The following is a 252,021-nucleotide window of genomic DNA, read 5'->3' as shown; positions in this document are numbered from 1 at the left end:
TATTCACTAGGCTGCCTACTTCAGAAGCGGAGCAGCTAATGCAAGACGAAACTTGCAGGAATCACCTTAGCTCCGGTCCCATATTAATGGCATCTTTGCCAACAGAGCAAGCTCACCAGACGTTCAAATGCAGCTCTTCTTAATCTGTCTCCCCCCCCCCACCTTTCAGCATTTCATTCAAGGAAAGATCAGGGCTTGGAAGAATAACATGTTATTTTGCATTTCTGCTTAAATCTCACAGCTTCAGGAGGTAACATCCCCATCAAGCTGTCAGTCTTCCCCTGCAGAGTACAGCCAGCCATAGCAGAACATTTTGTTCAGCTGGGGAAAAAGCAAATCAGATGAAGGTTCAGAGGCTGGGGGGGGGGATGCCTACAGACCTGCCCTTTCCTGTGGGTGATGATGGTGAAAGACTAAAAAAAGCTATTTAGGAAAATAATAATAATAAAATACCTTGTGGACTGACAGCATTAGTAAATGAAGATTCCATGGTGATTTGAAGCTTACAGCTTCTATCTTAACTTGAACAGCTTGAAGAGCGAACAGGATGGAACCATTCCAAAGCCAAAAGAAACATGGATGCCAACAGGTACCAAACAGTCTAAACCCATTTTTAAATTCCCTTTCCCTTGGCTAGACTAGTGTGTGTGATGCATGGTTAGCTTGAAAACTATTGAGCCCTCGGAAGGGTCAAGAGGTCAAGAGAGACTGGAAGTTGACTGTTGATACCCAGGGATATCGCTGCTTCTTTATAAGATGGCCCCTAGACTGTTAATAGCTGGGGGTCACAAAGCTTAACTGTGCTTGCATAAACAGAAATCTAACAGTTGTTCGCTTGAGTTGCAAGGAAACAGTGTGAGAGTTAATGAATGGAGCTGTGCCAAAACCTTTTAAAGTTCATTCACCCTTAAAAAAAAATCCAAATGAATTTCTTGGGGATGGACTAAGGCTCCTAGTTTTAACAAATGGATTGGGCTTCCTGAAAGCCTGTCTCCCTTGGCGTTGTTGCAACTTCTTTGGAAGTAGACTTGCTTGGAACTGTCCTATGTGAGGCTTTGTGAAGAGGCAAAGAATTCCACAAGGATTCTTTGCAAATTAAAACCAACAACAATATGGACACTGGGAATGCAAGTTTGCTTAAAGTATCCAAGCCAGAATGATCCAACTGAAAGTAGTATCAGTTACGGATGCTGGTTAGGAAAGCTAATGTGAGAATGGATGAAAGCTGAAGATTGTGGTAGGGCTGTGCTGCAATGGCACTAAAGCATCACTCGTTATTCGCTAAATGAAAACACTATCAATAAATAAATCATAAATCAATCTATGCTTATCATAACCGTTGTGTAAGCTTTTTGCTGACCACTTTGGTTTTACAGAACTAGAAGTGGCAGGTGGGGGGGAATCATGTGGAGGAAACAAAGGATAGCTATGAAGTAGTTTAATCTTTGCATACCTATCTTCATCTGTAAAGACCCAATATCGGAAAACAGAGCCTTCCCTGTGAAATGCAGCTGATTCTTGTCTGCTCTTTTGCCATATTGTCATCCTCTCTCCTTCCTTTGACGAGCTTAAAGTATATGATGCATCATATCATATGTAACCATGATCAGACAAATACTTGGTTAAAACTCTGGGAGGGGCCGTTTCAGGTAGGAAATAAATAGTAGCTGCCGCCTGTCATCAACAGCGTGTTTATAGTGCTTATATTTTTTTTTTGTTTCCACTAAATGAAATCAGTTGATTCCTCAAAAGATGTTAGAAGGCAAATACACCTTTTAAATTAAAGGTCAGAGTTTTTGACAAATAACAGTTTAAATAAATCTCTCCAGTTCACACTCCGTCTGCATACAATCCACTTTTTTTTTCTGCTTCCATTAAAAAAAAAAAATCTTTCCCTAACACCCTGGCAGGGAGCTCTGCCATGATAACCTATAAAGGATGTGGTCCAAGATTATTTGAATTACACTTTTAGATGCTATTAATAGGTTGCCAATGTAGCTCCAGTCCAGTCGAGATCTATTTTTGTTTTGCTTTGGGTTTATATCCATATAAAATAGCCCCAACTGTATTTTGTCACTGCAGTGGGTAGAATACTGTCAGCATTATTGGCTTTTTCTATGAAATTGTTCTCTGCAAGTTTTATTTATTTGGAGAAACTAAGTAAAGATGTATAGAGCTTGATATTATTCCAGCCATATATGTGTACAAACACATATGCGTACACTAACATTTATGTCTAGGTGCTATGGATACGTTTTCCTAAAACAAAGTAAATAGATCCATGCATTTTTATCACCTGGTTGATAAAATCACAATTTAGTGCCTTTCTCAGAATAGACCTTTAACATAAAAAAAGTCAAAAGATTTCTGAGAGTTATATTTGTCCCATCAGAGTATTCCAGTTGGACGTCTTTGATCACAGGAGAAATTCTTTATATCTGTGATCAAGTCTAGGATGTGCAGCCATGCGTAACACAGATTTAACATTTGAAGGGGGAAATAATATACAGTCTTGGTCAACCAAGATGTTATCATGACGAGAGACAAAGTCAACAAGGGAAAGAAAATCCATAAAAAAGGGGATACTTTCAACGGAGTTGAGGAGATTGAAAACTGTTGCTGACACTGTAGATACATGAATGCTTTGTTTTACAACATACCAGCACTGAAGTAGGAAACAAAACTCAGGCTGACCTTTAAGGAATGACAGCTACCTACAAAACGGTGATTGTGAGACTCGGATCTTACCTTTCTTTTTTGTTATTGAACTCACTGATTTACATCAAATAGATGGCCTGGCTCTAATAGTGTTCTAGTCTTGCTATTTAATATCTCAGATTTTTAAGCACAGAGAGAGCATGAATGAATGAATAGAATGCGAAGAAATATAACTTGTGTTCCTCGTATGCTAATTATGTTTTTGCTTTGATCTTGAATAATTCAGGAAGACTTCTCTTCTCTTCTTTTCTCTTCTCTTCTCTTCTCTTCTCTTCTCTTCTCTTCTCTTCTCTTCTCTTCTCTTCTCTTCTCTTCTCTTCTCTTCCCTTCTATTCTATTCTATTCTATTCTATTCTATTCCAGCAGTAAAAGCTGAGTGATAACAGTTTGTGTTTAGGGAGAATCCAATTTAATAGTGACCCCAGAGCTTTCTAATCCTGTATAAGAGAAATATACATACTTGTAACTTCTTTAAATACTTTGCTTTGAATACAGTGTTTAAAATAATGCATACATTTGCTTTACATACAGTAGAATTTTAGACACACATTTGCATGCTTTATTATTGTCTATCAGTAATTTATGTTGCATTTTACTACTGAGAGTTTCTGTTATGTTGGCAGTCTACTTTCTTGATTTGATTTTTATTTGATTTCTTATGTTGTAATGTAAGCATTCTAGACCTATTAGAAATTGAATAAACTTACTGGTAAACTATATAAGGGAGTCACTGAACCTTTGAGCTGTTAAATTATCAGAATTTTATATGGTAATGAATTCTATGTACCAATAGAAACAGCAGAGCAAATTTTGAGAATGAGCCTTGATATGAAGGTGTTTGGAAGATGGAATAACATCTGTTAAACTATGGATATCTAAAAGTTCATTTCTACAGTTCTTCTCCCGCTGCTTTACCATGAATTTTTGGTTACTATTTTGTAGATTGATTTATTGTAGGCATTTGAATTTTATCAGAGAAAAACTCTGACTCAAATTGTGTTGGAGTTTGTTGCTTGTGTTCAGGAATCCAATAATTAAATTTCTAGTGCTTAAATTTAATTCTTGTGAAGTGACTGGTGTTCAAATTGAACTGGGCTGATCGGATTCTGTTTCTTTGTCTTTGCCATTGATGAGTGAGTATTTCTATGTTATATCAGCAGTAAGAATATTAAAGAGTTACTCCCACCAAAAGATAATACATATGCCTACCTAGAAGCCGATTATAAAGGGAAAGTGTTTTGTTTTTGTTTTTTAGCCATTTTGCAACTTCTGTCATATGAAGAGCAAATGCACGCAGGACATTGATATTGTCGGGCAGCATTAAATACAGTAAAGGTTTAGAAGCCACATACGACATACTTGTTTTACAAAACACATTCTGTTCAAAGGTTTTCTTTCTCAGGAACCAATGTTCATTGTTCTTTACATTTCCATGCTGAACATTTGAGATTTAGGATGTGACTGGAAGGTCAGCAGAACCGTAGAATCAGACCTCAAGAGTTGTGATGAAGAGATAGATAGATAGATAGATAGATAGATAGATAGATAGATAGATAGATAGATAGATAGGTGTATGTGTATGTGTATGTGTATGTGTATGTGTATGTTCTTGGCGTACGAAAACAAATATATATGTGTGTGTGTGTGTGTGAGAGAGAGAGAGAAAAAGAGAGAGAGAGAGAGAGAGAGAGAGAGAGAGAGAGAGAGAGAGAGAGAGAGAGAGAGAGAGAATGAGATCAGCCTGGCAACTAAAGAGGATCAGAGGGAGAAACCAGTTAAAGGTCTTCCATCTATGATGAAAATCTTTTCAGAGATCACAGTCAGATCCAGAAACTTGGTGGGGGAGGACATTTTTTTCCTCAACGAACTCTGAATAGATTTTTTTGGAATCCCATATATAATAGATTTTGCAGAGATATGTATCTTTGAGCACAAACACAGTCTTTGTTTCTTGAAGCAACAATGCAAAAACTTAATATATTTATACACTAGCCTGCTTGCCTCGCCTGTGATATTAGTCTCAGGGTTTTTTGTTGTTGTTGTTGTTGTTTTTTAAAGCTGTTTCCAATCTGTGTGTTTAACACAGTCAGATGGGAGAGTTGTCTGTCTCAGCTGTAGAATGCATTTTTTTTAAAGCAACTGTTTTAAGGCTGTCAGGTCTTCAAACCTGGACATTTGTTTCTTCTTTGACATTTGATCTATGGCAAAATCTGAAACAACCCTAAAGGAAGCTGAGACTATTTACCAGCGCAATGCAGTGATAAACTGATGAACAAACTTTATTATGGATAACCTGCAATGTGTCTTGGCCCTGAAGAGAGCTGAATTGTCAACCACCATCCATTTGGACTTTTCAGCAAATAAAAATCCCAGTTTCACTCATGTTAGTTTTGCAGAATGTGACGGGTATCTGTTCAATGGAAAAGAGGCACAGCGTGGTGACTGGGGAAGATTCTTATTTTTTTTCAGTGAGCTTACCATGCCCACTTCCTAGCTTTCTCCATTTAAAAGGACACACTTGTTTGGAACGGTAGGCTTCTGATAACGTCAAACGTAGATGAGAGGGAACAGAGATTGCTAGAGACCTTGTTGCATTACTTTATGGGGAATGAAGATGGTCTGTGTATGGCCATCAAATAGGACTGCAATGATTGGATAAGGAATGAAAAGAAGGGAAGGGGAAAACAAAGAGTTTAGCTGGATTCAGTCCATTCCAGACATGATTCAAGTGAAGCTTTTCTTCGTCTTGATGTAGTCTATATATAATGCCTATATTTTCTTACTAGCATTAGCAACTCTAGTTAGAAATTGTAGGAGTTGTGGTCCAACAGATTTGGAAATGCTAATATGGGGAAAGCTGATGGAGTGTACTTACCGGTACTATATGCATCCATTTGGAACATAAAATATCAGTGCGACAAATTTATATTTTGTTGCAACCATGGAGTTGTTATAACCATGGGACCTACTTTAAATGTACAGTTATCCATTTATATATGAACATGCTCCCACCACTGTTTGATTGGTGACAGAATGTATGAGCTGACTGCATTTAAAAGCATTATGACCTGATATAATGTAAGGTTCACCCACATTAGATGTATAGTTGCAAATTCATACAGTTTGTCACTTGATATTACAGTCATGCAATTGGCTGAGGTTTACTGATGGCGGGGTGTCAATTTTTTGCTCGTGAACAAATCTGAAAGTGGGCCCTTTGACTGTGTGGGACAAAAGAACCCAGCTTGCCTTACATTTCTGGTTGAACTGGCATAATTTGCTGAAAACCAAATTAAAATAATTTAATTTAATTTAATTTAATTTAATTAGTTGCCTCACAACTCCAGAGTGACTCTGGTCAGCTCATAATATAGCAAACAGAATAAAACACAATTATTTGGAACAAATACACCTGTTCAAAAGCTAAAAAGATACTCTGTGTGTGTGTGTGTGTGTGCGCACACACAGACACAAACACACACACACAGTTGCTTTCAGCAGCTCACATAAGGTTTGCATGCCAGAAACAGCTTGCAGAACAACAGAAACAGTTGTTTTAGGTGGCACTTTCCACAAGAGGCACTGTTTCACTTGCTCCAAATGTCATATTCACCTATTTTAAAAGCCGTGGATATCTGAGTAAAACAGAGATGACATGGGGGAAGCTTTTTCAAACCTTTCACTGCAGATAGACCCATCAGTGATAGTTGTTGTCTATATCTTTTAAATGGCAAACATCGTTTAATAGGATAAAAGATAAAAGTAAAGGTTCCCCCGCACATGCGTGCTAGTCATTTCCGACTCTAGGGGCCGGTGCTCATCTCCGTTTCAAAGCCGTAGAGCCAGTGCTTGTCCGAGGATGTCTCCGTGGTCATGTGGCCGGCATGACTAGACGCCAAAGGCGCACGGAACCTTCCCACCGTAGTGGTCCCTATTTTTCTACTTGCATTTTTACGTGCTTTCGAACTGCTAGGTTGGCAGAAGCTGGGACGAGTAACAGGCGCTCACTCTGCTACGCGGCACTCGGGATTCGACCCGCCAAACTGCCGACCTTCTGATCGACAAGCTCAGCGTCCTAACCCACTGCATAAAATTGATTGCTACCAGGCTCCTTCTGTTTTTAATACATACTTTTGTGATTCAGGTTGGAATAGCAATAGCACTTAGACTTATATACCACTTCACTGTGCTTTACAGCCCTCTCTAAGCAGTTTACAGAGTCTGCATTTTGCCCCCCCCCACCCCCCACAATCTGGGTTCTCATTTACCGACCTCGGAAGGATGGAAGACTGAGTCAACCTTGAGCCAGTCAGGATTGAACTGTCAGTTAGCAGAGTTAGCCTGCAATACTGCATTGTAATCACTGCGCCACCACAGCTTTTAAATGAATATTTTTGCCAGTTACACATAAAAATGTGTAGTTCATTTTTTCACCAGTAATATATATAAATAAAAAATCTCCTCCTCTTAAAAAACAACAACAATTAGACAAGGAGAGAAGCAACCTAGAACTAAGGAGAAACTTCCTGACAGTTAGAACAATTAACCAGTGGAACGACCTGCCTCCAGAGGTGGTGAATGCTCCAACACTGGAGGTTTTTAAGAAGAGACTGGACAGCCATTTGCCTGAAATGGTATAGGGTTTCCTGCCTGAGCAGGGGGTTGGACTAGATGACCTCCAAGGTCCCTTCCAACTTCTTCTTCTTCTTCTTCTTCTTCTTCTTCTTCTTCTTCTTCTTCTTCTTCTTCTTCTTCTTCTTCTTCTTCTTCTTCTTCATTATTATTATTATTATTATTATTATTATTATTATTATTATTATTATTATTATTATTATTATGTGTGGTTGATGGAGTACATACAAACTGTCATATTTTTTTTTGCTTTTATTTTGGAAAGTGCACCATTACAACTTCAGTGAGAAAAATTCCAGACTGGAATGCTGGAGGTTCAAAAGCCAGCAAAGTAGCCAGGAGCACATAACATCCATAGTCTTTAGTATAACCAGAGGCAGTCCTTGACTTATAATACGATTGGAACTCAGAATTTCCATCATAAGTCCACATGGAGGCATCCATGTGGCTGGCACATTTTTATGACTTTTTTGTTGTTGTTTGCATTGATTGAACCTCCGGCATTTCTACTCTGACAATGTCGGCAGCTAGCCGATGAAAGCTAAGTTGTTTTTTTATGTTATCCCGGTGTTCTACTATTTTTCTCAACATGAATATACCTGGGATTTGCATTTTTAGTGTAATTAGAGACTATATATATGACGGATGGGATTACGTCAAAACGTTGCTCTTACACCTTCAATTCTACATGGGAAAAAACCCGAATGACCAAAGATCCACATACAAACACCCACGAAAACCTCAGAAAACACACACACACACACACACACACACACACACACACACACACACACACAAATATATATATATATATATATATATATATATATATATATATATATATATATATATATATATATATATATATATATATTTGTTTTCGTAGATTCTCACGGGTGTCTGTATGTGTAGATCTAGAGTCTCAGGTTTCTTCCCGCGTTCCTTTCATCTTCAGAAAGTTGTGGCGACGTTTCGACGAAATCCCATCCGTGGTCTTCCACGCATTGCTCCTGGAAGCAGCAGGAGGAAAACTCCGGCCTGATGATGACGGATGGGATTTCGTCGAAACGTCGCCACAACTTTCTGAAGATGAAAGGAACGCGGGAAGAAACCCGAGACTCTAGATCTATATATATATATATATATATATATATATATATATATATATATATATATATATATACATACATTCACACCTGTTTGCATTTGCAGACTTCCTAAAACATCCTCAGTCTCCCTTCTTCCGCCATAAATTATTAATTACAGGTAGCCCTTGGTTAATAATAATTATAATTGGGATCAGAATTTCTGTTGCTAAGCAACATGGTTTTAAAGCTCACCAACACGTGATACTCTGCTTATTGGCAATATGTCTGATATTTCCATTGTCATTTAAGCAAATCCTGCCCTGTCCTTAAGCGGGACATCACATAGTCACCGTTTATGGCCTTCTGCTGTCTTCCCCATTGATTTTGCTTGTCAGTAGTGAAGCCAGCAGTGAGGATTGCAAACGGAGGTCACATGACCTCAGGGATGCTGTAATGTCTACAGCTAGGATTGGTTGAAAGATGATCAGTGCTGTTGTAAGTTCAAACAGTTGCTGAATGAGTGGCTGTTAAGTATGGATTTCATCTTAGTTTGGGATTAATTGGTCAAACAGCACGAGGGGAAAAACAAACCCTATTAGTGAGTTTATCAATGTCTCTCTATAAAAGCCAATGTCCCAATGGTGGGATATTTATGTAAGTGCAGTTTCTCCAAAATTATAGTTACAGATGGGGACATGTGAGCACCAAAAGGTTGAAAAAATAGTATAAGTCCTCCTCTATGGAAAACACTTTTCTCAAAGTTGAACTTTTGAAGGGCATGTAAAACAACAAACAAAAACATAGCTAAAAATAAGAGTATTACTGCTTCCGGTAGCATATTTTTGATAAATTCTTTTTTTGTCTGTCCTTTGTGACCTTAAGCACTTGAGATTATCCATTTTCTTTGGTAATGGCTTCCTTCTTCACAGTAAGTAGGACAGAGATGGAAAAATAACACTTGGTGGAATGAATAGTTTACATAAATATTGTGCCTTTATTCTTTGCATGCACATAAACATCCTTTCCACACATTCTTCTCTTAAGTAGTGGATGGCTTCATACATATTATATTCTTCAAAGGACACTTGAAAGTAAAAGAACTGAGAAATAAAATAGGAGCTGGGAGGGTTTCCCCCCCCCACACACACAATGCTGGCAAAGAAAAAACTAAAACAAGCAGCAACTTGTAACCTATCAAGCTGAACGCAGACCACCCAGCCATGCACCCGTGCTTTACTAGAGCTTGACAGCCCCTGAATTTGAAGTCCCAAGCGTGCGTCAAAGCCCGGAATATATCAAGCCACTTGAGGCCATAAATGCCTGTCTGCGCTGAGTTCTGGTGCATCACAGATTTCCTCTGAACTAGTGAGCTGCCCACTGTCCCTCCTCCCAGCCTTACGTTATCCTGATCAGCATGACTAAAAAGTCCGTGCTTTGATAAAAAAAAAATGCTGAACATCTTTGAGAAAAATGAAATCACTTTGATATTCACTGAACTTGGCGAAGGCAGCGTCTGTTGCTGGCAGACTGCAGGGTTAGAAAAAGTGGAGATGGGTGTCCAGTTTGAGGGGTCCTTGGTGCTCTCTAAGCTTGGTTGCTTTCTTGCAGACATTTCATTGTCCAACTGTGTAAATTTCTAGGGAGATTCTCAGTCATCCAGGTCATAGTTATCCCAAAGATGCTTTTTCACAAGGCAACTGGACTTTTTTGTTTTTCTTTGAAGGCCTTTTGCTCCTTATCCAAGAAGCCCCTTCAGCTCTGACTGGATGGTGGGGAATGGAAAAGAGCATAAAGCTTCTTGGATGAGAAGCAAAACATCTTCAAAGTCCAGTTGCCTCATGAAAAAGCATCTTTGGGATACCCAACTAGGTAACATCGGTTGTAACAGCACTGATAATACTACCTGGTTCGGCTAACGAAACATCTGCAAGAAAACAACCAAGCTTCGAGAGAACCAACTCTGAGCTACAAATATTCTCCTCTATCAGTGCCCTATCAATTTGTTTCCAACAGTCTGGATGAGTTGGGAAGTGGCTGAAGTCTGCTCAGAATGTCATTGTTGTCTTTGTAGATTACCAGTAATTTAATTTTATAAACACACGTATGCTTATTTATATTTTATTTAGAAAAAGCGTTAGGCCTTTTACCTGTTTAACAATTCTGGAAAAGCTTGCAAAGATTTAGCAACATTATTAAAAAGGAAAAAAAAAACAACAACATACGCATCGTATAATAAATACTCAACATTAAAAATAATACAGCATTAAAAATCCTGCACTAATAAGTAAGACTTTAGTTTCTTCTTAAATTGTAACAAAGAAGATAATTAACTTGAAACCAAATGACAATTTGTTCCATAAAATGTCCCTGCCTCGGAGAAAGAAGGCATAATAACTAAAGGCGTCAAACTTGTTATTGGGAAGACTTGCAACAGATCATGCCGCTGATAGTCTAAGTCAGGGGTCTTCAAACTTGGCAACTTTAAGACTTGTGGACTTCAGTTCCCAGGATTCCTCAGCTTAGAGTTGCCAAGTTTGAAGACCCCTGGTGTAGAGGAATTATAGGAGAGTGCATATTCCTGTAAATAACTTGGATGAAAGCCATCTGGAGATTTATATATCACTATGGGCAGCTTGCATTGGACTTGGACAATAACTGGCACTTAGGGAACTAGTTTCTGCATTATGCAAGACATGGTTTACCACTCACACATTCTGGGCTATCTTCAAGGGCTGACTCACAAAGGGTACATCACAACAATCCAAGCTAAACATTATCAGTTCATGAATCACTAACCCACTTTTCTCCCCTTTCCTAGCAACTGATGTTAGGTAACTGTCCAGCATCAGTATTGTGTCTAGGAGAACTTGTGGGCTGTAATCTTGATCCTTCGGGGAGAGTACAATTCCATCCAGCACTGGGGTCTCTAGCAGGACCCCCTCCCTTTATAAACACTATCAGCTCTGTCTTATCCACCTGGTTTTTCCACTTATGAATTGTATGCATATTTGTCCTCCTCATAAGTGGCAAAAAAAAGCGCTAAGGAAGGAAAACTTCACAAATTTAGTTAATCTTTACTGCATTCCCTCCCCAATATATGGCAAGTTGGAAGTTTGGGATTGCAGTTTAAGTCTCACAAGTTGTATTCTTTTTTTTCCTTTTTTCATTATTTAGGGAAAAAAACTTTTTTCAGATCAAAGGTTTTGTTGTGTTTGTATGTTAATTGAGTAGGGAAACAGAGGGAGGGAGAAAGAGAGAACACAAAACAGAATTCTTTTAGTGTGGTTCATCCGTATTACACCCTTAAAAGATAGTTATGTTTAAGTGTACCAAAGTTATTTTTTTAAAAAACAACTTTTATTTAGAAACATGCCAATAATCTCTTACTTAGGGTTCCTTTCTCTGATTTGCACCAAGAACAATATTGCCCTTATTTTTGCAGTCCCCAAACAATTAACAATTGGGGAAAAATGTTTTTGGGGAGAAGGGTCATCTGATCATGATACGTTTGGTTGTGGGTATCTTTGCTCTTACTGTAAATGATTACTCCATTGTGTTTGGTCTTCCAGCCATGGACAAAAATCAGGGATCAGTTCAAAAGCAGAGAGCAGGAAAAAGAAGGAACAGTTTAAAAGCATATAGTCGGGATTCCTGTGCGGTGAGGTTTTCAGATGTGTGAGTTTTTTAACTGAACAAATAACTTGGTCAGGTGAAATTAATTAATGCATCATCTATCTATTCATCTAGCATTATTCTTACCTATAACAATTATGTTTCAACTTGAAAAGACAATCAAGTCTTGTGGACTGGGATGGTTTTTTGCTTTAATTGTCAACAATCCAGAATTTTTCAATTGTTGCTGGTATTCTAGCACATAAATGTATACAATCTAAACGGTAATGGTGGTGGTAAAAGAGACAACTTTTTTTCCCCCTCAAATCTCATCCAGCTGTATAATCCTGACACAACTGGAGGAGAAGAGATTGAGGAACATAGCTTTTTAGATGCTTTCAATGAACCAAGATAACAGGTAACAGGGGGCATAGTTTGAATAAAGTCTAGAAGTGAGTAGTGTAATTACCGAGAGAAAGCAACTCCGGTTGTTCCATTAAGGAAACTAGTGAAAACATTTAAAGTTTTGCGTTTGTGTACACATCAAATTAGCAGGCTTAATGCTGGATTGCTGCAATGAACAAGAACTATTCATTTCATCGCTCCTTAGTGTGTGTTTCTAATCTCTTCTGCTACGGTATATACTGCCTGCACTGTTAAAAAAGAAGACTGGTCCAAATTCTTGAAAAGGGAGGGAGGGAGGGAGGGAGGGAGGGGGCAACAAGAAAAGGAGGGAGGGAGAAAGGAAAGGAAAGAAAGGAGAGGAGAGGATGGGAAGGGAAGGGAAGCTGTGGCTCAAATTTTCTCTTAAGGATTAGAAAAGCAAAGAATAAAAGGGTGTTTGTAAGGCTTTGCAAAGTGCCTGTGTATGATAATTCATAGCAAAAGAGAGATGTTGTGACTTTATTTCAGGAGCAATGCACAGTGTCTTGCCATTAGCAGGGAACACTGAGTGTTCCCTGTTTGCTGTTTAGACGCTAACTTCTGAAGATCCTCCGTCTCTCACACAGGAGACGATCTGCATGTTTCCTCAACCCTGAAAGGTGTAGTTTGCTGCTTTCAGATCAAGTGGCAAAACACACGCGCGCACACACACACACACACACAAAACAAACCTACCAACTCTTCTTTAACCCTTCTTTAACCCGTCAGTCGCTGTTGACTGACTTGAAGATACCGGCTTAAAAAAAATAAATCTCTGATTGAATTGTTGCAATGTGCCCAAACTATCTTCCTCATTATCCTCATCCTCATTAGTGGGTAAATTCCATGGAGGAAAATTCTTTTAAACAGAGGGCTTTTTTTTGTCCAAAAGCCCTTTAAACCAATGAAGAAGGCGGCCCATTGGTTTTCTTTTCTTTCCCTTTACATCAGAATAGGGAAAGTTTGATTTATGGACACATTTGCAATTTGGAGAGTGTTTCCACAAAATAGATGGGGGATGGATAGGAACTGAATATTCATATAAAGGTTGCCCTAATCTACAGGACCAGCCAGAGAAAGCTCAATTTGCCAGAGGATAAACTCGTAATATTATTCCCAAACACCCCCATCTCCCTTGATGATATTTTCTCTGCCTGTTTACCTTATCTCCCAAGAAAATGCTGGCCTATAGCCACTCCCTGTATATGCAGATATGTAAGAATGCCTATGGGTTCAAATAGTACCACAGGCATTGTTGCACATAAAAAATAATAATAATAAAGTTACGATTTTCCTTGTGGGTGAGCCAGTTTTTTTTAAAAAAAATAAAATAATCTTTTGGGAGCAGAGGGCGGGAAGACTGTTGAATGAAAGAACATTTGGGTCTCAATTTATGCATCCAGTTTGATTTCCCTGAAATAACTGGTGTCTTTGCCAGTATCAGAAGATATCCAAAGTGTTCCAGACAAAGAAAAGGCAAAGCCATATGAAACGGAAGATAAGCAGAATTGTGAGGAATGATTAGCATAGGGAGTCAGTATTTTTGTACTGTCTTATGTGTGTGAGAGAGGACGACAGTGAAAATAACAGGGTCCTCCCAGGATAATCAATTACAATTAGGACTATGCCCAATTTTACCTAAGGAGTTGTCCAAACCTCATGTTAGAAAAATCAAAGGAGGGAAAAACAAGAGAATGGCCATAGATTGTTGTCTTTCCTCTTCATTCTACCACTTGGAGTTTCCAGACACGATTTATATTAATACAACAGCAAGATTTTCTCTAATAATTCACCAAAGAGAATTAAATGAACTACAGAATCACAAAATTGTAGAATTGGAAGCAGCCACAAGACTCTTCTAGTTCAACCATCGGCAACATATAGAAAAATGAATTTATACCTCTCTCCACGAAAGGTGACAGATATGGTAGATGATGCCGCTATGGAAGAGTATCTCATTGTCTTCCCATGTTTTGACAAGGAAATAAAGGGTAATGAACTATTATAATAACAGACAATCAAATGATCATGGAGAGTTATAACCCTGGTTTTAATGGCAACACTTTTAGAAATATCAGACTGCCTATCCTGTAGGAACTTTGAATAACAGAATAACAGAGTTGGAGGGGACCTTGGAGGTCTTCTAGTCCAACCCCCTGTTGAAGTAGGATCTATACCATTCCAGACAAGTGGCTGTCCAATCTTTTCTTAAAGGCTTCTAGTGATGGGGTAGGGACGCGGTGGCTCAGTGGGTTAGGACGCTGAACTTGTCGATTGGAAGGTTGGCAGTTTGGCGGGTCGAATCCCGAGTGCCGCGTAACAGAGTGAGCGCCTGTTACTCGTCCCAGCTTCTGCCCACCTAGCAGTTCGAAAGCACGTAAAAATGCAAGTAGAAAAGTAGGGACCACTCCGGTGGGAAGGTAACAGCGTTCCGTGCGCCTTTGGCGTCTAGTCATGCCGGCCACATGACCACGGAGACGTCCTCGGACAAGCGCTGGCTCTTCGGCTTTGAAACGGAGATGAGCACCGGCCCCTAGAGTCGGAAACGACTAGCACGCATGTGCGGGGGAACCTTTACCTTTACCTTTACCTCTAGTGATGGAGCACCCACAACTTCTGAAGGCAAACCATTCCACTGGTTAATTCTTCTCACTGTTAGAAAATGTCTCCTTTGTTCTAGGCTGCTTCTCTCTCTTCCATTTGAATCATAATCCCTACACTCCTTCAGAACAAATAGCTCAAGCGACCCAGTTCAGTGGATGTTTAATCTCTTGATTTCCTACCTCAACATTTGATAGCTGGCACCTGAATGTATAAACTCACTACACTTCTTTATCTATTTAAATTTATCTATTTAAATTTATATACCGCCCTATTCCCATAGGACTCAGGGCGGTTTACAGGGAAAATTAAAAGTTAAAATACATCACATACAATTAAAATCGATTAAAACTAAGATTAAATTAATCCCTGAACTTAACTAAAACCCCATTAATTAAATAATTAAAACCCCTCAGTACTGAGGTTTAAATGGTGTGAAGTATGACTCCTTATATATTTAATCTATCTAGATCTGTTTAATACCTGTTAATCATTGCCTGTTCTAGAAGATACCTCATAAAGTACTTTACAACAAATAAACTTGCTTCTGAAGCACTGACAACACCATCATTATTCATTAAAGCTAAAGGTAAAGGTTCCCCCGCACATGCGTGCTCGTTGTTTCCGACTCTAGGGGCCGGTGCTCATCTCCGTTTCAAAGCCGAAGAGCCAGAGCTTGTCCGAGGACGTCTCCGTGGTCATGTGGCCGGCATGACTAGATGCCAAAGGCGCACGGAACGCTGTTACCTTCCCACTGTAGTGGTCCCTATTTATCTACTTGCATTTTTATGTGCTTTCAAACTGCTAGGTTGGCAGAACATTATTCATTAGTCAACTAATATTCAAGATCTCAAGGTTAAGGACCCAGCTATTTAAAGGAATCTCTAATATTGCTTATAAACAATTTAATATGAAGATTAGTTAACTATAATAATTTATGGCTATTTATATTATCTATTTATATTGTATTCTAGCCCAAACACACATACAGGTATATGTAATTCTGTGTCAGTTCACAGCTATTATAAAAACATGAATGCAAATTTGCATGCATTTTCAAGCTTACATGCAGAAACAATACACTGTTTCAATATACATTTTTTTCTAATAGTCACAATATTTTTTGTGGGGGAGGGAATCAGCAATTTTCCCCACTGTGGCCATTTTGGACTCAGATTTCTTAAGGCATGCATTCAACATGCATTTTACATTGGAGAATTGCATTACTCAGTTTGGGAACTCAAACCCCAGTTTGGATATTAATTCCAGAAAGTAAAACAGATGGATTCATATTATAATGAAGAGTATGTAAATTTCTTTCCATTCCTAGATTGTTGCTATTATTTTAAGAATGGTTTTTAAGAGAATGTTGCTTTCTAAAATGTGAAGATACGGTATGCAAATGCTCCCTTCGCCCTTTGTTTCAGGCTTCACATTGATTTTAATTTGGGCACTTTATATTTTAGTTTGCACAGTTAATACAAATTAAAATTCTTAAGGAGAATTCACTCTAGCTGCAAGGAATACTGATTATACCTAGGAAGTATAATCTTGGCATGAATTTTTTCTTCAGTGATATCTGGTGGGTCACATCTCACCATCCATGCTGTAGAGGACATTTTAATTCTTTGTAATGTTAAAGCATGTGGAAGCATGTGTTAACCGATGTTAAGGCATGTGGAAGGCTCAGAATATCAGGATAGGCATAAGGTATTTAGAAATATAGGTAGTCCTTATGACCACAATTGAGCCCAAAATTTCTGTTGCTAAGTGAGAGAGCTGTTAAGTGATCGGTGTTTTACAGCCTTTCTTGTTAAGGAAATCACTGGAGTTGTGAAGTTAGTAATAACATTCTTAAATGATTCTGGCTTTCCCATTGAGTTTGTTTCATCAGAAGGTCACAAAAAGTATGCACATGAGCCTGGGACAGTGCAACCATCATAAATATGAATCAGTTGCTAAGTTTCTGAACTTTGATCCTATGATCTTGGGGACGCTGCAAAGGTTGTAACTCTGAAAAATGGTCATAAGTCCCTTTTTTAAACACTGTTGTAACTTTGAACAGTCACTAAGTGAACTGTCATAAGTTGAGGACTACCTGTATATCATGGAAAAAGGGTAACGATAAATTAAAACTGTGTTATTGCCAACAAAAGTACATGGATCTAGCTTTCTAACTCCCGGAAATCAATCTAAATTCAAGAGAGATTGTGAGTGTGGGTGTTTTGTGTTTGTATATATGTGTGTGTGTGTGTGTGTGTGTGTGTAGGTGTGTGTTTGTATGTGTCTGTGCACCCACATGTGCACACGTGCCTTCAAGTCAAATTTTGACTCCAGGCAAAGGCCTGAATTAGTTTCTGAAGTTATCTTGGTAAGGTTTTTTGCATGTGGCTTTCCAGTGCCCCCTTCCTAAAATTGGTTTCTTAACCCTTTATACCAGAGGTCCCCAACCTTTTGGGCACCAGGAACCGGTTCTGTGGAGAAAAGTTTTTCCATGGAAAAAATGGAGGGTGCGTGGTTTTGTGTTCTGCCTGCATCCCACAGATAGAGCTTTGCTTGTTTGTGCGGACCAGTTGCTGACATGCCAAGGCCTGGTATCAGTCCACGGACCAGGGATTGGGTACTCCTGCTTGATACAGTCTCAACTCTTTGTTCAGCAAAGGTAAATAGAAAATCAGGGACTGAATTTGAGTAAGAATAAAGGAATCTGCCTTGAATGATAGTTCCTTCTCTTGACCTACCTTGAGTGATGGCAAGCTGAAGGCTGATCACTCCTTACCGATAGTCTCCTCAAACGTAGTTTCTGCTCTAGCTCCATACAAAAAGAGCTATCAAAGAAAGTTCTTAATTGTTTACCCTCGGCAATGTAATTTATTTCAATAAAATCAATACCGCAGCATTAGAAATGTAACAACAAATGTCTGGGAATCGATCGAACGCACCTTAATGAATTGTTGAGGTCAGAGGGCTTATCTATAACTTGTAATCACAATGATCAACAAGGCAGCAATGAATGTGAAATGGAATTAGCAACGGGTTACTCCTAAAGGAAGTGTTATTTGTAAGCAGGTTCCAACTCCCAAGATGTAAAAACCCTGGGGATTACAATGGAAATCAATGTGCAAATATGTGATGAATGCTTATTTGATAAAAAGGCAGTTTGAAGTTTGAGACAGCCTTAAAAATGATTTTGTAGCTATTTATTAAAAGGGGTTGTTCATTACGCATCTTAAAAATTACTTTATTTTTCTTTAATATTTTTTTTGTGGTTCTTCCCTTTATGGAGTGAGTTTCTGAAACAATCCAAAGGAAGTTAATAATGGAATTTTTAAATGCATCACTTTTCTTATTACAACGGCCCATAAGTACAAAACTGCATTGTTTGTATATTACACCATAAAGATCAATGCACTTAAGTGCATTTTATATGATCATATGCACTGTCTTAACCTGGAAAATCAATTAGATGATATATATATACAAGGACACTTAGCCATATTTCATCCTTGTGCTTATACCCTAAGCATGTTATGGAGATTTAAATCTCATTGATTGAAAGAGAACAACTACTTAAAAGAACCGAATACAGAAATAGCTTTTTAGTTCCCACCTAAAAGGTTTGGTCTTATAGCACAAACCTATATATGATTACCTGAAAGCCCTTTGATTTTATGGGATTATTTCTAAATAAGAAATGTTCTGCTCTATCACTTACGTATTCATAACCTGAGACTTATGTATGAGCATGGAAGAGATAAGATGCTGTCAATGAATATATCTCTGAATGTTGACATCTGACTGGAAAATCTTTATTCTGGAATTTTGGAGATGATCCTACTGAGATCAGAGTAGGACATCATCTAAGGTGGAGGTCTTGGCAGAGGTAGGATAGATAGTGACTTCCCATAGTTCTTCCCACTAATTATATTAGGCAGTGCTTTTTTTGTATAAGAAAAAGGTGCCGGAACTCACACATGTCATACAACCCGCCTTGCCTATCCTACAAGGTTCCATCAAAAAAAGGTGCCGGAACTCCGTTCTGAGCGTTCTATGAGAAAAAAAGCCCTGATTAGGTCTTCAAATTGGATACTCCTTTTCCATAAATGCCTTTTGTTCTCATGTGAACTTACCAAAGAGGCTTTTATAACAGAACTTTACTGTATAACCATTTGGGTGGTATGTTTCTTTACCTCTGTCAACTGTCAGCCTAGCCATCTTTGCTTCAGATAGGATAGGATAGGATAGGATAGGATAGGATCCTTGGAGGTCTTCTAGTCCAGCCCCCTGCTGAAGCAGGAGAACCTATACTATTTGTCCAGTCTCTTCTTAAAAACTTCCAGTGTTGGAGCATTCACCACTTCTAAAGGCAGGTTGTTCCACTGGTTAATTGTTCAGGAAATTTCTCCTTAGTTCTAGGTTGCTTCTCTCCTTGATTAGTTTCCATCCATTGCTTCTTGTCCTGCCTTTGGGTGCTTTGGAGAATAGCTTGACTCCCTCCTCTTTGTGACAGCCCCTGAGATATTGGAACACTGCTATCATGTCCCCTCTTGTCCTTCTCTTCATTAGACTAGACATACCCAATTCCAGCAACTGTTCCTTATATGTTTTAGCCTCCAGTCCCCTAATTATCCTTGTTGCTCTTCTCTGTAGTCTTTCTAGAGTCTCAACATCTTTTTTTGATCATGGTGAGTAAAACTGGATGCAGTATTCCAAGTGTGGCCTTACCAAGGCATTGTAAAGTGGTATTAACACTTCACGTGATCTCTCTGTTAATGCAGCCTAGCACCGTGTTGCCTTTTTTGGCAGCTGCAGCACAAGGCTCACTCATATTTAAGTGATTCTCCACTAGGATGCCGAGATCCCTCTCACAGTTGCTACTATTGAGCCAGCTACAACCTATGCCATACCTGTGCATTTGTTTTTTTTTTCTTTCCTAAATGTAGAACTTTACTTTTTTCACCATTGAATTTCATTTTGTTAGATAGCACCTGATGTTCAAGTCTGTCAAGATCCTTCTGTATCTTAAGCATATTTTCGAATAGGCTTTAAGCTTGCTGCCAGCTGCCAGCTGCCATGGAAATGGGGTGGGGCACAATGGATATGAACGCAATGGGTGCCATGAGAAGTGATGGGGAGGCCTGGATTAGAAAGGCCAGCTTGGGTTGTTTACCATTTTCAAGGCCAACACATCCTGGCAAAGGCATACATGAAGGCGGACTGGTGCACCTGAACCAGAGACATTCCCCAAACATCTTCCTGGTTGACAATTGGACCCTGGTTGTCTGGCTACTGGGGGGGGGGGTGAGCTCTGGGGTTATGTTTAATTTGTCTTTTTGTGCACACTTGCTTCAGACCTTGTCTGGCTTTTGATGCAATCAGTTCTGAATCAATGGAGTCAAGGATTTTCTTTCCTTGAGATTGTTTGGAGGCAGTCCTGACATTGGTTGCTTGGCATATGCTGAATTAATTTCAGGTTCCTAATAATTTCTAATAACAGGCCCGTTTTCACATGCTAGGGACCCTTGCTTTTGCTACCAGAAAAAAGCAAAAAAAAACAAAACACAAAAACTGTTACTTCTGTCTACAGGGACTGCATTTCAGAAGCTCCTTACTATTGTTATCTGAAGAAAAATCACTCCCACTTGCATGTGGCTGTTTGCTGTGTGCCTGAAATGTAGGAAAAAATGGACTTTATAAAATAAATGAAGCAAGAACATTTCAGCCAAATGGGTTCCTTGGCATCAAAACAAGCTAGCATCCAGACACTGTCATGTGGTGATGATAACCCTCTACTGATACATTTTATGGTTCACGCTTGCCTAAAATAACTCAAGAATCAAGTTAGATTTAATGTAAAATCCATTTAAATCATGGCTGTTGTTTCTTTTCTCTGTTGTGGTTGATGCTGCTTTTTGTGAGTCTGGCAATACTACAGAGCTATTCCAGGACTGGATTCAATTGTGGCTAATGAATCTTGATGCATTAGTGATGGCTCAATGGAAACTTAATTGAACATTTCTGATTTGAGAGAGAAATAAGCCTACAACTCCTGTCAAGTGCAGTTTGTGTGTATATGGATGCATGTGTGCCTTTAAAAGCACCTGAATAAGCATCATGTTTGCAAAAATAGCACTTCTGGTCAGCTAATTCCCTTTATCTCTCTTCATCCTGCTAACAACAACAACAAAAAAAAAAACAACAACACACAAAACCTCAGAATACTACACTTGCGCTCCTGAACATGGCAGCTCTATTTAAGTCACAACATTTTCAGTTTTCTAGTAAGTTTTGTGCTGACGTTTGTCAGGTCCCCCGAAATACCCAGAGTTGTCGTGCAGTGTTAAAAATAAAGTTTCTGTGTCAGCTTTTCATCATTCTTAATTTGACTAAGCGGGGGGGGGGGTTGGAGTTAGAAGAGAACAAAGGAGAACATTTCGATTATAATTCCATGGTGGAATGTGTAGAGCCATTCTCTTACCTCACTTATAAAGTGATTGATAGTGTTGAAAGTGTTCTCTCTCTTCTTAGCAAATTCATCTTTCATGTGTCTTTACACTTCAATTAAACCCCAAGTAAAAATGTCACCAAGAAAATTGTAATGGTAATTTCCACACTGGAAGAAGGGCAGCTCAGAGGATGAGAGAGCGATGTAAAGGGATTTTTAACAGACGGAAAGACAGTGATAAACCTTCTCACTTCATGCAGTCTCCTCCTCAGAGATAGGATGTTCCCCAAATCAGCTGGTACTGCAAAACAGTTTTGTTGTGCATGTTATCCTTAGATTTTTTTTTATGGATACTGAGGATTACAGGATAGATTGGATAAATTGGATGGATGGATGCTCCAGTTTGAACATTTTCCTTCTTAAAATTATTATTGTCATCAATACCATCACTATTAGTATCTTTTACAAGGACCAGTAAATTTTGTAGCTAGTTGCATTAAACAACAACAAGAAAAATTTAAATAACGATCATAATCAACATCATTGCTGCAATCCAAAACTTATGTTCAACACTACTGAACAAATTGTATATGTGGATTGTGCAAATGCCAGCAGAGGGGTATGTGAATTGATTAAAAAATTTAAAAGGGTTAAAAAAAATTGGTAGCACATATTGATCAGTTAAAGAATGGGAAGGAAGGGAAGGTTTTCTATCCAAAGAAATGATAGAATGGCTTCCATTTCGCTTCAAAGATACAAATACCTATTTCCTGAAATACCTGGAAATGAATTGTTTCAACTGGATTGTTAAAACAAAATGTGCAATCTTAGAATCTACAGATTTGGGGGGAGGAGGAAACAACATCCCCAAATCACACATTCCCAATTATTTTACTGTTTTGCTAATTTCAATTATTTCTCTCTGATTTTTTTTTAGGCGCCTTTGAAGATAGTAAATTCCAATGGAGGGTGTTTCTACCATCTAAGCAGTCTCTACTTCTGTTTATATTGATCTAAAAACATGACGGAACTCTAAGTAAATCTTCCTTGCTGCATGATGAATCGGATGACTATAATCTGGAAGGCAGCAGAATAATTGTGTTGTCTTCAGGGTTGATTTGCTTAGTGTGTGGAACAATGCCAGAAGGACTAGCAGAAATGCTTATGGATACATGGGCTCCCTTAGTAATATTATGGATTACTGCATTTCCATCTATATACATGGCTCCAATGAATCATTCTCAAGCACTACCCAGTAGATCCAGTAGAGGACTAAGTGAACTCAGTGAAGAACAAAGAGTGTTGAACCGTTGGAAGAGAGGCTGGGTATGGAATCAAATGTTTGTGTTAGAAGAATTTTCTGGACCTGAACCAATATTAGTTGGACGGGTAAGTCAATATACATATATTTATTTATTTATTTATTTTATTACATTTATATACCGCCCTTTCCCGAAGGACTCAGGGCGGTTTACAGGGTGATTAAAAACAAAAATACAAAAGTTAAAAACAATTAAAAAAATATATCCGTCCCTGAACAAATAAAACCCCAGGTAAAATTAAAATTAAAATTAAAATTCTCAGCCTGGGCCAGAGAGCTCGCAGAGCCAGGTCTTCAGGTCCCGGCGGAATGAACGGAGGTCGGGGGCAGTCCTACGTTCCACGGGCAGCTGGTTCCAGAGGGCAGGCGTGCCCACTGAGAAGGCCCTACCCCTGGGTGTCGTCCGCCGGCAATCTCTTACCGGCGGCACCCTGAGAAGACCCTCCCTGTGGGAGCGCACTGGACGAAGGGAGCTTGATGCTGGCAGCAGGTGTTCCCTCAGATAACCCAGACCCAAGCCATTTATAGGTCATCACCAGCACTTTGAATCTCACCCGGAGGGCAACCGGGAGCCAATGCAGCTTGTGGAGTAGAGGTGTTACATGGGAGTATCGGGGGACCCCCATCACACACACACACACACACACACACACACACACACACATATAATCCTCTAATGGGACTGATAACACTTATTCATTTCTTTGAATTCTTCCCTCAAACTAGCCTCGCAATTCTATGTCCTGTGAATGTTTTGACATGCTGCAAGTCAACTGGAAAAAGGAACTGACCCCCTAATTAGCTTTCTGCCTTTAGAAAGAGCTACAAAGGACAAGGCTGTAGTTAGCTCTGATTCTGTAAAAGGATGATTATTGATTTTATGTGGTTAGCATATCACAGTCAAGGAAAATGATGTGAGCATTTGGGGGTTGGGTTCGGTTGATATGGATTGTTTGGCAGACAAGACAGGCAGAACCTTCTCTCAGATTGACCAATAAGAGACCACTGAGGGGTCTACTCAATGTATCTTGGTACGTCTTCACATTTTTGGTTTGCTTTGAGTAATACGTAGTGGAGCACATATAAAATTAAACCTTTGTTAGGCCTATAAGATTAAATGTCTTGCTTCAGGTGACTCTGTGTGTGTGTGTGTGTGTGTGTGTTTAGGACAGATAACAAGGTGGATGAAAGCAGGAGTGGTTTTCTCCAGGTTGCATGAACACATTTTCAAGCTGGGTGTATGAGGAGGGGGAGAGATGCCTCTCTTTGATTTAACTTCAAATCCGATAGTGAAGGATCAAATCTCAGTTAAACAACAACAACAACAACAACAAAACATTTGGGACCAAAATCAAGGTAACCTACTGAAACAAACACAGAAGAGGATTAATTAAAAGGCAGGTTTGATTACCTGCCAGGGTTTGAGCTAAAGATGTGAAGAAGAGGTCAAAGATGAAGAAGCAAACAGACTGGCAAGGTGAAAAGAAAATGAGTAAGAAAAGCATTTTTTTTTGGGGGGGCAGTCTTAAATAGCAACAAAATGTGTCTCTCATCTTCCTCTCTTTGTGTATCTCTCTTTCTCACACACACTCTTTCTTTTCAAGCAAATAAGTGTGTTTCAGAGCAACAGCTATTTAATACATGCCTTCTGCCTGTAAAATAAAGATATTGTATTTTCATTGTTAATGATACCTATTACGCTCCTATGGAATCGAAAGGAGACACCCCCTCCCCCCAAAAGCAAACCACCCTAATAGAAATTAATTAAGGGCTAAGCAGAAGACTTCATTTTATTGTCAATCACAATGTGGAATAACTACAAACCGCTTCTATTATCAAGCATACTAGAAATCATAGCATAAGTTGCCCAAGCAGCACAAATAGTATGCCAGACTTTCAGCATCTTCATACATCAAACTTCCCTCATCTAAATAGCAGCTCAAATATTTATTGATTTCCATGGGTTATTTATTTACTGTATTTAAATAAATACATTTTATTTACTATAGCCCCCACCTCTTAAAAAAAACCTCTTAAGTGGTTTACATTAAATAAGTTTTGCCATTTGATTTTCTAGCAAAATGCAGAATGAGAAAAGTAAAAGCAGTCCCTAAAAAGCATGAGATTATCTGAACCACTCATCCCACATAATGTTTAATTCTTACTAGTTCAACATTATCCTCTTTCTAATTCCTGTTTCATTCTAATTATTACAATGTAGTTACAAGGGCAAGGGACACAGTGGCTCAGTGGGTTAGGACGCTGAGCTTGTCGATCAGAAGGTCGGCAGTTTGGCAGGTCGAATCCTGAGTGCTGCGTAACAGAGTGAGTGCCTGTTACTTGTCCCAGCTTCTGCCAACCTAGTAGTTCGAAAGCATGTAAAAATGCAAGTAGAAAAATAGGGACCACTCCGGTGGGAAGGTAACAGCGTTTTGTAAAGCACTGTGTACCACAGGAGGTCAATCCAAAAGAAGTAGAAAAAGTTATTGAGGAGATGAATCTGATGGTGAAGTACATGGCAATAATTGAAGAACAGGCCTTTTGATGAATATATTCTTTATTTACCTAAGAGCAAACTTGCTCCTAAATCTTTGCAATTTTGCTGTTTAGATTTAGGACTAAAGTCTAAAAGAAAATCTGAAATTAAATAGGATAAAAGAGTTAAGAATGGAACCTACAAAGTATTCCCAACTGGTTCCAGTCATTAGGCAATCAAACAAGAATTTACCCATGGATTGCATGCCACAAAAACTGTAAAGTTTCCAGCCCACCTTTCATCTTTCGTCCATTTACACTGCATTCTTCATAAGGTTAAACTGAAAGAGTAAGATGAAAAATAGTCATCATGAGCAAGGCGTGGTTTACTGTGCTACCTGCATCTCGCGGATGGGGGCAACCGGTCTGCGATAACAAGCAAAGCTTGTTTTTGTGGATCGGTTGCTGGCATGCTGTGGCCTGGTACTGGTCCACGGACTGGGGGTTAGGAACCACAGAGATAGACCATTCAAGAAGCCAATTGAGGTTTATTTATTAAATGCTTGTTTTGTAGCCTACCAAACATTCTTTCCATAAAAAGGCACGAGTTCACAGAACTTACACTCTAAAGCTTGGATTTTGTTTTGTTTTGTTCCATTCAGTTTTGTGTCTGATTCTCAGAGATTGCCTGGACAAGTCCCTGCCATTTTTTTGGCAATAAGGTTTGCCTCCTTCCTAGGACTGAGAGAGAATGACTGGACCAAAGTCAACCAGATGGCTTTGTGCTTAAGGCTGGATTAGAACTCAAGGTCTCCCAGTTTCCATCCTGATGCCTTAACCACTGCATCAAAATGGCTCTTGAAACCATATCCAAAAACCTTGCATAGCAAAGCTTAATTGATGTATTTCAAATATTATTCTAAGACCAAGAATGTACATCATATTGTGACTAAATATAATGGCTGGTTCCTATACATTGCTAAACCAAAGATTAGATTCTTACAATATTCTGAATTTCAGGCTCTCCGTTCCCCTACTAGCCTACACAAATATGCTACAAGCTTCCTTTTATGATGATGTTGATATTCTGAGATAATCCTGAATGTGGTGCTGAGAAATTTACCATGTAGACCAAATTTTGCTGAGAGACAAAGAAACAGATGGAATACCATTTCAATGAACTATGCAATTAAAATAAAATGAGTTTAATCCAGAACATTTTATATTAGTGTTGAAAGCAATTCAGAATCTTAGCTCAACAGTAGAGTCCAACTGTCCTTCAGCCGACCTTCTAGAGTGGTGTGTAAAAGTTAAGATAAAATTATTTGCCTGGTTTTATCTCACCTTTTTAATCTACCATTGAAAATACACAATGATGGGAATTGAAGGAGATATGTGTTAATGACATCATATAAAACTTCTCATAGCTTGCAATTTCATAGATTGGAAAATAAGAGCATGTTGAGTAATCTTGAATCCTGATCTTGTTTAGAATTATGTGTTTGTTGCAGGCCCAAGCTGCTTCTTAATTGTGCATGTTAACAAAGTGGGACCTACAATTAGGCCAGGTGAGACAGCAGAATTTGGATAGCATGAGAAGACAGACAATTGTGAACCATTTTACTGCTGTATTGTGACTACTGGAGATAGAATGCTTTAGGGCTTTACTGTGTACACGTATATGAAAAAGTTTTATGGCTCTGGGTATTAGGTTTCCCGATTTGGCTAGGTGGGATGATCATTTACGTCTCTGCTTCAGGCAGCAAAATATCTTGAGCTAACCCTGTGAATTCATTTATCCCAAAATCATGCATTTCTATCTTAAGTTGATGCAGAGTCTGGCAGTCACACACTTAGCAAAATCAAGACAAAGAAGACACACAATCCAATTTATTTGGAAATAATTATTTCCTTATTCAAATCCCTAAAGTGCAATAAGACTACAGCCTTCATTACGTCTTTTACGTTCATTCAAATATTAGCCAAATCTTATAAGCCGATGATGGATCCTCTATATCTATTCTAGATATAGAATTTATTGAAGCACACACACTTAACTGCTTTTTATAGGTACATGTTCTCAACTGGATTTAAACTAGGGAAGATGAATGTTATTTTCAATCAAACACACTGAAAAACAAAACAAAATGAATTGGGAGTTAAAACAGATCGCGGCCCCTGTCTCGATTCGTTCTACATACCGCTGAGCTATTCGAAGGATGTGCTGTCTTACAGACCATATGTGTGCCAATTTTTCTGCTACAACTGAGGCAAGAGATGCACTGAAAAAAGTCTCTGGGCGCTTTCTTTCACCACTAGATTAAATGACATAGCACTCTGCATTACAGCATCATTAAAGCAGTCTGCCTTCCTTTAATCTCCATCATTATTCAGTTGCACTAGTAAATACATGGGGGAAGAAAGAGGCAAGATAATGTCAACAGGCATGCCCGTTTTCTAGAAGTATTTTTTTTTTAAAAAAGCACTTGCTCTTCCGTGTTGCTGTTTTTCTTTTATTTTACGGAGACCACTTTATAGTTTCTGAAGTCTGTAGAACAGATGGAACAGTGCAAAACCTGATTCCAAGGAAGAAGATGTTGGATCTGTTCCTGAATTCACAATTTTGGTACTCATTGTCTGCATATTCTTCCTTCATTGATCGTGCAAAATTTGCTCTGTCTATGCATCTATGTATGCGTGTGCACACAAACAGCTAGCACATTTAGAAAGAAACGGTGTCAGATGTGCAAAAACGATGAGGCATTTAACTGAGACCAAGTTCAGATATGCAAGTACCACGCCTGTCTATTTTGCAAAGTGCTGTACAGCTGTTTGCAAGGAAAGAGGAGATCAGGCTGCCTCATGATGAATTTGCCTCAACTTTCACATGCTCAAAGTATTATGACTGGTTCAGAGCATGTCAATAAACTCTTCATTTCCCAGGAAATGGAATGAAAATTCTATCCAAATTGAATGTTGATACAAATGGAGTTTTTCATGGCCCTTGTTTATGGAACTCTAGTTGACCCATTCTAATTATTAATTGGTCTTCAGCCAAAGGACTTTATCTATCTAGATGTATAAACCACTGGGTATTTAGCTGGAAAATCTGTACAGAATTCTAGGAGTTTTGGCCACACAACTAAAAAAAATCCAAAAAAGTAGCAAAATTGTTCCATGTTTCATGATAATGCACATGAAGAAGTGCAGCTTGAAGACTATAAACTGGTTTGTAAAGGTCCATCCACATACATGTTGGTGAATGATCTGTGTGTCACATATAGCATTAGGAATAGTAATTTACAGTGGACTCTTTGCCTGTTCACTTACTGAATTAAATAGTGAAGTAAGTTCATAATGAACTGTAAACTAAGATGGTTTGAATAAGGATGAGGTTCTTTGTGTAATTCTTGAACTGATTCAGTTTTAATATTTTCTACTTTTATATTATGGCTGTAGCTTAAATCAGCACCAAAGAAACCTAGGCTCCCAATTTGTGTGTTCTAAGCTTCCAGCAGAATTGTGCCAGTTGTAATGATTATGTAATCAATAAGCCAAAATAGCAAGAAAAGAATAGATTTATTTACAGTTGTTCTGACTTTTTTCAGCCCTGAAAAACCTTCAGTCTGTTTTATAAATAGGATCATTTATCCTTATGATTGAATTTTTTCTACCTCTTTGAAATCTCAAAGTACTACAGTGAAAGTTTTTAACTTTTATTTATTAATTTCCCACATTCTCATTTTCTTGTTATTCTAAAGATAGATACTATTCTTTGAATAGCTTATATCAGCTTAACAGATCAACCTTCATTGTATTGCACCCATAAGCAGATAATAGGAAAAAAAATATCCCTGTGGTTCTTTATGAAAATACCTTTTGTCAGATTAACAGTAAGTACCACTGCCCTGTTCATGTTTGAGTCCAGGCACAAGGGACTGTGTGAAATAGTAAGTAAAATGAAAGAAGTAAAATAAAATACCACTGAAATCTTGTGAAATTTAGAATTGTTAAGTCAGAGCTTGCAAAGAGTTGGCAAGTACAGTGAGATTTTTGGTTTGTTTGGGGCAATAGCCATTATGCAATCTCATTAGTAGGAGCATGGTGGCTCGAATGATTGAAATGCTGGGCAGGAGATTAGCAGGCCCATTTTCGAGACCCAAGACATGCTGTCGGCAGGGTTGAGTTCCTGTCCTTCAGTCTACTTACTAATAGGGACATGAAAGTAAAGGTAAAGGTAAAGGTTCCCCCGCACATGCGTGCTAGTCGTTTCCGACTCTAGGGGCCGGTGCTCATCTCCGTTTCAAAGCCAAAGAGCCAGCGCTTGTCCGAGGACGTCTCTGTGGTCATGTGGCCGGTATGACTAGATGTCAAAGGCGCACGGAACGCTGTTACCTTCCCACCGGAGTGGTCCCTATTTTTCTACTTGCATTTTTACGTGCTTTCGAACTGCTAGGTTGGCAGAAGCTGGGATGAGTAACAGTGCTCACTCTGTTACGCGGCACTCGGGATTCGACCCGCCAAACTGCCGACCTTCTGATCGACAAGCTCAGCGTCCTAACCCACTGAGCCACCGCGTCCCTTTTAGGGACATGAAAGGAGCCCACAATTGGATATCCCCAAAGTAACGGTGATGTCACTGGATAATCCTTTCCACCCTGAAGTGCCTTGGTGCTTCTGACAAAAAAGAAAAATCTCATTATTGTTCACTTTAAGGAAGAATTCTTCCTCTGTATTACTCTCTGTTTTTCTCCCACCACCATCCTATTCAAAAAATATACCTGTGTAAAGTGCAATATGGAGATTCAACTTAACACTGTTTCCATCGATTCTCCCAATCAAATCAGCTTTCCAAGCCAGATTGACGTGATGTTTTTTGATCTTTATTAGATCATTTTAGCTGGGGCTGTCTGAATGATTTAATATTTTTAGCTTTTTTTTTCTAGGTTTGTCCACTGGAGTTAGGTAGTCAATAGATGTAAATAAATGATAAAAGAGTTTAAAAAACCAAAACAAAACCCTGAATTGATCTGAATTGCATTGGACTGATTTTCTGAATTGCAGATAATCCTGGAGATATAACCACAATCGGGACTGGAACTTCTATTGCCAAGCAGTGTAGTTATTAAGGAGATTTGTTTAATGACTGTGGTAAAAGGAGGTTATAAAATTGAATATGCGTCACCTAATGACTTAATCATTTGAAGTTCCACTTCAAATTAGGTTCGTAAGTTAAGAGCTACCTATACTATACAGGAACATAACATTACAACAACAACAACATACTCATACACATATAAACTAATCTCAGTTGTAGCAGTTACAGTATTCCCAGGTTTTGCTGTTTTGTGCTGTAATGTAACAGTGGGAGAGAAAAAAAGCATCATGCTAAAGTAGTCAAAGGTGGATTGAGATTCAGCAATAAATAAATGCTTATTCTCATCCTAGTCAATCAGCAGAGCATTTAAATGGATTACAGAAGTTAGTACTTTCATACTTGCAAGATTCTATTAATGTAGCCTTACAATAAAGTAGTTTTAGGTCATCTAATTGTATGACTGTTTTATTTGGGAAAGCTGACACATGATTGCATAGCTGCTGAGACAGTTAGATCTTTGAGGGCCAGTTGTAAATACCACTCATTCAGCACCTTTGTAACTTTGAACAATCATTAAATTAGTGGCTGTTAATCAAGGACTACTTAGTCACTCCCCAGGCAAAATGGGTCTCATATACAGTAAGTCATATAAATAAGTAAACAAACATACCTGTAATGACTAGGTCAATATTCCTGATATACTCTGCCTTCTTTCCCTGACATTATCTTGAAGACACGCACTCATAGAACATAAATTAAACCATTTCCATCCAATGTGACTGGCCCACCCCTATGGTGGCAGAAGGAGCATTGTGCAGACCCCATCAGTCAAGGAATGATGGGATCCAGAAGACCCATTTCTGCTGTGGGGTCCAGAAGAAGACCCATTTCTGTTGTGGCTCCTGCCCCTTGTAGCCCCCTAGGTGAGATCTGCACATACCCTCCACACCTTCCATAAGGGCTTGAAAATCTGGCTCAGCCAGTTGACCTGGAGCCCCAATGGGGATGCCTCATGCTGGAGGTGGATGACAGATTAAGATAACACCCTGCCTCCCCCTGTGCACATCCTGTCTCCTTCCTCCCCATCTTTTAAATTATCATTATTATTATTATTATATTATATGTTGTTATTATTATTATTATTATTATTATTATTACTATTATTATTATTATTATATTATATGTTATTATTATTATTATTATTATTATTATTATTATTATTATTATTATTATTATTAACAGCAACAACAACAACAACAATAATAATAGCTTCAATATTTTGTTGGCTTGTAATGTTTCTATAGGCACCCAGAGTCACCTCTAGGTGTGATGGGTGGCAAACAAGTCAAATAAGTACCCAAATAAAAAGATAGATAGATAGACAGACAGACAGACAGACAGACAGACAGACAGACAGACAGATTGCAGGAGAAGAAAGATTTTCTGTTTGTGAAATCTATACGGTACATACTTCCCAAGACACTATGGTTCAGTGTGCACGAACATTAATAAGCAGTGTTTTCCCTCTCCATTTACTGAGATATCATCTTGCTGACGGTCTTCAGCAAGAAACACATTGGTTGCTCTGTTTGTTGTAAACTCTTTGTAGAGCACAGTTGCCGTTTTATCGAGGTGCTCATTTGCTTGGGACTGCAAGCAATCGCCTATCCCTAACACTAAAAACACCAACAATGGCCAGCCTTGAGATGATGAACCATGATCCAAGTTCTGCTCTTTTCTACATATGTGGCAACAAGGCAGACATGTACATGGGGGGAAAGACTTGCATTGTGATGCGGTAGTACACATCCCTTACTCTCCTTTCTCGTTACCATCCTGTGACTCAGATGAGTCTGACTGCATGGCAATGTTAGGTAGAGTTAGCCAATTTTGGTCACCTTGTCACAAAAAAGATGTTGAGAGTTTGGAAAAAAATCAGAGAAGAGCAACTAAGATGATCAAAGGCCTGGAGACAAAAACATACGAAGAACAGCTGCTGGACGTGGGTCTAGCTAGTCTAAAGAAAAGAAGAAATAGGTGAGACATGGTAGCAGTGTTCCAGTATCTGAGGGGCTGCCACAAGGCAGAGCGGGCCAGGTTGTTCACCAAAGCACCAGAGGAAAGGACGAGAAACAATGGTTGTAAACAAAGAGAGAAGCAACCTGGAATTAAAGAATAACTTCCTGACAGGGAGGAACAGCTTACCCTCAGAAATTGTGGTTGCTCCATCACTGGAGATTTTTAAGAAAAGGCTAGATAGTCAGTCACCTGTCTGAGATGGTATATGTTCTCCTGCTTGAGCAAGGGGCTGGACTAGAAGACCTCCAAGGTCCCTTCTATTCCTATTGTACTCTACTCTACTCTACTCTACTCTACTCTACTCTACTCTACTCTACTCTACTCTACTCTACTCTATTTCTATTCTATTCTATTCTATTCTATTCTATTCTATTCTATTCTATTCTATTCTATTCTATTCTATTCTATTCTATTCTAATTCTATTCAATTCTAATTCTATTCTATTCTATTCTATTCTATTCTATTCTATTCTATTCTATTCTATTCTATTCTATTCTATTAATATTCTATTCTATTCTATTCTATTCTATTCTATTCTATTCTATTCTATTCTATTCTATTCTATTCGTTTCATTTCGTTTCGTTTCGTTTCGTTTCGTTTCTAACCTGGCCCCATATTCTATTCTATTCTATTCTATTCTATTCTATTCTATTCTATTCTATTCTATTCTATTCTATTCTATTCTATTCTATTCTATTCTATTCTATTCTATTCTATTCTATTCTATTCTATTCTATTCTATTCTATTCTATTCTATTCTATTCTACATAGAGCCAAAAGCTAAAGCTAAAAATAAGCAGGGACAATCATTTACTCCGCTTCAGGTACTTTAAATTCCTATTTCTGACACCTCTTCGCTCTCTCTCTCTTGTTCCCTCCCTCCACCACAGACATGGATGGATTGTGCCTGCCAGGAGTCTAAACTGTCTTCTTGCAGATAGTTTTTGAAAGTAGGCCAAGGCCTGCATGGATTTTTTTTTTTAGGACTGCAACGCCCCCCCCCCGCCCCAACCCCTCAAATGTGTAGCTGGCAGAGCACCTAAAGCCGCTCTGTGGCTCTTTTCTTGTTTGTTTTTACTTTGCCAAATATTTCACATTTATTTACGCGTGTAAATTTGCTTTCTTGGTGGTGCATATCGGAGCTTTTAATTCCCTGATCCGCCGAGGCAAACAGTGTGCTTGAACTTGCGAGGATTGTGCAATGAAGAGAGCCAATAGCGCAAATAGGTATCCACCTTTCTCTTCAAGAGAATGTCGTGATCAGGTTGTTGTTGTCGTTGTTGTTGTTTTAGCCCAAATGCCTCCAAACGAGTAAACCTGATGCTAAAAAGGAAGCAGGTGGCTAGAATGTCTAAAAAAAAATATCTTTAAATGTGAGATAGGAGAAAACTATTCTGGAAAGTGGATTTGGAATGCTTACCTCATGAAGGTTTGGATCTGACTTCTTGTATAATCAACCACAATTATGCCCCTTCACTTCCCAGAATCTCCAGGGTGATTTTTTTGTTTTGTTTTGTTTTTCTGTCTGCAACACTGAAAAGCAGCCTGAAGCCTTGGAGAATTGGTCTTTTTAATGCAAATCACTTGGCTTTTGTTCTTTGACACCTACATTTCCAAGATGGCAGGATTTTTCAATGCAATTTCTCCTTAGGTAAACTCTCCTTTTAATAATAATAAACCTTTATTGTCAAAGTACAACATGTGTACATTGAGATTAGCTGAGCCTCCCCCTGTGCTCTCCCCCCCCCAACACACAGTGACAACAAACCCTCCATCCCACCACACCATGTGAACCAACTACACCACACACCGGCCTCCCAAGTCAATTCTGCATAAGTTCACAGAGATTATATCCCATTCAAAAGCCTAACAGCCCACGGATAAAAGCTATTTTTCAGCCTGTTGGTATGGCTGGCTATACTCCTATATCTCCTACCGGATGGTAGGAGAGTAAAGCGATACCGTCCAGGGTGTGAGTCATCCCTGAGAATCTTCCTCACTCTTCCAAGGCAACGAGCCCTGGCGAGGTCATCCAGTGGTGTCAGGGAACAGCCCACAATGTCTTGTGCTGTGCTCACTACCCTCTGTAATACTTTCCTATCCGCGGCTGTCAGACCAGCATACCAAACCACAATACCATACGAGAGGACGCTCTCTATAGTAGACCGGTAAAAGAGGGTCATTAGCCGTTGTTCTACCCTGTTCTTCCGCAAGACCCTGAGAAAGTGAAGCCTCTGTTGGGCCTTTCTAGCCACCTGGGTTGTGTTAACTTTCCAGGTCAGATCTTCACAGAGGTAGACTCCCAGAAATTTAAAGGAGGAAACTCTCTCTACACAGTGTAACTTTTATTGTTTACATACAACTTTCTGCAAAAAAAACCCCTTTTAGACCCCCTTTGTAGTGGATTTTTGTCAGAGGAAAGACAAGCATGAGTTGATTGTTTAATACTGCCGTTTACCTCATTGTGAAGCCTACAGAGAGTGATGTTTTCTCATTTTTTTTCAGACATTGGGGTGATTTTTAAAAAAGTAAACCCTTCCATAAATGGAATGCCCATTTAGTTTTTTTTTTAAAGAAACACTTCCATAAATCTAATGCTTATTTAGTTAAGAATCGCCTTCATAACTGTGAACCCAAAAGGCCTTGAAGCTTACTTCCGAACTGCATGCTGTGGGATTTCATGCCAAGCATGCTGCCTTCTGTATGCTTTGGATTTAACCCAACTGAATTTATCAATCTTTATTTACTGCAAAGACTTGTTCAGGATCCCAGTACCTATTACAAAACAGTGGTACAAGTAGTCCTCAACGTACGACCACAACTGAGCCCAAAATTTCTGTTGTTAAGTGAGACATTTGTTAAATGAGTTTTGCCCCATTTTATGACCTTTCTTGCCACAGTTATTCAGCGAATCCCTGCAGTTGATAAGTTACTAACCCAGTTGTTAAATGAGTCTGGCTTCCCCATTGACTTTGCTTATCGCAAAAAGTGATCACAGGACTACGGGACACTGCAGTGGTCATAAATATGAACCAGTTGCCCAACATCTGAATTTTGATCCCATGACCTTGGGGATGCTGCAAAGGTTGTGACTCTGAAAAATGGTCGTAAGTCACTTTTTTCAGTGCCTTTGTAACTTTGAACGGCCTCACTGTTTTATAAGTTGAGGACCACCTGTGTTGCCATTTTAAATGGAAGATGCCTTTTCAGGGATCTTTACAATCCATGTTTCAGGTTGTTTTCCATACATAAGATATATGAAAGCAAAAACTAAGATTACACTCTCTCTCTCTCTCTCTCTCTCTCTCTCTCTCTGTGTGTGTGTGTGTGTGTGTGTGTGTGTGTCTGTCTGTCTGTCTGTCTGTCTGTCTGTCTGTCTGTCTGCCTCACTTAGAAAGTTTATGGGGCCAGAAACAGCAACCTAATTCCTCTGTCGAATGCTATGTCTGGTGACATACTCAGCTGCTTTTTCCTGCAGATCTGATCGGGTAGAGAGAGAGAGAGCTCTTGTCTCTCTTCTTCTCTCTGTGCTTTGATGTAGAACTGGTCTATATTTGGAGTCTCCTCAGCATGCATTTACAACTCAGCAGCAGATGTGAGAAGTCATCAGCAGTGCATCAAATGTCACCGCTCTCTCCAGTGGTGACAAAAGCAGAATTCGGAGAGACTCCAGTGAAATAAAGAAAAGATGTTAGATGACTGCACATGGTAAATTACATTTATAGGCACGCCACTGCAGTTTCTCATTTGTTAATATTACAGAAGGCATAATTGGGTGGAGCAGTCAATGGCACAAGAACCAACCTGCAGTCCGGTTTTTTGTTTTTTTTGTTTTGTTTTTGGCAGAAACCATGGAGATTTAATGTATGCTTTACAGTTGTATATAGGGACGCTCAGTGGGTTAGGACACTGAGCTTGTCGATCAGAAGGTCGGCAGTTTGGCGGGTCAAATCCTGAGTGACGCGTAACAGAGTGAGCGCCTGTTACTCGTCCCAGCTTCTGCCAACCTAGCAGTTCGAAAGCACGTAAAAATGCAAGTAGAAAAATTGGGACCACTACGGTGGGAAGGTAACAGCGTTCCATGCGCCTTTGGCGTCTAGTCATGCTGGCCACATGACCACAGAGACGTCCTCGGACAAGCGCTGGCTCTTCGGCTTTGAAACTGAGATGAGCACTGGCCCCTAGAGTCGGAAACGACTAGGACGCACGTGCCTTTTTACAGTTGTAATTGCTGGATTTTGGGGTGAGAGACGAAGGCAGACTGATGTAAATACAATGAAGGTTTGAAAGTGACAAAAAACATCTCTTTATCCTTTTTTTTTTAAAAAAAATCATACTGAATAATTCAGGAAAAACCACCAAACTTGGTGACAGGCTGATTCCCTTTGGATGGCATGCTTCTCCAGCACCTATTGTTTTTCCAGCTTCAACAATCTTCCTTCACTTTTGGAAAGTGTTTTCTGATTCTTCTTTCACTTGAATGAAAACGGGAGAAGCCCTTAAAATATAAAAATGCTAATGTCTGTTTTATGTTGAGGGCATATCTTCATGACTTCATTTGCACATCTGTGCAGTTTTCTGGGAAAAGGCATAGAGCGTGTTTGCCGTTGTCTTCTTCTGGGAAGTTTTTTTGGACCTCCCCACCACTCGACTCTGTGAGGCAAGCCAAGCCATTAGTACACTCTGAAAGCTCAACTTTATTGAAAGTCTACTTTATTGATGTAGGCTAAAGTAACAGAATCTGGAAAGCTGGACTGAGTTCTTCTATACCAGGGGTAGGCAAACTTGGCTCTTTTATGACTCGTGGACTTCAACTCCCAGAATTCCTGAGCCAGCTACAAGTCATAAAAGAGCCAAGGTCGCCTACCCCTGTTCTATACCATGGTGAATTAGGGCAGAAGCAATCCTAGCTTGCTTTCCAACACTTTTTGTTTCCAAGGTTTAATGAATGCTTTTATTTTATTTTTTGTAACTGTTTCTTCTAGTTTCTCCAAGGTCATCTCTGGAGCTCTCTCTTCTAACCTACAGCCCTGGGCTCCTATCCAAGTATTAACTTGGTTTGACCTTTGTTAACTTCCAAGTCAAGACAATATTAGCAGATGTTGCTGTGTGCTGAGGGGCTCTAAAATATAGATTTGTAGACATACAATTGCTTTACGTAACAAATGGTTCCTGAAGATAGGACTCCAGTTCTAGTTCCAAATACAAAAAAAACAAAAAAAAAACACAAAATAAGTTTGTTAGGTGAATGTCACTCTCAGAGGGATGTACATCACCAACTAAATAACATGAAAGGCACTGGGTGACCTCTACTTGATGGATTTTTGACTTCGCTTAACCTGGAAAGGTTGTTTGTACTGTGTTTGTTCACTCATTGCCTTGTCATGGAGAGCTTTCATGTAACTCATTGCTAGGCCAGCCTATATATTCCACACTCTTCACTCCACAGCATCTATTATGAAAGATTAGGAATAACCCAGAAGGACATAGTGGAGTCCAAACTGTCTAATTAACAAGTCAATCACTCATTTATTACATGTAAGTGAGAAAGACTGCAAGAAGGGGTCAAATAAATTGATGGTGGAGGAAAAGGTATTTCTCTCTCTCTCTCTCTCCCCTGTGTGTGTGTGTGTGTTTTTCTGTGTGTCTCTGTGTGTGTGTGTTTCTCTTTGTGTATGACTGAATGAAAGATTCAAACGGCTCTGTGGAATTATCCCATTTACTTGTAGTATTGTAGTGCTAGCTAGAACATAAGAAGCATCTTTGCCCACTAATAGATCCCAAATATAATTTGGGAATGAAAGGAAAAGAAAAAGGAAAGGAAAGGGGAGGGGAGGGGAGGGGAGGGAAGGGGAAAGGGAGGTCAGGACAGGTGAGGTGAGGTGAGGTGAGGTGAGCAGAGAGGAGGCCTCTTGGATTTCCCTTCCCATTTTCTCCTTGTAAAGAGAAAAGAAGGATTTCTTGTCTTTCTTTTTAATCCCCATTTCTTCCCTCCCCTCTTCTTACAGGATGACCTGAAGCAGATGAGCAGTTGCTACATTATACCCACTTTCTGACTTACTCTCCATCTGTTCATTTCTTTCTGCCTTTCTATGGCAGGCATTCAATAGCAAAGACTGACACTCTTCCATCCTAGTCTGCTGCCATTTCTAATCTCAGACATTTGCTTCCTTGTCATCATCATTATTTTTAACATTGTCCTTCCTTCACAGGAAACAATAATAAATTTATAGAGGGGGAAAAAAATCTCCTTTTTTTCTTTTTTCTCTTTTTTCATTTCCCCCTCGCTGACCTAAAACCCTCCAGCAACATATTGGTGTAGGAAATCAAGATGACAAGGGTAAATGCCTGAAGCTTTGCTATACTACAACATACCCGTTTTTGGAAATATCTGCAAAGAAAAGGTGTTAAGCAACCATTGCAGCTCTCTTGAGTGTCACTGGGGTAGAAGGGCTCTGCCAGCTGGTCTTATATGAGTGCCCAATAGCACAGATTGTATAGCATCAAATTTAAGCCATTGAGGTTTACAAGTATAGGGTCTGAGAATTGAATTCATGCTTTTCTTATAGAATTTCTAGAAAAATTGAATCATGATTGCTTAAGAAGTTTTTACAGTACACGCTCTACCTGTTCCTTACTACACATTTAAGTTCCCAAAATCATATACAGTTGTCTTTCATCAAAATGACTATCTAATGCGGTATAATGGAATAATAATTTGGGGAAAAATAATAGCACTAGCACTTAGACTTATATATTGCCCCATAGTGCTTTACAGCATTCTCTAAGTTGTTTACAGAGTCAGCATGTTGCCCCCATTTTACGAAGGAAGGAAGGAAGGAAGGAAGGAAGGAAGGAAGGAAGGAAGGAAGGAAGGAAGGAAGGAAGGAAGGAAGGCTAAATCAACGTTGAGCTCGTTAAGGTTGAACTCCTGGCATTAGGCACAATCAATACTGCATTCTAACCACTGTGGCACCATTGCTCCATTAATAAGCCAAGGCTACGATAAACTGTTAATGGGAGTAGTACATATTGAAAAACAGGACATTTTCAATATTTCTCAGACATTGAATAATCAGAATAATTAAAAGAATCCCTACTTTAATTAACATTTCAATGTTTTCTGCAACTTTAGAGGACAAAATCAAAGGCATTTGTTTTCCAACCAAACTGACTGAGTACAATTTTTAAACAGCCCAGCAATGATCTGAAATAGAACTGCCAATATATTATTTCCCACTTCCGTAAGAATGTGTTATATCTATTAAGTTGGCTTTTTTCTAACTCACAGTTGACTCAAGCATTTAAATGTATTAGATTCCAGAACTCTCTTTTGAGTAGCAAATATAGCATAACTCTCCAAGGGTTTCTCAGTCTTCCAGGCAAGACCTTGGGATTTCCAAGGAAATTCCTTCAATTAAATGGCTGAAATTGCGCAACACGTTGAAATAAAATGAACTGGGTCATATGATCAATTATGCTGTTGAACAATCCAGCTGTTACTACAGCATTTTGTGTAAACAGACTGTCCCATTAACCCACAACTTGACTTGTCTCTTTCAGCAAAGCATTTTATATGAACACAGCTACTCTGTTGACTTAAGGTTTAGGGTATGGTGCATTGCATGAACGCCTGTGTGCAACCTGCTAGCTTACTGTTTGTTTAAATTTGATTAAAACAATTCTTAAACCCGGTGGTTTAATTAGGTGAGACTGAAAACCTAGTGAAGATCAAAGATCTAGCTGACAACATAGTGGTTAGGAAGGCCCCTTACAGTGTCCCCTTTCACAGATCTCCCATGAAGTTCAATTCATTGGTATTTACTCCCAATAAGTGTCCTTCATTCTAATTGGCAGCCTGATCCTAGTACCAGCTTTATTTGGTGGTGGGTATTTGGAATACTGAGTCCATTTCTGGTCAGCAGGATGCAAAAAAAGATGCTGAGACTATGGAAAGAGTGTGCAGAGAAAAGCAAAAAAAGATGCTAAGGGGTCTGGAGGCTAAACCATATGGTGAACGATTGAGGGAACTGGGTATGTCTAATCCAGGACTAGGGGTGATATGATAGCACTCTTCCAATATATGAAGGGCTGTTACAGAGAAGAAGAAATTGACTTATTCTTCAAAGCAAGAAGTAACAGATGAAGGATTAAAGAGAGATCCGACTTAGTTCTAAGGATAAATTTCCTGAAGGTGAGAACAATTAATCAATTGTGGATTGCCTCCAAAAGCTGTGGATACTCCATCACTAAAATTTTTCAAGAAGAGACTGGACAGCCATTTGTCCAGAATGGTATAGGGCAGGGGTTGTGAAGTCCACGAGTCATAAAAGAGCTGAGGTTGCCGACCCCTGGTATAGGGTCTCCTGCTTGAACAGGGGGTTGTACTAGAAGACCTCCAAGGTGCCTTCCAACCCTATTATTCTACTTTCTACATCCTATATATATTTGGTGCTCCTGAACCATAGAGCACGGATATAAGTGAGATTAGAGGTTTGCTTCCATTTTACCCCTCTCCAAGAAATGAATGCATTCTCTTTTTTGCTTGGGGCAGGGGTAGACAACCTTGGCTCTTTTATGACTCATGGACTTCAACTCCCAAAATTCCTGAGCCAGCTGTAGGTGGCTCAGGAATTCTGGGAGTTGAAGTCCACGAGTCATAAAAGAGCCAAGGTGGTCTACCCCTGCCCTAGGGAATAAGGCATTAACAGCTTGCTCCCTTTGCATTATTGTCACCCTCTGGATGATTGAAAGAGTAGGGGCTTGCCAGAATATAAGAAGGGTGTTCCATAGGACAGAGGCTTCCAAGAAAAAAGGTGGACTTCCAAGCCCCACAAGATGGCAAAATTTAAGCAGAGTGATGCTCTATCTCAGACATGTCAAGCACAAGGCCCGGGGGCCAGATCCGGCCCACGAAATGGTTTCATGTTGCTCGCGAAGCCATCCTGGAAACAATGAGGGAACGGCCTCCACTGCCTAGGCCCTGGCCCAGAGACCCTCCTTTTGCCAGAGACCCTCAGATCTATCCCACCCCTGCCCAGGCCCCCATAGGCACCCTTGACGCGAATGATGTAGAGCTGGCCATGCCCACCCAGTAGGCCATATGCACTCTAGCCACGCCCACCCAGTAGGCCATGCCCACCCTGCCCATACCCACCCGGCTCCCTGAGGGCAACCGCAATGCTGATGCCGCCCTCAATGAAATTGAGTTTGACACCCCTGACCTATCTGGTCTGGTGGAATGGGCAGCTATCCTTAGGCAGAGGCAGTCCTCCATGTGTCCCGGGAAGTTTGTGGCTATATGATTCTTCCCTTCTCCTTCTGCCATATTTTTTCATTGTAGGACAGACCCGCTGTCTTGCCTGACTGCCGCATAACGTATTATTTAGCTTCATGCTTTCTTTGATTCTTAAAAACTGAGGGGGGTGGAAAAAAAGCTCCTACAGAAGCGAGGCACTTTTGAATTTCCAAAGGATATTTTCCACAAGACTGCTTTTATCCCTCTCTTTCTTCTCTCTCGCTCACTTTGTCTTTTAACGCTTCTAAGGGTTTTTCTTTCTTTCTTTTCCTTTTTTTTTTCTTTTCACACCTTCTTAGCTCTGGAAATGTATCTCTCAAGTGTCACAGACTTTGCTGCCCAAAGACCTGGCGTTTCCCCCAGGTGGCAGATTAGGAAATGTGCGACGATGTAGGAATCTTGTAATTTGTTTAGTATGACTTCCACACACCCCACTCCAATTTTATCTCCTTCTATCCCTTGTATTCTGTGGGCTGATATTTTCTCTTGTACATCACACAGAGTGACTATGAATTGGGCGGCCTATCAGTTTGATTTATAAATAAATAAATAAATCCCCTGCCCACCAGAGTTAAGAATGACTTTCGGTTTGAAACTTGATAATTAAAAAGAGGCAGCCTCAATTAAATTCCTCATTAGACCATAGTTATTTTCAGTGAGGGCATCATGAACGATGGAAGGGCTGGGGGGGGGAAATAATAGGACAATCATAGCTCTTTAAAATGCAGACAATGTAAAATTCATTCATCAAGGCAATTGCTACAGGAGAAAATAGCTGGGCATAGAATTTCAGACCTTAATCCCATTATTTATTTTGGGAACATTGAGTTGGAGCCAAATTGCACGCGAGTTAAAATTACTTTTTTTCCCTCTGCTCATTGGACCTCATGTCTCTTCCCTGTGTCATGAAACTAGTGACAGTCCTATAATATAATGTAAAGACATTTATTTGCAATCCATCACATCCCAAGCAAAACATTTGAATATAAGCAGAAATACAATTTTGACAACTGCAGGCTAAGGATTCTTTCCAGTCTGTTCCCTTGGGAACAAAGCCTGTTAAATTTATCAGATTTAACTCTGTCTGTCAAATAAGCTGTTTTATTACAATCCTATAGATGTTTATGAAAAAATAAGATCCATGTTGTTCAGTAGACCACCTAGGTCAACATTGGCAGAATTGGAAAAGATGGCTAATATCTCACAATGTTAGAATTCATGATTGGCTATTGACTCCTGAATATGATTCCAAACTAATAAAATAAATGATTTGGTTACACAGTGTAGAGTCCACAGTGTGGAATTTGTGAGACTGTCACAATTTTAGTTTTAAAGGTGATAGGACAGATTCATGGAATATTAGGATGCTGATGGCTAATATTCTTGAAGGCATATTGTTAGCATCCACCATGGAGAAGAGTCAGAATTGGCAAGATGGCAGGCAGAGCATCACCCTACAAGCTCCACCCTTTTTGGATGTGTACAAAATTGCAAGCACAAGAAATCAGGAACCAGGGCTGTTCAAATGAGTACAACTTTATTCCATACTAGCTCTCTACAAGAATCTGAATTACTAATACTCAGGGCAAATTGGTGATAGATAAAAGTCAATGGAATTCCAGGAAGGCTGGACTTAGGTCTCTTGTGGGCGAAGGGACCTCAAACTGATGATATGCTTGACCCCTCCCTTGGGCTCAGTCTGGTCATTTATTACATCATTGTTCTATTATCAGCTGCCACTGTGTTGATTGTGACAATCTCCCCATCCATAAACTCTTCTGTCACTTCCCAAACCATAAATGATGTGCCTGAAAGAACAACAGTTAAACAACAACAGCAGAAGAGCAGTTAGCTTTCTAGGTCTTGGTTATGATCTTTAAGTCCCTACATGGCATGGGTCCGCGATACCTCGAGGACCACCTGCTGCCGGCGTCAACTCCCCTCCGCCCTGTGCGTGCCCACAGAGAGGGCCTCCTCAGGGTGCCTCCGGTCAAGGAATGTCGACTGGTGGCCCCCAGGGGGAGGGCCTTCTCTGTGGGTGCTCCGGCATTATGGAACCAACTGCCGGTTGAGCTCCGGACGGCATCGGACCTCCGATCCTTCCGCCGCGGGTTGAAGACCCATTTATCTGAATTAGCGGGTCTGGCCTGATGGGGGAATATGGGTTTTTAAATTGGTTTTTTAGTACTTTATCATTCTTGTATTTTAATTGGGCATTGGTTTAATTTTCTTTTAATTTTTGTACTGTTATTTATATATGCCCTGTGAACCGCCCTGAGTCCCTTAGGGAGAAGGGCGGTATAGAAATCTCAATAAATTAAATTAAATTAATGTAACCGGTTGGCCACCATCTACCCAACTGTTAGACAGCTTATCATGTAAATGGGAAGAAAAAAAAACAACCCTTCCTGTGTTTGTTTAATGCTTCTCATCGTTGAATTTTAGGAAATAAAATGGCTTTCAAAACATGTTTCAATGTCAATAAACATCATCTCTCCATGCAGCCATTCTGTTTTCCCATGCTTCAAAAGGAATTCACCCTTGCAATGAGGAAAAAAAGTAGAAGTGGTTCTAATACGCCATGGTTTGATAGTTAGATTGTCCTGATTAAACCAGGGTGTGCTGGGTTTGCACATCATCCTACACCACGAAGCTAACCTAGCAAACGGCAATGCTTGGTTTCATTCAGCAGGCTAAAGCCGAACCTGCTATGCTTACCACATTGTTGGAATTCAAATAGGTTCCAGTCATGGATAACTATGAAAGGCTTTAATTCCATACACAATCGCTGAAGGGGGGGAAAAATCCCTTCGTGATTGCTCTCAGGTGCTTCATTTTAACAATTTCCCCCATTTTCTTTCTTTTCTTTTTCCCCCCTCTGTAGTACAGTGGCATCTTCTCAAGTGCACAGCATTGCCAGAGAGACATAATGACTTCAGTCTGCAAACACACTCGCTTTCTAGTTAATGGTCCAGAAGAGGCTGTACTGTTTAATCTTCAGATATGAAACAGTCAGTGATGCTCAGCTGCGGAAATCAAACCTTGGCTGACTGCAAAAGAGTGAAAACTCTATTTCATAAAAAAAAAAAATGAGTTAAAATGAGCTCAGCATTCCTCCTCCCTGTTTGAAGGAGGGGAAAAAATGCTGATTTTAAAAGCATTGCTTTAAAAGTCTTCAAAAGAAAGCAAATTGTGTGATTGTACCGGTAAAACTAAGGCAATGCAATTCCTTTGAAAATGCCCAGTGTTGGTCTATTAATAATTATTTTTTCAAATCAAATTAGCTTAGGTTATTGTTATTATTTATACACATTAGTATTGTTACACTAATTTGGAATCAAGTAACTATAAGTTACATAACATCAGACAGTTATGGACAAACCACCAAACAATTTTGTACTTTCTGTTCATAGGGAGTCATCCCAAAGTATTTTCTGTTGAAACAGAACAATGCATAGGCATCCACAGGGTTTGTGGCTGACAAAACATTGATTGTGATGTTGGAATTGAAATGTCTCACCCCATTTACATACTTGCATAAAATATGAAATGCAGAAATAAAAGGGTGAATCTTGCATCATGACATCTATGAGGAGATTCCTTAAACAACATTTGTAGAACTCGGTTTTGGATGAATTAAACCTAATGTTAAGCCAGTATCTAATTGTTGCATTATCCAAATCAGTGTCTGAAGGTAAGAAAAGGAATTATTGTTTATTGTCTAAATTTTGTTTTGTTTTTGTTTTCCTTTGCTCAAAATAAATCACAGGAGCACAAAAACAAAGCAGGATGCTGAATTTTAATTCAAGCAATTATCAAGTAACATCAAGTACTGCTTTAAAAAAAGATGTGGAAGCTCTCAGCAACTCATGATTTCAAACTGTAGTTTCTTGCCTTAAAATTACTGTAGATTGCACATTATTCTGAGTCAACAATCAATCTCACTCCATTATGGCAGATTATGAATGTATTAAGCCATTCTCTCTTCTGACTACCAGCAGCTGACCAGTTTTAGGCAGAATACAATTCAGCTTGAAGACCTTTTGATCAGTTTGATTCCTCTGAACTGAATCTTCAGAACAAATAGTTAAATCCACCAATGCATTAAATTGGGTGTCTTTAAGATGATTGAACACTGAGTGGACATTTTCAGTGGATCTTCTCTGCATATATGCTTTTATCAATTAGTTATTTCAGATTGTTGTTAGTTGTGAAGTCATGTCCGACCCATCACGACCCCAGGGACAACGTTCCTCCAGGCCTTCCTGTCCTCTACCATCTTCTGGAGTCCATTTAAGCTCACACCTACTGCTTCAGTGACTCCATCCAGCCACCTCACTCTCTGTCATCCCCTTCTTCTCTTGCCCTCAACCTTTCCCAGCTTTAGGCTCTTCTCCAGTGAGTCCTTCCTTCTCATTAGGTGGCCAAAGTATTTGAGTTTCAACTTCAGGATCTGGCCTTCTAAAGAGCAGTCAAGGTTGATCTCCTCTAAGACTGACCGGTTTGATCGCCTTGCAGTCCAAGGGACTTGCAGGAGTCTTCTCCAGCACCATAGATCAAAGGCTTCAATTCTTTGGCGCTCCGCCTTTTTTATGGTCCAACTTTCACAGCCATACATTGCAACTGGGAAGACCATAGCCTTGACTATATGCACTTTTGTTGGCAGGCTGATATCTCTGCTTTTTAGTGTGCTGTCTAGATTTGCCATGGCTTTCCTCCCGAGGAGCAAGTGTCTTTTAATTTCTTGGCTAGAGTCCCCATCTGCAGTGATCTTGGAGCCCAGGAAAATAAAATCTGTCACTACCTCCATTTCTTCCCCATCTATTTGCCAGGAATTGAGAGGGTCGGATGCCATGATCTTGGTTTTCTTAATGTTTAGTTTCAACTCAACTTTTGCACTCTCCTTCTTCACTCGCAACAAGAGGCTGTGTCGTTCCTCTTCACTTTCTGCATTAGAGTGGTATCATCTGCATATCTTAATTTGTTGATATTTCTCCCGGCAATCTTAATTCCAACTTTTATTTCAGATTAATAGATTCAATTGTACAAATCATCTTAATTATAAGAATTGACTCAAATGTTGAACTGAATGACAATTCATAGAAAATGCATGTGCTTCGCATACCTCTAAAGATCATTGTTCATCTGTTTAATTGCCTTTCCTTGTATCACATTAAAAACTGCAACGAGGTAATGAGTTTTAGAATATCCTGAAGTTACCACCAAGAGTTTTAATGGTGGCTGAAAGCATATCTATCTATCTATCTATCTATCTATCTATCTATCTATCTATCTATCTATCTATCTATCTATTCTTCCATAAATCAATGGTTCTTTCTTATCAATATTTGGTAAGTGAATGTTCACTTACCATAAACCTTGAGTATTTTATTTTTAACAGTTGCAGCCAGTTAATGCTAAATCCATTTTCAAAGCCATCTATGCTAGCAGGGATCACAACATTCTGTTGCACTGTAATGAAGTCCATTAGCTAATTATACATTATGTGAAGAAGCTATTTGTTCACTCTGAAACTACGACTGCTGAGTTAGTGCTGTTAATCCTGAATGTAATATTGAGAGAGAAAGGAAGTAGGTTTGGGATAATATATTTTATTATATTTTCCTTCATGCCAATTAGTGGCATCTGATGATCTCATGGAAGGACAGTTCACATACCTCTCTGTAAGGATAATGTGAAATGTTTTTGGATAACATTATATTAATAAATAAAAATAAGAATCTATGAATAATTTCAGAAGTATAGTACTGAAGTACAGTTTAGTTGTTTAGTAATGAACCATGCTGGGCACTTTAAATAAAGCTTGTTGGGAGGGGGAGGATATTAAAAAGTTAATTATTCTGATTTGAGTAAAATAGGTTACTAGAAAGGATCACTAGTCTTGCATAAAGTCAGATAGTTTGGGATAAAGCAAAAGTTTTCACTTTATAATCCAGTTTCAGTGGAAAAACATTAAATCAACATGCCAGCTAGATTGTTAGATGTTAATCCACAATTTGTTTAACACAGTTTGTTGGGTAAAGTTTGCTGAGCTAACAAAACATGTCAAGATGTAAACCTTGTTGGGAGCCTGCAAAGTATTACACTCTCAAACCAAGCATGGTTGAGGGTGAATGAATTCAACGAGTGCATAATGGTGTTGTTTCGGGATGGGTAATGAATTCCGAGGATAGGAGAGAAAAAAAAGGATACATTGGATTTACCAATGAGTAGTAAATGAATGTGTCAAAGAACAGCAGGATGGAAGAAAGCTGCATTTTTAACCCAACAAACATGTCTGAGAATGGCAGCAAAAAAAGAAACAGAAAAACCCCAAACGTTCTGCTACCATCTAATAATTGTCTAAATATTTTCAGCCCAGATATTATATAACCCAAACACACACTTATTAACATTGACCAAATCAGTCAATTGCAAAAGGCAGCTTTAGTTGGAACAGCTTACATTCTGTGAAGATACTTTTAACACCTTCAAACAATGACATCATGGGAAAATATAAAGATCTGGCTGACTATGTGGGGAGCCATAATAAACCTGTGTCAACTGCACAAAGACTAGTTTCAGAACAGGAAGGAAGGCTAGCCTAAAAATGATGGAAAGAGGGAAGTCTGTACATTTATTCAGCTTCATTGGCTGACTAATCCAAAGGCATCTTAGAGACAATATCATTTCTGTCTTCCATCAGCACGGCCACCCTGCTGAAGTTCAACAGCCTTGCAGATTCATTTCATTTGGTGTCAACTTGTCAGAGAGGCAGGGAAGGCGGTGAGATCCTCTGAAATGCACACTCACCAGCTAATCTGGCTTTTGCAAGTGTGGAATGGGAGTGAAGGACTCAGGCAGTGCAGACATAAGGAGAACAAATACTTGTTTGCAAGCCCAAATCTGCTACATGTCACAAAGAATGTAAATCAGAACAAGGCACTTGTGGGAAGGCAGGAGGGGAAAAAAATTGCCCAGGATTTCCACACATTTGCTGAAGTCACATCTCACTGCAGAGCATTGCTTACTTCCAAAGACTCTTCTCACTTTTGTTTCTTTTTTTTTCACAATGGGGATTCACTTACCTGCTATAGAGTTACACATCCAAGAAAGAGCAATTAACAGAAGTATCTAACATCCCTTATTGCTTCTTTCTGGATAATGGCTGGTCTTGAAACCAGAAGTTTAAAAAGATCAATGGGAGGGGGGGAAACCTGTTGAAAATGGAAACTTAACAAGGCCTTTTAGAAAATCTTACCTGATTCCCCCAGATTAGAAGAGGGCATGCACCCCACCTTCAGCAGATAGTCCAGGCTTCTCTCCTATTCAAAGTATTGGAAGGAAGTGGAGGAGAAATCAGAAAGAAATCTTGCCACTTGAATATAAAATGTTCCTACTTGCAAAACAATGCCCTGGGTTTCATTATCACCAAGGTAACTGCCAGGTTAAAAATAAAATAAAACAGAGTTCGGCTCTCCACCAAGATCTTCCATCATCTTCTTCGTCGCCGTCCCTCATTAATTCTGAACCTTCCTCAGCTCACTGTGTTGAATGTTTAGAAGAATTAAATGTGACTTCCAAGAAAAAGGGGCAACCTGCTCTCCAGATTAACCATGAGAACTACCAAGGAGTGTCAGAGACAGTTGCACTTCTCCCAGTGCGTTAGAAGTTTTTGTTCTCCATTCTAGTTAGCACATCCATTTGAGAATCAGTTGCACCTCCAGTCTGGAGACTTCAATATATTTTCCAGATTGCCTCTATCTATGACCCCTGCCCCCCCCCAAACTCCCCTCCCCCTTTAAAACTCCGTTTCCTATCTAATGAAACACGGAGATCAGTCCTGGGTTGAAAAGAAAAGAAAAATTAATAATAAAACCAACAAATGGTACTTTATTTAAACAGACATTTCATAGCAGGGGACTGTGCTGTGGTTGTCATCTCCATTTTTATTTAGGGAACTGTCTCTTTTTATTAGTTTCAGAGAGAAATAAGCTGTGCACACAGTGTTCTCTTTTTCAAAAGAATTAAAACTCCCAGAAACTGTGAGATATTTTTCCCCTCCACTTAAAATAAAATAGGATATTTCTGAATATTTTTCTCCTAATATTTCTTTTTTTTTGTATGTATGTTGTTCTCCTAATTGATGCAGTTTATAGGCAATTTTCTCCAATATTTTGTCTCCATAACTATCTAATGTCCCCATTTTGTGGATGCTTCCTTCTAATGTATTCATTTTGTAAATTTCTTTTTCCCTCATCCTTGATGTCAAGTCATTAAAACACCATTGCCGTTATCAACAACAGTGAATATATATTGTCAACACAATTGTGATTATACTTCTTCCCATATACTGAATGGTGTTAGCTGTAATAACAATGTTAATGGGTTTATACAGATATTTGGAGTTTTTGAAATGCACCTGTTAAACTTCCAAATGTGAAATGATTAAATAGTGATTTCTAAACAGTTGCATCCATCTTTACATAGATCTACTTGTTTGTTTGTTTGTTTGTCAGTTAGTTGAGGAGAAGACACGAGTTCATGAAGAATTTAAGAAAGAACTTCTTAGACTTACAAGTAGTCCTCAACTCTGAGCCAACATTGAACCCAAAATTTCCTTTGCCTAAGCAACACATTTGTTAAGTGAATTTTGCCCCATTCTATCACTTTTCTCGCCACAGTTGTTAAGTAAATCAGGGCAGTTGTCAAGTTAGTGACACGGTTGTTAAATGAATCTGGCTTCCCCATTCTCTTTGCTTGTCAGAAGGTCACAAAAGGGGAATCCCATGACCTTATGACCACAGTCATAAATTCAAGTCAGTTGCCAAGTAAGAGCCTTGGTGGAGCAGTGGGCTAATGCCTCCTTAAGTAACACCAGCTGCCTGCAATTAGTGCAGGTTCGAGTCCCACCAGGCTCAAGGTTGACTCAGCCTTCCATCCTTCCAAGGTAGGTAAAATGAGGACCCAGATTGTTGGGGGCAATTAAGCTGACTTTGTAATAATGCCGCTTGGGGTTTGTGTGAAAGCCCTAATAAGCAGGCATATACATAGAATGAAGGCTACTGCTAAGCTTGTAAGCCGCCCTGAGTCTTCGGAGAAGGGCGGGATATAAATGGAATTAAAATAAAATAAATAAATAAATCTGAACGTTGATCACATGACCATGAGGATGCTGCAAAGGGTCATAAGTGTGAAAAATGGTCATAAGTCACTTTTTCCAGTGATGTTGTCACTTTGGACAGCCACCAAATGAACTGTTGTAAATTGAGGACTACCTGCATTTACTATATGTCACCTTTTATGCTGTAACGTAACTGTAATGCAGCCATGTGGAAAGTTAGGCACAATTCCTCTTTGTCTTCTTAGGACCTGAGTTGCGCAAAAGATGTAAGAAAAAAAAAAGAGGATGGTGGCTAGTCAGGAACCAGGTCTCATCACTTGGAGATGAAGCCCAAAGTGCTTGTTTTAAAAGGAAAGCAAAGTGTCTCCTTATGATGGCTTCTTGTCCTGCGTTATTTTATTAGCACCTGAAGGGCTAAATTGGCATAGTCTTGATCAGGGCTTTTCAACCAGTGGTACGGGTACCACCTGTGGTACATTGGCACCTGGCAGGTGGTACGTGACCATCCTAGAAAAGTGGTAGCGGGGGAGGGGAATGAGCTGAACCGGTGGCAGCACCACATAAGCCTGAGCGAGAGACGGCTGGAGCTGCAGGGCTGTTAGGGCTCAGCACTTCTTTGGAGCACCAGAAAAAGCACCAATCAGCTGGAATGTTGCAGCATCTCCAGGTTCTTGTGATTTACATTCAGATGCTTGGCAACTGATTCATATTTATGATGGTCACAGTGTCCCAGGGTCATGTGAAATGACCAAAACCTGCTGCAACCACCCAGCAGTTGGGGGGGGAGGGATAAAAACCAAACACCCACCACCCCACCCCCACTGCCAATCCTCAACAGAAATGCTCACAACAATGAAAACCTCAGACAGGAGGAAGAGTGCTGCCGGGCAGGCAGGCAGGTGTCTTGCTCGGCTGTGGCTTGTCGGGGCACTTTTTTCAGTGCCATTGTAACTTCGAACAGTCCCTAAGTGAACTGTTACTTCATCACTTTTTTCTTTCTTTTTTTTTTGGTCATCAAGTTTTTGACACCTTGCTAGGCGGCTGGTGGTACTCGGATGTTGCCATATCCTAAAAGTGGTACAATGGGTGAAAAGGTTGAAAAGCCCTGGTCTTGATTGTAAACCTTTCACCCCTGGTTTCTCAGGAAAGGGGTGGGGGGAAATGAGGATCTCCCCATCTAAATGCCGTTTTGCCTTTTTAAAATTCTGCACCAAAGGCAGAGAAATGGAACGGAGAATTTATCCAGGGAAAGGAGAAACTCCTCAATCACTTCTTAAAAGCAGGACTTTACCCTTAGTAGTGACAACACCAACACTAGTGGAAAATGAAAAGCACATCAAGATGTTACTTGCTGATGTGTTCTCTTGGGTTTTAATGGAAGTATAGCAAGTCAGAGGAAGCAGCCTGTACAACTTTGTCTGGTTGTCAGCTCTTCAAGTTGGGTTTCTAACACAGCTAAAGGACACATTGTGTTGTTTCTGTAGTCATTTCCTGATTAAATGCTGCCTAATAGTTTTGGAACTTCTCTTGAACTTCCAAAACTCACCTAAAAACTGGAAGATTCCTACCTTAAAGCCTGCTTTTAATGCTTTTAATCCATTTCGTCAAGGGGATTTACATTTCCACAAACAGTTAGCTGGATTTGTGTAACCGCAGCCACCGTCTCAGATATTTTCCTGCTTAGGAACTTGATTCTTCAATACATTGTTTCAGTAAAAGTCTGGGAGGGACTTTTACTGAAACAGGGTAAAGGTAAAGGTAAAGGTTCCCCCGCACATGCGTGCTAGTCGTTTCCAACTCTAGGGTCAGTGCTCATCTCCGTTTCAAAGCCGAAGAGCCAGCGGTTGTCCGAGGACATCTCTGTGGTCATGTGGCCGGCATGACTAGGCGCCAAAGGCGCACGGAACGCTGTTACCTTCCCACTGTAGTGGTCCCTATTTTTTCTACTTGCATTTTTACGTGCTTTCGAACTGCTAGATTGGCAGAAGCTGGGACGAGTAACAGGCGCTCACTCTGCTACGCAGCACTCGGGACTCGACCCGCCAAACTGCTGACCTCATTAAAATGTCTTCAGGCAGTGCCATCAGTTTGTAGACTCACATAGTAGTTTGGAGGGGAAAAGGTAAAAGGTAAAGGAGTCCCTGCAGATTTTATTCCATGGTGCTCATCTCTGGTTTCAAGGCCATGCCCAAAGAGATTTCCATGGTCATGTGGCCAGCATGACATCACAGAATGCTGTTACCTTCCTCCTGAAGTGGTGCCTATTTATCTACTCGCATTTGCATGCTTTCAAACTGCCATGTTGGCAGGAGCTGCGATGAGGACGGGAGCTCTGCCCCTGGGGGGGAAATATTTACTTTAATTAATAGGAACAAGGTGTTTTTAACTGCTTGCATCAGTTAAAAAGCACTTTGCAGTGTTTCAGTTTCACAGCATTTTCAAGAATGATTTTGTGCTAAAAATAGGGAATGTGATACTACAGGTGTTATCCCAGAGACTTTTGTGTATATGTAATATTTATGTATGTATATGTGTGTATTCATGTATATGTTTGTTTATGTACACATATGTGTGTATGTGTGCATGTGAGCAGTTACGTGGACATCTTTCACCATTATTATTATTATTATTATTATTATTATTATTATTATTATTATTATTATTATTATTATTATTATTATTATTATTATTATTATTATTGTGTTATATTTATATCCTTTCTTTCTTCCTGGAGTTTACTCTTAAGAGCCCTGCTGTCACAGTAATTAGAAGGTAGTATTACAGGCTAATTCTGCCAACTGCCAGCAGTTCGATCCAAGGTTGACTCACCCTTTCATACTACCAAGGATGGTAAAATGAGGACCCAGATTATTGGGGACAATATGCTGACTCTCTAAGCTGCTTAGAGATGGCTATAAAGCACTATGAAGCAGCATATAAGTCTAAATGCTATTGCTTTCTCTATAATGTAGATGGGCTTCCTATCTTTTTATCCTTCTGGCACGGTAACCTGTGAGATATGTTGGACTGAGGTAACTGGGCCAAAGAAGTGTAATGAGGTCTTCAAGTCGAGACTTGAAGTTGGAACTCCTCGGACTCAGTTCCAACACATTATTATACAGTCCATTACTTTGATATTCCTGCACACTCAATTTTAAGAAAGACCCAGAGGATTAAAATGTGGTTAAGGAACAAGCAGAGGAGTCTATCTGCAAACGCACACACTGACACACACATAGCCACAGAGACCGTGTAAGAGAGAATTACTGAGGGAGACTCTGAGTTCCTGACAGCTTGATGTTTTCCACTTGACTATTTTTGTCAGATGGCATATGTATAATTTATTCTTCTACACAGGCTACTTTGTCTTGAAAATGGCATTTCAAGCTCTCTAATTTTGATATTCCCTTATTTGATTTCAGCTGCAGATAGCAATTTCTATGGGTTTAGGGAATTGGCTCTCTCCTTTTGATATGATGACTTGGAGCTGTGTTGACACAGAAATATGCTGCTGGCATTTAGCCAGGTAAAAAGAAAAATCACCCCACCACATTCTGCATTTCTACAGTCTTTCATATGCAGCCGTATGCATAGTTCCTTGCAATTAATTCCAACTAAATGGAGATGTAATAAGTGGAAATATGAGATGGATTGAGTGCTCTTCATAATTATTCAGGGGGAACCAGGGGCAGGGGAGTGGAATATAGTGGTATCACCTACTTTGGCCAGATAGAGAATTCAAGTGTGTATGTCTCTCTTTCTCTTTCTCTTTCTCTTTCTCTTTCTCTTTCTCTTTCTCTTTCTCTTTCTCTTTCTCTTTCTCTTTCTCTCTCTCTCTCTCTCTCTCTCTCTCTCTCTCTCTCTCTCTCTGTGTGTGTGTGTGTGTGTCTGTCTGTCTGTCTGTCTGTCTGTCTGTGTGTACATCAAGTCAGTGCCTCTGCCTGTCTCAATGGTTATAAGTGTGAAAAACGGTCACTTTTATCAGCGCCATTGTAACTTTGGCCAGTGACTAAATGAACCATTGTAAGTTGAGAACTACCTGTATTTTAGCCTTTGTGGCTACCTGGATCTGGAACATTATGTAGTTTGTGTTGACTAAGAATTTCTGCATTCTGCTGCTGCCCTGAAATAGTAAAACTATTTAATTGATAATATTTAATCCTTTTTATAAAAAACCTCCTCTAACAAACAATTCCTATTATTAAGAAATATTAGCTAACCTCATTCCCGTCTCACTTTTTCTGTCTTAATATAAAGACTTATTAAAATGTATGGATTTCTTCAATGGGACACAGACAATTTCAACTAACAAATTTATTCATTCAAAAAATTAATGGCTGTAGAAATTCAGGCATGGGATGCTACTATATAAATCTCATAGGTGCTTTTTCAAGAAGGAGCTGGACTTCTTTTTTTTCCCTTGAAGACATTTTGCTTCTCATCAAAAAACTTCTTTGTGAATGGAATGGAGAATGGGAAAAATATATACTCCTTGCAGTTATCTGGTTATTAGTACTCTCTCTGAGAGTCATTGAGGCCACTTGGAGGTTTCTCTGTGCCCTCAGGATTACTTGAATAGTGCAAATGGGTGTGCGACCTTCTTGGAACTGCTGAAAGGACTGTGTGGTAAACCATGACCTGGATGACTGAGAATCTCCATAAAGGTAAAGGTTCCCCCGCACATGCGTGCTAGTCGTTTCCAACTCTAGGGGCCAGTGCTCATCTCCATTTCAAAGCCGAAGAGCCAGCGTTTGTCCGAGGATGTCTCCGTGGTCATGTGGCCGGCATGACTAGACGCCAAAGGCGCACGGAACGCTGTTACCTTCCCACTGGAGTAGTCCCTATTTTTCTACTTGCATTTTTACGTGCTTTCGAACTGCTAGGTTGGCAGAAGCTGGGACGAGTAACAGACGCTCACTCTGTTACGCGGCACTCGGGATTCGACCCGCCAAACTGCCAACCTTCTGATTGACAAGCTCAGCGTCCTAACCCACTGAGCCACCGCGTCCCTCAAGAGAATCTCCATAGACTATTACCTAAATGTATATTCCTTGAATCTTGCTGGGAATGAAGTGCCTGAATTCAAGTCCTGGATCTGAATTCTATACCTTTACTTGTGAGTAATTCTAACTGTGTGCAAAGTAAATGTGCGACTGCTTGGATTCAAGTTGCTAACCTAATCTGCTTTGTTTCAAAGAATGCACAACTGTGGCAGAGGCTTTGGTGCCTTTGTGGCTTATTATTCATCTGTGTTCATTATGTGGAACTTGTGTAGCATAAAAATGTGAAACACTTGACTGCAAAAAAATTGGATAGAAGGGAATCAGAAATTTATAGCTGTTCTGTACTTAGCCAGGGATAAATACATTCTTTTCCCTCTTTTTTCCCCTATGACTGTGGCTAGTGGTAGTACTGGAGAAATTTCTCTAATGATAAGAGTGTATTTCATACGGGCAAAATCCCTCCTGCTGTTTAGAACTGGAAATCTGAATGAAAACCATAGGAGTCTGGGCTGTTTCTGATAGAAAACAGTTTTTAACAGCATGAATTTATGAAAATACTTGCTTCAAATGAGAGTTTATTATTCTTAGTGCTAGAAATGATGCCTCATTTATTAAATTAAACCACACAGACAGATCTTCCTTTGATTATACAAGAATGAAGGCTAGAGTTTTATCTTGGGGACTCTTTGCTTTAATTTAAAGAATTTGTTTGCACGGCTGACAATAGACCAGTATGAACAATAGGGCAGAATAAAATATTTATTTTAATAGTTAGTGGCCAGGTGTCCTATATAACAGATGTATGTTTGGTTGTTGAATGTAAAAACCTGAACATAAATTGCCTGGCCTGTTAAGTGGCCAAGAGTGGTTGTGAGATTGTATAAACATATATCGAAGACGCCTAGTAATTTTAGTTCTATATTTATTTATGTTCTACATTTTAAAATTTCCATCAGCAGTAAACCTTTTCCTTGTATACTTTTTAACGATAGGATAGAAACTTCTTGGAATACAATATGTCAGGGGTCTTCAAACCTGGCCCTTGTATGACTTGTGGACTTCAACTCCCAGAATTTGGAACTCCCTGAATTGAAGCCCACAAGTCATAAAAGGACCAAGTTTGAAGACCCCTGACATATGTAATATGTACTTGAATAGCATACGAAGGTATTTCCTTGACATGTGGTGGTGTAGTGGTTAGAATGCAGTACTGCAGGCTACTTCTGCTGACTGCCAGCTGCCTGCAGTTTGGCGGTTCGATTCTCACCTGTTCAAGGTTGACTCAGCTTTCCATCCTTCCAAGGTCGGTAAAATGAGGACCCAGATTGTCAGGGGCAAGATGCTGTCTCACACAATAATAGAAATATGGATCTCCCTTACAAGATGCTTCTCTTTTCTAGCACATCCTGGTCTCACCATGTAACCTCACTCCGTTTTCCCAGGTGTTGAGAATTTACGAACCTTTCGTACATTAGGAAACTGAATAAGGATTTTACAAAGCTAAAAAAACAACACATCGTAATAAAACTACTCTGCCAGAATAAATAAATTTACAAAGAAAGGAGGATGACAGAGAAAGGGAGGAGAAGGAACGGGGGAAGATAATGATCCTGGAAAACAATCAAAAGTTGAAATAGACAAGAAATAGTCTATACTCAGGGAGTAGCAATGCAGCTATCATGGTAGTGTGCCTAGAAGGTGAATTCCATAATTTGGGTGCTATCCCAGAAAATATATTCCTATCAATAACGTGAGGGAACACAAAATCAGCAAAGACTCTCCAGTTGGCAGGCAGGCACGAAGATTTCCAGTAAACTAACGTATTCTGAGAAATCCTGCTTTATTTATTAATTTCCCCATTCATAGCATTAGCTTTTCCTTGCATACTTTTGGCTAGTAAGACATGCTTACGAATCCATGCAGTGCTTGTGTTCTTGGAAGGAATTATCCAAAATACTTTAATGCATGACTGATTACTCATCCACTCAAATGCGTCCACTTTCCCACCTTAGCAGCCAAGGCAGAGCACTTGCTGTGCTCTGATGTGCACAATGAGGTTGTCACTTGCACTCTTGCAACACACGTTGTGACATGATGTCCTTCTTGCCTACGTGTCATTAGGGCACAGCATCACAGTTTGTAACCCGGTCTCCTGTTGTACAAAAAAGCGCTTTTTTGTACAATACTTTTCAGCAATAAACTATGCCTCCTGCTAACCAGAGGATGGGAGAAAAGGATGCGGCATTGAAGAGTGAGGTGCGAGGGTGTGGCTGGAGCTCCTGTTGAATGTGGGGATGAATGTGTAGAATTGGCTGCCGTTGAGCTTTATAAAATTGATCAAGAATCACAGCAGTGGACACCAGTTTCATCTTTAGAAACGTCTCTAAGCTCTGCTGTAATAGATGTTTGCTACTTCAAAACACAGCTCTCGGCTTCATTGAGTAGTCAAAGCAAAGCACAACTTCGCTTTTCAAGACACTTTTTCCCCCTTCTGTTCAGTCAATCCAATTCTCAGAGAAAAGTGCCTGCAGTTTCCTTGGCGAGAGTTTTCAGAAGCGGTTTCAGAAGCCTCCTTCCTGAGGCTGACGAAGATTACCTAGCTAGCTTTGTATCTAAGGTGGGACTAGTTTCCTGGTTTCTAGGCTGCTGCCTTACCTACTAGGCCAAACTGACTCTCTTTCAAAGCATAATACTGGTTTATTTCATGCTAAGTATTAGAAACACACACACACAAACATACTGTATATATACTGCATATATACTGTCTCTTGTGTGTGTATTGAACTAGATAAGAAATAAAATCAGTATCTATCTATCTATCTATCTATCTATCTATCTATCTATCTATCTATCTATCTATCTATCTAGATGAGACAACCCCTTCATGGATTACTGCCTTGTCGTGGCGAAGGGGCTTGCATAATTCAATGAAGCTATGAGCTATGCCGTGCAGGGCCACCCAAGACGGACAGGTCATAGCAGAGAGTTCTGACAAAACGTGATCCACTGGAGAAGGAAATGGCAACCCACTCCAGTATCTTTGCCATGAAAACCCTATGGACAGTACCAAAAGGCAAAACGATATGATGCTGGAAGATGAGCCCCTCAGGTCGGAAGGCGTCCAATATGCTACTGGGGAAGAGCAGAGGGCTAGTATTAGTAGCGCCAGAAAGAATGATGGAGTCACTGAAGCAGTAGGCATGAGCTTAAATGGACTCCAGAAGATGGTAGAGGGCAGGAAGGCCTGGAGGAACGTTGTCCATAGGGTCGCGATGGGTCGGACACGACTTCGCAGCTAACAACAACAAAAAGATGAGACAAAGTGGAAATGCACCATTCTCATTTATTTTTATGTATCACCTGAGACAAAGTGCTGTTTTCATGAAGGTCCCTTTTAGGGGTGCAAGAGCTTGTAGGCAAAAAATTATCTTCTGAGTTTCCATGATATGTCCCCTATAGAATAAGTATAGAATAAGACTGAAGGCTTATATACTTGTCAGCACAGTTTTAAGGTAAAAGGTAAAGGTTCCCCCGCACATGCATGCTAGTTGTTTCCGACTCTAGGAGCCGGTGCTCATCTCCGTTTCAAAGCCGAAGAGCCAGCACTTGTCCGAGGACGTCTCCGTGGTCATGTGGCCGGCATGACTGGACGCCAAAGGTGCACGGAACGCTGTTACCTTCCCACCGGAGTGGTCCCTATTTTTCGACTTGCAGTTTTACGTGCTTTCGAACTGCTAGGTTGGCAGAAGCTGGGACGAGTAACAGGCGCTCACTCTGTTACGCGGCACTCGGGATTCGACCCGCCAAACTGCCGACCTTCTGATCGACAAGCTCAGTGTCCTAACCCACTGAGCCACCGCGTCCCTTACACAGTTTTAGACTACATCAAAAACAAGTTATTATTTCTTTTGTTTAGATGATTGCCCCAATGTTCTTTTAGTTACAAATAATGCAAAATAGAGGCAATTTTTCCCCCATGTATCAAGTCTTGTCTGTTGCAGGCAATTTGGAGGGGAGTCATCTTTTCAAATTTATTGTGGTGTAAACAAGAAAATTGACATTCTACTCATGGATTTTGAGAAAATAGCCATATTATTGAATGCTTTAAAGACCTTAAATGAATGAGATAAGCAGCTCTTGTTGGCATTCATCTAGCATTTATTCTACATCTTTAAAATCCAATCTCAGATGGTGCTTCAGCATCGCATAGATCAAGTTATCTGCCTGCTAATATATCTCGCCCCTGAAAAATAGGCATTGTGCTTCAGTGATAAGGGCTAACACATCTATAACTCAGAGGCTGACTGGACTGTGAGAATAAGTAATCACATCAAGATAAGTTAAGGTTGGGCGGGAAAATCTGCATTTAATAAGCACGTGGAGAATTCTGCTTAAATTATATGAAAGTTAGATGTTTGTATTTATTAATCAGTATCTTTACAGCAATCAGATGCATACACTATCAACACAAAGTGTGTGCATAAAGTAACACAGATAATGTACTAAAATAATAGAAACAACCATATTAAATGACGAAGGAATAGCAATTAAGGGGAAAAAACTGGAAATTGCCCTTAAACTGCCTGTTAAGAGAGATCTATTTTATTGCAGCTGAAGGGCAGCTGCTTAAAATAACATAGGGAGAAAATATGCAGATCTCAATGCAGTATAAAATAAATAAATGCCCTCAAATAAAAACTAAAAGAAGGAACGGGGAAGTTTGGGAGCTGAGTACCGTTTAACATTTGAAGAACACAGTAAAATATACATTTTATAGTATGTAAATTGCAGTTAAAGGCTATACTACAACTTTTAGCCACTTTTCTGAAGACTCAGCTGAGCACTTAGATGACAAACGCACTGTTCTCTCTTGGTGCCAATTCAAATATTTTGCAATTAAATGGATTAAGAGTTCCACTGTAAGGAAGATACAACTAACTGTTTGAGTTTCAGCATCAGAAAGATACACACTCAACCTTGGAAGGAACATTGTTATATTTCCCGGGTATGTTCATCAAGGGGAAGATGTCTTGCACTGCCAGTGAATGCTCTTCGAGGTGATAGATTGGAAATAAATGCTGATATATTTGTAAGCCTTTACCTCAATCAACAGAGTTGTTAATTTTCCATGTGTAAGGCAGATTAAAACATCGCCTTGTGAATATCACAAGCTTGGTTTTTGAATAGTTGATTTCTAGCATTTAGATCATGCAGAATGATGCCACTACATAAACACCTCGTCTTAGCCCACTTGTGAAGCAGCGAATAACAGTGTCATCAGCATATAGTAGTATGGAAATTAGACTAAGGATTAAGGATGGAAAGTGGGATACAAGTACAGTGAGAGCTCTTATAATCTCATTGAAAAGATAATGAGTATAAACTGGTTCAGTTCTCTGCCATTGGCATAGTAGACTTGCATCTAATGCTTTGAGTAAATTATCATTAAATTAAGAAGACAACAATCCATAGAAGAAGCTGTCAATTTTTGCCCTTACTTGATCTGGGAAACTAGTTGAAATCCATTCTCAAATCTATGGAAACAGTATGGACAGATTTCCTAGGAAGTGCTAGAATATTTTGCTGGCAGATGGTGCAAAATAATCCATTGATCAACTATCAAAAAGCATCCCCCAATAATTTTGGGGGAAATTATCAGATCAGAAAATTTTGGAAAGGGATTTTTGCATATAATTTACTGATTACAGCCAAGCATAATTAATAATAGTTATCCAGGTGATCTATTGGATTTCTTAAGGAGTTACTCTGGTTTTAGGGATTGAGAAAGAGGTGTCATCTTGGATAAAGAAGGAAGAAAAACAGACCCACAATTTCCTGGAGCTTTGCTATTTTTTAACTGATGATTTAAGGATATTTTTTTCCAGACTCCGAAATGAAAGGCCAGTCAGTGAAGAACTAAGAAGTATGAACTTGATTTGTATGTAAAATAAAGTTAACCAATATGCATTGCAAATTTTAGACTGCATTAAATTATCCTATCCAAGACAATGTCTCATGGCTTAAGAAATAGAGGAACAATGCACTGACTAGAACAAAGAGTCATGTCTTGCGTGGGCACAGCAAATCATTCTGCTACACTCAACCAACTGGCTCATCATATTCTTATTTTACAGGAGGGACTCACATTTCTGTTCTAGAGAGAAAAAATGTTGCCTGGGAATAAGGATTGTTGTTGATTTTAGCAACTTTTGGATCTACTGATCACTAAAGTTTTGCCATAGATACATATCTTGTCAAACCAGAATTTGGAAAGTATAGTGTGAACATTTGAGGTTAGTCCAGGAGAAAAATTTAAACAGGACTGGCATGTTTTGATATATATTTATTGCTATCTGTATCTTCTTTGTGTTGTGGATGTATCATTTTGCTGCATGGCTTTAGATATGCTTAAGATGTGAACATGTGCATTCTGAAAATTTGATGTGAAGTTTCTTACATGCAACATCTTCTCAATAACTTCATAATAACTTGCCATTGTCCAAAGCATGATGAAATATCTATTAAAAGGTGACTATCAGAGTGAGAGTTGATACAAAAATCTAGAGAGCAGAGAGCCAATTCTTCAACAATTAGCATAAAATTCATTGTAGTAATGCTTTCATAAAACAAATCTTTTCTTTTTGGTGTCCTGGAGAGACACTAGTATTGGTAGACCATCTTAAAAGTCAGCTGTACCAGTCTCCACTCCTTGTATAAACACCCTTATCTTTTGAGCAATGTGAACTGAACGAGGAGTCTCTCTTCATTTGCTCAGGAAATATTGGAAAAAAGTGTGTTGTCACCTGGGGCTATCCTTGTGACCTAAGAACAACAGAAGTGTAATTTTGTTATTTAAGCTTCCATGAGTGTGATTAATCAATGAGTTAAAGCTCCCTGCTAGCTGATATATAAAGGACAGTAAAGGAGTGTATATACTGTATAACTAATCCTATATCTTTGCTGGTCAAGCTATTGTTTGATTTGGGGTGGTGTGATAATATAAGATTCTTTATTCTTAATACTTGGGTTTCATTAGACTAGGTTTCTGTTGACCATGAAGTAGTATTTATATCAAGTATGCGGGAGAGAAAATAAAAATAAAAGCTTTGTTTGTTCATGCTACTATGTGTCAGAGAAAATTGACAATATTCTCTGTGCTTTGCTACTATTTTCCAATAAATTCCCAACTGCACATTTTTAGACAGTTTCAAAGCTGATACTATAGATCAACCTGAATTCAACATTGATGTAGCATTTGCCTTGTCGGTTAGGGCAACTTTTGGGTGTGACTGTATCAAATATTATTCTCTTGGCTTTACAGCATATTCTTTTCTAATCAGAATGCTACTATTCTCTTACAGATGCAGCTTTTTGTAACCACACTGCTCATCAGGACTATTGAGAAAACTAAATAAGAGTGACCACTTCTAGAAATATGTGATTCACATCCCATTCACTCTCTCTTTGTCTTCACTCTCTCTCTCTCTCTCTCTCTCTCTCTCTCTCTCTCTCTCTCTCTCTCTCTCTCTCTCTCTCTCTCTCTCTCTCTCTCTCTCTCTCTCTGGCATGTTGCAATCTTGCTGTTTTCCGTACAGATAGCTAATTTGATGATTATTTTCCAAAGACAATTATTCCTAGATAGTTTCTGTCCATATTAAGCAAGGTGTAAAGAGGTTCAAGCGATAACTTGGGTGCAAGTGAAGGAAAGATAAGGATAAGCTTGTCATAAGTTTGAAATCCTGTTATACGATACTATTTGAACTGAAGAGTTTTATTTCCATTGCTGTTATATCTATTTAATCTCATGCAGAAGAGGTTTTTTCCCCCCCTCAACTCATGAAGGCACATTTCTATCTAATATCCCAGAGGATAAAGAATTCTTAGTAGCCAACTGTGACCAATTTGCTAGGCAACTTGTAGCTAGAATCGTTCATATTGTTTCCCACTTGATTTCTGCTGGTCTCAGAGGATTATTTTAGGGGTTTCCTTATCTGGTTTTGATGAATATTGTTGTTGTTGTTGTTTTTTTTCCTGTTGAGATTATCAAGGACACAAGTGTGACTTTGGTAATTTGAGACCACTGCATGTTTGTTAAATTCTTGTCTGAGGTGCTTTGTAGAATCATCTCTATTGACCACTTAATTGATCACTGGTTTAAAAAGGGGTCAATACTTTACTGGAGAGAGAGAGATATCTTTCAAGGAGGCAGTTATCTTTCCAATAGCTTGTTTGTGTGGGCATGCATGCGCAAGTACACATGTGCCTATATTAAGCAAACTGCTTTAAATCAAGAGACCAAGCATGTGAGGAGAAGCAATTTGGAAGGACTCTTAGATAATATCAGTTTCTTAAAGCCATAGCAGCTTAGAACAAGACAGGATTTCAGCCTCCTCCTTAGTTCCCTGCAGCATATATTTTGGACCTATTGTTCTATAGCGGGAAAGTGCAGATCAGGGAATGGCGTGGCTATTCTGTCTTTGCGAAATCAGTTGATTGATTTGTTGATTGGCTGTCTGAATTCACACAACTTTGGGCAAGTCACGTAAGTAAAAGTAAAAACATAATCCTACACCAACAATTAATCAAATAAGAGGGAAGTATTTAATGAAATTATATGAATGAAATAAGAAACCTCCCCCTCCCAAAATTTTAAAAATAGTAAGATAAGCCTCAGATGCACAAAAGAAAACAAAAGCTGCCCAAAGGACGTATTCCAGTAGAGAGAAGTTCCCTGAAGACGGGCTTTAGCATGAGTCCGAAAGCTCGGAAGACTAAATTTCTGGTCCCGGTGACCGACCCAGATTTGATCTTGCAACATTATCCTGGGACACATACATTCATGGCGGGATTTATACATCAAAGCCAGTTCTTTGAATTGTACTCAGAGACATAATGGCCACCAGAACAAAGCAGCATAATATATACTGGCTAATAATATATATACTAAATATGTCTGGCTGACATATTTAGTACCACCCAGAATTTTCGAGTGGTATTCAAAATCAACCTCAGATACAATATGCTGCAATATGACAGTCTCCAAGTGATGAAGGTATATGATTACCACCAAGGCTTCTTGCTTCAAAAACCACACAACAGGCAAGCATAATAACTTATCTGTACTAATTTCAATATCTGCCTCTTCATTTTGCACACCTTTCTCCTATTTTCAGGATTCTGTTATGCCATCCCTTGTCAACTTACATTTACATTTTTAAAGCTGATACTTAAAAAAAGTCCATTATCCTTAATTTGGGCAGAAATTTTAGTATTTTGATTTATTTTATTTGTCCTATTTACATGATACCTATCATATTAAGACACTCTGGGAAGCAAACAAGCAAAATCCAGTGGTTAAGGCACCAGGCTAGAAAGCAGGAGACTATGAGTTCAAATCCTGTCTTCAGCCATGAAAGCCGGCTGGTTGGCTTTGGGGCAGTCACTTTCTTCTCAGCCCAACTCACCTAAGAGGGTTGTTTCTGAGGAGAAAATAAGAGGAAGAAGGTGTGTTGGATATGTTCACCACCTTCAGTTATTGTAAAACTAATAAAGGTAGAAAATAAATCAAAGTTGCCATTAAAAGAAAACAAAGCAAGGTCCAGTGCAATCCACATCGTCACCAATCATAGACAACCTTACTACTGGCTTCCACAATTGAAGAGCTGGTCCTACTTGGCCTTCTAGAAAAAAAAAAAAACATCTAACAAGAATAAATAATATGCACACCCCATAGGAATAAACATGACATACTGTGACTAATATTGGTTTCCAATTTAGCAATTATGATTAATAAGGGAACCCTATGGTATAGCAATTAATGTACTGGATTAGGGCTTGGGAGTTTGGATTCAAATCCAACATCATTTGTGAAGTTCATTAGGTTTTGTGGGCCAGCCATTCTGTCTATGCCCAGCCTCGCTCATAAAGTTGTTATGGTTACAAGGGAGGAAAAAAGAAAGAAAGAAGAAAAGTTCTGGGAAGCAAAGCAGGATAAGCATAAATCTAGGAAGCAAATAAATAGAAAGCTGATCATTGTTAATAATTATGGTTATTAATCTTCATGAAGCATTTCAGATCAATGGCTCAGTTTGGGCTAGATGCAGTCTCTTAATCTTGGGTGTTCACAATGGCCTGTTGGTTGTCTGTTTGCCCAAGGTGTAATAAATGTTTATTCTGTAGAGGAAACTTAAAATAAAGTTAAAACAGCTAAAATATCTGTAGCGTAGGAACTTTTGTTTAGTGATAAAGCACAGTTGCTATGGCTGTGATAAGATTTTGTCCCTTAGCACATGGGAAAAAATGGGTTTGCCAGATTCCTCCCTCTTAAAGTTCTATAATTTCTTTCTGTCCATTCTGTTGTTCTCTAATGGCACGAAAGAAGAAGCAATATTGCAGCCTCTGGGGTTCGCAAATGGCTCACTTTGGACATTTGTCCACATGTTGGGACCTTCTCTTTTCCTGTCCTTAATTTTATGTAACTGCTAGTTTAGAATGTCATCCTTGTATGGATATAGATAGGAAGGGGTATCCTCTGTGGCACTTGTCCCCTCCTCCTGGTTTACCCTCAGTCCATCATCTGGCTCTACAACCTGGCTTAAGAACCATTCTGCAGTTGTCAAATTTGGTCAGATATGCCTTGTGTTTGCACTGGCGGCAAAAAAGGCTTTCAGCAAATAAAAATTTCTCAGGGCATGCTTAAAGATAAAGTTATCTCAGTCAAGCATAACTTCCCAATTCTTGATGGACATGTTTTGAGAACGTTGTCTTCGTTGTTTATAAAACCAGCTGTCATAAGCTGTAATCGGTAAATGGGGCATCTGGATGTTAAATAGCTCGTGGTTGCATGTTTTTTAGCTCAAAACCTGATGTGCCCTGCCAGTCTTGTAAGAGACTTACAATGCCTTGAGCGATGCCCTTCATGGCATGTTTTTGAATCCTACAATGTTCTGTTCTTTTTTTCCTTAATGTTTTAATGCTTTACTAGAATATCTAGCGTGAGTTAATAACAATGAGGTAATCTAAGTATGAACTTCCTACCCATGCTCATTTTTTCCCCCATAAAATGTGAAAAAAGGATTGCATAAGTATTGGTTTCTTTGGATATTATACTTGAGTAGCTTAGAAGTGCCAATGAAAATTTCACCAAATATTTGAGGTCTCTGCTTGGCACTTTCAAAACTGATTTCTCTCTTGAGAGTTCATAAAAGGTGAGAGATGAAATAAAAAAGGAAATTACTCTTTCCAATTTCCCTTTCAATTCCCTGGGAATCCAAACTAGGTAGAAGACTCAAATTACAGTATATAGAGTGTAAGAAATGGTAAGAATGTTCTTGTATTCCATGGGAGTGCTTTTCTGTGTCTGAAGCCAAGATGAGCAACCAAGCTCAAAGTGAAGTGAATCAGTTTTAGGAAATCCAGATAAGACCTCCTGGGACAAAGTGGAGGTAACTGGAATACAAGGATGTGAACAGGAAGAAAGATTTGCACCCATTTAAGTCTTACAGCCAATTCTCATCCATAATCTTTGGATCTATATCTATATTTTTTAAAAAAAATCCTAAATATCCTATATGGATCTGTGCCCTCCTTTCTGTGTCAATCATTATTTTATTTTATTTATTTTATTTTTCCTAATTTTAATGTATGTGAATCTTTCTTTCTGGTCTATGTGTGCCATGGAACCATTTTGTGAATGTTTATAAGGTTATCATATTAAGGACTAATGAATAGAGGAGCATTGTCATAAAACTTCAAGACACTGGCAGCCACCATTGTCTTTAGCCTGGCTTATTACCACTTGAAAAACTGGTAAAAAATGGATTATTGCTGCTTTCGGGTTTTTGATTTGTTTATCTAAGGGGCAGTAATAAGATGCTTGGCTGTATAGTTTATGCTGTTAAGATTATATCATAAATTGAATATGAGCTAGTAGACCTTTGAAGTATTGATCATAACTGATCTTTAACATTGTTTTTGTATAGAATTTATTCCTTTAGATTAGATTTGCTTGGGTATCCTTAATGTTCTCCTTTATACTTTCCTATGTATACTAAATATTGAACACAGTACAACTGCATTTGCTGCTATCCATCCTGCACTCCATTAGATCTTGTTCTCCAACAGACTTGATAATACAAAACATCAAAAATACAGTTCCACATAATGAAGCACGAGTGGACATATAGTATAGTGCAGTGATGGTGAACCTTTTAGAGACCGAGTGCCCAAATTGCAACCCAAAACCCACGTATGTATCGTCGGGTGCTGGGAGGACATGGCCCATTGGGTGGGTGTGGCTGCGGTGGTAATGGCAGACTGGGTGGGACTAAAAAGTTCAATCAATCAATTCCAACTTTGCGAGATCTCTTTTTTTCCCTGCGAGAATTGATTGATTGATTGAACTTTTTTTTTTTTGCACACGGCGGCAACGGCCTAAAGTGAAAAGGTTTTATAAAACCCAGCTGAATGCCTAGGACTGGGGCGATGGCGCATGTGTCCACAGAGAGGGCTCTGTGTGCCACCTGTGGCACCTGTGCCATAGGTTCGCCAACATGGGTATAGTGCAGAGGTGTCAAACTTGCCACGTCACATGACGTGTCATAACATATCACGACATTTGTCCTACATCCCTGTTTGTCCTACATAGTCACAGGGGCAATCCATGCAAGGGATCTAGTAGATTGCATTGGAAGTGTCTCCCACCTCCAAGTGATCCTTATAGTGCATGATTTGTCCTGCATGGTAGATTCTGGGCAGTGTGTGATGCCCACTTGCAGATCTTGGAAGCTGCATTCTACTGCTTCTGAAATGTTTTTGATGTATGGCAGGGTGTATGCCATAGGTCTTTTACCTTCTTTTTTTCTTGTCTCTCCTTTGTTTTTTTGTGCAGGCATCTTGTAATAAATGCTATGGGTACCCATTATGCTAAGGGACGCGGTGGCTCAGTGGGTTAGGACGCCGAGCTTGTCGATCAGAAGGTCGGCAGTTTGGCGGGTCGAATCCCGAGTGCCCGCGTAGCAGAGTGAGCGCCTGTTACTCGTCCCAGCTTCTGCCAACCTAGCAGTTCGAAAGCACGTAAAAATGCAAGTAGAAAAATAGGGACCACTACGGTGGGAAGGTAACAGCGTTCCGTGCGCCTTTGGCGTCTAGTCATGCCGGCCACACGACCACGGAGACGTCCTCGGACAAGCGCTGGCTCTTCGGCTTTGAAACGGAGATGAGCACCGGCCCCTAGAGTCGGAAACGACTAGCATGCATGTGCAGGGGAACCTTTACCTTTACCTTTACCCATTATGCTTGAGTTGTTCATGTAGATACCATTTCTCCAGTTGTTTAGCTTGCTGGGTACTACAATCGGTTTTCACTCTGCCATATAGTGTTCTGACACAGCTTTTTTGTGTGACGGTGGATGGTTACTGTTGAAACTAAGAATGCGTGGAGTGTTGGTGGCCTTATGACAAACTGGGTTTTTAGGCTTCCATCTTCCTGCCTCTTGATGAGCACATCTAAACATGGTGATTGTCTAGCTGTTTCTTCCTCCATTGTGAATTGTATATCTGGGAAGACGGAGTTCAGTAGCATATGAAAGTCTTTCAGTGCATTTCTTTGGCTGATGACAAACATGTGGTCCAAATTTAGGTGTGGAGTTTTGAAATGCATAGTGTTCTAGTTCACACAGGACAGTTTCTGCAATGACTCCTGATATTGGGGATCCTGTGGTTGTCCCTTTTATTTGCTCATACGTTTCTCTTTTGAATGTGAAGAAGGTATATTGGAAGCATTGAACTAGCTTCATGATCTGAATTCTGGTTAGGTTGTTCTCATCTGTCCTGTATTCTAATTTTTTATCTATTATTTCATATGCTAGTCTGGGGGTGGGATGGATGTAAATAGGGATACTACATCTAAGGAGACCACGATCTAATCAGGAGCCACATTTAAGCCTTGTAATTTTGTCAGAAATTTTGTGGATGATGTGATTGTATTGTTCACAGCTTTGAGCATGTGCCATTCAAACCTTGTCGTGGCGAAGGGGCTTGCGTAATTCAATGAAGCTATGAGCTATGCCATGCAGGGCCACCCAAGACGGAAAGGTCATAGCAGAGAGTTCTGACAAAACGTGATCCACTGGAGAAGGAAATGGCAAACCACTCCAGTATCTTTGCCATGAAAACCCTATGGACAGTACCAAAAGGCAAAACGATATGACGCTGGAAGATGAGCCCCTCAAGTCGGAAGGCGTCCAATATGCTACTGGGGAACAGCAGAGGGCTAGTACTAGTAGCGCCAGAAAGAATGAAGCGACTGGGCCAAAGCCGAAAGGACGCTCAGCTGTGGATATGTCTGGTGGCGAAAGGAAAGTCCGATGCTGTAAAGATTTTTTCTCCATAGGAACCTGGAATGTAAGATCCATGAATCAAGGAAAGCTGGACGTGGTCAAACAAGAGATGACAAGACTAAACATCGACATCTTAGGTATCAGCGAACTAAACTGGACAGGAATGGGTGAATTTAATTCAGATGACCATCAGGTATACTACTGCGGGCAAGAATCCCTCAGAAGAAATGGAGTAGCCTTCATAGTCAATAAAAAAATAGGAAAAGCAATTCTGGGATACAATCCTCAAAATGACAGAATGATCTCAGTTCGAATCCAAGGCAAACCATTCAATATCACAGTAGTCCAAGTCTATGCCCCAACCACCGGTGCTGAAGAGGATGAAATTGACCGGTTCTATGAAGCCCTACAGCACCTTATAGAACTAACACCAAAAAATGATGTCCTTATCGTCATGGGGGATTGGAATGCTAAAGTAGGAAGCCAAAAGATAACCGGAATAACAGGCAAGTTTGGCCTTGGAGCACAAAATGAAGCAGGGCACAGGCTGATAGAATTTTGTCAAGAGAATACGATGGTCATAGCAAACACTCTTTTCCAACAACCCAAGAGACGGCTTTACACTTGGACATCACCAGACGGTCAACACAGAAATCAGATTGACTATATGCTCTGCAGCCAAAGATGGAGAAGCTCTATACAGTCAGTAAAAACAAGACCAGGAGCTGACTGTGGCTCAGACCATGAGCTTCTTGTTGCAAAGTTTAGGCTTAAATTAAAGAAAGTAGGGAAAAGTGCTAGGCCAGTCAGGTATGAATTAAATCATATCCCTGTTCAATATAGAGTAGAGGTGACAAATAGATTTAAGGAATTAGATCTGATAGACAGAGTGCCTGAAGAACTATGGACAGAGGTTCGCAACATTGTACAACAGGTAGCAACCAAAACCATCCCAAAGAAAAAGAAATGCAAGAAAGCAAAATGGCTGTCTGAGGAAGCTTTGCAAATAGCTGAGGAAAGGAGGGAAGCGAAAGGCAAGGGAGAAAAAGAAAGATATGCCCAATTAAATGCAGAATTCCAAAGAATAGCTAGAAGAGATAAGAATGCCTTCTTAAATGAACAATGCAAAGAAATAGAAGAAAACAATAGAATAGGGAGGACCAGAGATCTTTTCAAGAAAATTGGAGAGATGAAAGGAACGTTTCATGCAAAAATGGGCATGATAAAGGACCAAAATGGCAGGGACCTAACAGAGGCAGAAGAGATTAAGAAGAGGTGGCAAAATTACACAGAAGAACTATACAGGAATGAGCTTAACATCCCTGACAATCACAATGAGGTGGTCACTGACCTCGAGCCAGACATCCTAGAATGTGAAGTGGGCCTTAGAAAAGCTGAGCAACAACAAAGCTAGTGGAGGTGACAGTATTCCAGCTGAGCTATTCAAAATCTTAAAAGACGATGCAGTAAAAGTGTTACACTCAATTTGCCAGCAAATTTGGAAAACTCAACAGTGGCCACAGGATTGGAAAAGATCAGTTTACATTCCAATTCCAAAGAAAGGCAGTGCCAAAGAATGTTCAAACTATCGCACCATTGCACTCATTTCTCATGCTAGTAAAGTTATGCTTAAAATTCTACAAGCTAGACTCCAGCAGTATGTGGATCGAGAACTACCAGAAGTACAGGCCGGATTTCGAAGAGGCAGAGGAACTAGGGATCAAATTGCTAACATACGCTGGATCATGGAGAAAGCTAGAGAGTTCCAGAAAAACATCTACTTCTGCTTCATTGACTATGCTAAAGCCTTTGATTGTGTGGATCATAACAAACTGTGGCAAGTCCTTAAAGAGATGGGCATACCAGACCAACTTATTTGTCTCTTGAGAAACCTATATGCGGGCCAAGAAGCAACAGTGAGAACTGGACACGGAACCACTGATTGGTTCAAAATTGGGAAAGGAGTCTGGCAAGGCTGTATACTGTCGCCTTGCCTATTTAATTTATATGCAGAGCACATCATGAGAAAGGCAGGGCTAGATGAATCAAAAGTTGGAATTAAGATTGCCGGAAGAAACATCAACAACCTAAGATATGCAGATGACACCACTCTAATGGCAGAAAGTGAAGAGGAACTAAAGAGCCTCTTGTTGCGAGTGAAGAAGGAGAGTGCAAAACTTGGGTTGAAACTAAACATTAAGAAAACCAAGATCATGGCATCTGGCCCTCTCAATTCCTGGCAAATAGATGGGGAAGAAATGGAGGTAGTGACAGATTTTATTTTCTTGGGCTCCAAGATCACTGCAGATGGGGACTGTAGCCAAGAAATTAAAAGACGCTTGCTCCTGGGGAGGAAAGCCATGGCAAATCTAGACAGCACACTAAAAAGCAGAGACATCACCCTGTCAACAAAAGTGTGTATAGTCAAGGCTATGGTCTTCCCAGTTGCAATGTATGGCAGTGAAAGCTGGACCATAAGAAAGGCTGAACGACAAAGAATTGAAGCCTTTGAACTATGGTGCTGGAGAAGACTCCTGCGAGTCCCTTGGACTGCAAGGCGATCAAACCGGTCAGTCCTAGAGGAGATCAATCCTGACTGCTCTTTAGAAGGCCAGATCCTGAAGCTAAAACTCAAATACTTTGGCCACCTAATGAGGAGGAAGGACTCACTGGAGAAGAGCCTAATGCTGGGAAAGATTGAGGGCAATAGAAGAAGGGGACGACAGAGAATGAGGTGGCTGGATGGAGTCACTGAAGCAGTAGGCGTGAGCTTGAATGGACTCCGGAGGATGGTGGAGGACAGGAAGGCCTGGAGGAACGTTGTCCATAGGGTCACGATGGGTCAGACACGACTTCGCAACTAACAACAACAACAACATTCAAACCATTGTTAGAACAAAATACTCAACTTCTCTAGACCAAACTTTAAAATCTGATAGTCTTTAAAAGCTTTACAGCTCAAATTTGGCAGTTTGACATGGCATGATTTGGTGCAAATCTTTATTGTATGCTAGAATACTTTATGGAGTTGATTGCTCTCTCATCATAAAATATGGGACCTCCTTAAACACATGGTAGTTTATTTAAGGAATCTTTTTTTTCTTTTGTTAGTGTTTTAACACATATTTAACCTTGTGCTTCTCAGCCTTAAACCTAGGAGACTGTAGGTTGTTGATAGAACCAACATATCTGCCCTGAGAAATTTCATTCATTGGTGATGCTCAACAATTGAAACCCAGCACTTCTTCCTTTACCAAAATTGCAAAATTGCTGTCCTAGGTATTGAATCCTACCACTGATATCTGAATTCATAACTATGCTTCTGTGCTTGGCCCCCAAGTTAAGCTAGGATTTCTGGATTTATCCTCTTTCATTTGGTCTATTTGATTTTTTCAGGAATAAAGCAGGATACTGATTGTTGTAACTCAAAACCTGAACATTTCTATTTGTGTATTTTTATTTTGCAAAATGGGATTGCAGAACTACAGAGTGCAAAACTGACTAAAAACCAAAGACAAAGCAGATCAAACTACCCCCTCCAACACTCCACAAAATAAAATTAACCAAGCCAAACCAAAAAGGGAAAAAAATGCAGATTATAATTAATCCCATGTTGGCCTGACATGCTTACATATTACATGAGCTTATAGAAATCGTAAACCACATCATGCAATTTGAAGACCTTCTAGATCTAGAATGTAACCGTATTTGTTCCAGTTTTACCCTCATTATTTCAGCATTAACACAGAAGGGGGAAATAAATTCAGTTTAGGAGGAGTGTAAGTTTCTTTTTTAATTGAGGAGGCTTCATCATATTGTCCAACAGTGTGCAGAGATTTTCAAAATAAAAGTTGAACGGTTGACTCATGAGGCCCACTGCAGTTAGTCATTTGGCCTTTTTGAAAGAAATGAGAGAACCACAGGAATCAACATTTTCAGAGATGGATTAGGAGACAGAAATATGGTTACAAATGGACAGCTTGTTCTCCGGTTGTATTCATGTAACATAAAGGATCCTTCTGAAAGGTTGCTCATGCTAATTTCTCCTAGGGTATAATTAGGTCAGTCCTAGCAACACAGAGCAAGAGGGAGCTGTGTAACTCCAATTCAATCCTCTGTTCAGTGCACACATTCAGATTGTAGGTTTACAAACTCCAGTACTTATTTGTATTAACATGATGAGCCAAGACAATATGTAACATCTGGTTGGGCTGTTACTGAATTGTTGAATATCATTGATTGGGTTCAAACAATGCACTAATCTATAGTTTGCAAAGTATGAAATTTAAACTCACACCATACATTATTTCAACAAGCAAACTAAAGCATGAGTGAACTAGGAGTTTAAATTCCTTTTTTAATGGGGCAAATTATGTGTGTATACTATATTTTCAATTTGTTTTCTTCTGATGGACAATTTGCCTTGGACCAAGCTTACATCCCATTTGTTTATTAATTCATATCAAAATACCTTAACTATTTGGATAGTCCTGTTAATATGTCAGTTACAGTTGCAACCAGAATACATGGTGACCCTAACAAAATAATACATAGTGAGTAAAGCAAAAACTGGTACAGCTATTATGTTATTTAATGTGTGTTTAAATCAGCAGTCTCAAATAAAAGCTCTTAGAAACGAATCCTAAATTCAGCTATAGCCATCAGAGATTTCCTATAGCTATTGCAGAGAAACTTTGATAGATTCATTCAGCAATAAATTTGGGAGAGAGGACAAATTTAACAATCCTAGCAATGTTCTGCTTTTGATTCCTGGATTCCTCTATTTCTTATTTTTTCTAGATCAGGGGTGTCAAACTGCCAGCCCATGGGCTGGATGCATCATAGCAAAACCGCGCCCACCCCATTGCTGGGAGTGGCAAAAAATTGTGATACGTCATGACACGTCATGTGATGTTGCGAGTTTGACACCCCTGGTCTAGATGCTAGGTAGTCCTAGCTTACAATCTCAATACTGTGGTGAGAGATGTCAACACCTTTAGAATATGTTAATACGCACCACTGCTTCAAATAATGCAACATCCTCTTCAGGCTGTGCTCCTATCCCTATCTTTATTATTCTTATTTGTCCTTTATGATTTCTGTATCCACTCAATAGAGAAAAGGCAATAGGTGAGAAGGAGAGCCTTATTATACTACCACTGGTGACTTTTGGCACCTAAAGAATGATAAATGCATTCATCAGTGACATATCCTTTAAAAGATCATTTACCAACATAAGCATTCAAGAGAAACAGGAATTCATTTATGATCAAGGGAGGAAATTTTTCCTCCCATTGAAGTTCCAGTTCAGTATGATCTATTGTTCCTTGAGCAAGCGACTGGTTCTTTGAAAACTTAACACTTTGTGGAAGGAACCTGGATGGATATTCTGAAATATTCTGGAGAAGCAAGCATTCAGAGACGTACTACAAAGCTATGATTTGTTTATTGATAACTAGAATAAGCTACTTTCCTACAACTTGTAGAATTGGTTGCTCAGCTTAGATTTACTGTATATACCAGGGGTAGGCAACCTCGGCTCTTTTATGACTCATGGACTTCAACTCCCAGAATTCCTGAGTCATCCTTCCGAGGTCAGTAAAATGAGGACCCAGATTGTTGGGGGCATTATTCTGACTCTGTAAACTGCTTAGAGAGGGCTGTAAAGCACTGTGTATATAAGTCTAAGTGCTATTGCTATACTAAATAATTAATTTTACAGTGTGGCTGGATCGAAACATTTCAATATGTCAAAACAAACATACAGTAGATCACATGATAGCATAGTGTAATGTGTGATTCATGTAACAAATACATGAATCATAGTCCCAGCCTGGAATGGCACCTAAATTGTGATAATATAACACAAGTAGCCAGTTCAAACCTTTACAACCTAGGTTTATTAGTATTCAAATAGGCTTGGTAATTTGCAAAGATCAACAGAGAATGAGAGAGGAGAGAAAGAAACAATGGATCAGTTTCTTCCTAACCTTGACTGATCTTGAAAAGTTGAGCATGATGAATATCATTTAGTCTTTGATTGGGTAATTCTGGAGTGAGATTTTTAAAAGAAATGTTTCAGAAAAAGGTAATGACAAACCACTTTTACATTATTGCCAGAAAAAAAATGAGACGGACATGTTGATGAAGCAATTAGAGTTGAGTTTGGGAGAGGGAGCTGATGAAGAATCTCCACTTGCTAGGTTTTTTGGGTGATGCCTTGGGAGATTATGGCCTTAAGGATGCCCAATTTAGGGTAGTCCAATGGCTTGTAGACATAGATTTGCAATATTTAAGAGCCAGAGCTAACAAAACCTGCTCCCCTTTGATCTTCAGCCAATCTAATAATTATGGACTGAGGATGGCTTCATACTTCTACACTCTAACTATCCCCAAGTATAGGAAAGTCTTCTCTCTAGCCCGTTTCAATGTCTTGCCCTCAGCACTACTCGACGGGCCATTTAAGAGGCTCCTGATTAGCGAGCAATTATGCCCCTGTGATAGGGCTGAGGTTGAAACTGTGGAGCATGTCTTTTTATACTGCCCTATGTATAACGCAGGCAGAACTAAATTACTGTCTCTCCTTAAAATAGACCATACTGGTCCCAATGCTAGTAATTTGGTCTTATATTGTTTAGGGGATGGCTCCTCATATATTACTTCTCAGGTCTCTAAAAAAAATTTAAGAGCTGTAACTATTAGAGGAGAATGTTGTAATTCCCCTCAGCCAAGGCTTCTGCTGTCCAATTGTCTATGATGTTACTTTTTCCATGTTTTTCTTTTGTTGTATTTGTACTTTGGTCTTTGACCGCAAACAAATAAAATGAATTGAGTTTGAGTTGAAAGTTTTACAGGGGAATGTTGTAAAGCTACTTGATCTGATATCACACCTTCTTCTATATTCATCTGGAAACATTTATCCAATTCTCAAATGTTTGGTGTTTGGTGTTCTTTTGTGTCCACATTTGGTTTTGTAAGATTGTTCATAATTTGTTTCCTATTGGATGAGTGTGGTCTGTATTTGTTTATTTCTAGAGAAGTTACTGGAGCTTTAAAAATAATACTTATTTTAATAGTATTGAGCATTTGTATTATTGACTGTCATAACACCTTTTCTCGCTCAGAAAGATTCATAAAAGTCCTTTTGTTCTCCCACCGACCCCTTTAAAAAAAAATCTTTACCATGGTGTATACCTACTGTATATTCTTCTGTGATTGAACTTCTGTGTCTCAGATTATTCAGTATGTCATCATTAAATCCGTCTGTGGTAATATAACACAATCTGAATGGAATAAAACTGCAGTTAATCCCTGCCATCTCCCTTGGAAGATATCAAATAGGAAAGAGAAGGTGGGAATTAGTTGAAACCATTTTGAAATGGTAACTGAGTCAAAGATTTTATTTAATCATCATATTTGCAACATTTTTAATAAACCTCCTACAACTGTATGGATGCCTGCAGTGCAGCAAACTATCATGGTTCTGTTTTTATTTATTTTTATTTTTATTTTAATTCCATTTATATCCCGCCCTTCTCCGAAGACTCAGGATGGCTTACAAGCTTAGCAGTAGCCTTCATTCTATGTATATGCCTGCTTATTAGGGCTTTCACACACACCCCAAGCGGCATTATTACAAAGTCAGCTTAATTGCCCCCAACAATCTGGGTCCTCATTTTACCTACCTCGGAAGGATGGAAGGCTGAGTCGACCTTGAGCCTGGTAGGACTCGAACCTGCACTAATTGCAGGCAGCTGGTGTTACTTAAGGAGGCATTAGCCCACTGCTCCACCAAGGCTGTTTGCAATACACCCAAGACATTCACAGTTTTGTAAATGGTATATCAAGCCAAAAATGAGTCATGAGCATAATGAGCAAGTAAGTGATTGCTTGTAGAGTAGCTATGAGCCTACTCAAGATGATAGCTTTGGTATACTGTATATAGAATAGAATAGAGATGGAAGGGACCTTGGAGGTCTTCTAGTCCAGCCCCCTGCTCAAGCAGGAGAACCTATACTGTCTCAGACAGGTGAATGTCTAGTCTCTTCTTAAAATCTCCAGTGACGGAGTGCCCATGATTTCTAGGGGTAAGCTGTTCCTCTGTCAAGAAGTTTCTCCTTAATTCCAGATTGCTTCTCTCCTTGATCAGCTTCCAACTATTGTTTCTCGTTTTTCCCTCTGGTGCTCTGGTGAACAACCTGTCCCCCTCTGCCTTGTGGCAGTCCCTCAGATACTGGAACACTGCTATCATGTCTCCCCTATTTCTTCTTTTCTTTAGACTAGCCAAACCCAAGTCCCATTCTTCGTGTGTTTTAGTCTCCAGGCCTTTGATCATCTTTGTTGCTCTTCTCTGAATTTTTTCCAAACTTTCAACATCTTTTTGGTGATATGGTGACCAAAATTGCAGTATTCAAGGTGTGGTCTTACTAGGGTTTTATAAAGCAGTACTAATACATTGTGTGATCTTGATTCTATGTCTCTGTTTAGATAGATAGATAGATAGATAGATAGATAGATAGATAGATAGATAGATAGATAGATAGATGATAGATAGATAGATAGATAGATAGATAGATAGATAGATAGATAGAAAGATAGATAGATAGATAGATAGTTCTAGATTTACAACCACATTTGAGCCCAACATTTCTGTTGCTAAGTAAGACATTTAAGTGAGTTTTGGCCCATTTTACAAACTTCCTTGCTACAGTTGTTGTGAATCACTGCACTTGTTAAATTAGTAGCTTGGTTGTTAAGTGAATCTGGATTTCCCTTGACTTTGCTTGTCAAAAGGTTGCAAAATATGAGTCAGGTGCCAAGCATCTTAATTTTGATCACATGACCATGGGGATGCTGTAATGGTCATATGTGTGAAAAATGATCATAAAGTCACTTTTTTCAGTTATTGTAACTTCAGACAGTCATTATGTGAACTATTGTAAGTGAAGGATTCTCTGTACTCTTATGGATATATCCAGTGGTGGGATTCAGCCAGTTTGCACCATTTTGGCAGAACCAGTAGCTAATTTTTTGTTGCCCAGGCCCAGAATGGATTTCTGGAAGCGGCATCCACAAAGAGAACCGGTTGTTCACATATTTGAATCCCCCCACTGGATATATCTATGTGCCTTATGAAGGTTGATCATCTGAAATAGGCAACTGGAGAATGCAACATCAGTCTTCAAAGGGTAACGTGCAGATTTATGGAAAAACTTTTAAGAAATGCATTTAATTCATAACCCACCCTATATAATAATCTTAAGTTCTTTTGTTGGAGACATGGACTAGGACCCGAAGATAATGCTATAGATACAAATAATAGATACATTTAAAAAAACAAAACACAGTGTATATCTCCACCGTAGCAGAAGTGGAAACTCATCCTATGTTCTTTGTCTATTGTTCATTGTGGGCCCACATAATTATGAACCTAATTATCTTTAACTTTGACATGAGAAAAGAATTTTGAATCCTAACAATGACTTTACATCCTCATACATATTTTATGATACTTAAGAAATTACATCCTAGGAGATAAAATTAGTGCATTTAATTACTTTAAAAATGGGAAAAGTGACATAGATTTTGAAACATTCTTAAAGGGGTTTTTATAATTTTTATTATAATTTATTTTTTTTTAAAAAAAAATCACATGAGAGTTTCAAATAGCTGGCTTGATAATGCATTTAATTTCTTTGCCACCTGTATTATTGATTTTAACAGGAGAAAATAATTAGTGTCTTAGTGAATTACTAACATTAAGGAAGAAATGAATTAATAGATTAGCTTGTCTTTATCTCTCCAGCAGCAAGCGATTTAAAAAAAAAAAAAAAGCTGGGTTTTCTTTTTGCTGTTATCTAATATCTCACGTTTCAGATGGCTATTTGTGAGTAAACAAGATAAACATGCTTAAATTTAATAAACTTCTCTAGAATTATCATGAAATACATTGAAGAATTTAGCAATACCTTAAACCAGCGGTCAACAGTGTGAAGCTCCTGTATCTGTATAGCCTACATAGCTTTCCAATGAAGAAAGAAAAGCTATTTCATCCAGACTGACTAGCTAGATTTTTAATATCTCCATATATTTATAATGTTGTCAGTATTTTGGAATCATTAAATAGAAGCGGATTTTGTTTATTACTGATGAAAAGAGGTAGCTTTATTTAGTATTTCTGTTTGTGTGTGTATCCTTGTGAGAATGAGAGGAGAGTCAGTGGTGGGAAAACATGGCATAACGGTCCTCATATGTAATAATACATAAGCTGCTGTGTGCTGCTAGAAATCAAAAGACCAATTTGCAGAGATGAGTAAATCCTCAAGCTGTGGAAAGTACTTGAAAAGTGATTAATCATGATTTCAATGAAAATATATAATATCCAGAGAACAGAGAGTAAGTTATTATTCAAGCAGCCTACTAAAAAAGAATCCTATCTTAGCTGATTTTCAGTTTGGCAGTTCATCAGAAATAATACTTCTATCTTTCCTTGTTATTCTAAATACCATCACTAGATTAAATAATCCTTTGCCGGGATTGCAAATTAAGCAAAACGAATAAGATCAAATCTGAATGTCTTCAGATATAATCCTAGTTGCCCCCCCCCCACCAAAAAAGCAAAAGCAACAAAAACTGAAACTCAAAAATTTGTCATGTAAATGTCTGAGTAACAAAGTTAATAAGGAATACTACTTTCTTATAGTTTTATAGATCCATTAGAGGTGCTTAGAAATTTTGCTTATTTCCAGGGACTAACAGAAGACATTTATAGAACAATTGGTTGAACTAAACAGAGTGATTTACACTTTTGTAGAAACCTATGTACGATTACCTTCAGCACGCAGGCAAATTTTGTCAATTGTGCATTTTAAGACTGTTCAAGAGATCTGAGATGAAAATACCAAACCAGGATCACAGTCTGGTTTGGAAGCATCACTGCTTCAGACAGGAAGGCAGTGCAGAGAGTGGTGAGGATGGCCAAAAAGATCATTGGCAGTTCCCACCCTTAACAACCAGGACATAGCACAGAAGCGTTGCTTGAGCAGGCTCCGTAAGATTGTCTGGGACACTACACATCCTCTTCACGACCCGTTTTCCTTGTTACCTTCTTGGAGGAGGCTTAGAGGTATCCATAGCAGAACATCCAGATTCAGCCATAGTTTCATTCCATACAGTATAAACCTTGTGAACTCTCAAGCTTCCTTTATACAGTCAAGATGGACAGTGTTTCATATTTATTTTTTATGTATATGTAGGGGTGTGGGTCCATACATATGTTGTATATAGTATGTTTAGGTGTGTGTCATGTATGTTTTCACTTTGAGAGCGGGTAACTAAATTTCATTTTTGATGTGTGCTATTGTTCCCACAGTAAAAAAAAAAAACTAACAATAAAGGTTATCTTATCTATCTTATCTTATGTGCAGTGGGGAGGGGAGAAAGATGGGTAGCTGAATGAGTGCAACAAACAAATTGCTTATTTATAATTTCAGCTACACACAGACTTGGATCCAGGAAGCAGCAAGATCAAGTACATCTTGTCAGGTGATGGTGCTGGGACTATCTTCGTGATCAATGACAAGACAGGAGACATCCACGCCATGAAAAGACTTGACCGGGAAGAAAAAGCAGAGTACACGTTGACTGCTCAAGCAGTCGATAGGGATACAAACAAACCTCTGGAGCCTCCTTCGGAATTCATTATTAAGGTCCAAGATATCAATGACAACCCACCAGAATTTGTAGATGGCCCATATCATGCGACTGTTCCAGAAATGTCTCTTGTAGGTATGTATGACAGAAAGAGATTTCCACATTTCTTCAGAAAGCATTTTATTCCTCCTCGCTTTTGCATTTCCAGATTTGTATCTGAGCAAGCTTTTTCCCCAAACAATTATTTTAGTCCCTCTGAAAGATGAATTGTTTGGTGAACAATTAGGTTGTTTTGAGTTACAGTTCAGGTGTTGTAAGAGTAATGTTGCTGAAGCTGTTTATCAATATTTGTTCCAGCACATCTTTGTGATACCATTAGCATTAGGTTAATATTTATCTATCTGGAGAACTTCTTTTTTTCCTAGTTCATGTGCAGCACTTAGGATCTATGGTTACGCGCTAACGTCTCCTATATTTCTTTTGAAATATAATTAGCTCTCTGTGGTTGTATGAAAAATGTATTTGAGAGCAAAAAGTCCATTGTTGGATTTTATTCAATTGGCTGTTTGAACTAAAATAAATTAAAGCAAAATAAGCACTGAAAACTCAGGGGAAATGTCTTGGGACTACTTTGGAGGACAAAAAACAACTTGCAATGAAGCTTTGCATACTGGAATTTGTTGTTCAGTGAGAAGTCTTGTACAAAGTTATGGTTAGTAGCACAGGCTATTTGTTGAGATTCAGGGTCAGCCTGTGGGTTCGGCAGTTGGGTCGGACGATTCAGAGGAGGAGGGGGGTGTTGAAGAGCTTCCTGAGGGGGTTGGAGAGCTTGCTGATGAGAGCCCTCAGCCAGGCCCCTCCCACCCAGTCACAACGCAGACCCAGCTGTGTGAGCCTGACAGCATGGATGAAGATGACCCACAGCTGGCCCTGTTCAAGGATGCCCGACGCAGGAGGCAGTCAATCAGGAGTAAACAGAGGAAGGCAATGGGGCACCTCGGAAGGAGGCAGAGAGAAGCCACACCCTGAACTGTATAAAAGGGGAATGCGTGGGAGGGCTGGTTTGCTGAAGGCAACCGCTTGAATAGCTCCTGTTTCATGGTTCGTCTCTTGTTTGCTTTTATATCCATAAATTTGGCAGGCTTAGTTCCAGCCTCTTGCCTTCTTGTAAAAGGGGCTGTCCCTGCCTTTTCTGCAGGGCCGGTAGCAGGCTGGTACAGAACACTATTGTTGGACAAAGTGACACTTGCTAACTGGAGTGGAAGGCATACTAACACAATTAGAAAGTTTGATAGATATAATGATCTACACATTTAGATGCAAATGTAGAGTTGGCTTTTTTAAAATAGAGGTAAACACAAGTCTCACTTCAAATTTACCGATAAGGACATGTTAAACTACATGGCATATCCAATATGAACTGACCCATCAGCTTTTCTATCAGTAAAAACTGCTTCACAGTGATCACTAATTAGTCTGAAAATGCATTCTATAAGCTTAAGCTTTCAGTTTAATCTACCTCCAGGAAGATAAAAGTGATGGTTTCAAATGCATCCTTGAGCTTTTGGGAGAATTAAACTACACACGTACAGTCTGTGGTATGCCATATTTTATAGATCTTTTTTTTGCATTATAATAAATGTGGACTGAACCAGCTTCAAATCCCCCACATTGTTGTGAAGGTAATGAATGACATGATCTGGGCAATCAGGCTATTTTTTTAATAGCCTATTACTTCACAGTATTATTAGAATAAAGTACAGGATATATAATTATATAACGTAACAATAACAGATTGCGACACTTCAAATGAGAAATGAAATCTCCCCACATTCCTCACCATATGCCAGGCTAACTAGGACTTGAAGAAGGTTTAGTAAGGCCCTGTTTACCATTTCTCACCTTGCTTTGCAAATTTCTCTCTTTCACTCTGTATTCGTGCCCATAGGCATTTTGAGGGATCTTGCCTTATTTGAAGGTAGCCAATAATGTGACTTTCAGCAATCTCTATAAAGCTGTCAAGGCGAGCTGCTCATAAATGTTTACTTGGAAAAATGCCTGGATGCTTTATTCTCAGTGTTGTGTCCTGTCTGGGAACTAAAAACAATAGACTGTCCTATTGCAGTTTTAAAGCAGAAGTACAGCCATCCACATTGAGTTTAAGAGGCCATTGTTGCTCAATTTTTGACAGCCAGCACAACCCACTCTAAAAAGCTATTGTCTGTACTAACTGGAGTGGGCCCAGAAGCATTTGTAAAGTTGAAATTGAGCTGGCTTGTCAATTCCATCTCTTCTGGAGGTTTTGAATGCCTTTGCTCCTTTTAACTGCTTCTGCCGAAATTGGCATAAGAGTTCTCCACGACTCAAATGTGTGCTTAATATGTTAAGCTCCTTTAATTATACCCCAGGGCAACGAAGGCCTATGGCTTAGACATTTATATGTTTTTGCCAGCATGTTGGCGAGAGAATGCAAACTCTTGGCACTAAAAAGAGAAAAGAACAAAGAAAATATGGAGTGTTGGGTGAATGTTAATAATGGCTACAATTCAAAGCAAAGCATATGAAAGATAGGTTCCTAGGCAAGATGTTCTTCATCAAATGAAAAGCTTATTGAATAAAACTATACATTTCTATCAGCAAAAGAATAAGATGTTTCTTGAAGCTTGCAGAATAAAAAAAAGACTTGGCAGGAAGTCTATGGAATACATAACCATTTTTCTATCCTTTTCTAGTTGGACTTTCAGAGACTATGATCTGGAGACTTATTGTATGGAGCTGGAATAGAATTGTTAACACCTCATCTTTTGATTGAGATGTTTGTAAAATAGTAAGATGAGCTTCCCCAGATGGGGTGAAGGCAAATGGTGACATGTACATGATTCTGCAGTGATGGAAATGATGCAACCATTGATGCAATGAAGTTGTGATGATGTCACTTTGATGTCAGAATAGCTTGTTCTGGGTAACAGTGACATAGCACAATGGTTATTTGAGACTTACTTTCTTCTCATAGCAGTCAAGCTCAGTGTAATTTTGGGGTTTTGTATGTATGTGTGTGTGTGTGTGTGTGTGTGTGTGTGCGCATGCACACGCCAATGTGATTTTTCCCCCTTATAAAAGCAATGATTCAATGGATAGATGGGAAAGCCCAAACCACTATTAGATTTGAGTCCATTAATTTTACTTGAATAAAAAATATCAGTCCATCTAACCATTTCCATGAATGGCGCTTGAAGTAATTTTTCCTACTGCCTAAAAGAAACCCATATTTATTTTGCTAACATTTTATAATGTCACAGTGAAGTCTGTATGAGTTTTCTAAACAATTTTCTTAAAAAGGGGTTTTTTTCCCCTCTGGTAAAATAATTTTTTAAAAACATTTTGTTCAGAGTGCTTGAGTATTTTCTTTTGAATTTCTTTACAATGCTTTTCAGTGTACTTGATAAAATGACATAATGGAAAAGACAATAGTTGGTGGTGTTATATATATATATATATATATATATATATATATATATATATATATATATATATATATATATATATACATATACATATACATATACATATACATATACATATATATATTCATAGTTCACTCTGACTGCCCAATGAGATAGATTTCCTTCTGATTTCTTTCTTTGGAATTTTATTGAAATGCATGCCAGAACCTAATAATGCTTTTGAAGGGGTGTGTGCAAAATGAAAAAAAGAGTAAAAAAAGACACACAGTCAACCCTCGAGCACTTATTCTGTAAGGAAGCCAACTTAAATACTATACATTTCAATGCTTTCCCCCCCCTTATTCTTAAAGGAGATTTTCTCCCATTCAATGGAAGAAATTAGCAAAAATAAAATATTATTAGGATAACAGAGCTATTTTCACTTGCATCAAACACTAGTAAAGTTATTGCAGTCCTTAAGAGCTCTTCCAAATCAAGTCACAGACCGTTCTGCCTTAGAGTCTGTGGAACTCCTCATTCATCCAGGTCATAGCTGTCGCACAAGTGCTTTTTCAAAAGGCAACTTGACTGTTTTGTGTGTGTTTTTTCCCCTTTTGAGGAAGCTTCATTCAAGAAACTTCTTCGGTTCCGGGGGAATGGTGGGTACGATAGAAGGATTACTTCTGAAAGGATGTGGGGGGGGGAGGGAGTAGAAGATTGTATTTCTTTGCAGTCATCTGGTTGTTAGCACTTGCCCTGAGAACTCTTGAGGCTGCTTGGGCATTTAGCTTTGATCTCAGGGTCATCTGAATCAAATGTGGGTAAAATCTTCTTGGAACTGCTTCAAGGGCTGCTGTTGTGATTCAGGGTCAGCCTGTGGGTTCGGCAGTTGGGTCGGACGATTCAGAGGAGGAGGAGGGGGGTGTTGGAGAGCTTGCTGATGATGGCCTTGAGGCTCCGCAGAGCCCTCAGCCAGGCTCCTCCCATCTGGTTATGACGCAGACCCAGCTGTGTGAGACTGACAATGTGGATGAAGATGACCCACAGCTGGCCCTGTTCAAGGACACCCGACGCAGGAGGCAGTCAATCAGGAGTAAACAGAGGAAGGCAATGGGGCACCTCGGAAGGAGGCAGAGAGAAGCCATGCCCTGAACTGTTTAAAAGGGGAATGTGTGGGATGGCTGGTTTGCTGAAGGCAACCGTTTGAATAGCTCCTGTTTCATGGTTCGTGTCTTGTTTTGCTCTGTTTTATGTTAATAAATTTGGCAGGCTTAGTTCCAGCCTCTTGCCGTTTGTAAAAGGGGTTGTCCCTGCCTTTTCTGCAGGGCCGGTAGTAGGCTGGTACAGAACAGCTGCATTGTAGACAGGAGATAGGTAGTGTCTTATTCTTCCCTCTCTGTTGAGAGAGAGCTGCTAAATGGCCTCCTTTATCTCTCTTTCAAACCAATGGTCCTCTCTATCCAGAATAATCCAGAAGATTCTTCTTCTTTCTCAAGGGGGAAAAAAAAACCCAGTCCAATTGCCTTTTGAAAAAGCACCTTTGGGACATTCTAGCTTAGCAGTCCAGTTCCCATAGTAGCTGTTTCTCAACGTTGTTTCTCAGCAACTGATAATTCAGAGGCAAGACACTTTTGGTAACCTAATAGCCATTATGGCTAGGAATAAAAACATTTTTAAAAAAGAAATCTTCCCAAGAAACATTTACAAAGTGTCCTTTTCCCAACCTAATGCACAGCAGAAGCTCAGAGTAGCCTCTTTCCTTTGCAAGCCCTCAATCTGAGATGTTTGTTCTTAAGTATTGTGTGCATGTCTCACTGAATTACTCCAACTGCAAATGGCTGTAAAGGCAGTTCAGTGTAAACAGTTAATTCTGCCTTTTAACCTTTGATGTAGCAGAAAATTCAAGCTCAAAAGTTGAGTCTGTTGCTACTCTAATAGCTTTCCTGTTGCTGTCACGTCCGCTGGCTTTCTTCATGCTTTTAGTCAGTGGTAAGTACTTTCAAGTAAGGGGAAGAAAAATTCAGTGCAGTTGAAGGCTGGAGGTGAAATGAGGAGAATCTTGAAAATAATTTTTTAAAATGTTTTAAGTTGAGGATTCTACATGGGAAATTAGTTGCTTAGAATTTACCAGACGTATTACAAGTTCTAGACACACAACAAATAATACCACACTCTCAAGCGACATACTAATAAAACATATCCACTGAAGAATAAGTAAATGCATGCAACAGTAATTGCCTATATTAAATCACCCCATTTCTGAAACATATCTTTTGTCCCAGGTATTCCATTTTTTTTTTACATTTCATGTCAAGGTAGATTACATGTAACTTTCTAACTCTTGCATTTTTGTGGTGGTGTTGTTTTTAATACACACATTTTCAAGTTACTGCCATAACTGAACCTATGTGATTATTCAATTTTATTTCTGTGCATATTTTGTTCTTATGTTTGAAATGAAAGTCTATCATAAAATGCAGAAAATTCAGAATTAAACATGCAGTGGTGCTCTAGATAGCTTTGAGATTTGAAAAACAGGTAACTTATTGTGTGCATCTGTTTGTGTGTTTCCTCTTTTGAAGTTCAAGATTAGCACTTCTGTTATGCAGAGATACAGATGCAGATATATATAGAATGTGTTTTTCAAGCTTCATCCCCAAACAACAACTTTGACTAATAAAGTCCAGGAGGGAGATTTTATTTTTCCTAGATTGTTCTAGGATAATTATACTTCTAATAACAGGCTTTTCAGTTTCGATAAATTCCTGACTTTAATTTAATTGTCAAAGCTTTAAGCACATGCTTAAAAAAACAAACGTAAGACTATCAATTATTATTACATTTTTAAAGAATAAAAGAAATACATCTCCCCCAATTGATTATCTGCTCATAATTAGGGACGCGGTGGCTCAGTGGGTTAGGATGCTGAGCTTGTCGATCAGAAGGTCAGCAGTTTGGCGGGTCGAATACTGAGTGCCGCGTAACAGAGTGAGCGCCTGTTACTCGTCCCAGCTCCTGCCAACCTAGCAGTTCGAAAGCACATAAAAATGCAAATAGAAAAATAGGGACCACTACGGTGGGAAGGTAACAGAGTTCCGTGCGCCTTAGGCATCTAGTCATGCCGGCCACATGACCACGGAGACGTCCTCGGACAAGCGCTGGCTCTTCGGCTTTGAAACGGAGATGAGCACCGGCCCCTAGAGTTGGAAACGACTAGCACGCATGTGCAGGGGAACCTTTACCTTCACCTCAATTATTTGCAAATATGTGTCAGTATAATAAAAAAAATAAAAGTGATTCACAGAATAGGAAAAAGGGAAGATAATTTATAATGAAGAGGGGAAAAAATACTTCTCTTTCATCCAAGTCATTTAGTGAATTTGGTGACAGATTTGGAAGAGATAAAAGAAATGCTCCAGGATAGGGGATTTAATAGCTTTAAGAGATTATGCTAAAGAAGACAAAATCATAGAAGCCAAGGTGGATTAGCCATGATAGCTAAAGGAAATCCATGGCGCAGAGCTTTGAATATCAGAAGCTGGAGAGGAAAAAAAAAACAGCAGGAGGGAATCGTTGCTTTCATTCCATTTTAGGAGGTTCTCTAAAGCAACTGGGAGCCAGTTTAGGGTAGCTGTTAAGGCACCAGGCTAGAAACTGGAGGAAAACCAACTGGATGATCTTAGACCAGTCACCCTCTCTCAGCCCTAGGAAGAAGAAATCAAGAGGAAGCCACTTCCAAGAAACCTTGCAAGAAAATGGCATGGACTAGCCCAGGTAGTCACAAACCTTCCCTCCCTCCCTCTCTCCCTCCCTCCTTCCTTCCTTCCTTCCTTCCTTCCTTCCTTCCTTCCTTCCTTCCTTCCTTCCCACATGAAGGCACACAGAAACAAACAAACAGACAAAAAAATGAAGTGCCTGCGTGGCCCAAGAAAACAGAACAGATGGATGGTTTGTTTAAAGTCTGAAAAACTGTACAGCAAAAGGGAAGGGAAGTTTTCCTACCAGTTCTTATTCAAGCCGATGAACCAGAATGGCTTTCAAATGTTCTTCCCAGAGGAAAAGAGCATTTTAAGAAATGTTCGTGGGCGGAGAGTGGTGGCCTTCCATTTACCTGGTCATGAGTTGGCAAAGAGGAGTTCAGTTCCTTCTTCTGTGGACTGCAGACTGCTATAGTTACTGAGCTTTTATTAAATCCCAAGAGTTGCACAATAGTCCTCTCCCGGGGCTTTTTTCTTATCTGAAAAAAATGGGAGGGCTTAGAATGTGGAAGGATGAGAGCAGAAAACTACTTTTATTGCCTCCAACCAGAAACACAGCTCAAAAATACTACAAAAAAGAAATTTGAAAGAATTACTTGAGCAATCTAAGAAAATACAAGAAATTCCTTCCTGCCTTTCTTCCTACCTTCCTTCCTCCCTCCCTCCCTCCCTCCCTCCTTTCTTTCCTTCCTTCCTTCCTTCCTTCCTTCCTCCCTCTCTCCCTCCCTCCCTCTCTCCTTTCCTTCCTTCCTTCCTTCCTTCCTTCCTTCCTTCCTTCCTCCCTCCCTCCCTCCCTCCCTCCCTTCCTTCCTTCCTTCCTTCCTTCCTTCCCACATGAAACATTCATGCCTTGAAATAATATTGCTGCATGATGCATGATGCCGCATGCCTGGACCTAGCAAACCTGTATCTGAACCAAAGCCCTCAAGCAACAAAGATGTTGTACAAGCCATTTCATTTTTAGATAACGACACAAAGTTATAAGCAAGATAGAAGGGTGAATGAATTAATCTCTCCAACACTCTGCAAAGAAAACCCAGGGAACTTGAGAAAAAGAAGCCTTTTATTTGTGGGATGCTGGAAAGATTAATGTTCTCACTCTTTATCTTGCATATAACACTGTACTGTTATCTACAAATGAAAAGGCTTGTACTGTGTCTTTATAGTTTGAGGGCCTCCAAAGATTCCATCACGGACTATTCAGGGTAGAAATGGGCAACAGTTCTTTCCTAAGGGGCCACAAGTACAATTTTTGGAAAGCTGTAGGGTGCAAAGGTTAGGACAGCAGTGACATATATGGATAGAGATAGGACTTCATAGCGAAGCAGCACAATGGCTCATGAGTTACGAGGTTGAGCTGATGATCGGCAGACTTATTTATTTATTTATTTTATTTATTAATGGGATTTATATCCCGCCCTATCTCCCGAGGGACTCAGGGCGGCTAACAACAACAAAACTTAAAGGTCTCTGTACAGTAAATTAAAAATAAAAAAATTGAAATAAATTAAAATAAATTAAAGAATAGAGTTAGAATTGTAAATATAATTAAAATCCCTGTCAGTCCAGGTCAGCCTGGTGGAAAAGGAGTGTTTTGAGGCCACGGCGAAAGGATTGGAGATTTTGGGCCATCCGAAGCTCAGGGAGGAGCTGATTCCATAGGGCTGGCGCTCCCACAGAGAAGGCTCTTCCCCTGGGGGTCGCAAGCTGACATTGTCTGGCCGACAGTACCCTGAGGAGGCCTTCTCTGTGTGAGCGTACTGGGCGATGGGAATTCGTTCCCGGCAGCAGACGGTCCTGCAAGTATCCCGGGCCTAAGCCATGTAGGGCTTTAAAGGTAAGAACCAGCACCTTAAATCTCACCCGGAGGGCAACCGGTAGCCAATGCAGCTCACGCAGGAGGGGTGTAATATGGGAGTATCGGGGTGCTCCCATCACTACCCGTGCAGCTGCACTCTGCACCAGTTGAAGCCTCCAGGTGGTCTTCAAGGGCAGCCCCATGTAGAGGGCATTACAGTAGTCTATATGGGAGGTAACGAGTCCGTGGGTGACTGTACATAGGGCATCTTGGTCTAGAAAGGGGCGCAACTGGTGTACCAGGTGAATCTGGGCAAGACTTGCTGCTGCCATGGGGTAGGTGAGCTCCCGTCACATGCTTCAGCTCTGCTGTCCCAGCAGTTCGAAAGCTGGTGACTGCAAGTAGATAAATTGGTACCACCTCTGTGGGTACCTCAAATGGAGCCCCCAACTGGGCAGCCCTCATGCACTTATAATGTCACCGGCAAATCCTTTCACCATAGAGGCACTTTGGTGCTTTCAACACAGAAGTATTAATGTTAGAACCTCATGCTTTTCAGGATGATATCTCTTTAAAAAAAATCATTAAATATACTTAAGGGCATTTGTGTTTCTAAATTCAATGTAGTTGGAAATAATTTCATTGATTTTTGCAATACTGTGGGGGGGCTCCAAAAATGGGTTGAAGGGGTATGTGTGATTCTTTTCTTGGGTATTCACAAGGAAGAAACAGCAATCCAGTTTTCATTGTATAAGAGAACAAATCAAATTTGCCAAGCAAAAGTGGCAAAGTTGACTTCTTCTGCACTTCATAAACCACACAGGCAGGATCTGCAAGTGAGAAACAATGGTTACTTCTATGTCTTGGAGCCAGACTAATTTGTGTTCAAGTAAGCCATGATTGTCTAGTGGACGGGTTTGTGTGACACATAATAATTAATCAATTTCACCTCCATCTACTTTATTATATGAACTCAGTCATTGCCCAATTCTCCCCAAAATGGGTTAATCATTGTTAAGTATGCAGTGCAAATGAAGTTACTGAATAGCTAAGGAAACTGCACAGACTCTTATTTAATTTCCTGTTGCCTTTGTCATGAATGAAAGCCACTGACTTTTAGCAATGAAAATCATTTAGATTCAAAGCAAATCCACCTGTAAGATATGGAATCATCTAATGTCTTTGTTACATTGTAAGTAGTAATGTCAAGGAAAGGAAAATCAAAAGTCCAGGTAGCTCAAATGAATATAAAAGTTTATTGCAAGCTTATGCTCTCTATAAAAAGCTGAACTACTAACAGTTAAAGCAAATTGGCAGTAAATAAAGAGTCCATGGGCATGAAGGGACTCAAGTCTGATGAAGCATTTGACCCCTCTTTTGGGCTCAACCTGATCAACTTCTACAAGCAAGAACTAGATCAACTATCTTTGCTGTAAATATCATTTTATTGAAGTATAATCTTTTCAAATTTATTATTTATTTATTTTTATTTATTTTAATTCCATTTATATCCCGCCCTTCTCCGAAGACTCAGAGCGGCTTACAAACTTAGCAGTAGCCTTCATTCTATGTATATGCCTGCTTATTAGGGCTTTCACACACCCCCAAGCGGCATTATTACAAAGTCAGCTTAATTGCCCCCAACAATCTGGGTCCTCATTTTACCTACATCGGAAGGATGGAAGGCTGAGTCAACCTTGAGCCTGGTGGGACTCGAACCTGCACTAATTGCAGGCAGCTGGTGTTACTTAAGGAGGCATTAGCCCACTGCTCCACCAAGGCTCTTACCAGTAGGGAAGTGCAGAACTAATGGATCCAATAATGGAATATGTCACAGAATTCAAGAATTTTGGTTTCTCCCAGACCATGTTGAATGTCCTCCAGGACCATGCCATTCTGGGTGGTTTGGTTGTTGGTTTGCAAATGCAAATCCTCCAGAAATAGCTCAATTTTGACTCCATGGTTCTGAAACAAGCCTATTGTAATCCGGAATGCCACGTTTGTGACACCTCAACTTGCTTCTAGATTGGAGAAATTGATTCTGGAAATCAGATCTGCATAATCCTGATGGGAGGAAAATGTCCTCAAGAACAGTCTGTTCCCAGATCAATCATGTTTTCCTTATTATCAATATTCAGCATTTGTTTGTAGAGGAGATGAAGAGAAATTGTCTGCTCCTCCTGTTAAACAGACCTGCCTGCCTCTGATCACCCAGTTCAGTGGAATGCAGAAACAACAATAGCAGCCCCTTTGATGGACTGAACAAATTGTTTTGTCAGGGCAGCAAAATCTTCTCTCTCTGATGTCATGGAACTGTTGGTTCAATACACCTTTCTAACCACTTTTGATTGAATGATAAAGATGCTGCTGAGTTTTCATCAGCGATGCCAAGGATCATCTGAGAGAAGCTGTTCTGGTGAAGTAAACATGAACTCGGGTTTCTTTAGGGCTGACAGCTTGGGGTTGATTTACCAGATGCTTTAGGTGGCACTGTTGTGTCATGTTGAGACGTAGCGATTTGTCTCACACCTGCGTGCACCAAAGAGAGTTTCCTGGGATTTTTCCCTGAAATACTAGGGGAGATTAGATGTTGTTCCTCACAGATTGTTTAGCTCTCAGGCCAACAGATTTTTGTACCTTTGTATCTTAGCAAGTTGTTGTAATCACAATATTAAATAATAATAATAATAATAATAATAACAATCAGAAGAAGGCAGACTAATTTTGCCCGTTCTAGAAATCAGTTTGAATACATTGCTTATTCTTCTCCTGCTTCCTTTGTACTTTCTAGAATTGCACGGATTTGTCTCTTATTTCTTTGCCTAAGAATAAGAATGAATATCCAAGGTTCTTGGGATTTGATTGACAAAATGCCAAATCCTGCCTAACCATCTGGCTGACTGTGTAACCAACCATAATAAGAAAGATTATGGCATAAGCCAGCTGTGGTGATTTGGTCTTGGTTCCATTGTCTTTGCCTGCAATCCAAGCATGTAGTGGTCCTCCTTGCATGCTGATAAGACATTAAAGTAGATCAAAAATGGTGCTTTCTTCAAGAATCAGCCTTTAGAAACCAGCGGGTTTCACAACTTGATTGCATCTATTTCCTAAAAGACAAAACGGTTTCTTTCCATTGTAAGCCTGGCAAAAGTTTCCGAATCTGCTCTGATACTCAACCAGTTTTGATCTTCGTGAAAGAGCTAGAAAGCCGAAGAACAACAGCAAACTGCAGACAGCATAATCATAGAGACAAATATACTGTATACTTGTTTAGTTTTCTATTGTTTTTGAATGGGGAAAAGATATATAGCTGTGCATTATTCTTTTATTTTATTATAAAAGTATGTGTTAACTGTACTGAGCTGAATGACCTGTATTTTATTCTGCTTCTTTTAAGTAAGGATAAGGTAGAGTCAGAATGACTAAGCCCACACAGAATTTGTCTCTAATATTTTTCTCTGTCTCTCTCTTTTGACTCTTCATGATGTTCTTTTGGAGATAGCTCCTTTTTTACCTCCCTCTCTTTCCTTCCCAGGGAGGCGGTGGCTCAGTGGGTTAGGACGCTGAGCTTGTCGATCGGAAGGTTGGCAGTTTGGCGGGTCGAATCCCGAGTGCCGCGTAACAGAGTGAGCGCCTGTTACTCGTCCCAGCTTCTGCCAACCTAGCAGTTTGAAAGCACGTAAAAATGCAAGTAGAAAAATAGGGACCACTACGGTGGGAAGGTAACAGCGTTCCGTGCGCCTTTGGCATCCAGTCATGACGGCCACATGACCACGGAGACGTCCTCGGACAAGCGCTGGCTCTTCAGCTTTGAAACGGAGATGAGCACCGGCCCCTAGAGTCGGAAACGACTAGCACATATGTGCGGGGGAACCTTTACCTTTACCTTTACCTTTCCTTCCCAAGAGGCTCCTAGGGGAAACACACACACACACACACACACACACACACACACACACACACTGAAAGTGTCTAGATAGAAGTGTGAATTGCTTACTTGGAGAACATTTTTGAAGCAAGATAAAAAGGACCACATAAAATCAGCTAGGATGTTTTTATGAGACTATAGAGCGGTGATTTCTGATCTAAAGGATAAACCATTGCATGGATTAAATATATTTTTAATGGAATAGAAGTGAATAGAATATTCCTTTGAGTTGTTTCATTTTTTTTTTGCATGTCAACAATTTAGACAGGTTTCTATAAGATTATAGTAACATTAGTCTAAGGAATTAAGTTACCATGACAACAGCTATCTATGAGATGATAAGAAAGGAGAGAGAAGCTAAGCAAATATTATTGTGGACGGAAAACCTACATGATCTAGAACAGGAAATGGGTATTAGATATTCTCTAGTTCTCTTTTATAGATAAACATTATCACTTCTTCCTATAGCCAGTTGATTTAAGGAGAAGGTATTTATTATTTTACCAGTTTTTTAAAAAAAAACCCTAGTTTTGTAAAGGGATACTACAGGTATGGTGTTTCTTAAAATATCCTTGCTGTCTCAGGGAAAAAATATTAGTTGCAAAATTTCAGTAGTTAATAGATCGTTCATTACCCAACTAGGTAAGATCAGCACTGATGGTGAGTATGGGATTTTCTCCTTGTTTATATGCAGAAGGTGGCCCTGCCATATTGATGGAGGTGTAGTTGTCTCCTTGGTAGTTCCTTGATCAGGATATTGTTTTCTGATTGATTGTTTATCTAGTGTTTCTCCCTGCTTATCTGGGAGTATTGAAGAGGGTGTGGTGTGTTCTGTTTTTCTTCTTCTTCTGTTTGTTTGTTTCCTTCTTAGCTTTTTTACTTTTTCTTTTATGTGGTTTTCCCAAAGAGGCAACTGGACTTTCTTTGTTTTTCCTTGAAGACTTTTGCTTCTTCAGTTCTTCAGAGAAAGTCTAGTTGCCTCTTGTAAAAGCACTTTTGGAACAACCATGACCTGGATGACTGACAATCTCCATAGATATTTTAATATGTTTTGATGAGAAATATATAGACCTAATATGTGTCTAAGCACAATAAGAATCTTTCTTATACCTCAAAAGGGATAACCCTTGATATCTATTAGGGTCCCAGACTCCTCCTCCTCCTCCTCCTCCTCCTCCTCCTCCTCCTCCTCCTCTTCCTCTTCTTCTTCTTCTTCTTCTTCTTCTTCTTCTTCTTCTTCTTCTTCTTCTTCTTCTTCTTCTTCTTCTTCTTCTTCTTCTTCTTCTTCTTCTTCTTCTTCTTCTTCTTCTTCTTCTTCTTCTTCTTCTTCTTCTTCTTCTTCTTTTTCCACACCAACACAAGCCTAAATTTAAACAGCAAAATCACATTTGGCAAACCAGCACACAAAAGTCTTAGGAGTTTTATCTTAGGATAAAAGATGACGGTTGACATATTCCCATGTCTGGGTTGGACAGGGGGAATTAAAGTGAGGTGGTGATGATAGGGAAATTCTTGGAGGCTCAAGAAGGTACTCAAAAGCATTATCTTCAATTTGCCTTTGTGTAAAGAGGGATGTTCAAGTAAATTTGTTCATTCTCCAATGTAGATATTTTATGAATGACATGTTTCCAAAATTCCAGGTGTGTTCTCTACTTTAAAACGGTTGATTCTCAAGAAGGCACTTATGGGCATAAATAATAATTGGAAACACTTCCCTCCCTCCCTCCCTTCCCTTTAGCTTATGCACTAATAATGTCAAAAGATTTTCAGGCAGAAGTGAAAACAATCAGTGCATATATTTTCCTGAGTCCTTCCAGACTGTGTACATTATTAAAGGTTTTTTTCCCCTTTCCATGTACACATTTCAGTTCCCATGGCAAGCAGGTCTAAATGCTATTCTATTTTCTCCTGGCATTTTGAGGAATTAGGAAAGCATACGCTTAGCTCCATCAGATGCTCAATTCTTTCTCATATTTTTTTTTCTCCTTCACCCTAACAATATCTCCCTGTCTTGTCAATAGTTTCCAGTATCATGAAAATTAGCAGTAGATCCTGGGCAATAGTGCAAGATTTTATCTTTCTTTCATTTTTTTTCATTCCAAGGTTTATTCATTCCTTAATTGAAGTAGCTAATAGCTATAGGTTTTGGCACACATTCCCAATTATGAATACTATATGTTAGCTGGATTATTTTTTTGTGGTGGTTGGTTAGATATTTTGCCTGTTCTTTAAAATCCTAAATTGTCTTTTTTTAGCACCATCAATTTGCCTTCTGTGCAATGGGTATTTTGCTGTGCTTTAGGGGGCAAATGTATTATTTTGCACTTAAGAGAAGCAGAGGATGAACAGAGAATAAAGCAGAGCAGAATAAGTTGGTGATTCTATGCAGGATGACATGGATGAGATTTCCATTAACCCTCTGTCCCTGGTGTGAAATTTAAAAAAAAAGGATTTCAGAGCAAAATCTCAGCATGACACAAACAGAATAAAATGGTGAATTAAGGTGTTAGCAACTAGATGATATCACAAGTTATTAATTAATATATGTTCTTCTTCTTTGAAGTCTCCACTTACTGTGTGATTAACACAGATTCAGCAGGCTGTTAAAAATAATGTGCTAAAAGTTCTGTATATATTTATCCCAAATGTGCTAATATTGAATAAAAGAGCATTAATTGCGTGGCTGAAAGGAAGAAAAAAAATAATTCAGATATTATTGCAGTCATTTTTTACAAATTATCTTATATTCTTACAAGCAAGATCAAGTGCAATTTAGATAATAACAGCCACTTCCTTTAAAATAGAGATGTGTCAACTGCAGAAGGTCTTACTTGAATAGGTTTGTGGTGACAACAGCAGAAGAATCCTGAGCTCAGAAAACAGCCCAAATTAAACAAATAAAGAGTACACATACATGCACACTGTCTCACAGACAGACACACATACACGTCTTAGCTTTTCATTCTTCTGGATGAAACAGGACCGACTGATTTGATTGTATTATTGTCATCATTTTCTTTTAACAGCCAACACCTCTCCCCAGTCTTGTCAACAACACCTGTCCGTGGTAGTTTTCGTACAATTAACTCAAAATTGCAGATGCCCTGTATAAATTGTGCTTGTTTTGGGGTCATCTAAACAGAGATGCTGATAACAGGCTTTGATGGAGTCCTTGACCTAGACTAGGAAAAGCAGAGTTAAGTGAAGCTGTCATAAAGCACATTTACAGGTCTGCTTGCTGTAGAATCCTGATTGCGGTGTGTATCTCCTCTCTAGGGCAGATTAGAGGACTTTGCTTTAAGTGTGAACTCAGGATAATTTGTGCTTCCATGCTATTTTTGTGTCCTTTTAATCACTTGCCTTTTCCCTTCCTTCTGATACACTATTCTTAAAAGAAAAGAAAAAAAGAAAATAAGGAATAACGTTTAATCAGTAATCCAATGATATATAACTTGGAATAAGTTGAGATATTGGGTTGTAAATAAATCTGGAAAATTAGCTAACATTTCATACTCCAGCATTTGCAATATACAGTATCTATAAAGAATAAAGGCTCTACTGAATGGCTAGATTTCATGGGTGGGCTTTATTTTATTTTTAATTAACGTTTAAAACCCACTCATGAATTCTTTTTCTTGCTCAATTACCTGAATAAAAAAGATAAGTAACTATTATAGCTTATGTTAGAATTACTTATAAGTAAATTATAACCAATTATAATAAGCAATAAGTAAAATTATAAGGTATACTCATACATAAAACTATAAGCATGTAAGTTATAAGTAATTATAATAAAAGTAAAAGTACATATATGCACACATATATAGTGCATATGCATATATGCATGTATGTATGTATATATGTATGTATGTATCCATTATAGGGCATGTTTGAGCACTATCAAATACTGTGTTGAATCTCAAAAGTCAGTATCTACCAGCTGTTTATAGATGCTAAATGATCCACATAGTGATGAAGTATGTTATAGATCAGAGGTCCCCAACCTTTTGGGCACCAGGGACCGGTTATATGAAGAGAGGTTTTTCCACGAATCAGAGGGGGGCGTGGTTTTGTGTGCTGCCTACACACATGCGGCCCGGTTGCTGGCATGCTGTGACCCCATACTGGTCCAACACACTTTCCTCCTCCTATTTTCCCCCACACGTTCCCGTGAAGTGGGTTGGAGAGTAAGAAGCCCAAAGTCATCCAAATGGCTTTCATGTCTAAGACGGGACCTGAACTCATGGTCTCCTGCTTTCTAGCCTGGTGTCTTAACTACCAGACCAAAAAAAGGCTCTCAGTTTGGTTTATGCAATATGCATGCATGCCATTCAACACTTTCTTCCTTGCAATCCTCACTCTGGGATCTTTCCAGATTTGTGGACTTTAGGCAACATGGCTGTCACTAAGAAATCTAAGATGTCTCAAGAGAAGTTCTGGTTGGGGAGAGATTACTAAACAATGACATGGCTTGGGACTTTGTGGGGAGGCAAAAGTGCTAGTGTTAGTCTACTCCAGTATGTTTTAATGCAACAGACAGATTATTGTGCTTGCAATACAAACCAATCTAAAAAAAAATCCCAGGTTCAATTGTGGAAAAAGCAATCCATTGTGTGAGATTTATTAAAGTTTTTGTTGTTGTTGTTAGCTGCGAAGTCGTGTCCGACCCATCGCGACCCTATGGACAACATTCCTCCAGGCCTTCCTGTCCTCTACCATCTTCTGGAGTCTATTTAAGCTTACACCTCCTGCTTCAGTGACTCCATCCAGCCACCTCATTCTCTGTCGTCCCCTTCTTCTCTTGCCCTCAATCTTTCCCAGCATTAGGCTCTTCTCCAGTGAGTCCTTCCTTCTCATTAGGTGGCCAAAGTATTTGAGTTTTAGCTTCAGGATCTGGCCTTCTAAAGAGCAGTCAGGATTGATCTCCTCTAGGACTGACCGGTTTGATCGCCTTTAAGTCTTAATTATAGCAACAGATTTGTGAATACAGTCTGTGAATAAAACACAAACTGTGGAGAGACATGAGGTGGACTCAGCTGATTACATGCTTAAACAAGAAAGTGACTCTTTTCCTTATATCCTAGCACATAAAGATTTGGTTCCAAACTGCGTAAGGAGTTTCAACATTATACAACAGTGTGAAAACATGCAATGAATATTCAATCTTCCAGCCTTCTAGATTTAGCACAATTGCAAGCATTTGTGCTGAACACAGACTGACTGTGTGCTTACGAGATGGGCAGGCTTATAAAAAGTAAGTGATGCTTGAATGGAACAAATAAACTGAAACCTTAACCTTTAGCTGCTGAAGAGTAATATGGGCTATGAAAAATGACACATTTACATTCAACCTAAAAAATGAGAGAGGAGAAAAATTTCAGGCATGAGATTCAGACAGGGAAATGCTGGGTAGAGTGAGACATCTTCAGCATCTGCTTAAAAATATGTAAGATAATATGATATTATAGAGCTAGAGCCTTGGTGGAGCAGTGGGCTGATGCCTCCTTAAGTAACACCAGCTGCCTGCAATTAGTGCAGGTTCGAGTCCCACCAGGCTCAAGGTTGACTCAGCCTTCCATCCTTCCGAGGTAGGTAAAATGAGGAGCCAGATTGTTGGGGGCAATTAAGCTGACTTTGTAATAATGCCGCTTGGGGTGTGTGTGAAAGCCCTAATAAGCAGGCATATACATAGAATGAAGGCTATTGCTAAGCACATTGATTTGTGCTTTAAATTGTAAGCCACCCTGAGTCTTCAGAGAAGGGCGGGATATAAATGGGATTAAAATTTAAATATATATATATATGTCTTGTTTTTCTTTGCTTTTGGTAGTAGAGACTATTTGTAAAGGTAAGGCTATTCAACTATTCAGTGGGCATACATTTTACTTGGATCCCAGATGAGCAAAGGTCTTTATACAGAGTATAAAGTATGAGTATGACTTTGTAATAATGCTGCTGGGGGGGGGGGCGAAAGCCCTAATAAGCACGCATATACATAGAATGAAGGCTACTGCTAAAGCTTGTAAGCCGCCCTGAGTCTTCGGAGAAGGGCAGGATATAAATGGAATTTAAAAAAATAAATAAATAAATAAAATAAAATATTAAAAATATAACATTGTATGGAAAGTATATCAATTAAAAATAAATATCTCAGTTATATATAAATGATGTGTGCGCAGACACACACACACACACACACACACACACACACACACACACACTTACCTTCACTAACCCACTATTGCACTCTGAAATCACTGTATATTCTCCTACTTTATGGATCCAGAAATTTCTGGCTAGCTACTTCGTGAAGCATTGAGGGGATTTAGACAAGCTTTTTATTGTTATTTGATTTCAGTTAGGCAGTTCCTGTGGCAATCAGGTTTATTGCACCAATTCTGGAACTGGAATGACTGACTTGGAAGTAAAGAACCGAATTTTATTCCAGGAAATGGTGCTGAATCCCTGTGGGGAAGCCAAGTCTTAGTGAGATGCTAAACGTGTCTGTTTAGATGTAAGCGCTGAGACTTGTGTCAAAGTTTGTTTGCCTAGGAATGCATATCAGCTTCTGTCCAGCAAACTTTCTTATTAATAGTTGTTTTTATTACATGCTAAGCAGTGTCATCACTCCTTTTCTAACAGATAGATGTAAATGATATCTTGTAAATGATATTTTGCTAACAGAGCTGGGAGAATTGACTCAGATTTGATTGGGTTAGCTTTTTCTGCAATCAAAATCAAGAGTGACCTGAAAAAGCTAAAGAAAGAGCTTTTCTTTCTTTCTTTCTTTCTTTCTTTCTTTCTTTCTTTCTTTCTTTCTTTCTTTCTTTCTTTCTTTCTTTCTTTCCTTCCTTCCTTCCTTCCTTCCTTCTTTCCTTCCTTCCTCCCTCCCTCCCTCCCTCCCTCTTTCTTTCTTTCTTTCTTTCTTTCTTTCTTTCTTTCTTTCTTTCTTTCTTTCTTTCCTTCCTTCCTTCCTTCCTTCCTTCCTACCTTCCTTCCTTCCTTCCTTCCTTCTTTCTTTCTTTCTTTCTTTCTTTTTTTAAAGAAGGGACTCTCTTAACAATGCAAAGTAAAAGAAACTGAGTGAAGTGATTGAAGAGAAAATAAATGATATTCAGAATCTGGCTGTGGCTACCTCAAGCTGTTGTACCTGGAAATGAGAGAAAGAAAATATGTCACCTTCAAACCATTGGTTTTCTATACAGCAGCTGAACCACTGCCAAGTTCTTTGAAATCTCTTCCTGCAAAAACCTTAAATGGAATATAATATATTGCATTATTCATCTAGAGTTTTGTACCCCTTTGATGCGATTATTTCCCAAATGCTTGGAAGTCCATTTAATTCTGATAAGGTAGCTTTGCATTCTACAAAGTATTAAAAAGATACTTCAGATAATGTAACTGTTCTAAAATAAAATTATATCATTTGCCCCTGATTTTTTTACACTGAAAACATAGAGCATCAGCCACTTTATGAATGGGAAAAAAAATGTGTTGCAAGCCTATGCCATATATTCATGATTCCTATGCTTATTCATAAATCTTTACTATCCCCTTCTTCTGTGGCTCAGCCTTTTTGCAATGCATACAGTCTCACCTTGCAATGCATTTAAAATGCATCATTTTAAATTGAGAATTTCTGAAGAAAAATCTCTTTTTTTGGCTGAGCTTGCGGCAAATTATTACACGTCTTTGAAAGCTATTCTATCTTGGCTGAATTCCATTCTGCCCCTTATTCCAAGAAGTGCAGATCAGTTGGCTTCTCAGTCAAATGTACAAAATTTGTTAAGTTAAATGAGGAATAATTTTTGATAGTTGAAAAACACTACAGGCCTAGGTTTCGTTAAAAGAGTCTCTGTGCCCTTTTTTTATTAATAGATTAAAAAAATGATGCTTTTGGTTATTCGTAAACTATAGTTTAATTTGGTGGTTCTCAACCTTTTCTTCACCACGTATCCATAAGACTTAACTCAAAATTTAAATCATAACATTTATTCAAGCCTTCGCAGACACCCTGTGAGAATATTGTGCCCCCCGCCAAGGGTTCACACACCATAGGTTGAAAAACAACGGTTTGCCATCCTAAGTGTACTTCACGTATCTGGATTTCAGTGGTCATGTTGGTTACAGAATTCTGGAAGTTGATATCGATACAAGGATTTGGATTTTGGTTTAATTGATGACAAGGTTGGGACTAGGGTACTCAGGAAACATAGTTCTTGTCAGACCTTTCCCAGAACAGTCCAACTAAAACAGATCGATTCAAACTGAACAGGGGAGAAATGATTAATTAATAGGACTTGATTCACTGCAGAAAAAGTCAAGGAGCAAGAAGGAGGCCAGCAGAAATCAGTGGAGTAGTTCCAACTGGCTAAATTTCTCAGTCATTTTACAATGTGATCTGGACAACGATCGAAAACCAATTGATTGACATCTTGTATCTGTAGTGTAATGATCTTCACCCTCTGAAGATGCTATCCAAGCTGCCAAGAGTTCTTGCCTGATTTTGTAGTTCCAGATTTCTGAGTTGCTAAGGAGATGGAGATTCTATTCTCTGCTTTGAAGAATCTGGCATATAGTACTGTCTTTTGAGGGGAGCTTTCTGGTATACTTATAAATGTTAACCTTACCTAGAAAGCCTTCCTTCCTTCCTTCCTTCCTTCCTTCCTTCCTTCCTTCCTTCCTTCCTTCCTTCCTTCCTCCCTCCCTCCCTCCCTCCCTCCCTCCCTCCCTACCTTGTCCTTTTCCAATTATTATTATGATCATGATTGGTCACACAGTACACCTGTTGTTTAGACTGGATTTAGTATTTTTATCCACCTTGGAAAGGACCTGCGATAGGCAGATATTGTTATTTAATGGTGTTAAAGGTATTGTTGCGGGGTGTAAGCAATTCCCAAGAACAGCTGCAATTTGTAATTGACTGATCTTGATTTTGTCAATGTCCATAGTGTTCAAATGGTTTTCCAGATGTTTTGGAACTGCACTCAAGCTGCCTATGGCTACTGGCACTACCTTTGCTTTCTTTTATTACTGTTATTCTACTGTTAATTGCACGTCTTTGTATTTTGAAATTTTCTCTAGTTCTTTCATTTCTGTTCTCCTGTCACTATCCGAACCTTTTTGTCTTTCTTGTCAACAGTTGTTAAGTCTGGGGTATTACGTGCAAGGGACTTATCTGTTTGAGTTCTAAAGTCCCAAAGCTTCTTAATTTTCTATTACTTTCTCTGTTTAATGATCCCATCAGTTTTTGCTTGCAGGCAAATGATATTGGGCACAAATAACCAGATCGACATGTGAAGGGTTGAAGTTGAGTAATTTATTGCATTATACTATAATGCAAAAATCTGGCCAGACTGCTTTGTCTTGGAAACAAACAGACAATATTCCATGGAACTTAGAGGAGGAGGGCACTTCTAAGCCTTTTGCAGCTGGGCAATGACTCAAAGCTACTTCCCTGTTTAATCCTTCCTCCTTGTCTGGCTGGTAGTTCCCCAACAAACAGTATTTCTTGCAGATTCCAATGCAACATTGTTGCTACTTTGTCATGCTATTGTTTGTAGTTAGTTGGTGTGATCTTCTTATAGCAGCTAACTATATGGTCCACTGTTTCATCAGCTTCTTTGCAGAGGTGGCATTTTCTGTCTGTTGCTGTTCTGGCTTTTTACATATTTGTTCTCAAGGCTTGGTCTTGTGCAACTAGAATTAGCTCTTTTTTTTTTCCTTTTCCTGTTCTTAGGTCTGCTTGGCCTGCTTTTTTATTTATATACTCACCAGGTGATACTTTCCTTGCCATGTTTCTTTTCCATTCCTCGTTTAGTCTTTCTTGCAGTCCAGTTTGTTGGGGATGCTCTCCTTCATTTAATGTTATAGTACATCTTCATTTCTTTGATCATAATTTAATCATTTAATTTAGTTTTTGTTGTATTTTGTTATATGGCTTGCGGTCCATCTTGAAATATTGTCAACAATCAATTTATCATGGTCATCATTGCTTTTGGTCACTTCCTTGCATCAGAATTAGAGCCTTGGTGGAGCAGTGGGCTAATGCTTCCTTAAGTAACACCAGCTGCCTGCAATTAGTGCAGGTTCGAGTCCCACCAGGCTCAAGGTTGACTCAGCCTTCCATCCTTCCGAGGTAGGTAAAATGAGGACCCAGATTGTTGGGGGCAATTAAGCTGACTTTGTAATAATGCCGCTTGGGGTGTGTGTGAAAGCCCTAATAAGCAGGCATATACATAGAATGAAGGCTACTGCTAAGCTTGTAAGCCGCCCTGAGTCTTCGGAGAAGGGCGGGATATAAATGGAATAAAAATAAAATAAATAAATAAATAAATAAATAAATAAATAAATAAATAAATAAATAAATAAATAAATAAATAAAACAGAGACTGCTTTTCTCAAAACAAAGTTACCAGTGTTCCAAAATCCTTATCTTAGATGCTGTCATTTTCAATCGTAAGATGGAACTTAGGAGAGACAAAATTTTAATCATGATATTCCAGCTGATGTATTTCCTTGGTAACTTACTAGCCTGGATGTGTTAGTCATTTTATTTTGTTCTGCTTTTTGACCAACCTTGTTTTTGGATCTGCTTAGGTTTGTACAGATCCATGTAGATTTCTCCTGCTCTAAGTCTGCCCTTGTTGATGCTTAGTCTGTCTATTTTTTTAGATCTTCAGGAGATAACTTTTTTGAACTTTATTTGTATTATATGGCTTGATGATCTGATGCAAAAGGCTCTCTCATTTTAATTCCCAAACTGTTCAGTGTGCTCCGTGGAGCTTACTGTCTGCTTTTAAAATTTTGACGCATTTTTCAGATTAGCCCTTTGATTATGGAAGAGAGCGTGGCTTTAAAATATTTTATTTATATTGTTGAATTAACATTTTAGGATACAGCACCTCAGTGTTATATGTGTGGTGGATTTAAAAAAAAACAAAAACCAAAGGATGGTACCTAAATATTAGGGCTGCAGAAAGCCTCAAAGGGACACTTCACTTTGATCAAAGCAGACTTCTAAGCTCTTTTGCAAAGTGTCACAACACGCTGCTTCTAATTGGCAGAGCAAAGTGAACACTGTGCTTTGCTTTGCCTGTCCAATCTGGTTTCTGGACTCACACACCACATGTGCAAAAGCCACTTTTTGTGAAGCAAGGGAACCCCCTTGATCAAGGCAGACTGGGCCTGTCTTGACATATCTAATGGAAGCATCAAGTTAGTGTGTGTTATTGCCTCGATGCAAAAGATCTCCTTGAAATAAAACAGGATAATTGTGTGCAGCCTAATAAATAAAATTAAATCGATCAATGCTTGCATCATTGCACAAGGATAAACATTTTACTACCGAATCTACCATCATTAAAACAAGATTAATACAATATTTACCCTGTACAGAACCATATTGGTACAATATTAAGAATGAATATATATCTTCCAGGAAATGGCCATCCTGCTTTTTTATTCTGTTAGTATAATTACTGGAAAAAATATATTCATATTTGAGCTTCTAATGGTTTGGAAGCTACCTGTGTGGATTTTTCTGTTTCTTCTTTGATGAGCTGATGATTTTTTTTTCTTTATTTTACCTAACATTAGTTAATTCCATTATCAAAGACAACACAAAAGAGAACCACAAACTAGATTCTCCCTTACCAATTTGGGAGTTCCTTACAATTCTTCCTTGGACAGAAATGATGGCTTCGAAACATTTCATGTAGCCAAATTAATTTTTTTTTCTATTAATTTGGGTTCCACCTCCCTCCCTTCTTCCCTGAAGCACTCTTCCAGATTAGAAAACATTCTTACATATCCTCACAGGCTTTGCATATTTGAGATACTCAAATTCAAATCTGGGGAATTTTGGAAACCCTCCCCAAGTCTTCTTCATTCTTTCTTGGTTTGTTTGGAAGTATGTTTCAGGTCACTGTCTTGCTGAAAGATTCAATTGTTCCATCATTTGAAATGAGAGATTTAGATAGATAGATAGATAGATAGATAGATAGATAGATAGATAGATAGATAGATAGATAAGATAGATAGATAGATAGATAGATAGATAGATAGATAGATAGATAGATAGATAGATAGATAAGATAGATAGATAGATAGATAGATAGATAGATAGATAGATAGATAGATAGATAGATAGATAGATAGATAGATAACCTTTATTGTCATTTCTTTCCCCTATGGGCATATTGGCACATATTAAAAATGAAAATTAGTTGCTTTCTCTCAAAGTGTACAAATACATAAAACTTACTATATACAACATAATGTATGGACCCACACCCCTACATATACATAAAAAATAAATATGAAACACTGTCCATCTTGACTGTATAAAGGAAGGAGGAAGGTTGAGAGTTCACAAGGTTTATACTGTATGGAATGAAACTATGGCTGAATCTGGATGTTCTGCTATGGATACCTCTGAGCCTCCTCCCAGAAGGTAACAAGGAAAACGGGTCGTGAAGAGGATGTGTAGTGTCCCAGACAATCTTACGGAGCCTGCTCAAGCAACGCTTCTGTGCTATGTCCTGGTTGTTAAGGGTGGGAACTGCCAATGATCTTTTTGGCCATCCTCACCACTCTCTGCACCGCCTTCCTGTCCAAAGCAGGGATGCTTCCAAACCAGACAAACTGTGATGCTGTATGAAAGGATGCTCTTGATTGTCCCACTACAGAAAGTGGTAAGGATGGGGGAAGGAGGATGTGCTTTTCTCATGCGACACAGAAAATGCAGGTGCTGCTGTGCCTGCTTCACCAGTGTCTCGCTGTTGAGTGACCAAGCCAGCCTACTTGTTAACTTCACACCCAGGAATTTGATGCTGGTAATCATCTCTACAGGTGATTTAGTGTCTCTGAATATGGATATTTCATTCTGTTCACTCCTTTCTATTTTGTTTTCCTGATTCCAGGTAGTCCTCACCTTACAGTCTTTTGTTTAGTGACCAGTCAAAGTTACAATGACACTGATATTTGGGAGAGACATATGAAATCAGAGCCTTGAACAAAATCCAATATTGTTTCTTTTTGTCCTTAGGTACATACGTTACTAAAGTGACAGCCACTGATGCAGATGATCCTGTTTATGGAAACAGTGCCAAGTTAGTGTACAGTATTTTGGAAGGACAACCTTATTTTTCAGTTGAGCCACACACAGGTAAGTGTTTCAGAACCAACTGACTTTCATATGTGATATGGGGGGGGGGGGAAATGCTTCCCCAATGCTGTTTTGTGTCCTGCATTTAAACATAATGTGTAGGTGGGTGGCTGCTAACATCAATCAATCTGTAGAGCATAAATAGGTGACTCATTATCTCACCCTTCCATCCAAACGGACTGGCAAAATATAAACATTAAAATGAAAGAAAGATGTTTATAAATTTTGTTGAGGCAACCAAGGTGGTGAGAGGAAAAAAGTAAACAGCCCATTGTAGTCAAATAGTCTGCATTGTGAAGAACACAAAATCATTTTGGTAGTGTTTGTGAATGCAAATTTTTTTCACAATCATATAACCTAAGTTGTGTTACTTTTATGGAGGCAGAAAAGTTTTGTTACTTTTATGGAGGGAAAAAAGTTGTGTAGACAGAAATAGGTTATTTGTTATTTTATTGATTTTTATGGCATTCTTATGTTATCACTTGTGATTATAAAAATAAACCAATTTTCTAACTTACACACAGATGTAGACAAGATGAGGTATTGAGAAAATATGTGTTTTGCACCCAAGAAGACACTACATTGTTAACCTCTGACATCTCCGGTTTGAAATGATAAATTTATTTATTTTTATTAATTGGTTTGAATTATATTCTAGTAAACAGCTTAAGGCAAGATATTCATTAAGATTTTCCTCAAGATTTTTCCCCATTTGTGGACTTTCTGCAATAGTTCAGTTTTAAAGTTTGGCTCAGTTTTGTGGCTGAATATCTGAATATGCCCAGTTTTAATCCAATGCTTTAATCAATATTCTCATTCTAAATCTTCTCAAGGGGTATCATGAAATGTGTTTTTCTCCTAGCCTTGGGGAGCCTGTCAAAGTAGACTCTGGGACTCTTGAGCTAAGGACTTCCTTTGTATTTCTCTCACATTAATATTTACAATTTGGTAACAACTGTGGAGATCTGTGGGGGTTCACACATGACTCCGGGAAGCATTGTGTAGCCTTCAGCACTTAGGATATATACTAGGCTAGATGAACCAAAATAACATGGTTCAAAGTAGGTTCATGTGCCATTTTTAGCAAACAAAGTCTTGAAAAAAGTTAGAAACTCTTCCTGAAGGTTTTAAAATCAAAGGGAGAAGAAGAACTAACAGGAAGCAGTGGGAAGGTAGGAGATTCCATAGTACTATGAAGTAAATGGGGAGGGGGGGAAATGCAGTTTCATATTTTTAGATTCTAGATTTGGCTGAGAATGAGAATAGATAAGGGATGATTCTGTAAGATGAAAGTCCCCTATCTTTGCACAGTTTTTCCCTATAGGCAACAAGAAAATTTGAAGTTTAACATTTTCATCCTGAGAGAGGATGCAAGTAATGTTGCAATCTATCTTTAGAGTTCAAAGAATTAAGTCAGAATTGTTCCCCCCCCGCCGTGCCTCTCTCTCTCTCTGGATTTGAGGATTTGAGTGGGAGGAGGTTTTAAATACACAGGGGGAGTTAAATGTGCAGAGGCTGTGATGTTTCTTATGCACAAGATGTCTATGAAGATGTTTTCTCTCTTAATCTCTCTTTGCATACATACAGGTATGCAGCTTTTTTTAATACATCCATTCAGGAATTGCATTGCAAGAAACAATATTGTGGAACTCTTTGGATTCAAATGGCCTTTCAGCTTGCCATAAAATTTTATGTCTTCTGTTCTTCTTTTAAATGGTTCAGGCATGGATAATTCTTTCTTGGCCTCTTACACGTTTGTGTGTATGTGTGTGTATGTGTGTGTTGCTATATTTTATTTATTTCTTAGTCTTTTATACTTAGGAATTCCTTCCTTCCTTCCTTCCTTCCTTCCTTCCTTCCTTCCTTCCTTCCTTCCTTCCTTCCTTCCTTCCTTCCTTCCTTCCTTCCTTCCTTCCTTCCAAATGGCCTCTTCAAATTTCAGATGAATACACAGATATTTAAAATTGGAAGAAATGAGAGAAACATGAGGCCTATTTTCTTCCCTGACGAATGACATTCTTGAATTAGAACATCTGACTAATCAAAACATAATACATGTAAGGTACTTCAGTCTTCTTTGGAAGACAATTTTGTGACATAAAATTCAGTCTCCTGCTAGTATAAGAAAATTTTTTGGTTTGTTTAGCGATTTATTATTATTCTTTTTTGCTGTTCATCCCACCACAAGACAACTGTAATATACGTTTCTTGGATATATGTGTTTCTTGAATAACAAATTGCTCATTTTTAATGCAAGATACTACATACACACACACACACACACACACACACACACACACACACACACACACATATATATATATATATATATATATGTATGTATGTATATATGTATATGTATACATATATGTATATGTATATTTATATATATCTGTGTGTGTGAGTAAGATAAGCAATTTGCTGAAAAAGTGCACCTTTTTTTGATAATGTAAGCACTTCTCAGTAATAAGTATGATAATAAATAATATGCATCGTGAGTGTTTTTAGGAGGTTTTACATGCAGTTGCTGGAAAACCAGAACTAAATGATCAAAGGGGGTAGAGTTTCCAGCAGTTTCTGTCACTCTGAATTTTAAACTTTCCAGAGGCTTCCATGCATAAAAGATATAAATGTTCTCACTGTCTCTCTGAGAAAGTAGTTTTGCAGATTTTATAACATCCATGTTCATCAGAGGTGAAATAAATACAGAGAATATCCAACGACGGTGGGCAGATCTGAGTGACAAAGTAGGTGTTTACAAACAGAAAGTCTCTCTTTAAGGCTGTGCAGTTCTCATCCATATCAGTGAAAGAGAATTTGTTATTATTATTTTCTTTTTCCAGAGAGAAGAATTTCAAAGAAAAGCATATGAGAGGAGTATATATTCTTACAGTTAACTAGTGGCTGAGAGGAATATATGACTATCTTTTCTTTTACTATAGAAAAACCTCTCTTGTGAACTCTATCCTAACTAGCTGTACTTAAGTCACAAAGAAGGGTACGATAAGGAAACAAATTCTTTTTTTCCCTTCCTGATATTGAGAAGTGCAGATGGGTGGCAGATTTACCATATTAGTGTCTTCAATTCCAAGGTCACCCAGCCGGATTTGTGCCAAGACGGGTCTAGAACTCACAGTCTCCCAGTTTCCAGTCAGGTGCCTTAATCTCTACACCATACACATACACATACTAGAAAACCATGGCCTATTGGATCCTTGTTTCCTCATTCTGTGTTTTTTGTTTTCATTCTGGAGACATGCATTTGTTTCATCCTTCATTTCTTTATCTCTTTTGCTATTTGTTCTTTTTCTCTGACCCCAGAGACATGCATTCCTCTGCTTCTTTCTCTATTTTTCTTTTCTCCTTCTGTGCCTCCATCAGGAGACCTGCAGATCTTCCCCTTTTCTCTCTCTCCATCCTTCATATTATGTGTTCTGATTGTTAGATCCTGTGATTGTACAGCCCTGACCTAATCAGATTATGGTTCTTTCCTCCTCCTTGTACTCCCCAAACATTTCCTCAAAATAATTGGAGCGATATACCCCAAAATAACAAATTGGTTGCTGTGTGACCATTTATGGAAGAAAATATGAAACTGATATGGAGACAGGCTGTGATGAGTCTGTTTTCCTCCAGAGACAATGACTAACAGAATTTCTACATAAAGCATCTCCCATTTTCTGCTAGATGTGGTTCCTCAGGTAGCTAGTTAGGGTTAGGGTTTGGGAGGAGAAGGAGGAGCAGGAGGAGGAGGATTGGGTACCTAAGAAGCAATGGAATAAATTTACTTAGAAATATTTTCTTCATTATCAAATGGGATACAGACACCAAGAAGCTGTCTCACGCCAGACTCATTATTTTGATGAAATATCTGTCTAAGCCATAGTGATGGAATGTAGCAGGCGGTCTACTTCAAAATTGGGAATCCTCCAGACTGAAACCTGAAAACATGACAACAATTGATAGCATCATATTTCTCTTGTTTAAAACAAACTAACAAAAAATAGCTTAGAAATTGGCCTATTAAAAATATGAATTAAATGCTAAGAATTTATTCATTTTGAATAAACCATCCTTTACTAAAAGTATAAGCTATTTTTTTTTAAAAAATGAATTGTATACATCTCTTTATCACACTGTGATCTTCCCCAGACAAATTTCTTTAGAGTTTCAGGCCAAATATACCTCATCATGTGCTAAATGTAAACCTTTTAACTGGATATGCCAGACACTGAATTTAGGGTTTTCTGCATGCTTAGCTGAAGCATCAGGCCTCATCCAGGAGCTTTTACTTTCATTCTGAAACTAACAATGTAAAATGAAAGCTACGTTTACCTGTGGCTCAAGTTGTTTGCACTGTAGAAGGATAGATTTCCTAGAAATGAAAGCTTTCCATTTCATTTCCTAAAGAGATTTGCCAATGAATATTAGTTCAGATCCAGAACTAATAATTCCTTAATCTCCTTGTAGCACATGGTTATAATGGTTATAATACCAGCTTTATCCACAAGCTTCTTAAAACCCATTGATGGGCTAGATCCTGAAAGTGCTAGTAGTTACTAGATTAAAAATGGTGTGTTCCTCAAATGTTGTCTGCTACTTAATTAGAGTTTATCCATGTTGGATGGTTTTGTAGCTAAGGTGTCTGTTGTCTTTCATAGCATTTCTTTACATATCTATCTATATCTATATCTATAGATATTGATAGATAGATAGATAGATAGATAGATAGATAGATAGATAGATAGATAGATAGATAGATGATAGATAGATAGATAGATGATAGATAGATAGATAGATAGATAGATAGATAGATAGATAGATAGATAGGTTTTATTAGTTTTTATAGGCTTAGGGATAAGGTGGGGTCAGGATTAGGGTTGGGATTTGGGTTAGAGTCAGGGTTGGGATTGGGGATGGGGTTTTTCCAAATAAGATTTTCAACATTTAGCAAACAGCATAATGTCTGGGTACATGTATTTAACTAACAATAATAGATATTGTTAATTATAATAAACAATATGTTAATATATATTCAAAATTACATATCACATTGCTTTCTCTCTGACTTGTTTTTTCTAGCCAATAACATTTCTAATTTGTCTCACTTGTATCTCTATTTATAATATTTTACACAGTTTGGGGAACTCCTTGAACAGGAGTTCCTGTTCTTATTTTCTACCATAGATTACACAGATTTTATTCAAGTTGTCAGTGACTCCAAACTTGAATTGTCAATTTAACAAATCAAATGGATTTGAATAGTTGAGTAAATTCAGATGGAATCATAATTTTGGTCTGGTTAAATTGCACAGCAATGTGCAAAAGCCCAACAAACTGCTGATTTGATCTGAAGACATCTACTTACATTCAGCCTATTAAACTGAGTCAGCAATTTGATATGAAATTATTCAATGTAATAGGTTTCAGATCAAAATTCCATAGAAAAATTGTGTAATGTCTACTGTCTTAGGGGTTTTTTTTTAAAAAAATAGGGTGTTAGATTAATTAATTGATAATAGTTCTTTTCATGATTTAATCAAACCTTTCTATTAGTAAATTATGTAAATGATTATTAGAGAAGCTAAAGATGCAGTTTGTTATCTTGATCAAAACTGATCAATCAGAACTGAGATAAACTCTATTGGCTTTTCATCTAATACAGCAGAACTCATATCAGGGAGATCTAAATTGGCTTGATAGTAACCATATGGCCAAGACTTTAATGTGTATTATGGAAACTTGTGAGAAACTTATGTCAGGCAAACCCAGCTCATAATTTGGATGAATAATGTGGGTGTCATGAAACCAAACAGTTCACTCTTCAGGAAACATTATGAGAACATTAATTGGAAACAGACTTTATGCTATCAGTTGAACTAAGTTTGATGTAAACGTTTTTACGGGCCTATGAACCCTCTATTGAAAAGTGATTCCATCCTCCCACATATAACCTATTAACATCTTTGCACCAGCAAGTGTGACCTGAGAGACTGAACTGAGATGTAACTGTGTTACATTTTATTTGGGTTAACCCCCAAAAAAATGTTTATAAGGTCATCTTTGTAATCTTATTCACTTCCAGCAATGCCCTTAGTAACATCTGAGCAAATCCATTTAAGTGCTGTGTAGTTGCACAGGTGGGCAATTGAGACCATATACCATGAGAGCAATCCAAACATAAAACTGGTACATAATGAGGAACCCTGTTTATTAAAGAGAGCACATTAGATTGAAGCTCTCCAATTTTCAGGAGTGGGCGTTTCCAGATAAAACTGGAGTTAACCTATAAACCTTGAAAAAGGTGAACCTACAGACTTGCAAAAAATAACAGTGTTTTCTTTAACTTTGAATTTGGATGCCCCTAACTGTATGTAAATGTTATTTATCTAACAAGCAAATAGAAAGGGGAAGAACATACACTGCCTTGGAGGTACATTTTTATCCCTAAATATGAGACTGTGAGGAGAAATAGAGTAATGCACAACTTTTCTCAGAAAAGTGTGTCCTATGGACTTTGATTAGTACAGCAGGACCCACACAAGAGAATCAAACAAGTTTGTGTCTTACAAAAGAATCCTAGCACAGTTGGAACTGGTAAAAAAAAGAGGTGGGTTTTTTTGTGTATACACGGGTTCAGGATATAAGATGTGACAAAGATAATGATGATATAGATATAGATGATATAGATATAGATATAGATATAGATATAGATATAGATATATAGATATATAGATATATTCCTTGATAAGATTAAAAATGTGAATCCCAGGCATATTAAAATTAACAAACTAAGTGAACACTGGGATGGAATAAGAAAAACTAAAACAGTTTTATTGCTAAAAGATCAAGCTTTCATTGGCTAACTGCCAACGTCATCAGGATGGAAATGCTGGGGTGGGGAGATCGCGTTTATACTGTTGGTGTCTGCACTCCGCTCATGGAGCGCATCACCGGTCTGTTTTTTGAGGCCGGCCGTATTCCTGGGAAGGTAACAGCATTCTGTGCGCCTTTGGCATCTAGTCATGCCAGCCACATGACCATGGAGATGTCCTTGGACAAGCGCTAGCTCTTCAGCTTTGAAACGGAGATGAGCACCGGCCCCTAGAGTCGGAAACATCTAGCATGCATGTGTGGGGGAACATTTACCTATATATATATAGGTAATTATTAATTACCTATAATTATTAATTATTTTCACAAGTAACTGAAGCTGAAGAACATACGCAACGTATATATATATATATATATATATATATATATATATATATATATATATAATTATTTTCAAAATGAATGAAATGTAATAATTTCCCTCTTCTTCTAAAGTTCATGTCCCTCATTTCAGAACACTGCACTTGATTTGGACTTACAAGGAGACTAAAGCTATCAAAATAAGAAAAAGGAAGCACTCTCATACAATCGCATTTGGAAATGTTCGGTTTTTGATACTCCAGGAACCAAACCTTCCTTCAGACATCAGCTATTGGCTACCTAATTTAAAATTTGGCTCCAACTATGATTTATCGACTTTTTCTTGTAGCTCATCTCCAGCCTCTCCTGCTGTTTGTTTCAAAAGTCTTGGACACATTTCATGTTCTCTCCCCACCTTTTCTTTCTCCTACTGCAGTATGCAATTTTATCATTCTGCTTTGGTGAAATATTGTAACAGCGCTGGAGTTTTCCTTCACTGGGAGAAAATAATTGCACATTAAAATGAGCGAGAGAGAGGGGAAAGAGAGAGAGATGATGGAATCTGATGTGCAATGTTAGTTGGATAACAATTGCTGCATATTGGGAAGGAGATAATTATGATAGTTACAAAATCACTGCTCAAATATTTGAAAAGTGTTAATGAGAGCAGGTGAGGGGACAGTTTGTAGCTGTGTACAAGGAAGCGTCAAAGGTACTGTCCTAGAATTAGATAAAGCAACCACTTAGGTTTTATTTAAAGGTTTAATTTGTTTAAATCAGGAGGAGGTGAGGAGGTTTCATGTTCCAAAAAAAATAGATGGCTTCTTTTTAATCAGAATGCCAACAACAAAATAATTAGGGAAACAAGAAAGGATGTATGGTAATCCTATTGTTGTTTACCAATCACATTGATGACCGACAAGGTGTGATCATCCAGTGCTGGTAAAACCACAGTTCCCAGCATCTTCATCATGGATCATGGGGATGCTGGGTATTATTTGTGAGCATCTAAATAGCCATAGATCACCCACCTTTTGAACTAGCCTGAACTGGGGGAAATTCATTGCTACCGATGCTACTAAACTTGGCATCTGAACAGCTTTACAGATTCTAAGCTTTTTGGATCATTAGAAATGGATCAAGGCATCTCTCACTATATATAACTTGGGGTTTTCTATGACTTCACAATGGAGAAAACATTGATAGAGGGGGAAAAATGAGGAAAGAAACGTGGGGAAAGGAGAAAAGCTAGATAGATTTGTATTCCTTTATTTCTATCTCACCTTAATTATTTTCACAAGTAACTGAAGCTGAAGAACATACGCAACGTATATTCCTCCTCACATTTTCCCCATAACAACAATCCGGTGAGTTGAGTTGGGCTAAGAGAAAGTGACTAGCCCAGATCACCCAGTCAACTTCCCTATTTAAGGTGGTACAAGAGCTCAACATATCCTAGTTTCTAGCCTGCTGCTTTAACCATTAGACCATTTAGACCAGGGGTGTCAAACTGCCGGCCCGCAGGCCAGATGCGTCATCCAGAAGCCACACCCACCCCATTGCCGGCAATGGCAAAACAGCCCCGATACGTCTTGCGACATCACGTGACGTCGCGAGTTTAACATGTCTGATGTAAACCATCATGGAAAATTGTTTCTTAAAGCCAAAAAAAAAAGTTGTTTGTGCCTAACTAAAAGTGAAACACTTAGCGCTTAACTCACTAGGATTCTTTCCTTATGTAACTGGATTCAGTCCAGATGTACTGAGTGATAATAAAGCATCAGCTTGATTTCTTGTTTGGCTTGTAGGAAGCCCAGTGATCAGAGTGAACCTAAAATGTTAAAGCACTAATCTAACGGTTGAAAGTTTTGGTGTAGTAATGCTATTTTAAAAGGAAGAAAAGAAAATCTAGGCCCTTTAATCCAATATATAGCAAACCTGTTTAGAAAAGTGACCGAGTGGATTTCATTCAAAATTTTAGTCTCGGCTTCAGAAGCCGGGCGGTCTCTACCATTGTCTGAAAGTTTACAAAGAGGAAAATGATCTGAGAGACTATCTTACATTCCTTTTCTGTGTTGCAACCAACACAGAAAAGAGAAGCCATCACTAGAGATATTCTCCATAACTCTTAACAAGAAATGGAAAATGTTTTCAGACATTTGCACTTTATTCATTTAAGATAAAGAAATAATTTTGGGGTTTAGCCTTTGCACGTTAGGAGGGGTGATCTTTTTTGGTGGCTCCCTTATTTTGATGGCTGCATAACCAAAGTGCTAAATCTTATAGAGAACCTACATAAACAGGGCAGAATTTCTGCTGTGAAAGTTACTTGTCCAGTACCAGAAATACAATGAGTACAATAATGAGAACATGTGAAGACATCAACACTGCTCTCACGCATTTAGATGCTTGCTCTCATGCATTTGTAGTCTGGCAGGGAGGTAAACACTTGCACAGAATCTATGGGAACTGCCAGTCCAGCTGACACAAAGAGCTCATCAAGAAGAATTGTATTTTCTTGCCTTGAAATAGAGAATCCTGTTGTCTCTGCAGCATGAAGTACCTTTTTGAGTCAAAGACAGTCTGTTTCACAAAGGATTCTTCTTCATTACAAAGCACCTTGGTAAAGTTTGTTCCCAGCTATCCATTGTATCGCCATATTATGCTCTTTTTTGTTGTTGATTAATCATTCAATTCCTTCCGAGTCTTCATGACCCAAAGAATATCATTTTGCCTTCATTTTGCAAGTTGGTAATTGTTCTTTCTGAGTTTTGCAAGCCTGCCTTCCTTCCTTCCTTCCTTCCTTCCTTCCTTCCTTCCTTCCTTCCTTCCTTCCTTCCTTCCTTCCTTCCTTCCCTCCCTCCCTCCCTCCCTCCCTTCCTCAGCTCAGTAATCAAGATTGCAATTTACTTGTATCCTCTGTGACTTTCTCTATGCACTTTGTCTTCTGTTGACCTTCTTTTCAACACCTTTTGATTTTTTGCAAGCATCACAGTCTTCTCCAGTGACACTTGCATTGTGTTGTATGTGTAATATATGTAAGCTGTAGCTTCATTATTTATGCCTACAGTGAACAGTTTGGTTTTTGATTCAACTAGTCTTGAATTATTTGTTTTCCTTGTGGTTCAAAGTGTTCTCTACAATTTTCTCCAGTGCCTCAAATCAAACATATGACTTTTTCTTTGTTTGGGCTTTCTGATGGTCCAGCTTTACATTACAGCTGGGAAAACCATGGTCTCGACAATACATGCCTTTGATATTAGTGTAATATATTTGCATTTCAATTGTTCGTCTAGATTTTCACAGTTTTTCTCCCAAGGTGTAGTCCTTTTATTTCAAGGCAATGGACACCATCCCTGGGAATTTTTGAGTCTAGGATAATAAATCATTTCACTTCTTAAACTTCTTCCATCACATTGTCTTTGTATTTTCTTTTTTAATGGATAGACCCCTGTTACCCCATTTTTATTGTTACTGCTATTATTATTATTTTGAAATCTTATGGTTAAATTGAGCACACCAAGAGAAATATGCCTGAGTACATTGGAGTTGACTGGTGCCAGATTGTTTACTCTGTAAGATACAGTGGGCTAATTTTTGGGTTTATATATTAAAAAGAAAATCTATGGGAAAATCTCTAAGATTCAAGAAGACTAAGAATCTGAGGGGTGCAAATGGAGTTCTAGGCACTTCATGGAGCATATGAAGCAATGCTTGGGCATCTCTGCTCTGAGATGTCTCTATGGGTGGTACAGTGGTTAGAATGCAGTTTTGCAGTCTGACTCTGCTCACTGACCATAGTTCGATCCCAGTTGGCTCAAGGTTGACTCAGCCTTCCATCCTTTTGAGGGTGGTAAAATGAGACCCAGATTGTTGGGGGGGGGCAAAATGCTGACTCTGTAAACTGCTTAGAGAGGGCTGTAAAGCACAGTGAAGTGGTATATAAGTCTAAGTGCTATTGCTATTACAGGCAGCACGCCCAAGCAAGTTTTAAAAAAAAGAGATGTAATTCACCATTTTAAATGGGCAAATGACTCTTTGAAGGGAGCATGGTGCATGTCAGATGAGTATCTGATCTTCCTGCACAGCTTTTGCCCCAGCTGCCACACACGGTTCACATAAAAGTTAGAACTTGCAAGCCTTTGTCTTGTAATACGATGGCTGCAAAGATTGCAGACTTGAAAATTCAAGGAAGTTGCTCTAGCAATATGCCTTAAAGATTTCTGCAAATTTAACAAATGTGATGGCATGGTTAGCACATTGGAGGGGAAAAAAAATACTGTGATAGGACTTTATAAAAGCAAGCTGGTGGCATTGAAGTTTTAAGAGAATAGCATTTGATAGACTCTTAAAACTGTTATTCAATGTTTGCGGCTTTCGCCTACCTGGCATGCATCTTAGAACAGTCTTTTCTATAGTCCATTGTCATTTTCTTTTTGCCCATTAACAGAGATATGTTGACTTGAGAAATGGATGTTGGGAGTAATGAGGACTGAGGGATTATTTCCCCATTGTTTTACTTACATAGTGGATGATGAAGAAGTATACCAGAAAAAAATGTTTCTTTTTCTTTTTTGCTTTTATTCATAGAACATAGAATAGGAACCGTGGTGATTAGAATGCACTGTTGCAAGCTAGCTCTGCCCATTGCCAGGAGTTCAATCCTGACTGGCTCAAGGTTGACTCAGCCTTCCATCCTTTTGAGGTTGGTAAAATGAGGACCCAGATTGTTGGGTGGGCTTGGCCTATTGGGTGGGTGTGGCTGCGGTGGTAAAAAACTTCAATCAATTATTCCAACTTTGCGAGATTTTTTTTCCCCACGAGAAGTTGAAATTAATTGATTGATTGGCGGCAAAAGCCTAAAGTAGAAATATTTTATAAAACCCAGCTGAAGACCTATGACTGGGGTGATGGTGCGTGCGCCCACAGAGAGGGCACTGCATGCCACCTGTGGCGCGCATCCCATAGGTTCGCCACCAGGGACTTAGGGTTAGGGTTAGGTCTCCATGAACTCATAGAGCAAAATGAACATCGCCAACCAACTCGGAATACTTGGGTATGGTTAGGAGGGCACTTACTTTTCTAGCCTGCCCTATCTATGTTTCCTGGTAAAATACATGGGGAAATCCCATTGGAGGAAAATTCCACTTAGGGTTAGGGTTAGGTCACCATGAACCCATAGAGCAAAATGGACATTGCCATTTTTTAAATTATTATTTATTTATTTTGCACACATTGGCAGAGGCGTAAAGCGAAAAGGTTTTATAAAACCCAGCTGAACGCTTATGACTGGGGCGACGGCGCTCATGCCAACAGAGAAGGCTCTGTGTGCCACCTGTGGCACACGTGCCATAGGTTCACCAACACGGCCCTATACCATTCCAGACAAATGGCTGTTCAGACTCTTCTTGAAAATCTCCTTATTATTAAAACCTTCATTAGAATTACATTGCAATCACTTATTCAGAGCAAAATTGGGATTTCGGGGTAACATTGTTGAGCAGGGGGATAGCAATAGTAAAAACAACCATTTTTCTATTCAGTATAACCTTGGGACTTGCTTTCCATTTAGCTTAGTTTAGTTTTTGTTTTTTTGGTATACATTCCTGTTCCTTAAAGATTCCTAATCTTCTGAGTGGGAAGGGAATCCATGGCTTAGAGCAGGAGGTGGTGAAAGTTTGTCACAGAGGACTGCACTTTTTATTTTACTTTTCGTTTTTGTTTCTGAACCTGTCAAGGCAGTGTCATACTGAGATCTCTAAAGGAAAACAGGCTGGGGGTAGAACATTTGTCACCCATTTCTTTACCATGAGAAAAGAACTGAGGAATATATACTGCTCAAAAAAATAAAGGGAACACAAGATAAGACATCCTACTATTAAATACAGTACATTATGTTGTTTAAGTGTTCACTTTATTATATATATATATATGTGTGTGTGTGTGTGTGTGTGTGTGTGTGTGTGTGTGTGTGTGTATGTATGTATGTATGTATGTATGTTTTAAATGCTTATTAACTATTTTGATTACCTTGCTAGGCCCCAAACATGGGACAAATCTTTATTTCCTGTTTTGGCCTAACCGAAGGCCATCCACAGGCAGTAGTCACAACAGTGACAGCTCATATTTGTATATTTTTTTTTTAGATTGCTAACAAAGAATTAAAGGGAGACTGATATGCATTTCAAACTTATTTGTTTTCATCAGTCAGCCATACCCTTCTGAGATTCGAACCTGGGCTGATTGCACATTAGGCAGTTGTTTTAACTTCTAGGCCACAAGCTCTATCTCACTTTGTTAGCTGAGAAGCAAGGGAGATATGTGTTAAATGCTTGTTAACTATTTAGATTACCTTGCTAGGCCCCAAACATGGGACAAATCTTTATTTCCTGTTTCGGCCTAACCGAAGGCCATCCACAGGCAGTTGTCACAACAGTGACAGCTCATATTTGTGTAATTTTTTTTTAACAAACAATAAGTTTGAAATACATATCAGTCTCCCTTTAATTCTTTGTTAGCAATCTAAAAAAATTACATCTCTAGGGCAGACCAAACCCTTCACCACTTTAATAGGGAAGTTTAAATAGTTGATTTTGCTAACTTCCCAGTTAGCCTTATCTCAATATTTCTTCTTAGGTTTTGAGGAAAAAACAAACAAACCCTGTTTTAAAAGTCAGCTAACAGTGTACAGTGTTCTGCTTTTGTCTCTATGCTCCAATACCCTTTTTCTTGTAACTGGCAGTAAATGATGTGAAGCATAATCCAGAATTTTCCATATAATTCCATTTGCCTCTGATGTTATCGGAGAGGTACAAATAACCGCTGAACTGAAAGCAGTTTAAAACAGAAATCATTTTCCAAATTCCAATTCTCATTCTTTTTTTTTAAAGCTGTTCTCCCCCCCCCCCAGTTTCCCTGTGGCCATCTTCTGCATCTGTCACAGTACTGACAATTGTGTTTTGCCCTTTTCTAAACAGATATTTGATGCTGAAATGGTTTCTCTGTGACAGTTTTATGATAAAGAAAAATAGGTTTGACAAAGGGGAACTTCATGCCAGCTGGGAAGCTGCTGCCTAATTATTCATTCACCTATTAGCATCTGCAGTGTAAAAGATAGCTGACAATAGTGGATTGGTGAAACTGAGCTTTTTTTAAAAAAAAAAGCCGATAACAAACAAAAGTTAATTCCATAACACAAGGTGGGAGTTTGTGTTGTACACTCAAGGGCATGCAACATTTTATACGTCTTCCCTGATGTTAAAAACCATTCATGAAAGTCAGCTCATGAAACAAACAGTTTTAAAAAGCGGAACTTCATGGGAAAAAAATTTGGATTGTTGTTTAGCCTGTGTTTTTAAAGAAGCTAATTTTATTCTCAGATCCGGAGCTTCTCTGCAGAGGGGTGCACAATTATTTATTAAACAACCTGCCTCCAGAGGTGGTGAATGCTCCAACACTGGAGGTTTTTAAGAAGAGACTGGACAGCCATTTGCCTGAAATGGTATAGGGTTTCCTGCCTGAGCAGGGGGTTTAGTTTTTTTTAGTTTTTATTAAATTTTTATACCGCCCTTCTCCCTAGGGACTCAGGGCGGTGAACAGGGCAGATAATAAAAGTACAAAACTACAAAAGTTAAAATAGAATTAAATTAATGCCCAAGATAAAACAGTAAAATATACAAATATTTAAAAACCCAAATTAACTCCCCATCAGGCCAGGCCAGCTTGTTCAAACAGGTGGGTCTTTAACCCGCGCCGGAAGGAGCGGAGATCCGGTGCCATCCGGAGCTCCACCGGCAGTTCATTCCATAAGGCCGGGGCGCCCACAGAGAAGGCCCTCCCCCTGGGGGCCACCAGCCGGCATTCTCTGACTGGAGGCACCCTGAGGAGGCCCTCTCTGTGGGAACGCACAGGGCGGAGGGGGGTTGACGCCGGCAGCAGGTGGTCCCCGAGGTATTCCGGACCCATGCCATGTAGGGACTTAAAAACCGTCACTAAGACCTTGAACCTCACCCGGAAGACAACTGGTAACCAATGTAGCTCGCGGAGCAAAGGTGTAACATGGGAGTACCGGGAAACTCCCAAGACAACTCTCGCGGCCGCATTCTGTACCAGTTGGAGCTTCCGAGTGGTCTTCAAGGGAAGCCCCATGTAGAGAGCATTACAGTAGTCAAGGCGAGAGGTCACGAGCGCATGGGTGACCGTACACAGGGCATCCCGGTCCAGATAGGGCCGCAACTGGCGCACCAGGCGAACCTGGGCGAAAGCCCCCCTAGTCACAGCTGCTACATGATCTTCCAAGGTAAGTCGTGAATCTAGGAGGACTCCCAAGTTGCGAGCCCTATCCACGGGGGGTAACAGCTCACCCCCCATAGAAAGGGATGGAACAATTTGAATGTCCCGGGATGCCGGAATGTACAGCCACTCAGTCTTGTCCGGGTTGAGTTGAAGTCTGTTCCTCCCCATCCAGACCCGAACCGCCTCCAGGCAACGGGACATCACAGCGAGGGCATCACTGGGGTGGTTTGGGGTAGAAATAAAAAGTTGGGTATCATCAGCATATTGATGATACCCAACTCCAAAACCACGAATGATCTCACCCAGCGGTTTCATGTAGATGTTGAACAGGAGAGGCGAGAGAACCGACCCCTGAGGAACTCCACAAACGAGAGACCTAGGGGCCGATCTCTGCCCCCCTGCCAACACCGACTGCGAACGTCCCAGGAGATAGGAGGAGAACCACCGAAGAACTGTGCCTCCCACTCCCAATCCCCTGAGACGCCGCAGCAGGATACCATGGTCGATGGTATCGAAAGCCGCTGAGAGGTCTAATAGGACTAGGACAGAGGAACATCCCCTATCCCGAGCCCTCCAGAGATCATTCACCAGAGCGACCAATGCCGTCTCCGTGCTGTACCCGGGCCTGAAACCCGATTGGTACGGGTCCAGATAATCCGCTTCATCCAGGACCAGAGGGAGCTGGTGCGCCACCACACTCTCAACAACCTTCGCAAGAAAGCGAAGGTTGGAGACTGGACGAAAGTTGTTCAACACAGCTGGGTCCAAGGCAGGCTTCTTGAGGAGGGGTCTCACCACCGCCTCCTTCAAGACGGTGGGGAAATTACCCTCACTCAAAGAAGCAGATATCACCGCCTGGAACCAGCCTCGTGTCCTCTCCCTAGCTGCATAAACCAGCCAGGAAGGGCACGGGTCCAATAAACATGTGGTGGAGCTCAGCCTCCCCATAATCCTGTCCACTTCATCAGGGGTCACAGAATCAAACTCCTCCCAGATAACATTGACAAGACCGCCCGTGTCCTGATCGTCAGACTCTGCCCAGCTGGAGTCCAAACCGGTCCGAATCCGAGCAATTTTGTCCGACAGATGCTGACCAAACTCCTCGGCATGACCCTGTAAGGGATCCCCCCTCACCTCCTGATTAAGAAGTGAGCGAGTCACCCTAAACAGGGCGGCCGGGCGATTATCTGCGGACGCGATGAGGGTGGAGAAGTAATTACACCTCGCCACCCTCATCGCAGTGAGATAAGACCTAATATAGGTTCTTAACCGCAATCGGTCGGATTCGGATCGGCTGGACCTCCAGCAGCTCTCTAGGCCCCGTTTCCGACGCTTCATCTCCCGGAGCTCCGCGGAGAACCATGGAGCTCGTTGGGATCTGCGCCGGGTCAGGGGCCGCAAGGGTACAACTCGGTCCAGTGCCTCAGTGGCTGCCCTTTCCCAGGCTTCCACTAAGGCATCCGCCGAGTTGTGAGCGACGGAAGCAGGTGGGGATCCCAGCACTGCCTGGAACCCATCAGGGTCCATTAAGCGCCTGGGGCGGTACCATCTAATTGGTTCCGTATCCCCACGGTTGGACTAGATGACCTCCAAGGTCCCTTCCAAATTATTATTATTATTATTATTATTATTATTATTATTATTATTATTATTATTATTATTATTATTATTATTAAATTGCCCTGTGCTTGAGATTTTGCAATACATATGCAATATAGGTAGTCCTTAACTTGCGACCACAACTGAACCCAAAACTTTTGTTGCTGGGTGTGACATTTGTTAAGTGAGTGTTGCCTCTCTTGCCACTATTGCTAAGTGAATCACTGCCGTTGTTCAGTTAGTAATAGGCTTGTTAAATGAATCTGGCTTACACCTTGACTTTGTTTGTCAGAAGTTTGCAAAAGGGGATCAAGTGACCCCGGAACATGGCAACCGTCATAAATGTGAGTCAGCTGCCAAGCGTCTGAATTACATTCACATGACCGTAGGGGATGCCGCCATTGTCATAAGCGTGAAGAACAGTCATTAAGTGACTTTTCTCAGGGCTGTTGTAACTTTGAATGGTCACTGAATGAACTGTTGTAAGTCGAGGACTGCCTGTACAGCCATGTGGACAAAAGACATCCGTTAAAAATAACGTACAGTATTGGGAAGTTTTACGTGTAAGTAGATTCACCAAAGAAAATTAGGCAAAAAGCAAGACGCACAACCTAGTGCTTGTGGTTTTTCCTTTTTTCCTTTTTTTTCTTTTTAATGAAGACAGGTAATACGTCCAACTTAACTACAACATAAAACTGATATGGAGCAGATCTTGGCTGTGTGGCATGTAACCCTACATTTCATGTCCAGGTCTCCCATTACAACATTATTTATTTTTATCTTAATTAGGCAAATAAACCACAGACAGTTTAATGGATCAACACAAAAATTATGAGTTATTTGGTCAATTTGTAATTTGCTTTCTGTACTATTTCAGTGACTCTTCCTTTGCCTGGGGAGTGATTACAACCTCGAGGTACATTTAAAAACTAGGAATAAGCTAAAATACTCTAAATGAACCATGTGTACCTATTAACATATTACCCCAAGGCACATCTTTTTTAATCCCATTTATATCCCGCCCTTCTCCGAAGACTCAGGGCGGCTTACAATTTAAAGCACAAATCAATGTGCTTAGCAACAGTTGTAATCAGTACCTCAAAAACAAACCATAGCTTCAAACTAAATTTTATTGCCTTATTATTGTTTGCTCACTGACCCCAATTGCTTATCAAAAATGAAAACATGGTGGCTTATCTAGACCACCCCCACTGCCCCTGCCCCCATTTTTCACAGTTAACTAATAGATTACAGGTAGTTCCTTTTGTAACTGTTTGAAATTACAACAGCAGTGAAAAAAAGTGAGTTGTAACCATTTTTCACTATTACAACCATTGCTACATCTCCATGGTTATCCCAAAGGTGCTTTTTTCAGGAGGAAACTGGACTTTCTTGTTTTCCTTTGAAGACATTTCACTTCTCATCCAAGATGATTCTTCAGCTCTTAACTGGAATGGTGGGGAGTGGAAGGATTTATACTCCTCGCAGACAGCTGGTCATTTGCCTTCTTTTAGAGAATGGAGCCATTTGGAGGTTTACCTGCGTCCTCAGGGTCACCTGAGTAGTGCAAATGGGGGTGGAGCCTTCTTGGCTGCAGGATGTTTTCTGCCCTGTGTCTCCATAGAATCTCCATGGACATCTCCGTGGTTATGTGATACTTGTCAACTAACTCATATTTATAACAGTTGCAGTGTCCCGGGGTCATCTGATCACCTTTTGCAACCTTATGACAAGCAAAGTCCATGGAGAAGCCAGATTCAGTTAACAACTGTCTTGTGTTCCTAACTTCACAGCTGCAGTGATCCACTTAGCCACTGTGACAAGAAATGTCATAAAATGGGATAAAACTCACTTAACGACTGTCTCACTTAGCAGCAGAAATGTTGAACTCAGTGGTGGTTGTAAGCTCGGGGACTTCCTGTACCTAGGAAGGAAATAGATGAGAGTGCTTCAGGGCTCAAAGGGCTGTTACCCTAAAGTAGAAAACTTCTATGTTCTACAGGGATCCTTTGATAGTCGTGTCAACCACAACATAAATATCGTCAAAGTGCAAAAGAAAAAAGAAAGTTATGCTGTTATTTCTACTTCTAAAAATCATTTCACGCTCCTGTTGGGTTAATCTGCGTTCCTTGTAGCTGTCCTTTCCCATGTGAATGTCTTGTTTTGCAAACTGTGCTTTTGTCACTGATATTTTTTTAAAACTGACTCGTCAACGCATTTGCTTTTTTTTTTCTTTCCAGGAAGGCAATTAGCACATTTTTAAGAATATGTAAATAGATACATACATAAACAATATCTTCGTGTATTTCCATTAAACTGCCAGATGTTCTAAGAATGGACACCACCAATCTCTTATTTAATAAGCAGGAAGAGAAATTTGAGTTTCCTCGCCGGAAATGGATAGTTTCTGCCACCAAAGCTGACAGTATTATCATTTTTATCCCTGCTGCCTGGGGGGCTCCTAATCCATTATTATAGGCTGCATGTTCAGTATGCAGAGAAAGTGTGAATAAATTCAGCTTGCTACGATTGACTTGTGTGGTTTACATTTTCTTTTATAATGTCTATATTTTCTGTAATATTATTTTAAAACATGAGATTGTGGGCAAACCTGATGGAAGGTTTGCTGATTTTCCTTCTCTAAGTTGTGTGCTCTGGAGAAATTTAAATGATGTCATAAAGTGGCAGGCACTTCTGCCCAGTTTGCTCAAGAGTAGCCTTCCAAGCCATTGTGTAAAGTCTGATTCTGATCTCACAGCCAGTTGGCCACATGAAGCCTTCCAAGTCATTTTCTGATCCATAACAATATTTTGCAGGAGTTGAGGGTGTTGCTCAGCATGGCTAGAGTGTTGAACACTGGGCAAAAAAAGAAGATGGGGCATGGCATGTGTAAGTAAAAAACAGTAACCTGGTGGCAGCAGATAGAAACCCCTCACAGAGCATTGTCTGGATGCAGCTCCCATTCTGCATCCAGATGGGGTCTCGCAACAACCAACTCACCACCACCATCTTGTGTGGCCAGCTTGCCACTCCCATTTCACTACGGACAACCCACCACAGCTTTTTCACCACAGCCAACTCACAGCAGCACGACTTGCCATGGCCAACTAGCCACAGGACAACTCACTATGGACAATTCCACATGAGACAAGTCAACTCAATAAATGTCATTCTCCACTGTTTCTTTGTCAATTCTAGTGACAAAAATGGAAATAATGTCAAAAAACCCCAGTGACAAATAACATTTATTGTGTTGAGTTAGCCCACATGGAATTGTCTGTGGTGAGTTGGTCATGGTGAATTGTCCCATGGTAAGTTGTCACAGCAAGATGACTGTGGTGAGATAGCCATGGCAAATTGGGCAGGGCGAAGTTCCCCATTCTATCTAGATAAATGGAGAAGTCAATGTTTCCAGGCTGTTTTTGGGGTCTCTATGTGGGGGCATTCTGTTTTCATTTTTTGCAGGGCAAGGCTAAGAATTAGAGTTAAGTCACCTAATTTACCCATTTAAGCCACCCAAATTCCCATGGTTTATGCTCCTCTTTCATGCTTCAAGATACCTATTTGTCCATTAAAACCTTTCCTGGCCAGGCTGAAAGTAAATAGCATTGGCCATTCTGCACTGTATGGCATTCATCCATGACTATGTAGGCCATCCCTTGGTTGTGTATTGTTAGGAATGCAATGCTCTTCTAGCCTAATGGAAATCACTAATAGAAACATTGGCTTGGTAATAAGGACAGCAACAATATTCATAGTTCCTTGATATCCAAAATATCTTTCCTTAGGTGAAGAGGGACAAAGACTGCCAGAGGCAATTATCTGACTGAATTAAACATAGATGGGATGTAAAACTGAAGCATCTTAGAAGACAAACAGTTTATCATTAAAGATCAAATGTAGGATAGCTTTTTGTGTGTATGCTCCCTATTTTTATGGAACTGTCTGCCCATGCTCAACTATAGGTGTAAATAAAAATACTCTGAAGGCATTAGTTCTCTCTTAATTTTTTTCCTTCTTTTCGTCTCCCTTCCTGGCTGGGGCTGCCTGAAGCAAAATAGCTCATCCAGCTGTGCAGGAGAGCCAAACGTGAAGAGAAGTAAAGTTAAACTACAAATTAATTGTGAATTTAGATGGTTTCAAAATGGAAATGGAATGATCTGGGTAGGGTTGCACTGTTAGTGGCTGTAATTTTTAATGCTGGTTTCTACTTCTGGAATCATAATGAGCATGCCTTGAACTCCACTTTCCAGGGAGTGGAGTGGAAGTTCTCCTTTTTGTAAACTTTCTCAATGCAGGTGGTTTTTCAGTGGATGAAATACAGCTTTGATACACCCTGCCCATAGAATGACACAATGCTGGATAGGATAGTCATTATTTCCCATTGAGCATGTGGTTTCTGGAGGGACAACCCTGGGGCAGTGCAGAAAGAAGTAGATATCTGCTTAGTCATTCAGATAAACCAAATCAACTGGCAATTAATGAGGTGAGAGATTCCCCAAGCTAGATCCCAAATTTCATCATATATATTAAATATGTTACACCAGTTAAGTCAGTGGCCTGATCCAGATGGTTTTTTTCTGGTGTTGTTATATTTTAAATATTACCTTTGAATGAAGATAGTTTCAAGAAGATCATCTCAAATATTAAATCCAGCCTTGGTCACACTGCATGAAGTTCTCACTTCCCTTTCTGATGGTCTTTCTTTCTTTCTTTCTTTCTTTCTTTCTTTCTTTCTTTCTTTCTTTCTTTCTTTCTTTCGTTCTTTCTTTCTTTCTTTCTTTTCTTTTCTTTTCTTTTCCTTTCCTTTCCTTTCCTTTCTTTTCTTTTCTTTTCTTTTCTTTTCTTTTCTTTTCTTTTCTTTTCCCAGCCATCATCAAAACTGCTCTTTCAAACATGGACCGGGAAGCCAAAGAGGAATATACCGTGGTCATCCAAGCAAAGGATATGGGTGGACACATGGGTGGACTCTCTGGAACCACCACAGTGACTATTACGCTGACTGACGTCAATGACAATCCTCCAAAGTTTGCACAAAGTAAGTTATATTTCTGATGCATCCACTTCCTAATAATCGGACAACAGGCCAAGAAAGACAATAATTGAATACACATATCATTGGAAGGAACTAAGTGTCTTGTGTGGTGTTACCTTGGCATATTGTGTGAATCTAACCACCATGATCTGTAATGATGGGCCTGTTCTTTAAAGTGGTATGTGAAACCCAACCATTGTATTCACTCCATAAGTAACCATAATGTTTAATTTATAAAGATTGCTAATTGCATAAAATAGAGCAGTAGAATAGTGGAGTGCTTGTTGAGGCATCCTTTTTATTTCAATCTTCTCCACCTCTCCTTTTGTGCTTTCAGCTACGCTAGCTGCTTTCAACCCTCATATTTAAAGCTAGGCAAAAGTTCCCTTTAAAACGTCTCCTCCCAATCTATGGGCAAAAAAATTGGGTGAGAGATTTGTCCAGTTGTTAAGCAGAAGAAAATCACACAACGGTAAAAACCTATTGAAAACTTTTTCTTCCATGCAAGAAGCTTTAAAACATTTTTTTTTTCCCTGCTGAGAGAAAGTGAGAATTGTCTGCTTGGCACTGATCACACATCCAATCTGTTGTTCATTGTTCTTCAAACTGTTTGTCTTTTGACCTTTTTTTTTTAAACTTAGTGTCCCCTTAAAATGCTTATTATAAACACAGGAACTTGTTTTATATGGTGTTGCAAGCAATCTCTGGAGGCCCATGGGTTTACTGATTCCTGTAGCTATTTAAATTTGACCTGTGTGAAGGAGAAGGGTGGATGAGTATTGATTTGAAGTCAGGTCACCCTGTTCCAACAAGTCATCCTATTGAGATGCCTACTTCAAACAGGCACTTTCTGTGTGACATACAGAGAATAAATATTGATATCCAGGTTCATATATAACAGCACTGGGAGTGAGTAATGTCACACAGCTTTAGGGTCACGGCTTGAATTAATGAGAAGTTCAAAAATTTGAGCACTACAAATCCTAAGGGAAAAAAAAATGTAAATCTATTTATAATATTGATATCCATGCCCTCCGTTTCCCCTTTCCCCTTTTCTTTATCTATTTCTTAGCTTTGTGTTATCTTCAGCGCTTTCAAAGCCCTGTTAGATTAGCTTTATGTTAGTCAATGAGCGACAAGTTTTAAAAAAATGTGTAGTGTTGTTGTTAAAAGCAAGAAATTGACCAATGCATAATTGGAGATAAGAACTGGAAAAAACAATTCCAGAGCTAGTTAATTGCTGATCTTAAATTCAAAATCCATATTTGGTGCTATCATTTCTACATAGGTATGTTTTGCTGATCTGTTCTATGGTGCTTCCTGAGAGTTATAATAAGGGTTGATTTTATTAGGCATAGTTGCATTCTGCATGGAATTTTCTTATAAGCATCTTTAAGGGTTAGCTGGTTTTCCCTTTCATTTATTATAAGTAGATACTTGTCTATGAATGGGAAACAAAACAATTGGAAAAGAGGCAGTTTTTGTATTTGCCCAACACACTTAGATAGGTTAGTGAATGCTCTAGCAGGTACAGTCACACATATTAAACATAGTGCTAATCTTAATTTTCATCTCTATCTTGATACACTTGCAGTTTTGTTTGATTAGTTTATAGTCAATATATTGTGTGCAACCAGAATATTCACTGGTCCAGTAAGCAAGTGAAATGCTGTGTGCAAGCACAACTGGCAACCTCCTAAGATTTACTCATGCCCACTGCATTTTTTTCAGTACAGTAGCTGCCTATTGTGTTACAATTATACATTGGTTGCTGTTTTATATTGCAATATTTTTGTATGACTCCCCATCTAAAAGAATTCTGGTTAGCTTATAAGAGCAATCAGTCATAGCTAAAATCAAAAAGTTGAATGTTGAATCACTTATAACATTCTTTCAATATCTCTCAGTTGTTGAATCACATTAGATAAACAAGGAAAAAAAAATGAATTGATAATAGGAATTAGAGCCAGTCTACAAACGTAGGAATCTACCTACTTGTTCAGGCAATTAATATTCATTTCTTCCCTTAAAAATGAAAAGGATAAAGATTTCATTATAAACCGCTACACATAAATGATGTGTTATATATTAGCTAAAGCTAGAGTAATTATAAAGTGCTCTTCATTCAATAGGCCAATCCTATATATAATATTAGTTGAGAAGTGAGCCTTGAATCGGTCATGTTACAGTATATTGCCCCTCAAACCTTTTAAAACAAGACTGAACCACATTAAAAGTCACCCTCAGATTGTGATAAATTGTAATCTGTTTCCCTCAGGAAGTGTTTTGCTGCCATCAGTTAACTGCAATAGCTGTAATCCATTTGCTGCTCATTGTTTTAATCTAATTGGATATTTTATGGAATAAAAATTAACTCAGAACACATTGGCTTGAAATCTTTGTGCAGTCTGAAACAGCTCTAGTTTTGTGTTTGATTTTACAGGAAATTGAATCTAGCTATATTAGCCACCAGGAAAGATTAATAGCAGCAGCAACTCTATATATTTGCCAACAGAACCTTTATGATTTTTCATGAAAATAAGAGTAATATAGTAGTTATTGTCTTGGTCTAGGGCAAGATTCAGGTTTGAATCCTCACTCAGTCATGGAATTTATTGAATAAATTTAATTCAGAGATTGGCAGGTAGCCTAATTAGTACTTAGTGATATCTACTTATATTGCCTTGAAGTCCTGGAGGAAAAATATAATAGATATATTGGAACACAAATATTCTTACACCTATTTTCTGGGAAAATAAAAATAAACAAGCAAAAAAGCACAATGTTCATAGCTATAATAGACCCACATTGAACAAGAAGGTGATCAATATTCATAAGACGTAACACTTGGCATATTCACAATAAATTTTAATGAACTCAGACAGTATTGAGAGAGTTATGCATCTTTATTGTTTTTGAGCAGAACATACATGTGTATTTATGGCTAGATTTCAAATAAATACAGCCCTCCTGAGCCTTTGAAATAAGAACAGTCAACTTTCACAACTACTGAGTTCTCTTGAAAATAATTTTAGGGGCACTTATAACAAATAATGTAAAACAAACCCCAATAATTACAGATAGCACTTGTTTTCACATGAACAGCAGATTTTGGGGCAAAACTTTTAAGAAATGCATGAATATATATATATATATATATATATATATATATATATATATATGTATGTATGTATGTATGTATGTATGTATGTATGTATGTATGTATGTATAGTATGTAAGCCATATTTCAGCTTTATGTTCTGTATTAAGCAATGTAAATAGCCATCTCGTTTCAAATTATTTTTTTCTTATATCATTAACTGTTTAATTCCCTTTCAGAATCTGCATTTTTTCCCCCAAGATAGTACACATAATGTTTCAGTGGTTTTAAAAATTAGATTATTTAAAATAGCAACACAGACTACCACCTCACCAAAAAGGCTAAATTATTACTACAGATGTATAAATAATCTAAAATCCATTTTGAATTTGTGATCGGATTTAAAAAAGTCAAGTCAATTCAGATTTTCCATCGGAATTGTCAGGTAGAATCTGTTTGATTTAGGAATTTAATTCAGTAATGATATGTACTCCCATTTAGAAAAGACTAACATATTTAGGAACAATTTTGAAGGCACCTTAATTTAGTTTGAAATGTTTTTCTCCTTTTGCTTCAAACCCACTCTCAAATCAAAGTTTTTCATGGTCCTAATTTTCACAAGATTTTGCCATTATTATGATTAACATTTTATTTAATGTTGAGGTCCCATAGATATAAACTGACTCCTGCAATAAGGAATTTAAAAGTCAGTACAAGTAGTTCTCAACTTATGATCGCATTTGAACCGAAAATTCTGTTGCTAAATGAGACATTTGTCCAGTGTGTTTTGCCCAACTTTATGACTTTTCTTTCCACAGTTAAGTGAATCACTGCAGTTGTTAAATTGGTAACTTATAGCTGTTAAATGAATCTGGCTTCCACACTGACTTTGCTCACAAAGTTCACAAAATGGGATCACATGACCCTGGGAGACTGCAACCATCATAAATATGAATCATCTACATTTTGAGCATATAACCATGGGGATGTTGTAAGTGTGAAACTTTCAGTGCCATTGTAACTTCAAGTGATCATTAAGTGAACTGTAGTAAGTTGAAGACTACCTGTACAGCATTTTTGAAGTGCATTGGTGCAGAACCAGATCTAACTTAAAGCAATTAATAATATTGTGCAGTTACATAATAAAGTAGAGTGTCGAGCTATAACCAACCACTTTGGGAAGCCTATAAAATCTAAAGCCTTAGGTGTGGATGACTCTGTGCAAAACTCACAGTTTTGGGATTGACTTGCAGCTTGGGCTGATCTGGCCATGAACTGGATCTGCTGGTCCAGTTTCTCAAAGCAAATCATCTCGAACAGGTGTACCAGAAACAGTGAGTTTTTCACATCCCTAGTGAGAGGGGGAAAAAATAGATTTTCCGTATATAAAAGTCTACTGATATATTTCCTGTGGCCCATACATCAAATAAAGAGGAATGTTTTTCATATACCTGTCACTGGTGAAAACATGCTCAATACCATGTGCTAAATTATTTTTTGGGGGAAGTCTTTGATCGGTACATGTGGATGTTATTAGACTGGTTCTGTAGATTATTTAGTGTCTTATAGGATTTATCTGGCAGGTGGAATTCTAATAGAATAACAGAATAAGAGAGTTGGAAGGGACCTCGGAGGTCTTCTAGTCCAATCCCCTGCTCAAGCAGGATATCTTATACCATTCCAGTTAATTGGCTATCCAGACCTTTCTTAAAAGCCTCCAGTGAAGAGAGCAGCCACAACTTCTGAAGGCAAGCTGTTGTTAGATGTACTCACTGTCAGGAAATTTCTCCCTAGTTCTAGATTATTTCTCTCCTTGATTAGTTTCCATCTATTGTTTCTTGTCTTGCCTTCTGATGCTTTGGAGAATAGGTTGGCCCCCACTTCTTTGTGGCAGTCCCGCAATAGTGGAACACTGCTATCATGTCACCCCTAATTCTTCTTTTCACTAGACTAGACAGACCCAATTTCTGCAACCATTCTTCATATCTTTTAGCCTCCAGACCTCTGTAAAATTGCTTCTTGAAATAACCTCAGAGAAGATAATTTTGGACTCATTTTCTATTCAGATTGTATCTATAATTATATATCAGACCATGGCATCATCTTGATTAAGAGTATAAACTGTGTCCGGTACTGGCATCTTAAATGGAATCTCTGATCCAACTGATTATATCCTTAAACTATGGAATTTTTTAAAAAGTGAAAAAAAATGAGTATGAGTTGTGGGATGTATTTTTCATTATATTAAAGAAATGCCTGATTAAACAATAGAATCCATCTGAAAAAAAATCTGTGATAACCTTTTATTATAATTGCATTTCTTGCTTATATGTTATGAATAATTTTAATAGTTGCCAGTGAGATCAACCCTGGAAACACTAAGAAAGAATATAGTACATAATTAACTGCCATTCTGTTTTTGTAGCCCATAAGTCATTATTTTAGGCAATAAGCCTAAGATATAATGGGCACAGAATCTGAATGTAAGGAACAAAGAAATCAATTCTACCTTAAGGCTACAAATGAACAATTCCAGGGTATGGTTTTATTTTCATCTATATATTTATTTTTACATGAAGGCTCTTGAATCACCACAAATGGTGATTTTCAAGGAGATGTATGAAGCAGAGTATATTATATTTGTTTCTGCTCATATTGGCAGAGAGAAAAGTTGTATGCAGCTATTTTCTCATTTTCTTCCTAGAGACGGGCAAGATATTGGTTTGAATCATAGTTTAATGTCAGCTAACCTCTTTGCCCTTCTCAAAACAAAGCTTGCAACATTAATCTGATAAGTCTGAATTTTTTCGCCAGTAATGCTATAATAGAGCAAGATATAAAATACATTTATTACATTTATTTATCACCTTCATGAGGCTGTCTGACTCTCTGTGGCAAATTTACAACAACAACGAGAAAAGAAATTAATGCACATTCATAAGAAATAAAAGTAGCACCTTTCAAAATACACAGCCTTCTCACTGGGACTCCATTTCCCCATCTAACCCTTGGGGAACACCCTGTTTAGAGTTTAGGGCTACAAGAACTAACATTTTTATTGTATTAAGTACATCTGTGCAGTATAGCCTTTTCCACACTCTTTAGGCAGGTATGCCATCATGTGGAGAAGTGAATTCTGGAAGTTTAGTGTCACATACCTGCAAAGTAATGCACTTGGGAGAAGACTGTGCTAAAGAGTGGTGAGTCATCCTCTGTGGCTCAGGTTAGCAAATCTGTTGGGCCAATGTTGAATGTTGAAATGGAATGTTGGAAACATGTCATGGTTGGTCTCATAAAATAGCTGCCACTAAGCTGCTTAGAGACGTTGTGGCTCAGTGGGTTAGGAAGCTTGTCGATCAGAAGGTCAGCAGTTTGGCAGGTCGAATCCCGAGTGCCACGTAACAGAGTGAGCACCTGTTACTCGTCCCAGCTTCTGCCAACCTAGCAGTTCGAAAGCACATAAAAATGCAAGTAGAAAAATAGGGTCCACTACGGTGGGAAGGTAACAGCGTTCTGTGCGCCTTTGGCATCTAGTCATGCCGGCCACATGACCACAGAGACGTCCTCAGACAAGCGTTGGCTCTTCGGCTTTGAAACGGAGATGAGCACCGGCCCCTAGAGTTGGAAACGACTAGCACGCATGTGCGGGGGAACCTTTACCTTTACCTCTTAAGCTGCTTAGCCATCTCCAACATGCTTGTCATGGTAGATGTGAACAATCTTAAAAGCATTCAAGTATCAATAGGAAAAGTGATAAAGTGGATGACACTCTTTTGATCCTCCAAGGATGTCCCTTACCACTCAGTCTATACTTCATTTAATTTAATTTTACCTCACTTTTCCTTATTTTTCTGGGGGGTCTGGATTATGTTCAACAAACACTGGGGTATCACCATCCTTTTAACAATGACTATCAAATAATCTTTCATTTCCAGCTTTGATTAAAGGCTGATCCATACTTTGTATTTGTATTTGTCCAGCAAGAAGGTCCATCAACCATTTCAGGAGAGAAATGTCCTCATTATCAGTTAACCTACAGCCCACTGGAAAGGAAATTTTCATTCATCTTTTCTGGGTCCATAGTAGAGTTTTTTTATTCCCTCCAAATCTGAAAATTCCCCTATATCATTATTTTCTAACCCTCTCTAGCCTGAACCAGGAAATGGATTTGCTATCTCCTAGGGTTAGGAATTCTGGTGCCAAATCATGACTTCCATTCTTCATCAGCCCCAGTCCAATGGTAAAAAATCCAAAACAACTGGAAGGCATCAGGTTGCCTACCACTGTTCTAACTGAGATAAATCAAAATCTTTCAGTAAATCTCTTTTTGATGGTTAAATTCCATCAACAGAATAAAACAATAAAACAAGACTCTTTTTTTAGGAGTTTGCCATTTCACCAACAAGCAACATTATTATTATTTTTTTAAACTAAATGTGTGTCCTCAAAACAGGGCTTCTTAGCTACATATATTTATAACTGTTCTGAGACATACTGTGGATGATAATCTGTGCAAATAGTTATGACAATTATGTTAGGACACCAGCAAATTCTTCCTGTGAAAGGAACCAAAAAAATGAGAAGGCGAGGGCCTGGTGTTTCTATTTAAGACTGTCTGACTCATTGGGTATGCATGAATTGTATCTGATTGGTTTCAGAGATAGGTAGTTCCTGAAACAGATAATTTCACCTCTTACCCAGAGCTGAAACAAGTGAATTACTAAGAAGCATGCATAATTAGGCCATCTGTAGACATGTGCAGGAGGCAGAGATTACCCATGCTTTGCCAGCTTCCAGATCATTACTAAAAGTCAGAGATGTCATTAGAATGAACAATTTCATTTTTTTTCTCTAAGTAATGAGAAACTGATAGGTGATGTAAAATACTCTGTTGGAAACCGGTTTAAGCAAATAAGAAATATTTTCCTGTGTTTTGAATTAGGAATGGGTGAAACCATTAGAATGTTCCACCAGCCTTAGTTTAATGAAAAGGGTCTTAAAGGAAACTTCTGCAATTCTCAGTTTAATGTTCTTTGAAAGTTTAGGATTCTTAATCTCCCTTTTTAAATGTTTGAATGATCTCAGACAATTTGAAACAATTATGGATATTTTACACTGGTAATGATAAACAGCATGCTACGTTATTTCATAAATCCTAAACTCCTATTAGTGATTATATTTCTGAAAGTTGCTAAAAATGGGAAGCTTTTTAGCTTATGGTAATTGAGATGGCACCTATGAATGACTGATAGCTTTATTATTATTGATTTTATTACATTTAGCATGAATGATTTATTATATTATTGTTGGTGCAAAATGCTTGATTCAATGTGGTAGCTACAAGCTGAATGAATGAATGACTGACTAAAATAAATAAAGAGGGTAAACAAAGGATACATTCTAATTAAAATAGTCAGTTGGAAGGAGCAAATTCCAGCTAATGTAATAGTTCATTGTTTTATTTTACATTTATACTCTTCCTTTGATATCTTGCCAAACATCTCCAAAGAGATACAATCTTCCAGATCTTATTCATCTTCTTGGCAATACTTGCTTTCTCTACTCGGCTCCATAATTAAACATTAATTAATTTGCAGCAATTAGTACCCCAATATATAAGTTCCCCACTGTTTTTTTCCCCTGTGATACCATGGAGGGGTGAAACTAATATGTTGTTTTGCTCTCCAGTTATACAGAAAAGGCTATGAGTTAAGATTCTTAGCAAGGGTGGAGTTTCATCTGCTCCTGTGGTCCTGTAGAAAAATCTCTTGTCTGGTACATTAGAATTAGTGAGTCACTTGCAGAGTTTGACATCAAGACTGTAATACATCCGGGCCGTTATATATCAAAATGTTTCTAGCTTCTGCAATCTCCCTCCCCTTATTTCATTAGAATGTTAAATACACTCTATCCTTGAGTCACCTGAATGTATTTCTGAAATCAATAACATAAAACAGAGAATTATTCTGGAAATGCCCAACTAAATATGCTATATTTTAATGAGGATTTGCCTTAACTTCATTTTAAAAGTATTTTTGTTTCCAATTATACCTTGGTTTTACACTATTCTTTGAAACCTGCTTTGACATTTCCTCCTCTCTTTTTTTGTTCTAACTGAACATGTTTAAAAGCATCAAACTCTATGTTTCTGTCATCCATGCCATAATGGAATTTACTTTGGTGCACCATAAGATTTAAAAATAAAAGAAATATGTGCTACATTTCTTTTGTATCCTTAGCAGCTGATCTATAAATAAGTAGAGTTTTCAAAACATCTGGAAGGTTGCATGTTTTCTTTTTTTCCTTTTCATTTTGTTGCTGAAAATAGCTGAATGTTTTGCATTCACAGTATCCGTTATAAGTGGGCTAACAAAATGAATCATTCTCAGACCTAGTTATTTGTCATCCTGTTGCAAAGTGCACTGTATATGATGTGACATATAGCCCAAGAAAGCTGTAAAAAATACAACTACATCCTAAACTGCCACATTTAAGAAATAAAGAACAGGAAGAAAATGGGTGATGTTATAAGTTCTACTGTTCTTCAGGTTGTTGGTATATGGTTGTTCTTTTCATCTCTCTTACTCTCACTTTCCCTCAGGTTTGTATCATTTCTCAGTATTGGAAGACATTGCTGTCGGCGAAGCAATAGGAAGGGTCAAAGCAAATGACCTGGACATTGGTGAGAATGCGAAGTCATCCTATGACATTATTGAAGGAGATGGAATGGATATCTTTGAGATCACCTCTGACTCTCAGACTCAGGAAGGAATTATTAGATTAAGAAAGGTAAATGGCATGGAGACTGGAGAAAATATGGGTTTCTGGATTCTGGCAATGCCCAAAACAGTCCTCAAAGCAGAGGTGCACACTTTTGGGTGGGGACTGGAGAAGGTATGGACCAGCTCAAGAAATATATTTGATTTCATAGCTACCATAATTGATACCAAAAAGACTAAGCAGCAGGATTGGATCTGTGTAATAGATTTCTTGGGAGATCACCAAGAAGTCCATGCACTGTAAATTGAGTTGAGAAGTCAAAAAATACATCCCAGAAGAGAATAATGGAAAAAATAGAACTAAATGAATGTGTCAGGTGTAGCTCCTAGGAGCTGTGTTCCACTTATGGAAGATCTACCCTTTTTGTTTTTTCCATCAATTGTTACTTGAGGGATATGGTCTCTAATAATCTTGGAGATGCACAGAGAAGCAATAATCATTAGCATCCCATATCCCAAATATGTAGATTTTAGTAATTCTCTTGAAAGCCATCACCAAATCCAGTGTTTGTAAATTCCAGTATGCTGTATCCTATGTCCTCCTCTTGCTCCCAATGTCCATCCAACAAGTTTCACTGCAAGACCATAGTCCTGATATCACACAGACTAAGGGGGTGTAATTTTATAATAATATGTTAGGTAAAGGTAAAGGTTCCCCCGCACATGCGTGCTAGTCATTTCCGACTCTAGGGGCCGGTGCTCATCTCCGTTTCAAAGCCAAAGAGCCAGCGCTTGTCCGAGGATGTCTCCGTGGTCATGTGGCCGGCATGACTAGACGCCAAAGGCGCACGGAACGCTGTTACCTTCCCACCGTAGTGGTCCCTATTTTTCTACTTGCATTTTTACGTGCTTTCGAACTGCTAGGTTGGCAGAAGCTGGGACAAGTAACAGGCGCTCACTCTGTTACGCAGCACTCGGGATTAGACCCGCCAAACTGCCGACCTTCTGATCGACAAGCTCAGCATCCTAACCCATTGAGCCACCGCGTCCCTCAATAATATGTTAAGTTCCTTTAAAAAAATGTCTGAATAACAATATACTCTTTCCTAATTCTCTCCAGCTCCTGCTGGGGACAAGAAAGGAGCCCCCAGGGCAACAGTGATGTCATTGGCAAATCCTTTCAACCCGGAAGCTCCTTGGTGCTTTTGACATGAGTGCAAAATTATCATGATTATCACTGTGATTTGTTCCTCTTTGATGCAGAGGACCAGTGGGTTGCCAGATAGTGCTCCTTTCCAATTCCACTTCTGAATTTTCATCTTTTGTCATTTCGAAGTGGGAAATACATGATGGAGGCCATAAGATAAGCCTAAGATATGTTTAATGATTTTTTTAAAAAAAAAATCTCTCAAAAGAACTCCATTTGAAAATGTGACTTAGCCTACTTGCAGCAGCATTCTGCCCAGGCAAAAATTAAACACCAGTAAATGCTGCCTTTCTCTACTTTGTATCAGAGACTACTATTTGCTTCTTATATAGATTCAGGAAGGGTGATTTATTCTAGAGATTTTAAGTTTCCACTGTGTTCAGCACTCATTAGAAGAACCCCGGTTTCAATCAAGCACATAGTTTTCACCTAGCACACAACATAATAGATGCATGTCTGTTATTGTTTTTAATTTCAAATATACTTTAAATAATAATAACATTGTGCATTTAAAGCACTAAGCTGACAAACGCTTTGAACTGGTATGATTTATTACTGCAGAATTTGCAACGGTTCAAATGATACCGTTGTGTGATTGGCAAATTGTGTATATGCTGATTTCCAGCAACCTATTCATCAGTACAAAGGCATAGTAATTTCTGAGTTGGCAGAGAGGCAGTGCTTGTCGTGTTTACCAAAAAATGGCAAAGTTACATTGGAACTAGATTCAAAAACTGTGCTGATTTTTTTTTAAAAAAAAGATATGAAAATATGAATATATACTTAAGCTTTCCGAGACTTTCTGAAAGAGTTCTGGAATTTTTATTTGTGCTCTTTATATTTGCATTGCAGATTTAAGCTTCTCTATGTTTCTTTTCTCCTTTTCTTTCTTCCTTTCTACGGGACATTGTGATGCAAATTTTTATATCTTTCTAAAGCTTGACAAATCTGTAGATTTGAAATGTTAATCATTGTGAGGCATCAAAGAGTTGGGTTGTGAATCCGTACATGTCAATGTTCTTGAAGTTACAGCAGATATTAATCTTGGGTGGTCATAAAATGGGTGATGCCTCTTTTTTTAAAAAAAAGTGTCTTGTAACTCTTATTATTATTATTTCTTATCTGCATGTTTCAAATATTTATGAGCAAAACCAATCAGAAGTGCTTCTCTCCAAGGCCTATTGAAATGATTGGCAAATTGTGAATATGAATATCCAATCACTCTTGCTCTATAGAGATGCTGTGAATTTGATGTGTTTTTTTTTCCTTTTCCTTTCCTTTTCTTTTCTTTTCGGCACTCCTGATACAAAGATCATTTTGCATATAGCATGTACAATTGACTTAATTACGTCTCAGCTGCTATATCCAGCCGTTGTTTGAGGGCTGTCTCTCTCATCTCGTAATACTATCTATAATAATTTTATTTATTTATTTATTTTATTATATTTATATACCGCCCTTTCCCGAAGGACTCAGGGTGGTTTACAGGGTGATTAAAACAAAAAATACAAAAGTTAAAAACAATTTTAAAAATAAAATTATATCCGTCCCTGAACAAATAAAACCCCAGTTAAAAATTAAAATTAAAGTTAAAATTCTCAGCCTGGGCCGGAGAGCTCGAAGAGCCAGGTCTTCAGGTCCCGGCGGAATGAACGGAGGTCGGGGGCAGTCCTAAGCTCTACGGGCAGCTGGTTCCAAAGAGCAGGCACCCCCACTGAGAAGGCCCTACCCCTGGGTGTTGTCCGCTGGCAATCTCTTACCAGTGGCACCCTGAGAAGACCCTCCCTGTGGGAGCGCACTGGGCGAAGGGAGCTTGATGCCGGCAGCAGGTGTTCCCTCAGATATAATAATAATTATTAATAATAATAATAATAATAATAATAATAATAATAATAATAATCATAATCATAATCATAATAATAATAATAATAATAACAACAACAATAATAATAATCATAATAGGCATTGACTAACCATCCATCAATTGCAAAAGGCAACTTTATTTGGAACAGCTTATATCCTACAACGATAACTTTAGCCCCTTCAAAAAACATCTTCCTATCCCAGGTCCTTGGGAAGTTGATAGGTAGATAAAAATGCCAAATCCAATCTAAACATCTGGCTGACTTTCTTACTAAGCATAATACTAAAGAGTTCTATACTCTAGTGTTTCAGGAGCAAATGTGAAGAGACAGGTTATGGGTCACTTAACTTACTAACAACAATATATCATAATTATTCAGATCTTCAGTGCACTTAGGCACTTAACAACTCTTTTCTTCAAGTTAAGTCTCCAAAACCTGTGATTCTAATAAGAAGGCCTAAACCTTTATGAAAACAAAGGATCAATACATTGCTTAACCCTCTAAAGCTGTACCCCATCAGTTTCTCAATAATTAAAATTATATTCACCTTAATTCTTTGAGCTTCAGCCACAAAATTTCCTTGCAAGCTGTGCTATCAATGACCAACTATAAAGTTTTATTAAACCAATAGTGAGATCTCCTTAAGCCAGTAGAAAAGAATATGGGATATGTTTAAATGTGGGCTTTAAATGTAATTTTGAAACTCACTTATGCCATTAAGATAAAATTCTAAGCTTAGGTTTGTTGTTGTTTTTACTTGTAGGGATTATCAGCAGAAGTCTTTCCCATTATATGTACTATTCGTTCTTGCCTCTCAAACATGAATGCTTCCATTTTTATTAATACTAAGGTGTTAAATCCCAAGCAAAGCTAAATATCTGTTGCACACCTTGAAAACTTTTCCATTCTTCCAATGCTGCTTTGTTTAACAGCACCAGAAAGTTAAGCTTCAAGAGAAATATTTTTAAAAAAATCTCTTGATGGTTATGATACACAACTATTCTTATAAATTTTGATACCGCAATGTTCATCTCCCCATATAACCAGATCTCAATTGTTCTGACTTGTTCAATCTTAATCAAAGAACAATATCTTCAGCCCGTTTTTTTCACACACTCCTTTAAACAATAGAATTCTTATGCCACATGAAACTTGCTCATTTCTCTCTCTTTGCTCCTTAACTACAGCGAACAGAATGACAATTAGCTGAATGATTAATATTCAGTCTAAGTCATTAGCAATAAAAATCTTTCCATAGCAAAAAGAAAAGGAAAGAAAGAAAGAAAGAAAGAAAGAAAGAAAGAAAGAAAGAAAGAAAGAAAATGGCAAAATGCCAAGTGAAAAACCTTTATATGTATTTTTCTTAAAAAAAACACAAAAAAGTACTTTTAAACAGAGACAGCAAATCTCCAATTTGGTGGGGTTTCATTGAAGCTTACCAAATAAATGAGACATTAATAAAGACTCATGAAGTGTGTGGCCATGATAAAAGAAAGGGAAAAGGGATTGCATTAAAAGTCAAGAAAAGGAGGGGAACCAGATGTGTCAACATTGCATTGTCTTGTTCTTGCTGTTTTGATCATCTAGGAAAAGCTTTTGTGTTTGTCATTCTTAACAGCCCTTGGATTTTGAGACCAAAAATTCATATACGCTGAAGATAGAAGCAGCTAATGCCTATATTGATCCACGTTTCATCAGCATGGGACCCTTCAAAGATACAGCAACATTAAAAATTGTAGTGGAAGATGCTGATGAACCCCCCATTTTTTCATCACCAACGTATCTACTGGAAGTGCATGAAAATGCTGCTATTAACTCCGTGATTGGTCAGGTGACCGCCCACGATCCAGATGGATCTTCAAGCTCTATAAGGTATTCCTGCTTTAAAAGAGTTCTTCCTGCTGAAGAAAGGGCTTAATGTGTATTATACCTGGATCGTCCCCAATCTCCAGTTGTGTTTGGCTTTTTCCCCCTCTGTGGAGAACTTAGGAATTAAATTTAGTCAGATCATTTCTCCATCTAGTAAAGTCAACTCAGTCCACAGTTCTCTAGATTTTCAAGTAAGAGGAATTTTGACCTAGAAATACTGTTTCCTCGGTTAGTAAACTTCTGCATACTACGCCATTTTGTTTAACTGTACCAGACAGTTAAGCGTCAAGGCTGCTGTAAAAAAAAAATCTCTCAGAATTATGGTTCATAAATTTTCTAATAAACATCCAGTGTTCCTCTTCTTATAAGACTAGATCGAAACTATTTTGATTTCTTTAATTTTATGTGTAGCATTATGGAATTCTTATCATACCCATGCTTGATTGGCATCTGATATCTTTCCAGGTCCAGAGAAAGATCATTTTACATTTCTTGGTTTTGTTTTTTTTAAAGTGACCCTAAGACTGTATTTGTGGGGGGGAGGGGAGTGGATTAACAAAAATGCACTGTTCAGCATTTTCATTTTCTTTCTGAATTTCATTCTGGATTTAAGATGACATTGATAAGAATGGTTTTATTTCATCTGATGGACAACCACTGCACAGTCTCTGAGCTTGGTCATTCTGAATGCCATGAAGGAACGAAGAAGGAAGGGAGAAACAAAAGAGAAATAATTCCTGAAAAATAAATACTTTTTTTTTGGTGGGCAATGGAGGATTTCCTTCCCATCAAACCATTAAGTTCCCTTATTTTGAGCCAAGTTAACAAATGAAGGCAATTAATAGCCAATGAATGAGTAAATATTCTTGTGAAGCCTCTATTTCTCACAGTATCCCCTCTGTTGTGTCAGACCTTTTGAGGGCTGAGGGAGTGGAAAAATATATAAAATGTATTTTGCAAGCTTCAAATGATATGGTCTTCAAAGATTTGCTCTGGAATAAAACGAAAGATGAATAATATACTTTAAAAAATAATTAGGATCCCAGAGTCAAGCTTGAAAGACCAGGTCCACATGTGAAAATTCAACTTTATTGCTACTTGTGTCTATGCAGGGATCTTCTCAATTAAGGATTAGCACTGGCCTCAAGTTAGATAAGAGTCAATGTGATTCAAGGGAGGCTTGACATAGTCCACTTGTGGCTATGTAGGGATACTAGGCTGTTCCCTCTTTTAACTCCAGTCCCAGGTTTTGTGCTCCTCCTACACCCAGCTTTTTTAGGACTACTGAGCATGCTATAAAACTTAAGAACAAACAATTTAAAAAAACCTGCTATAAAAGATTTCTGCCAGAATAAGATTGTTCCATATTTTATAGCCTCCCTGGATACTCATTGTTTGTACTTATATTCTCCTACCCACCCCCACTACCCAGCTAGTGGCCACATTTACAAATAAAATAGAAATGTGTAGTCCTACAGTTTTTATTTCCTAACTGTACTACTGTTGGAAAAATGCAGCTACTGTAATCCATTTGTTTGTTTTGCCTTAAGAGGGGCTGTTTGTTTTTTTTTCTTAGAAATAATTTAAATGATATCTGGTAGGTCTTTTATTGTATTGTTCTTTTGGTCATACTGTGAACTGCCAAGAAACTTTTGATTGCATGAAATAATAAGTCTAACAGAACAAATACACCCAAGGGTACGGTTTGATATAAAAATGATTCTGGAGGCTGGTGTATTGCTTTGCAGTATACTAGCTTGAATATTAAATATAATTAAAAATATCTCTCTCTCTCTCTCTCTCTCTCTCTCTCTCTCTCTCTCTGTGTGTGTGTGTGTGTGTGTGTGTGTGTGTGTGTGTGTGTGTGTGTGTGTGTATGTAAAATGGTTTAATGTCCATGGGCACTGTGTTGAAGATCCACCTACTCCATTTCTCTCTCTCTCCTTTTCCTCCTTATCTGAAATCTCTATGTAATGGCTATCAAGTGCACCTGATTTTTTTGGCTTAAAAAAATATATGCCACAGATCAAATTTGCTGGTCTTCAAGATGCTGCTTTAAAAAAAAAAAATTCTGCATAAACATTCAGGATGATCAGAAAATGTCGCAAGGAAAAGTTCTTAAATCCATCACCTTTAGGCACTTTTTCATTTTTAATTGCTTTGGAAATGTTTCTTTGCCTTATGAGTGCAGGCCTACACCAAATTCTTTGAAGCCGCCATCTGTGCAATAGGATTATACAAGGCTGGTGGTTAATCAGATAAGAAATTTCAAGTTATTAAGTCACAAGAGGAAAAAAATTGGAGGCAGAAATTCCCGACTGGTTATTGGAAAATATATATCTTCCTGTGCCAATAACCCTATTTATGTCATGTGAGTATTTCCTGCCCCACAAAATCCACCATGTATGATGGCATTTCACATGTTTTAATTAAATATGCAAAACTTGCATGTGTGTCTCCCCTTTCTCATCTGGATTCTGTCTGATATGCATACTGATTCAGCCTTTATAATGCTTATGATGCTTATAGCCTGCATTTCTTTAGGGTGGGTTTTTTTTCCTGTTTGCTGATCTCTGGTCTTTGAGCAAGCCAATGCTTTAAGTTCAGTTCTGTAAGGCACAAAAAAGATCAGGAGACAGGGCTGGGTCCAAAGTGAATACAAGTTTATTTCAAGCTATCTGTAAATAAGAATCTGAACTACTAACAGCCAGGGCAAAATGATGGTAGAATTCCTAGTGGAATCCAATTGGGGATGAACTTAGCTCTCTTGTGGGTGCAAAGTGACTCTAAATTGATGACAATCTTGAGACCCTCCCCCCCTTTTTCAGGCTCTTCCTGGTAATCTCCTACAAATTCATTTTATTTAATAGATTCCTTTAAAGCAGTGAGGGCTTTTCCCAGCCCAGGCTCACCTGGAACCCTGTGAAAAGTCAGAATATTTTAGGGGCAAGAGAGATTGTCCTTGTGCAAGATCCAAAACATGTGTTTCAAATAATTTTTGAAGCATGTGCATTATGCTATTATAGACTCCTATATTATTAAGTAGAGCACAATCTTGTGATTGTTTACTTTTAGTGCAGATTTGGCATTCCATACACTTCAGGACAAATGTTTTTTTTAGATATAATGTTGTTTTCTTAGCATGCCAAGTTCTCTTCTGGATAATTTAGCTGCTCTATAGCCTTCATTAATATTGTTAAATCATCACCAATGACTCTTCATGATTTTAAAAGTACTATCAAGGGATATGATGAGAGACGGATAGCACAGATAGATGAGTGAGCTAAAAAACTGACATCAGGAGAATGAATGGAAAAGATCAAGAAAGGGGAAACCTATTGTCCAAAAAATCAATATCCGTATGCAGCTTTGCTTCTAAAGAAATTTTACCTGGAGCATCCCAAAATATGTAGTTATCAATGTAACCTATTGTAAGTCACCTTACTTTCATAGCCCTTTTTAGTAGACAAATCTAGACATGGGTTATTTTTTCCCTTTTTTTCTTTTCTTAGCAGAACATGCTGAAACAAATCAGAAGTGGTTGCCAGAGATGATTGAAAGACAGATGTTTCCGGTTCAATAATTGACGTATTGCAAACTTCCTCTTATTGTTCTTTTAAATTTATAACTTGAACCATAGCTAGTTATTCTTCCATCTGTTCCTAATTCAGTAACTGTTTAATGTATAATTTAAAATAATATTTAACAAATTGATTTATTACCTTTCCCATCGTTGAAACACGTCTGTTGCCATTCCAAATAGAAATAAGAATGATGATGATCTGAATCTATCCAAAATCAACTATCACTGAGCAATTATTAGTAGATCAAAGGATTATCAGAAATAAATTATTCAGGGATGCACAACTGGAAGAGATTCAGAAAAAAAATATATGAATATGCAAGATCCAAAACAATATTAGAACAGTTGAAAGAACAACAGTTGGAAATATAGAGGAAATAGCTGGTGTGAACTACAGAAATAATAACATAGAAGAAGTCATAACAACAGAACCAGTACAGGCCAGTACTGAAGCAAACTATGAACTGATCTCCAGGCAAAAAAGAATTAAAAGAGAAAAATATGTTGTACGCAGAACTACTCACAGAAAGATAAAGACTGCCTGCATTGAAAGTAGTATCCCAAAACAACCTGGCATCTCTAATGCAGGATGTTAATAAGACAATTGCAAGGAGTAACATCTATTGAACAGACTAGTCAGCTTGCCTGCAATACAACAATAGTGGGTATTGAAATTAAAAAAAGAAATAAAATAAAATAAAGGAAAATTATATTCCGACCAAAGTGAAAGATGAGTCTGGAGACCAAAATAATAATAATAATAATAATAATAATAATAATAATAATAATAATAATAATAATAATAATAATAATAATAATAATAATAATAATAATAATGGTCAGATGCAAGTAATTTATTTTCTTTATATTTTTTTAAAATTTTTATTACATTTATATCCCGCCCTTCTCCGAAGATTCAGGGCGGCTTACAAGCTTAGCAGTAGCCTTCATTCAGCTAATAACAGCATTAGCTTGGAAAATTGAATGCTATGAGGCACAAATCATCCCATTTAAGTAAAATCAGCTATTTCAATCAGACTAGAGGCAATTGTGCCAATGTGTTTGATTCATTTCCGTGTAGTTCAGCCATCAATTTTTGGGAAACAACTGGTGTCAATAAAAAGCAGTGGAAGACAGAATTGCTGGCTGGAAATGAAAAATATGGGCTTATCAACATTAGGAGAGGCATCTACCAGGTGACTCATTACCACCCTTATTATTTCTAATTGCTTTTGCTGTGATTATACTTTCAGTGATTGTGAAGAAAATAAAAGTTAATTTGTTAAATGCTAATAAAATCTCACATTTGCTTTATATGTATAATCTGAAGCTTTTTGGAAAATCTAAAATTGAAAATCCAATCATTGACAAGCACTGTGAGAATTTTCAGCACAGATACAGCAATAGAATTTGGCCTAGAGAAATTTGCTACAGTAGCAATAAATCGGTGTGAAATCACAAACAGTAATGGAATTGAAATGCCAATAACCAAAACTACCAGGCGCCATCAGGACAAAACCTACAATTATGTGCACATTTCATAGTTGGGTAATATCAAGCATGGACAAGTCAAAAATGTGATTAGCAAAGATGTGTCTTTGAGTACATGAAGAGTGAGAAAATTGCTAAAGACAAAAGTGAATGTCAGAAATAACATCCAAGTTGTCAATATCTGGCAAAATATAAAACGGTGCTGGAATTATTAACAGGACACAAGCTGAACTGGACAGTCTGGACTGAAAAAAACCTGATGGCTATTCACTATACTGCTAAGCTTGTAAGCCGCCCTGAGTCTTCGGAGAATCTAGTCATTTCCAGCTTCCTTTTATGAAGCGAACTATATGGAAGTTTGGTGCTTGAGATTCATTGTCCAAATCGTATAATCCTGGGGACAGATAAAGCTGGGATGTTTTCATCCTTTTGTATGCTCTGAAGTATTTTTTGGAGAGAAGATCCAACTTGCTATGCAGCCCTGTTGCTTATAAAGAACCTGGGTAACCAAAGAGTAGACATATTAGAATCTCAAAGTTGGCTAAATACTTGTAGGAGATGACCCAAGGGAAACGTTACGTGTGTCATCAGTCATGAGTCTTTTAGTGATCTAAGTCCAGCCAGCCTTGAATTCCTTTCTATTCTTAACTCCCACTATTTCCCCTTGACCATTAGTAGTTCATATTCTTGTAGAGAGCTTAAACTTACAATAAATCTTTATACTCATTTGAACTGCCTGGATCTCCTGATTTCCCTGGCAGTTGACAATACTGAAATGTACCAGTAAAGGAAAATATTTGCAGCTGAGGATTGAAATGAGGAGTCCTTGGTGTTCTCTGGGCCTACATTAGCTGCACTAGCACTGATGATGTTACCTAGTTGGGCTAATGAAACATCTCCCAAGAAATCAACAAGTCTCAAGAGCACCAAGGATCTTAGCTGTAGGCATGTTGGCATGGTTTTATTCAAAATCAATTTAAACTCAAATATTTATGGTCCATTTAAAAATGTAATTTGTAACTGAGGAGACCTCTGGTGATTTTTTTTTAAAATTCCATTTATATCCCGCCCTTCTCCGAAGACTCAGGGTGGCTTACAAGCTTAGCAGTAGCCTTCATTCTATGTATAGGCCTGCTTATTAGGGCTTTCACACACACCCAAGCGGCATTATTACAAAGTCAGCTTAATTGCCCCCAACAATCTGGGTCCTCATTTTACCTACCTCGGAAGGATGGAAGGCTGAGTCAACTTTGAGCCTGGTGGGATGCGAACCTGCACTAATTGCAGGCAGCTGGTGTTACTTAAGGAGGCATTAGCCCACTGCTCCACCAAGGCTCTGCATGGTATAGTGAGGTGGGAACAATTGGAAAAGGGCGTCATCTAAGGCAGGGGTCCCCGACTCCTGATCTGTGGACCAGCACCAGTCTGTGGCATGACAGTAACCGGGCCACACAAACAAGCAAAGCCCCATCTGTGGGATGCAGGCAGCACACAAAACCATGCGCCCTCCAGTCTGCGGAAAAACCTCTCTCCACGTAACCGGTCCCGGTGCCCAAAAGGTTGGGGATCTCTGATCTAAGGAAAAGAACCAAGTACTAATCCACACATTAAAGCCATGGATCCATGTCAGTCAGTTTAATTTTTGGAAATATTATATTCTCCGTGTTGTTTTAATATTATACCTTCCTATACTTCTTTGTGGAATTCAAAGGGGGACATTCTCCACACTTCCAAACTTGTGCTTGGTTTCGTTCAAAACTTTGGTGACTAATGGTTCTTGGATCTTGTCTTTCTGCATTCTTTTTTTTTCTTTTAAGGAAAAAAAATATATTTGTGTGTGTGTATGTACACAACCCCCCTATATAGAGTCCTGAAGGGTATTTCATCTTCGGCAAAAGTAAATCATTTTCTTAATACACAGCAGGGTTTAAAATCCTAGATAAAATATTTTATGCCTTCCCGAACTGTAGCTGTTTATCTCAGTCATACCTAGCAGAATGCCCTCCTCTCTGGCTGGCATTGCTGAGATACAGTGATTTACAGTATCAACATGGTGATTCACGTCTCAGCAGGAGAAAGCTGAAAGTCTGGAAAGGTTCAGATTTGGTTGTAAAACTTTAATTTACCTCAATACAAGACACTATTTTGGTGGAAATGAATAAAAAGGCGAGTTACATTCAAATCCATATTTGCACCGAGGTGGTGCAGTGGTTAGCATGCAGTACTGCAGCTACTTCTGCTGACTGCCAGCTGCCAGCAGTTCAGCAGTTTGAGTGTCACCGGCTGAAGGTTGAGTCAGCCATCCATCATTCCAAGGTGGGTAAAAGGAGGACCCAGATTGTTGGTAGCAAACATACTGACTCTATAAACAGTGCTTTAAAGCACTGTTAAGTGGTGTATCGGTCTAAGTGATACAGCTAGTGCTATATGTCTGAACCATTAACTGAAGAAATATGTCTCACCACCCACTACCTGCAAACTCAGTTTTCACATCCAGCCACCACTACTCAATAAACTGTGACATTATTGAAGCAATTTCAAAAGTTTTTAATTACTAAATTATTATTTCCATTCCTCTCCCTCCATTTGATTAAAAAAACCTTCATACGTTGCTTAGATGTTTGACAATATCCTCATTAAAAAGAATAGTTGTTAGTTGCAAAGTCGTGTCTGACCCATCGCGACCCCATGGACAACATTCCTCCAGGCTTACCTGTCCTCTACCATCTTCTGGAGTCCATTTAGGCTCATACCTACTGCTTCAGTGACTCCATCCAGCCACCTCATTCTCTGTCGTCCCCTTCTTCTCTTGCCCTCAACCTTTCCCAGCATTTGGCTCTTCTCCAGCGAGTCCTTCCTTCTCATTAGGTGGCCAAAGTATTTGAGTTTCAACTTCAGGATCTGGCCTTCTAAAGAGCAGTCAGGGTTGATCTCCTCTAGGACTGACCGGTTTGATCGCCTTGCAGTCCATGTGAAGCAGCTTTCACAAGAGATCGATGGAACGTTAAGGTGCTTCCAAGTGAAATAGGCAGAATGCAGAGATGCAGTCATTATGAAGCTTTATTCATCGACAGGTTATATAAAAAGAGCTATATGGCATGGAAGCATCCATGCTTGTATGGTAGAGAATGCATGCAAGAGAGAAGATAGAAAGAGAAGCAGAACAAAGAAGCAGCCCCTGAGCAGAGGTATTTATGGGGGGTCTCGGCCCCTCCCTAGCCATAAAACTCTCTCGCCAATGGGGCTGCTGCAGGGGAGCAAAGAAGCCTCTTTGCTCCATCTGATGACCTATTTGGGGAACTGCCATGGGCTGGCACAAAACATGTAACAGTCCAAGGGACTCGCAGGAGTCTTCTCCAGCACCATAGTTCAAAGGCCTCAATTCTTTGGCGCTCAGCCTTTCTTATGGTCCAACTTTCACTGCCATACATTGCAACTGGGAAGACCATAGCCTTGACTATACGCACTTTCGTTGGCAGGGTGATGTCTCTGCTTTTTAGTGTGCTGTCTAGATTTGCCATGGCTTTCCTCCCCTAATTACCAAATCTGTTGTATATGATATATACTGGTCTGAAGTCAGAGGAAGGAAACATTTTCTTTCTGGCAACCTATACACTTTTTTTTGGTGGTGGGGGATTTTACTTTTTAATACATTTTGATCTCATGAAGAGCTTGTTGAAAATCAATGCAGAAAACTTCACAAATCTCCAGTTTTGTTTCTATTTAAAGAGCTTCAGGGGTTATAGCTTGAAATCTGTCCAGGGACGCATTTCTTTATGTTACTAAATAAAATTGATTAAAAATATGACTTTTTGTTCCAGCTGTAAGTTGGAGTTCATCATTTTAACGGAAGAATTGCCTTTTTAGCATTCATTTGTTCCTGTGATCTTTCTAAATACGCATTATTTAATAATTCTAAAATGTATCTGATGGGGCTTAAACTGAACTGAAAAGTGAGCACAAGAGAATCCTGTTTTGTTTTGTCTTCAGAAAGCTTGCAATTTAACTGGCATATTTACAATCAAATCTCAGTTTCATAAGTGTTTGAAAATTTCATTCATTGATCACTCCCTACAGGAAGTTCAGGACAAAGCCAATTTCCTTATATGTGGATAGGCTCAGGGTTGGTAAGACACAGGAGCTGCCTTGTTATTTCGTTGGGTCTTTCTGATTTTGTGAAATGGTTTAATCATCTAATTTTTTCCATTATCCCTGGGGATTCCTCTCGTTTTTTTCTTAGGATCCTTATTGTTTTCTCTATAAACTTTTCTGCCAGGCTCCTTGATTTCATCTTTCCAGTTCAATTATTGCATCTATATTGATGGTTTTCAGATTTATTCTTTTGTCCCCGCTCTGAATGATGTAGCATAGGAATCTCTTTTCAAAGTCTAAGCAGAATTTCTGATTGGAGGGGCCTCCACGGCCCTAAATAGAACATGAAAGCCAACAGAAGACAGACATTATTGTAGTCCATCTTGGCTGTGTCATCTCCCTTCCTCTACTTTTCTTTCCTCTTCCTTCAAGGCTTCCTTCAAGGCTTCAGCTAGAGGTTTCTTTTAAAGTGTTCCATTGAAAAATGAAAAGTGCTAATTTCCATTTCATGAATATTCAAAGGAACCATAGTTCTTAACTACCAAGATGGGTAAGCAGTTGGTTCATGCCCTGGTTATGTCTCTCTTGAATTATTAGGGAAGCTGTTGGCTAGGTTACCCAAGACTCATGCCAGCATTTGATCTCTGTACAGATTGCTGCTATTTGTACAGCAACCTGTACAAGAAGGAAGGCTGGACCTTCCATCTTTCATGTCTACCTCGCCTTATTGCCTTGCACAACCCTGCTGCAGCTGACACAATGTATTCTGCATAAGGGTCCACCCACAGCAATTTGAAAGAGCTTCTGGTGGTTCATAAATTCACAAATTTAATCCAAATACTAGACCATATGTTTTCTTTAGAATCATAGGAATGGAAGGGACCTTAGAGGTCTTGTAGTCCAACACCCCCCTTGCCCAGGACAGGAGTCCTTATTCTATGCTGGACAAAGGTTGTCTAATCTTTTCTTAAAAACCTCCAGCAATTGAATATTTCTGTACCAGAAGAGGCAGGTTGTGGTTGCAACACTTTTCATGTCTGTCTCCATTTTAATAATAATAATAATAATAATAATAATAATAATAATAATAATAATAATAATAATAATAATAATAATAATACCACTTTCTCAAATTACATTTTACAGTCAGATCACCTAAGGTTTAAAAGCACTAAAATTGTAATTAATGTTTATTAGTTTGTAGTCTAGCTATTATTATTGTTGTTGTTGGCTCTTATGGCTTTGAAGCTCCATGTTTAATACCCTCAGTTTACCATGTTTACAAGGATGAATTGCGGGTTTTATTCTGTGTGGTTGGTATTTAGTTATTGGGGCATACATTTACGATTGCTGCTGCTCCTTTTCATTTTCTTCCTTTTAGCTGTGTATGACAAAATGTATTTTGACCAAATAATAATAATAATAATAATAATAATAATAATAATAATAATAATAATAATAATAATAATAATAATAATAATAATAATAATTTTATTTATATACTGCCCTTCTCCCGAAGGACTCAGGGCGGTGAACAGGGCAAATATATAAAAAATACAAAAATACAAAAGTTAAAAGAAAATTAAACATATGCCCGACTAAAAGTAAATACAAATGTTAAAAATGACCATAAAACCCAACCCATCCCCCATCAGGCCAGGCCGGCTTGTTCAAATAAGAGTGTCTTCAGATCGCGACGGAAGGAGCGGAGGTCGGGTGCCATCCAGAGCCCAACCGGCAGCCGATTCCATAGCTCCGGGGCGCCCACAGAGAAGGCCCTGCCCCTGGGGGCCACTAATCGACATTCTCTGATCGGGGCACCCTGAGGAGGCCCTCTCTGTGGGAGCGCACAGGGCGGAGGGAAGTTGATGCCGGCAACCAAGTTGTGATGCAATGCATTTTCTTGAGAGATCCAAATCAGGTCAGAACAAAATTTGAAGATAAAAACTTGTCCAAAGATCCCTCATGTGCTCAACAGTCTGAGCCATGGCATGAGATTACTAATGCTAATGAATAGTTGCATGGTAAGGAAGAATACTGGATAGATGCAAAAAAAAAAAATTAGTGTGCTGTTTTGAGATGTCACACTTTAGAATGATACTAAATATGCTTCTGTATTTAATTTCTCCCTTAGGATTTAATGGAACCATAAAAGCTGTAGTTGCTATACTAGATCATTTTTTTTTCTTCTTGCTTTCTCTTGCCTTCTCTGCATAGCCTGTCAGAAATCCAAAGGTTTAATTTGTCCAGTTTGGTTTCTTTTGCAAGTAATGCATTAATAAAACAACTCCATGAAAATGGACCGGCGTAAAAGCTTTCTTGAAGAATTTGCAGGGAGTTCTAAATCACCATTTTGTTTAATGCACCATTTGAACCATTTACTACTGAGATTTCTAGCTTTGTCGAATTGGCTCTCTGTGTTTAGGCTGCAAAATGCACCTGTACCTTCTTCATTTGCTCTGCTATCAGATCAAAGTTGTTTTGCAAGACACCAATGAAATCAGTTCAAAAAAAATGGTCATTTTTCAGCTTTTAAAAATATTTTACCCGTGAAAAGTTATTGCTGTTTTTTTTTAAGCTATTGTCTTCAGAATTGGTTTACGGCATAAAGAGATGACACATTTACCTAATTACCACGAAACCGTTTTTTGTTGGAGTGCTTGCTGCATCTTTTAAAACACAGAGACATCTACAAAACAACCTTCCCCCTTATTGTATTGACAGAATTATCAGCAGTGGCCATGAAGTACAACAGGAGCTGTCCAATAAAAGTGGTGGATCATCTAATTAACTGTTGATTCGCAGTAGTTTTTAAAAGACTGCTATCAACTGATCTTAGTGACGGCTTCTAACCTTCAGGCTGAGAACATATAGCTAATTACTCCGTGGACTATAATTCTGCTTCCTGATCCTCTTTCTTTCTTTCTTTCTTTCTTTCTTTCTTTCTTTCTTTCTTTCTTTCTTTCTTTCTTTCTTTCTTTCATGTGTTAGTTATTTTATTGGGCCTTATGAATTATACCATTATTGAGCTCAAGTGAATCCATGGAGGCTACAAAGCTGCTATTCAGCCAAACATGGATTTGTCAGTTTATGAGAGCAGTGCTATTCAGAGCAGGCAAAAGTATTTAAGCAAATAATTTAATAAGGATCTTTATTCTCTAGGTTTTCCATCGATCGGAACACTGACCTTGAGAGACAATTCAACATTAACACCCAAGATGGGAAGATAACCTTGGGCACACCGTTGGACAGAGAAACGAGCACGTGGCATAATATAACCATTGTAGCCATGGAAGAAAGTAAGTAATTGTCCTTTTTCCTTATTTTTTTCTTTTTTTTTTCCTTTTTTCCTATTTGGTCTTTGACCGCTCTGTTGTGTGTTTCCTATTTTCTTGGAATGAATAAGCTAAAGATATCAGCAATTGTAATTTATCAGTTAGTCTCCTGAAAAGCGGGGTGGGGAGAAAGAGAAAGAGGGGGGTGGGAAATAATTGTTTATGGTGAGTAATCTGCATGCATTCTTGTTTATTGTGGTTGTTTTTAATCAGATATGCCACCAGAGTAAAATTATGCCAACCAGGAATGGAATAACATGGGAAAAGCTCCAAGTAATGTTTTTAATGAATACACTGCAGCAGCATGTGAGAGATGACATTTTATGGCATGTAGATCTCTCTCTCTCTCTCTCTCTCTCTGTCTCTCTCTCTCTGTCTCTCTCTGTCTCTCTCTCTCTGTCTCTCTCTCTCTGTCTCTCTGTCTCTCTCTCTCTCTCTCTCTCTCTCTCTCTCTCTCTCTCTCTCTCTCTCTCTCCGAAATAATACCTAGATTCTTGGACTAATGTCATTTTCCTTTCAAATCTTGGGATATAAACATTATACAAAATTTAATAGCCTCCTGAAAAAGCATTGCCAGAAATCCCCTTACTTAGCTAGTTATTTAGTTTACTTTCCTTTAAAAAAAAGCATTGGCTATCTGTTTCCTGCCTTCTCTTTTAAGGTTTTGCCAAGTAAATGGATAAATTTTAAAAATCACGAATGAGTGTTGGAAATGGAGTGCAGGCATTTCTATAGTAATTTCACCAGGTTTATGTACTTCGAGTCTAGAAATTTATATATTTGGTTCCAAAATACTGGCTTCAATATTAGCGAAGCACATGGGAAATCCCCACTCTCACTTGGTCTGATTACATTACCTAATTGGGTGATAAAACATCTAAACAATCCACTTCAGAGAGCACCAAAAACTTCACTGAATTGTTCAAAATGCATTTATTGAATTTTAAAGATGCACGTTCGGATATAAAATTAATTTAAGGGAAGGAAGGGCAGTGGGTCTGCTAAAACAATTCCGGGCCAAATATATAACAAATAATTCAGGCTGATGTTGTAGGAGATACATAATGTTTGACTGAGATGGGCAGCTATAAAAATTGACCAAATAAATAATTGAAAGAAATCTGATTGATACATTAATGGATACAGTTTACACATTAAAACTCAGTAAATATTAGTACTTCTGGCGACAGGCACTGAACAGACCTAATCCCAGCTAAATAGACTTGATGTTTGTTACACAATTCTGGGCCATTAAATAATGTAAGGTAGATTTTTGGCTTGGTTTGTTTTCATGGCAGAAAGAGGTCCTGAAACTTGTTCCCTGGTTTGCAACATGTAAATACACTTTGTGTCATAAAAGACCCATTTGTATACACTTAGATTTGTATGTAACCTTATAAGGCTGCAGTTAGGAATGTTCAGTGTGTTCTGGCAGAATTATAATATGCAAGTCCAGAAGAATCTGGTTTTGTGGGGTTTTTTTGTTTTTTTTTTTAAATGCTAAATAGTGAATCCCTGGCACAAGTCAGATCTGCTCTGGAAAAGAAAGTAGATTGTGATCTTTGAGATACAGTTAACAAGCCTATTAGGGACACGGTGGCTCAGTGGGTTAGGACGCTGAGCTTGTCGATCAGAAGGTCGGCAGTTTGGCAGGTCGAATCCCGAGTGCCGTGTAACAGAGTGAGCGCCTGTTACTCGTCCCAGCTTCTGCCAACCTAGCAGTTCGAAAGCATGTAAAAATGCAAGTAGAAAAATAGGGACCACTATGGTGGGAAGGTAACAGCGTTCTGTGCGCTTTTGGCGTCTAGTCATGCCAGCCACATGACCACGGAGACGTCCTCGTACAAGCGCTGGCTCTTCGGGTTTGAAACGGAGATGAGCACCGGCCCCTAGAGTGGGAAACGACTAGCACGCATGTGCGGGGGAACCTTTACCTTTACCTTTAACAAGCCTATTGCAAGACCAGCTCATATCCAGAACACCAGAAAACATCTCCTGTTCTGTGGCATCAGACTATAAACGAGTTATGTTAGTCTGTGATGGCAAAAAAATAAATCAGAATTCTAATAAATGCCTTTTCTGACTAACACATTTTACAGAAAGCATAAACTTGCATTGGCCACGTCTTCTTATCGGATTCACAGAGTGGTAAGATTGAAATTGGGGTAAGAAGAGGAAAGGTAGGGAAGGAAGAAAGATAGGGTTACTTATGCAGATGAAGGTTACATGTGAGACAGATTACAAATACTTTATTAATTAACAATGGATTCAAATCAATTGTGTTTGTTAAGGCCTTCTGAGATTGCCTGAAACCTTTAGATCAGGGGTGTCAAACTGCTGGCCTGCGGGCTGGATGCATCATGCCGAAACTGTGCCCACCCCGTTGCTGGCAATGGGGGGGGGAAGTTGTGATATGTTACGACACGTCATGTGACATTGCAAGTTTGACACCCCAGTTTTAGATGTTCAATAATTTCTTTCTTGGTGGTGTTGTAAAAGTGTTGTAAAAAGTATTTTAAAAGTCCCAAAATCAATTTGTGTCCTGAGAAGTTGAAGTGCTCTAATGTTTTGGTGTCCTTTTTGTGTGTCCTGATGTCAATATTGTGTCTATTAACTCTTTTATACAAAGTTTCTCCTGTTTATACTCTGTAGAATTTAGAGCAGACATGTCAAACACAAGGCCCGGGGGCCAGATCCGGCCCGCGAAGTGGTTTCATGTGGCCCGTGAAGCCATCCTGAAAACAGTGAGGAAACGGCCCCCACTGCCTTGGCCCTGGCCCAGAGACCCTCCTCCTGCCAGAGACCCTCAGATCTGTCCCACTCCTGCCCAGGCCCCCATAGGCACCCTTGATGCGAACGATGTAGAGCTGGCCATGCCCACCCAGTAGGCCATAGGCACTTTAGCCACGCCCACCCCATAGGCCACGCCCACCCCATAGGCCACGTCCACCCCATAGGCCACACCCACCCAGCCCCCTGAGGGCAACCACAATGCTGATGTGGCCGTCAATGAAATTGAGTTTGACACCCCTGATTTAGAGGATCATTACTAGAAGATAATGGCATATATCACATTGGAGGAAGAGCTTGTGAAGGTGTTTCTAACCTTGTGTATGGGTTTTATGGGTCCTGAAATAGTGATCTTAGTATAGGTGTGAGACCAGAGTAGTTATCTAGTTTGTTGCAAGAACTGACTCCCATGTTGGTTACTACAGGTTGAGCAGTGAACTATATGTCAGTATGGATCTGCTGCGCAATGCCTGAGAAAGTGCAGTGTCATCGTCCAGCATGGTCTGTAGCTTATTAATAATGAATTTGAGTGCATTTGAGACATCTGGCATGATTTTATTTTTAATATACGAGGTTGAGGAAGAGGATCTCTTAAAATTGTAATTTAGGGATGCAGATGCACAAACACACACACACACACACACACACACACATGCTATGTATGGTCTTTTTCTGGACACATATGATCTATTTTTCTATTTTATTTTTCCTGTTTTTTAAATTGCAAGTCTCCTAGTGTTGTGTGATATCTCTATGAATTAAAGGATCTTCACTAAAAATTATGAGTAATGTGAAAGAAATTAAGAATTGAAAATGTAAATGAGTATTGTCCAATGAATCAATAATACAGAACCAATGTCTCTTATGATCTCAAAAGAAGATTATTTCATAAAATCGATGGATTGATGGATAGATAGATAGATAGATAGATAGATAGATAGATAGATAGATAGATACAGATGAGACAGAAAGCAGATAGATAATAGATAAATTGATATCTGTTGGATACAGATTCCTTAATGGATATTTTAAATAGCAAAATATAGATTGTGGACTTCCTTTTATTGCAGAACTAAAAAGTCTAAAGATATATTAGTGCATACATTTTGACTGTGCCCCTTAGTAGCCTCTTACTATGGTGAGTTCAGGTTCTTGGAAGAGAGTTAAATATCAAAATTTTGTTTAAAAATTTGGGACATGCCCATTTATCAAGAACTTTGGATTCACCATGCTGGGATTGTTGCCAAAAAGTGGTTCTGTAAAAGTTACATGTACACCAGGTAAGAAAGGTTAAGTAGATGAAATGTATCAGCTTCCAAACCTTGAATTGGCTTTTTATTAAGATCAGGAAAGATTATACAATATGGTCAAGGTTTAATTTATTTAAAATTGAGTCATAGCATCTTTTATATATATGCAGTTGTCATTCAATTCTTATATTTGCTTTAGGATTTATAAGAGATACAGCTTGCTCTGACTTTTTTTGTAATTTGTTTTGTTTTGATTCACATCTTTTGCTTTGTTTTCTTTTTATGGTTGTATAAGAGCAATTAAAACTAATTAAAAACTCACACTATTATATATATTACTAGTACATCCCGCAAACACTTCATATTCTCTCCTTTTCACAAAGGAGATTCATCTGATTTTTGGCACAAGAAATCATAGTCTTCTAGAAACTGAGAATTCAAACCCACAGGGAGAAGAACATTTAGAAACGCTTCTGGCAAATGAGGTCATAGAAGGATCTTAACAGAACAGGCAAAACATGAAAGTTTATTTTCAGTTGGAAAAATGGTGACCTTTGCAGAACAGAAGAAAAAATGAACTGCGTAGACCTTTTCAACATTAGGGAAATAGCAGTTTGAAGAGATGCCATCACCTTCCTGATTTTTTTTCTGCAGGGAACAAGATTTTGTTCTACTGAGCTGTGAATGGATCACAATTCTACACTCCCAAATTTTACCCCCCTCCTAATATACCCAACCTCTACAATCCATATTGGTGCAAATAAAGTCAATTTATTTGAGTCCTTAGGGAGAAGGGCGGCATATAAATTTAAATAATAATAATAATAATAATAATAATAATAATAATAATAATAATAATAATAATAATAATAATCTATTTTCAGCTTACATCAGTTCACTTAGTAACAGTTCAGAGTTACAATGGCACTTATGACCATTACAGCATCCCATGGTCACCTGATTTACATTCTGATGCTTCACAACTGACCCACATTTATGATGGTTGCAGTGTCCCAGAGTCATGCAATCCCCTTTTGTGACCGTCTTGACAAGCAATGTCAATGGGAAATCCAGATTCACTTAACAACCATGTTACTAGTGATTCATTCAACAAATGTGGCAAGAGAAGTCATAAAATGGGGCAAAACTCGCTTAACAAATTTCTCACTTAGCAACATAAATTTTGGACTCAGTTGTGGTCATAAGTTGAGGACTACCTGTATTTAAGTTATTAAAACTATAAACTACCAATGTGACCAGGCAGCTTTATCTTTTCTTGGTATTTTTGGTTGTTGTTGTTTTTTTTTTTTTAAAAAAAGTATTTACTTATTGTAAATGTGATATAAAACAACAGTGGTACTAATAATTAAAGCCAATGGTTCAAAACAAAAATCACTCAGATACATAAAGCAAAAACACATTAGCAACAGTAGGGGTTGCTAACAAAAAAAAACCCACAAAGCAGGAGGGAAAAAAAATTCCTGTTTCATTAAAGTAAAATAGACATCAAGTATTTCTTTTAAAGGCCTTCGTAAATTAAAATAAATGTTCAAGTGCTATTGAAAAGATGACAACTTCATTACTGAATAAATTTTCTCTAGCAAGGAGGCTGCAAAGAAACTTTTATTGAAAGAGACACTTACTACTTAAGATGGAGGGTCTGAAATTAAAGTCAAGATTAGCTATTGAAAGTAAGCTTAGATACATTTTTGTCAGGCGCAAGAAACCAGGAGCTACTATAGAATTCAGAAAGCACTGTGAGTTTATTCCATGCAACCTATACACAAGAATCTGATCTACTAATGGTCAAGGCAAATTGGTGCCAGATAAGAGTCAATGGATTTAAAGGGGGACTGGACTTTGGTCTCTTTCAGGGGTGTAGGGACGCTAGACTGATGATGCATTTGACTCCGGCCTAAGGCTCAGCCTGGTCATCTCCTTTGTCTTCTCCCATTTTTTACTTTGCTTATTAAAATCCAAACCTATTTTCAAACATATAAAAGGTTCAGGAAAACTACAAACAGACAACTTCCTTTTTGAATTGTCTGCCTATTCACTAGCATTAGCCCACTCTAAAACAACTCACTTTCTCCTGAGGCTCCTTAGCTTTAATAACTTCTGTAAAAGGGGAGAAAAATGTAGGATGGTCCATTCCATACCTGTAACTCAATAGAGTGGAATGAATTAGAATTAGAATTAGAATTAGAATTAGAATAGAATAGAATAGAATAGAATAGAATAGAATAGAATAGAATAGAATAGAATAGAATAGAATAGAATAGAATAGAATAGAATAGAAAATATGGAATGGAATGGAATGGAATAGAATAGAATAGAATAGAATAGAATAGAATAGAATAGAATAGAATAGAATAGAATAGAATAGAATAGAATAGAAAATATGGAATGGAATGGAATGGAATAGAATAGAATAGAATGGAATAGAATAGAATAGAATAGAATAGAATAGAATAGAATAGAATAGAATAGAATAGAATAGAATAGAATAGAATAGAATAGAATAGAAAATATGGAATGGAATGGAATGGAATGGAATGGAATGGAATAGAATAGAATAGAATAGAATAGAATAGAATAGAATAGAATAGAATAGAATAGAATAGAATAGAATAGAATAGAATAGAATAGAATAGAAAATATGGAATGGAATGGAATGGAATAGAATAGAATAGAATAGAATAGAATAGAATAGAGTAGAGTAGAATAGAATAGAATAGAATAGAATGGAATAGAATAGAATAGAATAGAATAGAATAGAATAGAATAGAATAGAAAATATGGAATGGAATGGAATGGAATAGAATAGAATAGAATAGAATAGAATAGAATAGAGTAGAGTAGAGTAGAATAGAATAGAATGGAATGGAATAGAATAGAATAGAATAGAATAGAATAGAATAGAATGGAATAGAATAGAATAGAATAGAATAGAAAATATGGAATGGAATGGAATGGAATAGAATAGAATAGAATAGAATAGAATAGAATAGAGTAGAGTAGAATAGAATAGAATAGAATAGAATGGAATAGAATAGAATAGAATAGAATAGAAAATATGGAATGGAATGGAATGGAATAGAATAGAATAGAATAGAATAGAATAGAATAGAATAGAATGGAATAGAATAGAATAGAATAGAATAGAATAGAATAGAATAGAAAATATGGAATGGAATGGAATGGAATAGAATAGAATAGAATAGAATAGAATAGAATAGAATAGAATAGAGTAGAGTAGAATAGAATAGAATAGAATGGAATAGAATAGAATAGAATAGAATAGAATAGAATAGAATAGAATAGAATAGAATAGAATGGAATAGAATAGAATAGAATAGAATAGAATAGAATAGAATAGAAAATATGGAATGGAATGGAATGGAATAGAATAGAATAGAATAGAATAGAATAGAATAGAATAGAATAGAATAGAATAGAATAGAATAGAATAGAATAGAATAGAATAGAATAGAATAGAATAGAATAGAATAGAATAGAATAGAATAGAATAGAATGGAATAGAATAGAATAGAATAGAATAGAATAGAATAGAATAGAAAATATGGAATGGAATGGAATGGAATAGAATAGAATAGAATAGAATAGAATAGAATAGAATAGAATAGAATAGAATAGAATAGAATAGAATAGAATAGAATAGAATAGAATAGAATAGAATAGAATAGAATAGGAGCTGGAAGGGACCTTGGAGGTCTTCTAGACCAACCAGCTCAAGCAGAAGACCTTATATTATTTCATAAAATTGCTTTCCATTCTAAAGAGAGATAAAGCTTTCAAACATAGTGGTTTTAATTGCCATATGAAGAAGAAGGAATAGATCCATCCTGAATGAGAGTAAGTGATCCAGGTTTGCCCAATGGAGTCGATGACTTAGGATGGATATGAAAGCAAATCTTCTCAGTGCAGATTTCCTAAAGCTTTCACATTAGAAAATGGTCAACAGAATATGGAATATTTTGCTATTTACACTAGACATGCACAAAGACAGGAGAGATAGAATCCCTAAAAGCATGAAAGGATTGAATATGTGATATTCAATTGGTTTCAGATTTAGGATTTGTGAATAACTGCATTCTAATATGTAGCTTTTAACCAAGCAATTTGCCAATAAAATATAAAGTCAGTTGAACCCTTGTACAATATGTTACACTATGGATTACAATTTTCCCTTTTTCCTTCTCTTCTCTTTATTTGACCATTATGTGATAAGAAACAAAACAAAAATCATACTGATAACCGGACTTTTAACTTCACTTCCAAGATAAATATTTAATAGAAAAATGCAGCTAATCAGTTTCATCAAAATGGAATCTTGGAAATGATTAATGCCATTATTGATTTATTTTATTCTCTCTCCCTTTTAATGCTGCTTTATGCTTGGTGATAGAAAGTCCTTTGTGAGTCAGGAGCAATATTAAATTAACACATAGAGTAAATCAGAATCAGAACAGACCAAGCCAGCTCTTCAAATCTAGGAATGTACAGTCCAATCTGGTTTCCTGGGATTGGTCTTTAGAAATGTTTCCTCTAACTGTAAATGTGTGACTCAGAAGTAACAAACATCATGTAGAAATTTGAACATAAAGGATTTGTAGTTGTTTCATACTTTATCCAGATAACAAGTGCTTTGCAAAACGGATTGGCTATTTTTGTGCTCTAACATGTAATATAGAACTTGAGTGAAAGTCAACTTTATCCTAGAAGCCAATTTTACTGCAGGAAGTTTCAAAGCCAAATCAATATGTTTATAACACCAGAGATGGTGAGTGTCCAACTTGTGAAAATATGACGGTGCTTCCCGCAATTTATTTTCCTTCTATTTTGTGAGAAAGATGCAAAAGAAAAAGGTTGGCCCATTATTTATACAGTTACGCAACAGGATTAAGGCTGTACAAGGAAGGGACCGACCTTTAGGCTTCATTTTGATGTTACATCAGTGTGGTCAGAGGCTTTCATCCAAATGATAAAAAGTGTCCTATATGTATGACATCACAGTAGCACCAATAGGCCCAAGCTTAAAGCAAGATGCTGCTTTTGTCATTTTCTCCAGATACCTCCACCCTCAGTCTAAATTTAAAGGCCTGATGAAAAAAGAAAAAATCAAATATCACATAAGATCTAGCAATCCTTTCTCTGCAGCTTGGGGGAAGAAAGATACAGACATCCAAAGGGAAAGAAGAAAGAATAGGTGAGAATACTTTCAAGCCTGCCAACTGTGTGGCTTCCAGGGGATTATACTTCAGGCTTTTAAGGCTTTTGACAGAAAAATAGATTGTGCAACAGGCTCCTCTGGAAATTGATCTCATCCAGTTCAGTGGCATTTTCTTGCCATGATCTCCCTGGACCATCTCCAAGAAGAAGACTTGTCAGAAGACGAACACGGGGATTCTGTGAATTGAATTATGCCTGAAGCATGAAATTCTGTCTCATAGGATGTAGTCTAGAAAGAAGTCAGTCCCTTTCATGTCTTAGAGCCTGCACTTCTCAATCCTGAAGGAATCTCCTAACTTGTGATCCCAAAAGAATGTCACTGCAACTTGGTTAAAGGGCAGAAAACCAGGAGAGGGAAATGCCAGATTGCAGGGCCAGGTTCATAAGGAATCGTGGCCTTTTTCAGAATCAGAATTGTAACTGGGATAGGTCTATCTACTTTGAGTTTAAAAAGCCATTCTAGAGTGAACAGGCTATGAGAAACCTCTTTTATAGATTCTGTCTTTATTCATATGCCCAAAACTCAGTTTTGACTTTGTTCGACCACATTTCTTCATCTCAGCCTCAAGTTCAATGTCACTTTTTGACTGAACCCTTGGAATTATTACATTATTTTCACCATTACAAACATGGACTGGACTTGTTCCAAAGGTGCTTTTCAAAAGGCAACTGGACTTACTTGGCTTTTTTCCTTGAAAAAAAAAATGCTTTTCATCCAAGGAGCTTCTTCAGGAGAACTTCTGCAGTTCTCCTGGATGAGAAGCAAAACATTTTCAAGGGAGAAAAAAACAAAAACCCTAAGAAAGTCCAGTTGCATTTTGAAAAGCCCCTTTAGGACAACCATGACCTGGATGATTGAGAATCTCCATAGACATGGACTGGACTTCAGTTTACTGTCACCTCACCATTATAAGGACTTAGATACTCTTTCATTGACTTGTTAGATTATGCTTTGCTGCTTGCTTGCTTTTCCAACAGAATACTTACTTGTGAGCATCAGTGAACAGGCTTTTGTTGTAAATTTACTCTCAGACTGTATTATGAACATACAAAACTCCAAACAAGTCCAAACATAGGTTTCAGATCCACTGATTTTAATGAACTCTATTACACTTCTCTCTCTGGATTGAAATGCAGTAATTGCTGTGGAAAATCCTAACAAAACAACCAAAACTTGGCAGTTATTAGCAGTTTGAATTTCTCCTGTTTTTCCTCAGGCTTGACAAATAAAACATATTAGTGGGTTTTATGATTCTGCTTTAAGTGCACAATTAATATTGTTATTGATGGCTGTTTTAAGGTTATAACAAACGTGGTGAGTATTTAAATTTATTTTTAACTTCCATAACATCCACTTCACTATGCTTGCTCTCTGTAATATATGGAGAAGAGTGAGATTCCATAAAACTTAAGATTGGATTATTCAAGCCTACACAGTACTATGCAGTTATCCCCATATCACAATTGAAATGCTTCCTTCCCTGCTTATAGTGCATAGATGCCATTTCAAACTTTTTAGTCGAAGGCAAAAACCTTTCTACATCCATTCTTTTCCAACTTGGCACTAATACTACTGTAGTGTCCTCACCTTCAGTCATGATTAATTAATTGATGCGAACAACAATAGATACAAATGGGGATTTAATATTGTTCAGAATCACATGAATAGATTAGAACAGTGTCAACCAGATAACTACACTGAGAAAGGCAGGCAGAATTTAAATGATGATAATTACACTCACAGAATGTATGTTTGACCTGGACCATTCATATATCTAAGTTAAAAGCTACTTAAATTGTAGAGCTGAGATACATCTTAAAGGAATTCATTATTTTACTGATACACGTAGATAAATTATCCTGGTAAAATTATGTAATTTTCTTTGAGCTCGGCTCCGTATTGCCTTCATGAGTACATCTATGTACATTTCCTAATAAAAATGCAGAAGTACGGTTTCAAGGCTGTTTTTCTTTTGGTCTTTTGTTTCCCCCATCTTGCTTGGGGACTTCATATTCATTTACAAAAATCAGGTCTAACTCTATTCAAATAAGCTCAGTCTGGTATTGTCTCAGACTTAGTCAATCACTGAAAATACGAGGGGTCACATTTTAGCAATCTACCAAACTTGGTCATTTTTTTTAACTTTCCTATTTTTTAAAATGTGTTTTTGATGTCATTTTGTGTGATGTGATCCCACGGTTTTTTATCACCTCATTGGGCCAATGCAAGGAATAGATCATTTCAGGAAGCAGATTATGAAGAGCCTTGGTGGAGCAGTGGGCTAATGCCTCCTTAAGTAACACCAGCTTCCTGTAATTAGTGCAGGTTCGAGTCCCACCAGGCTCAAGGTTGACTCCCTCCTTCCGAGGGAGGTAAAATGAGGACCCAGATTGTTGGGGGCAATTAAGCTGACTTTGTAATAATGCCGCTGGGGTGTGTGTGAAAGCCCTAACAAGCAGGCATATACATAGAATGAAGGCTACTGCTAAGCTTGTAAGCCACCCTGAGTCTTCAGAGAAGGGCGGGATATAAATGGAATTAAAATAAAAATAAATAAAAATAAATATGAAATGCATGTGGTATTAACGAAGAGATGGGTCTTAACTTCCCCTTCCCCAGGTTTTCTTCTCCCATTCCCAAGGTGGGCTATCAGGAAGGTGAAGATAGGATTTGGTGATATGGTTTGACTGATCAAATGAACCAGATTTTTTGGGAGGAGGGAAGTTATGGAAATTAGTTTGACTTTATTCAGAGACTATCATTTAACAGCATTAAGCCTTGACATCTCTCCCAAGCTATGCCTTGAGCGCCTAAATTTCACATAATCATTATCACCATCATCATCACCATCACCACCACCACCACCATCATCATCATCACTATCACCATCACCATCACCACCATCATCATCCATCTTCACCTCCATTACCACCATCAAGAACTCAACTAAATAATAAGTGAAATATATTCCCAGGTATCCATAGAAAACCCTCAAGTTTGAGTTTCTCAAGAAATAGGGCAGGAAGAATAAGTGATATCACCCGATGTTATCTACTCCGTTACACAACTGATACAAAATGCGCTATTCATTTCCATTGAGTGCTCACGACATATGATGACATGATTGACATGTGACATCATTATAGTCTCTGCCAGATGCCATTGCTAACAAGCAGGTAATTGGCATTGCCACTAACCTACAGATTTGAAACTTGGTATAAAGATTTTCACAAATCAGCTATCATAGGACTCCTTGCCTGTTAAAGAATGATGGTCATAATTGCAGTGGCTGATCATAAGTCATCCATGTATCAGAAGACATGGAAGATTGTTTTCCATATATTCTGGTTCACATGCACACTATTGTGGAGCCAGGCAAGCAGTTGGCATGCTTCAATAAACAGCATGCTCTATAGTTCCTATAACTTTTTTTTAAACAATGCATTCCTATAGGGCCTACGCAGGACTCAGGGATATTGGGGAAAAAGGGAAAGAGAGAGAGAAATATAACAATGATGATATTGTCTTACTTATGACTATTATTATTCTGAGGGCCAGAGAGACATAAAAATATAGATATACATACACATCCTGAGATAGGGAGTTTTCCAATGTTGGGCAATTAAGTGAAATGCTTTCCCCAGAAATGACTTTTTTCTACCCACTGAAAAAGAATTGGAATTCTGTGATTCATGTCAACAAGATTAGAGAATCCCTCTGAAAAGGCAGTGGGAAATTATATATATATAATTTAAGTAACACCAGCTGCCTGCAATTAGTGCAGGTTCGCATCCCACCAGGCTCAAGGTTGACTCAGCCTTCCATCCTTCCCAGGTAGGTAAAATGAGGACCCAGATTGTTGGGGGCAATTAAGCTGACTTTGTAATAATGCCGCTGGGGGGGGTGAAAGCCCTAATAAGCAGGCATATACATAGAATGAAGGCTACTGCTAAGCTTGTAAGCCGCCCTGAGTCTTCGGAGAAGGGCGGGATATAAATGGAATTAAAATAAAATACATATACAGTATATATATATATATATATATATATATATATATATATATATATATATATATATATATATATATATATATATATATTTGTGTAAATTACTAACAAAGAATTAAAGGGAAACTGAGATGCATTTCTGACTCCTTAGTCGTCCTCAGTCAGCTATACCCTTCTGAGATTCGAACCTGGGCTGATTGCATACAAGGCAGTATATATATACCACTGCCTTATATATATATATTTGGTTTTCCTGAAGCAGAAACGATAGGGATAGCATACCATAGATAGCTGCCATTTGCCCAGTACAAAAAAGTTTAGTCGGCCTAAAATGGGTCAAATTCATGAAGGAGACATAAAACATGTTACTGTTCCATAAAAAAAAAACCTTCAATTTCTCAAAAGACTTCTTTCCATGCAAAGGATGCTCTTAAAATTATACCATTATGGAGCTGAAAGAAGCCATGTAGGCCAGCCCGTGCTTATGGATTTTTTATAACCCTCTTTTAGCAACTGCCTCATTTAGTGACTATTTGCAGTTGTGACCATGATGAAAAAGTAATTTTGCAACCTATCCTTTCATTTATGATCTTCACTGGTCTGCAAATCAAAGGAAAGCTGAAGTAAGATCACAAACACAGTTGTAGTTTCACTTTTTTTAAAAAAATCCCATTTATATCCCGCCCTTCTCCGAAGACTCAGGGCGGCTTACAATCTAAAGCACAAATCAATGTGCTTAGCAATAGCCTTCATTCTATGTATATGCCTGCTTATTGGGCTTTCACCCCCCCCAAGCGGCATTATTACAAAGTCAGCAAAACAATGTTTTGCTTAATGACTAAGTTGAGATCACTAAATGAGGACTTCCTGTGCATTATTGCTAGCATGGTTTAAAATATCTCTTCACCTTGGAGCAGTTGAAGTTGTGTGTTTTTAGAACATGTTCCAATATCATTCAGTACCTGTTCCTAAGAAACCCCAAGGACATAATTGGCTTAGAAAACCAAGGAGTATACGAAATCCCATGCACCACCTGCCCCACCACATACATTGGACAGACCAACAGAAGAATAAGTGCACGCATTGAAGAGCACAAAAACTCACTCAGAAAGGGAGAACAAACTTCATCCCTGGTCCAACACTTTGAAGCCACGGGACATGAAATTGATTTTAAAAAAAACAAAACTATCACCAAAATTGAACATTTTAACAACAGAATAATCAGAGAAGCCATTGAGATAGAAAAACGCCCCCACAGCATAAACGAACGAGACGATACCTCTCGCCTACCAACCATTTGGAAACCCGCCTTGATTGACAGATGAGTCCCAACCACCAAGAATGATACCAGACCCAAACTCATGATAACACCACATGACATCACCACCACACAACCATTCAAAAAGCAAATCCGAACCCACAATGATAACAAGGCACAACCACAAAACAGAAACCTAACTACAGCTGCAACATCAGCCACTTTAAACCCCTCCAAACCACACAATAAGCAAACTGACACCCACTATAAAAACATGGCACCACCACAAACACGAAGCCAAACAAAAGCAGCACAACTCACCAGCTCAGGTCTAAGGCTGGCAGCTGAGACCAGCCCATACACTCAAAACACACCTCCACCCAATCAGAACACACCCACCATTCAAAACACACTCCCACCCAATCAGAACACACTTAAACTCCCACCCAATCAGAGCACACCTCCACCCACAGAACACACGCCCTCTGGCAGTTTAAAAAAGAGGAACAAACAGCCACATGCTTCTCCCAGAAGAAGGAAGCAGAAGCCACCAGCCTGATGATGACGGATGGGATTCCGTCGAAACGTCGCTCCTACACCCTTAGTTCTACGTGGGGAAAAACCCGAATAACCAAAGATCCACATACGAACACCTGCGAAAACCTCAGAATATATATATATATATATATATATACGTAGAACGTAGAACAGCCACATGCTTCTCCCAGAAGAAGGAAGCTAAAGCCTGATGATGACGGATGGGATTCCGTCGAAACGTTGCACCTACACCTTTAGTTCTACGCGGGGAAAAACCCGAAAAACCAAGGATCCATATATATATATATATATATATATATATATATATATATATATATATATATATATATATATATATATATATATATATATATATATATTGAAAATTTATTGAAGTAAAGGGAGGTGGGGAAAAGATTGTACCATGAAATACCTCTTTATCATTTTTAACTTACTCCATAAAATAACTTCAAGAACACCACACCCATATGAACAAAGTTTTCTTCTCTTTCAGGGAAAAAAATAGGAAATAATATAAGAAAAAAATTGTTAAAAACAATGCAGAAGAAATTTTTGATCCAGCACTCTTTATAAATCAGCTACTGGCCTGCTGAATAAATCCACTATGTATTTCTAGCTGTCGAGAAAAGAGGATGGGGAAACATTTGCCCCTATCCTTTGAATTATGGACTTCCCTAATTCATCACAACGGAAATTAGGATGCTGGAATCAAATTGTAAAATCTAATCCAATGTCTTATTTCAATGAACTCCAGCACCCAAAATCAAAACCCCTCCTGTTTTATTATTTTCTGTGATTGCAGACAGTCACTTTAGCAATAACAAGGAAAGAATCAGAATATTCAGGGGATCCCTCTATAAAAAAAGTGCAAACAGCTAATGGCAGACAATGTTAATAATTCATCGATCCAACTGTTTCCCACTGTCTCTTGGCATCAATTTCAGGAAGTAAATAGGCAACAAAGGACATATGGAGGAATTGGCTTAGCATTCTGGTCAGTCCCAAGAAATGACAATATACAGAACTTAAACAATAACAAAGTTGGAAGGGACCTTGGAGATTTTCTAGTCCAACCCCCTGCTCAAGCAGAAGACCCTATACCAGTTTAGACAAATGATGGTACAATCCATTCTTAAAAACCTCCAGCAATGGGGCACCCACAACTTCTGAAGGCAAGGCCTTCCACTGTTTAATTCTGGATTAACAATGCATTAATTCAGGGGTCTTCAAACTTGGCCCTTTTATGACTTGTGGACTTCAAGTCCCAGAATTCCTCAGCCAGCAAAGCTGGCTGAGGAATTCTGGGAGTTGAAGTCCACAAGTCATAAAAGGGCCAAGTTTGAAGACCCCTGCATTAATTGTTCCCTTTGTTAAGATTTTTTTTTTCCTTAGTTCTAGGTTGGTTCTCTCCTTGATTAGTTTCCATCCATTGTTTCTTACCTTGCCTTCTCGTGCTTTGGAGAATAGGTGGACCCCCTCTTCTTTATGGCAGCCCCTCAAATACTGGAACACTGCTATAATGTCACTCCTACTTCTTTTAACTAGATTAGACATAACCAATTTCTGCAACTATTCTTTGTATGTTTTAGCCTTCAGCCTTCTAATCATCTTTGTCACTCTTTCTGCACTCTTTCCAGAGTCTCAACATTTTTTAAAAAAATATTTTGTACTGACCAAAATTGGATTTAATATTACAAGTGTGGTCTTCCCAAGGCATTTAAAACGGTAATATTACTTCTCGTGATTTGATTCTGTCCCTTTGTTAATGGAGTCCAGGACTGCATTGGCTTTTTTGGTAGCTGCAGCATATCCATACTATTTCATTAAGTGGTTGGCTTCAAGTGACCTTTTGTTTAAAGTCTAGAAAGAAACAAATGGGAATTATCACCAGGCACCCAATATGACTCCAGGAGAAATTGGAAGAGTCCATGTGTTGATATTGGCAATTAGCTTCACTAAATGGTTATTGTAAAAAGAAAAAAAAAGTAAGAATCTCAAGGATGAAGCTGTGTAATGTATCAGAAGTATATATGAATGTCTCTTTGTGAGCAACAGGCAGAAATTGCTTTTGCTTTCAGTATTGTCTAAAGTGAAAGTTCCAATGTGTTCTGTGTCAGCACGCCAAAGTTATTCTTGATGGTTTATCAAGAATAATAATACCGTAATTGATATGCAACATTTATTTCAGTCATTTCTCCTTTCTCTCTTCATGCTCACACATGTAATAAATACACATTTAAATATGTGATAAAAAAGTGAAAACCTATCAAAACGAAAAAGCAGAAGTAATAATAATAATAATAATAATAATAATAATAATAATAATAATAATAATAATAATAATAATAATAATAATAATAATAACAACAACAATAATAATAATATAAAGTTGGAAGGGACCTTGGAGGTCATCTAGTCCAACCCCCTGCTCAGGCAGGAAACCCTATATCATTTCAGGCAAATGGCTGTCCAGTCTCTTCTTAAAAACCTCCAGTGTTGGAACATTCACAACTTCTGGAGGCAGGTTGTTCCACTGGTTAATTGTTCTAACTGTCAGGAAATTTCTTCTTAGTTCTAGGTTGCTTCTCTCCTTGAGTAGTTTCCACCCATTGTTTCTTGTCCTGCCTTCATGTGCTTTGGAGAATAGCTTGACTCCCTCTTCTTTATGGCAGCCCCTGAGATACTGGAACACTGCTATCATGTCCCCCCTCGTCCTTCTCTTCATTAAACTAGACATGCCCAATTCCAGCAACCGTTCCCTATATGTTTTAGCCTCCAGCCCCCTAATCATCTTTGTTGCTCTTCTCTGTACCCTTTCTAGAGTCTCGACATCTTTTTTACATATGTATATTTCATACATATTGCAGTGTTATGAATAGTTTGGTCATGTTTTTCTCCAATTGTTTTTCAATTTCTGCCTTTCTCTACAAGATTAGAAATGGCATACCAAAACATATTTATAAACTTTGTGTCTTAGTTCCACACCTCTTGTACCTTCTATAATTATTGTTTTTAATAAATCACACAACACTAATAGCCTCACCAGGAGATATTGGAATTATTAGAATTAGATATTGGATATAGATAGATATAGATATAGATATAGATATAGATATAGATATAGATATAGATATAGATACACACACACACACACACACACACACACACACATCTACTAAACACAACTGGTTGTGCTATAAATCCATCAGTTATTTAAGGTAATAGGCATGGGCGATGGCTATTTCTGATTAAAGCAAAGATATTTTTTTCCAAATCAAAGTAATTGTTCTTTTATTACCTTCAGACTAAATCATTAGATTAAAAAGAAATAAGTGCTTCATTGTCTTGTCACTATTTTCTAAATTTGAGGGGGGTGAGGGAGAGGAGGTAATGCCAATATGTTTGAGCTATGATTCTCATGCTTTCTGACATTTTGTAGTGTATTAAGCAACCATTATTATTATTATTATTTGAAAATAAAAATTTCAGGGAAGCAAAGCTGTATATTGTATGATCTTTTTAACTGTGAGACCATCTAAATGCCATGGATTTCAGTGGCAGAATTGGGTGTTTCTCCTCCTTTCTTCTTTTGAGATCAATAGATATAAAAATGTTCAGGTTTGGCTGGTTTTTTCCTGCAGTTCTTAAAGCCCATGCAGAAAAGCCAATAAAGGGATGCATTCAACAGATATAGTACTTCACTTTCCAATCAATTTGTCTGTGGAACACTTTACCCTTTGTTTTGGATTTAACATCTTGGATTTTTTAACATCTTGGATTTTTTTTTTACCCTTAATGCATTTTTTAAATCCAACATTTTTACATCTTTAGATCATTTCAAAATCTGCTTTGCTTTCTAATATTGTCCCAAAGTGTTTTTTTTTTCTTTTTCAAAAGGCAAATGGACTTTTTGGTGTTTTCTTTGGAAAATGTTTCGCTTCTCGTCCAAGGAGTTTCTTCATTCCCTCAGTAGAGAAAGAAGAGTTTGTCCTCCTAGATTTTGGTGATATAAATCTCCACTTCTCTTGTGCATCATAACCGTGCCCGTTTGATAGCTCGCTATCTATGCTGTATGCTAACAATCAAATCAGTTAAGGAATGTTAACTCCCCAGAGAATTGAAAAGTTCCAGTCATCTAGCATTTTTTATATATAAAAACAGGAATATCACCTACACTAAGAAGCCTCTCATTTCACATGACTGAACTACTTAAACTTTGCAACAGCTTCTTTGGTTTGATGGGTCTCCAGGAAGCTGCATAAGGATGACTGCTTTGCAGGCCTTACATGCTCTGGACTTCATATCTGGTGGGGAAATCTTCGGCCTGGACCTGACAGATTTTTTTTAATCAAGCCTCAGCTTTGATGTGATTATAAATCTTAAATTCTTTGTGAGTCAGGAAATGAAGAATGAAAATTCACCTTTGCCTGTGCATCTCCAGACCACCTATTGATCCCTCACATGGTAAACGACCTTGGCAGATATATGTCACCTCATGAAGGTGATTGAAGAAAAACTCGGAGAGTCACTAATCAGACTTGTAGATTGCTCGGCTGCCACTGTTTATAGATTTTCAGCTGCTTGTCCTTTGAAAGCTATCCAAAATCATTTACACCGGAGGCAGTATGCCCACTGAGCGCTTATTAAATGAAGTAGGTGTTAAATGTCAGAAATGCAATAACCATTCTTTTAAATTCCACCTATTCTGGTCCCAAATGATGTCTGTATTAGTGCATTTTAAATACAATTTCAGTATTCGGATAGGTTACAATTTGGCCACAAATGCAATTAGGCACTGAGTTTTTGGTGAATATGCATAGGATTGATTTCACATGTAGCTAGCTATAAACATCTATGTGGACCCCGGAATGTGTAGGAGTGAGAGACTGACTTTGCTCTTTCCCTCTGTTTGACAATTTCACTGTGACCTCTACCTCATTCATTCTGCATTTTAAGATCAATAGCATAATCTCTAGAATACTCGTTTTTCATATTTTTAGATTTTTAGTATTTTTAGATTTTTAGTTTTAGTTTTCAGCTCTGTAATTTTCAACTCTTTGCACTCATTTGCTTTTCCCATCACTGTTTGCATTACCAAAGCCCAGGGGGGGCATTAAATACGGCTGCCCTCGTGCAAAAGACATTTGTAAAAAATATACAAGTTTTTCACTCTATACAAGTGCAGTTCTGTGCATTGTTAGAACGGCTTAAGAAAGAGAGTTTGATGGATAAAAACCTGTCAGTATATCTAGCCTTGTATTGTTTTCTTGTATAAATGAGAAGAAGGATAATAGGGGTGTTAAGTTCACCGAAGCAAATAAATGTAGGAAATTCTGAATGAAGATTGCTTTTCCTAAGGCATGAACATATATTATGATTTATCTATATTTATATGTTTTTTTAAAGAAAATAATGTTGTCCCTAAAGTCAGTTTTTCATTGTTAGTAAACTCTGCCACAACCACATATTATAATGAAAAAATATCTCCTGAAACAATCAAAAATAGCAACCATGACCACTTGTGACAATACTCCAGAAGTTGTTTGCCATTGTCTGTTTATGTTTTCTTTTGTTTTACCTTAAAATGAGAACAAAAATGAACAGGCAAACAAGGATACTGCTTAAAATACCATATAGGATACATTGCCAAGCAGTCTTAAACCCACCCCATGTTCTAGTTCGTACAGTTCCACTTCAGAGGTGTCCTCAAGATTGCAACTTCTATTCAAAGGGCAAAAGCAGCATTGTGTGATTGCAGTACAAGCACTTTTATAGGGGCGTGTGTGATAGTGGATGGTGGCGTCGAACTTATGGTGAAAAGCTGCTTTCCTCAATTGCTCATATTTACCTCTCTTTGTGTGTAGTGGTGTTGACCTGAGTTGGTGATGAATGCTGGCAACTTCCTGAACAACGCCATGTGGTTTTCTTAGCAGGTTTTTCAGAAGTGCTTTGCCATTACTTTCTTCTATGGCTCAGAGAAAGTGACTGGCCCATTGCCCCCCCCCAAGCTGGCTTTGACCCTAAGGCAGGACTATATCTCATAGTCTCCCATTTCTTGCCTGGTGCTTTAACCACTACACCAAACTGGCATTCAAAACTGGGAGTGTGCAAGCTTTCCCCTTTCTTCTTCCCTCTACATTGCACAGTGTTATGTCGGACATTAAAGATAACAATGAGAGAAGCAAGAGGAAGGAGGAGAAAAGGAGTAAAAAAACAAGTGATTGGGAAAGAGGTTATGATGATAACTTTATTGTCACTTTGAATGTACACCAATCGGCATACATCAAAATGAAATTTCATTGCATACAGCTCTCAAAGGGTCACCACCTCCGATATATACTCCTTGTTCGTGGCCCGCTCAAATTTCACATTGTCCATTTTAGTCTCTAGGGAGTGAACGATGGCACACAGGACAGATGGAAATGGGGCTCCATGTGGATTAGCCCACAAATTCGCTTGTATTCCGACAACCTCGCCTTCTTTCCTTTTTCTGATGCTGACTCTTCCACCCTTTCCTTAAAGAGGCCTTGCTTCTTTTCGCCCCTAGAGCACGCTGCTGCCGCCGCCACCAACTCCTCCAAAAGCCTCTCTCTCTTCCTCTGGGCCTGCCAGCAGCCTCATCCAGTTCCTTCGCTCCATAAGCTCCAGGTCCTCTCCTCCTCTGCCTCCTCTGGAAACAGCCCTGATTTGCAGTAGAATCCATCACTGGGCCAGCAGTCAGATCTTGCTGCTGGCAGAACAAATTCAAACAGCGCCAACGACTTTTAATGGTCTCACCAACAGTTCCAAAACAACTAGAAACTCGCCAGGCCAGTAAAGATTGTCGGTCGCATGTCGTATGTTACCTTAGTTCCACCATGTTGCTCAAACACGTTAAAATCTTCCTGATCATGTGGCCTATAGCCCTTACTATCCCTCCCAAAACTATTCGCCTTCAAGAGCCAATGCAGCCGCAGCCATTCCAGGCGCCGCCATCTTATCTTGATACAGCTAGATACAATTTTGATCAGTGTTAAGTCATGGGCTCTGGTGAGCAGGAACGAAGACACAAGGCTGAGTATAGATAAACTCATTCTTTATTCTCGCTGGAACTGTACTTGAGCTTGAGCCGCACCCGGCCACAATATATATAGCCTAGCCGTATGGAAGCAGCCAATAGGATTGAACCCGTGCTTGCCGCCTGGGCTGACCAATGGCAGGACTGGAGACGGCCTGTCTGGGTTGCTGGGGAGCCGTTAGCTCTCCAGCAACGCACGTGGTGTGAAACCACAAGCCCAATACTTAACAATCAGTGTGAGCCACATGAATATAGAAGTGAAAGGCTTTAGCTTTGCAGACTTTGGGTTGGGGGAGAAGTATGATATGAAGCCAAATAAGTGGATATAATTACATTGTGTTTACTTTCAATACTTTCAGTTTAATAAAAGCAGGTTTTGCCCATGTCATCCTGCCTTGATTGTTTTAATGTGGCATAGTAGCATTTGCCTTTAAAATTCCAGAACAGAACAATAACAGAAAGTAATCCCCACTGTTCTCCAAGCAATGTAAAGGGGAGTTGTTCTGTCTCTTGCGATAAGAGTATCCCCTGCAGGCTTGTGTAAATCAGTGGAAAGGAAGTTGCTTGTCAAGGATGGGCCCAAATGAAATAGGCACAAGAGATTGCCCACTCTTAGGAGCCAGCAACACAGCACCAAATTTTCACCTCATAGTCCCACTCACTGTATCACATTTGTTCACAGGCTGTAAAATGCAAAATTCTAACAGATCTGACACAAGAAGACAGTTTAGCATTAAGGAGGCTTAGGTAGGACTAATCTATCATGGTCTTTTTCTTCTTTTACATTATTTATTGATGTTTAAAATCTATATTCCTTCCTTCAAAACCATGTTTTCATTTTCCAGGAGTAGCTCATGATGCAATAATCTGTCTGTCTGTCTGTCTGTCTGTCTGTCTGTCTGTCTGTCTGTCTATCTATCTATCTATCTATCTATCTATCTATCTATCTATCTATCTATCTATCTATCTATCTATTTATCTATCTATCTATCTGTCATCTATCTATATCTATCTATCTCTATATATCTATATCTATCTATATCTATATCTATATCTATCTATCTATATCTATATCTATCTATCTATCTATCTATCTATCTATCTATCTATCTATCTATCTATCTATGATTCTAATATAAGTGCACGATTAAATATCCTAATTAAAATTCATGATACAACCTTTGCAAGCAAGAACTAGAGTAGCTCGGAAATTTCTAAATAGTATGCATGCTTAAAATTAGCTCATGTATTGATTAAACTGTCTGAGAAAATAAAATAAATTTGGCTGACACCAAAAAGACAACCAACTCAACTCTGAATCTATATCAGGGGTGACATTAACAAATCAAAAGGCTATCAATGAAAGGACTAGCTCTAGTTAGCATCTTACAACTTCTCATCATGGGAAGATAGCCAGTATGAAATTTCATTTCATGAACAAAACTTAGATTTAAATCCTCCCATGCTATGAAACATATCAGGTAGCTGTGAACCAAACCTTCATGAGCAAAAGGAGCAAACCAATAAAAAACAATTTTTAGCTGTGTGTTATTTATTTATTTAATTTATTTTATTTTATTTTAATTCCATTTATATCCCGCCCTTCTCCGAAGACTCAGGGCGGCTTACAAGCTTAGCAGTAGCCTTCATTCTACTGTATGTATATGCCTGCTTATTAGGGCTTTCACACACAAACCCCAAGCGGCATTATTACAAAGTCAGCTTATTGCCCCCAACAATCTGGGTCCTCATTTTACCTACCTGGGAAGGATGGAAGGCTGAGTCAACCTTGAGCCTGGTGGGATGCGAACCTGCACTAATTGCAGGCAGCTGGTGTTACTTAAGGAGGCATCAGCCCACTGCTCCACCAAGGCAGTGTTAAGTAATCATCTAATCATTGTGTCCCTCTTGACAATTTCTATACTCAATAAGGTTTTCTCTAGCGGGTTTAGCAAATTATATACATTGTTTCATGAATGATTTTCCAGTTTCTAAGAATAGTAACTGTAGGTTTCATGTTTGTGGTTCAGATGAAAGACAAACATTTGGGATCAGCCACAAGAGACATAAATAATTTCTTCAGATGCTTATCTAATTAATTGCATTTCAGTATAACGTCTCTAAAATTTGAACTGCCATTGTTCTGTTAATTTAGATAAAAGGAAATCTTGAGTGCTTAAATGTGACACTTGACATTGAAAATTCAATGCTTTCTGTCTTTCTGTGTATGTGCATATTTGTGATGTTCTGAATATTCAGCTTGCATGTAACTGAATCTCACCCTGATAAGAAATTACATTGCTTTTTCCCCCGTGTTCAATGTATATCCTACATTGGTGAATGACAAAGTGATACTCACTGTTCTTCTTTATGTAAATTCTGGCAGCTAGTAAGCAGTTGACATATTGACAAAGGCTGGCTGGTTTATTCTTATGGAATTTCACAATAAAATCTTAACTTACAGCCAAATATATGGAGCAAATGTATATCATTCTGTTTTATCTTCAGCAAAATGTCACCTTCAAAATCTGATATTTCAAGGACAAGAGCCCAAAACTTATAAGCAACAGTTATAAACTAAAATAAACTGATTAGGTCTCTGTTTTGAAAATTACCTGTATGAAACAAAACAAGAGATCTATAAGCAAACACGCTTAGGAACCAGGCAATGAATTAAGAGAAGTATGATAAATTGTAGCTATAAATGTGGGTCAGACTTTTGCCCCCTCTGTGCATAATTTTCATCACTTCAAAAGCCCATATCAACCTGAGAATATTCCGACTACCTTGAATAAGTAGAAAATATTCTTTGTCCTTTTATTTTTTAACGATTCTCCTCAACTTCTATAATTTATGCTTTCCATATTTTAGAACCCTTCTGTTGGATTTTTTTAACCCTTCTCTCTCTCTCTCTCTCTCTCTCTCCCTATTCCCTTTTTTTCCTTTTCCTTTTTTGTTTTAACTAACATGAAATAATAGATGTGCAGTCAGGGTGAATAATAGAGTAAAATGAGAAAGATAAGAATTAAAATAAATCTTGGTTGTTTACAGCATCTCTTCCCCCCCCATGCAGAATGCCCTTTATCAATAAAACAATGCAAACTTTATCTGAAAGAAGGCATCTACCAGTTTAATCCACGGTCTTCATCAGCCTAAATCTCCAGCAAAAGCTGTTTTCAGTAGCAATTTATTTGCTCTCTCTCTCTTTCTCTTCTTTGTTAAATACTACCCTTTGCTTTATCTTCCTTTCTTTCCCCTTCCAATTTGGAATCAATCAGCCCAATTATAAGAACTGGAAAAGATTGATTGAGCTTTCAAAATAATAAAAAAAATGTATATATACCTTGGGCCCTGGATGTCATTAGTATGGTATGAAGTGTGCTTACCTGTCTCTTTTCTTTTTATCTTCCCCTCTGCTGTGTTTTTCTTCTTTTAGGAAATCCCAGTCAAATATCTCGAGTGCCTGTTGCTATCAAAGTTCTGGATGTAAATGACAACGCTCCTGAACTTGTATCCGGGAATGAAGCCTATTTATGCGAAAATGGAAAAACTGGAAAAGTAAATATGTCTTGGTTATCCACCCTGTGCAGTCCCCCACTCTCTCTCTCTCTCTCAAGTCTCTTGATTGCCTGTCTGTTGATTTGATTTGATGTGAAACTGGCCCTGTTCAAAGTTGTGCTCTATTTACTAACAGCAAGTCCTGGCCATTTGTCTCACTCAGTGGTATAGAGCAGGGGTCCCCAACCCCATGGCCCACTAGTTGGGTTATGAGCTGTTCAAAACCAGGCCACCCAAAGCAGCAGGCAAACATGCATGCACGAGCATCCTCCCAAGTGGCAGATACGCACGTATGCCACTTGTGCAAATGGAGCTGTGTACATGCACTTGCCCACTGCTCTTGCAGAACCATGCCCTTTCTTCCCCGCCCAGTCTGCAAAGCCAGAAAGACTGGGGAATTCTGGTATAAAGAGCCAATGTGGAATATCTATGGAGATTCTCAGTCGTCCAGGTCATGGTTGTCCCAAAGGTCCCAAAGAACTTCAGAACTGTAGAAGCTTCTTGGACAAGAAGCAAAACTTCTTCAAGGAAAAGCAAAGTCCAGTTGACTTTTGAAAAAAAAGCACCTTTGGGCCAACATGGAATAGTGTTTAAAATGTTATAATCTTGGACCTGAGAGATCCAAGATTCATCCTTCAGTCAGGAAAGCTGAACAGGGTGGCTTTAGTTCTCTATCCCACCCCACACTTGTGAAACACTTGGAGAAGTGATTGCTCTATAGGCCACTTGATACTCCTAGAGGAAAACCAGGATATAAAATTAATAAATAAACTCTATATAACAGTTTTCCCAGCTTGTAACTGCCTTGGAATTATGGAAGTTCATGTTCAGCATAAGTGTTGTGTTACATGTTGGAGAATATTGTTCTTTCAAGATGAATTGGTTGATCAGATGGCCATGCAAAGTCTCACCAAATGTCTATAATGGCCATCATTGAGGTTCGAGTGTATTGAATGTTGGAGTGTGTTGAATGATGAAGCAGATCCTTATCTTCTAGAAAGTAACATCTATAGGACAAATAGTTTTATAATGCAGTTTGTGATTATAAAATGGGTGATAGAATGGGTGATAGAAATCCACAGCTTTCTATATACCTGCTTTATTTTTGAGCAGTGACATTTTAATTTAAATAAACAGCAACTGACAGCATGTCACTTAAGTTGTTAATCCAACTAATTTTACGCCTTGTGGGGTTTGACATTAAAATCACCATTTACCAAAACAGCTTGCTTGATAATATAGTCTAAATTTCCAGGCATTTAAAACAAACAAACAACTACTCCATTGAATAATAAGAGTAGTGAAATATGGCTTACAGAGTAGTCTGAATTATATAACGAGCGGTACTTGATTTTATCCCTGTGCCTGCCTGCATTCCTTCCTTCCTTCCTTCCTTCCTTCCTTCCTTCCTTCCTTCCTTCCTTCCTTCCTTCCTTCCTTCCTTCCTTCCTTCCTTCCTTCTTCCTGCCTTCCTTCCTTCCTTCTAGTAGTAAGTGTGTGAGACAGCATCCTTCAGCCTGTGATGATTATTAAATAAGCCCTCTATTGTGTAATTATTTGTAACATGGTGGTGTAACGTGTTGATGGAAATCCCCTTATTGATATAAATATGATTGGAAAAAAATAAACCTCAGTCTCCTTAGTTCTACCATTCCTCCCTCACTTTAATTCAAAGTTGGTCATGATCAGCATAGTCCATAGTATCTGATGGTAATATACTATTTTTTGAGACGAGGGAGGCAGGGAATGAAACCTTACTACGATTTCACACTGCTCCTGACACTGAGTTAGAAACGTACAAAAAATGTTATTTCCTATTTTTAAAAAAACCTCTTACACACACGGGATTACCCCTCCCAATTATCTTGCATGTATTTAGAAAGCAAGAAACTTCCTCCAACTAGAATTTAACATTTAGCACAATTGTCTATGGGAATTCTCAATCATCCAGGTCACAGTGGTCCCAAATATATATTTTTTTTAAAGGCAACTAGACTTTTTGGGGTTTTTCCCCTGAAAGCATTTCGCTTCTCATCCAAGAACCCGCACTCGCATTCATGTCAGAAATACCAAGGTACTTCTGGGTTGAAAGGATTCGCCAGGGACATCACCATTACCCAGGGAATGCCTGATTGGGGGCTCCTTCCATGACCCTTTTAATTTTGTCCATGGAGGTGGTACCTATTCATCTACTCGCGCTTGCATGCTTTCAGACAGCTAGGCTGGTAGGAGTTGGAGCAGATGAGGAGAGCTTACCCCATCGCACAGCAGCACTTGGGCCTCAAACACAGGCTTGGAGACAATCTTGTCTTCAGAACTGAAGAAGCTTCTTGGATGAGAAGCAAAATGTTTTCAAGGAAAAAAAAACCAAGAAAGCCCAGTTGCTTTTTGAAAAATGCCTTTGGGATAATTTAGCACACTTCTTTTTTTAAAAAAAATATTCCTATTTAACATGCATTATCTAGGAGAAATCATCATTGGTTGATCTTTCATTTCACTCTGAACTTCTTTGAGCTTTCTAGTGATCCCAAAATGCGGATTTTTCAAAGAATTATCTTTAGCATGTGAAGAAATAGTGTGAGAAGAATCAGTTAGTTGCCCTATTAGGGCAAGCAGCCAGGCCCATTCCAGTCATCGCCCCCCCCCCCGATTACACTTTCTGATCAGAAACCTACAACAAATTGTGATGTTCTGTCAGTTACATGGCTAAAAGACTCTGTCCAAGGACATACTTGTTCAGTTGCCTTAGGATGGAATATTTGTGATGGTTCTAACTGAGAGTTAAAGAGTTAGCACACACTTCTCCCAGAAGAACGAAGCTGAAGTCACCAGCCTGAGGATGACGGATGAGATTTCGTTGAAACGTTGCCCTGATACCTCCAATTCTACGTGGGGGAAAAAACAGAATGACCAAAGATCTATCTATCTATCTATCTATCTATCTATCTATCTATCTATCTATCTATCTATCTATCTAACTCAGGGTTGAACTGTGGGTGCTTGGTTGGTTTCTTGCAGACTTTTCATTACCCAGCAAGGTAACATCATTAATACTAGAAGGGAGTGGGGAGAGAGCAAACTCCATTCCCTTCTAGCACAGATGATGATACCTAGTTGGGTAATGAAATGTCTGCAAGAAAACAACCTAGTTCAGCCAGCACCAAGGATCTCCACAAGTAATGGTTTTGGAAGGAAGGAAATAACTTCAATTGGTAAGGGGGTATCCACTCCAGGTCCCTCATGGCTGAGGCTCAATTATTAGGAACCTGGGCAGAGACCAACCTCTCATCTCTCAAGGCAGAGCACATCTCGGGGGAGATGAATGGGCAAGCAGATTTCTTGAGCATGGCATCAATGGTCCACTTCGAGTGGCGCCTGCACCCAAATCTCCTCAGGGAGATATAGGAGAGGTTCGGTCATCCAGCACTGGACTTGTTCACTACCCCAGCGAATTCCCAGCTCCTGGGATTCTTCTCTCGGTTCCTGTCTCCAGGGGTGGAAAGGGTAGATGCCCTCTGCAGCCCATGGCCCAGAGTGCTCCTGTATGCATTCCCTTCTCTCCCTCTGATCCAGGCAGTTATCCGGGAGATACTGCAGGAATGGGCAGAGGTGATACTCATTGCTCCCCACTGGCCATGATGGCCATGGTATGCCTTGTAGGTCTATCAATCTCTCCTCTTTAGTGGATACCCCAAGACTGAATCTCCCTCAGCCAGGGGGTTCTACAACATCCAGAGCCTCAGTGGCTCCAGTTAACCGCCTGCCAGTTGAAAGGATACTCCTAATAAAGAGACCTACTCATCAGATGTGATTACCATGATTCAGGCTTCAAGACGACCTGCAACTAATAGAATTTATGATTCTACATGGAAAAATTTCTGTAACTGGTGTGGGAGACAACAATGGGGTGACATGATAGCAGTGTTCCAATATCTCAGGGGCTGCCACAAAGAAGAGGGAGTCAAGCTATTCTCCAAAGCGCCTGAAAGCAGGACAAGAAGCAAAAGATGGAAACTAGTCAAGGAGAGAAGCAACCTAGAACTAAGGAGAAACTTCCTGACAGTTAGAACAATTAACCAGTGGAACAACCTGCCTCCAGAAGTGGTGAATGCTCCAATACTGGAAGTTTTTGAGAAGATACTGGACAGCCATTTGTCTGAAATGATATAGGATTTCCTGCCTGAGCAGGGGGTTGGACTAGATGACCTCCAAGGTTCCTTTCAACTTCTTCTTCTTCTTCTTCTTCTTCTTCTTCTTCTTCTTCTTCTTCTTCTTCTTCTTCTTCTTCTTCTTATTATTATTATTATTATTATTATTATTATTATTATTATTAATTTCAGTGTACTATTTTATGTGACATGATGAAAGGAAAGGAAAACATAGCTAAGACAAGAAGGCAGAGAATGGATAGAAAGTTACTGAACAAAGGGCAGCTATATAACTAAGATACTATACTAAAAGGTAAAGGTAAAGGTTCCCCCGCATATGCGTGCTATTCGTTTCCGACTCTAGGGGCCGGTGCTCATCTCTGTTTCAAAGCCGAAGAGCCAGCGCTTGTCCAAGGACGTCTCCGTGGTCATGTGGCCGGCATGACTAGACGCCAAAGGCGCACGGAACGCTGTTACCTTCCCACCATAGTGGTCCCTATTTTTCTACTTGCATTTTACATGCTTTCGAACTGCTAGGTTGGCAGAAGCTGGGACGAGTAACAGGCGCTCACTCTGCAACGCGGCACTCGGGATTCGACCCGCCAAACTGCCAACCTTCTGATCGACAAGCTCAGCGTCCTAACCCACTGAGCCACCACATCCCTATAAGATTCTATACTACGGCTTCCCAAAACTTTTACTTCATTATCCATTACATACATCAGAAAATACTTTTATTTAAACATCTGTGTTGTGATTGGGTTTGGGTTAAGTTTATCGATACCCAAAGAAAAAACACTTTTACCCAATTTGGGTTAATCTATTCAGGTTTGAGATGCACTGCATTAGGTTAAAAAGAAAAAGTGAATCTCATAGAAGAATGGGTGAAAAAAGCAGATGGAGGTGGATGGAAACTAAAAAGAAAACCACACAACATATTAGGATAGAACATATCTCGGTAAACCACTTAATATTTAATTATGCATGCCAATTTCAATAAATCTCAGAACGTCCATGTTGGCTTTACCAGGCAAGAATCCCTTCTAAACCTCTCTCAATGAATTAAAACCACAACACTGATAAACTCTAACCAGCAACCTAAAATGCAGTTGAAATTATCTAAATTCAGTATTTAAAAAAAATCAACTTCCATGCAAAAGAACTAAAAATATTGAACTTCCTAACCTATCTCTTCTTCACTATAATTAACCCTGCCCTCTTTTGCAGTTTTTCCTGCTGCTCTTTTGGATTGTGGGGAGAAAAAAAAAGAATTGGGTCACAATTACTATAATCTAGCAACCAGGATACTGTCCATAGGGTTTTCTATGGACGTGGTCAAACAAGAGATGACAAGACTGAACATCGACATCTTAGGTATCAGCGAACTAAAATGGACAGGAATGGGTGAATTTATTTCAGATGACCATCAGGTATACTACTGCGGGCAAGAATCCCTCAGAAGAAATGGAGTAGCCTTCATAGTCAATAAAAGAGTAGGAAAATCAATACTGGGATACAATCCTCAAAATGACAGAATGATCTCAGTTCGAATCCAAGGGAAACCATTCAATATCACAGTAGTCCAAGTCTATGCCCCAACCACCAGTGCTGAAGAGGATGAAATTGACCGGTTCTATGAAGCCCTACAGCACCTTATAGAAGTAACACCAAAAAATGATGTCCTTATCATCATGGGGGATTGGAATGCTAAAGTAGGAAGCCAAAAGATAACTGGAATAACAGGCAAGTTTGGCCTTGGAGTACAAAATGAAGCAGGGCACAGGCTGATAGAATTTTGTCAAGAGAATACGATGGTCATAGCAAACACTCTTTTCCAACAACCCAAGAGACGGCTCTACACATGGACATCACCAGATGGTCAACACAGAAATCAGATTGACTATATGCTCTGCAGCCAAAGATGGAGAAGCTCTATACAGTCGGTAAAAACAAGACCAGGAGCTGACTGTGGCTCAGACCATGAGCTTCTCCTTGCAAAGTTTAGGCTTAAACTGAAGAAAGTAGGGAAAAGCACTAGGCCACTCAGGTATGAATTAAATCATATCCCTGTTGAATATACAGTAGAGGTGACAAATAGATTTAAGGAATTAGATCTGATAGACAGAGTGCCTGAAGAACTATGGACAGAGGTTCGCGACATTGTACAACAGGTAGCAACCAAAACCATCCCAAAGAAAAAGAAATGCAAGAAAGCAAAATGGCTGTCTGAGGAAGCTTTGCAAATAGCTGAGGAAAGGAGGAAAGCGAAAGGCAAGGGAGAAAAACATAGATATGCCCAATTGAATGCAGAATTCCAGAGAATAGCTAGAAGAGATAAAAATGCCTTCTTAAATGAACAGTGCAAAGAAATAGAAGAAAACAATAGAATATGGAGGACCAGAGATCTTTTCAAGAAAATTGGAGAGATGAAGGGAACATTCCATGCAAAAATGGGCATGATAAAGGACCAAAATGGCAGGGACCTAACAGAGGCAGAAGAGATTAAGAAGAGGTGGCAAAATTACACAGAAGAACTATACAAGAATGAGCTTAACGTCCCAGATAATCACAATGAGGAGGTCACTGACCTCGAGCCAGACATCCTAGAATGTGAAGTGAAGTGGGCCTTAGAAAAGCTGAGCAACAACAAAGCTAGTGGAGGTGACAGTATTCCAGCTGAGCTATTCAAAATCTTAAAAGACAGTGCAGTAAAAGTGCTACATTCAATTTGCCAGCAAATTTGGAAAACTCAGCAGTGGCCACAGGATTGGAAAAGATCAGTTTACATTCCAATTCCAAAGAAAGGCAGTGCCAAAGAATGTTCAAACTATCGCACCATTGCACTCATTTCTCATGCTAGTAAAGTCATGCTTAAAATCCTACAAGCTAGACTTCAGCAGTATGTGGATCGAGAACTACCAGAAGTACAGGCAGGATTTCGAAGAGGCAGAGGAACTAGAGATCAAATTGCTAACATACGCTGGATCATGGAGAAAGCTAGGGAGTTCCAGAAAAACATCTACTTCTGCTTCATTGACTATGCTAAAGCCTTTGATTGTGTGGATCATAACAAACTGTGGCAAGTTCTTAAAGAGATGGGAGTACCAGACCATCTTATTTGTCTCTTGAGAAACTTATATGCGGGTCAAGAAGCAACAGTGAGAACTGGACTCGGAACCACTGATTGGTTCAAAATTGGGAAAGGAGTCCGGCAAGGCTGTATACTGTCGCCCTGCCTATTTAACTTATATGCAGAGCACATCATGAGAAAGGCAGGGCTAGATGAATCAAAAGTTGGAATTAAGATTGCTGGAAGAAATATCAACAACCTAAGATACGCAGATGATACCACTCTAATGGCAGAAAGTGAAGAAGAACTAAAGAGCCTGTTGTTGCGGGTGAAGAAGGAGAGTGCAAAACTTGGGTTGAAACTTAACATTAAGAAAACCAAGATCATGGCATCTGTCCCTCTCAATTCATGGCAAATAGATGGGGAAGAAATGGAGGTAGTGACAGATTTTGTTTTCCTGGGCTCCAAGATCACTGCAGATGGGGACTGTAGCCAAGAAATTAAAAGACGCTTGCTCCTGGGAAGGAAAGCCATGGCAAATCTAGACAGCACACTAAAAAGCAGAGACATCACCCTGTCAACAAAAGTGCGTATAGTCAAGGCTATGGTCTTCCCAGTTGCAATGTATGGCAGTGAAAGTTGGACCATAAGAAAGGCTGAGCGCCAAAGAATTGAGGCCTTTGAACTATGGTGCTGGAGAAGACTCCTGCGAGTCCCTTGGACTGCAAGGCGATCAAACCGCTCAGTCCTAGAGGAGATCAATCCTGACTGCTCTTTAGAAGGCCAGATCCTGAAGCTAAAACTCAAATACCTTGGCCACCTAATGAGAAGGAAGGACTCACTGGAGAAGAGCCTAATGCTGGGAAAGATCGAGGGCAATAGAAGAAGGGGACGACAGAGAATGAGGTGGCTGGATGGAGTCACTGAAGCAGTAGGCGTGAGCTTAAATGAACTCCAGAAGATGGTAGAAGACAGGAAGGCCTGGAGGAATGTTGTCCATAGGGTCGCGATGAGTCGGACACGACTTCGCAGCTAACAACAACAACAACAGCAACCAGGATGAGACCATTTACATTTCAGCCTCATGAATCATGAACCCAAGCTATACATATCTGAGATTCAATAGTGAAGAATAATTCAGAATCACAAGAGTGTTTCAGGAGGATGAATGTGTCTCTGAGGGCTTTTATATAAAAAATGTCAATTTGATATGCAGATATACATAACAAATTACCCTTGGAAAAAATACTTATTTAATTACAGGAGGCTTTCCTTTAATCTAAATCTGAATTCCCCAGGTTCTTTGAATTAAATCTCTGTCATCTAACATAAAGGACAAATGCACTCACCAAATACATTTACACATTTGCAGGTTAACTTACAGTTAAGTTAAATTGAGTTTGAATCACCTCAAGGGAGCTGATTACATCTAAACCTCTTAGAAAACCTGATTTGCAGTCTGTAAATATACAGAATAAACTATCTGGTGCAGTTTGTTTCCCCATGTGTTCTGTTTTGGATCCTGCTATAACACAGACTGGCAACTGCCAGTGATATGAACGAATACATTAAAAACAGTTGATATACAACGTTGCAAGATAAATTCTTTATGCTTTTATTCCAAATCTGTAAGAGTAGACTGCTAAACTTAAAATCTGCTGAAAAAGCATATTGCATTACATTGGGTGTTGTTTACACAACTTTGCTGACTTAGACACCACCACCACCCTCCGTGTTTCTTCTCATCAGTCTAATATTAATTATTTTAATTAGTCACCAGTTTGGAAAGAAAACTCCTACAGAAGAGTTATCATACCCATCGTCTGAATATGGAGAGAAATTGGATTGAGCGAAAAATATCCTTTATTCAAGAATGCTCGCTTGTATAAAATATTGTTTCTTATCTCCTGGGGCATTGTACTCTATCCCAATTAAATTCTTTTTTTTAAAGGATGTCAAATTGCATGTATTGCAGCATTCCTTTAAAGGGGAAAGAAGCTGCTTGATATAAAATGTTTTCATTTCACAATAAAGAGGAAGATGGGTTCTACACATGCTCATTCTGGTCCGTACAGGTTTATTGATTATTTATTAAATTTATACACCACCCGTCTTGCTGTTGTAGCAAGTCTTGGCAGAAAGACAACGACAGATCCTCTTAATGTCCCTTTCTGTTAGTTGCCATATCAGATTTTGACTAGAAAAATTCTTTCAACACAGCAAAAATCCTGAGGCCTCATTTTGCCTTTAATTAAGCAGCATAAGAGGGTTTGACCTCCCCAAAGTGAGTGGCAGAGGAAACAAGGAATTGAGCTGTACTCAAGCCCAAACTAAGTTTCTTTCAGTTTACATTACGTGCAGTAACTATGATTATTTCTGATTTATTCTGATGTATTCTAAGCTATTCATTTTGGAAGCAATATTAAGAGATGCTTTGAATGCTGCAAAAAGAGGACTTGTGAATTCTCCTGATCAGGCTAGCAGATCCTCAGTTCTACACTAAAGTATAGCTCAGAGGTCTTCAAACCTGGCCCTTTTATGACTCATGGACTTCAACTCCCAGAATTCCTCAGCCAGTGTGCCTGGCTGAGGAATTCTGGGAGTTGAAGTCCATGAGTCATAAAAGGGCTGAGTTTGAAGACCCCGGTATAGCTCTTCAAAAATAGGCTATGCGTTATTTGACCTTGAATCAATTGCTGGCTTCTTCACTTTGCCCAACAATTCTTCCACCCATTTTATCCCCTCTTCCCAAGTTTCCCAAGCTTAACATTGATTCTTCTCATCTATCCTCTTCTAGATTATGCCACTATATGCTGGTTAATGGTGGGAATGCCCAAATTCTGTTGGTAATCTAATTCAAATGCAGAAGAAGATTACCTACCATATTGCCACTAGACAATTACACTGTTGTTGTTGTTTAAAAAAATGCTGTAATTACCATCTTAGGACACATAGATCAGAGCAGCATATAAACCTCTATAAATTAAAGACAGAAAAAAATGTAAACCTATTCTTTGAAAATCAGAAATAGAAGCTGTGTTGCACATTTATCTACAGGGGTTGTTTTGTTTTGCTTTGGTTTTTTACGAAAATATCACTCTCAATGTGATACTGGTTAACTCCATTAAAATTTAAGATATGCTTTAGTATTTCCCTGTGTGAGGGAAAATATACTACAAAGAAAAAGGCATTGTCAGTACAGAAATTAATTCAGTGCTGGAATTTGCCTTGAAATTTCTGAAAAGAAATTGTCCTCACCTCACCCCATGAAAGAGGCTTGAGTACTTGTACTTTCTTTTCAGACTACTTGAAAATGTTTTTGTTTTTTGTTTTAATTTCTCATTCAAAGCTTAGAGCTTATTTATGTCTTGGAACTGGGAAAGATGCTACTGCAGTGTTGTTTTTTTCTGTTAGATATGTTTTCATCATTATGATACCTGTGTTTGCCCACACTTAGTGATGCAATGTTCATATGAATGTGGGTGGATGAGCATCTCAACTGCATTTTGAAAATCAAACGTTTGAAGGACATTTTGTAGGTTCATCCAGTTGTTCTTTCAAATGTTATGCAAAAGAGAGAAGATTCCCAAGGATAGAGTGGATATTCTTGCATTTATTTAAGTACAGTATTGGTCCTATTTCTTTTATATATGGATATATCTGTACAATAAAAGCAAGTGGGCTTTAATTGGCCAAGTACTGTTGGTGCACTCACTGGGAATTTTTTTTGTAATATATTTTATTGATTTTTTTTAATAAAAACATAAATCACAATAATTGGTGAACAGTGTGTTGCCTGCGTTACGTTTGTAAAACAATCGTTAACAATTGATTTCTATAATCCATAATGGTTATAGCTGATTTCCTCTTTTCCCAAAATATCCTCTTTTGCAAACATTGTGTTAATACAATTCTTATTGTTTTGATAGATAACAATTAAATATATATTTTTTCCCCAATATTCCTGAAAATAATAGTCTCATCAATATAACATTTCTTTTCTATTCAATCATTCTGGTTGCCTTATCATACACCCTGTTACAGTCCTTATTTTAATTTGTTTCTCCCACCAAATTCTAGGTATTCTCACTGGTTAAGATTTTCTCAAAAATTAATTACATTTAAAAATTTAACTATTTTTTCCATATGAACCATCTCACACTTTTACATTTCTTAAGGAATTGATAGAACAAAAAGTGAAAAAAGTAGAGCAAGAGTAAAGAAGCATAAAAAATAACATACTACTTAAAATACATATCCCTCCTAAGCTAATATATATTTATTTCCTAAATTTCTTATTCTTTTTAACCATACTTAAAATATGTTTAATCTTTAAACATTCCATTTAATACATCTAGTCATCTAGTCCTTTAACTCTTATTCAAAACATTCTTTTTTATCTATTAAATTTTTCTTAAATTCAATCACATTTCAGTATCTGAAACATTTCATTAACATTTCCACCCCCTTCCCAGCCCTACCCAACCCTCCCCCCTCCCCTTCCCCCCGTCCCCGACTTCCCAGAGCTAAATACAAGGTATAAAAGTAAAAACAATCATAAACAACCATATGCTAACAACAATGAACTATTAAATCTATCGCACTTTAGCTCTTATAGAGTGACTACAAGCAATACAAATATCACATCAATACTTATTCAAATGCTAAATGAAACTTTTTAGTCCCATATTTATTCTGGATATAATCAATCCATTTTTTCCACTCCGTAATATAGCGTTGTTGCGAATGGTCTTTCAAATACGCCGAGATCTATTCTCAATTCTATATCCATTTATCTGTTTTATCTGCTCCTTCTCTGTTGTTGTTTTGTGGGATTTTGTTGTTGTTGTAGAGTTAACTTAGAAATAGATTGATTTATATTTTCAAAGTTATTTTGGATTTCTTTGTGCTTTAAAGTCATTGTTGTTTGAATTAGTTGCAGTATACTATATATCTCCTCCTGTGAAATATTTGTGTTTTCTTAGTATGTTCTTTCTACATGTCTCTGATCCATGATGGCCATGAATTTGAGATTTTCCCTTCCTTTCTTTTCTGCGCAAATAGCTTTAGAGTCTCAATTAAATAGATAGTTGTAATCCAAATAGTTAAAAAAAGATTTTTTCCTGAAATTTATAATTGTCTCTTTGTCTACAGCCTAGATTCTTCTCTCTTTTTTGTCACAGCTGTTCTTTGTTAAAACTTTGAAGGTCACAAACACAGGTTAGCTTTTCCCAAGTTTTACCAAGTCTTATATTAAAGTCATAGCTGTCATAGTCTTCATCCACCACTAGGTGTCAGTAACTATTTGTTTTTCACTTCCATATATTTTGATCCTCCATAAAAAGATTAATTCGCCGTTTCTGTTAGTATAAGGGTGGGGCGGAAATCGCCTTCCTTCCCTTTCAGAGGTATTTTGCTTCTTGGGGATCTTTTCCAGGAAATTAAATGTAGAACACAAAAGAGAAGATCAAATTCCTCACCCAGTTTCAAGGACACTGTTCACAGCTGTGCTGGTTAGTGCTTTTGGACTTTAGTTGCAAGTAGCTTGGGCTGGTTGATGCAATATGGCCAGCCTTTCTCCTGTCGGGTTAGAAGGCTTTCCACAAGTCGAACAGAATGGCTGCCTCTGTTCTAGAATCACTGGAGCACCCTTCTTTCTTTGTCGCCTCACTGGGGCAAGTTAGACGCATTTCGGATGTCCAGGCAGGGCAAAATTAGCCGCGGGGGTGAAGAGAATCCACAACCTAGTGACTAGTTGCTACCATGCAAAACCGGAAGTCTCACTAGGCATTTTGATCAAACAACAATCCACAGCCAATGTGATTCCTTCATTAGAAGAGATAAAATTTAGGGCTTTGTAAAGGAACACCAGAGACATTTTGCTCATGTCTTCATTAAAGCAAAGCAATTTTCCAAGGCTCATACAGCCATTAGAATGTGCTATTATAAACAGAGTGATAGGCTGGGATCAGGGAAACCCAACTTCAAACCAACATTTGGCCATAGAGAATGCTGGTTGACAGCCATCCCATTTTCTCAGCCTAAACTCTCTTCACCAGAATGTTGTTAGGATAAAATTATGTGAGTTTTCCCTTCCCACCAACTTCATCCTTATAGGGAATGGCTAGAACAATTCTCAAGCCACGAAAAAGTTTCATAGTTTTACAGATCTTTGAGGCAGTTTAAAACAGCAAAAAGCAATATTGAAAAAATATCAGGGAAAAATAGATCTATCAAGAAAATACCTCTCCTATTTCTAATGTTGTGATTTCAAAGGTTAAGAAGTGAGTATATTTTTATACTGTAATTATGGTCAGTTATTAAGCAATCCCTCAATACTGGGGTAGGTGAGAGGGAACTTGTGATAATGAGAACTTGATAGCATAGTGAGAACTGGGCAATGAAAAATCATTAAGAAGTTGTAAGTTCAAAATACGAACAGCTGCTGTTGTTTACTGATTTTACATATGGTAATGCTTTGTACGAAGACCCAAGTGAGGTGACAGGTGCTATGGGAACCCACACTCTGAATTTATTGATTTAGTTATGTGAAACAGTGGAGTGATATGTTCTTGTATACTGAGAATATGAGGGTGTTTATAGAGGATAAAATGGATTAATGAAAGCAACAGTGAAGATGAAGGTGAGTATCTTATGGCGCAAGTTCAGTAGAAGTACACATGGGAGCTAGATGGAGGAAAAAAAACACCCATCCAAACTTCTGCTTTAATTTGAGAAAGATTAAGGCAGCAGTGCTCTGGCCCATGGCTGTATCTCAGGGATAAAGGATAAAACAAAAATCTCTCCCAAAGGTGAAAAGAAGAGTTCCACCTCATGGCTTCAGAGCTTCAATATAAACCCTCAAATGCAATCACAATCTTTGTCTCACAGAAAGATCCATCACTATCATTCTGAGTGGGAAATGGGAAAAAAAAGCAGGTTGAAGGTCTGTGGAGATTCTCAGTCATCCAGATCATAACTGTCTTCAAGGTGCTTTTCAAAAGCCAACTGGACTGTTTTGTTTTGTTTTGTTTTCCTTGAGGACGAAGAAGGTTTGCTTCTCATCAAAGAAACTTCATCGGTTCTGACAGGATGGTGGCGGCTGTGAAGTAATCAGAACTAATCCCTCCTTGGCCCCATCATCCTGCCAGAACCGACAAAGCTTCTTATATATTGCTGGATGAGCGACAAAAAGTCTTCTTCCTTTTCAAGGAAAAAGCAGTCCAGTTACCTTTTGAAGAAGCACGTGGGAGAGAAGGCAGGTTGAAGAATTCCACAGGCAGATCATGTGTTGAATTGTGAGTCTGTCCAGGCTCTAGATCAGGGGTGTCAAACTCAATTTCATTGAGGGCCGCATCAGCATTGTGGTTGCCCTCAAGGAGCCAGGTAGGTATGGCCAGGGTGGGTGTGGCCTACTGGGTAGGCGTGGCTAGAGTGCCTATGGCCTACTGGGTGGCCATGGGCAGCTCTACATCCTTGGCATCAAGGGTGCCTATGGGGGCCCGGGCAGGAGTGGGACAGATCTGAGGGTCTCTGGCAGAAGGAGGGTCTCTGGGCCAGGGCCAAGGCAGTGGGGGCCGTTCCCTCACTGTTTCCAGGATGGCTTCGCGGGCCACATGAAACCACTTCGCGGGCCGGATCCGGCCCCCGGGCCTTGTGTTTGACATGTCTGCTCTAGATAAACTCACAGTGACACAAATTTCAAACCAACCTTGATATAGAGCTAAATGAAATTTTTCCTGTCCTTCACAACATTAGAGAACGCTGAAAAAAAGAAATAAGATCTCCTTGAAGTTGGGGGAAAACATATTCAGGTTCATGTTGTGGACAATCTGGAGGGAAATCAATTTTCTCACACTTTCAAAATTTATATCTGAGAACAATTCCAGGATGGTTCGGATATATTTATATTTTATATTCTAATGAAGCTATTAAAAATAATTTTGTTCTGTTTTTTTAAAAAAATTCTCTGTCATTATTTTATGTGCCCATGAGTCAAATTAGCATTACAGTAACAATGTACTGATTCCCATTTTTTTTTTCTTTAAGAAGATATCTGAGGGCCTGTAGATAAGCCAAATATTGGTCATGCAGCATCTAGGGTATTAATGCAAGTGTGAACCTCCTAGATGTCATGTGCTATGCCCCATAATTAAACAGAAGCCTTTACATGGTCCAAAAATAATGAAATCAACCAGTGTTTGGGTTTCTCACCTAAATTATTAAAAGGCTTTAAACAAGAATGATAAAAGCTTGCAATTTAGTAATCTTGTGAGATTTTGACATCTATGTCTCCTAAGAAATCAAAATAAAACCAATATAAAATTCAATTTAAAAACCAGTTGTGTAAAGACAGCTAAAATAAGTTTTAAACAATGAAAATATGTTATATAATTTCAATTTTTCTATTTCTGGAATAGGCCCATATCAACTAACGTTATGCTTAACTAGCAAAATTCCACTTACTGGTGTAGCCAACTCACGTTGTGCTATTTTTGTTCGTTTTATTTTCCCTTTCCGTACATTATTGTACATTATTGCAAAGTGAGCATGAGAAATTCAGCTATACTGGAAAACACACAACCATCTTTGCTCTTTATGTTTTTGCTGATCAATACAAAGTGTTATAAACAGTGGGATTAAAGTGTTGCCAGAGTGAAACTTAATCTATGATGTTTCTGTAGACACACAAAATCTGCAGTTTACATATTCACAGTGGTATAATTGGTGGGAAGAGCATCTTCCTCACTTTTCAGTACTAATTTAGCATGGACAAAAATTTGATAAGTGCTTCGTTTCTGAGCAGGAAGAGAGCGCTAGGGGAACTTAACTAAATGTATTCTAACATGCAACGTAACATAGCTCAAATTATACATCCTAAGTATAGTCTTATAGTCTTATGAACGTTGTCCATAGGGTCGCGATGGATCGGACACGACTTCGCAACTAACAACAAAGTATAGTCTTAAAAACACTTTTTAAAAGTTCTATTTATATCTAAAGGAATTACTTTGAAGTCAAACAGTGAAACTGAGAACCATTTAATTCTATAGGATAATTAAGCATCTGCATATCTTTCTCCTCTGAAATCAAGACCAATTAGTGTCACTATTTCCCTGTCATTCTCCAAAGCTTGGGAAAATAACACCTGAAAGTAATTTCATTTTAATCCCTGAAAGAACTATTGTGACCCTCCCATATTAACATTTAACACATTTTTTCTTAGGAAAAAAAAATCCCCTGATCCCTAGGACAATGTTATAACCCTTGAATGTTAATAAGAGAAAGTTCTGACATTAGAGGTGATAATCTGTCTTGTATTACTTTACTGCACCATGGAATAGAGCCACACTGGATCCTTGTGTTTACTTATTTACTCTACAATGAAAACCAATATCTCTTCTCACACAAATTTTGGTTTCTAGCCAGTATTATATTGAACATTTCCGATTTATGTAAACATGTTTGTTTTTTTCTGTTTTAGGTCATTCATACCATGAGAGTAATTGACAAAGATGACCCCAAAAATGGACACTATTTTGTTTATAACCTTCCATCTGAAATGGCCAACAACCCTAATTTTACAATTAAGGAAAATGAAGGTAAATATATTTACTTATACCCCGTCTTTAATAATATTATTATTAATAATGTGGGGTAAAGTTAGAAGTTGTAGTTTTTACTGTGTTCATTGCTTCATTTTGCTAATGTTCTTAAAGTCCTTCTCTCTTTTACCAGAGAATTTGCCTTCAATTTTTTATGACATGGTCAATGTTTGTTTTCAAGGTATCTGATATTGGTGCCATATAAGATAGATAGATAGATAGATAGATAGATAGATAGATAGATAGATAGATAGATAGATAGATAGATAGATAGATAGATAGATAATGTGAGAAAGAGAGACGATTACAGACATATAGAGAAATATATACAATTCATTGGATTACTGCAAATATAGACACAATGATTATTAGCAAAATATTTCAGCAGATTTTTATATCATAGTTACATTGTTGCTCTTTTTGATGTAACAGTGATTATTTGTATACATTAGTGGTATATTTCTTCATAGACAAAGCAATATTGACTTTACATTTAACAAGGAGTGAAATTATTTCCAGTTGTACATTTTACTGCTGTGTAGGTTTTCTTTGTCACTCTTTCTGAATTCTGACTTAACAACGATAAACATCAATTTCAGAATCACAGCAGTTTTCTGTGGCTCCTGTTTTGATTTATTTGCCTCTTCTAACCTTCAATAGATTACTACATATGTTTAAAGAAATGAAACCGGAGCTAAGATAAAGTTTCTGGATAGATTCTTTTTTCTTAGATTCGTTTTTGTATACTTCTGGAAATAACACTATTTGCAAAATAGTTTGGGGAAAAAAATGGAAATGGCCAGATAAAATTGCAGAGCAGACAAAACTGAAAAGCCTTTTTGAAACTATAATTTATTCAAGATTTAAAAGGACATTAAAAATGTCCCCTAATAATAAAGGAGAACATTTGTAGCTCAGGGTTGACATGAGGGGCCCTTGGTGCTCTCTGAGCTTGCTTGTTTTCTTGCAGACGTTTCATTACCCAAACTGGGAAACATCATCAGTGCTAGCAAGGAGTTCTGTTTGCTCTCAGTTTATCAGTGGCTTACCTGTCTAGTGGCTTGACTGTCCCATAATGATACATTTATTCTCTAGAAAAAAGAGTAACATAGTTTTAGCCTGCAGAACAATCCTTTTTGAAGTCCTTAGAACACTGGGGATTCTTGGGAATACTTGGGAACATCTAGAATGTTGTGGATAATTTTAGATTCTATGCTTTAGTAACAAATCAGTGCAGTTTGAGAAAGGATCTACTAAGGAAACAACCTACAAAGGAAAAAAAATAAAGAATTTAGTATATTGATGCAGGAGAAAACCAGACTGATGAGAGACATAAGAGAAATTTTCACTGATTGTGAATCAATGCTACATGTAAAAGAAAGATCTTGTTTTTTTATGTTCCCAATAAATGGGCTTATATCTAGTAATTGTATGTTAGAGGGGGCATAGATTTCATTTAGACTTTAGAAGAAACTTACGGTAAGGCCAACTCAGTGACACAATCAATTATCTGGAGACATGAAAGATCTTAGCAAAAAATGGGATAGGACAGCTGTTCTTATTCATGCTTTACTTCTGACTTTCTTGCATCAAACATGGATCAGACTCCTCCTCCCTTTAATTATTTAAAGTGCCGTTAAAAATGGCAATAATAACTCATAACTGTGTGAAAGCAACATGGCTTTGCATTTTTAAAGCTTAGGCATGCTAAATAATCCTCAACTCTCTACTCCAATCAGTTTCTTTCTGCCCCTTTAAATTCACTTGCTGAATGGCATAGGAACACTTTATCCTCAAATAGATATGATGCTATTTTTCTATGACATGATGACGTTGCATTAAGTAAGTAACCTTTTTTCTGGGGAAGCAATGCCAAGACTTGTTTGCAATTTTTAAGTAATCATTATCTCCTATCTAATAGATTTCGAAATACATACATTCAAACTTATTCCTTAAATCAGCACCCTGATAGCTGACTTATTATAGAATCTTTTCACTTCAAGTAAATAGTAAGTTATTGGTGAGCACAGTCAACAGCAAGCTAACCATTTGTTCAAGTTTAGTGATACGAGATCTTATAAAGGGTCCAGTTAATTACAGAGCTAAAGTCTAGTGATCATAGAAAGGCCTTCCTTACATTGCTTTGTAATATTGTTCCAATTGTGAAAGGCACAGCCATTAACATTTATTTTCCTGCTCTTAATACCCTAAAAAGATTGATGATGATGGCGATTTTGCTGTTCTGCTCAAAGAAACCCTGAATAGTATACAAGGCAAAAGGAACAGTTAAAAAAAGCCTGCTGCAAAAAATAAAACGGTAATAAAGCAATCACCCATGAAGTAAAAACAAATCAGAACAACATTCTGAAAGTGCCAAACTTAAGTTCATTTGAAAAGGCAGTCTGAAAAATAAAAGTTATTTGCTGTAGAACATTCATCTGGAAAACAGGGCAGGATCAAACTGACAAAAGCAATACTGTGCTGTTGCAACACAAATACACTCCTTTACCCATGCTTAAGTGATCCACATAGTTAAAAAAAAAACAGTACCAGCATCATATCATTGTGGTACTGCTTTCATAATTTGACTGCCCCCCCATACCCCTTGCTATCTTTGTGTCTGGTTGTTTCAAAAAAGGTTCTCTAAAAAGTAGATTTGCCTAAAGGAGTTTCATAATCAATATGTCAACACCAGAAAGGCTCAAAATTTAACTGTTCTGAGCTTAATCCAGCAAGTTAATCTTAGGGCATAGTGCACTGGTGGGGGTGGGGTGGGGGGGGTTGTCACATAACCACAACTACATTTTTGATATATTCTTTCCAACACTTTGTAGAAAACTGTTTACTAATCTATTTTGTTGTTTGTTATTTGTATGACCAGTTTGGTCTACCTGAGAGTCATTTTGGTCAAGTAATTAAGGCACCAGCCTAGAAACCAGGAGACTGTGAGATCTAGTCTTGCCTTAGACATGAAAGCTGGCTGGGTGAATTTGGGCCATATCTTTATTTATTTTTCTAAGTAAAATAGGGGAAAACATGTTTTTCATTGGAATAAGACCCACTTCACGATGTGCCCATCCTGTTGGAAAACTATTTGTTCTTGGAGTTCACCCAATTCTCCCACTGTGTTCTGCATGATTGTCTTCATTTTTATTTTATTTTTTGTTTTGGTAACCACAAGATTATTGTGGCCCATATTTGCATGGTTTATTCATTTCATTTTTTTGTTGTATTAAGTATGAACATTTTAATGGAGCTTATGCTTTCCAGGATTTTATGTTCATTTTTCTCAGCATTCATATTTTATTGGTACAGAAACATTTGGGCATGTTTGGATTTTGGCTTGAAAAACATCTCAAGCCTCACTCTGGATATACTTTAGCAATAGTGGTGTAAACTGCATAAATTCATGTTAAATTTCAATAGGAAAAAAAATATTACCTTCATCATCAACCACATTGATATTCCACAACATAATTCCCTAAATTTAGTCAACAATGTATTTAAAAAATACACAATTACACAGAAGAATACATTTTAGGAATAAAAATTGCATTAGGTAATAGTGGTTGCAAAACATAGGCAAATATTTACTCACAAGACAACACACATGATATGCATTTGAATTTGCTTTTTTTTTTAAAAAAAGGATTTTACTAAGAAAACAAACCTTTTGCTTGGAAAAAGCATGTGCTACACAGAGAAAGAGAGAGGGGGAAAGAAAAAAAACTATTAAATGTGCCAGTTTTATATCATTCGTATCTATGTGCCAATCATTTGTTCTTCCTCTGGAGTATTGCTGTATTTAATATTCTCCAACTGTGGGTTGCTGGTGAGAAGATGAATTAATTTCTCCTCAACCTATCCTGCTGTACTTCTTCTTTTTTATTATTAACCATTGGGGTCCGGTAGATGATAAATCAATGGATATTCCTGTAGATAAGCCTTCATTTGAAGCCATGGAAAGCTGGCAAACATTTTTTTGATATAACTATTATCCAACCTAAGAGGAGGAACGTGTGATCTAAAGACATTTAAATTGGTCACCTGCCTTGTCACCTATGAGCCATTAAAAATCCCCCTCCACAGTGAAGTTCTTTGGTGAATTATTTAATCCGTTTCTCCTGGCTTTTATGAAGAGATGGATGCTTGCAGCCCTGAAGATAGAATTGTCGAGGAAGCTGGTCATTATGTGGAGTGGACTTTGACAGATTTTATTCAATATCTGAATGGCAAATTAAATAAATGCAAATGTCTCAAGAATACTAAATTCAAGCTTTACTAAGGACTTTAGTTGGAAATAATTTTCTGTTTCAAGCACACTTTTCCGGTATTGAACTCAGAAATAACTTTTCTTCAGGGAAGGGAAAATTCATTTCTATGGTTCTAGATATTTTCCTTCTCCTTTCCATAATCATTAAGTATAGCTCTCACCTTACAGCATGAAAAGTACAAGTAAATGAGAAGATCCAGTTATTCTGATGCCTTTGAATCCAGTTCCTAGTGGTCCTATGGATTGAGGATTAACCTACATTTAATTGTTACTCGTACTTTTTATAAGGACATTCCAGTAATCTCTTTAATCCTATACATCCATTTTATTCATTGTTTTCTCCTTCTACTTGCCTCAATTCACAAAGCTTAATCATTTCTAGCCCATTTTCTATTTACATCATATGAACAAAACACATCAGGTTTTGCTTCCTCTCAGTATAAGGTAGTTTTAACTCAGTTTCCAAAACCATAATGTGGATGCTTATCTCTTTCTATCACTTCATCTAAAAATCCAGAATATCAGTTGACCAAGTGTCTCTAGAAAGGTCACAAAATCAAATAAATGTTCTATTTGTTATATCATCAGAAACACTTATTATTTATTAACATACTATCTCTATTATGTGATTCTATAAAAAAACATGAGTAATAGTCATTTCCTTTAATTAATCACCTTTTCATAAAAATTGTTGCTATAGATTGAACTATTTCAAAGGCTTTCAATTTTACTTCATTTGATAATTTTATCTGAATTATTGATCCAGTTCAGGAGGTCAATTTCATTTGAAGATTCGGTTGAATGATCTTTGAATCAAACTGCCAAAACAAAATTTTGCAAAGCTTTAGTGTCTTCTGATGAGTTACAAGAAATCAAAGCTGCAGACCATGTCATAAAACTGTTTTGTTTTTATTTATGGGGGAGGATTAGGATCACAAAGGGTTGGAAACAACTGAACAGCATTTACCATGGACAATACCTGGCAATGTGTCAAATTTAAATGGTTGGTTCTTTTCTGCTCCAATTATCAGTCTTGGTCTAGGAAAACTTACTTCAGACTTTCAATTGATCAGGGAACTCAGTAATTGACTTTGAATCTGTTATTATCTCTTGGGTCCTTCAAATTGAAAGTTTCAGTGTTCTTAGTATAAAATAAAGGGAAATATCTATGTTTTTCCTTGAGTTCCTTAGAGAAATGTAAATAAAAATAAAGGGAATATTTTGGTTCTGATGTAGGAAAGGGACAAAGGATAGCCTAGGCAACTTTCTCCCTTTCATGTATTTTATTAAAGAGGGCGATCTTTTGTCATCAGCTATGCTGCTAAAAGTTAACATGCTTTGAAATATAAAACCTCTAGAGAACACTATATCGAGTTCCATTAAAATAGCATTTATAGGAGCGTACAGCCTTTTTTCGATTTTATGGCCATTGGATGATGGCTTCTGGGTTGTGTGAAATGGACTACATTACAGCATGTGTTAGAAAACCAGGGCAAATATTAACTGCTTTCCATGAAGTTCATAATAAAAATTATGACTTCATAATCATTTGAGGGACGCGGTGGCTCAGTGGGTTAGGACACTGAGCTTGCCAATCAGAAGGTTGGCATTTTGGCGGGTCGAATCCCGAGTGCCATGTAGCAGAGTGAGCGCCTGTTACTCGTCCCAGCTTCTGCCAACCTAGCAGTTCGAAAGCACGTAAAAATGCAAGTAGAAAAATAGGGACCACTACGGTGGGAAGGTAACAGCATTCCGTGCACCTTTGGCGTCTAGTCATGCCGGCCACATGACCACGGAGATGTCCTCAGACAAGCGCTGGCTCTTCAGCTTTGAAACGGAGATGAGCACTGGCTCCTAGAGTCGGAAACGACTAGCACGCATGTGCGGAGGAACCTTCACCTTTACCTTTAATCATTTGAAGGGGTTCATGGTTAAGGCTTGGGAAGACCATGATTGGCCTTAGAGCCCCAAGTTGTATACCTGGTGGACTTGGAGCATGAAAGAAACCTGCATGTCCAGCTACCATATTCTTTGATGGCCTGGTTTCCTTTTACTGCTAACTCTTCCAAACATAATTGCTTTCTCTAGTGTATCCCATTGAATGACGTGGTCAGAATAAGTGAGACACGTTTTTGTGATTTTTCTAAATATACGTACTTTATTAAATTTATGCATAAGATAAAATATTTTAAAAAGAAAGGAGAAATTTAGAAAGAAAGAAAAAAGAATAATGAAGGAACAGGTTGGGGTTACGGTTCTTAACTTTTGAGAAATTTCCTAGAAAAAAGTCAAAGCCAGAAGAAAAAAAAATTAAAAGTACTAGGAATACAGCCTAGAACTGATCCTATAAGGATATTATTCTCTTGCAGTAAATGTCAGAGAAAAGTTTTGGCATGCTTTAGAGACGATTATCTACATGAATCTAAAGTTCAGTCATTTTGAAAGGAACAGAATTAGAAATTAAACAGATAATTATTTAAAGTTCATTTTTTTCTAAAGGTGATGATTAAAGAGGGAAGGACGGGGGGGAAAAACAGCATGTCATTCTTTTCTATCTGTTTAGGAACAGATATCCAGTGTCAAAGATTTAAAATATTTGACTATCTCCATGTCATTTTTCATTATGGAGAATAGCAGTGTCATTTGATAGGCCAAAAGCTCATTGTTGTTCTTCTCTACCTGTTTTCACCTTTTATGTGAATATTATTATTTGTTCTTTGAACATGATTCTAAGCCCATTAGCCTATTATATATTTATCTATACCAAAATGTGAGCCATGAGTTCTTAAAAAAGTTTTGATGTCTAAGATTTGAAGGGGCAAGCTTATTTTTTTCCTGTATGCTACCACTTAACAATAAATGTAATATGTGTATAGTAGGCTTTCTGTTGTTTCATTCACAAATAACTCCAATATTGTTGAATAGTATTGTATGGACTTTGAATTATTACAAGACAAGAAGAACACTTTTTAAAAAATAATATTTCTAGGGGAGGAATGTTGAGGTTTGGCATTCAAGGTGGCTAAGACATTGACTAATTGTCCCTGAAAGCTAATTTTACGTTATCTTATTGTGGGAAGTCAACCTCCCCCCCCAGAGAAAGAAATATTTTTGGGAATATTAAAAGGCTGAATATTATATTTCCCCAAAGGATCTTAAAAAGGCAAAAAAGCATGCCCAGTTTTTCTTAATAGCCCCAAGTCTCCCTCCCCCAAGCAGAAACCAGCTCTGCAGAAATGCAGATATCATCATCTTGTCAGAAAGATTGGAGCCAGGAAGCTAGTATCAGAAAGACAAAGAACCCTAGAATCAACAATCCCTCACATCAAAAAAAATCCAACACTCATCAGCCACAACCCCAGGGAAGCAGGATACGAACTTTGGGACATAATAGAATTAACCCACCACCATCAGAATACCAGAAGGGCACACTCAGACTCAGGTCAAAGTTCATGCCACAGGAACAACTCCAAACAAAAGCCCAAGAACGTATAAAAACCCACTCCCTACTACATGTAGTCAGTTTTTCCCAAAGCCATCTTTCTGTCTGGCTCTCCACTTCAATAAATTGTAACCTTCTTTCTAAAGCCATCTCCATTTTGTTTATTCCCGGCTTGGACTGAACCCTGATGAAGATTTTTTTTTTTCTTTCAACATTATTTTAGACTTACATAGCTGCTGAAATTATGAACTCCAACCCAGAATGGATCACAAACTATGCCAACATCAAAAAAATAAAGTTAAAAAGCAAACTATTACATTCTCCATCAGAATAGCAATTGCACTTAGACTGATATTTTACAGCATTCTCTGGGCAGTTTACAATGTCAGCCTCCAACAATCTGGGTCATAATTTTACCACCCCAAAAGGACAGAAGGCTGACTCAACCTTGAGACTGTCAGGATCAAATTCCAGAATCCAGCTTCTCAACAGAAAATTATATGTGGAAATTGTAGATTCTTAAATGTTTCTACTATTAAATCATCAGTGTCATCATCATTTCAGATCAAATGGTTCCAATGAACCAGGTCAAGGTGATTCTTTGACTGAGTTCAGGATACTTTGTAGTAATATTTGTTTCCTTCGTGGCAGATGATGTTATAAGATGCAACGAAATGAGTAAACTGGAATTATAAAACAGTTTCTACACCTGTGTTGTAGTTCTATAAAATTTCTAATATAAACTGTTATGGCTGCCATCAATTTGATTTTCCCACAACGTACATTGTAAATTTTTTGATGTTTACTGAAAATATATCATTTTATATTAATGAATATGTCTACCTGTATAGAGCTTGGTTACCATATCATTACCCTTTAAAACAGCCTATAAAAGTGATAACAACAAGCAGTATAATTTATTTTAATCAGCCTTCTGGCTAAATAGGACAATTCTGTTTTTATTGTCAAGCTCATATAAAGAGTCTTTCTCATAAAAAGAGTGTATTGTGCATGGTTTCTGTGACCTGCTGCATTGTATTCTTTAAAACATGTAATTCTTTCTAAGCTATTTGGTCAAACTAAGTTTGTTTTTCCCCTCTCTGCTTCTGTTGTTAGTTGCTTCAAATTCCTTGAAACTATATCCAAACTCCTAAAAAGAAACGTGAGGGCAGGTAGACATCCAGTAAAAAGGCTCAAAGGTGTTTAACTATGAGATTGCAAGAAAGAGTCCCCTGGAGCTATAATTTACTTTTGAGTCATTGTGTACTTTGTGGGTTATATGCATGTTATCTGGAAGCAAGTGCTGAAAATGAAATTCATATGCTGTTGTTAGAATAGCAAGATATCTTGAATTCTACCCTACAGTCCTGGTATTATTATTATTATTATTATTATTATTATTATTATTATTATTATTATTATTATTATTATTATTATTATTATTATTATTGGAATCTGAATTGGTTTGTACTTTGTCTTAGTGTTTTCTCATACTTTCTGGTGGAATCTTTTTGGCTTGGTTAACTATTTGGCTGCCTCTATTACCTGACCAATTCTCTAGTTACACATTATTTAGGAAATGCTTCAGCCAGTCAACGTATCTTGATTTAGAAGCCTTACATTATCTTTGTGGCTAAATCTGGATAGTATAGGCCGAAGCCTTGCCAATAATTCCAAATTTTGTTGGAAAAAACTGGCAATGATTCTAAGAAGGTGGAATGCAACCTATGAAAAACCTAGAGAAAATGCTAGGCTGTAACTCTCAGGATCCTTTAGCTTTAATGATGAGGGACAAGGAAAAAAAATGTATGGAATGATAAATGATAAAATTGAGAAACAGTACGGCATAGTTAAATGTGCCCCAAATTAATCTGAAGATCTAAGATATTTCATCTGCTGTCTATTACTATGGCATTCCAAAAGAAAAAAACCCTCCTGCTTCAAATTCCATTTAATGCCCCTTTTAGTAATAGCATATTGTAATTCCTCACCAAGTACACAGAAGGACTCTGAACATCACAATTTTCATTTCAGGCTGGCTAACTTTTATCTGAACATAAAGAAATGTGCTTTTGCCAAAGCTTCTCAAGTCTCCAGCTGTAAAAAGTTCCCAATTAAAAATTCTTTTCTTTCCCTTCAAAGGCAACATATCCACAGCACAGATAACTTATAATACAGTCTTTCATGCTGTTAATGATTTGATATTTCTAAACAGTTATTTTTTTAAAAAATGGAGAGAAGAAAAAGAGAGAAGGAGCTGGCTAGCTGGAAAGTTGAATAGCAGGAAAACTTACAGATGTCTACTTACTAAAGAAAGTTTCCTGAAGTAGAGGAACATCAGCTGCTTTCATAAAAGCCTGGCTTAGAGACATTTAAGACGTAGCTGTTTGTCCTCTTCCTCATTTTTTAAATCAAGCTAGAAATGTAACCTGACGTTAAGGTACTTTTTTGTACTTTTTTTTTTAAATAGAGGCTCAAGTCTATATAAAATCTTCCTTCCCTTCATATGCCACAAAAACCAACTTCTTTGTTTTCAAAATTATACGCTACTCAATAACCAAGAGATCTCACGGCTGGTCACCTAACAAAGAGATGAAAGATCATTTCCATGATTTGTGAATATCGTTTTTGAAGAAGAAGAAAAAAATCACCAGTCTCAATCAAGGATGGTTCATAAGCTTTTGGACAACTTCTCACACTGCTGAAAATTAGAAGTAAGAAGGTTTTTGTGGGGTGTTTTTTTTTTGTTGTTGTTTTTTGTTGAGGCAGGAGAATCAGACCTTCCACGGGAGTTCTGAAATAAACAAGTTTTGAAGAAGGAATAATGATCTGTCTCCAAAAGACCTGATTTCCACAAAAATATGATTTAGCTCTGTCCACTTTGCTTCGTCCATTACATTACATTAAACAGAAGCAACCTGGAATTAAGGAGAAACTTCCTAATAGTGAGGACAATTAACCAGTGGAACAGCTTGCCACCAGAAGTGGGTGCTCCATCACTGGAGGTTTTTAAGAAGAGACTGGAAAGTCACTTGTCTGAGATGGTATAGGTTCTACGGCTGGACTAGAAGACCTACAACATCCCTTCCAGCTTCTTTTCTAGAAGACTTAACTAAGAAAAGATATTTTTTTACATATATCTAAGGATGGTGTAACCAACTCAGAAGAAAGGAGAATATTGGAAGTCCTTCATCAGTGAACACATTATCTTTCTTTAAACATTTCCCTGAAACTACAAAATCCAAGTCTAAATACAGGTAGTCCTTGACTTACGATCACAATTGAGCCCCAAATTTCTGTTGCCAAGTGAGGCATTTGTTAAGTGAGTTTTGTCTCATTTAACAACTGTTCTTACCACAATCACTGCCATTGTTAATTTAGTAACATGGTTGTTAAGTGAATTTGGCTCCCTCATTGACTTTGCTTGTCAGAAGGTCACAAAAAGGGATCACATGACCCCGGGGCACTGCAACCATAAATACGAGCCACTTGCCAAGCGTCTGAATTTTGACCACATAACCACAGGGATTCTGCAATGGTCATAAGTGTGAAAAATGGCCATGAGACACGTTTCCCAGTGCCATTGTAACTTTCCATGGCCCCTAAATGAAGTGTTGCAAATGGAGACTCATATATACAATACCAAGCTATGAAGGCCTTCAAATTATCTTTCCAAATTATAAGTTTTTAATGTACCTGGAGAAGAAATTATTGGGTGCATGGGAAATAAATAGTATTAACTTGCATCTGATTGTTTGATTCAATTGGGATTAAATCCAATTTCATTTTTGTCCTGACCCGATCTATTTTTTTATTTTTTTACAGTGTGGCTTTTGCCATATCCCTTAAAGGCAGATGTAGCTCTTGGTCTAGGGGAAAAGAAAACCCCTTTTCAGAATGCTAGAGAAAGAAAAGAAAAAAAGTAAGGATACAAGTATTTCTCTCCTCCCAGTAATGTCGGCTCCTCTATTATTGAAGAACATAGCAATACATAGAACCAGTAATAATTGCTGACTTATTTCCACATGGAAAGTACTTCACTTTGTTAAGGAAGGCATGGGTAAATAAAATATCTGAAAAGCAAGATAATGAAGGATGAGGAGGTTAATTGGAAAGATGAGTGGAGATCAAGACACCCACTATCCTCTTGAACATCTGTTTCCAGGCTAATTCATGCAGTAGCCTTGGTGTCTACAATTCAAAAAGCCACCTGCTGTTTTCTCGGCTTTCAAGTGCTATTTTTAAAGTGTTTGCCAGGAAGGGAAAGTCAGTCAGATAAAGTGATTTTATTACTAGTCAGGAAGACAGGTGGCCTGTAAATTTCAAGATGGAGAAACTCAAGAAAAGTGTCTAAATCCCTTGGTAGCACTCTCAAGGCAACATGTCAAGCAAAGGATAGATGAATCTGTCAATTCTGCTTTCTCCTTTTATTTGGTCTTTCTTCATGATGATGTTTTAAATCTATTTTATGAAAACATTTGTTAATTTTGACCATTAAACTCCTCTGAATTCTTACCTACTTGCACTGGTCCAGTTTTAATAAATAAAACTATCCCCGACGAAAATAATCATTGTTGTAATCACCAAGGATTTCCAATCACTGTTGAACATAGAGGTAGATTCAGAACTAGAGCATAGGAACTGAATACTGGAAACGGTTGCCTTTCTGGATCAATCTGTCAGTCTCTACTCCCTTCAATACTTTTTGCCAATTCTGTCATTATTTATATTCCATTTGTGAATGAAGTTTAAATTTGTTTCTAAATCTATATTTTAAATAACCAAGTAAAACATGTGTGGATCAATGATTGGTACTCTCTCAGCTTAGTCTGAAGAAGCACCTTCACTATTTGCTGAAGATATTACATAGTTAGGTAATAAAATATTTTCAAGAAAATAACCAAACTCCAAGAGCCCCAATGACTCTACAGTTCAAACCTAACCTATAAATAGTCTCTTCTATTAATATGCTTATTAACATGCGAATATTGCACAAAAGATATGGTAGAGAAGGATTTAAAAACCCAACCACAGGCAATTTTTATATGATACTTTGAACTACAACTTAACATATTTTAGAATGTTATATCAACCCATTCTCTGTGCTTAATTAATGGTTTAGCTTGCCTTGAGATCTCATGGAATTCAAGATTAGTGAGAGAGTGGATCTGGTGTATGACTATAATAAAAAAAAAAATTGAAGGACTCAACCTGAAAAAAAATTACCATCAAATAGAAGATTCCATAGAAGTCTCAATGGGTTTAAGATTGCAATGGGTCTGCTTTATGTCAAACCGTTTCGGTGTCCACCAGATTTTTTTTTATTTTTTAATCTTCAGAAATCTATGAGCTGCTATAGATCTGGCCAATTATTTGTTTTCTTCTGTCTTTCTTTTTACTAAAAAAAATCAAAAAGAATTTGAATCTGCAGAAGGCACGCAAGCAAGCAAGCAAGAGGGACAGATCTATTATTGTAGTTACATTTTTTTCTTTACACAGACTGTTATATTAATTCTAAAAAGATTTGAAAGTCACTAAGAAGGTCAAAAGTTGCCAGTCTGAAAATTGCCAGTTGGGACTAATAAACAAGTGACAACCACCCAGATGGTGTCCAATAAATAATTGTCCTTATTTTTTTTTAAAAAAACAACAACCGGAATCTATTAGTATCATGCAAGAATATTAAATCTTATGAGATTGGATGAGAGACTTCTTCTTCTTCTTGTGCCATATTCATTATCAGACGTTGGTGATCCTGTTTTTATCAGCAGCCACACGAAAAAGTCCTGTTGAGTTTTGTCCAAACCAGTCCCTTAGATTTTGAAGCCATGACATTCTTCTTCTGCCTGGACCTCATTTGCCTTCAATCTTTCCCTGGAGGATTAAATGGAGTATGCCGTATTTTTCTGGATGTCACATCACGTGTCCGAAATATTCTAACTTTCATTTTTTAATTGTTTTGATGATTTCCCTTGGCTTTCCCAGGCGGCTTATCACCACCTCATTTCTGATATTGTCAACCCAGCTTCTACGTAACAGCCGCCTGTATATCCACATTTCAAATGCTTCTAATCTCTTCAGGTGGCCTTCTGTCAGAGACCAACTCTCTACTCCATGGAGCAGGATAGAAAATATATATATAACATCTGACAAGCCTGATGAGAGACAGCAAGAGAGAAATCCACCCCAAAGACTTTTTATGCAGGCAGTCCTCAACTTTCGACTACAACTTGGATCAGAATTTCTGTTGTTAAGCAAGATGGTTGTTAGTGAGTCACATCCAATGTTACTGCCTCTTTTCCCACAATTGTTAAGTGAATCAGAATTCATTAAGCACTTCGAACTAAGGTTTCCCTGGTTGACTTCGCTTGCCAGAAGGTGGTTGAGAATATCACAAATGTTGATCAAGTAACTCCAGGATGCTGCAACCATCATAAATATCTGCCAGTTACCAAGTGCTCAAACTTTGATCCCATGACTGTGAAGTTGTTGTGATAGTTGTAAAGTATGAGGATCAGATATGTAACCTACTTTTTCCACGCTGTTGTAACTTTGAACTGTCACTAAACAAATGGTTTTAGTCCTTGACTTATGGCCACAATTGAGCCCAACATTTCTGTTGCTAAGTGAGACATTTGTGTGAGCTTTGCTTCATTTTATGATTTTTCTTGCCACAGTTGTTAAGTGAATCAGTGCAGTTGTTAGGTTGTTAAATGAATCTGATTTCCCCACTGACTTACTTGTTAGAAATTTGCCAAAGATGGATCATTGGAGCCCAGGACACTGCAACTATCATAAATATGAACCAGTTGTCAAGCATTCAACTTTTGATTACGTGGGCACTTGGATCTTGCAATGGTCATAAGTGTGAAAACCAGTTATAAGTCAGCTTTTCAGTGCCATTGTAACTTTAAGCAGTCACTAAACAACTGGTTGTAAATAGAGGACTACTTGTACCTCTGGTAGACTTGGTGACCACTGACCCACAACCTAAGAACCATTGATGCTGGATAATAAAGAGAATAGAATATCACCCACATGGCTTTATCCACGTGTATGGCTTAATGGAGAAACTTGGGGATAACTTGGGATTTCCTGAAATTAAAGAAAATCTAGACAAAACCTGTAGTGTCTATTGAGGGGGAAAAAAGTTACTAAACAAACTTAGTTGGACAGTACGTGCAAATTCTGAAAAAAAAATAAATGAAAAATTGTGTTGAGTGGGGGGAGGGAACCAAAATGAAGCCTGTGGACCTCTGAATAGGAATATTCCAACATTTATTATTGTGCTATTTATGATTCTGCAACTGAAAGCAATAAAGAGCTAATGTGAAATACATCAAATAATGTTACATTTTTGAAATGTTTTCTGCCTCTCCCAGAGATGCTAATAGGTGGGAAATAGTGGGCAAGCTGTTGCCTGCCAATAATGTAGGATTCCCTAATGTAATAGAAAAATCTCATGCTTTCAGGAGTAAAATGAATTCAATAATTACTTAAGGGATCCTTAGCTATTTGATTTAATATACTCATAATACCTGCTGCTAAATAAAGCCACCAATTACTTCACCTGAGCATGGACTATATTTTACATGTTAAATGAAAGAGAGGACTAAATTCAACAAATATACAAGTTAAATCAGGGCTTTTCAACCAGTGGTACGGGTACCACCTGTGGTACTTTGGCAACTGGCCGGTGGTACGCAACCTCCCAGAGGAGTGGTAGCAGGGGAGGGGAATGAGCTGAACTGGTGGCAGCACCGCACAAGCCTGAGCGAGAGATGGCTGGAGCTCCAGGGCTGTCAAGGCTCAGCAAAAGTGCCAGGATCAGTGCTTCTTCAGGGCTGTCAGGGCTCAGTGGATGTGCCAGGATCAGTGCCAGGCTTCAACTGGACCTCAGCACTGATCCTGGTGCTTTTGCTGAGCCCAGAAGAAGCGCTGGTCAGCTGGAATGTTGCAGCATCTCCAGGGTCTTGTGATTTACATTCAGATGCTTGGCAACTGATTCATATTTATGATGGTCACAGTGTCCCAGGGTCATGTGAAGTGACCAAAACCTGCTGCAACCACCCAGCAGAGGGAGGGAGGTAAAAACCATACACCCCCCCACCCACCCCTGCTGCCAATCCTCAACAGAAATGCTCACAACAATGAAAACCTCGGACAGGAGGAAGAATACCGCTGGGCAGGCAGGCAGGTGTCTTGCTCAGCTGTGGCTTGGGGGGGCACTTTTTTCAGTGCCATTGTAACTTTGAACAGTCACTAACTGTTGTAAGTCAAGGACTACCTGTACTTCATCACTTTTTTTTTCCTTTTTTGGGGGGGATCATCAAGTTTTTGACACCTTGCTAGGTGGCTGGTGGTACTCGGATGTTGCCATATCCTAAAAGTGGTACAATGGGTGAAAAGGTTGAAAAGCCCTGAGTTAAATGACCATTGCTTTATTGATGACAACTAAGCCACAGCTGTGAAAAATAAAAGTAATATCATTTGGGAAAACAGAATGAGTTGTACTAAGGTGATGTCTTGTCTCATTTATCCAAATGAATACAATGCGTAAGGGGTCCTTGGTGCTCTCTGAGTTTGGTTCGGTTTTTTTGTAGATGTTTTATTACCCATCTAGGCACTATAATTGATGATGCTACTTGGTTTGGGTAATGTTTTCTGCAAGAAAACAGCCAAGCTTAAACAGCACCAAGAAACACTCATTTCAGCTCTGAGCAACAAATATTCTCCTCTATCGGAATGCAGTGAATATTCTGGGTCCATGGTCAATATTTGCCTTTCTTCCTTGTGTGCCTTTTCTCTGTTTATCTCATCACCAGGACCTATATGAGACATATTGTCCATAGACTAAAACAGGGATCCCCAATCCCTGGGCTGCAACCCACTCCCGGGCCATGGCGATTCGCAACCAGGCCCCACAAGCAGTGAGCCAGTGTGCACGCACACACTTGACTTGCATGAGCGGTGGGCCGGCATGTGTGCACGCATGTGTGCAGCTGAATTTGTGCAAGTTGAGCTGTGCACGCATGCGTGCCAGCCTGCTGCTCACGCAAGTCGAGCTACAAGCGTGCACGATGGCCCGCCACTCATACAGCCCAGTTCACCTCTCTCCCCCTCCATCAGGATGCCGAACTACAAAGGTTGGGGACCACTGAACTAAAATAAATAATAAACATGAATACTGGTGTTTAATTATTTCACTTTTCAATTAAGAGATGTCTCCTATTGAAAGTTTGTTGAAAAGCGGACTGCAGTTTGAATGAATGAATTTTCATGCTGCTACTGTGAAGCTATAAATTGAAGCTAGAGGTTCAGGATTACATTACATTACCCAAGTAATGTAACCCATGATCAAATCATGGAATAAATAAAGAGCATCCAAAACTTACATTACATTACCGGAAGAGTAAATAACTTGATTTTAAAGGGGGAACTAACTCTTACACATGCAAATGTCTCCCAGGACAAGGGAGATCAAGCAAGGTAAGTAAAACCATATATTGGGTAAATGAACATAAAAAAGAAATAGGCAACATGTATTATAGCACTACCATTTTGGCCGTTTTGTTAATAATAAATATTCAGAATGTTTCAGAGAAATAAAACCAGGAAGGTACCACAAAGCTAATACTTTTCGGAAAACTGAAAACTCTATTCTCTCTCTTTGACTTCTGCCTTCCAGATAACACATTCAACATTTTGACCAAACGCAACGGATTCAGCCGGCAGAAACAAGAAGTCTATTTTTTACCCATCATCATCAGTGACAGTGGGAATCCTCCAATGAGTAGCACTAGTACTCTTACCATTAAGGTCTGTGGCTGCAGCAATGATGGCATTGCCCAGTCCTGCAATGCTGAAGCTTATGTTCTTCCTATTGGTCTCAGCATGGGTGCTTTAATAGCAATTCTGGCCTGCATCATTTTGCTTTTAGGTACGTATGAATATATTGCTGGGAAAGACACAGTGATTAGGTTGTTCAACTGGGATGACGGGGATCTGCATTGAAATCCATTTTTGGACATAGAAGTTCATATGGTGACTTGGGTCTGGCCTCTCTTTGGGTGTTCCCACTTCAAAAATGATTTAGAAGAAAGACATCTCTATTATGTTCCCTAAACCATGCACATCTTTTTCAGGTTTCTGTGTGAGCTTTAAAAAATGTGTCCGAACTCATTAACCGAATCCTTGAAGTGAGACTCTTAAAGCACCCACATCTTTCCTTCAAGCTCTCAAGCTGAAGGAAATATGTATCTCTTTCAATGAAAGCAGAGGGATGCTGTGGTTAGACTTATGTGAGATTCAAAGTATTTCCTCAAAATCATATTCAGATTCTTACCATACCAAAGGCTAATTATGATAGAAGAAGAAAAAAGGAATGTATGCTGCCTTGATTATCTGGATCAAAGAGATACAAATCTCATGAATAAAAAAATGCACTTCTCAGGAAGAACATCTAGGAAAGAAATCTGAGTATAGATTGATTCAACCTAACCCCTGCTGTTTTTTATATGCCAATTCAAGTCATTCATTTATTTAATTTCTTCCAATTATGTCCACTTTTCCATCAGTGGCAACCCAGATGCCTAACAGCATTAATACAAATTTAACCCAATGCAAGAGATGCAAAGATATAAAATAGTCACATAAAAAGCAAGTGAAAGATTCTTGAAAATGAGTCAACATTCCATTAAAATATATTTACCGGACAAACTCTTGGGCTTAAATACTCGTCTCTGTCTAGTTTCAAAACATCTTCAGTATAAATGAAGTAAAGAAGAAGAAGATCTGAGTCTGTAGGTATAAAGCTTAAAAACAGAACTAAAGTAATGATACCATAAAGTTAAAATCCTAGAATGCCCCAGTCAGCAGGAGGCCATTGCTAAGAACTCTGTGTTCATACATCTGGAGAGAATCCAAGTTGGAGAAAGCTGATTTAGCAGATAGGTGAACTTTGGTCTTTTTCATTCATTTAGCAGATAGGTGAACTTTGGTCTTTACCCTCCATATATGATTTTTTTTAAAAAATAAAAACACACATCTTGTAGTTTATAAGTTCCCTGGCTCTCAGATTTCAAGTAGACTTCTGCAGAGCAGGACTTGTAGGAACCAACAGAAGCTCAGAAATAAATTTGAATAAAAATATGAATGAAATATATTGAAAAAACATTCTTAGTAATAAATGAAATGAAGCAGAAACACCTGAAATTTATTTTGTCAACATCTGCAGACGTCTTCGCTAGTTTTCAATTTTCTTTTCCAAACTGCCCTGGTATAATGATATATGAGATTATATCAAACTAAAAGAAAATACTCTGTATTTTAATCCAGCCGTTCTCATGCATTTTAGGAAAGAAATTTGTTTCTGTTTTCCAAAAGACAAGAGAATTTCAGTAAAATTTTCATAAATAGAATGCCTATGGAGATTCTCAGTCATCCAGGTCATAATTATCCCAAAGATGCTTTTTTTACGAGGCAACTGGACTTTCTTATTTTTCTTTGAAGATGTTTCATTTCTCACTCAAGAAGCTTCTTCAGACTTTTCATACTTAATAGTCAAGCCACGGGCCACAGAAAGAAACTGCCTTGAGTGTTTTGTTGTGCTGTTTTGCTTCTTTGTTTCAGATTGATTGGCCTATATAATTTATACAGATTTATACAAAAATGTGTAACAACAACAAACCTACTCTACAAAGGTATCATCCCTTTTCTGATACCAATAAACTTAAAACAAAAGAGCGATAAAACAGTTGCCAAGTACTATCTTTTTGAGGGAATAAAGTTTTTGAGAAATTTCATCCAAGCATAAATCTTTCTCCAATCATTTTTTTTTAAAAAAGGGAAACTGTTGGTTCCATAGTACACATAAACACCCTTCGAGTGTGCAGATGTATTTTAAAGAAAATCATTTGGTATTCTAAAATTCTTACTTTTTCTGAGGGAAAAGAAATATCCTCACTTGGCTCCAAATAATTCAACTTGGAATTAAATCCTGATGGAAATAAATCTACGCTAACAGAACCCAGGTAAAAAGTGTTAGTGTCCTCCAGGTATTTTAAGCACCAACTCTCAAAAGCTGCAAGTGGCATAGAAATAATTAGAACCTATAATTAAAATAATTAGAACTAATAATAATTAAATCAGAACTTCGTGATGGCCAAAGGCCACTCTTGAAACAGTGGAATAGAATCATGACATAAAATGGATATAGCTGCCTTCCCGTGTTAAAGCTTACGAGTTGGGCTACAATTTCTTGGAGTTTGTAAAGAGTATGGGATTTATTCCTCTGGGTGTTCTTGTACCTATATTAACATTTCTAGTAAGTATTGCATCACAAATTCTATGTGGTAATAGAGAAAATAGCTTCAGATTGGGCCACTGATTTCAGCATTTGTGGTTGAATGGCTATAATAAGTTTTAAAGAAGTGCAAGTAAAAACATAAATCCTATGAAGGGAAGTGAAAACCTGAAGAATTATCATCCTCTCCAGAATATAGGATGTAGAGTGATCAGAGGCAAATTCCAGAGGATCACGTATAAACCAATGAAGAGAAGTTAAAGGGGAATCCTGAAGAACTTTCAGCCCTTTCCAGAATATAGAATGTAGGCTGATCCAGAGGAAGCCAAAGGTTAGGAGGAAGGAGTAAGAGGTATTTACAGAGGAAACAATTATTTAGAGCGGAAAAAGCTCATTTTCACTTGATGGATTCAAATGGAGGGTCGATAGTTCTATGCTTGGGATGTGTTAATTTCTTCTCGCTTCTGTTATTAATGATTCCAGACCTTGTATTTAGGAGCTGTCATCCGGGCTCACCATTTTGTGATATTTCCTTTGCAGTCATTGTGGTGCTTTTTGTAACGTTACGGAGACATAAGAATGAGCCTCTGATTATCAAAGATGACGAAGACGTGAGAGAAAACATCATCCGATACGATGACGAAGGAGGTGGCGAAGAAGACACCGAAGCGTTCGACATCGCGACGCTGCAGAACCCAGACGGAATAAATGGATTTTTACCCCGTAAGGATATTAAACCTGATCTTCAATTTATGCCCAGGCAGGGCCTGGCACCAGTCCCTAATGGGGTTGATGTTGATGAATTTATCAATGTTAGACTCCACGAGGCTGATAATGACCCCACAGCTCCTCCGTATGACTCAATTCAGATATATGGTTATGAGGGAAGAGGATCAGTGGCTGGTTCCTTAAGTTCTTTAGAGTCGTCAACTTCAGACTCAGATCAGAATTTTGACTACCTCAGTGAATGGGGACCCCGTTTTAAAAGACTTGGGGAATTATATTCAGTGGGGGAAAGTGACAAAGAAACTTGACAGTGGATTACAAATGCTCACTTTTTTTTCCCAGTCTTGACTTAAAACTCTCGTGTAATATTCTAGGGCCACCACAGTTCATTATGACTAATGTGGCTTTTTGTTTAGGGGCAACTTTAGCACCAGTCATCTTTTAAAATCAACTACATCGTAATGTTGAACCAAAAAAAAGTACATAAATCAAAAAAAATATATATGTTAGGAGGTCTGAGTCTCGTGGAGTGTGGCGTTAAGTATGTAGAGTGTCTAGAAGTCTTTGGATATTCTATATTCACATGACCACTCTGAAGATGGGGTTTAGAGCTTGATCGTCTTTGGCAACGGGAACCAGTAATGCAATGGAGAAGGTCTTTGCCTTCCTAATGGACTTCTGTAGGACTTTTTTTTTTTTTTGGTAAAGAAGATTATCTTCTGAGAGTCCATTAAGAACAAAGGATTTATCTCCCCACTGCCCACCAAGATTCCACAAGGGACAAAGAAAAACAAAACATAAAAATTTAAAGCAATATCTGTCGTCTTTCCAATGCTGATTTTTCTTTTCTTTTCTTAAAAAACCCCTCTTGGCCTCAACTGTGCAGTGACTCAAAGTTGTACATAGGATAATTGTTGGCTGCAAAAAAAAAAACCACCACAGACCGAACAATAACATCTTTAAATATTTGTGTCAAGCCTTAAAATATTCACATGTTCTTAATCCATTCCAGGGACAGGATTCAAAATCCACAGTTGTGGGGAGCAAATCTGACAATATGGATTATTTTCTAGAAGGATTGATTCTTCTTTGACTTTCATAAGGAAAAAAAAAGGAGAAGAATCAATGAAGGAGGATGGACTCACATATATGAAACTGAAGCTGGTTTTATTGCTAAAGAATGCATTTATTTGTTTAATCCTTGAAATAAATATTTTATTGATGTCCATTACTGCTTTTATTTATTAAGGTTGGGTTTTGGAAGTGTATAAGGGGAAAAAAAGAACCATCTAAAGTATTGTATTCAGTCCACTGATAAAAGTTTTAGAATGGTTTCTTCTATATATAGTGAATGTTAATTGAAACATGTTTTTTTCAAAAAAAAAAACACACAAGGATTGTTAGCTGTAGAGGAGTAAAAAATGAGTGCTAGCGAGTGAAAAAAAATGTCCCTAGAGGAAATTAACTTTGGATGTTTTTCTATTTATACCATTAACCTACTAACTATGTTCAGTACAAGCACAAACTGCTGCAAGTAAACCAGTTCATGTGAATATTAAAAGAACAACAACAACAACAACAAAAGTTTCTACATTTTAAAAATTCCACACAAAATACCATAAGGTTTTTCTGCTGTGCTAGAAAAGGTTCCAGTGTGTACATATATATATATATATATATATATATATATATATATATATATATATATATATATATATATATATATATATATATATATTGCTAATGTTCTTAGCTTTTATTTCTTTTCTTCCTTAGAATATTCATAGTTCTGTATGGAAATCTTGTTCAGAGACAACCACCAATGGAAGCTGTCAGCATCCTCAATTTGTAATGGAAACTTATCATTTAGAAGTAGCGTCTGTATAATAAAATTAAATGGTATATAAAAATCATTTTACTTTTTTCCCCTATTTCTGTTTGGAAGCTTTCTTTTTTAAAAAAAAATTCTCAATGTATTGTATTCAGAAAAAAAGAAAGGGGAAAAAAACAAAGCAAAATACCTGTATTGTTTCCTACTTTGTGGAAATATATATATATTTTTATAAATATCTTCTTTGTGATCACGGTTTCTTTTGGTGTTACCTGCATCTTGCAGAGAGTTGTAATTTCTTTTGAAGTCTTTTAAGTAATCAATTACATTATGTGGATGTCAGCCAATACATGAATATCCTGACCTGCAAATAGAAGTAGAATGACTGTGACAAAAGAAACCAAAGGGAGAATTTGAATACCATCCGCATTGACAAAATCGCAGTCAATTGCAAAAGGCAGCTTTACTTGGAATACCTTACATCTTGTGTCAATACCTTTAAGATTATTACACAACAGCATCTGCTTATCCCAAGTCCTTGAGAAGGATTCAATAGGTGGACAAATGGCAAACCCAGTCTAAACCGCTGATTGACTGTGTGATCAACCATAATAATAAAAGATGCAGAGATGAATTAGATTTTATGAAGACTGGTACATGTTCCAAATTCACCATGTCTAGAATTGCTATGTTGATGCAATGCCAAAACAATTAAACGGTAATATGATTTGACACAATGGCCCAATTTACACACACACACACACACTTGGTTTTTTTGTTTGATTATGTGCCATCAAGTCATTTTCAACTTTTAACAACCACATAGATAGTTTTTCTTCATGATGATTTATCCCTAACCTAGTCTTTCTCGTCTTCCAACAGTGAACCCATCGCTACTGTAACTGACTCCATGCAACCTCCAGCTGGTCATCCTCTTATTCTCTTTCCTTCTACTTTTCCCAGCATTACAGCCTTCTTCAGAGAGTTGGGACTTCACATAATGTGTCCGAAGTAGGATAATTTGAGACTGGTCATCTGTGCCTTGAGTGAGAACTCTGGGTTGACTTGTTTAATGATTCACTGGTTTGTTTTCTTCAGTGTCCATGTTAACCTCAGGAATCATCTTCAACACCAAAGTTCAAAAGCATTAATACTCTTTCTATCTTACCTTTTCTAAGTCCAGTTCACAAGCATACACATGTGCATAAAATACAAAGACAGATCATGCCAAACCAAGAGCTTTTGCACCAGAGACAAATTCCTTCTGTGTCTAATAATCTGATCTGTAATTTGCTAAGCATTACTACTCACAAAGTAAATGTGGGAAGGAGGTTTTCCTTAAGGTTCATTTCTCTGATATCTTTGAAGGCCACTAAATAAAGTTGAATTATTCCTCTCAAAACATTCTGTTCTATGTATTAAAATGAGAATACATTGCTATAGAGTATCAGTGTGAGTGAGCAAATGTCTATGTGATACGAACAATAACAGTGATGTTAAAATTTATTTAAAAATGACACTCCCCTCCCACATTCCTAAGAACATAAATAAACTGAAAAGTGGACTATAAGGATCATTTTTAACTGTTTAGTCAAATTAACCATCTCAACAAGGAAGAATGTTTTGCTATTTAACAAGCAGTCATCATTTCATGGAGTGGAAAGTTTCATATGGTGGCATTATGTTAAAATCTCTCACCTAGATAACTAACAAAAATGTTGCAATATAAAGTGTTCATCTTGAAAATTCCACCACACATCTATGCCCTCTTTTTGGACCTTATATTTTTTTTCCACAAGTCCTATTTTCTCCTACTGCTCCTTAAAATTAGCATTCAATGCTCAATGAACAAATTCATTCCAACATTTACTTTTTTCTGAAAGACCCCATTTCTTCAGAGAATTTTTCTTTTCCTTCTTTCCTTTTTTCCATCCTTCAAGAGCCCAGTGGTTAGACTGCAGTACTTCAGACTAACTCTGCCCACAGCCACAAGTTCAATCCTGACCGGCTCAAGGTTGACTCAGTGTTCCATCCTTCCAAGGTTGGTAAAACGAGGACTCAAATTGTTGGTGGCAATGTGGTGACTCTATGAACCACTCAGAGAGTATTGTAAAGCACCACTGTGAATTGTTATATAAGTCTAAGTGCTATTGCTATCCTTCCTTTGATGATGATGATGATATTATTATTATTATTATTATTATTATTATTATTATTATTATTATTATTATTATTATTATTATTTGTACTTCATAAAAAAATAGCACCTGGAGAATGAATCTAGTGTTAGTATCTATAATTGTCATATGAGTATGGATTTTGGAAGCTCTTGCAAGTGATCTTCACTCATGTTTTTCTCTCAGCAGATCGGGATCTCAAAAACATATGAAGCCACACAAGTGATTGTTAATCCCATTTCCCCTCTGCCACAAAAAAGTAAATAAACAACGGCACATGTTTTTAATATAGTTCTCCATAAACTATATGCAAATATTTAATCTGGAAAAATTCATAGAAATTTCCTTTCTGTGAGAAAGTGGTTTTTTTTAAAAAAAATCTCCTTCTGTTTCTGTATTTGGGGGTTGTGATAATTTGGAACTTATTCCTTACTATTGTCAATGTCAAGTAATAACATTAATTGTTAATTATAATAATAAGATAATTAATCAATTGTCAAGGAATCCTGGAGAGATTCATTTTGACTGGCTTGTTTTTTTTCAGTTACTCAACTTTCCTTGACTCTGTAACTTCCTATCTAAGTAGAGAAAGCCTGATAGGAGTTCTATTTTCTTGGTTTCTTCCCTACAGACTGAATATAGGCCTGTGAGGTGGCAGGCCACTGGAGAAATAATTTTGCCATGAAAGATACAGAAGCCACCTTGGTCACCTCCTATCTCAGGAAAACAACAGAGAATGGAAGTGACATCTTTGTACTTTGTGAAAATGAATAAGAACAGTTGAAAAATGCAAAATGAATATAAAGCTACCTCCAAAGCATGGCTAGTAAGTTGGCTTAGAGAAAGTATAGGTTTGTTTTAACTATGGATGAGTTTCACATCCTTGAAAGAGCAAATATGATTCCTGAATGCCTCCATTGCTCAATGTCCAACTATCCATCACCTAGGACAAGCTGCATTCCACTGCCAGGCTGTGCTTATTCACACAGGGCCATCAAGTGGTGGGCTGAAGGGCTGGTGCATGCATGAACTTGTGTGAGCAGCGGGCCGTTGCCCATGCACACATGTGCACAGCTCAACTTGCAGAAGTTGAGCTGCATGCACCTACACACCAACTCACTGCTCAAGCAAGTTGAACTGGCGTGCCACCAGCCCACCACTCACATCGCCCAGTTCCCATCTCCTCCCAACGCCAGGCCACCAAGCCACAAAAGTTGGGAACCGCTGACCTAGGAGATTGTCTGTATGGGGAAGCTGGGACACAGTAGTATTCTTGTAATCTCCCAGGTAGACTATTGCAATGGTCTTTCTATGGATAACAAAGGAAAATTAAAAGTAAGGCAGAACGTAGTAGAAGTAAGACTGTAGGGTGGAATAATGTTTAGGATCATAAAGCAAGAGGAACTGCATTGTATCCTTGTATATTTAGGACTTGGTTATTGAAGAAGTCCTCTCCTACTATGTATAGTCAAACTTCCTTTCATTTCTTTGGAATCTCATCCTCTGGATGTTCAGACTGTCCTCTCTTGCATTTGGACATAACAACTATAAACCTGGCCACCTGTTATTTTTCCTTTCTAAAAAAACTTTACTTCTTTACTACCATGGGTCCTGAAATATGGTTTCTTTTTATTTCATGTCAGGATGTTATCCTGTGGATTTTATGGCTTGTAATTGGCCCTGAGATTCTTAGGGCAGGTGGCAGGCTATAAATGGTTTAATATTGCAAGCCATGTTGGGTACTTCAATAAGCTAAAAGACACAGGATGGATTTAATAGTAAATAAGAATAAAATATTTTAATGAGTGAATAAAACAGTTGTGCCCGATGGAAAATCTGGGTGATGCAGAGATAATTTGAGCTTCAGCTGACTAATGGAACTATGATTTGCATTTTAATTTTTATGCACACACGCGCACACTCACGCTCTTAGTTATGCTGTGCTTTTATAGATGAAATTTGGGGGTTATGTCAATGTTCCAATCCAAAATACAAGTACTCCAATATGTGGATCAAATTACCTTTCTAAGTCGCCCAGAAATTTAAGTCAAGTAGTACCTCCATGTGATTACATTCCTTCATGTAATGCCTATTGGGTTTCTTTGCAGAGAAACTCTCAAATATATGACCTTACAATTGCCTTTTTTGATTGAAACTGCAACAGAGACCATAGCAGTAATAAGATTCCCTCCTTCCTTACTTTCCTAAAATGCTATTGTCTCCTCTGTAGGAGAATCAAAGCATGTCACAAAACTCATTGGCATCAGTCAAAAAGGGACCCATAAGCTATATCATGGGGTGTTACTTTAAATTATGTGTCTGTGCAGTTTTAAAGCACAAAATGAATCTGAAGAAAGATGGGAACTTATCACAGTTCTATCTTTGGACATTGTTAAGGTGCCTGTGAAAACGGTCTCACCTAACAGCGTTTAGTGGATGAAATCAACAGAAATTCTGCTGTGGAATGGAAAGGGTTCAAAGTGAATACTTTTTTTTATTATTTAGCTATTCCACATTTCAAGGATCAGTAACCATTTCAGAGCTAGATACCTTTGCACAATATCCTCCAAATTACCTTTGCTAATCTTCCATGCAGAAGCACCAAATGCTCCAGAGAATTCATAAGTGGTCACAAAACCTCTGCATTTTTTTTTGAAAGTCTGGACATTCTGGGATATTTGAGAGAGATCTAAGAAACATTTGACATTCTCAAATCTCAGTATTGTTAAAATCTCAGGAATCCTCAGGATTCACAAAGAGATACCATCATAATTTAAGCTGGGCCATTTTTGTTGTTGTCGTTCTTTTTATATAAAGGAGCCACATCATTCCTACAACTTAGATTAGGGGTCTTCAAACTTGGCCTTTTTGTGACTTGTGAACTTCAACTCCCAGAATTCCTCAGCCAGGCACGCCATGTGAAATTCCAAATTTCTTGGTCCTCTTCTCCCTTTTCCTCCCTCACCTCTCCTTTCTCCTTAGCAACAACAAAAACAAAAAAAATCCCTGATGCCCATATATCAATATTTACAGAATTGTTTAATGGAGAATGCTATTTCAAATTCCTTGAAAATGCTCAACTATTTCCCTTTTTTCCCCTCTAGACCTCATCTATCCCTTAAACACTTAGTATTTTCCTAATGAGGAGAGGAGAGGTGGAGAGGAATGGGAGGGGAGGGGAGAAAGAAACTGTAAAGCTTTGGAATTTCACATTGCAGGCTCCAGGTTGTTGGAATGACAGTGGCTTCTTTATTGAGTTATTTTTATTGTCTATTATTATTATTATTATTATTATTATTATTATTATTATTATTATTGTTATTATTATTATTGTCTATTATTGCAATTAGTGCAGGTTCGAGTCCCACCAGGCTCAAGGTTGACTCAGCCTTCCATCCTTCCGAGGTAGGTAAAATGAGGACCCAGATTGTTGGGGGCAATAAGCTGACTTTGTAATAATGCCGCTTGGGGGGGGGTGAAAGCCCTAATAAGCAGGCATATACATAGAATGAAGGCTATTGCTAAGCTTGTAAGCCGCTCTGAGTCTTCAGAGAAGGGCGGGATATAAATGGAATTAAAATAAAAATAAATAAAAATAGATATGAAATGCATGTGGTATTAACGAAGAGATGGGTCTTAACTTCCCCTTCCCCAGGTTTTCTTCTCCCATTCCCAAGGTGGGCTATCAGGAAGGTGAAGATAAGATTTGGTGATATGGTTTGACTGATCAAATGAACCAGATTTTTAGATTGTAAGCCACCCTGAGTCTTCGGAGAAGGGTGGGATATAAATGGGATTTAATTTAAAAAAAAAAAAAAAAAAACTACTCACAGCCAACCACAAAGATTTTTCTTTTTCCAATTCAGAGACTGAAAAGTGCTCTTTACACAGCTCAGAAGATGCAGTCAATTCAAGCTCAATACCTATTTACATCCATGTACCCATGTTTCCCCGAAAATAAGACCAGGTCTTCTTCTCTTTTTTTTTTTTTGCCTCCAAAAGAGGCACCAGGTCTTCTTTTAGAGGAGGGAGGTGTCTTTTCCACCCACCGGCACCGACAGCCCCGACAGCTGGCCTACTTTTTCTGCGGCCAAAGGAGCAGCTTCATTCTCCGGCTCGATTCTCGGCTGCAGAGGCCTTCCAGAAAGGCCTCTGGTGGGAAAATGCAGACCTGGGACACTGCAGAAGAAGTGGACCGGCAAGAAACAGGCCTCACTGAATAAGTGGGTGGGAGGCATGGGGGCAGCACCACACCCCCACCCCCTTCCTAGCTTGATTTTTAGGTGTGTGCCTCACCCCAAAATGAGGGGTTATTTTGGGGGTAGGGCTTATATTTATTTTATTTTTTTTATTTATTTTAATTCCATTTATATCCCGCCCTTCTCCGAAGACTCAGGGCGGCTTACGAGCTTAGCAGTAGCCTTCATTCTATGTATATGCCTGCTTATTAGGGCTTTCACACACACACACAAGCGGCATTATTACAAAGTCAGCTTAATTGCCCCCAACAATCTGGGTCCTCATTTTACCTACCTCGGAAGGATGGAAGGCTGAGTCAACCTTGAGCCTGGTGGGACTCGAACCTGCACTAATTGCAGGCAGCTGGTGTTACTTAAGGAGGCATTAGCCCACTGCTCCACCAAGGCTCTTATTAGGCCCATCCCACCAAAAAAAATCAAATTAGGGCTTTTTTGGGGGGGGGGTCTTACTTTTGGGAAAACACGGTAGTTTCTTAAGAAACGGTGTGGCCTTTGGCAGTCTGTCTGGATGTGTTGTTGTTTATTGTTTCCCTCCTGACTTCTAGTACGCTATTAACAATAAATCACTGGTCCACGTTCTCACCAATCATTAACTATTTTGCTCAGATTGTCCAGAGACTGTCATCTACTGAGCAGAAGTGGCACCAAGAAAATGAAAAAGATGGAAGACCCATAATTTGTATCCATTTTCCACCTTTTTTCGGCCACTTTTCTTCATTGTGATCTTTATCCCTCCTTTTCTCCACAGTCTTTTTTCCTTTGTATGCCAACGCTTTCAAAACTGACAATGGATGAAGTTTGTAAGATGCTGTGAGACGGTTGGAGAAAAGGGCAAAGGCAAGGTTTTGTCAAGCAGGTAACTCGTCGTGGCTCAGTGCGAAGAAAGAGACGGACTCAATACTCTCTCTCTAGATAACTCATTTATTCAGCACTGGACAAAGGGGGCCTCTCCCCGGAAGCTGGAAGAACCCTGAATGCAATTTCAATCAAGTCTATATACATTTTTGCAGTTACGTAAACAGGAATATGGACATACTATTTAAGATACAGTTACAGTTCTGCAGTTACAAAAATATTTTCACACACTCCCATTTTTTTATTTTTTTATTTTTACTTTTTAGCCTTGCTGGTAATTTCTTATCGGCATTTCCATTTCCTTTTAAGCACTGGTCTTCCTTCCCTTCATTTCCATCATTTTGACCATGTGAGCAAAGTTTTCAGAATCCTGATCCAACAGTTTGACATTAATAACAAAATGATTGATTAATTATTGATGGATTGATTGGATTGATTGATTCATCATTCATTCGTTCGTTCGTTCACTAAATCTGCCACCCAGCTTGCCACAAGGTGACTCTGGGCAACTTACAAAATTAAAGTGAAATCATAAACATACAAATAAATGTGTAACATCACATTAAAATTGCCATAAAATACAAGTTATTTTTATACTTATTTTTATATTGAATAGGAAAGCATTGTAGGAATCTGTTGCCTGCCAGGTATCACCCTTGCTTCCTTTCTCTGTAAAAGGAGAAGGAAAAAGAGAGATATCTTTAGGAAAAGGGTAGCAGTTACAGCATTTCCAATATTCTCCTGAGTAACAACTCAAATAGGCAGTGGATTGAAACCACTGACACTAATGGGTAATGGGGATTAACCATAACTGTGTTGGATTATAGCCAGGATTTCTTGGTACAAATAAGAATGATTAGCATAAATTTCACAAGAGTTATATATATGGTGCTTAGACAGCCTGCCAAGAAGCATTTCCAGGAACTCCGGCAGCCTGAAAAAGATGAATGTCTTCCAAGAAATATTCATCATTCTTTTGAAGAGCAGTCCATAATGTTGAGAATGCCTTCAAAGGTTGGAAAAAGAAAAGGAAGCCATTCACCACATTAAGAGCTTATTTCCATATGAGAGCAGATGTCACGAGCAGCCAGCCTGCTAGTGATGAAACACCAGAGACTACAGAATGGATTTCCATAGTTATGACTGATAAGCTGGATGTGCTGTACATTATTTCTACATGTGTACACTTTTTGTGAATGATAATATTCTGGCTTTGTGGAAAGTGGAAGCCAATTTAGTCCACCATATAATTCACTATGATGGAGTTTGTAATCACATTGTAAAATGAGAGAAGCTGTTCTGTTATAGGATGCTGAAAGAGGTTGCAATGCCATGTGTGTGTGTGTATGTGTGTGTGTGTGTTGTGTTTAATGCTACTCCAAAACCCATCACACGTTTAACTATGAAAATTTATAAAAAAAAAACTTTGGCTGTTCTTTTTGTCACCCTGCAACAAAGATATTTTCTGAATGTCTTCATAAAGGAAAACTTAAGTCATTGTGGTCTAGTTGGGTCTAGTGTTTAATGCACCAGCTAGAAACAAGGAGACTGTGAGTTCTAGTCATGCCTTAGGCATGAAAGTCAGTTAGTTGACTTTGGCCTAATCATCAGGAGATGGTGGGTTTTAGTCCCACCTAAAGCATGAAAGCTGGCTGGGTGACTTTGTATCAATCCTTTTCTTTCAGTCCACTCCAGCCCACAGGGTTGTTGTTGCAGAGAAATAGGAGGAAGGAGTATTAGGCATGTTCACTGCCTTAATAAATGTGATGTGTGGCAATAGCTGGGTAACGTGCTCATTAATATTGCAGAGCATCACACTAAATGCCTGAAGACTTTGGGGTCTTCAAGATATTGTTTCGTTCCATTTGTAGGAAATCCCTTTGGGGAGTGACCAACAAATCCAACTAGGAATGCAATTCAATTACAAACTTTTTAATTTCCACCCCCAGAATGATGGCTAACTGAAGGTTAAGAGCAGGGGTGTCAAACTCAATTTCATTGAGGGCCGCATCAGCATTGCAGTTGCCCTCAGGGGGCCGGGTGGGTGTGGCCAGGGTGGGCGTGGCCTACTGGGTGGGCGTGGCTAGAGTGCATATGGCCTACTGGGTGGGCGTGGCCAGCTCTACGTCGTTCGCATCAAGGGTGCCTATGGGGGCCTGGGCAGGAGTGGGACAGAAGGAGGGTCTCTGGGCCAGGGCCAAGGCAGCGGGGGCCGTTCCCTCACTGTTTCCAGGATGGCTTCGTGGGCCACATGAAACCACTTTGTGGGCCAGATCCGGCCCCCGGGCCTTGTGTTTGACATGTCTGATTAAGAGCTATTGTTCACCTTAAAAATCAATTCATAAAATCAGTTCCGCAGAAGATTTCAGGCTGCATCCACAAGGAAGGACCACAATTAGACATTTCTTTCGGTTGGGCTTAGTCGTGTTTATCTAGCTTCACAAGCCAGAGTTTATAGCTGAGCAATACCTGTCCCCCCCTCCCCCAATTTAATATATCCATTTATTTTTCTTTGAAAGTAAGGAAAGCAAACTTCCTAATCTGGAAAAGGGGGGGGGACAGAAAGCAGAAGAATTTGTACTTCATTCAGGAGAATTGCAGGGAAGGAAGGAAGGAAGGAAGGAAGGAAGGAAGGAAGGAAGGAAGGAAGGAAGGAAGGAAAAAACAGGTACAAGATATATAGAATATGTTTTCTGTATTGCATTAAAGGTAAAGGCGCTCACTCTGTTACGCGGCACTCGGGATTTGACCCGCCAAACTGCCGACTTTCTGATCGACAAGCTCAGCATAAATGTTAATGTTAAGATTTTTCCTTGTACCTGTCACTTTATTTCAGCCACTAGAATGATAACTGTTTGAGGGGTGGGCTGAAAATACCTGGAAATAAATCAATGCAGAAATAGAATAAAAACGACTAACTATGTTTGCTTGTTTTTTTTTTTGTTTTTGTTTTTTTAACAAAAAACAGTGGCATTATTTTAATGCAAATCTTTCTATACGCCTCATGTGAATGTAAGATTAGCAGTCATTATTCTTCTAGGGTTGTATTAGCCTGATCAGTCATGTAGAAGCCGTTCATGGTTTCAGAGAACTTGAGATTTATTTGTTTGTTTGCCGGTTGTGCCACCCACCTAAAGTAGTTTCAAAGCGTTCTGTACAGCTACCTCGAAGCCAAACCAATTGGCCAAGAAAAGCTTCTTGATTCCAACAGGCAATACTGTATATGAATCGATTCATAACCCCACGTATACTATGTTTGATAAATAGTACCAAAGAGATTCCAAAGCTGCTTTGTATAATAAAATGTGGAATCACATGAGCTTAATAATAGTTTAAACCAGAAGTTGGGCACCAGGACCTGTTCCATGGAGGGAGGTTTTTCCACAGACTGGAGAGTGTGTGTTTTGTGTGCTGCCTGCATCTCACGGATGGGGCTTTGCTTGTTTGTGTGGACCAGTTCTTATATGTTCTAAGATGGCGGCGCCTGGAATGGCTGCAGCTGCATTGGCTCTTGAAGGCAAATAGTTTTGGGAGGGATAGTAAGGGCTATAGGCCACATGATCAGGAAGATTTTAATGTGTTTGAGCAACATGGTGGAACTAAGGTAACATACGACATACGACCGACAATCTTTGCTGGCATGGCAAGTTTCTAGTTGTTTTGGAACTGTTGGTGAGACCGTTAAAAGTCGTTGGTGCTGTTTGAATTTGTTCTACCAGCAGCAAGATCTGACTGCTGGCCTAGTGATGGATTGTATTGCAAATCAGGGCTGTTTCCAGAGGAGGCAGAGGAGGAGAGGACCTGGAGCTTATGGAGCGAAGGAACTTGATGAGGCTGTCGGCAGGCCCAGAGGAAGAGAGAGAGGCTTTTGGAGGAGTTGGTGGCGGCAGCAGCGTGCTCCAGGGGTGAAAAGAAGCAAGGCCTCTTTAAGGAAAAGGTGGAAGAGTCAGGATCAGAAAAAGGAAAGAAGGCGAGGTTGTCAGAATACAAGCTAACTTGAGGGCTAATCCACATGGAGCCCCATTTCCATCTGTCCTGTTTGCCATCGTTCACTCCCTAGAGACTAAAATGGACAATGTGAAATTTGAGCGGGCCACGAACAAGGAGTATATATCGGAGGTGGTGACCCTTTGAGAGCTGTATGCAACGAAATTTCATTTTGATGTATGCCGATTGGTGTACATTCAAAGTGACAATAAAGTTATCATCATCATCACCAGTTGCTGGCATGCCGTGGCCCGGTACCAGTCCATGAACTGGGGGTTGGGGACCCCTGGCTTAAACAACAGGATAAATCAAGGCTTAAAAAAAAAGAGAGAGCAAAGCACCCCTCACTCTTTCAAGCAGGCACTTCAAGGATCATTAAACAATAACCTTTAAAAAATGCTTACTGGTAACAGGAGAGAAAGAGAAAGGAGGGGAAGAAAACTTTCTTTCACTTTACTATTTCCTATCAGTTTGTGTAGAGGAAGATTTGGTAGGCAATTTGATTTATCCTTCTTAAAAGCTATATATTTTTTTTAAAAAAAATAAATTTCATTTATTGGAAGAAAAAAGTTATGAAGAGGATAGTTTATGTATAATCTACATCAGATTGTGTTTGTTTGTGTGTGTGTGTGTATGCAGATTATACATGAAGATTAGATAAATAGAGAGAGATGAGAGAAGTAGAGAGATGATAGAAATGATAGATATAGTAGATAGAAAGATAGAAAGACAGACAAACAGACAGATGGACAGACGGATAGATGGATAATAGGAATTTCTCGACAAGACACAATATTTCCATACAGGAAACCCAACTGATTACACACACACTTCATCATCTTTAGACAATCTGATTATAAATTACCTAGGATATATAAACATTTCTTGGTTTTGAGAGGTCATTGAAACATAATTCTAGCATCCTCTTAACTGACCTTGTATCAAAGATACCAAACATTTAAAAGAGGCAAGAGATTTAGAGAGATGCAAAATCTGAAGCTGTACGAATGTAATACCGTAATTTGAAAAGAAATGTCATTTCTTTAGATTATTTAATGCACTACATCAGACCTTGTTTTAACTTGTTTTCAACATTAGTGTGACCTTGGAATAAAGAGAGAGAGGTGATTGCTAAAAAGAAAATTAATTCTTTTCTACAAGAAACTTTATCTGCCTAGATTATAGCCTTTTTAAAGTATTGGTGCCATATGCATGTGAATCTTTATCTATTCAACCAAAGACAATTGTGTTTCAAATTAAAACAGAACATTCAGGTCAATTAATATCTGGCTCCTGTTTCATCAATAATAGAATGTGTGAAGCATTGTTGCCTTTATGGCATCATAACCTCCCACATATTTAAAAGAAATGAAAGAGGAAACTACTGCATTTTAAGAAGTAAGTCTTCCTTGCAGATAAAATTCTGTTGATGTGGAAAATAAGTAAAGTAGGTTTTATGTTTGTGTTTCGTAGGCTGGAAGACACAAAATGCAAGACTGAATGTGAAAATATGTGAAACTATTTTTAGTTTTTGTTTCATAAATCAGCGCTTGGTAGCCACTGCTTCCTCTAGCATCTCATTTTCAGCACCCAGAAACTCCCTTGTATATATATAAAAATTCCTTCCTTCCTTCCTCCCTCACCTGCACGTAACAGGATTATCTTGAAATATGAATCACTGAGATCAATGATTTTCCAAGAATTGCATTTATCCTAAGAAAATATTCCTTTAGTTCTCCATTAAAAAGTGAGTTAGTTTATTTTCTATTGGGGTATATTCCTGAGTTCCGTTAGATAAAATAAACAGATCCCAGAATGAAAAAAAATATAGTTTACAATAAGCCTAATGTTCTTAAAACCTCACTTTATGGCCATTGTTCCTGCCCACCCATCTTCTGCCAGCATCTGCTCTGTTCATTTACCTAAATACTCCATCTGCCTCCTTTGAGGTGTTTTAGGAGATAACAATGGCTATCTATCACTTGGAACCATGCTGATGTTTCCATGGCAGATTTGTAATTAAGTTAGCTCACCAGAGATCAAGATGGGCCCAATAAACACTTTCAGCACAATGCTTTCAGACAGCATGTGTTGCCAGAGCTGTACTAAAATACAACTGGTCAAAAGCTCATTCTCTCTTCAGAATTAACAATATTTAGAGTCTTTCTGCAATGATCTGCTATGGACAAAACAGACAATTAGGATGTTTGTTTCCTGAGCAAAATTTGCATGGTTCTGAGTCTTTTGATAGATTAATGGGGGGGGGAGAGAGAGAGAGAGAGAGAGAGAGAGAGAGAGAGAGAGAGAGAGAGAGAGAGAGAGAGAGAGAGAGAGAGAGAGAGAGAGAGAGAGAGAGAGATGAACATTTGGGAATTTTCAGAATAGCATTAGTGTAAACCATGAAGCTTGGTAATGGGAAGAACACACTTCTTTAATAGCAAAGAGCTCTTGGCTGACCTAAACTATGCATTTCACTGGCATGCTAAGAAGAAAATAGCAAAGATGACCTGGAAATTGCTTTTAATGTAATTGGTTTGCCATCAGCCAAGGCATCTCGGTAAAGATTTTCAGGGATGTCAGAAAAGGAGAGCCACAAGTGGAAATTGGAAACCTCACAGAGAGGGGGGTCAGCCTAGGAAGAAATGGAGGAACTAAGTGAAATTACACTTTTGACAGAGCTAAAGGAATGATAGATGGGTCATCTCCATCTGTATGGAGGCAAGTGACAAATCCCAGATCTATTCTTCCTAGAATTGCTATTGTCCTGATTGAAGAGGCAGGGGGAAAGGATGGCAGATTATAATCAAGATTCTTTAAGATATAGGTGCCCAGTCTTTGTCCCTAGGGCCCTTTCAACCTCCCAAAGTTTTAACTGTAGCCCCCAGAATGTTTACAGAAGTTGCCACCAACTTGTAATTCAGAGTATAACCGAATAGGGACATGATTGAATGTAGGCAGATTTTCCCATTAACTGTATCAAATTCATGAGGCTAATTGGCCTATATGGAATAGAATCAAAGTTGGAAGGGGTGTCCAAGATCATCAAACTGAGATCCTTGCTCAGTGAAAGCATGGAGTGATTTGATTGAAAGGAATTCATTGAATTACCCTTTGGAAACTGATCTGTGAAGCAAAGTGATCAGCTGTGCCACTTGACTTTGGGTCTTTGTGCCCTTGTGTAATTTTGGTAAAATTGTGAGAAAGTGAGGATAAGCTGAACAGATTTCCCTCCTCTGTTTATCAGCCCCTGCTGGCTATCTTTCAAGTCTCCTGCTCTCATCAAAATTGCCAAAGAGATGTACAAAAAAAATCTCCCAGGTAACTTTTCCCTCAACTCCCTACATAAAAAAAAGTATTAAAAGACAGTTACTAGACAAAGATTTTATACATTTCTGTTTGTCATGACATGAGGCCTAAGAGGACAGTAAGTCCTCATCACCCATCTAGCACTGCCCAGCTTAAGGAATGCTACAGACGCAGGTGACTCTTGCTGTCCTGTATGGTCTTCATCCTTCAGGTATAAGGCCACTGCCTTCCCCCATAGAAGTATTGTATTTTTATTGTATATTTATAAATATGTGGATTGTGTGTATATGTTTACTTGAGGGGTATGGTGGCTTAGGACACAAAGAAAAAAAATATCTGCTGTGAACTCCACGTTTTGTCAAGGAAGGGCATCCAGCCAGTAAATGCCCAGCTCTATCCAGTTGTCCCAACTCTACCCAAAATCAAGTTGTACATGTATTTGTCTTCTGTAATGTTCTAGTCATACTCTAAAAAAATAGGGAGAAATAATGCACCCTAAAATAGAATTAAACCTAACTAAAGCAAGGACGCGGTGGCTCAGTGGGTTAGGATGCTGAGCTTGTCGATCAGATACTTGGCAGTTTGGTGGGTCGAATCCCGAGTGCCACGTAGCAGAGTGAGCGCCTGTTACTCGTCCCAGCTTCTGCCAACCTACCAGTTCAAAAGCACGTAAAAATGCAAGTAGAAAAATAGGGACCATTACGGTGGGAAGGTAACAGCGTTCCGTGAGCCTTTGGTGTCCAGTCATGCCAGCCACATGACCACAGAGACGTCCTCGGACAAGCGCTGGCTCTTCGGCTTTGAAACGGAGATGAGCACTGGCCCCTAGAGTCAGAAACGACTAGCACGCATGTGCAGAGGAACCTTTACCTTTTTAAAGCAAGGATATGAATTTCATAGCAAAAGTAGCCAAATTTTACTGAAACACTTAAAATAAAATTGATTGAAAGAGAGAGAGACTATGATTCCCCCTCTTTAGTACTATAGGAGGCCAACATGGAAAAGCAGCAATAGTAGTAATAGAAGTAATAGTAGTACAAATAGTGTTCCAGCTTGTGTTCTTCAAACAGGCTGTCTCTATCACTTTTAACTATTACTGGAACTGCTACTAGAAATGCTTCTTTAATCTGACTTCATTGCTTCATGTGCATGCATATATGAAGCCAACTTACAGAACAATGAGCTGTAAAAAGATATAATTAATGCTCCTATTTAAAGGACAGAAATACCTGACCCAGCAACTGGTTACATTCATTTGGATTCACAGCACAAATCTTCCAACTGTGCATAAGATGTGATACATCAGCACATATATATATATATATATATATATATATATATATATATATATATATATATATATATATATATATATATATATATATATGTATGTGTGTGTGTGTGTGTGTGTAAATTTTAAATTGTTAACAAAGAATTAAGGGAGACTGATATGCATTTCAAACTTATTAGTTTTCATCGGTCAGCCATACCCTTCTGAGATTCGAATGGCTGACCGATGAAAACTAATAAGTTTGAAATGCATATCAGTCTCCCTTAATTCTTTGTCAACAATTTAAAATTTACACAAATATGAGCTGTCACCGGTGTGACTACTGCCTGTCGATGGCCTTAAGGTTAGGCTGACACAGGAAATAAAGATTTGTCCCATGTTTGGGGCCTAGCAAGGTAATCTAAAAATAGTTAACAAGCATTTGACATATATATTTGACATTTCAGAGAGAGAGATTGTCAGGTGATATAAGTTTTCAGTAACTCCCTCTGCTAAATCTGCGACCTTGCAAAAACTTTAAATTTCCCCTTAAATGATCTGTCCTGCAACTCAGTATATTGCCAATTGTAGAAGCTATGCTATGTGGATTTATCTTGAAAGCAGAAGACAAAAATTTCATAGGCACTAATAAAATAGGATAACTATTCCTAAACATGGAAAAAGCTTATAAGGCTTATTTTAAAAGTATGCCACAAGCAAAATGCAATTTCCTTTCATTTTGCATACAACATTTTATTTTGGATAAACATATCTGTTGACAGTGGTGGTAATGGTTTAATGCTGCTACCTCTATGTCTCTACTTATACAATATTTATCCTCTGGTGCACCCTATGCCTTTAGCATACCACATATACAATATAATTCTATGTTGTAAGACTGATTTTATTAACCATTAAAAACAAACAAATTTTTGGCTAATAGGTATACTTGGCCCTGGTTGCTCAGAACTTGATCTCATGCCCCATAATACAAGCGGAGATGTATAAGGTTATAGAGTTATGGCTAACAGAATACAAAACAGAATATTTCTGTAGATTATCACATGTCAAAAAACGGTGTGAAGATTATCTGGCTGTCAATCTGAAAGAATGAATAGCATAAACTTCTCCTTGAAGATTTTGTGCATGTAAAATGTAAATAGAAATGTATACTTTGCATTCCTCTCTTCCCTCTTCATTTTTCCCCCATTACAGCTTAAAGGGAACAGCTATTTTCACCAATCAAAGAATATCCATCTGATTAGGATTGTGCAGTTATTATTGAGGCATCCACCCACATTCTATAATTGTTCCAGCAACAGATTTATGTTAAGTTGCAAGCATTTCCTCCTATGTTTAGCATGAGCTGATTATCACTAAGTTACCACAATGTGTATTTTACATGTTTCAGATATCCTTCCCTACCTCACCTTCCTATACTTAATGTTGCTCTTAAAAACACAAAGGAGAGAGAGCCATTTTTATTGCCTGCAATGGAAGGCTTCAGGTTTTCAGGATCCACTTTGTGATCCTGAGGTGTTTTTATGCAGGAGAAAATTATGTATATAAAGTTATGGGGCAAAGTCTCTTTGCTTTTGTCATCAAGAACAGAGCTCAACTGTCTTCCACTGGAAGCAAATCTTACCCACCACCCTGCCTGACCAAAGCTCTTCAGTTGATGAAACCAATAAGCTAGGTTAGATCAGACTGAAGATACAATGAATTCAGAGTACTATTCTCCCAAGGTCAACAAGTTTCCTATGAGACATTCTCAAGCATACTATTGGTATAATGGCCATGTTATCCAGCTATTGACAACCATATTCTCCTTCTTCCTGAGTGTGTATTTGTGTGTGTACCTCCATCATCTCCATCTCTCTATCAACATAGTTTTAACCAACATGAATTGCCCTAATCAACTAGACAGATTAAATTTTGTATTCTGTCATAATCCTCCCTTTCATCTCCTTCTTTATGACCAGTTACCTTTACTGGAATCTGCTATTTGGAGAAAGAAAGAACAATCTTCCGTGTCCACATTTTCCATATCACGCATAATTCTGTATGCTTCACCATCCCCTCCTTCCATCATTTCTTAAACTACCCCAGTCTGAATATTCTTGATGAACAATTGCTCCAATAATATATTTGCTCTAGTCTGCAACCAAACGTGGACCACAGGTGTGAGCGTGTGCATAAATGTAAGGCGTATTGGTTTTAATGGAGTAAACATTATTTTCCCAACTGGTCACGAGCAGATGAAAATGAGCCCCTAGGGGGCTGCTTATTACGTATGTTGATGGAAAATCATGAAGACAAAGTACTCTGAATATGTGAAAAGTGGCTGTTCTTTCAACTTTTTGTCCAGGAAAATTGGCAGGCAAAATCTACTTCTGCTTAATAGCTAAGGCTGACCTTGACTGGACCTTCATGACTTCATAGCTATAGCAGTTGTTAATGCTGTCTTTTGGAACTTTTTTTTTTAAATCAGTCTGGCTTGCAGGTCTGAAATTTCTTGGTATTCCCCATCCAGGTCTGCTTAACTTTTAAAGATCATCCAGAATTACATAGGGAAGGCAGAAGCAATGGAAAATTGAGACGTGATTTGAGGGAAGAGATCTAGTAACCTAGTTTGCAAAATATGTGAGGGAACTGCCATAAAGAAGAGGGGGTCAACCTATTCTCCAAAGCTCCTGAAGGCAGGACAAGAAGTAACATTTTGAAACTCATCAAAGAGAGATCCAATGTAGAACTAACAAGAAATTTCCTGATTGCAAGAACAATTAATCAGTGGAATGGCTGTCCTCCAGAAGGTGTAGCTGCTCCGTCATGGGAGGTTGATAAGAAGAGATTGGAAGTCCATTTGTCTGAAAGCCTTGGTGGAGCAGTGGGCTAATGCCTCCTTAAGTAACATCAGCTGCCTGCAATTAGTGCAGGTTCGCATCCCACCAGGCTCAAGGTTGACTCAGCCTTCCATCCTTCCGACGTAGGTAAAATGAGGACCCAGATTGTTGGGGGCAATTAAGCTGACTTTGTAATAATGCCGCTTGGGGTGTGTGTGAAAGCCCTAATAAGCAGGCATATATATAGAATGAAGGCTACTGCTAAGCTTGTAAGCCGCCCGGAGTCTTCAGAGAAGGGCGGGATATAAATGGAATTAAAATAATAAATAAAATAAATAGTATAATGTCTCTTGCTTGAACAAGAAGATGGACTAGAAGACCTCCACAGTCCCTTCCAACTCTGTTATTCTGTTCTGTTCTTTAACCTAAGCAATCTCTATTCTTCTCAAAAATAGAGCTGCCACATGTTGAACTTAAGCAAAATAATACATATTGCTATCTTGAAAGCATTCCTACTTAAATGTGCTGCTCAGTTACTACTGTCTTACTTCTCAGAAATGAATAAGAAATACATTTTTCCTTTATAAACTTGTTTTTCCTCCTGCATTTATATACAGATGTTGTTATTCCTATTTATGCATATCTACATTGATGTTTTCCTACTCATGTTTAGCAATATGCAGATTGGTGAAAATCCAATCTGCTTTATTTTCCTCTTTGCTGAAAATATGCAGACATATTTTTTGGAATATCAACATTCATAGGACGCTATTTTTGCCTACCTGGCTGCTTTTAGGATGAAGAGAGAGAGAGAGAGAGAGAGAGAGAGAGAGAGAGAGAGAGAGAGAGAGAGAGAGAGAGAGAGAGAGAAGATGAACAGTGAATGCTATGTACTGTAGCCCAAAGTCTTACGCCAACCAGCAGATTCTCCAAAATTTTTGAAAGAGAGGAGTCTGATTGAGTGGAAAAACAAAAGATACTATTCTATGAATCTGACACAGCCTGTTTAGATGGATAAAGATGCAAAAAGAAGGATATGGGAAGAACCAGCAGACAATATCAATTTTAATATGCTCAGTACACTATGAAGGAATGTTCACATGCAGGAGCAGTGGCACAGGTTTCTGACAACACAGAAAAAAGACCTGGACCAACAATTGTGCAGTCCTGAGCTGGATTGGCGTGGGGGTGGGGGTGGGGGTTGCAGGTAACCACACTCTAAAATCTCTCAGATTGTACCACTAATTTAGAAGATTATAACTTTAGCCTGGCAAGATTCTGTCCATTAGATGAAAGCAAATAAAAGATTGAACTCATTGAATCTCACTGTCCCATCTCTGGTCTTGGGTGAGGCATCACTAAGAATCTCTCTCCCTCTGTGTCTCCCATCAATCAATACATATTCTACCTGCCAAATCTTAAAACACAATCCTTTCATTTGTCATGAAATTTGGGGAACCATGGAGCATTGGTTCAGTGGTTTGGGGATAATTTTGTACGTTGGTGCTATGTTGTGTGTTGTTTCATTTGGTAGAGGAGTGGGTTGCTCAGGACTGGACCACAGGCTGGATCATCTGAAGTGCATGTTTTGAATTCCTTTCAGATTGTTGGCTATAAGGGAGGATTCCCATGAATTCCCAGCTGTGGTGGGAGAGCTATAGAGGTCACTTTGAAGGTGGTTAGCCAGTAGGGGTTTTCCATTGTTCTAGTGCCCCTATGTGGCAGCATGGCTGAGGGTCGGGCTGAGGTGGATGTGATTCTGGATGAGATCACAGGAAACTTTGATAGCAGTTGAGAATGTGTCTTGCCATCTGATGGATAGAGACTGGATAACTTCTTGCTTTGTGTTGAGAAAAGCAATGAAGTCCTATCTCCTATAATAGTCTATTAAAGGACCATAATAACCTATAATCTGGCAAATCTCCAGGGGATTTATTATATTCTCTTGCATTATTTTTTTCTTGTTACGTTCTTATACGGGGAAAAAAAATCTTATTATAAAGAAGATTCATTGGTTATGCAGCTCCAGACAAAAAGCAAAAATCCAAGCAGTCACATTGTGCTAGCTTCACTTCTAATGAATGTTCAAATACATTATCTTTATCTCCGCTAATTGTTTCATTTGGATTTTAAAAGATCGCAAATGGAAGGGGGCTCTATAGTTCACTCAGTTTCTCCATTATAAAACTTCTTTTATTACATAGAAAACAATTCAGGGTCTCTCAGAAAATGATCGCTATTTTGTATATATTTCTACTCCACACTGAATTATAAATCACGCTAGCTATAATTACGACTACTTGTTCCGTGGAAATATGTAAGATGGATGTTAAGACCTTGCGTAGGGTGCCAAAGACAATTAAGAAATAATTGCGAAGATCAAGAGATGTGAATGAAAACACCCAGGGCCCAATAGCATTGTCTTGTAGACTTAATAACAGCCATAAGAGGGAGCAATGTTGAATTTATCCAGAGAAGTGGCCTTACAGGAAACTGTTAACCCCCAACACTAATAACCTATACTGACAGGAACACTATATGAATACACAAGAGCCATTATGGTGTAATAATAGTCATTGGACAAAGATTCAGGAAACCCTGGTTCACTCATTAGGAGACTTTGGGGTAGATAAATACTTTCAGACTCACAAGACCCTGTTACTGTAAACTTACACCAGAGGTAGTGTTGATATTCGTAGTTGTTGCTTCTCCTCTTCACCTTTACAATCCAAGGAACTAGGTAGAATTTCTTCTGAAAAAAATGCCACTTCCAATTTCTCCTGCGAGTGCTGCCTCTTATCTGATTATTGTCTAGACCAGGGGTAGGTAACCGTGGCTCTTTTATGACTCGTGGACTTCAACTCCCAGAATTCCTGAGCCAGCCTGAGCCATGCTGGCTCAGGAATTCTGGGAGTTGAAGTCCACGGGTCATAAAAGACCAGGTTACCTACCCCTGGTCTAGACTCCTCCTCCTTCTCCTCCTCTCCCCTTTCTCACAGACTGTTACACCTGTTTGGTATCTGTCAGCTCTTCAAAGGAGACTAGACTAAGAAAACAAAGTTACGAATAGTAAAATTGCTTTTATTATAGAGTTACAGAAACAGAAACTTGCAAGTCTTCCCTCTCTCTACTTTTATCCGCAAGAAAACCAGGGAGAGCCAAGTCTGAGACATCTTCTCAAATTATGTTTCTGCCCTGGACTTAGATTTCTGTTTTATAAACAGAAATTGCAGTGGTGGGAGGGGAAAAATGGAAACTAATACAAAGAGAAAAATAGAAAAGAAAGAAAAAGTTGGAACACAGCAAAGAAAAAGAAAAGAAGTAAGATTCATTTAACTTGCCTCATATGAGTTGGTATTTTTTTTCTTCGCAAGATGTTCAGAGTGGTTTGTCCTGGCATGCTTCTTCCTAGGGCTGAGAGGGACTGTTCCAAAATCACTCAGCTGGGCAGGACTAGAACTCAGTGGCTTCTAGTACAGCATGTTAATCATTACAGGAAAGTGATTTTCATGGCCACTAAGATGCCAACAAAGAAGAGTTTTGTGTATTTCTTTGCTGACCTCTAGAGATTATTTGCATTTTTGTGACTCAAGTCCTGACGTATTTTGTTGTTGTTAGTTGTGAAGTTGTGTCCGACCCATCGCGACCCCATGGACAACGTTCCTCCAGGCCTTCCTGTCCTCTACCATCTTTTGGAGTCCATTTAAGCTCACGCCTACTGCTTCAGTGACTCCATCCAGCCTCCTCATTCTCTGTCGTCCCCTTCTTCTATTGCCCTCAATTTTTCCCAGCATTGCTTATGATTAAAATCATTGTATACAGATGCTGCTCTTATATTGCACAGTTTTGAAAGATGTCCTTATATAACTAACCCATATTTCATATTGGTTTTTTCCCCCAGTTCAATCTAGTTCTTTGTTGTTGTCCTTGTTGTTCCAACGAACAAAAAAAAAGTATTTAACAAAAAGTCGCTAAAATTCATGAATTGCTTTTTATGGAAGTGAACTGCTGATTTGACGGGTAACCTAAATTCTCCCAACTGCAAATCATCAGAGCATTTTTACATTGTTAACCTGCCAATTAACCTCTTGATATATTTATTTAGGAACTTGTATCATCAATAATTTCTCTGTATATTAAAATTAATATTAGCATGAACAACAAATATAAGGATTTGGAACAACAGGTAGTCTACTGCAGGAGGAATTTAATGTTGATCTTTCATACAATAAGTAAACATCTGGTCTACAAGTGTAGCTATGATACCATCTCACATGGGAAGCTACAGAAAGCAAATGTAGCTAAAAATGAGACAGATAGACCAATGATCTCTTTCAGAAGCAGCTGAATGGACATAGCCAACATCTAAAAAGTAAGAGACATCAATTCACCAATTAGGAGACCAGGGCTCAAGATCAAAAATTTGTAAGAAAATATTTTGCAGAGTTTCTAGTCATATGGACAATGTTACTCTTGTGTGAATATGTTTCTGCAAACAAGAAGTCTCTTGACAGACTTACTAAATGACTGTGCACAAAACCTCTGAACTTCACAAAACCCAGAATTTGTTGAGATCTCAGCTTTCTTTCTGTTGAATTGAAAATATCTCCTCCAGAGGCCTTGAATACCTTTGATCAACCCTATTGGCCCCACAATACCTTGTTCTGAAAAATCGTCTTTGGAGAAAAAGGGAATGAACAGATGGAATAATCAAAGGAGATAGTTGATTCTCCTGGACCGAAAGAGTATAGTAAGTATTGTTTCTTGTTTCATCTGGGCCTTACTTAGGCAACAACATCTACCTGAACTCAAGGGTACTTCTAGGTCATGGTTGTCTGGGCCTGGGCCACATTTAGTGAAGAGGAATTGTCTTGGGCCTCATATAAAATATTTAATATAGTTGTTTACAAATGACAAGCTTTCTTTATTTTTAAATATAGTTTTATTATCTTATAGAGCCTGATTACTAGCTGTCCACAGTCACATATGCCTGAGGACCATGGTTGGACATGCCAATTCTAAATTTTTAGTTATTCTTCAAATCTGTCAAAATCTGTCCTCCGGATATGCTTGAGGAACAGATAAGGTTTTTTTTTTCTGATTTATTTCAAACTTCGTCCCATCAGTTTCCTTGACAAAAACAGCATGGTTGAGTCCTACCTTACTACAGTCCACCTATTTTCTACATCCCTCTATATTTCTTTTACTCCAGCTGTTTGGTTGTCTAGGGAAGCCTTATCAGACTCAAAAGCTTTGTGACATTGCCTCGGATAAAGAATACCAGCTTTCAATTCTTGCCCGCAAGTATTTCCACAATTGGCTCAACTCAGCAAAGTGGCCTCTGGTCTTCATTTCAAATTTATGAGGGCAAAGTCTTACCACTTTCCATCACTTTTTTCCCCTCTGCTAGCCTGCCAGATTAATTTAAAGCAGGTCAAACTGATAAAATCATAGATCGAGAGAGGTCAGAGCAAAAAGAAAAAAAAGCAAATCAATAGCTTGCAAATTCCATTGTGGCATTTCAAATATGTCCTTATGTTGTGTTGGCTTTCTTCCACTCTCAGCTAGTAATCAAAAGTATCTTTTTTTCTTTAATAAGAAATAATCCAGTAGCATCTGGAAGTCCCTTAAGACCTAGTTATGTCACCTGGCCTGGAGGGGTCCCAGAGAATCAGGGACATATTTAGACAGCTGCAATACAGAGATGGGAAAAATCACTGCCTCTTTGCCTGGGATTTATGTATTTTGCTTTTAATGGTATTTAATTTGTAATGCGATGTTTGTATTTTTATGTGTGTTTTACAGGTGTGTTTTACAGGTGTCTTGTTTTTAATCTGATTCTTGTACACTGTCCCAAATCACTTTTCCTGAGATGGATGTCCATATTTTGATAGTAAAATAAATTAGATTAATAAATAAATTAGATTAATAAATAAATTAGATTATCAATTAGACCAGAGATCCCCAATCCCTGATCTGTGGACTGGCACCAGTCCATGGCATGCCAGAAACTGGGCCATACAAAGAAGCAAAGCCCCGTCCATGGGATGCAGGCAGCACATGAAACCACGCCCCCTCCGGGCCATCCGGAATCATCCTTGGTGTCCAAAAGGTTGGACGGGGCACTGGATTAGACCAAAGTGACAACATTATTGTTGTTCTCCTTATTATTGCCTTGATTTGATTAGCACTATCATAATTTGCTGCTAAGCTTTATAGTTTTAAGAGAACTTTGAGGGACCATTGAAAGTTAATGAAGTTTTGAATTTACCACTCAAGAGAGAGATATCACTTCCATAATCATGATCCATATTCTTTGCCAAGACTCCCTCATTGTAATCCTGTTCTTGGTTGTAGGAGTAGTGGAAGCTGGAAAGGATGGGGGGGGGGGCTTTTGAATTTTTGCAGTAAGTTCATTAGAGCTGCTGAGTATGCTGAATGAACTTCATGGTGAAGACAGTCTTTATAACCATTTAGGTCTACAGAAGAATATAGGAAGCTGCCTTATGTAATGCTTCACATTTGTTTATAATGATATGCAGCAACTTTGTGAGATTGCTAACCATAAGGTTTTTTTAAGCCATACTACAGATACTTGAAGGGACATGGTGGCTCAGTGGGTTAGGATGCTGAGCTTGTCGATCAGATAGTCGGCAGTTTGGCGGGTCGAATCCCGAGTGCTGCGTAGCAGAGTGAGCGCCTGTTACTCGTCCCAGCTTCTGCCAACCTAGCAGTTCGAAAGCACATAAAAAATGCAAGTAGAAAAATAGGGACCACTACGGTGGGAAGGTAACAGCGTTCCATGTGCCTTTGGCGTCTAGTCATGCCGGCCACATGACCACGGAGACGTCCTCGGAGAAGCGCTGGCTCTTCAGCTTTGAAACGGAGATGAGCACCGGCCCCTAGAATCGGAAACGACTAGCACGCATGTGTGGGGGAAACTTTACCTTTACCTTTACAGATACTTGGGACTTTTTGCATTCAACAGATGGAAATCATAAAGCCTTACTCCAGCGCTTCAGATGTCTTTTTGGAACACCTTTCACAGGCAAAATCTGTGCTTGCATGAAATGCTTATTCCTTTTAGCCATGATTTATTACATTAACACTAATGAGTTGATAAGTTTGTAGCTCAGTGCATTCTGCGAACACAATTAAAACAAAAATGTAAACTCATCCAACAGTTTGATAGACATGTTGATTTAGCTTTCATTTCCCTAAGGATAATATTGGCTGACCCTGCCCTTTAATAGTCTCACAGAGTTATATCCTTTCATAATATAAAATAGGCTTCTGATTTGAAAACATAGTTCCTTTGCACAAGTAAGTGAGCATTTGAAATGATGTTGAGTTTCAAGGACTGTTGGCAAGCATGCATTGCTTGCTTATCTCTAACACATTTTCTCTAATCATGCAGAGGGAAATGCCCACGTAGAATCACAAGGAGAATGCTGTCTTTGCCTTTATCTTAAATCTCAGGTTCCTCTTCACCTGGCTTTGATATTATACTCTGATACATTTTTTTAAAAGGGGTTCTTTGCAGTTTCATTTTGAAGCTCTGTAATGGGCAATGTATACAATCAAAGAGACTCCAAGATGCTGTTCTGTGATCCACTGAAACCACGTCAATTATTAGTTGCTGCCAAGTGACTACCAAACTGGGGTGATGTAATTTAGAGTTAGTGGTACATCCCCAAGTTTCCAAAAATTTTCTCTTTTTTTTATTAGTTTTTCTTGGTTGTGGTATGTGTCTTAATTTTCTTCAGGCTGACCTTCTTTGCTATCAATACGTTACAAACTTCTCATTTGAAGTTCTGATTGGCCTGCAAGATGTGTTTTCCAGTCCTTATCGAAATCCAATTGCAATCTGAGACAACTTTATCCAGCAAGGTCAGGTAAATGTTATGTAAACTATATTTCATCAGATTATAAATCTGATTGCGGATTCATATCCCGACCTTCTACCCAATGGGCCCTCAAGAAAAGCATCTTCTTTGCTCGACTAAAATGTCTACCTCTCCTTTGCAGTATAATCAAACTCAGCTTGAATTTTTGACTCCTTGTGATTGCTTGAACAAGTCCTTTCAGCTTCCTTAGCAAGATTTCAGAAGTGGTTTGCCACTTCCTCATTTCTAGGGCCGAGAGAGAGAGAGAGAGAGAGATTGAGCCAAGATCACCCCGTTGCCTAGCTTTCTAGGCAAGACTACAACTCATGGTCTCCTGGTTTCTGTCACACTTCACTGATTCATAATAGCAATAGAAATGCTACTTAGACTTATATACTGCCCCACAGGGTTGTACAGCACTCTCTGAGTAGTTTACAATGTCAGCATATTGCCCCCAACAATCTAGGTCCTCATTTTTAACTCCTATTAAACTGCCTGAATGACTCCCTGCAGTTTTCATGACACAATTTCTGAAGTGGTTTTCATTGCCTTCTTCCTAGACTTGAGAAAGAGAAACTGGCCCCAAAGTCTCCAAGGTCCCCCAATATGAGGGTAGATCCCATGCTCTCCCAGTTTCTAGGATGGCACCTTAACCACTAGACCAAACTGCCCTTCTTGTATGTGTACACATAGGGGAAACAATTATCAAATGCATATGCCTTCAAACCTTCCTCCATCTAATCAATTGAATCCTGGAGTTACAAGAGAACTTAAACATGGGTCACCAAACACTAATTATTTCACAGATAGACAACCCTATTTATGCAAACCCCAGAGGAGCCCCAAGTTTTCATAGCTAAAATTCAGGGGAATACTGCAGATTTTCAAGGTGGTTTCTGTTAGTTTTCCACACAAGGAAAAGATAAAATGGTGGTGTTAAGTCATAGTTAAATTGTACTGAAAAGCAAAGTCTTTTAGGAACAGCTTTTTATAGACCGGCAGATAGAAGCTATGAATTGCTTCCTTTATTTTATGTTATTTTATTTATTTTTATTTTTATTACATTTATATCCCGCCCTTCTCCGAAGACTCAGGGCGGCTTACAAGCTTAGCAGTAGCCTTCATTCTATGTATATGCCTGCTTATTAGGGCTTTCACACACCCCAAGCGGCATTATTACAAAGTCAGCTTAATTGCCCCCAACAATCTGGGTCCTCATTTTACCTACCTCGGAAGGATGGAAGGCTGAGTCAACCTTGAGCCTGGTGGGATGCGAACCTGCAATAATTGCAGGCAGCTGGTGTTACTTAAGAAGGCATTAGCCCATTGCTCCACCAAGGCTCTTTGAGATTTCACCTAGATGGATGCTCAGAAATGCAAACAGAGTGTTAACTCTTAGCAGCTGCCTGGACTAAAACATACAATGAATGATTGAAGGAATTAGGTATGTCTAGTTTAATGAAAAGAACGACTAGGACATGACGTGATAGCAGTGTTCCAATATCTAAGAGGCTGCCACAAAGAAGAAGGGGTCAACCTATTCTCCAAGGCAGGACGAGAAACTAATCAAGGAGAGAAGCAACCTAGAACTAAGGAGACATTTCCTGACAGAACAATTAATCAATGGAATGGCTTGCCTTCAGAAGTTATGGATGCTCCAACACTGGAGGTTTTTAAGAAGAGATTGGACAGCCATTTGTCTGAAATGGCATAGGGTTTCCTGCTTGGACAGGAGTTTGGACTATAAGACCTCCAAGGTCCCTTTCCACTCTGTTATTCTTGCTAGACCCTTGGTAGCTTTATCAGAAATAGTTTGAACTGCCATCTTCCAGGGCTAGCAGAGAGTGACTGGCCCAAGGTCACCCTGTTGGCCTCATGCCTAAGATAGGATTAAAACTCACGGTCTGCTGGTTTCCTGCCTGATGCCTTAACCACCACACCAGACTGACTCACAGTCAAACGGATACCATCTTATTTCTGTAAATTTATTTCATGGCTCTCTATACATGTATTATGATTCCAAATGTAATTCTCTCTTTGGCCCAGACTTTTGCACTGGTTCACTTTCTCATCACCTCTTCCTCCCACTGCTCTGTTCCTTTTTGTCAAAATCTCTTTAAAAAAACAACAACAAAAAATAAAACTAGAGCCACCATTTAAATTGGCAGTTTCTCTCTCACTTTCCTGGCTAACCCGCTCCTTTCCTCAGATTGTGGGTGGAAGAATATCACTTTATGATCAGGCTTGGAGCAGCTGATAGACTGCTCCAAGAGGTGGCCGAGGTGTTGAGCTGCAAAGAGAAGCATGTTTGTTTACTAGAGTTCACATCAGAAGGTGAGAAGGCAGAACAAGGAAAGTTTTGCTTTTCACTGAATATTGGGATTTTGTTTTTCATTAACGTGAGATGTAAACTGTAAAAGCAGAGTAGGATGGTTTTTTATTATTATTTGTTTGTCTCAAACACCTCTCTGCTCCTAACTTTGAGATGCAGCATTGATTAGTTGCTCACCAGTCATTTCCGACTCCTAGCAACCACTGGCCATTCTCCATATATCCCAAAGTGTGACACATAGAAGAGAGCAAGATCTGTTTTGTGTTTTTTTTTTGCTTGTTTGTCTGTTTATTGAATTCCAGAGTGTTCAGAATCAACGGATATATTTAAGTTATAGGAAGGTAGATTCCTATTATATGCAGGTATTACTTCCTAACAGTAACAGCAATTTAGTGGTGGATTACTCAGAAGTATAGTGAGCTTCCTTCTTTAAATGTATTCATACTGAGGCTGGTCAGCCAACTGTATGAAATGTTTTCATTTGGCTACTTATGCTGAGCATCTGATGGCTTAAACGGCCACTTTCAACTCAGGGAGTTGATTCTAAATTTATTTCTAAGCCTGCCTGTGGAACCTTCTGAATGTAG

The 252,021-nt window shown here is 38.4% G+C and overlaps 1 protein-coding gene across 1 annotated transcript; it reads left to right on the top strand.

Annotated features, from left to right (window-relative positions):
• Nucleotides 1–22,641: 22,641 nt before the first annotated feature.
• Nucleotides 22,642–220,996, top strand: CDH8 (cadherin 8; the record flags this gene model as incomplete). The annotated part of the gene is made up of 11 exons (XM_083370510.1): nucleotides 22,642–22,908; nucleotides 81,750–82,044; nucleotides 107,885–108,004; nucleotides 129,963–130,130; nucleotides 139,829–140,016; nucleotides 144,637–144,890; nucleotides 157,216–157,352; nucleotides 182,999–183,120; nucleotides 199,823–199,940; nucleotides 217,347–217,598; nucleotides 220,503–220,996. Exons 1-11 carry the CDS (start codon nucleotides 22,657–22,659, stop codon nucleotides 220,994–220,996), a joined length of 2,400 nt encoding a protein of 799 aa, XP_083226636.1. The 5' UTR covers nucleotides 22,642–22,656.
• Between the last annotated feature and the right edge of the window lie 31,025 nt (nucleotides 220,997–252,021).

This window comes from Vipera ursinii (genome assembly GCF_947247035.1).
Source record: "Vipera ursinii genome assembly, chromosome: 10".
NCBI lineage: Eukaryota > Metazoa > Chordata > Lepidosauria > Squamata > Viperidae > Vipera > Vipera ursinii.
The sequence above is the reverse complement of the archived record's forward strand: the minus strand, read 5'-3'. Positions and strand labels throughout refer to the sequence as shown.